At 37.2% G+C, this 252,341-nt stretch overlaps 30 protein-coding genes and 1 long non-coding RNA gene across 49 annotated transcripts; 21 read left to right on the top strand and 10 right to left on the bottom strand.

Moving 5' to 3' along the window:
* Positions 1 to 1,011: 1,011 nt before the first annotated feature.
* On the bottom strand, positions 1,012 to 2,716 carry LOC113731184 (uncharacterized). Its single transcript, XM_027256295.2, has 3 exons — positions 2,556 to 2,716; positions 2,329 to 2,416; positions 1,012 to 2,093 (listed from the first exon to the last, which is right to left on the bottom strand). The coding sequence occupies exons 1-3, from the start codon at positions 2,645 to 2,647 to the stop codon at positions 1,293 to 1,295; spliced, it is 981 nt and encodes a 326-aa protein (XP_027112096.2). The 5' UTR covers positions 2,648 to 2,716; the 3' UTR covers positions 1,012 to 1,292.
* A 15,337-nt stretch (positions 2,717 to 18,053) lies between these two features.
* LOC140036125 (uncharacterized) lies at positions 18,054 to 21,626 on the top strand. Its single transcript, XM_072077410.1, has 5 exons — positions 18,054 to 18,057; positions 18,281 to 18,393; positions 18,810 to 18,862; positions 19,993 to 20,116; positions 21,405 to 21,626. The coding sequence occupies exons 1-5, from the start codon at positions 18,054 to 18,056 to the stop codon at positions 21,624 to 21,626; spliced, it is 516 nt and encodes a 171-aa protein (XP_071933511.1).
* Positions 21,627 to 24,446: 2,820 nt separating this feature from the next.
* LOC140036730 (uncharacterized) lies at positions 24,447 to 25,970 on the bottom strand. The gene is made up of 3 exons (XM_072079241.1): positions 25,810 to 25,970; positions 25,588 to 25,675; positions 24,447 to 25,441 (listed from the first exon to the last, which is right to left on the bottom strand). The coding sequence occupies exons 1-3, from the start codon at positions 25,899 to 25,901 to the stop codon at positions 24,641 to 24,643; spliced, it is 981 nt and encodes a 326-aa protein (XP_071935342.1). The 5' UTR covers positions 25,902 to 25,970; the 3' UTR covers positions 24,447 to 24,640.
* A 5,795-nt stretch (positions 25,971 to 31,765) lies between these two features.
* LOC113728640 (COBRA-like protein 1) lies at positions 31,766 to 34,688 on the top strand. The gene is made up of 6 exons (XM_072081393.1): positions 31,766 to 31,909; positions 32,003 to 32,082; positions 32,584 to 33,037; positions 33,465 to 33,624; positions 33,758 to 34,014; positions 34,169 to 34,688. The coding sequence occupies exons 1-6, from the start codon at positions 31,831 to 31,833 to the stop codon at positions 34,468 to 34,470; spliced, it is 1,332 nt and encodes a 443-aa protein (XP_071937494.1). The 5' UTR covers positions 31,766 to 31,830; the 3' UTR covers positions 34,471 to 34,688.
* Positions 34,689 to 37,178: 2,490 nt separating this feature from the next.
* LOC140036729 (5'-methylthioadenosine/S-adenosylhomocysteine nucleosidase-like) lies at positions 37,179 to 42,626 on the top strand. Its single transcript, XM_072079240.1, has 8 exons — positions 37,179 to 37,421; positions 37,571 to 37,634; positions 38,217 to 38,308; positions 39,268 to 39,374; positions 39,810 to 39,884; positions 40,788 to 40,862; positions 41,520 to 41,612; positions 42,145 to 42,626. The coding sequence occupies exons 1-8, from the start codon at positions 37,319 to 37,321 to the stop codon at positions 42,340 to 42,342; spliced, it is 807 nt and encodes a 268-aa protein (XP_071935341.1). The 5' UTR covers positions 37,179 to 37,318; the 3' UTR covers positions 42,343 to 42,626.
* Positions 42,627 to 43,120: 494 nt separating this feature from the next.
* LOC140037204 (type III polyketide synthase B-like) lies at positions 43,121 to 44,457 on the top strand. Its single transcript, XM_072081391.1, has 2 exons — positions 43,121 to 43,301; positions 43,410 to 44,457. The coding sequence occupies exons 1-2, from the start codon at positions 43,121 to 43,123 to the stop codon at positions 44,405 to 44,407; spliced, it is 1,179 nt and encodes a 392-aa protein (XP_071937492.1). The 3' UTR covers positions 44,408 to 44,457.
* A 1,532-nt stretch (positions 44,458 to 45,989) lies between these two features.
* Positions 45,990 to 47,196, bottom strand: LOC140036728 (snakin-2-like). Its single transcript, XM_072079239.1, has 3 exons — positions 46,869 to 47,196; positions 46,623 to 46,665; positions 45,990 to 46,464 (listed from the first exon to the last, which is right to left on the bottom strand). Exons 1-3 carry the CDS (start codon positions 46,956 to 46,958, stop codon positions 46,283 to 46,285), a joined length of 315 nt encoding a protein of 104 aa, XP_071935340.1. The 5' UTR covers positions 46,959 to 47,196; the 3' UTR covers positions 45,990 to 46,282.
* Positions 47,197 to 49,858: 2,662 nt separating this feature from the next.
* LOC140036727 (uncharacterized) lies at positions 49,859 to 54,870 on the bottom strand. Of its 2 annotated transcripts, XM_072079238.1 has the most exons (7): positions 54,637 to 54,870; positions 54,231 to 54,530; positions 53,449 to 53,648; positions 51,267 to 51,407; positions 51,100 to 51,180; positions 50,205 to 50,329; positions 49,859 to 50,114 (listed from the first exon to the last, which is right to left on the bottom strand). In XM_072079238.1, exons 2-7 carry the CDS (start codon positions 54,454 to 54,456, stop codon positions 50,066 to 50,068), a joined length of 822 nt encoding a protein of 273 aa, XP_071935339.1. In that variant the 5' UTR covers positions 54,457 to 54,530; positions 54,637 to 54,870; the 3' UTR covers positions 49,859 to 50,065. The 2 variants fall into 2 exon arrangements, with proteins under 2 accessions (XP_071935339.1, XP_071935338.1); XM_072079237.1 differs by lacking the exon at positions 54,637 to 54,870 and having other exon boundaries at positions 54,231 to 54,598.
* A 2,254-nt stretch (positions 54,871 to 57,124) lies between these two features.
* LOC113731178 (probable alkaline/neutral invertase B) lies at positions 57,125 to 62,707 on the bottom strand. Of its 3 annotated transcripts, none has more exons than XM_072079236.1 (5): positions 62,546 to 62,707; positions 61,290 to 61,782; positions 60,234 to 60,665; positions 58,295 to 58,853; positions 57,125 to 57,776 (listed from the first exon to the last, which is right to left on the bottom strand). In XM_072079236.1, exons 2-5 carry the CDS (start codon positions 61,713 to 61,715, stop codon positions 57,481 to 57,483), a joined length of 1,713 nt encoding a protein of 570 aa, XP_071935337.1. In that variant the 5' UTR covers positions 61,716 to 61,782; positions 62,546 to 62,707; the 3' UTR covers positions 57,125 to 57,480. The 3 variants fall into 3 exon arrangements, with proteins under 3 accessions (XP_071935337.1, XP_027112081.2, XP_027112082.2); XM_027256280.2 differs by lacking the exon at positions 62,546 to 62,707 and adding an exon at positions 62,276 to 62,475; XM_027256281.2 differs by lacking the exon at positions 62,546 to 62,707 and adding an exon at positions 61,931 to 62,228.
* Positions 62,708 to 68,756: 6,049 nt separating this feature from the next.
* Positions 68,757 to 79,572, top strand: LOC140036726 (uncharacterized). Of its 2 annotated transcripts, XM_072079235.1 has the most exons (10): positions 68,757 to 69,153; positions 69,660 to 71,298; positions 71,894 to 73,318; positions 73,631 to 73,959; positions 75,243 to 76,996; positions 77,577 to 78,006; positions 78,114 to 78,276; positions 78,738 to 78,841; positions 78,997 to 79,088; positions 79,175 to 79,572. In XM_072079235.1, the coding sequence occupies exons 1-10, from the start codon at positions 68,930 to 68,932 to the stop codon at positions 79,249 to 79,251; spliced, it is 6,237 nt and encodes a 2,078-aa protein (XP_071935336.1). In that variant the 5' UTR covers positions 68,757 to 68,929; the 3' UTR covers positions 79,252 to 79,572. The 2 variants fall into 2 exon arrangements, 1 of the variants encoding a protein (XP_071935336.1); XR_011840260.1 differs by lacking the exons at positions 78,114 to 78,276; positions 78,738 to 78,841; positions 78,997 to 79,088; positions 79,175 to 79,572 and adding an exon at positions 77,276 to 77,448 and having other exon boundaries at positions 68,779 to 69,153; positions 77,577 to 77,708.
* A 650-nt stretch (positions 79,573 to 80,222) lies between these two features.
* On the top strand, positions 80,223 to 80,867 carry LOC113731176 (uncharacterized). Its single transcript, XM_027256278.2, has one exon. It carries the CDS (start codon positions 80,359 to 80,361, stop codon positions 80,758 to 80,760), a length of 402 nt encoding a protein of 133 aa, XP_027112079.2. The 5' UTR covers positions 80,223 to 80,358; the 3' UTR covers positions 80,761 to 80,867.
* Positions 80,868 to 83,168: 2,301 nt separating this feature from the next.
* LOC113731175 (triosephosphate isomerase, chloroplastic) lies at positions 83,169 to 89,392 on the bottom strand. Of its 2 annotated transcripts, none has more exons than XM_027256277.2 (9): positions 89,056 to 89,391; positions 88,093 to 88,119; positions 87,142 to 87,211; positions 86,304 to 86,427; positions 85,309 to 85,393; positions 85,010 to 85,142; positions 84,660 to 84,833; positions 84,296 to 84,378; positions 83,169 to 83,550 (listed from the first exon to the last, which is right to left on the bottom strand). In XM_027256277.2, exons 1-9 carry the CDS (start codon positions 89,257 to 89,259, stop codon positions 83,494 to 83,496), a joined length of 957 nt encoding a protein of 318 aa, XP_027112078.2. In that variant the 5' UTR covers positions 89,260 to 89,391; the 3' UTR covers positions 83,169 to 83,493. The 2 variants fall into 2 exon arrangements, with proteins under 2 accessions (XP_027112078.2, XP_071935335.1); XM_072079234.1 differs by lacking the exon at positions 83,169 to 83,550 and adding an exon at positions 83,738 to 83,805 and having other exon boundaries at positions 89,056 to 89,392.
* Positions 89,393 to 90,679: 1,287 nt separating this feature from the next.
* Positions 90,680 to 97,021, bottom strand: LOC113731174 (transcription factor bHLH121). 3 transcript variants are annotated; one of them, XM_027256276.2, is made up of 5 exons: positions 96,748 to 97,021; positions 94,511 to 94,626; positions 91,875 to 92,002; positions 91,290 to 91,775; positions 90,680 to 91,198 (listed from the first exon to the last, which is right to left on the bottom strand). In XM_027256276.2, the coding sequence occupies exons 1-5, from the start codon at positions 96,879 to 96,881 to the stop codon at positions 91,046 to 91,048; spliced, it is 1,017 nt and encodes a 338-aa protein (XP_027112077.2). In that variant the 5' UTR covers positions 96,882 to 97,021; the 3' UTR covers positions 90,680 to 91,045. The 3 variants fall into 3 exon arrangements, with proteins under 3 accessions (XP_027112077.2, XP_071935333.1, XP_071935334.1); XM_072079232.1 differs by having other exon boundaries at positions 90,815 to 91,198; positions 91,290 to 91,778; positions 96,748 to 97,015; XM_072079233.1 differs by lacking the exon at positions 96,748 to 97,021 and adding an exon at positions 92,465 to 92,588 and having other exon boundaries at positions 90,815 to 91,198; positions 91,290 to 91,778.
* A 1,949-nt stretch (positions 97,022 to 98,970) lies between these two features.
* Positions 98,971 to 103,675, top strand: LOC113731173 (translocon-associated protein subunit alpha). The gene is made up of 8 exons (XM_027256275.2): positions 98,971 to 99,280; positions 100,080 to 100,244; positions 100,370 to 100,420; positions 100,636 to 100,724; positions 101,917 to 101,994; positions 102,128 to 102,331; positions 103,117 to 103,188; positions 103,317 to 103,675. The coding sequence occupies exons 1-8, from the start codon at positions 99,220 to 99,222 to the stop codon at positions 103,365 to 103,367; spliced, it is 771 nt and encodes a 256-aa protein (XP_027112076.2). The 5' UTR covers positions 98,971 to 99,219; the 3' UTR covers positions 103,368 to 103,675.
* Positions 103,676 to 106,838: 3,163 nt separating this feature from the next.
* On the top strand, positions 106,839 to 108,689 carry LOC140036725 (uncharacterized). Its single transcript, XM_072079231.1, has 2 exons — positions 106,839 to 107,040; positions 107,486 to 108,689. The coding sequence occupies exons 1-2, from the start codon at positions 106,887 to 106,889 to the stop codon at positions 108,637 to 108,639; spliced, it is 1,308 nt and encodes a 435-aa protein (XP_071935332.1). The 5' UTR covers positions 106,839 to 106,886; the 3' UTR covers positions 108,640 to 108,689.
* A 6,889-nt stretch (positions 108,690 to 115,578) lies between these two features.
* On the top strand, positions 115,579 to 118,145 carry LOC140036724 (serine/threonine-protein phosphatase 7 long form homolog). The gene is made up of 5 exons (XM_072079230.1): positions 115,579 to 116,355; positions 116,444 to 116,526; positions 116,615 to 116,702; positions 116,833 to 117,279; positions 117,379 to 118,145. The coding sequence occupies exons 1-5, from the start codon at positions 115,585 to 115,587 to the stop codon at positions 117,958 to 117,960; spliced, it is 1,971 nt and encodes a 656-aa protein (XP_071935331.1). The 5' UTR covers positions 115,579 to 115,584; the 3' UTR covers positions 117,961 to 118,145.
* Positions 118,146 to 129,280: 11,135 nt separating this feature from the next.
* LOC140004100 (uncharacterized) lies at positions 129,281 to 150,573 on the top strand. 4 transcript variants are annotated; one of them, XM_072079227.1, is made up of 32 exons: positions 129,281 to 129,969; positions 130,058 to 130,237; positions 130,662 to 130,757; positions 130,947 to 131,016; positions 132,610 to 132,743; positions 132,894 to 133,034; positions 133,102 to 133,259; positions 133,575 to 133,743; positions 133,831 to 133,929; positions 134,066 to 134,143; positions 134,224 to 134,283; positions 134,388 to 134,545; positions 135,468 to 135,669; positions 136,679 to 136,798; positions 137,840 to 137,922; positions 138,033 to 138,143; positions 138,740 to 138,838; positions 140,019 to 140,101; positions 140,735 to 140,883; positions 141,518 to 141,661; positions 141,764 to 141,871; positions 143,368 to 143,475; positions 144,515 to 144,622; positions 144,719 to 144,829; positions 145,300 to 145,472; positions 145,580 to 146,054; positions 146,604 to 146,711; positions 146,866 to 146,924; positions 147,232 to 147,619; positions 148,082 to 149,632; positions 149,904 to 150,111; positions 150,211 to 150,573. In XM_072079227.1, the coding sequence occupies exons 1-32, from the start codon at positions 129,826 to 129,828 to the stop codon at positions 150,306 to 150,308; spliced, it is 5,973 nt and encodes a 1,990-aa protein (XP_071935328.1). In that variant the 5' UTR covers positions 129,281 to 129,825; the 3' UTR covers positions 150,309 to 150,573. The 4 variants fall into 4 exon arrangements, with proteins under 4 accessions (XP_071935328.1, XP_071935327.1, XP_071935329.1 ...); XM_072079226.1 differs by having other exon boundaries at positions 129,695 to 129,969; positions 140,019 to 140,094; positions 140,728 to 140,883; XM_072079228.1 differs by lacking the exon at positions 130,662 to 130,757 and having other exon boundaries at positions 129,695 to 129,969; positions 140,019 to 140,094; positions 140,728 to 140,883.
* Positions 150,574 to 153,284: 2,711 nt separating this feature from the next.
* Positions 153,285 to 157,561, top strand: LOC113731168 (probable magnesium transporter NIPA6). 2 transcript variants are annotated; one of them, XM_072079225.1, is made up of 10 exons: positions 153,285 to 153,766; positions 155,177 to 155,233; positions 155,322 to 155,412; positions 155,492 to 155,652; positions 155,760 to 155,887; positions 155,992 to 156,129; positions 156,266 to 156,358; positions 156,507 to 156,624; positions 156,990 to 157,127; positions 157,223 to 157,561. In XM_072079225.1, exons 1-9 carry the CDS (start codon positions 153,637 to 153,639, stop codon positions 157,076 to 157,078), a joined length of 1,005 nt encoding a protein of 334 aa, XP_071935326.1. In that variant the 5' UTR covers positions 153,285 to 153,636; the 3' UTR covers positions 157,079 to 157,127; positions 157,223 to 157,561. The 2 variants fall into 2 exon arrangements, with proteins under 2 accessions (XP_071935326.1, XP_027112065.2); XM_027256264.2 differs by having other exon boundaries at positions 156,990 to 157,561.
* Positions 157,562 to 158,561: 1,000 nt separating this feature from the next.
* Positions 158,562 to 161,440, top strand: LOC113731167 (eukaryotic translation initiation factor 4B3-like). 2 transcript variants are annotated; one of them, XM_027256260.2, is made up of 2 exons: positions 158,562 to 159,861; positions 161,034 to 161,440. In XM_027256260.2, the coding sequence occupies exons 1-2, from the start codon at positions 158,669 to 158,671 to the stop codon at positions 161,098 to 161,100; spliced, it is 1,260 nt and encodes a 419-aa protein (XP_027112061.2). In that variant the 5' UTR covers positions 158,562 to 158,668; the 3' UTR covers positions 161,101 to 161,440. The 2 variants fall into 2 exon arrangements, with proteins under 2 accessions (XP_027112061.2, XP_027112062.2); XM_027256261.2 differs by having other exon boundaries at positions 161,040 to 161,316.
* Positions 161,441 to 163,118: 1,678 nt separating this feature from the next.
* Positions 163,119 to 164,942, top strand: LOC140036723 (uncharacterized). Its single transcript, XM_072079224.1, has 3 exons — positions 163,119 to 163,383; positions 163,917 to 164,337; positions 164,545 to 164,942. The coding sequence occupies exons 1-3, from the start codon at positions 163,233 to 163,235 to the stop codon at positions 164,897 to 164,899; spliced, it is 927 nt and encodes a 308-aa protein (XP_071935325.1). The 5' UTR covers positions 163,119 to 163,232; the 3' UTR covers positions 164,900 to 164,942.
* A 1,485-nt stretch (positions 164,943 to 166,427) lies between these two features.
* Positions 166,428 to 169,699, top strand: LOC140036721 (probable amidase At4g34880). 2 transcript variants are annotated; one of them, XM_072079220.1, is made up of 5 exons: positions 166,428 to 167,414; positions 168,002 to 168,216; positions 168,539 to 168,781; positions 168,866 to 169,072; positions 169,167 to 169,306. In XM_072079220.1, exons 1-5 carry the CDS (start codon positions 166,815 to 166,817, stop codon positions 169,207 to 169,209), a joined length of 1,308 nt encoding a protein of 435 aa, XP_071935321.1. In that variant the 5' UTR covers positions 166,428 to 166,814; the 3' UTR covers positions 169,210 to 169,306. The 2 variants fall into 2 exon arrangements, with proteins under 2 accessions (XP_071935321.1, XP_071935320.1); XM_072079219.1 differs by having other exon boundaries at positions 166,605 to 167,414; positions 168,866 to 169,064; positions 169,167 to 169,699.
* A 133-nt stretch (positions 169,700 to 169,832) lies between these two features.
* Positions 169,833 to 175,272, top strand: LOC140036722 (probable amidase At4g34880). Of its 3 annotated transcripts, none has more exons than XM_072079222.1 (6): positions 169,833 to 170,679; positions 171,386 to 171,600; positions 171,779 to 172,021; positions 172,337 to 172,535; positions 172,663 to 173,723; positions 174,952 to 175,272. In XM_072079222.1, exons 1-5 carry the CDS (start codon positions 170,161 to 170,163, stop codon positions 173,038 to 173,040), a joined length of 1,554 nt encoding a protein of 517 aa, XP_071935323.1. In that variant the 5' UTR covers positions 169,833 to 170,160; the 3' UTR covers positions 173,041 to 173,723; positions 174,952 to 175,272. The 3 variants fall into 3 exon arrangements, with proteins under 3 accessions (XP_071935323.1, XP_071935324.1, XP_071935322.1); XM_072079223.1 differs by having other exon boundaries at positions 174,942 to 175,272; XM_072079221.1 differs by having other exon boundaries at positions 174,921 to 175,272.
* Positions 175,273 to 175,784: 512 nt separating this feature from the next.
* Positions 175,785 to 180,847, bottom strand: LOC140036720 (uncharacterized). 3 transcript variants are annotated; one of them, XM_072079216.1, is made up of 7 exons: positions 180,125 to 180,847; positions 179,146 to 179,245; positions 177,987 to 178,116; positions 176,847 to 177,772; positions 176,618 to 176,698; positions 176,148 to 176,234; positions 175,785 to 176,045 (listed from the first exon to the last, which is right to left on the bottom strand). In XM_072079216.1, exons 4-7 carry the CDS (start codon positions 177,768 to 177,770, stop codon positions 175,980 to 175,982), a joined length of 1,158 nt encoding a protein of 385 aa, XP_071935317.1. In that variant the 5' UTR covers positions 177,771 to 177,772; positions 177,987 to 178,116; positions 179,146 to 179,245; positions 180,125 to 180,847; the 3' UTR covers positions 175,785 to 175,979. The 3 variants fall into 3 exon arrangements, with proteins under 3 accessions (XP_071935317.1, XP_071935316.1, XP_071935318.1); XM_072079215.1 differs by lacking the exon at positions 180,125 to 180,847 and having other exon boundaries at positions 179,146 to 179,809; XM_072079217.1 differs by lacking the exons at positions 176,618 to 176,698; positions 180,125 to 180,847 and having other exon boundaries at positions 179,146 to 179,808.
* A 6,536-nt stretch (positions 180,848 to 187,383) lies between these two features.
* LOC113729736 (dirigent protein 22-like) lies at positions 187,384 to 188,234 on the top strand. Its single transcript, XM_027253982.2, has one exon. The coding sequence runs from the start codon at positions 187,431 to 187,433 to the stop codon at positions 188,043 to 188,045; it is 615 nt and encodes a 204-aa protein (XP_027109783.2). The 5' UTR covers positions 187,384 to 187,430; the 3' UTR covers positions 188,046 to 188,234.
* A 3,519-nt stretch (positions 188,235 to 191,753) lies between these two features.
* On the top strand, positions 191,754 to 192,722 carry LOC113729698 (dirigent protein 23-like). Its single transcript, XM_027253950.2, has one exon. It carries the CDS (start codon positions 191,872 to 191,874, stop codon positions 192,469 to 192,471), a length of 600 nt encoding a protein of 199 aa, XP_027109751.2. The 5' UTR covers positions 191,754 to 191,871; the 3' UTR covers positions 192,472 to 192,722.
* A 2,129-nt stretch (positions 192,723 to 194,851) lies between these two features.
* Positions 194,852 to 195,628, top strand: LOC113729725 (dirigent protein 22-like). The gene has a single exon (XM_027253974.2). The coding sequence runs from the start codon at positions 194,912 to 194,914 to the stop codon at positions 195,509 to 195,511; it is 600 nt and encodes a 199-aa protein (XP_027109775.2). The 5' UTR covers positions 194,852 to 194,911; the 3' UTR covers positions 195,512 to 195,628.
* Positions 195,629 to 200,527: 4,899 nt separating this feature from the next.
* Positions 200,528 to 202,013, top strand: LOC113695688 (uncharacterized). The gene is made up of 4 exons (XR_011840259.1): positions 200,528 to 200,743; positions 200,872 to 201,005; positions 201,118 to 201,223; positions 201,621 to 202,013. It is a non-coding gene; the product is annotated as an uncharacterized lncRNA (long non-coding RNA).
* A 1,350-nt stretch (positions 202,014 to 203,363) lies between these two features.
* On the bottom strand, positions 203,364 to 209,913 carry LOC113731162 (translocase of chloroplast 120, chloroplastic-like). 2 transcript variants are annotated; one of them, XR_003458496.2, is made up of 3 exons: positions 209,599 to 209,913; positions 205,505 to 209,309; positions 203,364 to 203,670 (listed from the first exon to the last, which is right to left on the bottom strand). XR_003458496.2 is itself a non-coding variant. In XM_027256252.2 (2 exons), the coding sequence occupies exon 2, from the start codon at positions 209,277 to 209,279 to the stop codon at positions 205,587 to 205,589; it is 3,693 nt and encodes a 1,230-aa protein (XP_027112053.2). In that variant the 5' UTR covers positions 209,280 to 209,309; positions 209,599 to 209,785; the 3' UTR covers positions 205,381 to 205,586. The 2 variants fall into 2 exon arrangements, 1 of the variants encoding a protein (XP_027112053.2); XM_027256252.2 differs by lacking the exon at positions 203,364 to 203,670 and having other exon boundaries at positions 205,381 to 209,309; positions 209,599 to 209,785.
* Positions 209,914 to 218,156: 8,243 nt separating this feature from the next.
* LOC140036719 (cold shock domain-containing protein 4-like) lies at positions 218,157 to 219,286 on the top strand. Its single transcript, XM_072079214.1, has one exon. The coding sequence runs from the start codon at positions 218,316 to 218,318 to the stop codon at positions 218,919 to 218,921; it is 606 nt and encodes a 201-aa protein (XP_071935315.1). The 5' UTR covers positions 218,157 to 218,315; the 3' UTR covers positions 218,922 to 219,286.
* A 3,751-nt stretch (positions 219,287 to 223,037) lies between these two features.
* LOC140036718 (auxin transporter-like protein 5) lies at positions 223,038 to 228,008 on the bottom strand. Its single transcript, XM_072079213.1, has 8 exons — positions 227,477 to 228,008; positions 227,032 to 227,217; positions 226,781 to 226,893; positions 226,480 to 226,663; positions 226,069 to 226,166; positions 224,411 to 224,618; positions 223,961 to 224,218; positions 223,038 to 223,665 (listed from the first exon to the last, which is right to left on the bottom strand). Exons 1-8 carry the CDS (start codon positions 227,630 to 227,632, stop codon positions 223,384 to 223,386), a joined length of 1,485 nt encoding a protein of 494 aa, XP_071935314.1. The 5' UTR covers positions 227,633 to 228,008; the 3' UTR covers positions 223,038 to 223,383.
* Positions 228,009 to 235,658: 7,650 nt separating this feature from the next.
* Positions 235,659 to 238,807, top strand: LOC113731159 (thaumatin-like protein 1b). Its single transcript, XM_027256248.2, has 4 exons — positions 235,659 to 236,044; positions 236,181 to 236,883; positions 238,305 to 238,409; positions 238,505 to 238,807. Exons 1-3 carry the CDS (start codon positions 235,963 to 235,965, stop codon positions 238,390 to 238,392), a joined length of 873 nt encoding a protein of 290 aa, XP_027112049.1. The 5' UTR covers positions 235,659 to 235,962; the 3' UTR covers positions 238,393 to 238,409; positions 238,505 to 238,807.
* The last annotated feature ends 13,534 nt before the right edge of the window (positions 238,808 to 252,341 follow it).

Raw genomic sequence — 252,341 nt, 5'->3', positions numbered from 1 at the left:
TTGGGTTTTAACACATAGAGTGAAAAATCCATACATGTTAAATTTCTGAATTTTCGAGAAGATAAACTCATACCATACGTGTTGAATTTCTCAATTTCCAATATAATAAACTTACACTTGTTGAATTCCTGATTTTCCAAATTAATAAACTCACGATGTGATTGTTGAATTTATAAATTTCCAAATTGACTTGCACACAAAAAGGCCACTTAAAGGGAAATTTGTGAAAACATCCATATCATTTCATTAAATGAATTTTTTTCATTCGTCACTTTTAAAATGTTAATTTTAAGACTCTTAAAAATTTTAATTAATAAAATTCGGTCACAATCTAAGTTTTCTACCACTTTTTAATCTAAAATTACAACGTGACCCACATGCATTTATTTTTAGAACACAAAAAGGTGCAGTTATTTTTAGTATACAAAAATATGTGATCCTGTGGCAAAAATGAACATAGATTAGTTTAGCTCCCAACTTTTTAGGAGAAAAAATAAATTTGACTCAGACCAAATCCTACTTTTTAGAGATAGAAGTGAATATAGATTAGATCATATATTTAACTACAAATGGAATCTAACATTTTTGTGGTTAAAAAAAAAACTATATATAGGTCATGTGATGAATTTAAGGTAAAAAATGATAGAAAATCCAAGTTGGGACTAAAATTTATCAACTTGATTTTACAACGGACGTAAATTTATTATTTTAAAAGTGAAAAAAAAAATTCATTTGACAAAATATGATAAAGGAAGTGTGGAATGATTTCTCCAGCTTAAAAGTGCTGATGAATGAGTGGGTCGGCGGCTTTTACCAATTGTAAGGTATATTCTCATTTCCATGTTGAAGATTCGTGATATTCTATTCTTGTGGGCCTTGGAACCTTCCTGATTTGTTCTCAACCCGAAAGACGAAAAGTTAAAGGAAAAAATGCAAGGGCGATCGTTAGCAACAAGAAGAAATTTAGACATTAGATATGCAACTACAAATTATGAACTTAATGATCAACAATTTCGGCAGGCAAAATATCTTTTTATTTGGGACATGGCATGGAACCCTTTACATCCAAACCTCAATAGTTGATATTTATAACCTGTTCTCATGGAAACAACATCAGTTTACACCCGACACGACAGGAAGCAGATACCATGCAAGGGTATACTCCATAGAAGAAATTCTCCGATCAGAAAAAGAAAGTCCACTTATATTATATATTACATATGACACTATCATACATCGTCATCCCCTTATTAGATAGGCAACAACTCTATCCTTGTAAATTGCTCCTATGTTTAACTTTCCAGTCCGCTAATGGTCCTTAGGATGCCAAAGAAATCATGTTTGTACCCTTCTGCATGAAAATGGTCATCAGGAATGATTAGCGTGTAAACGTAGAACGCAAGACAAGCTACGGCAGGCCCTGCCCAGAATATCCAGTGCCCTTCCCACAGGTGGCCTCCTCTAACAACTGCTGCACCAAAACACCTGGCAGGGTTCATCCCCGCGCCCGCATAACCCTTAGTGGCAGTGACCGTCGTCGATACAAACACCAGAAGACCCAGCACGATTCCGATGATTGAGAAAACACGAATCATGCCAATGGAGTTTCTCTGACGACGGTCGAATAAAATCCAGATTGAAGCGAACAAGAACACGAAGCTACAAAAGGCCTCCAGCCAAAACGCCTGGGCGGCCTCCAGGCCTTTTGTGACTGGCCCTTGGGGTCCTGGTGCAATTACGGTAAGGGTGCAACCTGCCAGTGAGAAGGTTCTTTCGATGTTACTGCTAACCACCGCTTTCAGTGCTAGTGCTCCCAGCACCCCGCCCGCACATTGAGCGATGATATAGATTATGGCGCGCGACATTGAGATAAGACCGATCAATGCCGCAGAGAATGAGACGATGGGGTTTATGTGGCCTCCAGAGACTGGATCCACGGCTAGTAGAAGAATTGCGATGATAATGGCCAGGAGAATTGACAAAATCAGGTTTGGCATTTTCACATCGGTCTCGAGGGTTGATATGACAATGGTGTCAAACATGAAGACCAAAACTGCTGTGCCAAGAAGTTCCCCTAGAGCTGCTCTCCAGACCTGCACCAAGTTATATATCAACCCAACGTGAAATTTGATCGATCACACCAGCAAAAGAAATAATAATGTCTTGTGTTTGGTTCTTTATGAGAGAACTGGAATTGTATGCCATAGCATTTGAGTTATGTTTCCTCCGTAGCATACAATTCCAATCCTTATTCTCGTGAAGAAACAGAACAGAGCTTGTAGTCTTGAACTGAAAAACGGGTCAGTCCGTTGAAAGAGTATCACTAACATTTAAGGATAGAAACTCGTCCAAGCCTAGCCTTTCACTCAGGCTGAAAGCTGTTTGCTTCTTTTCATCAGCAGTCCACTGTGCTGGTCTGCAAAAAATATGACGCAAATTCGTGCAAGAAGCCAGCCAGGAAGTTTTTGATTAAAACTGATAAAGACTAAACATGGAGACCAGACAAATTAATTAAGTGCAAGTGGTAGTAGAAGTGGAAGTTAAGAGATACTTACACGGGAGTAGTAGACATAGGTTGCATTCTATTTCCAGCAGCTTGGCTTTCTTCTTCCATGTTAACGTATACATTTCCAGCATCTGCAGCCATCTACTCAATCAGCTATCAGAAATTTGCTACTAGCATATATGTTTCATTTGCTAGTTGGTAACTTATAATTGAGCTTGTTGCGCTATTTATAGCAACCAAGTCCACTGTCTAGTGGCATAGAGGTTATCCATGAGGACTTGCTTAAATTTACAAAGCTGTCAATACTCAACATTGATGTTAGTTAAAAATAATTGTACTAGCACAGAATCGTGGAACATACATTATTCACAAGTGACAGGTAATCCAAACCCTACAATTTGATTTCTCGTGCTTGAGTGGCTCAGAATTTATTTGTCCACGATTCATTAGTGCAGTTTAATTACGTCTCTATGTTTTTCATTAATATTTATATTTGTTGTACGTCTTTATCTTTTCAGTAATACATCAGTAACCATTAAGTGGGGAGCATAGAAAATTCAGAAAAGGTATGCTGCATGCATGCTCCTTGACTAAGGAGTATTAGTTGTAATTTTCAGTGCTTGTTATAATTCCAAGAAAAGTCTTGCATAATCGGATCAAGATACCCATTGAGTGGTCCAGCAATAGGTATGGAATTTCTATAGTCAACAATAATATGTATTCCAACTTTCTGTTGTCTATGATTCCCTAATTGCAAATATTTGACACATGAAGTAATTTGGCCACAAGTGGGCAATGATTTCAACTTTCAACACACATAAGAATAAGGGGGCACGCCTTTACCGTTTGTTTGCTCTTGCACCAACTGACGATTGATCATCTTGACCGCCATTGGGTTCAATCTGCTTTGCTGATACTTTCATGAGCTAACTGTTGTTATAGTTGTAATTCGTCAGGGTGCATGTTCAAGTTCAGCATACCAAACCTTTCGGAAAAGTAATGTCTAGTGCTAGTTCACATACTTTTGGCTTAGCTAGAACGCTACTCTTGAAAGCTGAAAGGAATCGGAATGAGAAAACTCATATGTCTCCCATATAAATATATAGATCTGAACATAGTCATTAAACCCAATCCCAATCTCAATTTGAAGAGGTGATCAAATCATTGGTTCAATCGTAGGTTGCACAATAATTATATTATATAATATAATAATATATTTTAAATTATAAAAATAGTAAAATGTTTAAGTTAGTGGTTTAACCGGCGATTTTTTTTATTTATTAATTGAACTGTTGGATCATTGATTGGTCAACGAATTTGTTACTCAACTGATTTAATTAGCAGCCCAACCACATCTGTGGCTGAGTCGGGCCGGGTTTTACAACCATGGCACTGAAAGCACTTATTCAGTGCTACGTTTTCATACTCGGACCGAGCATCAACTCGGTCAAGCTCAAGGGTCAGGAGTCAGGGGTCAATGGGGTCGATTGGGTTCGATCGGGGTTGAACCGGATGACGTCATAAATAAAAATTATTTAAAAATTAAAATATTATATGTAAAATACTTAAGAGCATTTTAATATTAATAAATGTATATTCATAGATATTTAATGTTTCAAATATATATAATAAGAAAATACAAAGAAATTAGAATGATCAAGTAGCAATTTATATTATTAAATGGACATTAACAAGTTTAGAATTAAAATTATGGATTTGATTGAAAAATAACACCAAACTTTAGGACAACATTTATAAAGTATGAAATATTTGAGATATACTAATAATTTCTAACAACCTAGGAGGCAAAACATAATATTGAAATGCTTTGAGCTTTTCAAAAAAAAAAAGCTTGACATCAAACCGGTTCATCCGGTTTGCCAGTCAAACCCGATTTTTTGCCAGGTTTGACCGAGTTTTTATACACCCGATTTTTTAGAGTAACTCGGACTGGACACTTGGCAGGTTACCAGTTCGACTGGTCAGTCCGGTCTGAGTTTAAAACACAGATTCAGTGGCCCTTCTCCTCCAATAAATTCGGTCCTACTTTTTGGTGGCTGAGGCAAGGGATGAGTGTATATACCTAAAAGAAATAGCGTGAGACCAAATCTAGAATTAAAAAGACAGTATTAGGACATTTTTGAAGTTGAGTGTTAATCTTTTGCCAATCACTGCGAAATAGTACTCAAGCTTGGTTGCATTTACTAACTTGATTCATTCTTTTTTCAAAGAAAAATGTATTGGTATGCTAGTGTTTATCTCCAATATCACTCAGTTTTAGCGTTAATAAGAACTCAATTGAAAAAGAATAAGTAATGAGTTAAAAGCTACTCCTTAATAAAAGTGAAAAAAGTGTCAACTTGACAGACCACAACTGTAGCGATAAGTAGAGGATATGTAATTAATATGTTGTTGTAGATCCGTCTCCTTCCCAACTGTAAATAAGTATGAATGGGGATGATTAATCTCAAAAAGTGGAGCCAGATCGTCAGAATTAAATAGCTTGTGATGATATGCAATGGTAGAACTGCTAATAGTTTTTGCCTTTTCTTCTATCTTCTATTCTTCTTTGGTACTTTGTGCTTGCTAGTTTTTCCTAGGGGGGAGGTGCATGCGTGACGATTGAGGTCTCAAACATTAGTGACAGTTTTATTGTAAATATTGCTAATGCAGGATGTCACTACTTTTACTTCGCCAGCATAAATCAGTTCGATTTAACCACGCATATGAAGAGTACGTTTAATTACACGGTCAAGAAATGTTAACTATTGGACATTTCGCATGAGGATACAAGGACCTCACCTTTTTTACTAGAAGCAAGGGGGATGATGTTAGGGTAACTTGGCAAGATTTATCACTAACATGCATAGCGCCATTAGGTCAAGAATACTCTCCTTTTGTGACTTGAATCGAAGGTACAGAATGAAATTATGGCAATTGTCAACTGAGTGTATATTTGGTTCAAGTTATATAACACATGCTGCTGTTTTGGGAAGGGAGTAGAAAAAAAGAGAGATAGAGAGAAGGAGAAGAGAAAGAATAAGAAGAAGAGGAAGAGGCAGAGGAGGAGGAGGAGGAGGAGGAAAAAGAAGTGAATGTGAAATTTCAATAATACGAAAAAAGAGTGAGTCAAAATATGCGTTTCAAGCTTTAATTATCCCGAATGAGATGGGGAAAGTATAAGAAAATTAAAACTAAGTACCTAACCAACGTCTTGGGATTTTCCTCAATTTCAGTTTCGTTGTGTTTTCATGTCAATGGAGCTGCAGATTATTAATTACATCTAAGTGCTGTCTCTAACATGACAAAATTAAGCTTTCAGACAACTGCATCTTTCTAAATTATCTATCTAGGATCGCATTAGAGAAAAAGATTTCGAAGGTAACAATTTTTTTTAAACCTGAAAGATACCCTGTTGTATAAGAAATTAGCAGGGGAACAAATATTTTTCTTCTTTTTCTTTTCGTATTCTCCTGGAGGAGGGATATAACTGCGCAATTGATGAATTACGAATTTCCTGGCTATGAACTCAATGATATAGAAATCAAATTGTGGTTCTTCTACGATTTTTCTTACTCATCATGATTCACGAGAGACTATAAGTGAATCATAATTGATTAATGTCAAAAAACTGGCTTACATTTGCAACCTTACCTTCGATTATTAAAATGCTAATCTTTTTCGATGCATTTCACCCTTCACGTAAACTACATTATTTAACTCGTGTAATTTTTTTTTGACTTCTAAGTAAAAATCATGATTAATTTGCGACCTCAAAAACTGATTGATCCCAGTTCGGGAACAGGCGAAATGCCTAGAGGCAGCATATGGTTTTGGCTTATTCATGTAACTACGTAATTACCAATCTTGACAGAAAGAATGAACTTGTCTGATTTTAAATTCGTTTGCCAGCGTTCTACAATTTTTTTTTCTAATCTTTTGATTCCGAGAAATATTCTTAGGGGGATTCCTTTTCATTATAGGATATTTCAGAAGCCGTGAAACTGTTAGGGTATCAGGCCAATTATTTGAAAAGAAAAAGACCAACAATTTAATAGAAAATAATATCTAGTACGAACGATGAGCAACACACAAGAATTAACGTGGTTCGGCTTAATCACCAAGCCTACGTCCACGGAGAGAAAAAACTTGTTCTTACTATGAGAGGAAAAACACTACAAGATCACAACTTGATTCCCAAACCCCAACTCTTGTATAATCCTCTCACCCACTAAGAACTCTCTCACTCCTTTCTTGTGTATCTTTGTAGTATGTCAACCTACCTATTTATAAAGAACATTACTGTCAAAAAATCAAATAACAATTGTAAATCATAGGTGATAGGTGATAGGTGATATTTGGAATAATATTTCAAATAATATTGGCCTTTCTGTCAAATTAGGAGACATAGCTGAAATAATTGTTTGGACCATGAAATAATCCTATTCAGCGTGGGCCAGGTGAGAATTGCTGACGAGGACATTTTGCTCACGACTAGGGAGGAATTCCGGCTGCCACGTGAGATGACCCGAATGAACTTTCAGCTATTCTCTCGTGAAGCAACCCGCTGTGAACTTCGATTGTATCGTTTATAAAGGCTGGGATTCCTAAAATTTGCGTTCTTACCGAATAGTCCTGCAGGGAGAAATAAACACTAACGTGGGATTGTACCATAAAGTAATCTGAGATGTCTCCAAATTTGCAAGCTGAACATGGCTATCTGTTATTGCACATGACTTCTGGAATTTGCTTATAATTGCCTATTTAAGTTGTCCGAACAGGAGCTTTATTCCAGAAGCTTCATTTTAGTTTATATGTTTTGTAAACAGGAGCTTTATTGCAATTTAAGTTCTGTAAACAGGAGCTTTATTCCAAATGAATGTGTTTATAAATGCCAATTTAAGTCCTCAATTCTCAACTGAAAATTTCATTAATTGCAAAGAGGAGCTTCACAAGAGATAGGAAGACTTGCATAGTACTTGTACTAATTATCACCATGTGATTACAAAGAGTTAAAAGTAGCACGCATTCAATAGTTTATTTCCACAGAGGGCCTTGTTATTGAAGTTTTCCATACAGACGTACCCTCACATCGTCTAATACCACTGTGGGTATTAGATTTTTTTATTCTCACTCACCTAATGTCTCCGCCTTCGTGATGCGGCATGCATTTGATTAGCCATTTCATCTCTCATTCCCTTCCATTCTTCTATTTCTTGCGGGGACCTCAATGGTTGAATTTGTGGATACGGAAGAGCTCCACATTCGCCTTCGAATTGCATGTCCTCTTGCTCGTACATCATGAAGTGATCATCCGAAGGCTGAGTTTCCCTAAGAAAATTGTGAAGTGCACAACATGCAATAACGACATTGATTTGCGTTTGCATATATGAATATGGAACCGGACCCCTTAAATAGGCAAATCGTTGTTTCAGGACACCAAAGGATCGTTCAATTACATTACGAAGTTGGGAGTGACGAGTATTAAATAGCTCTTTCGGCCCTTGTCCTCGACCACGTCCTTGTCCAACTCTTACGTTACGTCCTCCCTTGAACGGTGCTAAAAAATCCGGCACCATCTTATAAGCTGCGTCAACGAGATAGAACTTGCCTATGTTCAAGAAAAGAAGTTTAGTACCCAACTATTGAGCAAATAATTCTCCGCTTAAAAAAAAAATGTTTGTCACTTAGGGAGTCAAACCCGATTATATATGTTGAATTTTGCCATCTTATTTTTAATAGCCAAATTATGAATAACCTTGGGAGGGAAATGGAAAATCGGTGTGCATTCTCATTGCATGTTCTAACACCCGTGCATCATGTGCGCTGCCTTCCCATCCGGCATAGACATAAATGAACCGCATATCATGGTCACATACAGCTAACACGTTCTGGCTTTGAGTCCCATGCCTATTTGTGTAGGCCATCTGCTCGTGTGCCGGAACTGTAGCTGGGATATGTGTGCCGTCCAAAGCACCTATACAATCCTGCAATGAAATGTCAAAGTTTCATCAAATGAATGTTAAATCCAGTAGGTTCCAAAAGAGGTAACCAATAAATTAGTTGGGACACCACTATTAAGAAGATGCCTTGAATCATCATAGCATCTGATGTGGGGTTGCACCAAGAGGAACTAATGGGAGTTTCTTCTTTTGAGTCCTCGCTTTACCTCAATCAATGGAAAATGCTGAAACATGGGTTTGAATGATGAATTTACTTGAAATTTGCAAGACTCTTTTTCCAGACTTAGCATTTGCCCTAAAAATGACGTTGGATATTTCCAAAAATATCCTTTGCTTTCGACAAGAAAAAAAGTTATACGACAAGAAAAAAATTTCCCTACCTTGAACCAAGGATAATACTTGGTGCTATATCTTATTTTTGGATGCACTTCGTCATTTTGTTTTGGTTTAATAATTCTTTGTGCAAAACGACATAACCCCAACAGCACTTCTGCTACATTTCTATGGATGGTTTCCGTTGAAATCTTTCGGCTACAACACGAGTTCGCGTGCTATCGCTTAGCATAACTAAAGTCATGGCTAGCGATTCCTCGATCGAGACATGCTTGTGTGGATTCTGAGGTACGTAGTTATTGCCTACTAGAACTTCACAAAGCCGCAAAAAATTATCTACAGTGATTCGGCAATTCTCCAAAATACGTAGTGGGTGACCTGTTATTAGTTCTTGAACCCACTTCCAACCAGGCATGTCAGAATTGCGGCAAGGTATTTTTATTAGAGACCCATCGTAACGTTCTGCTTCCGGTGAAAAAAGAAGCATCGCTACAGCATTGAGAATAATCTCTTCATCTTCTTCAGAGCGTGAGGCAGAAGAGGAGGAAGCGAAGTACGGATTGAAGTTTGCCATGAATGGGAAATAGCTAGAAGCCTGCAATGGTAAAATAAAGTAATTGTTAATTAAATGGAGAGTGAAGTCTTAAAAGTAGCAGGACTGTGGTGCTAGAGCATATGAATGAAAGATGAAACCAAGGGGCGGACGGTGGGAGGGGGAGCGTCTCTCCAGGACAAAGCTTTATGGTAGCTGTAGTAGCAGAAGTTGGAAGTTTGATGGGGAAGGCAAAAGCTGATGGAGCCAATCCTTATGTGGTTTCGGTGCCGATGGTCGTCAATGCTTCTGCATTTATGAAGAAAAGGTAGAAAATAACAAAGAAGACAAATTCCCAAGGTTTTGCCGTTGATGTTGAGAACTAAAGGTGGCGTGAATATATGGACTAGTAGGCTATATATATATATGGGGTTGAGTTAGCTGATGTTGGGGAATTTGGAATGAATTGGTTTAATCCACTAAAACGGTGCCGTAACGTTGTACTAGTTTCACATGTCGAACAGAGAAAAAGATACTTAATCTGTTCATGCATGTACAAAATATATGGGCTAGTGTTAGGTTATATATATAGGGTTGAGTTAGCTGACGTTGAGGAATTTTATAGGATGCCTGCATCCACTTTTCACGGTGCTGTGACGTTGTCCTAGAGAAAGAGATGCCTAAGCTGTTCATGCATGTGCCTTTCTTGGATTCCCCTGTATATTTGCTCTAACTATTTCCTTCTGCGAAAATCATTTCAGGCATGTTAGTGGGATTCGCTACATTTCTGTGATTTGAGACAACGGTTGTCTTTATTACTGCATATACATGCATGAGGTAAAATCATCCTAATATCGAATGGCCAACGGACGTGAGAACCTCTCATGCTATTTTATAATTCGACAAACGTAGGACTATGTGTGTAGTAGGACCCAAGGCATCTACTTTTTTTATTTTGGATTTTGTGTGTATAGATGTTGAGATAGCACGCGTGACTTTAGTACCCAAGCATGATCTGGTGTCCTTGCATGAAGCAACCTCTTTTTCTTTGCTTTGTTTAACTCTTTTTCAAATTGATTTTCCTTTGTTAAAAACGGCCAAATGGAACAAGCAAATCAAATTTCCTTGATCAAAGAAACAAACAAGGGCCTGTCGTATTCACCTTTCAAACTGCCTCGATTTTCAAATGCAGTAAAAGGAAATCACCCCATTTAATAAAAAATTCAGACCCTACAGAGAAGATGCCATGCCTTAGCCTGTTAACCCTCTTCCCCATAACCTCCATATGCATGATGATTGGATGTGTATGTATTATGATTGATTTTAAGCTGCTAACAACAGTTAAGAAAAAGGGGCATCTCATACATCCTGAATATAAGACAAGTACTTAAGGTACAACACCTGGGAGCAGTCAATCGAAATGACACAAATGGCCACTTAAATATTCTGGTGGTAAAAGATGAGCATAAAAATTTCACCACTTGTTACAGCAACATATAATCAAATTACACAGGGAAACAAGCTATCCGGAATTAGCAATTACAGAGAAACAACAGCACTAAATCAGAGTAACAGTTAGGCCCTTGAGGTCCCCTCCTTCACGACGATATTTGGTACGATGAACAACTCAATCCATGCCATCTGCTCACTCTTATCCAAGCTAAGAAATAAAGCCCGAAATTCCTTGTCCAACAATTCTTTCAAGAGATACATGCGTACAGTTTTCTCCAACTTCAGCGCGAGAACTGCTTGTTTGGCAACCTCAATTGAATACTGCTCCTGCGCTTCTCTCTCGCTACAAACAATTGAGGAATATCTATTGAAGTTGCTCAATGCCTCTTGGTAGTTCTCCGCACCCGACCTTCGGGACTTGGTTCCTCTTGAGCCCTCTTTTGAGTCCGAACTGTGTGGAGCACTGCCCAACGGTCGCTTGCCGGGATTTCTCATACTTGGGCTGCCATCATCATCCGAAGTTCCCTTAGAATCTGCTGGGTTAATGACAGAACTAGAAGCAACTCCTTTGCCTTTGAGGATCGAATCACCCCTACGTCTACGGGCACGAGGAGGCACAAATTGGGGTGGGTGTTGGGCCGAAGATTGAGCACGGGTGCCTGTGGCATGTTTGCCGTCCATCACCTCATCCCATAGAATCATCAAATCAGCACTATTTGGGTGCTGGAAGTCTGTATAGCTTTTGTCCAGCTATTAGGCACACAAGAAAGAAAAGACAGTTTATTAGAATGCCTTCACACACTGCACTCTTAACATAAGCAAACAGCAGTCCACAAACACCTAAAGAAAATTAAACTATGTAGTGGTTCCCAAGCACAGAGGATTGTAGAAAAGCCCATAGTATGACAGATCACTCGAAGGATAAGACCATAGTACGACAAACGGCGTAGTATTTCGAACCACATACACACTCTCCACAATTGCTCAGTGTTAATGACACAAGAACCATTAAGACAGGACCAGCAACCTTAATCTGATATGAACAAAATCACGAACTGTTTAACACTTCAACTGGATTTTGTGTGTATGCAAGTAAGGCATTTCAGCTCTTTCAAAGCATAAAGGAACAAATTTAAGCAGCAAATATAGTGGAATCTAGAGCTCGAACAACATACGTTGTACAAATATGCCCATTGCTCTTTTCCGGCTAAAAAGCATCTGCGTTCCTCATCCCATCCTATCCCGGTCTCTGGCTTGGCAGAATCACCTCGTAGGTGTGTGAAAAGTCTCCACTTATCGACCACACGATAGAACTTGGACTGGGATTGAGCTCCAGTGCAAATAACCCCCACTTCTTGAGTCAAATAGGCAGCCATTGCAGTGTGGTTTGCGAAAGTAGTCCGAGTTGCCTCCCACGTTCCATCCTTATGCCATTCAACATACGTTCGGATGTATAGCTCAGTTTCCCAGTCTTCCCAGTGCTTCTTTTCAGACATCTATGATTAAAAACAAGAAAAGGAAACTCAATAGCAGGTTTCGATGCAAAATAAAGAGGAAACAACAACGTAGCTGTTATTTTCAGTATTCAGGGCAGGCGAGAATTTATGGGCATACCTCAAAATAGTTGATTAGGCTTTCTTCAAAGTCGTTTGAGTCGCAACAAGACTGTGCACTGACCGAACTAGTCAAACTTGAGAGGGATTCTAGGGAAATAAGGAACGGAACAAGCATTTAAGAAGAGTTAACTACAGAGCTTCTAAACGGAAGATAAATACAGTTAAGGATGGTTAAGTCACAATGCATGGCTTACCTGGACTTGAACTTAATTTTATCCTTTTTGCAGTTGGCATTAACACGTCCGTTTGAGTTGAATTTCCACTACCTTTGTAGTTTCAGCTCTGAAAAAATTGTGACATATATCATAATTCGAAGGAAAATAAGCAAGCTGCCTGACAGAAACACGTGAAGATGGTCAAACAAGAATAGAACATGATCTCAAGGCAGAACAAACAGGAACAGTAGATCAAACAATTTTCTGGGATTCTAGTGCTGAACTAAGGTTTATAATTGAAAACAAGCAATTAATCAATTCTATACAGTAAGGTCTATGTTATAGTTGTTCAAATTTCCTGGGAACCTGTTGTAGTTATATAAAGTTAAGACGCCCAACCCACTAATCCGGAACCTCATCACCAAAGGAGTGCAAAGTCATCCAGTTTTTTTCGTATACTTTTACACCTTATATATAAGTAATGAATGCTCATCGATACAACATATAGTTATGTATTGTGTTATTGAATCTGAATATGTTGAAAAAAAACCACTTGAACACCAAAGAATGCATAGAATGCATGGCCTTCAGAATTGGCTTTTAAATCCTAAAGAATGGACTGGATTTTATACCACTTTACTTTCAAGCTGAACATCTGATACAACATGGATGTACATTTTGCTTCCTGGACATTGGATAGAAGACAACTCAATACCACTTGTTATGTATCTGGTAAAATTTCAATGCCATGAATCACTTGATAACTCTACCCTTTAGCTCTTACCCATATTGAAAGGCCACAAAGTTTGGTTACCATACAAATCTGTAGGCCACACAGAGGATCCTTTTAACCCAGAAGTGCTGACTTGTCCAATTCAATTCTAGGTTGAGTTCTTCCAACCATTTTCAGCTTTTTATTGAAAAGAATCACATGAATGGGGCATCTATGATAAAATCAAGAAAGAGTAAACGCAACTTTAGCAACCTCCAGTTTAGTACCCATAAAACCACTTGAAGACAAGACAGCTGCTTTGACAAAACTCAAAGAAATCAAAGTCTCAGAGCCTATCAATATATAAGAAAACAGCTTGGCGTGATGAAAGTACAAGCAACGAAACTCGATATATCAGGTGTACATTCTTAAACCTAATGACTGAAGAAATGCCTACACTGGAATAAAGCACTCTCCTACTTGGATAAGAGCCTTCAATGGATTCCTCCAACTACCAGATACAAACAAAGCCTCGATGGGGTGAAGGATTATTTTGGCAGCCTTTAATTTTTGGGCAACCACGATAACAGTAAAATCGTTCACAAGGATGCAAAAAACGTGTTTATTTTACCATCTTATTGTATGGCAAGGTATAAATTCAGAAAGCCAGTTTATGCTAAAATTATATCCTGCAGTATTTAAAGTTGTTATGTATTGTCTACAGTTGACTGGTCTATATCTAGAGCACAATCAGGTGAGGAAAGACTTCACAATGCAACATTCTCATAGATCAAACCATTCTGTATTGAACAAATGAAGAGGCAAAACAACAATTTATTGAACAGCATGCACATTATGTTTTTGAAAATGAGTATCAGGCCACGCAAGCCACCTCACAAAGCCTAACACCTTCAAGGCATTTGCAGGAATATTTGCTTAGGCCTTATAGGGAGGACTAATTGCAAGAATATTGAACAAGGCAAACGAGTAGGGGTGCTTATAATCAGTCACTGAACTTGAAAAATATGCGACCCAGAAGATAATTTGAAAGAAATGCACCAACGAACAAATCGACAAAACCCTAGAACAGTCTAATTAAAATTCATCAGAAACGAGCTCCATCAACAGAAAAATTTTAATTACAACATGCAATAACCTGTCCAGACTTCCAAATAGAAAGACACCTCAAACAGAAATTGCACTCGGTAAGGAGGATGCGTTCTTACCGAATTCAATTTCTCACAGCTCCTTTCCAAACAGGACTTCATGCACACTATGTGCTCAGGCTCGAATGCCGCTGATGATCCGAAAAAAATAGCTGAAGATTGAGGTGATTTGCAAGCCGCAACCCGGCACCAGCTTTATTGCACCAACACGGTAGCTGCAGCTCGGTTTTCGTGAGAAAAGTACGTTTACACAGAGGTACTGTATCGCGTTAGCGAGCTTTCAAACCCGTGATTCAGAAAGTTACTTGCCCACTATCAGCCAGATTGTCAGCTTGCGAATCGAATCCAAGTGATGAATTTGCGAGCTATCTGGCCGTGGGAAAAGATAAAGGCAGGCCTGTCTGATAACTATCGGAAGGGAGAAGACAGTGAGCTATGAAATGGAGGAGCAAAGCTAAGAGAATAAATTCTGTGCAGGTTTGAAAGCTTTAATCGCAGCTTTACCTTTACTCTTCTCCTTCAATAGCCTCAACGGTAAAAAATGCACAGTGTTCTCAGAATTCCCGTCTTTTGCATACTGAAGAGAACGTGCGTGGGCCAGCAAGGGGTCCCAAGGAATTTCCACGTAGATGCACGCTTCAGCACCAGCGTTGAAAAGAGGACTCTACGTCTGAGCAGAAGTCATGCGAGAGAACCTCAATTATTTGCATTATTTGAAGTAGTATCCAAACACTTTTATGTACCATTATTTGAAATAACCCAAATAATGGCCTATCCAAACACCTCCAATCAATATTATTTCATAAACTCATATAGAGTAGGAAATAGCATTTAATTCCTGCTAAATAGGGCTTTACTTGACTACTACTTCAAATAACTAAATCCAATTAGGAAACTAGTTACTTCCCACACCAAATAAGAATCATAACTAAAAGAAATTAAGCCAATTTCCTAACAAATCTCCACCTTGGCGAATATTTCTTTTAGCAAACACAGCAAATCATCCAAAAAACTCCATTTGCCTTTTCCCACCAAGTACTTTGGTGCCTAACTACACACTCGAATCAATACGGTTTTGTTTTCAATTGATTCAATCGGCAAATGAACGTGTGTAGCTAACTGAGTCCAACATCTAGTTGACTCGCGAGAGGGGCCTCAATTCACCCTCTCCCATAGCAGAATTTTTCTCTCACAACCATTTGTAATTTGAGAGCATTCCTGGATCTCCTTCCGCACCCAATCCATTGAGTTATTCAAATGGTGCAAATTACCATACTTCTTCCCCATCAACAAAACCGTCTCGTCATGTGTGATTTTCAAGACTCCACCTACAGCGGAAAAATAGTAACTCTCGGAGTCTAACTGGCTCAAAGAAATTAGATTCTTTCGTAACTTTGGGACATAAGCCACACCACCCAAAGAACGAATCTCTCCATTCAACATTTTGATTTTCACCACTCCAACACCTTTGATTTGACAAGTAGATCCATCATCTAAGGATATAAAACCTGCATTCATTCTTTGGAGAGTATCAAAATAGTCTAACCTGGAACAAACATGTGAAACACATCCAGAATCTAAAATCCAATCATCACGAGAAGAAGTATTATTACCTTTGGAGATTGTGAGAATATCTCCACCCGATGCATATCCAATAACATTATTATAGTCATTCTCATCATTTTTCTTTCGATGAGGGCAATATCTTTTGATATGGCCAAACTCATGACAACCAAAACACTGGATTCCACCCTTTCTCTTGGCCTTTGAACCACCTGTCTTAAATTTACCGTCAAATTATTTTTCTCTTTTATTCTCACCTCGAGCAATTAAAGCAGCTTCTTGTGTCATATCTTGGTTTGTCTTCCTTTGTTTTTTATGATCCAACAAAGAAGACTGCACATTCTCGAACTCCAAAGTGTCCTTCCCATATAACAGGGTCGTTACGACACTTTTGTAAGAATCAGAGACTGAGGTAAGAAGTAAAAGGGTCTTATCTTCTTCCTCAATATCCACGCCAACCTTTTGGAGTTGATCCAAAATTCCGTTGAACGTATTCATGTGATCCATGAGACTGCCACCTTCCACCATCTTTAGTGCATAAAGTTGCCGCTTTAGATGCAACTTATTGGATAAGCTTTTAACCAGATAAAGCTTTTCCAATTTTTTCCAGAAGTCTACTGCAGAATCTTCCTCATCTATCACATTATTTATGATGTTGTCTGCCACATAGAGCCGAATCGTGCTCGCACATCTTGCGTCCAACTCCTCAAACTCATCATCATTCATGCTCTCTGGCTTCTTGTTCTTTCCATTCAACACTTTTGCCAAACCTTGTTGAACTAGAACATCCTTCATTCTTCTTTCCCAAAGAGTGAAATTGTAGTTCCATTAAACGGTTGAATTGGAAACTGTATAATTCTAAACCCCATGGTATACAACCACCCACTCAATTTCAAATAATTAACCAAAACCCCAACCTGGCTATGATACCACTTGTTAGGGTATCAGGCCAATTATTTGAAAAGAAAAAGACCAACAATTTAATAGAAAATAATATCTAGCACGAACGATGAGCAACGCACAAGAATTAACGTGGTTCGGCTTAATCACCAAACCTACGTCCACGAAGAGAAAAAATTTGTTCTTACTATGAGAGGAAAAATACCACAAGATTACAACTTGATTCCCAAACCCCAACTTTTGTATAACCCTCTCACCCACTAAGAACTCTCTCACTCCTTTCTTGTGTGTCTTTGTAGTATGCCAACCTACCTATTTATAAAGAACATTACCGCCAAAAAATCCAATAACAATTGAAAATCAATATTATTTCCTAAACTCATATAAAGTAGGAAATAGCATCTAATTCCTGCTAAATAGGATTTTACTTGACTACTACTTCAAGTAACTAAATCCAATTAGGAAACTAGTTACTTCCCACACCAAATAAGAATCTTAACTAAAAGAAATTAAGCCAATTTCCTAACAGAAACAAAAAATCAAGATTCAAGATACGTTTGAGTAAAAAAAGTCTTGTCATACATACTTCCTGTGTACAGCTTAAAAATTCAAACGATGTTTAAAGAAGAAACAGTTTCAACTTTTGACTAATTTTTCTCACCTAGTACAAGTAATAGCACCTCTGCGCTCTCTTACTGTCAGCAATTGCCTGGATAGTGAAATTTAGTGGGTCTCCCTTTCAGAGAGTTGATTTTCAAGCATTGTTGAAAAAAATACAAGAATGACGGCGAGGGTTAATAGCTAGGCGTCAGTTTCTCAGTGTTTCCCTCTCCCCTTTCCCACATCGGTTCAAGAGTGTGAGAGATTCCCCCCTTAAAGTCCTCTGGGCTCCCTTCTAGTCAGCAATTGCCTGAATAGTGGAGTTTAGTGAGTCTCCCTTTCAGTGAGTTGATTTTCAAGCATTGTTGAAAAAAAAAATAGTACAAGTAACAGCACCAAGAGTATAGCGTACTCTAATACTAGAATTATGTAAAGTCTTCTGCTGGTGACATCCTCCATACTTTAGTCTTATGCCACTTCGTGGGAAGTCTCGTCACAGAGGGAATCTACGTTGATGGTATGGAATTTAACTTGACATTACTTTGCCTGTTTGTAATGGGTACTCGTCACAGAGGGGCTATTTTCCATTTTAAACGATGGATCCTTCTAACGAGTGCCGTTGAGTACCCAATAGAAAAATTAGAGTTACGTAAAGGATGAGATCAAGTGATGGACTTATCTAGACAGCATTTATAGAAAATTCGGTACCTCGGTGATATAGCTCATCTAGGTGTTTTCTGTCTCATTTGACTACATTCTTGGTGAGTTCAAGAATGTCGCAGGGACTGTTGCAAAACTTCTGAAAGAGCAGTCCGTAATTGTTGCACATACTGAGAATACATTTGATAGGATCGGAATAAGAAGATTGCTATCCAACAAATTTGAGCTGGATAAGGTTGGTAAAGTAACATTAATATTAATATTGAGATATTTTTACTGCAGCACTTTTTGTGATGTGATGTATGTGAGATAAAAATGTGTATTGAAAATTGTAATAATAATGTAAATAAATATATTTGGACAAATAATCTCTTGCCCAAACACACCAATAATTTCTGCTGGTGGTAAATTAAGAACAGTGGCATCCAACTTATGTTGTCTTCTGTGCACGTTATTAGTGATAACTCTTTTCTAGTGGATTCTAATTTAGCTATGGGCCCGTGCAAATATTGGTATCTTTATCATCTTCGTCTCAAGTTTGTCCAACTTATCTAAGAAGAAATAAATTATATGGCAAGTCTTTTGAAAGTGTTGAAATGATTTCATACATTGTGCTTGGACATTGAGGTGCACCAATTTGTTCCTCAACAGGCTCTGGATACTTCTTTACAAACTATTCCAAGCATGGTTCCCTGTCGCCCATCGTGATCACCTCGCGGTCGTGATTGTTTCACATTCGTCGCAGCGTATGAGTGATATGCCAATTATAGTATATAAAAGTTTTAAAAAACTCTGAAAAAAATTACTAAAAATAGAAACTAGGATAACAAACACAATTATCAAATTAAGTTTACTAAATATCTACATTATCATATATAGTTACTAATTATTTAAATAAAGTAATGCTGCCATTACCATAAACCTATAGCATTAGTAGTAAAAGATTTTAGCATCAAGTGTGTCTTCTAATCCTATTTTATATGACATCAAAAATTAAATATAAGAGTAAAACCATCATATCTTAAATAACACAATAGGAATCCCAATACATAAAGAAAGTAGCAGTGTTTACTTCAATCGAGCAAAAGAAACAAATACCTATCAAATAATGTTATAAAATATAAAGACATAAAGAAGCAAGCATTTTCACCATATTCTCAATAAGCATTTTCACCTACATTGATCAACAGAAGTGCCTAGGTGATTGATCTCAATTTTCTAAAATAAAAAAACAACAATAATAAATGTCACGAAAATATTAAAATTCATAAATTATGTATAACTTTTGAATTCTATCAAATATAGTAAGAACATATTTTTATTCTTTTTACATACCTATCAAATTTGCTTTGGATACTGTTTGTTTTCTTTTCTTAGTCTTGTGCATGCAGAGTTATCATGTTTTGGCTGGGAAAGTGCGTTCATCGGATGAGCACCAGAACTGGTTTAGATTTTCATATACATTTAGGGACTTCCTTGATTGATATGTACGTGAAATGTGATGCATTCATCGGCTGAAGTTGCAGGAATAAAAACTTTCCAGAAGCTCTATGAACGTCCTTTTGCGTGACATTTCATTTTGTTTTGTTTCATGTCACAGGGGTGGGAAAGCTTTAGTATTTAGCTATAGGTTTGTGTCTTGAAATTTTCCTTTCTCTTGTTTCCGATTCATAACAGTAGATATCGCCAAGTTCTCGCCACTATTCGACGATTCTGTATCATATTATTGCATATCGGAGAGTTCTCGGCGATATGTGTCCGACTTGGTTTCAGAGGCGATGCGGGTAACGGTATCATATTGTTAACCCGTTATGACTCGGCCAAGTTGTTGCAGCCGATATGGCAAGCCCTTGATTCCAAGAGATCGCAGTGCAAAATTGTCAAAACAATATCTGCGTGTTGCTCTGGATGTTCTGGTCCCATCATCTGGCTTAGGCCCACTGGGTGCTGTTGATCAGGTAATCGATCAGTCTTTCGAGGTTAGAGTAAATTCTTGAATTATGATGAAAAAAAAAGAGTTTCTACAAGTAAGGCTATTGGTGGAGGCGTTTCTAAAATGAGGTTGTTCGCATTTGTTGAATGCGAACTTACTTAGCTCGCATTCGGCAAATGCGAGCTAGGATACATTTAAAAAAAAAAAAAAAAAAAAGGTACCTCGCATTTCTCTGTCTCTTTCACCTAAACCCAAAAACAGAGCTCCGTTCTTTACGTCAAACATTCGGCATTCAAATCCATAAGCAGAGGGGCAGAAATTGGAACGAAACTTTGCACACCCAGCTCACTCTCTCGTCTTTTGCGTAGCTAGACAGCAGTCCAAGCTTCCAAGAGGAAATTGCCCAAACTCCCTCAATCTCTTTCTTTCTCGTCGGTTGTTGTCCGCCATTGTTGAGCTTCCACCAGACGCCATTTGCACCCCAACCAGCTGCCATTTCTGCCTCAGCAGTCATCCCCAACCAATTTTGTGACCCTTTGCGCTGCACATTTTCTTTTCCCTTCGCAAATGGCTTTCAAATTCGTGGCTGTGCATCTCAAATTGTCTCTGAAGTATGTGGCTTTGTGACTATCCTGTCTGGAACATTCCTTCTCCACAAGACCAAGGACATGGGAGGTGTAAGCAGCACTAGTAACACGCCCGTGCCATCTCCGGTATTCCTGGCATCATGCCAGAATTCTGCGGTCTGAGCTTTGAGATGAGATCGCATTCTGCGGTCTGCGGTCTGAGCACAGTGACCTCGCATTTAAGAGATGCGAGGTAACTGACCTCGCATTTCATAAATGCGAGGTCTGGTTTTCTTTTTTCTTTTTTTTTTTGGATTTCGTTGGAGGAAAATTCAAGAGACTTCGCATTCAGCAAATGCGAGTTGAGAGAGCTCGCATTTGCTGAATGCGAAGATCCCTTGGACAGAACCCCACACTCAAAATGCCCCCTTTGTAGAATTTTTTTAAAATTCATCATAATTTTAGAAATTTCTCTTCGAGGTTAGCTCATTTTTACTACTTATTATGAGATGAGATTTGCCGTTCCAATTGGGAAATCATAGTAAGGGATAATTGAAGAAATAGCTATGTACAAGTTAATCGATTAGCTTTTTGACCTATTTATAGAATCTGTGTTTGGCTTAATGTGTAAAAGGAACAGTCTTCAAGCTTGGTGCAGTTTCACCTCCAACTGGGTACTTTTCAGGCTGATTAGAGGTTCTCCGGTCTTAAGCTCATCTTACCAAACGCTTTAGCTAATCTCTGCAGATCGACAAAATCATAAATGAAGCTTTCAAGAAGTTAGATGCGGATGACAGGAAGTTGGTTAAAGAAGATGAGTTTAAGAAGCTTCTGACTGAAATACTTGGGAGTACCATGCTGCAACTGGAAGGCAATCCAATATCTGTTTCCACCAAAAGGACCACAAACTCTGCCGTGCATGTGCCGCTTGCGTCCTCCTCCACGCTTTTGGAAGCTCCTTCTTCATAATGCTGTTGACAAATATGACCCGTTGAATTATGAAGAAAGCAGGAATAATAGGCCTTGTAACTTTTAACGACTAAAATTGAACACAGATGACTTTTAAGCTACGTAGATGATTTCGTTCTGGATACAGAATATGGATGAGGTGCAAATTTACAATGCCAAAACAAGTTGTTCTTGTTTCCAGGCCTACTACAATATGACAATCTTTCTCTTCAGAGATTTGATGTTCTAGTCCGACCCTATGACCAGAATTGAAATATTCGATCGTCATGAGAAGAAATATTCTAGTAACGGCTCATTATCCAATAAGAAAGAATTTAGAAAATTTGAAGAGCATTTCATTTCATTCCTGTTTTCCTTTCCTTTTCTTTTTTTGGTTGGGTCATTGTCATGCTATTTATTCTTGTTTTGTGTGCGCAGGCCTTTTTGTGTGTGTGTGTGTGTGTGTTGAAAGGCTTTGAACTTTAGAACGGTTGAATGGGCTCTTATGGTGTTATTAAACCAATTTTACCGATTAGGTTAGGGTATGCCGTTATTACACTATATTTACTAGAAGTGGGCAAAAAATCTGTCAACCCATTGATAGTGGACTCCATGCCAATCCATTTCTAAAGATTAGGATAATCTTTTGATCGAATCAAAAGAGGATCGGAATGCTGTTATAAGCTTATATATAGAACCATTAGGCCAAAGGTTCAAGAATCCACAGGTTAAGCTTGGGCACTTGACGTGCCTTGCATATATATATATTTTTTTATTTTTCATTTTTATATGCATACAAAAAATATTATTTTATGAGTTAATTAAATAATTTATTGAGCAAATTACAACCCAAATATGAGAGACTATAACTTGTTTACAATATTCATTTGTAGAGGTCATCAATTCTTTTTTTTGAGAAAAGAGTTTAATCGATGTATAATAAATAAAAGGGATAATGCTTATTACTCCCTCCGTCCCGTTTTGTTAGTCTTGGTTTTTTTTTCACACAGATTAAGAAAGTGTAATTAATTTGGTTGGAAACATAAATTTAGATTAATAATTTCCTAAAATACCCTTATGCTAATCACGAAGAGTGCCAATTAATATCAGTTACAGCTACCGCCAATAGTGCACCCTGATTGTTTCAATTACTGCCAATAGTGCCAATAAATAACAAAGATAGACTTTTCATTTATCTATGTATTGGAAAAGCTCAATGTATTCAATGTAGTGGGTTAGTATTTAATAACAATGTATTAATAACAAGATATTTAATAAGGGTATTTTAGATAATTTGAAAGATTACTACATTCCTTAATGGGAAAGTGAACTACAATTTGGGACAGACGAAAAAGGAAAACAAGACTAATAAAACGGGACGGAGGGAGTATAATTTTGATTGATTTTGGAATCATTTATTTTTTCCCTTTTTCTTTTATTCCTTTGGATGTTTGTTTCAGGGCATCAGAATTCTTTTGAGAAAAATCAAGGGTTAATACCACTTTATCCCCCCAAACTTTGGACGATTATCCACTTCAGTCCCTAAACTTCAAAATGGGACATTTAAGTCCCTAAACTTATAAATACCTCCCACTTATTGTATACCCCCTTCTCTTTTTTATCACAATAGATATTCTATCCCACTCATTGTGCCATTTTCTATCTCATTTTTTATTATATCGTTATTTCTCCTTTATAAATATCATAATTTAATTTTTTATTTTTTTAAAAATTCAATAATTATTAACTGAGTAATATACAAGATCCGTTGCGCCTTTCGATTGTGATTGTGAGTCGACTGTGGTTGATACAAATACAAGGACGCATAGCACAGCTGAATAATTGATGATTAAGCAATCAATTGATGACTTGGCACTTTCGGATTCCCTCAGACGAGGGTAAGACGCAGCTTAAACACGAAGCAATATCGACAAGGAGTTAACGATATAAAGGACCTCAAAAGTGTTTCAACTTTCAACCCGAAAGGCCCTCCGGGCCCCCTGCAATTATGGTGATGGATGGTGAGCTAGAGCAGACGCCAACCGCAACGCTGGACCTTATTTGGAATGTAATTTTTATCCAAAATTTTTTTTTATATTTTTCGTAAATATATTTTTCAATCACCTTTTTATCATATATATATTAAATGTATTGGTTTGTTAAATCGGGGATCTTAAAGCTATTTGGTTAATGTCCCGGTTATTAAAGGGGTTGGGTTTCGTAACATTTAACGAAAATTAGTACGTGTTAAATTTCGAAATTTTTTGAAAGGATAAACTCATGCAAGTTGAAATTCTCAATTTCCAAATACGATAAACTTTGTATTTCTGATTTTCCTAATTGGTAAACTCATAAATGCGATTGTTGAATATATATAAATTCCCAAATTGACTTGCACGTCAAAAAGGCCACTTGGAAGTGTTGATGAATGAGTCGGTCCGATTATTCAGACGGCCTATTCTCATTTGCATGCAGAAGATCTGTGATATTGTATTCTATTCTTGTGGGCCTTGGAACCTTACTGATTTCTTTCTTCTCAACCCGAAAGACGAAAAAGGTGAAGGCAAAATGCAAGGGCGATCGTTAACAAGAAGATGAAATTTAGACATCAGACATGCAACTAATTATTGAGGCGCCAGCGGTCGCGTATTAAAAATTTTGAACTTAATGCTCAACAATTTCGGCAGGCAAAATATCTTTTTAGTTGGGACATGGCATGGCACCATTTACATCCACAGCTCAATCTCTTGGGAACAGCATCAGTTTACACCCGACACCATAGGAAGTTTGACATTCATAATCTGTTCCCTTGGGAACAGCATCCGTTTACACTTGACACGATTGGAAGTAAATACCATACAAGGGTTTACTATCATAGAAGAAATTCTCCATCGAAATACAGAAAGTTTAGCTTGTTAGTACGAATATGATCACCGATCACAGTCACATATATATAGGAAAGTATCATACATCGTCTTCCCCTTTTTAGCTATAGGCTAAGGCAACAACTCCATCCTGGTAAATTTCTACCATGTTTAACGTTCCAGCCTGCTAATAGTCCTTAGGATGCCAAAGAAATCATGCTTGAACCCTTCTGCATGAAAATGATTATTAGGAATGATCAGCGTGTAAACGTAGAATGCAAAACAAGCTACAGCAGGCCCTGCCCAGAATATCCAGTGCTCCTCCCACAGGTGGCCTCCTCTAACAACTGCTGCGCCGAAACACCTAGCAGGGTTCATCCCCGCGCCCGCATAACCCTTAGTAGCAGTGACTGTCGTCGATACAAACACCAGAAGACCCAGCACGATTCCGATGATTGAGAAAACAGGAATCAGGCCAATGGAGTTTCTCTGACGATGGTCGTATGCCATCCAGACTGAAGCGAACAAGAACACGAAGCTACAAAAGACCTCGAGCCAAAACGCCTGGGCAGTCTCCAGGCCTATTATCACTGGCCCTTGGGGACCCGGCGCTATTACGGTGAGGGTGCAACCTCCCAGTGAGAAGGTTCTTTCGATGTTACTGCTAACCACCGCTTTAAGTGCTAGTGCCCCTAGCACGCCGCCCGCACATTGAGCGATGATGTAGATTATGGCGCGCGACATTGAGATAAGCCCGACTAATGCCGCGGAGAATGAGATGATGGGGTTTATGTGGCCTCCAGAAACTGGATGCACGGCTAGTAGAAGAATCGCGATGATAATGGCCACGAGAATTGACAAAATCAGGTTTGGCATTTTCACATCTGTCTCGATGGTTGATATGACTATGGTGTCAATCATGAAGACCAAAACGGCTGAGCCAAGAAGTTCCCCTACAGATGCTCTCCAGACCTGCATCAAAGTTATATATCAACCCAACGTGAAATTTGATCAAGATACGAGCAAAAGAAATAAAGCCTTGTGTTACACAATTCCAATCCGAATGAACGCAGCTTGAACTGCAAAACGGGTCAGTCCGTTGAAAGATTATCACTAACATTTAAGGAGAGAAACTCGTCCAAGCCTAGCCTTTCGCTTATGCTGAAAGATGATTGTTTCTTTTCATCAGCAGTCCACTGTGCTGGTCTGCAAAAAAGTATGTTGCAAATTCGTGCAAGAAGTCAGGAGATTTTCAATAAAACTGACAAAGACTAAAAATGGAGAACAGACAAATTATTTAAGTGCAAGTAGCAGTGGTGGTGAAGTTATGAGATACTTACGCGGGAGCAATAGACATAGGTTGTATTCTATTTCCGGCAGCATGGCTTTCTTCTTCCATGTTAACGTATACATTTCCAGCATCTGCAGCCATCTACTCAATCAGCTATCAGAAATTTGCTTCTAACACATATGTTTCTTTTGCTAGTTTGTAACTTATAATTGAGCCTGTTGCGCTATTTATAGCGACCAAGTCAACTTCTAGCAAAGCCCACTGTCTAATGGCATAGAGGCTATCCATGAGGACTTGCTTTACAAAGCTGTCAATACTCAATATTAATGTCACTTAAAAATAATTGTAGCAAGAAGCGTGGAACATACATTATTCACAAGTGACAGGTGATACAAACCCTACAATTTGATTTCTCGTGCTTGAAGTGGCTCAGAATTTATTTGTCCACGATTCACTAGTGCATTTTAGTTACTTCTCCTCTATGTTTTTCATTAGCGATTATATTTGCTTTACGTCTTTATCTTTTCAGTAATACGGTAACTATAAAGTGGGGAGCATAGAAAATTCAGAAAAGGTGTGCTACAAGCACATGCTTCCTTGACTAAGGAGTATTAGTTGCAGTGATTTTCAGTGCCTGTTATAAACTATTCCAAGAAAAGTCTTGCAAAATAGGATCTGGATACCCATTGATGGGTTCAGCAATAGGTATGGAATTTTTATAATCAATAATAGTATGTATTCCAACTTTCTGTCATCAATGATCCCTTATTTGTCACAATTTGACACATTCAATTGAAGTAGTCTGGCCACAAGTGGGCAATGAGTTTCCAACTTTCAACACACATATGAATAAGGGGGCATGCATTTACTATTGTTGTTTGCTCTTGCACCACTTGACGATTGATCATCTTGGCCGTCATTGGGTTCAATTTGCTTTGGTGATACTTCTATGAACTGATTGTTGTTATAGTTTTAATTCGTCAGGAAAGCATCTTCAAGTTCAGCACACCAAACCTTTCGGAAAAGCGTTCTCCATGGCTAGTTCATATACTTTTGGCTTAGCTAGAACGCTACTCTTGAAAACTGAAAAGGATCAGAATGAGAAAACTCATATGTCTCCCATATACATATAGATCAGAAAGTACTTATTCAGCTGCCCTTCTCCTCCAATAAATTCGGTCCTACTTTTTGGTAGTTGAAAGTTCAAGAATAAAAAAGGACTATATTAACGTGGCTGCACTAATTGGTGATGGTAGCAACAACATAGCAACTGCTTTTTCATACTCATTAACAAACCAGCCATATTTCCCTTTTCGTTGCTGTGCATGGGAATTTGCTTATGCCTTTAACCTCGAACACAGAATGCTTTGACTGTGCGAATACTTTGAGGTCAGGGGTGAGCGTATATACCTGAAAAGACATAACGGGAGACCAAATTTAGAGTTAAAAAGGCAGTATTAAGACAGATGTGAAGTCCAGTGTCAATCTTTTGTCAATCACTGCAAAGTAGTAGTACTCAAGCTAAAACTTGAGAGATTGGTTATACATCGATCAAACATCGGTCATTCGGTTGCATTTGCTAACTTGATTCATTCTTTTTTTGAAGTAAAAAAAGCAGTATGCTAGTGTTTATCTCAAATTACACTCAGTTTCAGCGTTAATTAGAACTCAATTGAAAAAGAACAAGTAATGAGTTAAAAGCTGCTCCTCAATAAAAGTGAAAAAAGTGTCAACTCGACGGACCACAACTGTAGCGATAGGTAGAGCACATGTAATTAATATGTTGTTCCAGGTCAGTATCCTTCCCAACTGCAAATAAGTATGGATGGGGATGATGAACCGCAAAAAGTGGAGCCAGATCGTCAGAATTAAATAGCTTGTGATGATATGCAATGGTGGAACTGCTAATAGTTTTTGCCTTTTCTTCTATCTTCTATGCTTCTTAGGTACTTTGTGCTTGCTAGTTTTTCCTAGGGGAGAGGTGCGTGACGATTGAGGTCTCAAACATTAGTGACAGTTTTATTGTAAATATTGCTAATGCAGGATGTTACCACTTTTACTTCGCCAGTATTAATCAGTTCGATTTAACCAGGCATATGAAAAGTACATTTAATTACACGGTCAAGAAATGTTAACTATTGTGGGTTAGATTCAACCAAAAGGGAGACATAATTAATACTTCTTCTAACCTATTTTGACATTCTTGCTTTCCTTTTTTATTTATTTCAAATTAAATTAAAAAATATAATTAATTTGTAATTTTTCTGAAATATTAATGTACTTTGTTATAAGTTAATATAACCTACTTTATTCAATAATTGCTTGGATTCATGGTTTGAATGATACAAGTTTTTATAATACTAGTGTTGTAATTAATATAAAGCTGTAGTGATTAGTCACACTCTTAATATTAATGTAAAGGCATTTTAAAAAAATAGTTAACTATATTTACTCTTTCAATAAAATTAAATAATTTTTCTTAAACTGCTGTGTAGAAAAAAAAACCAAAACTATTAAAGTGAGAACGAAAGGAATTGGACCACTATACAGTGGTATTAGAAGTCGACGAGATTATACCCATCAATTCAGTAGAAACTGAACTGTTTCAAAAGAAGGAAAAAGAAAAAACACATCATACAGTCTCTTCCACTATGCCAATTAAACCTATCCAGAGTCTCTTCCATTAATTGTAGAATCCAGAAATGAGGAAAAAGGTTAATACGATTCTTAAAATCGTGGAGGGTGCACCCTGTAAAAAAAGCTCCTAGATTTATTGTGAAGGATTAATTTCTGGTTGGTGATGGGTTGTCATCCAATAGTAAAAAAAGTTAGTAGTAATTTAGCACATTAACTACTCGAATTTTTACCAGAAATCAGCAGCCCATTTATTTATTTATTTATTTCACGTCGGCGAGAAAACACTCGATAAATTTAAAAAAGGTTTTCAGAAACAAATCTTAGCAGCTGATGTGGTGGAGATAACGATTGAAATTTATGTTTACATGCGCGGAGCTTTGTCCTTGTTCTCACCCACAATAATACTGGGAGTATTTGGATACAAAACTTATCCCAAATAATATTTCGCTTGCATCATAAACACATTTTCCAACCCATTTTTTATATTCCCAACCACCTTTTTATCTCACATACATCACATCACAAAAAGTGCTACAGTAATTATTCCAAATAATATTTCAAATAATACAGACTAATATAAATTAGCTAGCCTTTCAGACAACTCCATTTCTATATTATCCATTAAGGACTGTATTAGAATATGATTTTAGACAGTAACCATTTTTCAAAGATAAAAAAGTAATTTTAGACTTGGAACGGAACCCCCTCAATTAAAATTATCGCGCAAAATGGAGATTCTTTTTTTTTTTTTTGAGGTAATAGGCTAATAGCTGCACAATACTGACTCTGCCGTACCGTTTCTTCAACATGACGAGCATGTATCAGGAATAAATTTCTCAAAAGTAGTCGAGCACCATTAACTCAAATTGACGTAAAGGTTTCTCCACTTCCAGATGAAACAGTCCGCGATTCCCTTTTTTCTTTTTAATTTAGGTGATCTCAATTTTTTTTTTTTTTTTTTTTGGACATGTAGTTGGCTTGGGCACTCTGCATTTTAATGGAGAAAACTTCCCTCTATTATGCATAGGGGTGTAAACAACCTAATCAATCTGAACACTCTAGTGTTTATATTTGTTTGATTATTTTAACGAGTTTAAAATTTTGTGTCAAATCTGACTTGTTTATTTGTTAAATCGAATTTGAACGAATTTTTTTTTTATCGAATTTGAATGTTATCGAACATAAAATGTTGTTTAAATTTACCTTGACTAGTTGGCGATCGAAATTCGAACGGGTTCTTATTAAACAGAACTCAATTCGAATATCGAGTAATTTGATTCATTTTTCAATCCTAATCATGCATTAATAGACATAATTTTAAAATTACATTTGAGATCAAATTCGTTCAAATTCATAAATGCACACCATCATCTCTTTTGGTTATACACAAATTCAAACTAAATTGACTGAATTTGGGTTATGATTATTGTCATTGACTAAATTGACTAAAATGTTTTGTGCAAACTGAATGATGAGACATTCTTAGACACAGTTGATTTTCATATATGCTTATCTATTCATCATAAACAAAATGACGCAGTTATGAACATTTTGATTATTTCACAATGACTGTGAACTGACAGATAACTGGGTAGAGAGAGAGAGAGAGAGTGACGAAGAGGTTCATATTTGTGTTCATCCTCTACCCACAAATACAGTGTTGGTACATTTTAGAAGGTGCTTAGACTTCTTTTTTTTTCTTTCCCGTTTGATTTGCCGTCTCTTTGCAGATGTAAACTACGATAACGTTTCTATTATAATTACACTATGAGAAAGGCAAACCTAAGAACCTAACCAAGGTCTTGGGATTCTTTTTTTTTTTTTTTTTTTTAAAAAGGGATTTGAATTTTCCTCAATTTCAATTTCGTTGTGTTTTCACTCTCGAAAATGGAGCTGCAGATTATTAGTTACATCCAAGTGCTGTCTATAACATGACAAAATTAAGCTTTCAGACGACTGTATCTTTCTAAAATTAACCCTTTTTTTTTTTCATTTTTGTGCATTGATAAAGAGCTTTAGCTTGAAAGAGACCCCGTTGTATAAAAATTAGCAGCCGAACAAATATTTTTCTTCTTTTTCTTTTGGTATTCTCTTGGGGGAGGATATAACAGCGCAATTGATGAATTACGAATTTCGTGGCTATAAATTCAATGATATGGCTATCAAATTGTGATTCTTCCACAATTTCCTTGATCATCATGATTCATGAGAGACTGTAAGGCTGCGTATGAATCGAAAGATTTGACGAAAGATTTGAAATTCTTATAAATCCTTCTAGTTGTTTAAATTATTTAAGAGATATTTGAATTTGTAAATCGCTAATTATTACAGTATTTAAAATGTATTTTGATAATTGATGAATTACAAATCTAAATGCATCTTAAGTAATCCAAACAAATAGAGTGATTTGGGTGAATTTCAAATTATTTATCAATTTCTCAATCCAAATAAAGCCTTTAGTGAATCATAATTTCAAAAAATCAGTTTCCATTTGCAGCCATACCTTCGATTATTAAAATGCTAATCTTTTTCGATGTTTTTCACCATTCAAGTTAACCTCATTTTTCTTAACTCGTGTAATTTTTTCTTCTGACTTCTAAGTAAAAATCAGGATTAATTAGCTACATCAAAAACTGATTGATGCCTGCTCGGGAACAGGCGAAATGCCTAGAGGCAGCATACGGTTTTGGCTTATGCATGCAATCAGATCAGATGTACGTAATTGCCAATCTTGACAGAAAAGAACGAACTTGTCTGATTTTGAATCCGTTCTAAAATTTTTTTATTCCGAGAAATATTCTTAGGGGGATTCCTTTTCATTATAGGATGTTTTCAGAAGCTGTGAAACAAAAAACCAAGAATAATGATACTCTTTAAACGATGTTTAAAGAAGAGACAATTTCAACCGTTGACTAATTCGTCTTACCTAGTACAAGCAACAGCACCAAAAGTACAGTGTGCTATTACTAGAATTATGCAAACAAGTTAATTTTCGCGGCATTGTTACAATAATATAATGGGTGCCGGATTAATAATGGTGGATAAGACGAAATGGGTTCTCCAAACTTTTACGTCTTCTGCTGCTTTGTGGCAAGTGTCGTCACGAAGGGAATCTGACATGGTTAATTTATGGGATTCATTTAACCTGGCATGGTTAATTTGCCCGTTTGCAACGGGTCAGGTGATGTTTTCATTTCAAACGATGGATCTTTGTGACGAGTGCTTATTAGGTACCCATTAGAAACATTCTTAAACAGCCACATGTTAGAAAGCCTTTAATGAAGTATTCTAGAGTTGCATAGAGCATGGGATCAAGTGATGGACTTATCTAGAAAGCATTTATAGAAAATCCGGTACCTCGGTATAGGTGTTTTCTGTCTCATTTGACCACAACCATGTCCATTTATTCCAAATCCTCCGTTCTCCAAGAGATATGGAGTTGCTACTTTATCGATTGTGTTGTTCAAACCTGTTTTATGTATTACTAGTGATCATAATCTGCAGATTATCAGGCACTTCTCTTTTTCTTGAATCAGTTCTTTATTTGAGAGTTAAATTTAGTTCTTTCTGTAATTGATGATCCATCTGTGCTAAGTTGATTGCAGATTGTTACGACCCTCTGGATCCAAATGGAAACATTACAGTCTCCTTTGACATATTGCAGTATACATCTGATGGCTATGTGGTTAGTATCATGATCATAAGCCTTCTGTTTCTGGCTCCTTTAAATTTTATTTCGTTCATTTTAACTGTGAGTTGCTACCTCCACCGCGTATGCTCCTTAGTCATTCAGGTGTCCCATTGCAAGCATTGACCTTAACATGATTTGCTCCTAGTAATTTCTGCTAGCAGTATGCCAGCATAGTTCTGTTAAAGAAGTGCCACTTTAAGGGAAAGAATGATAATCAAAATGCTACAAGGCAAGAAATAAAATGTAGCCTCTCTTATAATTGGATCACCTATAATCATTGTTTTCCGGGATCTGTCTGTTGAATCATTTATGAACTCGTGCGAACATGTGCTGCTTTGGAAGCCACATTAGTCTCCGATTCAGTACATCTATGCATCTTTCAAATGATCAATTTGAATCTACAGCAGAACTAATAACTTTGAGTTTGCCATTCTTGAATTTGGTTGCGTATAATCCGATTAATTAGTTTCTTCTTCCACATGACTATGTTTCTAGGCAAGAGTAACCATCCAAAATTTCTATTTGTACCGGCATGTGGACAAGCCTGGGTGGAGAATTGGGTGGACTTGGTCTCAAAATGAAGTTATTTGGTCAATGTCTGGTGCTTTTGCTACACATCAAGGGAACTGTTCGTCTTTCAAGTTTCAGACACCGCATTCCTGCAAGAAATTTCCTGATATACTCGATTGGATGCCAGATGCACTGCCACAGAACAGGTCAGATGCTTGTTGCAAAGGTGGCATACTTGATGCCTGGGCTATCGATCCTTCAAAGTCATTCTCATCCTTTGAGATGACAGTTGGCAATTTAGGAGGAAATTCCACTGGTTACAGGCCTCTTAACCTTACCCTACTTGCTCCAGGACCAGGTTACACATGCAGTCCAATCATCGATACTGATCCTGCAGTTTCTTCAGTCATCGGTGGTAGAAGAGAGGAGCAAGTTTACAGTGAGTACTTAATGTCACTTCCAAAATTTTAACAGTCAATAGCATCACAAGAAAAAATTCTCAAAAGTGGATGGTTCACCTGTTTTTATCACTTCTCTCAACATCTATGTAACTGCAGAGGACTGTTTAAATGCAACTGACAAATGAGAATTCGCATTTAAGCAATTACTTGTATCAGGTTGATAAATATAATACAATGTTGGATTAGCACTAAGCAAGTCGAACTGTGCTAAAACATGCATGTCACAGTTATGCTGACTTGCTATATTGAGTGATATAGAGCATAAAGGATTTCAGAGAACGATGTACCTGAGTTAAGACTTTCTTCATTCATCGGTTTCTTATCGGTTAAACACACAACAGTAGGCCCTCAATGTTTTGCCACTTCGTTTAGGTGCATTCTTAAACTAAAATTTGATATTGGCAGGGACATGGAAATCAACATGCACATTCTCGAGTTATTTGGCTAACAAGACGCCAGTCTGTTGTGTTTCACTCTCAACATTTTACAATGCTGCCATTACTGCATGTCCGAACTGCAGCTGCGGATGCAGGGAAGCTGATCAGAGTAGAACACTGTGCACAAGGTATGCTGCCAATAGAAGTACTGAAAAGGCTGCAACTAAATGAGTTCATTGCTTTCTCCTATCATTGGTTCATTGTCAGAATTAACTTGGAAGTTCTTTACTTTTGTTCTTGTATTTGCTTTATGCACAATAGTCAAGGCATGTCTCCCTCAGATTTGGTGAGCGATACCGATATACTCCAATGCACTGACCATATGTGTCCTCTTCGGGTTCACTGGCATATTAAGAACAACTTCCTGGATCACTGGAGGGTCAAACTGACAATCTCCAATTACAATCTGGGGAGAAATTACTCAAACTGGAATGTGTTGGTTCAGCATCCAGGTTTTAGCCAAAACAGCACCAGTTACAGCTTCAATAGCATAGTTCTTCCTACTATTGGTGTTCCAGGTACTTGCAAGTACTGCAAGAACATCTATCATATCTTGGAAAGGAACCGAGTTATTACTTCCTATAAAATCATTGAAGAAATTCCTCCTCCTTTTGGGTTTTATCCTAGCGGGCATGAGTCTGTTTCTAGTTCTCATTTATGGAAGTTTTGCAGATGAGGTTGCTCTCTTCTGGGGTATTGAATACTACAATGACGAACTGCTACAAGCAGATAAAGTGCAAGTGGGTTCAGTTACTACAGAGATTCTTTTGCGCAAGGATATGGATTCATTTACTCTTCGAAATGGATGGGCTTTTCCTAGAAGAATCTATTTCAATGGTGAGAACTGTGAGATGCCTCTTCCTGACACTTTCCCAATGCTGCCAAATGGGGGCTCCAGGATAGATCCTCCTCATTGGAGTCTGCTCCCAATTATGGTATATTTAACTTACAAAATATCTGGTTTTCGGTTTTGATCAGTTTTACTGAAACCTTCTTTGCTAATCATGTTCATTGTGAGTTACGCTTGAGTCAAGTTGGCCTGATCTTGTAATTTGTGCACTGACTACCTTTAATTTCTGATAGTCAGTGCTCAAATTCTTTGGTTTGCTACTGTTGAATATCCCATTTCTGGTACAGCGTATTGTACATTCTTGCATGTAAATGGTATGCATACGTGCAATTCCTTTGTAAAGGCCGCCTATTAGTCTATCCAAATTAGTCAAGCTCCCGCCCCCCCCCCCTCCCTCCTTCTATTACTCCTACCCTGTAAAGAAAAGGAGAGAAAACGCAGCAGAAGCAGAAGCAGAAGGGGAGAAATCAAAAGCAGAAGAAATTTGTTATGCTGCCATCACTCGAGCTTATGACGATTGACGAGCTCAAAATAACCCTTAGCACATGCCAAAACAACGAAGGATGTTGTCTTATACAGAAACCCGAGGAACCTTTAAGAGGTTGGATTACTTTAACGTGCCAAAGGAACAAAAATCTATATCGTTTTGAGAGCCACGGGAAACTCCAGAATGGTTCCCAGTTCATTTATTTCGTTGCCATTCGACTTCTTAAGCACAAAAGCGAAGATTATAAGTGGCCAGGATGAACGTCATGTTTGAGGAGCCAAATTCAAAAGATTTGCATTTAAATGACTCACTTTCACACAGTGTTGTGAAAATTAGTAATTAATATTGAAGTGGGGTAACTTAAAAATTTTATGTACTTTACAAGGATTTAATCTAAAGGACATATGGTAATATATTCCTTTGGTCTAAAGTAGGTATTTTTTTCTTTTAAGTTTTAACTACTCGTGGCCCAATCAGACCTTTTTCTAATATAGATTAGAGTAGGAAGAGTGTTTAGATGTTGCCAATTCATCCAAAAAATATATATATATCGTGATAGGTTAATAAAACTCACAAATTGCACTTCTTTTTTTTTGTTTGATCAAAACTAGTTTGTTTGGATAGGAGGTTATTTGAAATATTTATTTGAAATAATTATTATAGTACTTTTTGTGATGTAATGTATGTAAGATAAAAAGGTGGTTGGAAATTGTGTTTATGATGTAAGTAGAAAAAAATTTTGAAATTTTTTTCGCAAATCTTCCAATCCAAAAAATTACTATTATTTTTTTTTTTGAAATTTGAGGCTGCTTGTTTCACAGATTGGAATCGAAAATGGAAATGGAATCATAGACTCTGGTTTTGGAATTAAACTTTTCATTCCAATATATAGCTTGGTTCACACATTGGAATTAGCATCATTCCAATTCCTGATGCTTGGTTTGATGAGTGTTTCAGAATTAAATGCAATTAAATTTCAAAATTACCCCTGATATAACAATTCTTATAAAACAAAAGAATTACACATATAACAAATTAACATCTCCATAATTGTAACTACAATAATTATTAACTTTTTGATAAAACATAAGAAAATCATAAACCATAAAAAAAATTAATACTAGAAAATAAATATAGTGGCTGCATTAACAAGGAGTAAATTCGCAAAAGGAGGGAGTTTTTAAACTAGCTTCCCAAAGGGTGACGATTTTTGAATCTCTTCCCAAATGGTGAAAAACGCATCCAAGGAATGCGTTCAAGGAATACAAACGCTTTTAATTTTCATAAATTTGTTTAAATATGAAAAATTGGTTAAATAGCACATAATATACCAGTTTTTTATGGGAAACTGGCAGGTTTTGTAGTATGTTTTGTACCACCTCTTTATGGGAAACATACCAACTCTTTATAGGAAAAATTGATTAAATAGTGCCCAAAGGAAAACTAGTATGTTTTGTATTTAACATAAATTAAATATGTGAAAGTTAAAAGAAAAAAAAGAAATTGCCCATAACATACCAGCTCTTTATGGGAAATTGGCAGGTTTTGTATTTAATACGCTATTTAACCAAGTTTTCATATTTAAACAAATTTGATATTACAAGTACTCGTAAGCAGAACTTCTCCCTTCTCGGTGGAGACAAGGTTTTTGTTCCCTTCATGGGCATTTCAAGACATTATCTGTACGGATTATTTGATGAGTTTAAAGTCATCGAGCTTCCCTATGAAAGCGGCAACATCGGAGACAAGAAGAGATTTTCAATGCAGTTGATCCTTGTTTAGACTCTTCAACTCCAGAATTCGCTGTCTATGGAGAGTCAAAACCCACTGCTCTTTGTCGCTGTCCAATCGGTCCTTGCTTCTTACCGAATTTCTATCCCTAACTTGAAATCTACTCCTCTTTATCGCTGAAAATATTTGCCCATTCCTATCCTATTTAGATCTACTTTAGATTTTTTTTTTCAAGAAATTTTGGATAAGAGATGAATACTATATGATGAAGAAGAAGAGATAGGAAATCTGACGAAAAAGAAGAATAGAAGGTGCGGTGTGTGATGGAGAGAAAGAGAGGGTAGGTCTATCATAAATATTGTCTGAGGGAATAAGTTGAGGGTTTTGTTCAAAACCTTCCAATTTGCTCGGAAATGGGATAAGTCTTGATTTTTTAGAAATGATTCCAAAATTTACATTCCAATAGACTTAACCCAAGCAATAAATAAGGGTTCATTCCTTTATATGATTTCCAAACCCTTTAGCGAGGGTCTTTCCCCTTTATAATTATTTTAAATAATAAATGGTAAGAAAGATTTGCAATCATGAAAGCGTGGTCAAATGACTCCAATGCCCGTCCCCTTCGGGCTGCCTCTCCTATGCATCCTGAAAATCTCTTCAACCCCGTGGCTTTCTCCGAGTGCTTCTATGTATGATTGCAGACAATAAACTATTAACTAAATAAAGAATAGTCAAGAAAACAAGAAAATCAGCCATGGCTCCTACTCCTCAAGATGATAGATCACAAGGAGTCAAAGAGGAGTCCATGGCTTCCCAAACAGCGACCCGCCCTATCTCCAGTCTCCTGCTCATCATCGGTATGTGACTTTTTGCTTTTACAGTTTTCCTCAAAAAAAATCTAAAAATTTTTTTCAGAAAAAAAAGAGGAGAGAATTAAAGTGCAACTGAACTAATAGTTGATCTACCCTTTTTTTTTAATTGGTTGAATTTGCGGGGGAATGGGCAGCTATGCAGACAGAGGCGCTGCCGTTGGTGAATAAGTTCCAGCTCACCGAGGACGCTGATTCCGGGTACTTCATCTTTCCCATCTTACTTTTTGGAAGTATGTTATTGTGAATATTTACTTTACTTATTTTGTCCTTTTGTTGTCAAAAAAAAAATTTTTTGCCGAGTTTGATGCATGCTTTATAGAGGAGCAACAAGATGTTACTTTTGCTGTCTCATCATAAAAATCTTATCTTGGATGAATAGCTCATGTTCAAAAGTATGGATTATCTGATGCACCGGGTATAACAACTAACCGATTGGTAGTGTGAATTATCTCAGGGTTTTGCCCATTTCTTTAAGCCATTGTTAGGAAAAAGATTCAATATTTTAAGAATTCAAACTTTGAAATCTCCAGAGTCAGAGCTTAAGTGTTTCAGGAAACAGCCTTAATTTGAGCTTTATGGGTGTTGTGTGCGAATGCTTATCATTGGAATGCATTAGAAATCATTTTCTTGCTGTTATATCATCCATTCAAGCTCTGTTCATCTTTGATGCTATGATGCTTAATTTGTTGGAGCCGGGATGACCAAGTTTGTATTTTTCCTCAGTGGTAACCACAGTTCTTAATTTCCCTCAAAATTAACTTCTCTGTGTGGATTATGCAGGTTCCCAAAAGGGGTCCCTTGGTTGCGTTACCATGGCAACTATAAAGATCTGAAGATTAATATTGTCTGTCCTGGAAAAGATACAGCTTTGGGTGGGTTATAATTTCTCCGTGTAGTGCCAGTAGTTGTTTGTGTCTATGGAGTTGATTTTATACCCGGTCATTTGACGTAGCTTATTCTAATTTTTGGAAGCAACAATTTGTCTGTTTTCTGTTTCTCTTTGTCTATTTTTGGAATCAGAAAGCAATATATTTGTGGAATGAAGTTCTATATTACTAGAAGTAGGACAATAAAATGAGAAGGGTTGAGGGAGGTGGTCAATATAAGTTGTCCTTGCTGGAATGCTTCCAAGTCTTGTTGTTTGAGTTGTAAAACGACCATGTTCTAGAAGTATATCCTCCTTGATTAAATTTCACCTGAGATATGCTTTGCTTTGATTTCGTTCTTGAAGATATGTCAGATTCATACTTCTAGTTAGGTAAATGAGGTGCTGTTCTCTGCCATCTCGAGTTGTGCTAATTAGTGAGTAGTATCCGAGCCAGAACTTCTTTTGGAGAAAATACATTAACAATGTCATATAAAATCAATAAATTGTTTGTGTTTTACACATTTGCTAGAGTGGTCATTCATTTGTGTTGTCCTAGTCCCAGTTATGCTAAATATCATGGCCTTTCAAGAGTAGATACACGCTTCTCCTTTCCTAGACTATGCATACAAGAACACGTTAGATACACACAAAGCAATGAATCAACTCAATTATGACATATGTGATGTATTGGACAGTTCTACAATTTTAGGTTGAGCTAGTAGTGAGGAATATTAGAGTTTAGTTAACTTGAGATGCAGTTATCGAAACAGCAGACCAGCTCATTTGTGTTTATGATGCAGTGCATGGGTAGTGTCAATGTTCAAATGAATGAAACAATTGAAATCTAAATCACCCACCCTGTAGTATTTGTTGTAGGATGAATTTGCTGCTCTAAGTGAGCAGTGCATCTGGTCATTGATACATCAACTATTAATTACCGTCTATTAACTGTATCTTCGGTAGGGGTCGACAGTGTGGGCACAGTTTCTGCATCTCTGGTCACATATGCTTCTATTCTAGCTCTGCAACCTGACCTCATCATAAATGCGGGCACTGCAGGTGGGTTTAAGGTATGTTTCTTGTTCTAGTAACATGTTCTCGTTATCTTATCATGTTCGGTTCTGAGATCACATTGTAGGTGGTTTCATTCTTCTGGTAGAATGCGATACTCATGGGTGTTTTGCTTTACCGCATTATAGCTATATGCTTTGTTTGGTGGTCAATTAGGTTTATCCTCCTGTTCAGTCAAATACATTACATTTATATTTGTCTCTTCTTTTCTCCAGTACTTTGTGTTTCTTCTATTTTCTCTTTCATTTTGTGTTGTTTTAGTAATTTATATTTGCCTCTAAATTCAAGTAAGATTCTTTTCTGAGGAACTCGCATTTTCCTTACACCATGGCATTTATTCTGAGTTCATGTTCTATTAAAGGGCATCTTTTGGAGATTATTCTAGATCTTTTTTTTTAATACTTAATATCCTATTAATCTCTCTATCTTTTTAGGCAAAAGGTGCTTCCATAGGTGATGTGTTTGTTGCATCAGACGTTGCTTTCCATGATCGAAGAATACCTATTCCTGTAAGTTCCAGGGGGTTTACATTTTTTATACCAATCTTATGAAGGTGGGAGTACTATAAACTGGATTTAGAAAACATCATCTAATCCTCTTCGTATCTCCCTTTTTTTATACAATCTGCATGCCCAGTCATGGAGATATATCATGTATCAGCTTGTTAGCTTATGGACAATGTGACAGTGTAGTATATTGTGCATCTTGCAGTGAAATCAGTCAAGCTCTAAGATAGTTATTTATGGTTAAAGACTGCAGGCCAACTTTGTTTGACAATGTTAATGAAGGAATAGACATCCTTTGACCGGACAAAAGAAACCCTGAAATTGCCAGGTTTCTGGGCCTTTGACAATGTTAATGAAGGAATAGCCATCCTTTGATCGGATAGTTAAAAAAGGAGGGGTTTCTGGGCCTGAAATTGCTGAAGAAGTGAAAGATTGCCCAATCCAGTTTGTTTTGTGTACCACATGAACCAGATGACTTCATGTACCACATGCCTTAGATATTATTTTGTGTTTTATTTTATGAAACGTGGGAAAGTTGAGAATGGAAATGAGATGCCTATTCCTTTCAATGAGAAGCCCATGAAGCAAATACACCACAGAGGTTTTTCACGAGAACGGAGGTTCATAGACATGCATTGGCTCATTGACTAGATTTCATGATAATCCAGGCACAGTTGCATGTCATGCCTTTCAATATGCTTAACTTCGTGATGGTTTGTAGACATGCAGTCTGGAATGCATCACTTGTATGATCTGGACATGGCTGTCGGGAAGGCAAATTTTTGCTTGACATTCTCATTTCTATGGCATTGAGAGACATTCTTGACCCGCTGGATTCTTATTACATGTAAAATGCTAGAAGCTGGACTGACTTAAGTCTTCACCTGATTGCCTTCTGGTTTGCAGGTATTTGATCTTTATGGAGTTGGTTTGAGACAGGCATTTCAGACTCCTAATCTTTTGAAGGAGCTCAATTTGAAAGTAATTTCTTTTTTGCAATCTACCCATTGTATTATTTGATGCCTCTATTTTGTTTGCTTTTGCTCTCTTTTATATTAATGTGTTTATTTCTTTTCATAAAGAGTTATTGGGTAAAGAATATTGAACATCTATTGAAGATATACTCGCAAAAAAATTTTGGGCGACAAAATTGCTTCTTCTTTTTTTTTTTTTGGTGGACCCAAATTCGGTTCCCCTGCCCTTCCTCTTTGCCCATCTGAGTGATAAATAAGTACAGGAGTGGCTCAGGTAGCTCTGGTATGTCTTTGTCTTCAGCGAGTTCTTTTTCCAGTTATAAAAGCTCCGGCTGAAATTGATTATATCCCTAATTCTCATAAAATGAATGAAAACGTTATTTGGTACCTGAAATAAGATAATTACATAAATCATTCAAAATACCAACTTAAAATGTACTATGGATATATGCTGAAGGACAACTTTTCTCCTCTTAGTTGCAACTGACTTGATTGTGGCTTGTTAATTGGTCCATAACTATAGCATAACTTTCTACTTAGATTTCCTTAATAAGCATGTTATATGGAAGACAGAGATAGTAGATTCTCCAATTGTTGCAATACTTGTATTATGCAATCTTCTCCCCCCCGTACACAATATAGAAAGGTGCTGGTAATCTTTCAGGTTGGCAAATTGTCGACTGGTGATTCACTGGACATGTCCCCTCAGGATGAAGCATCTATCAGTGCAAATGATGCAACAATCAAAGACATGGAGGTAGTCATTGCAAAATCATACTTTGGTACATTCAACCAGATCTAACCAACTAGGTTTTTGTTTTTGGGCCCTCCCTTGTGCAGAGTTTAGTAAGCTAATATAGTTTCTCATGATTGTCAGCTCATTAAGATTTTGTTGAATATTTTTTCTTTTCAAAAGGTATCCATTCATACATATGTGTTCTATGTTTTTATTCATTTTTTCGTGTTTTGAGTATCTTGGTAGTTCTAATCGATCAACTACTGTGTTTATTAGTTTTAGGTGTAATTACTATTGCTTGCGACATTTCAAAATTTACTCTTTAATTTTAATCTGAACTTTGATGGAAATGTGCTTTGAAGATCCAATATCTACAAGACGTAATGTGATTGAACTAAAGGATCTGAGCTTGGATCTTTGTGAACCATCTTAAAGCTGCGATGTCTTCTGCAGAATTGATGACTCCTGAAAATTACTCGTAGACTTGGTTCTGCAAAATGATGCTCTTATTCAGGTTTATTTTTATCACAGTGTACACTTTTATGCCTTTCAGGGTGCAGCTATTGCCTATGTGGGAGATCTTCTGAAAGTACCTGCAATATTTATCAAAGCAGTGACAGATATTACTGATGGCGACAAACCAACAGCTGAAGAGTTCTTGCAAAATCTGGCGGCAGTTACTGCAGCACTTGATCTAGCAGTCACGCAAATTGTTGATTACATTAATGGGAAGCGCCTTTCAGAACTTTGAAGTTTGAACAATCCCGAATTTTCCTGTTCATGGCTCATTAAACGAAATCCAGGAGATCATTCTCAATGTCTTGTTATAAATCCGTGTGACTTGCAAGTGGAACAATGAAATGTTGTCTTTCTCTGTTCCCTTGAAAATGTCTTGGAACCGTTAGTACGTCAATCATGATATAGTTTATTTGCTTCTGTTACTATAGCCTGTCAATTGCGAATTAATCTTTGATACGTTGCTGGATTATTGAAATTGGAGCTTGCTTTGCCAACTCCCATGTTCTCCTGGTTAAAGCATGCGCAGTTTTTGCTTTTCCCGTTTTCTTGTATATAATAAGGGATGCAGAAGCCGCTACACGTTCATCAGATAAGCTAGTTTGGTTAATAATAAGCTTAACATCTCATTACTTGCTTGACATTTTTTACAATCAACGGATGTTACAAAACTACAACCATTATCACTAAAAGGTTATTTCAAATATTAGGTGCACATGCCATGGAGATAGAGCTCCTTTCTCTGAAATATGTTCAACCAGAACTATACCAGTGCCCTTTGGAATGAATCATGCAACGCATGCTCCTGAACTAATCCATTACAGTCTGCAATTGAAAAATATGGGACCTTACCTGTCAACCTTTTAGGTGATAAAACTGAAATTCCTAAAAAAAATTCAAGAGGAGCCAGTAAAGGCAAGTATAAATAGATGTAGCCCTTTGTATTGTCACAAGAAATTTCCAAGTATTGTCACAAGAAATTTGTTAAGACATATTTCCAGAAGAAAGACAGGATGGGGATCGAAGATGCCGTGCATGGGTCAAAGACAGTAGTAACTCCTGGAAAAGCTACTATTCTTGCTCTGGGCAAGGCCTTTCCCCCCCAGCTTGTCATGCAAGAGTTCCTAGTGGATGGATATTTCAGAAACACCAACTGCGATGACCCGGACCTCAAGCAGAAGCTGACTCGACTCTGTAATCTCGCTCTGATTAACCCTGTTTACTGTTCTTTATTTTACGTACATTTTGACGTACAAAAAATCTGAAGGGATCTAACAAGGTTGTTCTTATGGCACAATACAGGCAAAACGACCACGGTGAAAACAAGATATGTGGTAATGTCGGAAGAGATCCTAAATCAGTACCCTGAGCTCGTGGTTGAAGGCCTTCCTACCGTGAAGCAACGGCTGGACATCTGCAATCCAGCGGTAACAGAGATGGCCATCGAAGCTGCGCAATCATGCATCAAGAATTGGGGAAGGCCTATTTCGGATATCACGCACTTAGTATACGTTTCTTCAAGTGAAGTTAGACTGCCTGGCGGTGATCTATACCTAGCAAAAGGACTCGGGCTTCGACCTGAAACTCAGAGAGTTATGCTCAACTTTTCTGGCTGTTCTGGAGGGGTGGCTGGCATTCGGGTAGCCAAGGACATTGCTGAGAACAATCCAGGGAGCAGAGTATTGCTGGCTACTTCTGAGACTACCATTATTGGATTCAGACCACCTAGTGCTGAAAGACCCTACGATTTAGTCGGCGTTGCACTCTTTGGCGATGGTGCTGGAGCTATGATAGTCGGCTCAAGTCCTGAACCATCCATAGAGAGGCCTCTGTTCGAGTTGCATACCTCAATGCAGCATTTCTTGCCTGACACGGAGAAAATCATTGACGGAAGGCTTACAGAAGAGGGTATCAGCTTCAAGTTAGGCAGGGAACTTCCTCAAATAATTGAGGACAATATCGAAGGATTTTGCGCTAGATTGATGGAGGTTGCTGGATACTCTGAGAAGGACTATAACAAGATGTTTTGGGCTGTCCATCCTGGTGGCCCTGCTATTCTGAACAGAATGGAGAAGAAGCTGGATTTGCTGCCGGAGAAATTGAATGCCAGTAGAAGGGCTTTAGCAGATTTTGGAAATGCTAGCAGTAATACAATTGTTTATGTGCTGGAATACATGTTAGAAGAGAATAAAATTGCAAGAAAGGAGGATCAGAAAGGAAACGAGGAGTGGGGACTAATATTGGCATTTGGCCCTGGAATTACTTTCGAAGGCATTCTTACAAGAACTCTTGCAGTCTGAAACCTAGTCACTGGACTTCCATAGTAACCCTTTTAGGTGGAGCAGTTACATGCAAGTGAAATTCTTGTCTGAAGAAGACGATTTCAAGTTTTTTTTTTTTTTTTTTGTTTTGCCTCATAATAAAGCATTTAATATGCAACCTTTCCTTTCTATCATGATGAACGAATGTTTTTACCACTTAAATTGCAGCAAGATATGCTTGAGAAGCTGAATTATATTCAACTTCTGACGACATAATTTTTTTAGGTTTTCAAGTAAACCAAAATTTTGTTTCAATTGTATATTTTGGGTATTCTGTATTTGTAAAAGATCACAGCAAAGAGTTATTAAAATTGAATGCAGCTAACAGTAGTAGTCAAAACTACTCCAAAACAAATTAAAGAAAAATGAAGAAAAAAAGAGATTAAAGAGACAAACACTACAGTCCATCATGTGTCCTTAGTGCACGGAATATAAGAACCCATATTTTAGTACTCCCTCCATCCCACTTTCATCCCACTTTGATAGTCTTATTTTTTTTTTTCGTCTGTCCAAATTATAGTCCACTTTCCAATTGAAAAATGTAGTTGTATTTTAATTTTCCTAAAATACCCTTATTCAATGTAAGTTGTTGTTACTATAAACCTACCTCATTTAATGAGAGTTTATTCTTTTTTTACCATTAATTCAAACTCCCATAAAGTTGTATTCTAATTAATGTGAGGGTATTTTAGGAAAATAGTTACCTAAATTGATTGTTCCAACAAAGTTAACTACTTTTTCTTAAACTGTGTGAAAAAAGAACCAAAACTATCAAAGTAGGACGGAAGGAGTACAATTTAACAAAATACTTTTTGTCATGTGCAATTACATTTTTAATCCCAAAAATATTCTTAGAATGTTAAATTGATGGATGATTATTAGAACTTTGTGATGTGTATATGTTTACAATCTAGGCGAATAATTTGATAATTTGAACATTATATTTAATCAATTTAAACCATCCATGTTTCATTTTTATTTTTTTTAGTCAAAAAGAAATTTTAGTTTACAGAACCTAGAACTTGAACTTTTATAACATTAGCTCATAGTGTTGAAATATAGCACTAGAGTTGGAGAAACACATTTCATTTTGGCTAACATAAGAGTTTCATCATTTGTTGACACATTTAATAGAAATTATTTGGAGTTTCCTAACTACTGTCCATTGTGTTTTAATTAGCCAAAATTACAAATTTGGTATTATTCCAAAAAAACAAGTGCTGCTTTGAACCATCCCTAACTAGTGTCCATGTACATCTATGACTCAATAGTTACAACTATTATTACCACTCTTTCGTAGAACAATTATAAGTTACTAATATGGCAATTTTTTCACTGTATTACTATATCTTATACATTGATATACACTGTGTGTGTATGCATTGTCATTGTCAATTTTAAATAAATAAATTATTATTATTATATAAAGTTTGAATTTAAAATTTAATTTTTTATTCATGTCTCATAAATTTAACAGTGATAATATATATACTATTAGCTAGCGTATACAAAATATGTTAAAAACAAAAAACAATATACGTACAACCAGCACAAAACAACAAACAAGAAACAGCCAGCCACAACTTCTTTTTATTTCTCGTACACATTGAACTAAATTAACTCATAAGACACATCACTCATACAACATATACAGTAGTAGACAACATATCGCTCATGCAAAGGGTATTAATTGCACCAGGGAATTTCAACACCGACTCTCTCACATCTTATTTGCAGCAACCAAATTGATACTTCACGAACAAAGACATATGCTGCACACCGATAAGCTATCAATCTATCCATGCATGGAGATGGGAGTGATGGAGAAGAGATGAGTAATTGGTGGTGGTTCGTTTAAGGGCATTTGCGCCTGTTGCCATGGGTGGTAAGGCTGGCATAGCAAGGACAAGCTTCATAGTTGCCTGAAGTCCCCGGAGGAACGCAGTTGCACCTGACACAGCAGGTTCCACATGCCCTCTTGCAAAGCCTTGGTCTCGATGATAACTGGCATCTCCCTGCACAAGCTGCCCCACAATCTGCCAGAAATTAAGCTTCCATTAATTCTTCGACCACTAACCTAAACTCTTAAAGGTTATTTATACTACTATTTTCCTGCTGATAAAAGTAATAGCAACTAGTAGGATGTCAATGACAAAATAACTAATTACTACAACTCAAGTTATTGAACGCGTACCCATTTTTGGGCCATAACCGGTGTTTGAAACAGCATTGCTGGTCTGCACCACAAAGGCAGTACAAGGGTTAAGTCAAATTACTCCATGATTTATAAGAGAAGCGAACTAAAATCTTAAACGATGTAGGAAGAGGTGCATGGCAGGAAAATGAAAAACTATATATTCCTCTAACTAATTTGATGGTACGCTATTGCTCGTTAGATATTCAGCGATGAAAATTGCTGTGAATTTAAAGAAAACGTTACCAGTTGATGATTGGTTTGAACCGCTTGGACTTGGTGGAGAACCAGCAAAGAAACGAGTATGAACGGGATGATTAATTTTGCAAAAGCCATGGATAGATTAATACTCTGTGGAAGAAACGAGAATATGAGATGATAAGAGGAAATTGAAGAGCTAGGAGCTGAGGCAGCAGGAGTCTTGCTTCTAGGTGATGAAGGTGTGGGGAGGGAAGAAGTACGCAATTTATAGTGGAGAGAGGCCGGCCATGAGGAGGTGGTACTTGGCAGGCTTATATGAGGACAGAGAATCTCATGAACAAGGTATATACTATTTCTTTCTTCTTTTTTTCGGGGGGTTGATAAGAAGGTAAATACTACTGCCATATAGACTAGCATAATTACCATGCACGGAGGGAGTGATGATTTATCGGTGAATCACAAGACTTTGGGAACACAAATTCATCGTACTAAGTAATGGATGGATCGATATCAGGATATGCATGCAGAGGCAGCTGGCATCATCTCCTATAATGTCCCTAATCATTTAGCAAGGCTACCTGATGTAGTTTTAGGTATACGTCAAAAACGTTTCATTCATTGATACATACAGATTTAGGCACTGGCGAAACAAATATATAAAAGTGGTTGTTATGTCAATTATCCAATAATAACAAATAATGTATAAAAAATAATGCTATGGGTATGCAGTGCCGACTTTGCATGATGAGAGCTCGAGTCCAACCAAAAGTCAAGTCTTCCGGATAAGCCTAAAAACTCTTGGCACCAATTACATGCTAGTAGTACTATCATATTTGCATGCAAAATGGTTGGCGGAACTTGACTTACCTTGTGCTTGGCTTGCTATAGGAAGTTAGGCAGAGGCTAAAACTCAGGTTTGAGAATTAGAAGGCAAGACTTCATAATTAGGTTCTGAATTTGGAGATTGAGTTCAACGATTTCTAATATATTTTGGTGGAATTACGAACACGATTTCTTCTAAATATTAGAGCTCGTAATTTCCATTACCAGGCGTGACGTGACACACACACAGTTACAATAAGCTGTACATCTTTTCTTTCGTTACCGACTAGAGCTCAAGAAGCCAGGACAGATAGGAGTCGAACGAAAGCAACGGATTCAGTGAACGAAACATCTTTGGTCTAATCCAGAGTGGGGGGGGGACTCTTTAGGTCGATGATATGATTGATTACAATTTATAAAGAGAGCCCCACACCCCACAGCACGAACATATCTTTAGTTTGGCGAGTTCATACCAGGAAAGCTAGCTTATGTCTTTCTTTAATTTTGCTTCTTCATTTTTACTTTAACAACCTAGTAAGCTAAGCTGGTAGCATAGTCGTAGTATTGTCCACTACTGCCATGGATGGACATAGAATCAAATGCTCGTGGTGTGGAAGGTCCACTGAATTTTAAGGTATTGTGCTTCACAGCTGTTGTGGTTCTGGAGCAGTTCCTTGACCGCTTTAGCTGCCAAACCCCAAACTCTCCAGCAATCATCTTTATCTTTACGCGGGGTGGCAATCGGGTTAAAAACGGATTGGCTGGTCGGATTGAGATTCAAGTATAATAGGGAATCTGTTGATCCGAATACGACCCATCAATCCGCAACGGGTCAATTTCGGATTGTAGTTTCGCACTGTGGTTGGCGGATCAATTTTGGATTGATCTGAATCTGAAATTTTCGGATTGACCTGATATGATCTGAAACATAATTTCAATTTACTAATTTAACACTATAGTTTCTAATAAAACCAATTTTGCACAAGACTAATTACATAATCAAATAATAAAAATCTCGATAAAACAATCCTATACCAGATCTGAAATAAATTAAAACATTGAAAAAGTATTTTATTCCAAACCAGATTTAAAATAAACTAAGACACTATAAAAGTAAAAAATAATATAATACATTATTTGTCCAAACATAATAATTTCAACTTCACACAAGTTAAACAAATTTATTTAGGATTAAGTGATTAATGCCTTTGGGAAAAAAAAAAGAATAACTTAGTTTAGTTGGATAAAATATTTTTATATTTATTAAAAAAAATTTAATTCATAAATGGGTTATCGGATCAACCCATGAATGACCTGAATTCGATCTATTTTCTTTTCGAATTTATCAAGTCGATCCGATTCTGATTCCAACCTGTAAAATCTCAATCCAAACTCATTAATTTTGTGTTAAATTCATGTAGTATTTTCAATTCGTATCCAAAATTATCACCCCTATTTTTGTGGGCCTATACACTAACTCTTTAACTTTGAGAACTTTTCTTGTTCATTTTCTGAGGAACTTTCACATCTCATTGCAAACAGGAAAGAAACGAGGAAAGTTGTAGGCTTTTGGCATATCAAGTCGCAAACGAAAAGACGCTTACCAAAAACAATAAAATGAGACTTACCAAAAAGGGTCAACTGGTTCTTGAAAGTATGCAAGGATCGTACATGCCAAATGCTAGAGCTAGACCACTTCTTTTCCAAGATAATCGTCATATCTTCCCATCTTTGTAGCTTGATACCACCACATATCCCTTACTATCACTCGTTAATAACAATTTCCATTCTATAGGCACTGTCCAATTTCTGCTGGGCAAAAAATGGCTCCCAAACGTCAACATTCTTTTCTTTCCTTTTCTTTTCTTTTTTTTGGTGTCAATGAATATTCCGAAATTTAAGCACCGTCCTAACATTCAAGTTTCCTGTTGCGGGCAACACCAATATGATACACTCTCTTGAGAGCTACACATCTTTTGAACAAAAAAGGCTAAAACAAGATGAAAACAGCACCGCGTAGTTAGTGATTTCCTGCTCCACCCGCTGAATAATACAGCTAAGGGGTCGTTGAAAAACAGCAGCTATTATCCAAGGTGATTTCTCTATAACCAATCTATCTTTTAATGCATGAGCACTTGAAGCAACAAAAGTGTATCTGCTTGATTACGCATATCTTTTTGGTTTTATGCGTGTTTAGGATGGCCAATAAGCTATTATCTGTTACCAAGTAATGATTAATTAGATATCAAAGTTGCTCGAATAGCCAACTTTACAGACCATCACTCCCTTAAATTTCGACACTGAATTACCAGCAACCAACATGAACCGTGAGGAGAGAGCCCTGACAAAAAAGTTAAAAAGAAAACAATCGACTACTACATTCAACTTCTTTTTGGTGGCCTGCTCAGACAGATAATGAATCATACTACTCCAGAAGGAAGGCGTAAGACCAGCTGTCCTCCAAAAACACTGCAACATGGATAGAAATGTTCAAAAAAACAGCTATCATTCTAGATTCCATGAGCTCGAGAATAATAAAGTACAAGAAGTTGAGTTCACCTTTTCACGTAATAATAACAGAAGTCTGCTAGAATGAACGTTTGAACAATTTCAGATATAAGCACCATGGAAGGCCACAGTCCATATCCCAAAGCCGTAAGCAGATGGCCACGACTGTCCAGAACCTGTCAAAATGAAGAAAAATCACGCCAACAATTAGTCAAAGTCATGTTAACAAAGTTTCAGTTTGGGGGAAGAGCAAATTCACACAAACCGTTTAACATGTCCGAGCTCTTTTTGGAGGATTTCAACTAATCAGCTATGTGCTTAACAAAGGGCAATCTGTCTGCCTAGACAAGGTTGTCTAGTGACTTAAAAGGACAGTACTCTGGACATAGGAAAGCAACTAACACCCGAGTGCCACTTTGAGCCAGTGCAAGTATACCCTCTTTCTACTCTGACTATGCATAGTTTCAAAAGAACTCAATCCCACGCAAATCAGCAATATAAACATCATCCTATACCATATTTCATATCCAATTGCTCTGATGAAGTCCATGCTTATTAACCCACCACCACTTTTGCCTGAACTATTTGACACGCAGTCATAATATACCATAAACACTGATCAAACACAAGGACATGGACACATATCAAAGGCGATCTGTCAGTAAAACACTATTGATGTTTACCTAATTTTTTTTAAGTCCTTAAGAATGAATAAATTAGCTTATGGTACTGCATGTTCTCCAACTATGTTCTAAGCCAACTATTTTTCCAAACTTCACCTCAGAGTTCGTGTCAAAGTCAACTAATTATTACCATCTAAAAAGAACCAACATGATTTTGTCGACAATGAGACCAATGTTAATTCGCATACTGAGCAGATGTCAGATGATATCAGATAGTTTCTCATACTCCAAGAAATGTACATAATGAAGTGAGTAATTCAAACCTGGAGAACCCAATGAGCACAGCTTAAAAACCTTGCAATACCCAATGCAAATACATAATGAGCTGTGAATGGCTCAACAATCTGCAATGAACAATATAAAAGTATCACCACGACGACCAGTAATCAAACCAATATCAGACAAAGGTCTCTTGGCTTGGTGATTCTACCTTAGTGTTTTGCATAACTCGCAACTGAGGCAGCACAGAAACAGCTTCAAGATATACACAGAAACCCCAGGCAATCCTGTTGATGATGTGATGTGATGTGGATGGATGAATTAGTATAGCTAAAACAGCGCAAGGTACTACCTGCACACAATAAGAAACCAATGCTATCATTAAAAAAGGACAAGAAAAGAAAAGCCATAGGAGTAAAAAACAAACAAGGACATGTGAACAAATCTAACAAAGGAAAACAAATGACGAGAAAAAGTGGATGAAAACTAAAATAAAAAATAGCCCAATATTAAAGGGTCTTGTTCTCTGTCTCAGAGACTTGAGTCTAACAAGGAAAAAGAAACGACAAGAAAAAGTGGTTGAAAATTTAAAAAAAAAAAAAAAAGAAGCACAATCTTAAGGGGCCTTGTTCTGTCTCAGAACAGAGACTCGAGTTACACTCTCCTAACCCCAACCAGTTTCTTCCTCCTCCACACACACACACAAAACCCCCCCCCCCCCCAAAAAAAATGCAAAAAAAGAGGAGGAAAAAATCAAATTAACGTTGTGTGATAGGCCTAGCCATAATAAACCAAGTATTCACCAATACAAACCCATAACCTCAAAAACTTTCTCCCTCACTAAACCTGTTTATGGACAATATTTTCTAAATGTTGACGAACAGCCTATTACGCTAATCGAGAGTTATAAGTAAAAAGAAAATTCATCACGGACACAAGAAAGGACACAAAGTGTTATCCAGAAAGAATAGATAAACCACAAGCTTTAGTAGTAACATAGATACACTATCCACCTAATGGGGAAAGCAAGCAATTTATGTAAGCACAGACAGCATGAGAAAACTAATCCATTGAAACACTTTGGAACAGAAAACAACAAAGGAAAGGGATACAGTGCAAGAAGGAATCTGAAATGACCAACACTCAATTTCAAACTATCGATAGAAGAAGACATGCTATATGTCAAATTGAGCTTAATTATTTGTTTCACTCAGCTTCACCTATCTCCCAATACATACTTGCACGCTTAGTCGCATAACATATTGAAAGCATAATTCTACCTTACTAAATCCTACATGTTATGAATCACTGACTGCATCCGTAACTGAGTGATAATCCAGCACCTTACTTTACGTGGCAAATCTATATTCCAAGCATATGTACTGGGAGGATTCAAAACTATTGTGGGAAGTAAATGATTTATCATATCATGTGACATTGCAAGAGCTATCGCAGTTGACTAATCAAAAATTTGATATATAGAGTTCATTTAAATTTTTAGAGACCAAATCAAACCTTTCAAGATCCTGAAATAATAGTGGCAACTTCTCAAATCCTCCGGTACCCTATTCCTCTCTGCAACCATTTTTGACTAAATTTTTCAAGTGCAGAAATGTCAATGCATACGAAAGACAGAGTTTATTTCTTCTCTATTACTATGGTTTTATTTTACAAACCATCCCTTTACTCATTTCGGAGATACAGAAATTCCTTATATGCTTCCCATACCCATATTAGTGCCATGTTATGTAAGCACAAGTTCTTTAGGACCAAGAGCTGAGTCACTGTCATTTCAAATTCAGTGATATTATCATCCTGAGTCTAATTCTTAATGCCACATACTATTGTTAATGCCAAATTTTATATATTGAATGTGACAAAGTGAGTGAAACCACGATATAATTTTGGTACCATGAAATTGCATTTTGTAAATGAGTACTTAGTCAGTTCACCTTGTATAAATGTGTTAAAAACTTAGCATAGTTCACTTTGTATACATGTGTTAGAACTTAGCATACAAAACATACGTGAGTGGACATCAACTGAATTTAACATCTCCACCTCTGCATAACCTAAAATGTGCTCAATGCATCAGCACGTGTACCCTTTTACAAAACCACTGACTAAGTTCCAATACACGTGTTGCCAACCAAAGTCCACCTAACTCACTGCAAATTCAAATTCAACTAAAGCAAACACACTTATTTGAAGCACCAAAAGACACTCATCAAATTCATGGTCAGTGTAGCACAAGGTCATCTAGGATCTTGGATAACCAACGAAAAAGTACTAACTCGTAGAAAAATTACAATGAAGAGCGACAGCAAACATCAAATGTCAATGCATCCTATATAAGGAAATGATCAATTGCATGCAAACAATCTGGGACTCACCACATAATACAATGCAAAGTTGTCTTTGTCTTCCATGTAACTCGACTTCAACTTAAAACGGATCATATAGATAACCCACAAGGTTGTTGCCAAAGTAGCTAAATCAAGCAAAGTGTGTATATCATATTCCATCACAAAACTGCAGTAAAGCCTAACAGCCAAAAACATAGCTGTTAGCTCCTGGGACTTGAGTGAAAGCCCTACACAAAATCCAATTAGACAACTGAACAATTAGTAAATGATAAAAAAGGTAAAATCAATAGAAATTGAATAAACAAATGCAGGCATTAGATTCTACAAAACAAACAACGCCAACACCCTCTCTCCCCCCCCCCAAAAAAAAAAACCCTCCAAGAATTGAAGCAAAACGAAATGGTAAACACTCTAGAAAAAGGGGCAATTGTTATATTCTTCCCTCCAGAACTCATTAAAGGAAAGCCTAAAAAGATCAACAGCCAAGCGCAATTGAGCTCGTAGCGAATTAAGAAAAGAGAATTAAAAATCGCATCTTTTTCTGATATCAACTTAACTACTCTTTACAAAACAATTTAAAAAAAAATTTTAAAACAGAAAACCCACATCTTAATGCCTTTTTAATTGAAAGTCCCCAAAAAAACTCGAAAAAAGAAAACCCACTATCCAAAACAAGATCCTTCCGCAATATGTAAAATAAAGCTCAAATTTTGCCGTCAGAAACGATGAAATAATCAACAAAAATAAAAAAGAGAAAAAAGAATTGAGAAGCCTACAGAGGATTCGAAATTAAGGGAAGTTGGAGATACCAGCGCAGGTCTTCTCCTTCATAAGCTTATAGATAAGGACAGAAATTCCAATGGAGTGAACGGCCTCGGCAGCAACAAAGAGGTTATCGTGATCGTGAACGATAGCACGGAGGAGAACAAGGGCCGCCATACCGGAAATCACGGCGAGGAAACCTTTGACCTTGGGTGGTTGCCTCCGTACCCATGTTTTGACGGCTTGGATCGGCCTCTTCCCTGTGCCCCTCATTCTGATTCCGGTGGTGTTGGTGATTGTTGTTGGCTTGGCTACTGACGTTGCTGGGGTAGGCTACCTTACTCCTCCTAGCAATGAAACAAACGGACACTGATTTACAGGAAAAAAAAATGAAATACAATTAAACACGAAATTGAATATATTTATATTTGGATGCAGATATAACATAAATACCCTATCGGCCTTCTCTTTTTCTGTTTAAATTAAACCCATATCGTATTTGGATATAAATATAACGAAGAAAAAGATGTGGAAATTGAAAAAAGTCAACCACTCTACGAGGATGCAGCAGGCTGATTCGTCGATTATAGCTTAGAGTCTCACGCAGTCAGTCTGACCAACTTAATAAGGAATTAGCAAGCTGACCTCCTGTTTTGCTTGGATACCGCTTTTTCTTTTCTTTTTTTTGCAAAATTTTATTGTATCACAAATATGTTCTTAAATTATTTTTTAAATTTTTTTAGCCGTCTTTTAATGTCGCGTATATCCCTAGAAAAAAATCGTACAGTATTTAATCTAACACATTTTTACAAAATATGCTTAACCCAAACAAATTTGTCACATTTTTTAGTTGAAAAAAAAAAAGGTTATGCTTACACTTATTTGTTCTCTTTAGACTTTTGAACGGGCAAACTTGTAACCGGAAAAAGGGGTGCTGACACTTCGAGAAAAATGAATAATTGGCCGATTCAATTTGGATCGAAATTTACTTAAGTTCCATGGGTGCAACCAAAAGTCAGCAATTGCGTTTTAGTTGTATCTTGTGGGGTTAATTTAGGTGTTGTTTATGAACTTCTTGTCAAAAAGAAAAAAGACATGTTTGTGAGGTTAAAATCATAGTGAGTGAGTGTTAGTTAGTGCTTAGTAGAGGCTCCGCTGTTCCCTCTTCCTGTGTCCCACATCGTTTGTTGAGTGTGTGTGTGAGTAATACTTAAGTTCCATGGGTACTACCAAAAGTCAGCAATTGCCTTTTGGTTGTATTTTGTGGGGTTAATATAGGTATTGTTTATGAACTTCTTGTCAAAAAAAAAAAATTGGATAGAAAAATCGGATATCAATAAAAGGAAATTCGAGAAAATCGATTAAGATCCAATCTTAAATTTTGGTAAAACAATTTGAGAATAGATATTGAAATTCAATTCTCGAATTCCCGATTACTGACTGAATTACCGAATTTCATATTTTAATTAAATATTTTATATATTTCATGCCTACTAATATATAATATGTATTAGTTATTAGTGTTATAAGTTATAATTTATGCTTATAAACAAATATGTGATCTTAAAACATAGCATTAATTAACATATTAATAACTTTTATATTATTAATTACATACTAAATATACTTAACTAATCTATATTAGAAAACCAACCTAAAATTTCGGATATTTTATTGAAATATTGATTATTCGGTTGAAATCCAATTACCAAACAAAAGTTTGGACAGTAATTAAATGTTGATCTTGCTAAAAAAAAATAGAATTTTTTAATCGAATTATTGGCCGATGAACACTGCTCACTGAACCAGCCTAATGCAATTAAAGTTTTACTGGATAGATATAATACTCCTACACATATACATATATATATATATATATATATTATAAGGATTTTTTTTGAAAATACAATAGAAGAATAAGTGTAAAATTATGAGTATAAATGTCATAAGTTTATTAGTCGTTTTCTACATTTAGCCTAAAAGACTGTATTTTTGAAATTTATGAAATAAAAAAGCTGTTTAATTAAGGTTACACGCTATGCATTATGCACCTTTGGTACAGTGTACACACAGAATCTTTAAGACGGTTAGATTACCGCATAAAAATAATAATACTTCTAGTAACATTTTGTTGAATCTTTTGTATGAAATCGTTAAGAAGCCGTCTGAAAAGTGGAGTTTTCTGAAGAAGCTAGTAAAGGGCAAAGAAAACAGGCAAACTTCCTGCTCTCAGATTTGACTTCAAAAGCGCTAGTAAGTACTTTGAAACAAAATAAATGTGAGTTGCATGTTCAGTAGACTTCACATTGAAGACCACAGCCATTTGTTTTTTGATTGCTCTGTGACTAATAGTATTTGGAGTTTTTTCAAATCCAAATGTGCTGTCCAATGGCCTCAAACCAATTGGAGCAATTTGATTGATTGGGTTGGAATTCACTTGGAAGGCAAATTTCTTGCTAAAACCCAAGCAAGAGTTTTGTTAGCAGCTGCTGTTTTGCTGCATTTGGAAAGAAAGGAATTCAAGGGAATTCAGGAATGAATGCAGGGATACAAAAGTTGTTCAAGAAGAGATCTTTCAAATAGTTAGATGCAGATTGTCCTCATTCAAGAAAGTCAAGAAGACGGATACTAATAAATAGCTGCAAAGGATTTGGTTGTTATCAAAGAATATTTATTCAATTTGAAATTTTAGTGTTAGCAAGGATTTGGTTGTTACCAAAGAACATTTGTTCAATTTGAAATTTTAGTGTTAGCTGCTGCTGCTGCTTCTTTTGTAATTGGCACACAAAGTATCTCAAACTGTTGTGACATTAGCATCGAATGTAAGTTGTGTAAGCTAAAGTTGTTGATTTGAGACATATCATGTATGTTATTTTGATTCTTATGTACTAATAAATTCTTACTTATCCAAAAAAAAAAAAAAAAAAAAAACTCTGAAACAGAAGAAAATTTGAAGAGACTTTATACTAAGTGCAAAATGACAGCAAAAAATACTAGCTGGAGAAAAGAATCCAGATAACGCTAAGCATTTAGAAGTAAAAGAGCCGACAGAATCATATGTATCTGCTAACTGGTTAGTGCAAGTTCCTGACTGAAAACTATTAATAGGAAAGCTCATCTTTCACAGAATTCTTGATGAGCTAAAAATCTTTGGTCCCTCCTATAGCCCAAATATATGCCTTTTGCCCTTTCCCTTCTATTCAATTACTTGGTTCAACTGTGCAAGTATCTCCATTCATCCCGAGAAATGAGGGAGAAACTGAGGTCGCAGGCAAGGAGAAAGAACATGGAGAAGCTTCAATTGGTCCATGATGATGATCTCCTCAAGACAGGCTTCAGATGCTTGTCTTCTTCAAGTGCAACCATTCCCAGATGTGAAGGGTCTTCAAGCATCATTTTTGCGACCAGGTAGCCAGCAATGGACCATGTTTGGTTTCTTCTAGCCTGTTTCCCAATGAACCGACCAAGTTTGCCATCGTAGTATTCAGGCCAGCCATCTTTTGAAAGCCTGGTTTCAGCAAGTTCAATGGCACGCCGTGCTAGCTGAGGCCGTCCTATCTTGATACATGCAGCTGTCAGGAGCCATAATAGCACTGCAACGAAAAATTAAACAATTATAAGCAAAACCTTAAAAGGGTTCATTTCTCACATTCTCTATAGCATTGCCTCACCCAAAATGATATTAATCTAAGCATTTTACCCAGATAAAAGGTATACAGATACCGCAAGCTTTTCACTTTTCACTTTTTCAGGATAAAGCAATTACAGTACATAAAAAAATAATCACCCCGTCCATGACCGTTCAACAAGAAGGATGCCAGCATCAATATGCAGGTACACGGTAACGATACTTTAACAACTCCATAAAATCAGTACAACAATATCCACCTCAGAAAATGGATACTGTTTCTTCTTTTGACAATCTCAAGACCATAACCATTAAAAAACTCAAGCATTTTTTCAACCAACAAACCACTATGATGTAGTCAAGAAACAAGTTACTTGAGAACTTGAAACCAGACATACAAACAATCATCAGATTGTTCTGTTTTCTAGCGCAGGTGCACTTCCGATTAAATTGCAAAGTATGGTAATCTAAATGAAAGCTTACCAGGCCATGATCCTCCATTATGGTAGCTCCACCTAATATTCTTTGGATCACATCCAGTAATGATCTGCCATTCGTGGCCCTCTATAGCTGGATAACAAACCTTCAGAGGCATATCTCCAACAAGTTCCTGCCAACGAGACTCAATAAGATCCATAATGGCAGTTGCCTGTTCAGGTGTTGCTAAGGATGACAATATTGCAATGCAATTGCCCAAGCAAAACCAACGAAAGTCCATGTTTGAAGGGCCAACATTTCCAACAAAGTAGCCACCAAGTGTTGGCATGAAATCGAATATCCATTCTGGAAGAGAATCAGGCATGATATTGAATTTATTTACTGCTGTGTGGGAGTACTCCTCAGTTTTATACCGATATATGTCATTGAGCTGCTTCATATCTATCCAAAAGTAACTTCTCATGTGATAACTCAAAGCATGAAGACGCTTATCTATCCGTTCCATAAACTCCTTCCCTTCAGCATCTTGCTTGAGCAAAACCAAGGCGCATCTCAAGGCCATGAAAAAAAGTGCTTGTATTTCAATTGGGTATCCATAAACACCCTGAGGAGAAAAGGAAAAATAATACTCTAAAACATGAGAGCATAGAACTCAATGCTAAGGAAAAAGCTCTTCCAAGTAATCATTCACCCTTTGAAAGCAAAAATTAAGAGCTTTTGGCAGTGTTTGATTGCAAGCATAAACACTAGCTTCTGATTTAGTGATCATTGGTCAATTCAAGTAAGTACATGAAGTAATTGCTTTCCTACAAAAGTAAGGATTAAATTTTGAATCACAACCCCAAAAAAAGAAGACGAAGAAGAAGAAGAAGGGAACTTCTTAAAATCTGAATAGCGACTGAGCATCATTGACCAACATGGATAATGACATTGTAATCTATCTTCCAGAGGGATAAGTACAACAAAAACAAAAATCTCCAGAGCCTTGCAGCCATAATAGCCCTCAATCATGCGAGACAGGAGGACAACAATTTAAAAACCATTAACTGCATGGTTTTTCCAACTGTAATTTTTTTCTGAACTTCTGCAAAACAGAAGCTGAGCTGATTGCATACCAGTAGTCAGGTACTGTTTCCAACTTAAGTTCATCCACCTTCTAGATCTGAAGAGTCAAATGCTCAACACACTTAATTCTGGATTTCTGGTTTCTAAACTGAACACCTACTCCTCCATTGAATATTCAGAGACCAACTAGCTTCTCAATTCTACAGAACAATACTTAATATCACTATTCCAACAATGACATTTTTGTTCAAGAAGCACCTTACAAACAGTTCCATATGTTTAGGCTTCCAGCACGATTCACAACCACTAATTCTAGCCTTACAAAGTTTAGTTAAAGCAAACGGCCAAAAATATTGCATAGGGATCAAGTAGACATCTGACATATAGGAAGCAAATTCTGATGTGCCTTTGAGCTGTGTTCTTATTTGTTTTTATGGGTGTAATATCTTTGTATCTTTAGTTCACTACAGTCTAATACCTCCATTGGCATCTTGCTTATCCAAAACACAGTGTTACAAAACTTTGTATCTATTGGACAGCAAGCAACAAATATAATGCTGATTGGATCTATGTTAACATTCAGCAGGGGATGTGGAATAATAGATGTAGAAGCTATATCTTTGATACCATAAAATCAACTCTATGATGAAAATTTTAATGAAAAATCAGCAATATGTGAATGAAAGTTTTGAGCTGTAAGGTGTAAGAATTGGAGAAGCTCCAGTCAACCACCAAAGTCATTTCTCACTGACAGTAGTTTACTCATTCCTGTTACTTCCAATCATATCAAAACCATAAGATCATTGAGCGAGAGGAGTTCTAAAGAAAGGAGAAATAAAAAGCAAAGAAACAAATGTAGAGAAAAGCCTATCTCACAAGCAACAAAACTAAAAATTAGCATAGACTGTCGGGAACTCACCATTCTGCGATCAATCATACAGCATCCATCAGCACAAAGAAGAGTTGGGAATGTGTCATATCCTTCTGAAAGGCATAAACTGAGAATTAGCCGCATGCCTTTCTGACACTCAGGCATCTCAGCCAAAGAAGAATCTCCTGTTGACCTTGTGTATGCTCGAAGTAATATGATCCACCAAAACCCAGAATCAACGGGAGCCACTCTTCCTATTGCACTCTCGCCAAAATCTGCCATCAATGTCTCAGTATTCCTGACTGGGTCATGGAGTACTTTGAAACTAGCAGGCATCACACCCTCTCCCAATTGGAATCGATCAATCTTTTTCTCCCATGACTGAAGCCGAAGGGTCTTCAAGATGAAATTTTTCACTATTTCAGGTTCTCCATTCATCAGAAAGGCCAATGCACTAGGAACAAAATCTCTGACAAACACCTACATGAAAAAAAGATGTCAATCACCACATGTACAAATGGAATAGGATGGAATAGGCCTGTAAAAGTATCATATGCCATTTTATCTAAATGCAAGCTGGAGGCAGATAGAGTAATTGGAGGAAAAGAAAAACAGATAAAAAAATTAATAGTAATTTTTTCTTCAAAATAACATAAAGCATAACAACACCTTATCCAAATGACAGTTTGCAAATGATTTTCCATATTATCCATGGACTGGCTATTAGGAATCTCTATTTCATGCGATGCGCTCTGCCATTCTAACAACTCTAAAAGCCCATTTATGATGAACATACTTGTTGGTAGCCTAACGCTGGTCATGCATCAAGTAGAATATAAACTACCAATCAACCTTTAGTTAACGTAGGTAAACAACACATTCACTAGAGATTACAGCACCTTAATCCCTGCATTTAACTGAGAAGAGACGAGATAACGCCACAAATCAGAACCCAATCTTCATGTTCTAATACCTACGTGCTCTCAAGTGAAAATGAATTAAATTGCTACTACTCACGAGTCAAAAAAAAAAAAATTGTTCGCGAAAACTAAATACTGCTCTAGAAAGATAGAAGTAACGTTTTCAATGTATCACTTGCTTCACCTGGTCATAGTTGAGTTTTTCTTCAGAACTGTCTAATGCTGCAATGGTCCCAACCGGTTGACCACGAAAATAGACCAATGAACGGCGTAAAGTTTCCCATGCCTCAGCAATCATGGGATGTGGCTCGTATCCGAATAATGACCTCGGAGTATTAAGGAGAGACCTTTTACTGGGGGAAAAAAAACCGTCAAAATGATCTAAAGCTCCATAGTAGTTATCCGCCCTCGACGGGGGACAAGGAGAATGTCCCATTGGTAATTCAGTAAGTGACCTTTCATCAAATGATCGCTGTCTATCTATATTCAGATTCTTAGGCCTATCTGGCAACTTGGAGAAATCATACTCTTCTAGTTCAAAAACACTACTCGACGAATCAACATTCTTGATAGTACCATTTTGAGAAACATCAGCAGAAAGGGTAGACATTCTTGAAGCCTTTAATTGTCTTCAAGAAAAGTAGTTCCGGGGCAAACTATATCAGCAGCTTAGCATTCTGCATTTCATAAATCAAGATTCAGCCAAAAAAACCCTCACGTGCGACGTGCAGAATGACAGATAAAATCATTTCAGCAAAAAATTAAGATATGGGTTCAACAAGTAATGTTTGCTAATGTGCTTTAATTCCAGAGACAGATAGATACCGCCAATCAAATATTCCTTGGCGTACTGACGTCCAACAAAAATAATTAAAACAGGAGGAAAGAAGACAAGAAAGAAGAAAGGCAGCCAAAAAAATAATAATAAAGGCAGAGACGCCGCCCCCGCGGCGCCCCCGGTGGAGGGAGAGAACATCATTTTATCTTAGACCAGAACTCAGGACTTAAAGAACTCCCATTTGGCAGAAGAAGTGGAATAGGTATTGGGACATGCATGAAACGAAACGAGAGAAAACCCAGATTCAGAAAACAGATAATACATATATTAAAGCAGAGAAAACGAAGAAAACCAAACTATGAACAGCACCGATGATCAATAGCATCACTTACGCAAAGCTTTTTAAGGATTGAGGAGTGAGAACAATTAATAATGAAAGAAATAGAGATCCCACGAAAAGGCTGAATATAAAGAAAGGACCACCAGGCTAGAATATAGAGACATGGGAAATCTCTTATATCGTCAGTAATAGGGACAAAATATCAACAGGTAGGCCTGGAGAAGCCTGGGGTATATAATTGAAAGATGCTGACCCAAAGCAGCAGCTTGGTCACGTAAGGACAATCAACATCTACACATATTTCTTAGGTCACGGAAATTACATGAATTGCAATACAGGGTAAAAATGCTCTGCATTCACCAGCCAATTTGGGCGTGGGAAGAGGGGTAGCTGGCTTCATACGTCATGCGTGGCGGAGGGCTATGCCATTCGAAAACTGCAACTGTGTGAGCGATTTGGTAAATCTATGATATGTTAATCATGTATACGTAAGTTGTAAACTCTGTAACACCCTTCAATATTTTGTGTCGAAGGATTCGATGTCTAAATCAAGTTGGCTACTCATATTGTGCCGTCATTTGAAGTTTGAAATTGGACTGGGGGAAAAAAATGGGAGTGTGAGTTCTCCATGCCTGCTATCTAGCATTTTCAAGCGTCCCATCAGTACCAAGTAGTAAATGGTTGTAAAAAACTAGTATTATGTTCTTTGTCCATCACACGTTATATATAAAGTGCGACCCACTAACATCACTTCTATTTTTTTGAGGATTAATCTTGTATATCTTATACATATATACACTATCACCATCACATATATGATACATGTATAAAATTTAAATTTTAAATTCAAATTTTACTCATGTATCATTCATCCAATTCGTGATGATGTATACACTGATAGTGTATATAAAATTTACTTTTTTTCTATCCATCCTCGCAATATTTATTATACTTATATACGATGGAGAAGAGAGAACCCAACTAAACCATGTTAAGAGCCAAAAGTTAGACAGTTGAGTCCAATAAGTATCAATCATTTATTCTACTTATACACTATAAAAATTATGTAAAGAGGGTAAAGGTTGCACCAGTTATACTGGAAGATTGTGTAGACCAACACACTCAAAATTTTTTTGATGAAAAGGAAACTGAATTTACTGTGCAGATTTAGTAAGTAAGGTTTAAACTCTTGACTTGGAACCGAAAGAGATTTAAAAAGTCTTTCATGGCGAACTTGGCAAACCCGTATTAGTTGATTATTAGCGATGAGGAAATTAGACGCGAACGATTGTCAGTTCAATCGACTCAAATTTGTGCATTTCAACATAATATAATCTTTTGTTCAATTATGCAAATCAATATGAATGTAATTCATAATATAAATATAGAAAACTGTGAACTTCAGACGCGACATTAGAAATGTTGCACATCATGTGATCTAGGTCTTGGGATTTTGCTTCTTTTTTCGGATAATCATGTCCCTCGTACATTGGGTCCACAACTGTTGTGAAATTGACGGACGGAGTTGGTTCTGGTATTTTTGTTATGCCATGTGCAGTTAAAAAGTGCCGTGGGGACTTGTGCAGCTTAAGCTGATGATGGAAGGGGCCACGGGGCAGGGGTTGTTTAGTCCGTACCTGTGAAGGGAGCAATCCTAATAATAATGCATGTTTGTTTATAGGGATCTGTGTCTGGTAGTGCACGTGTACGATCAGTAGATCCAACCACCAAAAGGGTTGGGAAAAAGAGCACGGGGCTGGCGCCCTGAGGGGGGGCTTGGTTGGCGTCCCTAATTGGCAAAATTGCTTTCTGCGGCTTGGACTATTGGTCTTCAACTAGTGGGAATACCCGTGCATAGCACGGTGCTGACATTATTGAAAAAAAAAATAAAATGGTGAACAAATAAAGGTGAAAAAATTTTACCAATAAAATTAAAATATAATATATGTTTAACAATAGTTTAAAATATAATAGAATGTATATATCATTCAAAACCCGTCTTTTTTCGGTTGTATAAGAATTTTTTTTATCATTGTATGAGAATTGTTAACAAAAAAATACAATAGTTAATATAGAATAGCATCAATATAATTTAATACAATTGTGTTGTAATCAAATGAAAAATACGCACCAATTGAATTGTTATTAGCACCCATCGTTAATGAAGTAATCCCTATATAAAAATATTTTGGTACATGTAGTAATTGGTAATCTATAAAATAAAATAAATTGCTAATCTATAAAATTGCTAAGTTGTCTATAAATAGCATCAATAGAATGTAATACAATTGTATTGTAATCGAACAATTGTAATACAATTGTATTGTATTTTATCTATAGTTGATTTAGCAAGATAGTGCAGCCAAAAAGTGTGTATGTAAGATGAGTATGACGATATAAGAAACTGTATATTTACCATGATCACGCAAAATCATTGGTGATGTGGATGCCTGGTGATCTTGAGGACAATTAGATTTTTCATTTCTTTGATCTAGAAATAAAATATATATTAAATTAAAAATCAATAGTTTATGTATTTATTTTATGTGTAAATAGTGATACATTGTATGAGAACTGTTAACAAAAAAAATACAATAATTAATATAGAAATAGCATCAATAGAATTTAATAGAATTGCATTGTAATCAAATGAAAACAATTACAGAGAAGTGGTTACCTGAACTAAGGAATGCAGTTTTAAATGCTCAAAAGTGCCTTGACGATTGCACATATGTCAGGGGCTTGGTGAGTTTTTTGCTCCTCTTGAATCATTTTCTTTTTTCTAATTGTAATATATTACTTGCAAGTGTTAAGTAGGACTTGGCTCTAACCTTTCGTTTAAGTACTTTAAGCAATGAACTATTTATTCCATGAGTTGAATTGTGCTGTTGCTAGATAGATGAATCACGTAGTTATAATTGTCATTGTTGATAAAGAAAATAAATGCTAGAATGCAATTTTGCCAAAACGATTTTTGACGAAATTAAAAATTAATCCAATTTTAATAATGGGCGTATAGTGCCTTAGTTATGAGTAGTATCTGAATTGTTTTTCTCCAATTATAAACCATTTTTAATTTTTTTTTAATTATAAAAAAATCTTTTTTTTATTTCATGCACAATCATTTTTGTAATAAAATTATGAAAATAACTATCGTAACACCTATTTTATGTGATAAATGTGCAATAAAAAATAATTAAAAAAATTTCAGTAATACAAACAAATAAATTTTTATAATATACAATTTATGTTAGAAATAGTAGAACTCTCAATCATGAACCTATACCATCCGCAATTATATAAGCAAGCAATACCTTTTCATCTTTGCTTTACAGTGTAACAATAAGCAAACAACCATTTATAAGATTTTGTAAAAAGTTTTCAGAAATAATGGATGATCAGAAAATCAATGCAATATCATTCATGACAAAAAACAAAGCAAAAGCAAACATACTTAAAAGGCAGAGGGGACTGACCTGGAAAATTAAGCCGGCCGCAAGAAAGTTGATTTCTGCTGGAGTCTCTGCACATAATATCTTCCACTACTGCTCATAAAAGAAACAAAATCAATACATTTACAAAATCAATAGAGAACCCAAAACAAATAAGAAACTGAGAGAGAGGTGAGGGAATTAACTCGATAAGTTAATTAAGTCAATCAGTAAAAGAAAAATTTGTAGGAGTAATTGTAGGATGAGTTAAGATAGTGGGATAGTGGGAGTGAGATAGTGGGAATATTGATGGGTGATAAGGTGATAGTGGGATAGTGGGAATATTGATTGGTGATAAGGTGGATTATAATCCACTATATTTTTATGTATTAAAATAAATACAAAAATATGAGTTAAGATAGTGGGATAGTGGGAGTGAAATAGTGGGAATATTGATTGGTGATAAGGTGATAGTGGGATAATGGGAATATTGATTGGTGATAAGGTGGGTTATAACCCACTACTTTTTTATATATTAAAATAAATACAAAAATTTAGAAAAAAGTATGACAAGTTTAGAAGGCATTGAGAGGGTTTCTGCTAAAAATCCCTTCCTGAATACATATAGATATAGATATAGATGTGTGAAATGAAAACAAATCTTCACTTGGTTTATCATATTCCAAGATTGTTACTCATGCATGTATGTGAAGTTTTATTAGCCTACTAACAAAGGCCCGTTTCACAAATGATTTTTTTTATTATTTATCTAACATTTTACTGTAATTTATGATAAAATTTTAAATAAAATTTATCAAAAGAACTTTTTAAAATTTGTAAAAACTTTTCTTTAAGAAAATTTTTTTTCTTTTTTTCTTGTTTCTTGTTTCTTTTCCCCTTTCTTTCATCTCCTCTTCTTATTTCCAATCACATTACTCATCATCTCCATCACTTCCCGTTGGCTCCCATTGGCCGGCTACCATTGTCTACAATCTTTTTTTTTTCTTCTCTCTTTCTCTCTTTCTCTCCCTCCTTCCTCTCCTCCCCTTCTCCCTATCCTCTTCTCTCCTTTTTCTCTTCTCCTTCTTCGTCATTGAATCAAGGGAGAGGGAAGGAAAGAAGGAGAATAGGAGAGGAGAAGAGGGAAAGGGGGAAAGGGAGGAGAGAGAGAGAGAAATGAGAAGGAAAAATTAAGAAAGAAAACAATCGTCGACATTACCACTAACAAAGAAGCCAGTCGGTGTTGGCCGGTAGCAGAGATAGTGGTGAGTTGAGGTGGGAGATTAAGCAAAGGAATGGAAGAAAGGGTTTTTTTTTTTTTTTTACATATTTTTGAGTATTTTAAGGTGTGTAGTTTAAAATTTTTGAAAATTTTTATGAAGTTACTATAGTTAAAATTGGTAAAAAAAAAAACTCATAGGGAAAAATTTTGGCAAAAAATTATTTTACCAAAAAGGCCCAAAAGATATTTTGTACATCCGGCTTCATTCCCATGTTGGAATTATTTAAATAAATATCTAATTTCCTTTCCCTAGATACAGTACTAAATAGCACCGAGAAGTATATAGGACGGCATTCTTCACACAAAAAGGTGCTCTAGAAAATGACAGCCCCGCAGCCTCGTGCGATTTTTTCGAAGGATATGGGTGATGCAGACCAGCAGCGAGAAAAGGCAAAATCCATTTCAAATTACTACATTGACTAAACTATACTACAAGAAAGTATTCCACGGAGAATGTTTCACAAGAATTTCTTTTCCCTAAGACTGGAATACTAATCTTGCTTCTGTTTCAGTGGAAAATTACATCAATTCCTTACCATTTGGCATGCTGTAATTTGTCATTCTCAATGCTTAGAACATTGAAAGGGAAGTGAACCGGTGGTTACCTCATGGTACTGATTACGGAATAAGGATGGTTTGGGCTGATACTACTATTACCACAGTTAAATTAAATTTTATTACCACGGCAAAATTCCCATCCAAGGACAAATCTCACATTTCCATCTGAGGACAAAATCTCTAGTCAACAACCACACTACTACTGTTTTTTTCTTTGGACCGGTGAAGGATGTTACAGTCCTTTTGGATTTGGAATTGCCGTGGCAACAAAGCTATAACTATAATAATACCATGTGTCCAAAACTAGATGTAAATTTGCATACTAACATGTTGTTTCATGTACATTAATGAGAACACTCCTTAAAGCTAGACAATTTTACATCTTTTGTTTTATGACAAAGTGATACTCAGTTTAGATATATGGAAAAATTATTTAGAAATACACTTGAAGAACTAGTTGGTAAAGATGACATGTGTGTTTATACCACAATGTACTTTTGCATGTACATGATGGAGTATACATTTATTGTAAAATCTAGTGCTAGCACCCTTTTTTATACCCTGCTAGGTAGTTAAAATTATTTATACACCATCACAATTCCAACTCTATTTAAGAAGCAAAATTCAATGGGGTTGTGTAGAAGGGGTAGAAGGTCTTGTCAGGACCAGAGATATGGACACAGAATTTGAAATGTGAACTTACCGACATTTTTTTTAACAGCTTTTTCGAATCGATTATGTTTTATATAATGAGATAGGTGATTGCGAGTTATAATTGAAAAGAGTAGTTACAAGAGTTTTTTTTAAAAAAAAAAATAGAATAATTAAAATCATTCAAGAGCTTCTTTGTCTTTTTACTTTCACATTTTCTTGATTTTGTTTTATGTTTAGATAAAAAATTTATTATCATAAAATAGGATATTTGTAAAAACAATCTCTATAAAGATAAAAGCGGCATGCACATTTGTTTTACCTTTTCATTTACTAAGTTACTTCATCGACTTTGTCCAAATCCTAATTCTAAAGAGGATTTTAATCCCTTAGGAGATACTTTAATACTCCACGTAAATAAAAAATGGATTGGGTGGTAAGATAGGAGTGAATGTAAATAGGAGGTTCTGCCATTTACTTAAAAAAAAATATATATATATCTACAAACCATTTGGGTCAAAGTGACGATAAAGAAAAGTATAGGTACTAAAGTGTCATAAATAGTGCTTTATAGTTTATAAGATGTAGACCCTCTTTCCCAAGTTTCAACTTCCGCACCAGAGACACGACGTCGTCGCTCGTTGAATTACTGCGCTTTTTCCTAAAACCCTACAAGAACAAGAACCCCTGAGAATTAAATTCTGAAGCACCTCCATCACCACCACGTCCAAGAGCCCTGATACCGGCTGATTCCGAGCCGACAGCAGGGGAAAAATTTACGACGATGAAAAACAAGAAAAGAAAGCAAATGCATGCCCACCAAAAAGAAGAAGAAGAACATCAGGGTCCTTCTAAAAGCTCCAGAGTTGACTCCTCTCAAGGAACATATGAAAAGCAAAAAACAGAGGCAGAAGATGGGAAACTACTGTTTAATTTAGAAGAGGTGTCTCCATGGAGGAATTTACAGTTGATTTTGTTGCTTCAGAATAAACACATTGATCTTCCCACGTCAGTATTCTTCTCTCTTTCCGTTTCCTTTTTACTAATCAGTAGACGCACCGTTGTCATTTATGCTAACAGTATACGTTCAATACTTAAGTTGTTTGACAAAATTGTTCAAATGAGTGGAACAGTTTGGGGATTCCTGTTTATTATTTGTTTGAAGGGATGATTGAAAAGTTCATGCTATTAGAAAGCCCACTGAAGCTTTGAAGGTTGTTTCCTGTTTGTTATGTTTCTGTTTTCATCTTTGTTTTGGGTGGGAGGTGAGGGTGGGTTTGAGAGTTGGCTAGGTGTAAAGAGGGCTGCTTTTGGCTTAGTGTTGCAATAACATCGCATGAGCTGTCGCTCAAGGAAGCCAAAAAGGGTTGGGTTTGGAGGGAGAATAAACCAACGTAATCTACTGTCTTCCATTTCCTCAAACCCAGCTATTCTGTAGAATGATTAGATTAATTTGTCATTCAAAAATTTGCCATATTTCTGTTGGAGTTTGATTGGTTTCACTTTTAATGCAGGAAGCTGGAGGTGGCTTGTAAGTATGTGCTGTTAAGAACATCTATAAGAGAAGATGGTGACGACAGCCTTGAAATTTTGGATGCAGTTAGTATGTCAAGAGTAGTAGTTTTTGTTAGCAACTGGATTGAGTCAGTTTTGATTTCTTCAGTTAAAAAAACTCCAGAAAAAGGATCTGAGGGTCACCCAGAAACTGTTGGCTTCTGTTTAGATTACAGATGCTGGGTGATTCTGAAATTCTGTTTGGAGGAGTCTCTAAAAGTTAATGTATCATTGAACTATTCAAGAGACTTTCTACGGGTAATTGATTGCATCTCACGGGATGCATTGGCATGTTTCAGTCTTGAGTTAAAAGATTCCAAGGAGTCAGCTTTGAGCAGTGAAGGCAATGAATTGCAAGAAACTGTGCTCAGTTGCATTTCATTGATATTTTCATCCCATAATGGCGTTGCAAATGCAAATTTGGACTTGTGGATTATGGTAACTGATACAGTGCTTGAAATTGTCAGAAAAGTTTTCAGTAACAAAGTTGCTGACAGCAAGGCGGGTATCTTCATCCTTCAATTCTCATGCTATCTGCTTGAGCCATTTGCTAAGTTTTTGAGAGTCCATCCAGCTCGTAAGAATGGTTTTCATGATTTTATTGATCGGCTTCTCGAGCCACTGATGCATCTATTGGATGAGTTACGTCTTTCTACATGCAAGGATCTAGGATGGAGTAAAAACCTACTAAAATTAGTTGAAGAAATTTCATCTCAGGGGTTATTTCACGCAGCTCATATTGATGGATTTTTGAGCTTGCAGAGCACAGGCAAGTATAAAAAATCTGATGACGGGAAATCAAAGGAAAGAATATTTTTTATTAAAAGTTATCATAGAAAACTATTTGACAAGTTGGAGAAGATCATAGCCTGCAAAAATTCATTGCCATTAGGTGGCGTGGGAGCACTATTTCACTTGTTTGTTGTGTGTGCCACAAAGCAAAAAGGAGTTTCAAGTGTCAGTAAAGTTTCCAGGCAACTGGAAGATTCTGCTGGTCATATTTCTGAAAGGTCTTCTGGTAGCAGTAATGTGGCGTTACAAACACAGAATTGTTCAGGTTCTGTGAGTGCAGTAACACGGAAGTCTCTTTTTGATTTCTTTGGCCAAATTATGGAATCTTTTCTATCGCATATTACAATGCATCTTCAAGCTGAATGGAATGTAGGAACCCCCTTGTCAGATGTTCTGTGTGTGTTGATAGCAGCAAACAAGTTGCTTGCCAGTTTTAAGCAGGAAAATATATACACACGATTGGAGGATATTTCTGAAGGGGCATGCATGAATTTCCTGAGATTCATTTATGAGACCATTATGTTGTTGTCTGTCAAGATTAAACATCTGATGTCATCATTTGGTTCAAATGTTAGAAATCAGGAGGTCCTGATTCTAATGGCAAAGGAGATAGTTGTTGCTGTGCATCTCTTAGTGGAAATTGAATATGAGGTTGTTGGGGATGATCTAGAAAGCTTATGGGGGATGATGTTCACATTTGCATCCTCCAGCCAGTCTATGGTTGATGTGCCGGATAAGCACCTATTAATCTCAGAGATACATATTCTTGGATGTGCCCTAATCAATCTTTACAGTGAACTTCGGCAGGTTGGTTGAATATCTCATATCAATTTTGACATGACTGCTCTTGAGTTCAAAAAGTGGGAATATATAATGAATAGGCGATGTTGATGCTGATATCAGAGGCTTTCAGTTTTAAACGTTATTTTGTTTGATACTAATTGTGTCCAACCTATGGAACATTGGCCTTTTGTTGGTAGAGACCTATCCCCCCGCCCTACAAGAAAAGATTTTCTCAGAGGGGCACAAGTAAGAAGGAAATTATCAATTTCATTTGTACAACCAGGCTATAGGCAAACTCTATTTGCTGAATAGGATGCAAACAACATCATAGGATAAGTAGGAGGTCATGGGTTTGGTATACAAACACAGTTGCATGCAAATCTAGCAATCTTAGTCTTTCCCCATTGCTTGTTATTGTTATGCTGAAGGAGGTTGCATGTAACAATGACAGAGCTTTAGTTAAAGAAGAAATACAACGGACCAGAAGTAGATGGCAGTTTGTTGTTTTTTTGACACTATTGTTTTGCATTTTTACACTTGATTGTCCTGTTTCAGTCTCTGTTTTCTTATGGTGGATTGGAATCTGAAAGATACTGATCTTATAGTTAAATGAATGCAGGTTAATACCTCAAGGTTTGCTCTCTGTAAAGCAGCAAGGCATTTGGAATCAGCTCATAAAGACGGTGAAGCATGCACTTCAGAATCTTATTGTTCTTGCTCAATGTCATTGAGTACATTGCTATGCTCGCTGGAGTTTAGACTTTCCATCTACAACGGTTTCAAGTCCATTCCAGAAGGCCAAGTGAGTGGATGTATTCGACTATTAACTGCAGAAATTTCTGAATCCCTGAAGTGGTTGAATGCTCAACTTCAGCTTGCTCCTGCAGATGATTTATCAAAGCCAGGTTGTACTGATGGTGGTTTCTCATGGTTTGATTTGAAGGCAGAACTTTTGGGAAGATTTTTGTCTGAAATATATACTTTAATTCTAGATTCCATGACTGTCACTTCTGGTAATTGTAATGCTGTTGGTAGTTCCATCAAGGATTTGATGGAACTTATGTGCCACAGCTCAAATAGCCAAGATTTACTTAAGCCAGATATCATGGATAAGTTTTTCTCCCTTGTTTCTGGACAAAGTTCCAGCTGGGGGGTTGGATTAGAAAATGATTCCTTGTCATGCTGGCTCTTAGTGTTCTTTTTCCGTCTATATTTATCCTGCAGAAGCTTATATCGACGAGTGATCAGCCATGTACCACCACATACATCAAAAAAGATGTCAGAAACAATGGGTGACCCTAATGCAGCTTACTCCGGGAAGGATTGGTTGGATGGCATTGTTCATAATGCTGAAGGCTACTTTTCTTGGATCATCCAACCATCAGCTAATCTTCTTACCATAATAAACAATGTTTCAAGGATGTATTTTCAAGATACTCTGGCTGGTTGCCCGCCTTTAGTCTATGTTTTAAATGCCATGACTATTCAGAGACTTGTTGATTTAAACAGGATGACGAAATCCTTTGAATATTTGCTTGCAAGAAATGATAAGTTAATTGCGGCAGAGATGATTGATGATACTAGAGTATCATATAAGAGAGGTAAAAAGTGGAGGAAGCGTCTCTTGAGTATGAAGCAAGAGGCTGCTGGGCTGACTAAATTCATGATGTTATGTTTCTCGTCATTGTTTAAGGACCAGTTAACTATCTCATATGATAGTGGACTTTCTAAATGCTTATCCATCCAAAATCTTCAGAATGACAATGCATGGGACCTTAATGTTGGTGCTCTGGACCAAAAGACATTACCAGCTGCAATGTGGTTGATTGCTTGTCAGCATATTGATATCTGGTGCAGACATGCTTCTAAGAAAGACCTTAAGCAATTTCTCACACATTTGATCAACTGTTCCCTTCTTATTGGAAGTGGTGGTAACGACAAATGTAGATCACACTGCATTAACAAGGTTGGCCATCTGAGGAATGTTACCACACAGCAAATCTCGCTTGAACTTCTGAATGATACTGGTCTCTATGAACAAAAAGTAAGATAGTATGTTCATTCCAGATAATATATTCACCAGCTTTTAGACTTGCATGTGTCACACAAGGGACAGGCTGGCCTTGCCCAGTGGACCTCGTAATAAATTGTTAGTTATTGTTTATTTACCTCTAGGGTGAAGTCATAGAGTCTTTATGTAGGCACCACCTTCTCCCTCTTTCTTCTTACAATCCCATGGTCCCAACCACACTTTTTGCTTTCCATTCTCCCAATTCCCACAGGCATCTAGCTATTCACTTAAAATTTTTTGACTGGATTCTAGCTGCAGGCAATTTCTTACTTTCTGGTATGTTAGTTTTTTCGCAGGCATATAGCATCGACATTTTGCCAGATCTTGGAAGCATCCTTGTCATCTATTTCTGCTGATTTTGGAGAAGGTTATCTAAGTTCACAACATGATTGGTCAGAAATTATACGCGCTCTTAGAAATCTATCTAACATTATTCATGCCAAGAAGTCTGCGAAGAATGCTGAAATTTGCAGAATAGAAGATGTAGCTCCTTCCAGCAACGCTGAGTATGCTTTGTGTAACAGTTTGCTGAACTTTTTGTCTTGGATGCCAAAAGAGATTCTAGGTCCAAAATCTTTCCAATCGTTTGCGAATTGCATTCTCAAACTTGAGCAGTATGTTCAATTCCTGTGAACCTTAGTTCTGATAATATGTTTAAGTGGCTATGCATATGATATGTGAGATCTGCTAGCTGCTGATGTTGTTTTTGGCATTTAAGCCATTTTTTCAATGTGCGGTAGGTTTATAATATATGTTTCCAAGGTTTAGATCTGTGTTTTGGTCTTAAGATGTGAACCAAACTATGGATGTTAACTAACTAGAAAAGTATAACAACTTGGGAATGAATTTTTTTGGTTATTGTTTGCATTGTGCAAATTGGATCAACAACTAAATCCAGAAGGGTGGGGGTGGAATGGGTATTCATTGGATCATCTTTCTTAAATTTGCTTTATGGAGCCTTGGCACTTTATTAAATGAACTCTTTTACTTGTCATACTATTTTAAATTTAAAATTACAATGTGAAGATCCTCTTGCCACTAACATTGGCTCTTTCATGTGTTAATAATTTGGTAAAAGGATTAGTTTCTTTAATTTAAGTCCTGAGATTAGAAGTGGGAACAGTGCCAGAGTTTTCAGTAGAAAGAAGCAGAGTGAAAAAGAGAAGCATAGTTCAGAGTTAAGACAGTAAAAACTCCAACAGGGAACCATCTAGTCTTCTGTTTAGATATGACCTTTTGTATTAGCTATTGGTTCCTTCAATTTTTCGATATTTTCTTGTCTTTGCTTGACTATCCTTTGCTTTGATGATTTCAGTATAATGTGGGCTTCTTTTGACTGACAGTGTGGTATTCTAGGTTGAGTATTGCATCTGTGGTCACTGTGGCATTCTAGGTTGAGTATTGCATCTGTGGTCACTGTGGTGTGGAAGCACTGACCTTTGGTGGTTGCTTCAGCTAACAACTCTTTATTTTTCAGTTTAAAAATTTGATATTGGCTACTTGCCCTATATAGGGTTTGTCTCTTGATTAATACTCCAGCATCTTAGTTAATGAGTTTGGATTCAGTAGAAGTATAAATGCACATTATTTGTATTACATACGCAAATTTTTGTGAAAGTTTGCCTACCTGTCTATATGTGGTTTGAATTTATGCTCTTTCAGATCCTAATCAGCTTAATCTTGTAGAACAATTCACTGCAACTTGGAAAATTAAAGTGGGGCGAGGACTTTATTATTTTCTTTTCTTATTTGATTTGAATTCTATGGTACTGGTTAGTCATGCAACATGAGTTACTCCTTTTTTTTGGGGCAGGGGGGGGGGGTTGCAATTTCAGTTTATGAAGCATGCACAGCTTAGAATTCTTTCTCAGTGTTTCATTAAAGTCGTGCATTTCAGGGTTGCGGTTGGCAGCTTGTTAGGTTGGTACAACACCTTACTTGCAGGTGGTCATGATGAGTTTTTCCAACTGTTTCTCTCCTGTCGGAGGACCCTTAAAAGTTTATTGATGGCTTCATGTGAAGAGAATATGGATTACAATCACTCTTCACTTATTAGCTTACTATTAGAGGGTTCATCTCCTGTATTATGGCTTTTGGAGTCATTGCTTGCAGTAGTTGGATTTCAAAATGCTTCTTCAGAAGCTGTTCCTTCTCAACTGAAAGATTTGTTATTTTCATTGATGGATCACACATCATATATGTTTTTGACAGTGGGCAAAAACCGGTTGCAAATTTCATTGCTTTTTTCAGGGATGGATTATAATGGACAAGATAATTTTGCTGTCGGTAGTCAAGACACGGATTTGGCTGAAGATGAACCACATTTAGATTTTTGCAGAGACAATGATCCATGTAAAAGTTTAGCACTTGTAGCCAATATTTTAAGAGAACGCATGCAGAACTCACTTGCATGTTTTAGCCAAGCCTATGCAAGTGAAAACTTGGGAGTTCTGCCTGAGTTTCAGGAGTTGAAGAAATTGTCACCTGTGATATCTTGCATTCAAGGCTTCCTATGGGGTTTAGCTTCTGGGCTCGGCAACATAGATGCAGAGAATTGTAAAATGAGGATAAGATTGTCCAAATGCGAATTGGAACCTCTGTACAAACTAAACATCTTTATAAATACATGTGCAGAATATGTAAGCTACTTCTTACAGCTATTTCTTCTTGAGGATGATTCATTGGCTCAAAATCTAGCAATTGCTCAAAAACTTGACCAGCCAGAATTGGACCATCCGTGTTTGGAAAATGAAGAGGTGTTCGATAATAGAGGTGCTGATGGTAATGATGTTTTGCATGAGGAAATGCCACAAGTTAGTGAACCTTTTGGTAACAGAGGAAATAATGAAGTACATTATATTTCTGACAAATCTGTAGTGAAAGGGAAGTCCATTCCAAAAAATGAAGATGTTGAATCTCTTCTAGCCAAGGTTCAATTGTTTGATTCAAGATGTTTAAGGAAGACATTTTTGCATGAACTTATCAGAGGTGACAAATCAGAAGAGGCTTATTTTCTTAAACAGCTATTTCTTGCTGCTGCAGCTATATTGAGACTGAAGTTGGAGCTGGGTTGCACTGCTCTGTTGCAAAATATTATGCCAATTCTACTTGGAGTTTCTGAAGTCTTATTACTGGAATTTGCAAGAGATGTTGCTCCACCTCCATTTTCTTTTGTATGGTTAAATGGGGTTATCAAATTTATGGAAGAATTAGGTAATTGTTTTCCTTCATCCAGCCCTATATTATCCAGGAAATTGTACGGGAAGCTGATAGACTTGCATTTGAGGTCTATCGGAAAGTGCATTGTTTTACAGGGAAAAATAGCTACTCTTTCTTCAAAAGAGACTGGGTCAAGTATGGAAAAGCCAATTGAGTGGTTGAACTTTTCTGAGTCCTCCATTTCTCACGAATCGAGTTGCTTGGATGACTTTATAGCTAGACTGAGGACATCATTCAGAGTTCTGGTTCAGAAATCATCAGAGTTGCATTTGTTAACAGCAATTCAGGCTATAGAAAGAGCTGTTGTGGGAGTGCAGGACGGCTGCTTGACAAACTATGAAATTCATATTGGCAGTTTGGGTTGTGGGAAGGTATCTTCAGTTGTTGCTGCTGGCATTGATTGTTTGGATTCACTTATTGAATTTGTGACAGGTAAGGTTACTTTGCTTTTTGTACCTCACTCAGTTGCCCCCCTCTTGTTTTGAATAACATTTTCAAAAAGATAATCTCTATGTGGATTGCCAACTTTCGGCATGTTGATTTCATGTCTGTTAAATCATGGATTGTTCTTGGTTTCTCTGTGTTTGTACATCTTTATGTCTCTTGGTATCTTCCTATTTTTCTCAATTGATATGTTAGATCCCATCAGACAATCTGGTTTTTTGCCTTCGGCTGATTTGTTTCTGGAAGAATAAAGTAGTTTTTGCACAGAGAACCAAAGATTGGTGCTGAACAAGGCCTTGGTTCATATGGACCAGCAGGACCAAAAATTCTTTATTTGACATGCGGGAAAAAGTTGTGAATATAATGCTTTGGGATTTATTTCATTGATGATATTGGAAAGGAACTAGTATCACAGTAGAGCTATTTAGTCGACATGCTTTGTGAGTCCCTTTTTCTTCTCCAGTTGTTTTAAACAACAAATTGCCACAGTAATGCATCTTTTGTGAATTAGATCATTTCATGCAGTGTTATTTATGCATGTAATTATATTTTTTCCATTTGCTTCTAGGGCGCAAACGTCTGAACGTAGTAAAAAGACACATCCAGAGCTTAGTTGCATGTCTCTTCAACGTAGTCCTACACTTGCAGGGGCCCAGCATTTTCCAAGGAAATGTTAACTTTGATGAAGGTTACACTGGTCCAGATTCTGGGTCAGTCATCCTTATGTGCATTGAGGTGCTGAGAAGGGTTACTGGAAAGCATGCTCTCTTTCAAATGGATGCCTCCTATGTTGGGCAGTCCTTAAACATACCTGCAGCATTATTCCAAAATCTCCTTCAGCTTCAACACTCCGATTCTTATTCTTCAACTACTTCAAAGACCACAGATACTTGCTCCCTAAAAATCACAAGTGGCCGTATCTTAGACGGAAGGTATTCCTTGGACCTATATGCTGCATGCTGCCGATTATTGTGCTCCCTTGTTAAGCATCATGGAAGGTATGCAAAAACTTCCTATATTCTTGGTTCAAATGGTCCTAGAAATCTGCCTTAATCCCTTTTTATTGGCTAATCAATTTTGCTATCCCGGTTCTGTTGATCTTTAGTGAGACTCAGCGATGCGCTGCTCTTCTCGAACACTCAGTCAGTATTCTTCTTCATTGCTTGGAGATGGTGAATATCGATCCAATTGTGAGAGGAGGGAATTTTGCATGGGAAGTGCAAGAGGGTGTTAAATGTGCCTGCTGTCTGAGAAGAGTATATGAAGAGGTATGTGTATATGTGTGTGCGTGTACTACTCAGGGATAAATTGCTCTCAAGTAACTCTGTGGATAAATTGATTCTTATATTCCATGCACTAGAAAGATTGTACTTTTCCGAGCGTTTTAGGCATGCTGCAAGATATTTCAACCTGTTCAGGGTTTGCAATTTTAATTTTAGTTCATGTTCCAAATCCCTATGCTTTTGCCATTTTCCAAATCCCTAATTCTTTTACTAAAAAGAAAAGATCTTGTCCAAATGCCTTGTTGACCCCAAAAAAAAAAAAAAAATGCTGCTATACTCTGAATTTTAGCTAGACCTTGGAACTTGAATGGAGAGCAAGCTAAATTACTTGATGCATGTTCAATTGCATATACTGGTCTCACCCACATTAAATAACAATTGCCATTTCAAAAAAAAAGGAAAAAGAAAAAGAGAAGTTAACTGGTTATTTTTTCCTTGTTTTGCAGATAAGGCAGCAGAAGGATAGCCTTGGTCGCTACTGTTTTCAATATTTATCCTGTTACATATGGGTCTACTGTGGATTTGGTCCTTTTAAAACCGGCATCAGGAGGTGATTCCTGGTGTCTTACGTTCACTTCGCGGTCTACTATCCTGATCATTAGGAATCTGAATTTTAACATCAATTATGGATGATATTTGCATCTGTCCAACTTTTACATTGTACATGCCTTGCACTCACAGCAAAATGGTTGAACTTGTCAACAGGGAAATTGATGAAGCTTTGAGACCTGGTGTATACGCTCTGATTGATGCTTGTTCAGCAGATCAGCTTCAGCACCTTCACTCAGTATTTGGAGGTGAGACAACCTTTTTTTTTTTTGTTTGAGAACTATAAAGGGGCTAGTTGCTTCGAATCTAACTTTCTTATTCTACTGGCCTGTAGAGGGTCCTTGCAGAAGCGCTCTGGCAATCTTGCAGAATGATTACAAGTTATATTTCCAGTACGAAGGAAAAGTCTGAACTCAGGTTCTTCTGGTGGAAAAGGCTCGTATATTTGGACAGAGTGGTGTTCCTCGAGGGCTTGCTGGTTGGATAAGCAAACAAAATTTTGCTTTTACCTGTTCGTCATTTTTCGTGTGTGTGTACATATATATAGTTTCTAGTGTCCGCTGACATTTAGGGGCCAAGACAGCAGCATGCCTAAATTCCGCTTACTAGTGTCCTTGCATGGACATATGGGCCTGAGGAGGCCCAATTTTTTGTTAGACTTGGTAATTGGATTCATTCGTCATTGGTTTCGAATCATCCCGAGTGGATCTCTAATCAGCAGTGTTCTAATCAGCAGTGTTTGGTAAACCAAATTTCCATTAACTTGCTATTCAAACACGCGCGCGCACAATTATTACCACCATTTTTGCGTTAAAACATTTGTATGGTTCAATTCTGCTTTGTTAGCTCCTCAGCTTCTCTTAACCAATTAATTAGACACTGGTTAGACGACCCACTTACGCTGCAGCTGCTTCAAAAAACATAGTACTATTAGATTTTTTTTTTTTCCCAATTTGGAAAAAAATAAGAGCTTGTTTGAAGTGCCCTGAAATCAGGCACCAAAAGATGGGGATATAGTTTGCTTTCAAACTGGGCCACTCCAACAACTGCCAATCAAGAACTGCAAAGTGGACCGTGACACATTAAATTACGTTGACAGGCCATTGATGAGTGATGAGCATGACTGATCCCCACAAATTAGGAAACCATTTTCTAGCTAGGAAAAAAGTACTTTTCACTCAACTTACCAAAAAAAAAAAGTAATTTTTAAAAAAGGAAATTAACTTAAGTTCTCTATTCCAAATGGTGATGATCAAGAAGTCGCCAAAAACAAACTGTACGGTTCTAAACTTTTCGTACACATTACCCCACTTAATTTCAGTAGGTGCTCTCACACCGCATCAGACATCCCCTTTATAGTCAAGTGCTCTGCTAATTGGGCAACAACTAGGACCAGCAGACTAGCAGTACAATAAGATTAAGTCACGTACCCCTTCAATTCCCAACGACCTCCTGAATTTGTCCTAAAATTAAAGAGAGTCCAGACTCCAGAAGCCACCACTCAATCATCAATCGTATATGATCATGGTTCACAGAAGAAGCACTGCAGCCTCCTTCTTGGAGGTTTTCTCACTGAACCCTCTGCCTTATCCGGTTCTGCTGTTCTTGGGAGTCATCTGTATCTTCCTTGGTCTCCAGTCGTACGTCTCTTACGAGTCAGTGGTAGAGACCGCTGAAGTAAACCTGGGATGGATAATGTTTGCCGTGCCGGTGGTCTTGATATTCCTCGTGCGGGCTTTGTCCAGCATGGACAGCCCGGAGAGGTTCTTTTGGGGTACTTCGCCGTGGGATCGGCATCGGAGGATGCAGTACTTTCGGCACCCGGAAGGGAGCTCGCCCTGGGGAGTGGCTGCCGTGATCCTGCTGCTGATTGTTTTGTTGCAATTTCAGTCTACTTTTCTTGATAGTTGGTTTATATGACCAGTAGTAGTTGTTCTTGTGGAAGATCAGTTCATAGTCCACTTTCTCGTGTGTTTTTGCAAGTATGTACAGCTTGTTGGTTGATAGTAATAATTGGTTTTGCGTTACTCTTTCTTTTTTTTTTTCTTCTTCTTCGTGTACATGTATTAAAAGCAGGGAAATCTTTTGTTTGTTAAAGTGTTACACGGTTGGATCAGACATCAGAGTGAGAGTTTGTCATCTTAGATGATGTTGGCGATTCATGATTGTTGAGTTGTACTCCATAATCCATACAGGGCCTGAAATTCTGCTGAAAATCTGCAACAAATGGAAAAGATAAAAGGAGAGAAAAGGAAGTTGCTGATCAATGGAGTAGTAAATAAATAGCTTAATGAGTATACAGATTGTCCATGCTTTTTGATGGCTTTCAACTTTCCTGAATTAGTTATTATTTGATGGTCTCAGAGCAGCATATCATTTGTTTGGAGATCTACGTGGTCATCATCCTTGACAGCCATTCTTGATGGAGCCCCATCAGTTACTCCACTGATAGAGGTTTATTTGTGGACTGATAAATGTTTTTTGGTTTATCATGCATGGTCGGCAGGTCTCTTGGTCGATATTTCAATGATCGTTATATGTGAGTGTGACCCAGGTTTTATTATCTGAATCACAACTTGAATTGATTAGCAGTTTATATGGACTTTTGTTGTGGACATGGTGCATTGATTCCTGTTCCTGATTCTTGAAATTGATTAGTAGCGCAATAATAATACCATCATGATTCAAGGAAACAGATTCCAACGAGTTAAAAATCATGGTGGTAAAGGGTATCTTTTTTGAAGGAATGGTGGTTAAGCGTTCGTTGAAGGCAGATTATTTAATTTAAAGATGTTAATTAGATTCGCTCCCTCATGTTGCTGCATTTCTGCACTGGGCCATTTGTGCTCGGCCTAGTTCTATGCCTAAAGCAACTTTCAACTACATAGATCCAATTCCGTGATGCAACTCATAGGCCTGCATGGCGGCCCGACCACCACTGCCAGTGCTAGAAAAATATGTCGTCTTCCAAAACCGTCCTTGATATGAAAGCCAATGTCAGATCAAATTTTGGAAAATTTTCAACCGGAATCACAGATGAACAAACGTAACAATTTTTTGGCAATTTACTATTCTAAGTAATGTTTCAATTTATTTGTAAATAAACACACACACAGAGATGCACACAACTCCTAGCTTGCAAGTTACTGCTGCCCTTCGGCTTACTAATCTGAGCTCCGCAGAGGGGTAAACCACATAGATTGAAATGATGATTGATAAGAAACCAACACTACGAGGATCCCCACCAAGAAGGCAATACCCCATGGGAATCCACCACTTTGATGTGCTGATGAACCGGGCCTGGGCTTTGGAGTCCCGAAGTTGAACCAGCCACCAGAAAAGCTAGGACGAATTAACAAGATTAGAAGGATGGGCACTAAGAAGAGGAACAACTTCAAGTCGATGGTTGCAGGGCTTAGCTGCTCCCTGTAATTTGTGGATTGGGACAATGATAACAAGAAAATGACAATGGCAAATATGGCCAGTAGCGGAAGCGGTGGCAAGGAGAGCGAGGCCATCGTCTGGCCTCTCCATCCTTGTTTCCATTCCGGACCCCTCCTGGAATAAAACCAATCCATCTCTCTCCTCTGTTGTTTTCTTGCCATCTTTCGAGCATTTTGGAAGGATGATTTATAGTAGAAGATATTGAAGGCCTTTGGGATGCTTTACTTACTAGGAAGAGTTGCTTGGGAATATATATTCTCCTTTTCTTTAACTAATGCTCACTCAAAGCTGCTGATGCTCTTAGTCCACTTGCCGCCGTAGTGCCAACATAAACGTACGCATACCCTTTTCCGTAGACGTGCACAGGATAACCCCAGCACTTGGCAAAGGCCAAGAAGCGATAATTTGAATGTTTTAGCACTAAGCTTCACTTATAAAACAAAACTCTGGCTCATTTTGACCAAAATAAAAACTTGAATTCCTTTCAAAAGAACACTGCAGAAAATTAAAGTGCTTATTTTTAAGTAGCCATCTTTCAGTTCAGTGTATTTGCTCAGTAAACTTAGAAAACTCCACCCGGATTCTTGTGTGCAGCTTCTAGAGAGCCACATCATACTTTTGGTGGTGCTGCCAACCAAGAATAAATGGTAGAGCTCTCCCCCCATCTTCCACCTCCTCCTCCATGACAGATTGAAAAATATTAAAAAGAAAAGGGATAACCAAAAAGAGGAAATGAAGATTTATAAAAAAAAAAAAAAAGAAGGCTCGGGATTCAAACTTAATAAGCTTTCAAGTTCAAACCAGTCCACAACTTAAGTTCCGTAAGCATCACCAACAAGAAATTCCATTTTATTTTGTGCCCCCTCAAATATGAGAACAGAACAAACAAAATCCAACTCTTGATTCCTCTGCGTTTTATTTATATCTGAGCGAAAAATTTATGTTGCATAACATAAAATCACTCTGTTCCGGGAAGATCATACATTGTTGAACTCAAAACTTATTTTGTTACACCAAAAGCTAAAATTTTAGCATACAATCTCTATTATTTTATATAGTTGAAGCGAATTAAGTGCATCATTCAATGTATGGGACAAAGATGTTGAACAGGATCAAAATCTGACCAAAAGATCCTGTTGCGCAATACTTATACCTCAGAAGATACTCCAATCCGCCTATCCTTTTGATGCCAAAAGCTACCTCAGAGGATCATGCAGCAACCTTTTTGGAAGTTACAGAATTAACAATTGTAGCAAACTCAGGTCCCTGCAGCCAATGAATCAAACATCAATTTTATGTTCCAGGTATGTGACTCTCTCTCTCTCTCTCTGCTTTCCCAACAGACACCACTCACCCTGCTAAACTCCCAATGCCCACTTTTAGGAGCCAAAAACACCAGCAACACTCAGAAATTCAAAGCATCCTCTTTCTAATATAAAGCTCCTTAAAAAACCATCTCTTAAAATGGAGAAGAAAACCTCAATAATCAAAATGCGCCAATTTTTATGAGATCACTAATCCCTGTCATTAAGAACAACAAATTCACTACCACATGTCTCTATGGATATTCAATTATTAACACCAAAGACAACACATGTAAAGGTTACTAAACAATAAACATAGGATTGTATGCCTAAAAGCCTTCTGAATCTGATCGAATATAGTAAACAATTGCCAAATATAAGACTAACATGCCAGCATGTCAAGGTATTGTGAACTAGCAAAATGAGATGAACTGTTGTCTCAAATGAAGATAAGAAGCGACAGTATTCAAAGTTGTGAAGTTGCCGAACTAGCTGCATGAAATAAACAGCTTGCACTCATGGTAAGATAACATGTTGCTATCACTGGCACGAGAGAGCCTCTTCTCCTTGCTCACCCCAATCCCTTTTTGGCCAAACTTTGAAATATGTTAAATTTTCATTTGCTAGTCCACACCAAGTAAACAAACATAAAACCTAAACAGTAGACAGCAGAACTAGGTATAAATATCTAAAAGGCAGAATAGTACCTTTAAGGAAGCACCACCTACAAGAAATCCATCAATATCTTCTTGTTTTGCAAGATCAGCACAGTTGCTTCCATTAACAGAACCTGCAAAAAGATACTCAGTAGTCTAATAATATAAAAAAAAAAAAAGGATTCAACCATAAAAAATATTCTGAATCATCTGGAAAGCTCATGTCCGCTGGAGCAGAAACAAAGACAAGGACGAAAAGGTCAATTGAATTCCTGACCCACAGCATTCTTTGAGATCATATACAGCAATAGTTAATGAAGCTGCACAGGAACAATAGCTTCTACTTTTCTTTTCGGTTCTTTTTTTTCGTCGGGGAGGGGGGAGTGAGAGATAGAGAGAGAGAGAGAGATTAGACCTCCATAGATAATTCTTGTTTTAGAAGCAACTTCAGCTGAAACATTCTTAATAAGCCAATCACGAACAGCTACATGCACTTCCTGTGCTTGCTGAGGTGTGGCCACTTTACCAGTTCCAATAGCCCATACTGGCTCATAGGCAATAACAACATCATCCCAGCTTGGTACAGCATCTGCAATATCATGAATTATATGTGACATTAAAATTGATAACCATCATGTTTTCTTTTTTGATGGTCCATGTCCCACTTAAACATTTACTCATGAGAGAGACAGAGGGAAGGAGGGAGGTGGCAAGAAGAAGGGGGTGCAAAGGAAAAGGTTCATGGAAGATGAGTTAACAGCTTGCCTGCAAAAGCCTTCAGTTGCTTATAACAGACATCAAAAGTTTTTCCTTCTTCCCTTTCCTGCAAAAGCTCTCCAATGCAGGCAATCACTCCAAGACCTTGGCCCAAGGCATAAGCAGCCTTCTTTCCTATAAACTGCATGATAAGGGGTTCTGTCAGTTTTAAGAATTCCTTGTTTCATTTTTATTATAATTCTCTACTTATTTACTGGTAAATTAGAAAGATTTTCAAAGCACAAACTGCAAATCGACTAGCGAGAAGAAAACAGGTTAAAAAGTAGTAAAATCTGGAAGACTCTTACTTCATCATCTTCTCCAATTATATGCCTTCGCTCAGAATGCCCAAGAATGACCCATTTGCATCCAATATCTTTCAATTGTTCCCCGCTATGAAACAAAAATGAAAATTAAGATTATTTCAGTCATTTGTTAAGGCATTGGAATAGCCACAAACCAATCAACAATTAAAATGATCAACAAGCTGAACTCAGACTATTAAGCCATCAGCAATTGAAAACCCAAGGAAGTAGTCCTATTGAAAGAGCAAACTCTGTCTAAAGAATGTTGGCCTAAAAGCTTGTAAAGATCTATTAATATACAGTTAACTCACGATAAAACGTCTGCATAATCCATTCACTGCAAGAAAGAATTTTGAGCTAGAATGAAAAAATGCTGTAAGGTTCTCTCTCTCTCTCTCTCTCTCTCACCCTTTCCATCCCTCCCTCTCTCTCTAATGCATTTCAAACCAGTGGAGGTTAAATGGCAAATGGGGACAATCACAGACACCAGCCACATTTAGAATGGGATGGAGCTATCCCTGATTTTTCTTACTTCCATATACTTGCATAATCGTGTATCTCTCTTCTATATTCTGCAATCTAGCAAAAGTTACTAACCACTAAGCAAGTCCCAACTTCATCACAACATCTAAAACTCACAAATTTTGCCAAATTGAACACCCTTGTATGCATTTGAACTTATCAGATTCAAATCCCCATTGCCATGCAAACCTTGTAATGTCAAAGTCAAACCAACTAATCACCTCTAAGCATAAGACCTACGTAATCACCAGCGAAGTGGCAAGCTGGTATAATTGGGAGTCAAGGTAACAAAATCACAGACAAGTGAGCTACAACATGCCCACCTATCCAAATCGCCTCACTTCTCCCTAATACTCATTCTCCAACTTCTGAAACAGAAGAATGCAGGCAACTGATATTTTGGTCCCACTAAACTAATCTCACCAGATTTACCACAAGTTTAATGAAAAAATAGTACAATACGCATATAACCTCACCTGATTTCCCCAGTAAAAGCTCCACCTTTCCCTATCCAACAATTTTGAGCAGAAACTTCCATGCGATCGGTTAATGAGCTCTTTACTTGATCAATGTATATAAATGGAGGTGCCACAACAACATCTGGACATTTCAAAGAGCCAAAATAAATCTAGTAATTTGGCATTCAAAGCTGAAGAGCTGCTGAATACGATTTAGATTAGCAAATAACTAAGACAAAGTAGTTTAGCGCCTCAAATGTGGCAAGATAAGATGCACAATTGGCAATTAAACAGAAAAGTATAGCATCCAAATCGTAGCCACCCAGGTGTAAAAATAATGCAAGGCACTGCTCTAAATTCTACAAGCTTTCAAACAGACTTATAGATGGAAATAGTATTATATTCAAGGTTTGCTAGTCATAGCATCAACATATACGGCTAACCACTAAGCTAAGGTACATCTTACTCGGGGAAGAAAATGTAACTGAGACTGGATTATCCCTAGAAGATGCTTGCTAGAAATCTGTAGACATGACACAACTAAAAACTTTTACCAATTACAACAATTTCATTCCAACCTCAATGACATAACTAGTATAAAAGACTACTTTGGGGTTATTTGACAAAGAACAGTAATCTCCCACCAAGGGGTTCCCTATTCGCTAAAAAAAGACCAATCCAAGGGAGCCCGAAGGAAGAAGAATGACTATCGCTGTGTGATAAGGGAAAGGCACGAACTTGTGTGGTGTCCATTCATTCAATTCACATCGGTATGGGGCACATTGAGGCACTCTCCTGCACTCGGGACAAAGTGACTTGCTATTGCTATATTGAAAGCATATTGTGGACAACTCACCAACATCAGACTCCAGCTTTGCACTATTTAAATCAGAGATAAGCTTGCCGATGGACTCCTTTGTTCCATTCTGAGCAAAACATGCAATAAGAAGTCAATAAAGAACGAAGCTAAAGCATGAAAAAACTCAATCCTTTGCTAAATAGTGTACTCTATCTAGTCAAAGTTATCCAGAACTATCAGAAATGGAGAAAGAGGGGTAAAAGGAGGTCAACATATTCAGCAAATATGTTGTCTTATAATGTCATTATGCGCCAAAAATATGCTACTTACTTAATTAGACAAAAGAAATCACATTTTCACAGAGCACAACACCCATATTCTAGATCATGTATATCAAACTACACCAGCAGCGAGCATTTCACGCTGCGAAAAAGCATAAGAACAAGCTTGCCCCCATCCCCACCTTGTGAGTGAAAAAACTAACAATAAAAGCATGAATACCACAGGCTAGTTAGCAATGAGCATAAACTTACGAATATCAGTATCCTGGGACTATTTTTGGATGGTTAATCAAGCATTAAATACAGCTATTTTGCTGAGAAAGATAACAGGCAAGACATAAGCAAGTTCAGTGAAAGATAAGCTAAACTACCGAAATTAATAACCGTGACTTATTAGTTTTTTCTTCTTACATCAAATAGTCATTACTGTCCATTTAGTACCTTGGATTCTCAGTCCCTGTAATTTATAATTTACATGTGTTGCCTTCTAGTGGTATAATTATTATTTTATTGGCACCTTTAGAAGTCCAAGAACCCCCATCACCTTTTGGTCAGGGGCCGGACCTACTTTGCTAAAATTGTTAAAGTTCTTAATTATGAACACTGGACATTGAAAGAGTCAACTGACCAAAGAGGAAATAAATACACAGTTCAAGTATAAGTACCTGTATGATGAACGATCTTATGAAAATAAGAACTCAAAGAAGAAAAAGAAAAGGACACTTACACACTTCCAGTTTCCACCAACAAAGAACTGCAAGAAGAACCAAAAGACTCTGGTTAATACACTCTTTAAAGCTCATATATTCTCATGTCACACTGATCATCAGAAGATGAATAGTTTCTCGGAAAGCAAGTGATCAAGTAGAACCAGAAAGAGTGAAATACTGAAATAAGTTTTACAAACTGAAGTACATTAAGGAAAAGCATAATATTCGGAAAACGAACCATCAAAATTAACCAGGACGGGAAAAACAAAAAAGAAAATCTCCCAGATTCAGAGCACAATGACATTCAAGAACAGCCAAGAAGCATCATCCAAAACCAAACTGAATCATCATGAGTAACATACTCTAGCAAAAAGGTGGGAGAGAGAGAGATGGCGTAGAGGCGTGGATTGCTTCGGCTTGGCTAAAAGAAGAAAGTGGAGTCACCAATGACACCATTCTCATTTCTCAGTATGCCAATAAACTTATGAAAGAAATGTCATAATTTATCACTGTGCGGTAAGCATCATGATCTTGTCGAACAATATGAGCTTTTAGAGATTCGCATTTCATTGAAGACTTACGAATAAAGTAGTACAAGGTCTAATTCTTACTATCCGGAGCCTTTTCTTTTTCCTCTTTCTTTTTAGTTTGGTTTTGAGGGAGGGGACAAGAAATAAAGGTATCAAATTGAAGTCCAGTTTACTTCATCATTGTTCCAGTTCAACCACCCAATGACTAGAGTCATTAAATCCAATGCTTCATTACATTTTCATAATAAATTAGCATAAATCCTTAAACTATAATTAAGAGTCCAGAACTACCCCAATGAATTTCAAAGGAATAAATCTGTCATCTCATGGAACCCAATATTTATAGGCGGGCAACAGTAACAACAGTCAGTCAAAGAAGTCAAGTTCACAAAAAAAAATAATAACAATAATAATAAAAGACTAGAATAAAAAGGTTGAAAAAGAAATAACCTTTCCGGAGCCGGCCATTGCAACGACAGGCCGGCAAGCTTTATTGCGGGGGGAAGAAGAAGAAAGGCGGAGATGAGAGTCCAAATTTTGGAAGAAAGATTGAGCAGTGGAAATAGAAAGAGGTGGAGAATCGAGCTTGGGACAAGAAGAACGGCGGAGGCCGGAGAAATGGGGGCAAGCCAGAGATGTGGAAGCCACAGCCATTATTGTTGTTACTCTCTATTACTACGCCTTGGCCAACTAAAAGTTTTACTCCTCGTCAAGCAAATGTGAGCAGAGAGAACAGAGCAGATAATTTTTTAAGATTGGGAGAAAGCCTCCTCTCAGTCAGTCCCTCGACATGTGGCGATGTATTTTATTGGTACGGAGTTGTTGGCTGCTTCTCTCTCATCCCACGCTTGCTTTCGCCGCGTGCATTACACAATCAATGGTCCACCTAACCTCAAGAGTCAAGATAATGCCTTGGGCTTTTTCAAAAAATTCCTTTTTTTTTTCCAAGCCTTGAAATTTACAGTCAGTGGATTTAAGTCCAATTACCATTGCATATAATTCATTTGCAATTCATATGTATTTTTGAATATAAATTTTGCAATTTATGACTTAAATTCTATGAATTTCAAATGGTTTCTTTAATGGTAACCTATGGTTAATATCTATATGTTTGGATAAAAAATTATTTGAAATAATTATTATATCTTTTTTTTTGGAGTGGGATGTATGCAAATAAACTGATTAAAAAGATGAAACGTTAATTTTTTTTTTCAAACGATAACAGAAAGTTGAAAGGTTAATTAGAAATTGTGTTTTTTATACAAACAAAATATTTAATTGAGCAAGCTTGGATAGCAACATTTGTTCTAAATATTATTTTACTTACATTACAATTATGATTTTTAATCAATTTTTTATATTTCTAATAATATTTTATATTTCACATACATCATATTATAAAAATTACTATAATAATCATTTCAAATAATTCCTCATCCAAACACACCCGTCCGTTGAAATATGAAAATTTGTTTGTAGCAGCCATATTTTGTATCTATATCTCCTCCATTAAAAGATGGGGAAAAAAAAAAGAAAGGAAGGAATTGCACGCGCGGCTATGTTTGTATCTCCTATTTATGTCCTACCATACTTTCTCACCCACACCAACCAACAATGAAAACTACACCATATTTATTTATATTTTTCCCCCATCAGAATGGCTCACCGAGTAGCAAATACCACTCACTATGACGTCAGCACATCCTATGGTGTCAGTTGTACCGTAACAAATCCAAATGACCATTACGCTGCAGCACATTCTTTGCCAGCACTCCTTAAAAAAAAAAAAAAAAGGGGTCAAATAGCACTCCATTCTCCCTTCAAAAGCAGAAAAAGAACTGGAGCGCTAGAAATGTAGTGGGCATGGCCAATGGTAACGACTCAGTGAAGTGAAAATTTGGTCGTGCCACATTCACATAGGAGCAGTGAAGAGTCGCATAACTTTCATCACTGACTGACTTCCTACTCGGCTAACTTCACTACATTTGTATTCTCCTGACTTCTACTCGGCTAACTTCAGTGTGGTGCCCCCATTCATTCATCAACAAGTCCATTCACCGAAACTTGATCAGCCTTGAAGTCAGTAAAATCTTTATCTAATCCTTAAAACATAAAATTTACACAAAGCTGTACAACAAGAAAGAAGGAATGCGTGATAACAGGTCAAAAAATATAAAGCAAAGCTTACATAGATCATCTCTGAAATTACTTTTCCACATGCTGGCTCCATTATAATCCACGTCCTGTGGAAGCACTAACCTACTTATGGAGAGGAACTACACCATATTTACACTTGGACTCGTCCTCTGGTATCCAGCAGAAGTCCGCGCAGCTGCTGCACACCAGAGTAGAAGAATGCCACCAGCAGTTGACAAAGGTTAACTCAGAGCGATTAAGAGAGGAGAATGAATTTGAAATAACCAGGTTCAGGTTTCCTCCTTCACTCATCTGTTTTTGTGCCACCAACTACACTATTTGACGAAGCAGCCTGTACACTGTGAGATGATGAACACCTGCTTGAAGAACTTCCTTCCGTAATGTTACTCTCCTTCCTAGGTGATCTTTTGGCTTTTCTTTGTCCAGGTGAAACATCCTGCACAAGGTTGTTCAGCCATGTCAAATTCTCTTCATTATTTTACCTAAAAGACCTTCTTGACAGAGTAGAATAAACCCTGTATTTTAACCTGTTCTACTGTAGACCCAGGGGTCTTGAGCTCAAGGTCAGTTGCAACATCATCTGAAGTCTCACTTTTTTCACTTCTGCTATCCTTCTGATTGCATGCTTTGGGTCTAGAATCTTGCCTGCTTGAAGTATGGGATCTGCTACCAGGTTGTGTTACTTGAGAAACATGTTGTGTTGATTGCTGTTCAATAATGCTATTAGGAGCCATATATGGAACAAAAGTTGACACAGGACTTGGAACAACCGCAGCATTCTGATTCCCATAAAGTGGGAATGGCTGCAAAGATGGATGCATGGGAATTGGACCAGCAGGTATCGGCATGGGCAATGGAAAAGGATAAGAAGCTGGGTGCATGACAACAGAATGATCCATGCCTGCCCACGGATACATAGCTCTCACTCTCTGCTGATATTGTCCATTAAGGCTCTCAATATCTGACTTAAGAGATGCCTTCTCTTCTCGAAGATCATTTTTCTCCTGAGTCAACTGCTGGGAAATGGAAGTACTCAGTAAAACAGTCCTCACCGGGCCGCGAGGAGAAGAAAAGAAAGGGGAAAAAAGGGGATGAGTAGCTAGAACAATCACCTCACGAGATTCTTCATTAAGTGCAGCATGTTCAGCTTTTAATTTGTCAATCTGAGCAGTCAATTCCTTCACCATTTGGATAGCATCAGTGAGGATAGATGCTTTGTCATTTTTTGGCCTATCAGGATCTGCAAACTCGTTAAACACATCTAATGAGATTTCCCTAGCTAAATTTCTTCCCAGAAGAAAAAATCACATGAAACTTACTACAAGTAAATAAGTTACTTGAACCAAACAAAAAAGGGATATAGGTTCAACCATATGTACGTAAATAATAGGGTAAAATACATTAAACCCCCTTGTGGTTTGGGTTATTGTCATAAAGCCTCCTCATTGTTTGAAAACCCCCATATAAACTCCTTGTGCCTTGGACTTCTTTGGAAAATGGATGGAAATCATCCAAATTGACGGAAAGACGTAAAATTCCAATGCTAACCCCGTTTTCAAAATGTACCAATAGTTAATTTAGGATTTAGCTGTTATTTTACTAAATTTCTTAATTCATTTGAGAACAAAAAGTAATTTAAGGGGCTAAATTGAAATTTTAAAAAGATTTCATCTTTTCCAAACAGTCATATTCTCCAACCTACCTTCCTTCACGCTGCAAACACTAATGCCTTTTCCATTGTCATCATCTCTAGGTTCAACCATCAATCATTTATACCAGGCCTCTTTTTTTTTTGCATTTTTCTTCCTTTTCCTTTTCTTTTCTTCCTTCATACCAAAATTGATCAAATCAAATTAATATCAATGCCAAGAATCTCAATACTAAATTAAGCAGAAACCGCTCAAATTAAAGTCAACTTGTATTAGATTTGGGCAATGAGAAATCAAAATTCAATTAAAACCCACAAAATTTCTTCACGAAAATCACTAGATCAAATATGTCTACACATTAAAATTCACTACTTTAAGAATTACCCCCGATAACCCACTTCGCGTGTTCATATAAAATTTGCCGGCAGTGGCTTCGCTGAAAGCTCCGGGAACACCTTGGTGGGCAATATGGAGCTTCAAGCCATGCATCGGAGTTGGAGAGACGTCTGCAATGGTGAGTGGTTTGGGCAGATTGTCTATCGAAATGAGATCTAGACTGGCCTTGTGGTCGTTGACGGACTTGGCGATGCGACCCACACCAGGAAATCTAAGCAGTAGTGTCGATGGCAACAGCGGCGAAGCGAAATTGGTGGTGGCGGTGGATGAGGACGAAGGGTGAAGGGATCACCTGAAGGCTATGAGATGGTGGTGTCTCTGGCTTCAAGAATTGAGTGAATTGTATGTTTAAGGGAGATTTTGACTTGGTGAGAGAAATTCAAGTCCAATTTTGAGAGGGTTTATCAAAGGTCACGGAGCTTTGGGTTTCTACTTGTAGTTGCACCAGAAGGGAAAGGAGAAAAAATGAAAAAAAAAGAAGAAAAAGAAGGAGGAAGGAAAGAAGAAAAAAAGAAAAGTAAGATTAACAAACGTTGGTGTTGATTTTGCTTCAGTTTTGCTTCTGTTTTTTACTCCAGATGGTTCAGAAGAAAAGAAAAAAAGGAAGAACAAGGAAAAAAAGAAAAGAAAAGAAAATGTAAAATTACCACATTACCCTTGATGTATTGTTATCACACTCGCTTGTCAAGCGTGTGTAATTCACTTTCCGTCAAATTGGACGATTTCCATCCATTTTCCAAAGAAGTCCAAAGCACAAGGAGTTTATATGCGGGTTTTTAAACAATGAGGAGGCATTATGACAATAACCCAAACCATAAGGGGGTTTAATGTATTTTACCCTAAATAATAAGTTTCTTGACAAAGTTTTGCGGTTGAAATCAAACTTCATAATCAGCCCAAGTTACAGATGTTTGGGAAACACCAGTGACAACACTACATAACAACAAGCTACTTTCATGATCATACCGGCTGAAAATTGAATATATAAAATCTCTTGGTTGTTTCAAGTAATACCAGAAATTAGGATTTTGTCTATTCAAGGAGGGTTTATAGGGGTGCAGGATTAAACATCATCATACAGTTGTCTAGTTGCTCTACAACACTAAACAGAAAGCATATGAGACATCAACTATAGTAGAGTGCAAATCGTTTTCCAGTATTAAGGTAGTGAGGAGAGGGAAAAAGTGTTAAAAGATCCATGACATGAATGTCCTACAACTGGTCCCCACTTCTGCTTTGAAGTCAAACAGTCATTTAATGCTTAATGTTTAACAGTAACTAGCATACTAAATTTAAGACAAAAAAAAAAAAAGAAGTCCATTGGGGATTGCTATGAGAATATCCGACGGGAATGTGCCTCCAGATGTGATAACTTTAGACCATGTCACGAATGAGATTTGACCAGAGAAAAAATCCACTAAATTGGTGAATCTTCAGAAGGATTTGGTTAAACAATTCCTTACAAATGGGGCAAACTCTTTATAAGTCAAAGAAAAAGAAATTCAAGTAATGAGAAAATTGCATAAGATTCTGCGAGTAAAGCAAGGTACAGAAGAAGAGATATGAACCCACTCACAATATACATTTCTGGGATACTATTTTCATTATAATGAGTTCCAGGATAAGATGTTCAACAGATTTCATAGAAAGCAGAATGCATTAGTTGCCACGTTACCAAGCTAATTCAAAACTTTTGGGCTTACCAAGGGTATTTCCCAACTCAGCAAACTGCTCATTTAAGCGATCCCTCCGTAGCTTCTCACGGTCAGCTTTTTGGACTTTCCTTGCGGCAATGGAGTCCTTTGGCACTGCTTCTGGCCTTCAAGTGACCACCCAGGCAATAAGGAGAATAAGGACATAAAAAGACAGACAGATAGAGAGACAGAGAGAGGGAGAGAGAGAGGGGGGAGGTGAGAGAGAAGGGTCAGTAAAATATATATGAAAAATTTAATGTTTCAAAAACAATTTTATCCAGCAGAGATATATACTCTTGTGTATAAAGAGTTATCAAGTTTCATCTATCAAAGACCCAAGCTATATGATCTGTTATACCATTTTTGCGAATCGATACTATGCCAACTGGATGCTAGATATTCATCTTATGAATGGGTAAACACAGTATATTTAGCAGAGAACTAAAATACACAAAAGACCTATCTTTCACAAGACAGGAAATAAATCTCTCTCTCTATGTAAGTCTGGCAGAGATTTGATTTTGAAAGACTGATAAATTGACTTGTATTTAACAATCCCCTCCATCCTCAACAACACACTCGAGACTCAAAGAAAAACTGTTCTAGTCTCAAACTAAGCTACATTGATCCATGGCCTTTACAGAACAAATCAGCAAAATTTCAATGAAATCATGAATTCTACTCCACCTAATACAAGAGGATGATGGCGGAAAAATATATTGACCATTGTAAAGCAGCATATTTATTGCCATGTAAGAAAATACTATACCCAAGAAACAGATTATTACTTGTGCAAGCATGCCAAGAGAAGGAAAATGATTGTGCCTCTATAAGACAAGAAAATTGATGTGTGGCCCTATTTGTAATTTTTTTTTTTGCTCCGACATTTGGCTACGCCACACAAAAAAGTGCTATACAGGCACGCTGACACCATAAATTAGAGAAGCTTCATATTTCTAGTATTACAAGAACCTTCCTTGTTTATGAGTCCAGAAGTGGTGAAGTTGTCTGCAAAAGTAAGGCTCAGGATTTATCAAAGGGAAAATGGAAAGGAGTAGATCCTTTGACCTCAGCTACAATTTCCATATAGTTTGTGAGCTCCATAGGACAAGCAATCATCACCACACAAATACTCCTGCTGTTTTAAGCTTAATCCTTATTTCTAATGTGGACTACCAGTCGTGTGCAAATAAGAGGTTATTCACTTATTTGAAGTGTCTCAAGGGTGGTAATAAGGTTTTCCCACAACTCAAACCACAACTCGAACGTAAGCTGTTGAGGTATTGAGTGTCAAATACTATATCAGCCAAGGATGCACAAATTTATATGATAAACATGTAATTTTAGTGTTTCTCATTTTTTGTTGTCAATGGGGTACACGTGAGTGTTATTACTTGACAACAGCTAATCGAGTTTCAACAGTTTTCAGCATTCGCTTCCTTTAACCTCAGTAAATGCCTGACACGTTTCTGTGTATTCCTTTTCAGATAATTCTTCAACGAAAGTCAAAAGCAATTATCTTGTTGCATCTACCACTTCAACTTCCACACGCTAGTAAGCCACCTATCGTTTCCGGAAAAAGTAAGCAATGCAGTAAAACTTAACCAGAACTTCATTTAACTCATCAGATTTTCAATCATCTGCTTTCTTTACATTCAGATAACAAATATACACACTGGATCACTTTTCAATATTAAGCATTTCCATCCTACAAATTACACTGCATTTACCACTCAGAGAAGCTTTGTATACTCAATAACAGAAGTCCTCATTCACCGTAAAGGTTTCTACACAATTTTAAACTTAAAAACTTGTACCCTCTTTTCCTTGAAAAGCAACCACAATCATACACTCCCTGATAATTCCAGCTAATGATTTCTCTTTCTAGAAACTAGTTAAATTTATGGGTAGCTTGTAATATAACCTCTCAGAGTAAATTTACCCAAGATACACCTATTTGCCCACTTTAATAGGGCAGCATCATATAGCATCAAAAATTTGAACTTGTTCCACATGCTTTTCCTAACCAATTAACACCCCCCATTTTAACATAAACCCTAGCACACAGTTCACAAGTTAAGGCGTCAGGATCAAATAAATCACGACAAACAATACCAGCTAAACCTGGAAAGCAAAAAACCACCACGGAAGCAAAACCCAATCTCATAAATACAACTTGCATGCAAAAGTTGGTCTTTCGAAACTAGAGAATCTGGAATTGCAGGAGAAAGGGACGGGGGCAAAACCTGGAGTCAAGATTGGGGCGATTAGAAGACAAGTGCATATCAGGCGGAGGCTGTCCAAACTCGGGAAGCGGGGGATTTGGGGGCTGAACTTGTTGATGATGATAAACAGTTTCCTGATGATTAAATTGATCCATTTTTTTACCCTGTAACTAGTCCCTGACCTCGCAAATTGCAATGGGGACGAAGACTTCTTTCCTTCTCCTCCTCCGCTAGCTAAGAGCCCAACAGCTAGTTTGGGAGTTGAGGATAGAAAAGGAAATAAAAGACAGCCTCTGAGAGAAAGTGATGGATAAGAAAAGGGATTTTAACGTTTGAGAGTTTATGAAATAAATGAAATAATTTTGAATATATTAGTTAATAAATTTTATTCAATAGCTTTTTTAAGGATAGATTGGATAGTTTAAAAAAAAAAAAAATTTGGGGTAGACTTCCCACAAATTTCCTTCATTTTATGTTCAATTTTGGATGGAAAACTTTTTTACTATAAATTTCCTTCCTTTTCTGTTCAATTTTGGATGGAAATTTTTTTACCATCGCAGCCCCCGCCGCATCCTCCAAAATCAATTGGGAAGACTTATTACTTTCTCTTCCTTTATTTTTTTCTCTACTCAAATCTCATCTCCCAATCTAGTGGACTACTACTAGTATATAATAATGTTATTTTCTGTCCTTTTTTTTTTTTGTAAATAATGTATTTCATAGGTGGATAGCTAAAGAAATACAAGACCCAGCTTGAAATGATATCAAAAGGTTTGCTGGCAACGAAATATCACAAACACGTTAACAGGTCTGTTTGGATTGTGAATTATTAGAGATATTTTTACTGTAACATTTTTTGTGATGTGATGTATGTGAGATAAAAAGGTAATTGAAAAAGTAAAAAGGTGTATTGAAAATTGTAATGATGATGTAAGCAAATAAATTTGGGGAAATAAAGCCCAATCCAAACAAACGTTTTTGTTTTGAAGCTGGAGATAAAATTTGATTGTGGACAAAACGTTCGCCTAATAGATTTTCTAGCAGCGCTTTCACAATAAAGGCGTGGGTGGTGCCAAATTTAAATTCAGTGTTAGGATTTGATCAACCTTTTGCATGTTGTTATGCTATCAGTGTTGGGTCAAAGTGAAGTGTTCAAAGTTCCTAAGTGAATTATTCAGTCTATTGAAAGAATTGACGGTTAAGATGAAATAAATTATAAGTAATCTTTGACTTAAAAGTAAATTGTTTATACTTGACACGATTGCTTTCTCTTTTTTTTTCCTTGGGTCATAACAGATACAAATTAAAGGAATTGAACACAATCTAGGCCCAGAAATAAAACTCAGCAACGTTTCATGGGCTTCAGTTGAGCCCGAAAAATGAAAACCAAAGCACAAACCAGATGGTTTAGCTATTCCTTTCTGAACAAGTCTCTAGAGTGTTGAACTTCAATCCCATAAGTCAGGACTAAAAATGCGCTAATAATCCTCTCATGGAATTGATATTTTTTTTTTCTAAAATAAGATGGTAAAAAAAGAGAAAGAAGCAATCCAAATAAATTAGCAACTTAATAGTATTATAAAAATTATCAAGAATAATGGTGCTAATTTAAACACAAAATTAAATAGAATAGAATTTGAGAATAGCAACTCTAATTCCTGAATCTAAACAGTATATATATATATATATATATATATATATATATATATATATATATATATATATATATATATATATATATTAGACAAAGCCTGGTTCGCAAATTCCAAGCCTACTTCAACTCCACTCTCCCAAACTCTCTAGGGTTCCAAACACAATAACTAAAACTCCTGTAATAACAAGTATCAATCATTAAATGGAGAGTGATCAAAAAAATTAATAAGCGATTAGATAGAGAAAAAGGGCCACTGGGCCTTTTGGTCCAGTGATCATCCCAAACCTTCTTAGGTTTGGTGGTGCGGGAGGAAGAGGGCATAAAAAATGTGCAAGGGAAAGGGGGCAAATTTGCCTCAACATTGACGTCTTTTGGTTGTTGGTTTTCTTTGTCTCCGCCCTCGAATTAGAGAGAGCTCCCATGATCATCCCAAGCTTTCTTAGATTTGGTGGTGCGGGGGGTCAAGGGTTCGAACCTTATTTCCTATCAAAATTATCACAATATGTGCAAGAGGGCATAAAAAAGATTAGAGGAGGGGGGGGGGGGGGAGAAGAGGGCATAAAAAGGTGCAAGGGAAAGGGGGCAAATTTGCCTCAGCATTGACGTCTTTTGGTTGTTGGCTTTCTTTGTCTTCGCCCTCGAGTTAGAGAGAGCTCCCAGTTTCCCAAAACTCCCCAATTCCTCATCACCGCTCCAGTTTTCACCAAAAAACAGAGCCCAGAACCCAACCCGAACCCAAACCCAGGCATTTCCCCCCTTCGTGCATTTTTCTGGAAGTCTATCTGTACCCTTTGTGCTCTCTCTCTCTCTCTCTCCCCTCTTCATTTACCGAGGCGAGAATGTCGATTAGGTTTTTCTTCGTCCTCGCGCTGCTTGTATTTTCCTCCTCTTTCCTCCAAGGTTTGCTTACGATCGTAGATCTGGATTCATTTTCAATTATATGTCCGAATGATTTGTACTTGACAAGTGTAGCTCGGAAAGTTCAATTTTCTAATGCTTAATTTGACTTGTATTGATACCTCTGCATGCGGAATAATGAGTTCGATGTTTGGATTTTTTAATTGCTATACATTATCTGGGCTTTTCATCCGTCCAACTCACATTCGATCCGAATTCGGATTCAAATTCTACCACGCAATTCGTTCATGTATAGAATGATAGTTACTACTGCATAAGTTTCCCTTGTCATGCATGTGATTTAGGTCTCTTTCATATGTTGCTCGGTCAACGCCTGGGTTGATTTGAGGTTAAACGCTGCCTGAATGAATTGCTTCTCTCTTTTTAAACAATATGCTATATAGTCTTTTAGGCAAAGGCTATATTTCATTCAAGTGGCGATCGTTGTAGTTATTCCGTTTAATTGATACGAAATCTGTTGCTCCTTTACTGTGGTGTACAGTTGAAAGGGGCAATTGTCAATTTCAAATAGGCAGAAACTTTTCTATTACTGATGAGGATGCTGCTCGACTGTTTTGTTAATAACTCTGCCTGGTCCCTGGAGAGAATTTCCGGGGAAATTGATTTATTTGATTCTGCTTCTGCTTAGCTCTGCCAAGCTTATTGCTATGGATTCTCTGTACTTATTTTGTTAGCAATGATATAGGGAATTACCGTACATATAATTTAAGTGAGTTTTCATTGAATTTGTATCTGTAACAAGTTGCGACTGAGGTTCATTAGCTGTATTTTCACTTGATAGTTGTTAGGGGTGAACCGGACCCAGATGCTGAAATAGTTGAAGGTTCTGAGGAAGTGAGTGATCTTGGTATCGTCGGTGATGATGTCCAAGATATTGGTGGTGGGAGTTTTGGTCCAGCTCCTGGGGTGGAGACTATCTGTGTTTTCCCGAAGAATCCTTCTAAATGTAAGTAACAACTCCTTTTTGATTTGTAATTATGAGTGCATGTAATCTCACCTCTTTGTTGTATTACAATGTGCATTCTCTTTCCTCCAAAATGGAACTTTGATATGCTGTTTGCCCCTTTTCAGTGGTTACTGCTGGTGAAGAAGGTGAACTATTAGTTGGTGTTAAGAATGATGGTAAGCTTGCTATTTGGTAGTACACCGTTTCTTTTAAAAGTATCAAGCTTGGTGGATGATTTTGTTATTGTGTTTCAGTTTTGCAACCTCTTTTGATTGAAATGGTTTTTTTTGGATCATCTAAGTTCTTATATGTCTCTTGTAGTACAGTTCTTTAGTTATATGTATCTGTTGTTATTCTGTGGGTCTTTCTCTGATAATAATGATTGAAACAGGAGAATCAAGTCTGAATATCATTGCAATCCATGCTAGTGTTCATCTTCCATATGATCATAAGTATCTGATTCAGAATATCTCTAGTCAGGTAAGTGGTGTATGCTTGCTGCTTGATTCAGTTGATTCCCTGACTGGATAATTGCTATCTGTATTGATAAATAAAATTAACAGCCTTCTACCACACTGAGTTTGCTGTCACTTTGTAAAGCTCTGCGGTTTGAATTCTTACTGTGTGGTTTGTTCAAATTGACTAGACTACTTGATGAAAATCTAGTTGTGCTTTGTGATACAAAGAGGACTGGAAAACAATTATCGAGCTTCTCCAGCTTTTTGTGTTGGGACTATAACATTTGTAGGAGGCAAAATTTGTTTACACTGTGACCTGGGTTAGGTTGTTTTGCACATATAGAGACATGTGCTGGCTATGTTATGGATTAAAGCACGGAGCTCAGAGTTGTATGAGTTAACATAACAATGTTACCCGTTGTTTCTATGGAAATTGCTATCACGTTGTGATTCTGTGTTAGAGATGATTTTAGGAGTCACTGCAGGGGAGAACAAATGGTACTGTTGTTTCTTCACAGTTTGTGGAATCTTAAAGTAATCTTGTCACAAGCTTTGTGTGCAATCTAGTTCATTATCTCAAAATATTTGCAATTTGTGTTATATTCAAGTAAATTCTGTCACGAGTTTTGTGTGCAATCTAGAGGGCTCAATCATGAATCCTGCTTTCTTGTAGTGATATGAATATCATATATGGTGTTTTTTGACAATTTATGGTTTCTTGTGCCTTGTCATGCCTTAAACTCTTGTATCAATATAATTATTTTCTTGGAGTTTGCAATCATGGAAGGGTGGATCTCATTAGTAGGGGGCCAAGTTTTGTAATTTTTCAAGAGGCGTAGTAGTTGCTTTTTTAACTTTTTAACAATTCATTTGCAGGCTATTGATGTGAGATGAAGCACAGCTTGGTGTGCATTGAATTTGAAAATACCTGCCATAACAATACTTTTAATGTGTTTGTTTCCCTCATAACCTTGAAAATTGGGGTGATTGCTGTTGCAATGATTAAGGATTTTACTCTGAATTAGGTTTGACTGCAGAACTTTGTGTTTATAATATTTATGAGCTCTCAGTGCTCTAGATGAGTAATGCTACTTTATCTTTCAAAGTCCTTAAATCTTTTGGAATTAGAATTTCAACTGTTTCTTGGACTTCACATGTTAGTTACCAAGTTTTCTGACTGAGGATGTAACAACATAATTTTTTTGTCTCTCTAGGCTTTTACCAATGCCTCTGTCCCTCCTGCTGCTCAAGCCACATTCCCATACATATTCGCCGTCAGCAAATTTTTGCAGGTTAGGTTAATTACTTGCAGCTAATATAGTTTTCTTGATTTGTTTTCATAACATCTTCCATTTACTTTACTACTTAAATTGATAAAATTCATTGCAAAGGCTGCTTTACTTATTATACTTTTCTATTTTGCAGCCTGGAGCATTTGATCTTGTGGGCACAATTGTCTATGAAATAGATCAACATCCCTATCAAAGTACCTTCTACAATGGTACTATTGAAGTAACTGAGGCTAGTGGTCCTCTGAGCGTGGAATCTGTTTTCTTAGTTTCTCTTGCAATTGCTTTTGTTGGCTTTGCAGTATTTTGGATACGGAATCAGATACAACATTGGTCAAAGGTGAGTTGACCTTTTTCCTTTCAGATACAACAGTAGCCAAAGGTTGTGGTAATCTGGATGATTTAAAATGTAAGATAATTCTTAGAAGCTGAACAGAAAGTATCTTGGCATTTCTTATAAAATCTGTTAGTGGCTGTGTTTGCACTGGATATCTTGGGGAGATGATTAATGTTTTAAGTTACTGCCTTGGATTGGGGCTTATCGTCATTGAATGCATCTCGATAATCAGATGCCTAATATTAGTAACTCTTTAGATTGAGCAGGAATGGTTCTAGTCAACTTCATTTATTGATGCTTTCCTGTATTCTCTTCTTTCTTGGGATCTAAAAGTAATATTTGTTCCCATTACTAGGAAGTAGAGCATTGTTTTGTTTTCGAGAGAAAAAAAAGGATATCTAATGCATTGTCTGATTCATTGACATTTCTATAGACATTGACCTGCATCTTGTCTGGTATAGCACGTGAAACTGGCATCACATAGCTGCAATCTACAGAATGTGTCAGGAAAACCTATAGTCAAATTTCTTATTGTCTAACCAAGAGAGGGAAGAGCATATGACAATGTCATAAGAAGAGTTGTGATTACTTTGCATTTAATGTTTTATCCCCTTCCAATTGTTCCATATGACAGGAAAAATAGAAGTTAATAAGACAATAGCTCATCTGTTAGACTTTTCTGAAAGGGTTAATTTCAATTGATCATAGGTCGTTAAGTGTTATCTGCATTTGCCTGCCCTCCTTTCCCTTTACTTGTTTTCACTCCCCTATTTCTTTCTCTTTATCAGAAAAGCAAGAGGGCGCCAAAGGTGGAGGTTGGAACTGGTACAACTGATGCCTCTATGGATGAGTGGCTGGAGGTTTGTAGTTTGTGCACTATGACCATCCAAAGTTTTTAACTGAGGAATATTTTTTTACCTTCTAGATACCTTTTCGAGGAGTAATTTATGAAATATCTTCATTAAATTGCCCACTCTTTTTCTCACAGGGAACTGCTTATAGTCAGTCTCAATCCAGCAAATTAAAGAAGAAGAAGTAGATAAACCTTGCTGAGGTCACTTGCCCTTCAGGAGAGTTTTGACAAGGCCATAGTTCTTGTAACACAGCTTAGGCATCTTTGATAGTGAAGGAGCCCCAGAAGGTGGAATGTTCTTTTGGAATTAAACTTGAGAACGACTTATTGCCTCACTGTTGTAGGAGGAGGAAGAAAACTCATTTTGTTAAATTAAGAGATTTTGAAAGTTGAGCCTTTCTTAATGCCAAATTAGTTGAGAATTGATCAGGTAAAAAGACAAAAACAATTTTGTGAAACACGGATTTTTCCTTAAAAAGGTATGTTCATGTTCATCTTGCTGTTTCATGGATGGTAGTACAAGTTGGGAGTTGGGACCAGTCTGCCAGAGCGAATTTTCCCATTACAACTGTGCAATTCTAATCCTTATTGGTGGCGTCTTGTCTGCTGGGCCGTTCAAACGCCCCAGCAGGCTAGACGAGTCCACAAATTGAGCATATCTATGGTCGAATGGCTGCATGATTTTATTTCCTTTTTTTTTTTTTAAATTTTTTGAGAAGAGGAGGACCGCTCCCTTTGTGTGTTTTGTGGGTGGTGTTTTTTCTGTGACAGCGGTATGACTATGATATTGAAGATTGTGAACAGTGTTGCTCCTGGGCTAAAAAATCTGTATTGTCTGCCCACTTATTATAGTAATTAAAGAGTTGTTTGTTGACATTGACAAGAATCGGAGGGGGATGGTTTTGGACGGATGTGATTTTTGAAAGTACCCGACAGAAAATAAGCATGATGGCATATGTTAATAAACTGAGTATTAGCTCAAGTAATCTGAGAAGTGTCACTGTTGGGACTGATTTGCTCGATAGAATAGAAGAAACTACTGTCTTACGTTAAATTATCTCAAAATTTTAGGGTAAACACTGGAAACTGTAAATTCTGAAACCTACATCCCAGCACTGGATTCTGATGCGTTTGGAGAAAAGCATATGGAGAAAGCGATAATGTCCACTGTCAAGGGATTTATATTTCTGTCCCAGAGGGCTACTGCAGTAAAGCAGCTCGTAAAAATGACAGCGGCTGATGATTTTTCCAATTGTAACCGATAGTGTCTGTTGTCTTTTCTTCTTCTCTTGAAAAGAAAGAAGGATTCTTGGATGTCAACTAACCCGAAAATTGAATTCGAAGTCATTTACAAACTTCGATAGAGAATAAGACCACAACTTTCAGTGTTGGAAAAGGCACTCTATGTGGGTACCTCGTCTTTTCTTTAAACTTGTGCATAATACATATTATTATTAGTTTTTACCCACAATTTGTGAGTTATTAATTGCAACTTTGCTGAAGTATAATTGGTATGTATTAATCCCTTGGTAGTGTTGTTAATATTTGATTCTACTATTTGTGAGTTATAAATTGGAATTTTGTTGAGTTGTTAATAGCACAGACGTATTGATTCTACAATTACAGGTTACTTGTAAAAATAATGAATTACGTACGATTGGCTTGCCGCTTCCGCTTATATGCATATGAAGATGAATGAATAAATTAGCAGTATCCACTACATTAGTGGCTACAGAGCTTCCTGCATTATGTGACGTTAACAAATCCAAAGCACATATCGCAGATATTTGCCCCTGACATTAATGCCGCAGAGACTATTATCTGTCACTATTGACGGGGCTGGTTAAAGGAACACCAAAATCAAGATATGGGTTCATTTCATGCACTAAAGAAACAGAAAAAGCAATAATAAATTGACCATCTTAAGCTGCACTGCCAATTTTTTTTTAAGCACTAATTCGCTCGGTTTGAGCTTTCTTTTCTTCATTGGGCCCACTTCTGGTCAGCAAAACAGTCAGATTGTTGATTCATTTACATTAAAGGGACCGAATCTTCTGGTTAAGTGTCGCTTAACTTAGATGAGGTGATTTAAACTGGCGTACGAGAAAGCAACCAAAACCCATTCTACCCTGATTTCTTCTCTACTTCATGCAGTCCTTTTCGTTTACCAGTTTTTCTTTCTTTTGTTTAATGTTCTTTTTATATATACACATGTATGCATGAAATCTCATTTCACCAATCTTTTGAACCTAGTTTTCTACGACGGAATTGATCAGCAGTAATTGATTAATTAACTATGGAGAGCTATTCCATAGTACATGATATGCTACTTTACCACGTTACATTATTCAGTTTTTTGATAGCCTTGTGTGCGGCTTCTATGATCATTATCTTTCTACAGGGGACATTATCTTTCTTGTATCTGACGTGCATTATCAAACAAACACTGCATCCCAACCTTTCTTCCTTCTTCTTTTTTGGCAAGAACTTCCATTTCTTGTTTTCACTCCCACTTGGGAATGATCTTTGAGGCCTTTGACTTCCCTATGGAATACCATATAGAATGGTTAATTGCAGCTCTCAATACTAAGAATCGGAAGGGAACTTTAGGGCTCTCATTTGAATTCGTGGAATGTTACACAGGAGGAATCGAGTAAAGCGCCTGCTTAATTAGTTAGAACATCATTTTCATGTTTAAATCTGTCTTTTTGAGCTAGTCTTTACAATTCAGCCACCTACTTGTCTTCCTGGCCGAAAAGGGCTGTGCATGTGCCCTTGAAACATAGGTGGGAAGCATGCTTTGGTTGATTTGAGTGGCCGATCAATTAGGCCAAGTTTCTAGTTAAGAGCCATGCACAGTGTGAACATTATTGCCATCCAGCTGCTGCATTCAAGTTTTTTCCAGTAGCAAGTCGATTATTGGGTACGAACTAGAACTTAACTACTCCTTGCTCTAACCCATTACTGTATGTAATCACAATTCCGTATCCCACAGTCTGACATGGCGAAACAATAACAACATATAGTTTCTCATAATCTGACATGTTTAATAGTCTCTCGTGCATTATGCAATGGAAAGAAAGCAGTTCTTGTACGATTGAATACTGGCCAATCGAATTGCAGCAAGGCCGAGAGACTGTTGAGGAAATTCATTTATTAGGGTAAAAAGCTTGTTTATTCACATGGATTTTGAGATTTTGGAGTTAGTCACTTAATGTCTAGCACATGGCGCCCTTCTCTTTTTGTTGTTCTGTTTCTGTGTGTGTAATTCTCCAAGCAAGAAGTCCAAGTACTTCTTTACTGGCTAGAGCCCATGCTTTGCTGCCAAAAATAACTCTTGGAACTAAAGAAAGGAAAAAAAGAAAGACCAATATAAATCTTTCACGAATTCAACATGGGATTTTAGAATAGCGAGTGATATTTAATTATGGCGCTGGTAAGTAGGTTTACAGATGGACAAAGTCGGGTTGTGCAGTTGAAAGGACATTGAACGAAGATAATGGCCATTGATCACTTATGCTTGAGAAATGTTTTCCCGGGGCACAAGTCAAGCTCACTGGGACCTAACCTCATGTGATGCCCTTTAAGTTTTGGTGTCGGTGGACCCTTCCCCCTGGTGATCATCATCATTATATATATAGCAACGTTTTTCTGACTCAAATCACTCAAAACTAGTTCACAAGAGAGAAGGGAACCGCTAACTCAATGAGGGGTGTTTCCCATCTTCTGTTCTTATTGGTTAGTATCTTCTTTGTTGTCAGCTTTTGCCGTGCTGATGACAAAACGGTCCAGGTTGTTGGGGCTGGAGAATGCGCAGATTGCAAGGACTTTAAGATCAAGACTAGTCAGGCCTTCTCAGGTTTGTCCTATCCTGGGTACCTTTTTGTAAGGGGTATCTGACAACGTACTAGTTTTATCCTAGCTTGCTCATGTGAAGCAGCTCAAATTGCACAGCATGACCGCTTTCAATATATTCCCAAATATACTAAAAATGGCAGGCCATTCATTCGGCAGTACTTACTGGAACCTGTACATGTACTTAATTACTTGTGTGGTAGATCTTTGTCTACATCTCATGCTTGTCCCATGCATTAATCCTTGATCTGATGATGTTGGCTCATTTTAACTTTGCTTAAATGGGGCCGCAGCAGTAAAGATTTTGCAGTTGAGAGAGGCATGGCATGTATTCAAGCTAATTGACAAAAATAACCAAAAGTATCTGCTACTGATGGCCAAAATGCATGCAGTGCAGTCTATCTTCTTTATAAAGAGTCCTTGAATATTCTTGATTTTGCCTTTTGCAGGGCTACGTGTGACTGTTGATTGCAAGCTCAAAAATGGAGAGGTGACAAGAAGGGGTTCTGGAGAGCTTGATTCAGAAGGGAAGTTCAGGGTATCCGTTCCCAGAGAAATTCTGAAAGATGGGAAACTAGATGAGGAGTGCTTTGCACAACTCCATAGTGCATCAGCAACCCCATGCCCAGCGCACAATGGCCTTGAAGCCAACAAAATTGTAGCCAAGCCAGATACTGATGGAAAACTGACTTTTGGTCCAGCTGAAAGTGTCAAGTTCACCTCAGCACTGTGTGCTTCAGCTTTCTTGTGGCCATTCTTCAAGAATCCACCTTTGCCCACGGGCCATCCCTGGTTTACACACCCTCCTTTGCCTAAGTTGCCTTTCCCCCCAATCTACAAGAAACCACTCCCACCAATCCCTATTTACAAGAAGCCACTTCCACCACCAATCCCAATCTACAAAAAACCACTTCCTCCGCCTGTTCCCATAATCAAGCCTCCTCCAATCATAAAACCTCTTCCACCCCCCGTGCCAATCTACAAGCCTCCGGTGTACAAGAAGCCACTTCCACCGCCAGTGCCAATCTACAAGCCTCCTGTGTACCAGAAGCCACTCCCACCGCCAGTGCCAATCTACAAGCCTCCTGTGTACCAGAAGCCACTCCCACCGCCGGTGCCAATCTACAAGCCTCCTGTGTACCAGAAGCCACTCCCACCGCCGGTGCCAATCTACAAGCCTCCGGCGTACCAGAAGCCACTCCCACCGCCGGTGCCAATCTACAAGCCTCCGGTGTACCAGAAGCCACTCCCACCGCCGGTGCCAATCTACAAGCCTCCGGTGTACCAGAAGCCACTCCCACCGCCCGTGCCAATCTACAAGCCTCCGGTGTACCAGAAGCCACTCCCACCGCTCGTGCCAATCTACAAGCCTCCGGTGTACCAGAAGCCACTCCCACCGCCCGTGCCAATCTACAAGCCTCCGGTGTACCAGAAGCCACTTGTACCTTTCCCATTTTTCCCAAAACCACCATTCCCCTTCAAGAAACCCTTTCCACCAGTTCCTAAGCTTCCTCCTCTTCCAAAGTTCCCTCCGAAGGTCTTCCCCCCTCACCCTATAGTTGGACTTTTGCCTCCTCTGTCACCTCATTTGTCTACTCCTTAGGATTTCTATATATTTGCCCCTGAATATTCTATATAGGATGTTTTGGGAAATTTCCGGTTCTACAATAATAAAATCCTTAAACCAAAACAGATATGTGAAGAAAAAGAATGTACTTTGGAGAAAAAAGGGGGCAAAAAAAAAAAGAGAGACAAATAGAGAGAAAGTCGAATATTGTATTAATTTTAGTTGTTGCTGTGATTGCATGCATGAAGTTGACCTGTGTGTGAGATTGTCAAGTTATCAGTCGGACGTTAGTGATTTCTAAAGCTTGTAAATTTTCGAGTGCACTGCATAAATACCCAGAAATAATGTCCTCCAGTTCTTCTTGTGTTTACAGTTCACCATCAATGAAAGTTTCCCTATCGCTCCCTCGCAGTATCATTCATTGCTTTCTTCCATGCATTGATAGCGCGCGTCCCGACTGATTGAACAGATCAAATTGTGCTTGATTGATGTTCAATATCTATTCTATTTCTAGAGAGTATTGATAAAGAATCATACATGGTGGAAGGTGGAAGTGAGTAAACCGGCTTTTCCAGACAAATATACCGCGTTATTAATGAAGAGCACTGCACAGATTGGTAAATCAGTACGTGAACGTCATGGGAGAACGATATAATTTACATGGTTTTAGTTATTAGTATCTTGTTCTACAAACATGTGAGAATTACAATTACGTACTCCCTTGTTTGAATTCACCAATGAACTATACGAAGTAAACTACTTGATTAACATCAGAACACAAGGAGAAATCTTCACCAGAGGTTTTCAGGCAGAATTTGTTAGCTATCTCGTTGATCTAATCCTTCTTTGCTTGATTCCACTATGCAACATGTGTAATTATCTCTCAAACTCTGTAACATTAATATCTCAAATATATATATATATATATATATGTGTGTGGGTGTGTGTGTATTAGACATCTGATTGTGATTCCCACTCTGAATGTTCACCTTTTTGCCGATTGCATCTTGAACTTTCTAGTTTTTCTGCCATTTTGGTCCAATTAGGAGTGAAATGATAATTACCGAAGTAAATTTCTGTAGTTAAACTTCAAATTTCTTGGCTGGATATTTACTGAGACTATTATATGAAGCAAGCAGAACAATGGTTAAATAGCACTATTTAGGGGAAAAAAAACTTAGCATCTAAATATCAATCGGGTCAAAGTGGCAAAAAAAAAAGGGTGAAATTTTGGTACTAAAATTCAGAAATTGGAAGTCCACGGTAAGACTCATATATACTTTGAAGTTACGAAATACTAACATATTAAACCTCTGATATTTCCGAACTTCGACAGAAACATATTTCTAAAAGGGTACGAGCTGGTTGGTAGTATTTGACTGTTAGGTCAATTAGGCAAACGCTGTGACAACAATTAATTCTGTAAATTTTTATTTTTTTTTAACAATGGCGTTTTCATTAACGTTAAGGTTTACACTTTCTTCTAAAAAGTTTCTTTTATATATCTTCAAAACAAAGTTTCTTTTAGATTCATTATGAGAAGAAAAGAATTGTGGTACTAAAGTCGCATTCATGGACATCAACTTCAAATCTTCGCAATTTCACAGTGATCACTTGACAAGCAGGTGTTTTGCGTGATCAATCCTAAATCATAATCAGCGACCAGAAAATGACGGAAATTATTTCTTAAACATTCAGAAAGGGAAAAACAACATGTGTACGTAATACTACAAGCGAATGCGGCATGCATTGATTAAAAAGTGCATTTGTCACTGAAGTTTAACAAGTTAATGCACAATTTGTTCTAAACCCGAGGCAATCAATCATGACTAAAATGCTATTTACAATAGAACCCTTTAAAGATTACTTATAATCTTTTTTACCCCGCCCCTCATTGTCTATTTAGGGTGCATTTGATAAAACTGAAGTCTGAAATCTGAAATCTCAATCCGTTAAATTATTGAATTGTTAAATATTAAATTTAATACATTTGAGTGCATATCACATTCAGTGATAAGTGAATAACTTATCACTTAATTTAGGGAACAAGTTTTATCTAGAAAATTCAATGTTACTTAATTAATTCAAATGTTCAATTTTTTGTTATCAAACGATCTAAATATGTTAAAATCTGAATCCATTAAGTTTAAGTGATGAATTGAGTTATCAAACAGGGTTTAGACTACTCACAATCTAAACTTTCAATTTTCCCAAATAATACAGCCAACTCAGTAATCATAAATTGAATTTGACTCTGTCATGTGACAGGTAGAAATGTTGTAAGGAAGTTAAAAGTATGCCTTTCAGTAAATAAATCAATAAGTTTTCAATTTGGGAAGACTGAAGAAAAACATTAAGGGTGTATAGCTGGCCAAAATTCATCAGTTGTTTTCCTTGAGGCTAGATTTGACTTTTTCGATCTTTATCTACACAAGGGGTCACACGTTACCCCTCAACTTATTACTTTCATTGATGACAAGTACAAGTATGTTATTTTCGTGCAATATGTGTATCTAAAATACTGAGAGGTCATATTCAATTGAGTTTTTCTGAGAAATTTCTAAAATTATTATGATTTTTAAAAAAATTCTACAAAGGGGGTATTTTGTGTACTGGTTTCTGTTTTTGGGGTGTTCGCATTTATCAAATGCGAGCTCCTTGAGCTCGCATTTGATAAATGCGAACTGTCCTTAAATTTTGTAACAGCGAAAGTAAAAAAAAAAATAAAAAAAAATAGGTAACCTCGCATTTCAGAAATGCGAGGTACATGACCTCGCATTTCACAAATGCGAGGTACATGACCTCGCATTTCAGAAATGCGAGTTGTATGTACCTCGCATTTCAGAAATGCGAGGTCATATCCGAGGTCGGATCGAAGTCAATCCAGACAAATCCGACCCCGGATCCATAAGATACGAGCTCGGATCCAAGTAAACCCGGCCGGATCCGAGGGATCGTCTGTGTTCCTGGTGAGACGGATCCGAGGCTTGTGGGATCCGAGGGCTTCAAGAACCGATCCGTGCTCGGATCCTTTGGCAATATGTCTGAAACCGAGGGCTCGGTTCCTCCGTTTCCAGATTTACTCTTCCCCCTTCTCACCGAAACCTTAATTTTCCATTTCATCCATAAAACTTCCAATTTTTCACAATAAAAGCCTTCGCTAAGCTCTTGTGAGCATTAAATAAAGTAATTAGACTTTTAAGGGGAGATTCTATCAAATTTTTGTTTTAAAAAAAGTAATGACAATGTGTAATATATATATATTGCAAAATATATATAATAAAAAGTAATTTTTTCAAAATATATATATCTATTAGGAATAATAAATTACAATTTTTTCGTTTGATAAAGGGTTAAATGCAAAAAATCCCTATAAACTATTTACCCAGTTACAATTTATCCCCTAAACTATAATAATAGGCATTTTGCCCTCTTGAATGATATGTTTGGAAAAATATACCCCTTTTAATGTATCATATTTGTTAATTTTCTTTTTAAATTCTTCCTTTTTTTCTTTAAACAATTGTTTAAATAAGTAGACTAGATTAGTCAAAATTTGTTTATTTCTTAATTTCGTATTGCTTTATTTTATACAAAAAAATGTATGTGAGTAAAAGATTTTTTCCCAAATGTTGAATTCAATGTCATTTAAGAAATTTAACTTTTCAAATATATAATAACAAAATAGAGAAATTGATTAATCAATTATTAGTAGTATCAATAGGAAAAAAAAATAAACTACTATTGTTGTTCATTCTTATTTTGTATTTCACTACAAATAATAATTGTTAACCTTTCTTTCTTATGTGGTATATAATATGTTGCTTTTATTATAAGTAGTTGAGTAACTACGAATTCTTAATTAGTTTATAGGTACTTAAATGATTGAATTACTAGATTAATAAACTTTACAAAAATTGGTGACCTTCTACATTAATACACTTTACATAGTTTTGTACTACTAATTATAATTTATTTTTTCCAACATAGGGATTGTTTTCTTTGATATGTCTATAGAAAGACCTCTGCGAGTATCTCTTTATTGGGGAGGTAAAATACACTATGAAGATGGGTCAATTTGTTATTTGCCTCGTACTTCCAACCGTACATTCTCATTACGGCATAGAATTGGATATGATGAGCTGGTGGATAGAATTTATGAATACATGGGGGTCGATAGGGGGCTGTTCAAGTTGAATTTATTTCTCCGCCAACCTTGTGGCCGTACTTCTTATAATGTCTCTCCAGTGGTGGATGATGAAACTCTGGAGATAATGTATGATGTCTGGAACGAACTTGTCCCATACATCGCTGAACTTTATATCGAGAAGGAGGAAATAGTCCAAAATCCTCTCGTCAGTAGCACATTCATTCCACCAACTACCAATATTGGGCCGATGATGTCGCTTGTCCATGCATGCATGGATCCAACTAGGTATCGATCCTACTCTAGTACAGTGGTACCAGAGACAGCATCGGTATCACAACGACCACATGGGGATTGTGTTAGGGACGTGGTAGAGCCACGGTTCACGTCAGGCTTAAGGACGGATGTTGAATATGTTGAAGGCCTTGACTCGATTCAAAGTTTTAGAGACCACGTATCGCCGAATCATGTGCCTTCTTATGGCTTCGATTCGACTGCTGGTCCAAGTCATTGTAACACATTGATAGATGATGATTTGGAAAATGATGTAGAAGATGTGGAAGAATCTGAGTCGGTAGATGTGTCAGACAGTGACTCAGATGGCGAAAATGAAAGACGTGTAGTCCACCAGGATCTTGGGAACCAACAGCCCTTTGCTGCATTTGCCAACCTTTCGTATGTTCCACGAGGATTCGAATTCTTCTCTAACCTTGGAAATATAAATGATGACGACCAATTCACTGATGAAAGTGGGTTGGAACGTATTGTGACATTTAGTGAGGATAATAATCACATATGTCTACATATGAGATTTGAGAGCAAACAACAGCTGAGCAGGGCTATTAGAATGTGGTCTATCAATCATAATAGGGAGTTTAGGGTTGTTGAGAGCAAGAGTAATACTTGGGTTGCCAAATGTAAATCTGCATTTGAAAGGAGCACCACCACTGTGGCCAACGTATCGTATCCTCCATGCGACTGGTGTGTCCGAGCAGTGAAAAAAAAGACTCATGGACTGTGGCAAATAACCAAATGGGTCAACGACCATAATTGTGTTGGTGATTTGATGAGTAATAGCAATGCTAGTCTTACATCTTCGGTTATTGCTAGACACATAGTTCGTAGCATTGAAGATGATCCTGGGTTTAAAGTAAAGAATATAGTAAGCCATGTCAAGAAAGTTTTGAAGGTGGATGTGTCCTATAAAAAGGCTTGGTACGGCAGACGCAAAGCTATTGAACTTATATTTGGTTCTTGGGATGCCAATTTTGCTGAACTGCCGAAATATGTTGATGCACTTATGCAGTCAAATCAGGGATCTGTGATCAGGTGGTTGCACCATTCTGATAGTACGGATCGTCTGAAGACATTTAAGTATGTCTTCTGGGCTTTTGGACCGGCTATTGATGCATTTCACATGTGTCGACCGGTTATATGTGTTGATGGCACTCATCTGCGGGGCGAATATAAAGGCAAACTACTTGTTGCAGTTACGCAAGATGCCAACAACCACATTATTCCGCTAGCCTATGCCATTGTCGACGAAGAAACTATTTGTAGTTGGTCTTGGTTCATGGAACAACTAAGATACAATGTGGCCCGTGATCGGTATCCTATTTGTGTCATTTCGGATCGGCATAATGGTATCATCCATGCCATGACACATTATGACTATTGGCAAGAACCTTTGGCCTTTCATAGATTTTGTCTACGACACGTTAGGAGTAACCTAATGAGTCACTTCAAAGGCTTGCACCTTAGAAGGTTATGTTGGGCAATGGGAAAAGCCAGACAATTGCGCAAGTGGCGGGCATTCAAACGAGAATTGAGGAACATGTTTCCAGATGCATGGAGTTATCTGTCTAACATTGGAGCTGAGAAGTGGTGTCTAACACATGACGGTGAGAACCGTTGGGGTATTCTTACAACCAACATTTCCGAAAGTTATAATAATGTACTTAGAGGAGCTCGTCATTTGCCTATCCGGGCTTGTATTGATATGACATTTCATCGGACTGTTGAGTTGTTTAAAACAAGAAGAGAGGATGCTAGACATTGCCGTTATCCATTTCCTCCAAAGATATGGCGGCGGTTTAAGAATTCGGACCTGAAAGCGGGAACCCACAGGGTTGTTGAGTTCGATGGCTCATCGGGGGTGTACAAAATTGTGACTGGTAGACGTGTGGATGGTAAAGGGGGTAATACACAAACGGTAAAGTATTTTGATAAAACATGCTCTTGTGGTAAGTGGCAGTGCTACAGACTTCCCTGTTCGCACGTGATGGCCGTGTGCAGGCACCGAGGTGATAATCCTGGTGCACTTGTAGATCCCCAATTTACAAATAGGCGGTGGGCGGTGCAGTATTCAGGAAAGTTTAGCCCTTTGCCACATCCGGATACTTGGTTCCAACCAGATTGGGAGCTGCGGGCAGATAGTAGTAAATATGTTGCACGTCGGGCTGGAAGGGTACGAGCTAGAAGAATTCGGAATGAGATGGATGAGAGAGACCCAGAGGAGCCAAGAAGATGTACAAATTGTCATCAATCGGGCCATAATAGAAGAAATTGTCCAAATTTTAGAGCTTGATGTCATCCGTTTTAGGGATATGAACCAGTGTACTATGATATCTGTAATTTTTGGGATTATGAAATTAATATGATTTATGAGATACATGTTGTTGATCAATGTTTCAATCGGGTCATAATTTTGACCTTATTTTTAGCAGCTCTGTATTTAAAGTGTTGCATTAGTTGAAGAAACTCCTATTCTTCTATTCAAATGTGTGTAGGCTTATATGTTACATAATGTATTTGCAGCTATTGTTGTCAGAGGTATGGCCGACATTTCTACGGGGGCAGTCCTGCATCCGGGCCCATTTGTGTATGATATCATCTCAGCTGGCACTGCACACCGGGCACGTTCTATATTTGACGGGCACATTCTAGGTGATCAGCTTGATGTCAGACGATGTGATAGGCATTTTTGGGATCATACACCTATCCCAGAGACTGTTCGGCATTATATTCGATTGGCTGGCTTTGAAGGGGTGCTTGACTGTGGATATATGATGCTCGATCATGCTTTGATCACTAGTTTAGTGGAGCGATGGCGGCCCGAGACTCATACCTTTCATCTCCCCGTTGGAGAGACTACAGTTACCTTACAGGATGTTGAGGTTCTGTGGGGTCTACCCATAGATGGTCCTCCAGTTATAGGGATAGATACAACTCATAGTGTTCAGGAGTGGGTGAATTTATGTGAGGAGTTGCTTGGTTTTTCTCCCTTGATGTCAGATTTTGATGGGCGACGGCTGAAATTGGGGTGTTTATCTAGAGTATTAGATGCAGGGTTGCCACCCGATGCTTCGGATGTCCACTGTAGACAGCGGGCCCGCGTATACCTGCTTCTGCTATTAGGCGGTCATTTATTATCAGATAAATCTGGTAATAAAGTCCCGTTGTTGTATATGCCATTACTACGAGATTTGGAAACTGTTGGGCAATATAGCTGGGGTAGTGCGATATTAGCAACTTTGTATCGATCATTGTGTAGCGCCACATCTCCCTATAGATCGTCCATTGCGGGACCATTGATGTTGCTTCAGGTACATTTGTCTCGTTCAAAGTGTCTAGATTTAACTATAGAGGAGTTTACATGGTCAATTAATATATTCAAATACAATTTAAATACAGCTATGGGCGTGGGAACGTATACCAACAGTTCGCCCTGATCGAGTGCATCCGTTAGAGCACTATCCTGGTCCATATGGAGCTCGGTATGTATATCAAATATATGTATATAATACTAATAAAAATCAAAATTTTCGCCTTTAAGACACAACGGCTCTAATTTGTTCCCTGCAGGTGGAATGTTCAATTTGATGTGCATAGAGTTGCAAGACATGTTGTATCTATATTCCGAGATCAGTTGACGGGCTTACGGGCCCGAGAGGTACAGTAACATCATTTGATGCTTTTACGATTGGGTCCTTTGCCGTTATATGGCACAGCACTTTTTCCATTAAAATTAGGGTCATATGTTGGTTGAAGGTTATGTCATTGAATAATTATTGGCCTTGCAGTTCATATGGCAGCCATACTCGGACGATATTCTCGCTTCTCTGCCTCCCTATTGTACTGCAGGACGCCGCATTTGGACATCTGTCACGTATCTCATATGTTGGGAAGTTGTCGAGCCACATCTTTCCAATCGAGTTATGAGACAGTTCGGATATCATCAGCCCGTGCCTGATCTAAGATTGACCGAAAATCAACAGGAACTGCATTCTCTTGATCGTCGTGGCAAGGGGAACCAAGACTGGTTAACTGCACATCGAGCATATGTTGAGGTGTGGACTGATCGTCATTCACATGTGGAAGATGGTGTTGTAGCTGAAGATCCCACATATCCATCCGATGAGTATCGTCAGTGGTATCGCGAGCGAACAGTGGTATATGTTTCAAATCCTACTAGGCAGCTCATTTTACCGGAGGGCTTTCAGGGTGATAGCGCCAGAACACAATATCTGGTCAGTTTTCCTTACAACTAGTTAAATACAGTCCCGGACAAGTTGTCGATATAGATTTAACTCTATTATTCCTTATTCATCCACATATTTGCACTCCAGATGGATGCTATGACTCAGGTGTATTACATGGCAGAGACCTCTCTAACGCAGAGTGACGAACAGCACGCGAATTATTTTAATGCAATGAAGGACTTTGCATCCATGACATTGGAAACTGTAGGGGAGTCATCCCGACTTGCATTTCGCCCTTCACGAGTGCCACAGCAAATTCCACAGCCAACCGACCCCAATCGCGTTGAAAGAGCTCCTAGGAATGTTCACGGAGGTCAGCATGGCGGTGGACGCCGTCGTAGATTTCGATCACCAGAACCCACCGTCCAAACCGGACTTGATGGAAGGTCACAGGCTACTGAGCACCAGGGCACCTCTACCGGACCTTTTGGTCATTCTAGGTCCCCAGTACTTATGGAGGCGTTTACGCCCAATACAGACGAGCTCCATGGCAGTGGTGAACAACATGTGGGAGGTACAGATGCAGGCCAAAGTACCCAAGCACTTGATCAAAGACTTGAGTCACAAATTACGCAAGTCGATATAGTGATGCCAGCCCAGCCACGTCGCACACAAAGAGCACACAAACCCAGAGGATGTGGCACGCATGGAAAACTTGGACATCATTGATGTTCAAAACTGTAATTGGTTGCTCCTGTTATGAATATTATTCTAAGTGTAGGGGAGAAAAATGTGTGGGACTTGGAGTAGTTTTATGTTTTGTATTTGGACAAGTTGTCGGAAATATTGCTTAGATTAAATGTTCATGACTTTGGATTTGCTGGCAGGGAGTTTAGTCCACTTTTAAGGGGAGATTCTGTCCAATTTTTTTCAAAAGATAGTAGATGTATATATATAAACATATATATACATATATATATATATATATGAATATATATATATTCATGGAGCATATAAAATGGCCACCACATGAATGTTCCAGTGAGTTTCGGTGAAAACATGTTTATAATTGCACATGGACTCATTCAATGTGCATACGAGACCTAAAGGTGTCATTTTGGTGTAAATGTGTAAAAAAGATCAAAGAACCTCACGCCTTGATTTGAAATGTGGACATGTTTGATGTGTTTTGATTGGTTGGATATTGTGTTTTTGGTATATTACACTTGCGTGGGGGGTTAGATTTGATGAACAGGTTGTCAAATGTGTATTTCCGAATTTGGTGAAAATTGGAGAAAAAGTTTGGTGGAAATTGCAGTTTCTGTAAATGATGCAGGGTCGAAACGATCCGAGCTCGGATCCAAAAAACCCAGAAAGGATCCGCGCTCGGATCATTCGAACCCATGGCTTTCACTTTACAAATCCGACCTCGGATCCAACAAAACTCAGATAGATCCGAGGGCTCGTCTGAACTACCGTGAGCGTGAGCGATGATCCGAGCCCTTTCGTGAATCCGAGGGGTGATAAAACACATCCGACCTCGGATCTTCGAACTCAAAATCCGAAAATTGTGAATCCGCCCTCGGATCCAAAAAACTGTGATGGATACGAGGGCTCGTCTGAACTACCGGGAGCGGTGATCCGAGACATCTCGGATCCGAGGGATGATCAACACGGATCCGTGCTCGGATCCTCGAAATCATGATACTGAAAATTGTGAATCCGCCCTCGGATCTAACAAACACAGTTAGATCCGAGCTCGGATCCTTAGCATTATACAGTCACCCGCGGCCTCGGTTCGTCATTTTTTCCAGTTTTCTCGCATTCCTCCTAACGAAACCCTTCCCCACCCTCACCAATCTTCCATTTCGACCAATTATCATCTGTTTTTTCATCATAAAACCATCTCTCAACCTCTTTTGCGCTTAAACCCTGAGTTTTCTACAATCAAAAACAGAAATTTGTGGTGTTTTGATCTTCAACGAAAAATTAGGGCCCAAATCCATTTCTTCAATTTGGGGACTAATTTGGGTCGCTGATTTTTCAATTTTTCCATCTTTATCATCTTCCTCCATCATTCCAACCAGTTGAGGTAACAATTTGCAACTTTATTTGCAATTTAAGGCACGTACCAGTTTTCATTATTTTTCAATTTTTGTCAATATTTTGGTAATTGTATAATTGTTGTAATTTTTATTTAGAATTGTGCTACATTATGCAATTTTTATTTACTCGCGTCTTTATAAAAAAGGATCCGAGTTATGCTTTTCTACTAATTGTATAAATGTCTTGTTTAACTACTCATCTAGACAAATTTTTTGATACACCGGAGGAAATCACGTTTAACTACTCATTAAGCTTGGTGCTGCAATAATTCAAAGAGTCGTAAACAGTATATATAATGTGGCGTGTCACAAACTTTTGTTGAAGCAAAGAGCATTCCTCATTTGGCTCCTGAATTTTACTTGTATAGGATGCACTAGTTACTCAGGTTTTCTCCCAATATCAGAAGATACGTGGTTTTCTGCAACCATAATTATTGGATATTGACAATATTAAATTTGCAATGTTGAACCGACTGGTCTCTAAAAGTTTTATCAGTTGCTTAGAATAATAAACTAGGTGAAGATGAGTTATTTGAGCCTCAAAGGCACCTGAAATTATCATTAAGCTTCGTGGATTTGGTATTATTGTGCAGCTGACATTTCTTAATTTTTAGCTTTATGCACATGAACTCTTAATTTGGGTCATTTTACTTCTATATGTCAACTACTTGAAAGCTTAACATTGACAACATGAGATTGGACTTTTAAATGACCTTCTAATTGAAAGATGGGATTCACAAAATCGAAAAGTGGATTGTTCAAACCATGTGTTGACAATGGGGATAGAAATTCATATTATACATGCCCACCACTGTATCTAAAATTATTTAACCAGGTTCTGTGCTTGTTTTTGGGTGCAGCTGGCAGGAAGTTTAGCCCTTTTTCAAGGGGAAACTCTGCCGAAATTTTCTTAACTCATTAAGACAATTGTGTTTGTTATGTTTTGTATTGCTTCTAATTTGTGTTGAATCTTGTTTGTAATCCAGGCATCATGGCTCGCACACGAAGGGCAGTGATTCGCACTCCTACACCTTCATCGAGTGAGGAACATACACCCTCTTTACAAGAGGAGTCGCCTGAAGACGAATCTCCTTCTCCTCAGTCCCCACCTCGTTCTAGGCGTAAGACGGCATCTACCAGTCGTGACGAACCACCTCCGAACTACGATACCACACGTTTCACATCAATTGAGAATCAGCAGTGGTACGAAGCCGGTTTAGACAAAGAAATAATAGTTGAGAAGCACTTGGCGCCGGAGGTGGATGACCATTACAAGATCTCCACGGCCTTCAAGCGACTTGGTTGGGAGGACATACTGAAGTTGCCCAAGCATTACTATCCTAACCTGATCCGAGAGTTTTATGCCAATGTGGAAGACAAACATAGCCATAGTGGCAATCTGATCCAATCCTGGGTCCGAGGCAAACGAGTGGCTCTCACTCGAGACAAAGTTGCCACGTGGGCCAAACTCAAAGACTCAGGAGAAGATATCAAATTGACTAAGGAGTTCAAGGCTCGTGACCCATGGCAAGTGGGAGAAGCTGTGGCACGTCTTAAGGGTCAATACCGTGAGCGAGGAAGTTCGAAAAAGCTCACCGTATATGCCGATTCCTTCGAGCATAGGTACCACCTGATTTTCTATCTTTTTGCCTTCAATGTGGTACCAAAACGGAGTGGAAAACGGGAGCTCCGCAACAGTGACCTATACTTCCTCGATAAAATGATGCATGGTATAGGTAATCATATGACTGGAATTCCTCTGCCCAGCATCATTATCAGTTACATGAGGACCACAGCTCGCATGGGGGCCGGTCATACATGTTTCGGGTTCCCCCGGCTCCTCTCCCTCATTTTTGAGAAGCTCAAGGTTCCTCTTGGAACCGAACGAGCAGTGGTGACTCGGTCTGCTGAAGAGGTCAATGCCTCTATACTCAAGGCTTTAGGCATTCCTACGGATTTTGGAGCTGCTCTAGTTCGGGACACAAGAGAAGCTTCGACCTCCACTCAGCCTCCACCTCACACTGAACAACAAGAGCAAGCTCAAGAGACGGAGGCACAGCAGACCCTTCCTCCTCCCACTCCACGACCACCGCCTCCGCCGCGATCCAAGTTGCAAGAGATCCTCAATGCCATCTGCTGCATGGAGACACGTGTGATGGAGCGCATTGACCAGACCGAGCGGATGATGACTGAGCGACTAGACAGGCAGGATCGTCGCCTTCGAGCAATGGAGGATCATTTCCACATTCACCGCTCACCTACTCCTACCCCTCATCAAGAGGAGGGGCCTAGTGGTACATCTCAGGGAGCTGAGGAGGCAGTAGACCCTCGTTCTGCGCAGTCATGAAGACCTTCCGAGGATTCCATCTTTTATTGCTTTATTTTTCTTTTATTGTGTTCGGTTCAACCTTTGTAGTTTTCTTATTGGAGTTTCTTGTTCTACCTATAAGATAATTAGTACCCTTGATGTTTGGATGGTCGTGAGGATTAAGGGGTTGAAACTGCATCACCACTTACCAAGTGGGAAGTTTTGTTTTCTTGTACCTTCCTCTACAATGAGGACATTGTAGATTTTAAGTGTGGGGGGGGGATTACATACATTTTGTGGTTATTGTGTCTTGAAATGCATGAATTTGATTGTCTATGGCTTAAACTTTTATTTGGAAATATTGTCTTGAGGTTGTTGGCAGGGAGTTTTGTCCATTTTTATGGGGAACTCTGTCAAAATTTTCCTAAATATATTTTCCAATATTAATGGCCAAAATGTTCACATTTTAAGTGCTCAAACTGTTCCATTGGATAGAATGCTATATGTATTTTGGAAGGTTTAGTCCTTATTTTGTTTGGCAAGAATTATTATGCTTAGAAAGTATATTCGGTTAAATAAGAAAAATTATGCTTACAAATTTGCAAGGTTAATGATATTTCTCATTTTCACTTCATTTTATAAGTAAGTGATTGATATAGTCAAAACAAGGCCAAATTCTTCCTTTAATGATGTTAGAGGGAAAAGAAATCATTTCAAAAAAAAAAGAGAGACAGAGAAAAAATATATATATTAATCTTCTACTCCAATGATTCACATACCGAGTAACCGGGGGTTGGCATCTACAGACCCATACATTCGCGTAAAAAGGTATCGAAATTAAGAGTATGCTTAGCAATTTTAATAAGTGAAATGTTGAATAACCCAGAATCTTCACATAAAAGTGTCGATTTTCGCGTAAAAAGGCGTTTTCACTATTAAAATAAAATGGAATATGAATAAATCCCTCTCATTAGTTAAGTTTTGCTGCTATAAATGCATAAATGTATATAAATATTTAAACAATAAAGATTATAAATTACAAATAATATTAATTATACATTTATACATAATATTAATATATATTTATAAATTATAATTTATAAATTTTTATAATATTCATTTATAATTTATACATTTATAAATAAATTTATATTACGTATTATATATAATATAATACATTTATACATTTACAGTTTTTTTATCAATACATAAATACATTTATTTATGTACAAGTTTATAAATGTATTATAAATGTCATTTAAGAAATTTAACTTTTCCACTACATGATAGCAAATTAGAGAAATTGATTAATCAATTATTACTAGTATCAATAACAAAATAATAAAATACTATTCTTGTTCATTCTTATTTTTTATTTCACTATAAATAATAATTGCTAACTTTTCTTTTTTATGCGGTATATAATATGTTACTTTTAATATAAGTTGTTGAGTAACTACGAATTCTCAATTAGTTTATAGATACTTAAATTATTGAATTACTAGATTAATACACTTTGCAAAAATTGTTGACGTACTAGATTATTACACTTTACAACATCAGCTACATATATTTTTTAAGAACAAAGAGTTTATGGTAAATTATTAAGAATGAATTTAACAAATAAACAAATTTAAAAAGTAATTTAAAAATTATTACAATTTTTATGCAATTTTCTAGGAATTCGTATTTATCGGATGCAACATAAAGTCCAACCAAAAAGCTTGCTAGATTGGTGTTGATTTATTCCCCCAAATTATTATCAACTATTGATGTCAATATTATGGGATTTTTTTTTTCCTGTTGTGATGAATTTAGAGCCTTAAGCAGTAAAATTTGTAGAAATTTGCATTGCAAATTGTAAATCAAGAATTCATTTACAATTTTCAATGAATTCATAAAGCAAGACAGAATGGCATTACAACTGAAGCAAAAAGAATAATTTTTAGGCAAAATCTAGAATCCTGTTATTGGAAAGCAAACAACATAGGTACATAGTGCATACTTGATCACTAGCAATAATCATAACTGTAAAATTGCAGCTTGCAGCGCCCACTGGACAAGGAGGTTTTGTCGTTTAATGCGAGGTACATGACCTCGCATTTCACAAATGCGAGTTATATGTACCTCGCATTTCTGAAATGCGAGGTTACCTATTTTTTTTTTTTTTTTTTTTTTTACTTTTGCTGTTACACAATTTAAGGCAGTTCGCATTTACCAAATGCGAGCTCAAGGAGCTCGCATTTGGTAAATGCGATCACCCCAAAAACAGAAACTAGTACACAAAATACTCCCTTTGTAGAATTTTTTTAAAAATCATAATAATTTTAGAAATTTTTCAGTTTTTCTTGGGTTGATTGTACCACAGTAGTAAATAGTCATGGGGCGAACTGATGATATGGAAAGGACAACAAGAGGAGCAAATTGGGATCATGCAGGAGTTTTTTTCTTGGGTATTTGAATGCGAAGTATAGGTGCTTCTCATCGTTTCATGTGGGGCCAATTTTCTGTACTTTCACGTACGCATGCATGGATGTAGTAATAAACTGGCAAAGTTCTGGTAAAGATAAAACAGAAAAGGGCTTTGAAGCCATCTTGCGATTTCCGAGTTCTGCTTCCTGAATGGCCACGTTATTCTGTAGTACCAAAAACAACTGTCTGTTCTTGAAGTCATCTGACGTGAGGCACTGCACAAATCATTGGTTCCCCTACACACTTAATCAGTTCATCACTGTCGAAGAAACGAATTACTAGCAGTTGGGAACTGAAATACAATAATCAAAGCTATTAATAAACGAGAGCTGATTATGAATGTAATGAAGTTTGGACAGGTGTCAATAAGCATAATTCCTGATCAGTGCAAACTTATTTTGAAACTCTCCATGGTCTTGCTATACTCGCATGTTACTTAGTCTAGTTGAGAATGCGAAATTCAACTATCATGTGCTCCACCTAAACGAATGTGCACTTAATTCGTGTTGGAAAATTGATAGATATTCAAGATAGCTGGTAGGTAGGTACGGTTTTGAGTACAGAGATGCGCTGTTCATTTGAATGCTTGTTCCGTGTTTCTATCAGCTTTGCCGGTGGCATTACTACCATTAGTGCAGCATTGAAGAATAGCCCTCGGGGATCACGAATTCGTCATATAAGTGGTCCTGCAGATTCCGAAAATTAATCTCTAGCCAAAGAAGAGAGCTCAACTTTGAGCCAGACCGGATGCCTATTGCGTTGCTCCGTTTCATCTCTGCTCAGTGCTTCTAACATCCTGCAACATACCGCCCCAATGGGGATTCCCCATTTCCGTCGAGAAGGCTGGTTAGCCTTCTATCTGACCCTACTTTTGGCTTTGAGCCTGTGCCATGGCAAGCATGTCCAAGTCAAAATAGTTGGATCCACCGAGTGTGCACGATGCACCTCTGATGTAGTAAAAACCTGGCATCCAACTTCTTCTGGTGCAGTTCACTATTATCATTTTTTTTACGTTGCTTGGCACGACATAATGAAATCTATATTGTCTTGAATTAAACTTGTTGGAATCCCATTTCCTACACCAGCTCCAACGTATCAGAAGCCCCTTCCGCCATCTGCAAACTCACCAGAGCCTATCATTCAGAAACCATATCCTCCACTGGCTCCAACATATCAGAAGCCCCTGCCTCCATCTGCAAATTCACCAATGCCCATCATTCACAAACCGTATCCTCCACCAGCTCCAAAATTTAAGAAATCATCTCCACCGCCTCTACCAGTTGAAAAACCAAATGATCCAGCTAACCCTCCCATTTTTATTTCTCCAGCATCACTTCCTCAACCAAATCCATCGCATGAGCAGGCACCATCACCCTTATCTAACATACGGCCTTCCCCATCATCAGCTACGCCCAGCAATTCATTTTCTCCATTTCCAAGAGCTCCCCCAATACCCGCACTTCCCCCTATTCCCACTGTTCCGAGGAGGTATTTCAACTTACCCAAGTCCGGGCACAAATCTCCAACTCCTCCTACCAAATCTCATTCCTAATGTTCCAGAATTTATAGTCCAAAAATATAAGGCTTTCTTTTCCATGCATGTTGAGTACTTTTTTTTTTTTTGGGGTGTATCCTATAGTAATAAGGAGAACTGGTGAGAAAGTATCAAAATCTGTACCGTCTGTGTCACTAAGAAACAGTCGTGTCATTGTCGGTGTTGTTGAGCATTCAAAATTCAGAGCAATGTGCAAGTAGTGTAAATTTTCATCGTTGGAAAATAATACACTCGACTCATTTTTGAGTAACGCTTAATTAACAAAGCGAGATCATAAACAGGAGACCAGCACTTCAACATTTGGTGCAAATATAGTAGGCTTTCAAAACTTGAAAAAAAAAAAGAAAAAAAGTGGCACTTAGTTTACCGATTTGAATCCATCATGTTCTATTATTCCATCATCTAGCCAATGACGGAGCCAAGGGGGCTCAGGGCCATGGCTCCCCTATGTAAATGTATGTGTAAAACAAAGTTAATTCCCCTAATTTTTATAATTTTAATTTATATTATGAGAGTTTATATGTTTTGTGTGTGTGTGTGTATGAATTATCCACCTTTAAATTAATTTTTTTTCAGAAAAGTTATTTATTTTTTATTATGCTAATTATTTAACTTTCAAAAAATTAAATATATAATTTGATAATTTATAGTAAATTGACCCAATATGATATATTCTAACAAAAAGACCCAATTCATAATTATCAATGGGTTAAAACAAAAATAATTATTTTATTGACCCATATACAAATATACAGTTTAACCCTGTTGATTATACTTGTTCTTACTCTTTCTGTGTCAACTGCAACTACAGATTGGACATTTTCAATTATGAAGATAATTAAAACAAAGCTCCAAATAAGTTGAAAAATAATTTCTTAAATGATTATCTAACTGTGTACATAAAAAAGGAAGTTGTTAGAAAATATAGCACTTATTCAATCATAAATAAATTTAGTTCTATGAAAAAACATAATCCTTAATTTACTTTTAAAAAAAGATGTTGAAATTTTAAGATATGTTAACATCACTTTTATCTTTTTTAAATTAAAAATAGTTATATTTTTTCTTCATAGGTGACATATTGGACCATTTTCTCATGATGTGCAACTTGAGTGGTTTGTGATGTTATAAGATATTTAATCAAAGATTATTTTTTGTCTTAATTTTCATTATACTATGCTGCATATTTATAAAATAGATATACTTTTGTAATTAAAGTTAGTATTTGATATTTTTAGAAATCATATATTTAAATAGATGGAAATTATCTTGAACATAACATATTGAGCTAATTTTGTTAGAAAAAATTTTGACCCCTCAAAAAAAAAATCCTGACTCCGTCACTGCACCTAGCTACTTCCAATTCAGCGATCAAGTTTAAAAACTGGAAGGAAATTCTAGTCGTAAAAAGAACAAGAACACTAAACCTATTGAATGATTCGATTTGAGCAGTATAGGAACACAATGGTCTGTACTAGGAGTACAAACGAGCCGAGTTGAGTCGAGTTTTGGCCTAATCAAACCGAGCCTCCAATTAATTTTATGAAGTTCAAACTCGAACTCGAGGTCGAGTTAGAGCTTAAAAAGAAATTATTATTATTTTATTTTTTAAAAAATAATAAACAATTATTTTATTTTTAAAATAAATAAAATAATAAATTTTCTTAATAAATAATAAAATATTATGAATATATATAATTTTACTATTAAAATAAAAAATAAAACGAGCTTAATATTTTTAAACTCAAGCTCGAGCTCGTATTCGAGCCACTGATTCGTTTGCAGCCCTTGTCTGTACACCGTAGAAGCGGGCCGATAGCTAGTTTTGGGAGGCCATAAATGCTAGGGATAATTTTAGAAATCTCCTCTAAAATTATTGACAATTTTACTAGTCTCCCATAAAGTTTGCAAAATTACCCAAACCTCTTCTGAAGTTAAGATTTTGATAACAAAATTAATCCAATTTAAAAAATGAACATTAAAAAATTACTTTAAAAAGAGGTATAAAACTTGTTTTTCATAAATACCTATTATGCATGTATATAAATTGTATTAGTAAAAGAATAAAAATAATTGAAAGTTAAAAACAAATAAATTAGAATAAATAATACATACATTTTACTATTCAAAAAGTTCACATTTAATAAATTAGATAACACAAATAAACAACAAAATTACACTAATAATTACAAGAATCAGCAAAACAAATTAATCATCTCTTTTAATGTGATGTTTGTTATGATTCTTGTGATTTTGAACAGAAAAAATTTTAAATTTTGTCTTTCTTTTCTCTTCTTTCTCCTTTACTTCCACGAAATTACTTTAAAACTGTCACAATTTTAACAGTTTCAAAGAAAATGTCCTCATGAATAACCTTCTTTTGCCTTGTATTTTTCTCTTCTACCAAAACCCTTCTTCTCATATTGTGTACAACTGATTTATTGTCATTGTCAAATTCTACTAATTACAAAATAGCGTCATTAGGTATATTACTTGATGTTATCTTGTAATTACAAGTCATCGTTCATAATTAAAGAAATTTTCAACAGTTATTTCAGTTAATTAGTTACTAATAGCTAATTATTATTCTAATTACTTAATCGCTAGATATTAGTAAATGAGAAACTGGGGAAAAGAAAGGCAAAATTTGAACATTTTTTCTATTTAATATCACAAGAATCGTAGCAAATATAATGTCAAAAAAGATGAATAGTTTGTTTTTGCTGAATCTTGTGATCATTAGAGTAGCCTTGTTACTTATTTACATTATCTAATTCATTAAACGTGAGCTTTTTGAGTAATAAAATGTGTGTATTAATTGTTTTCGACTTTTAATTATTTTCGTTCTTTTACTAATACAACTTATATACATGCATAAGGTGTATTTATGAAATAAAAGTTTCAACTCTCTTCTTAAAGTACTTTTTAATGTTATTTTTCGAATTGGACTAATTTTGTTATCAAAATCTTAATTTTAGGGGAAGTTTGTGTAATTTTACAAACTTTAGGAGAGGCCTGTGAGAGTCCTCAGCTGAGTTTTCTGAAATTATCCCTAAATGCTATGCTTGTCTATTCCCTTCACCTGACTTGAGACTCCAACCAAAGACTGACGTCTCAGACAAAACAGGGATGAGGAATCCGTCGAAAAGACGTCTACAAAGAGCATGAGCGAAAAAAACACACAAGCTGGGGTGTGGTGGATTTGGGGCAGGGACGGTCATACTGATGACCGTCCCTGCACGGTTAAGGGCCAAGATTGGCCCTCACAATTTTGTGCGGTTGAGATTACACCATGTAACTCGATTTCCGCGCCAAGTGTGGGGCCCACCACTATCGGTTGTGAAAATACATCTTGTGAAAAAAAAGTTACACGATGTACAAAGAAAGTTACGGCCAGTTGATAATGACTACAATTGACAGGGACGTGCAACCGTCCGTGCCCCGAGTCCGGGGTGTTACTAATGATACAATCAGAGTCTTGGGTGGCTGTTTGGCAATGTATGAGGATGGACCCTGTTTGGCAGTAGTCCCAATTTATGCTCCTGGTGTACAGTGCTAGTCAGTGCAACACAAGAATTTATTAGTATTGCACATCAAAACAGATTACCCATCCATCGTTTTCTTGTTCTTCATTGGTTATTCATTAAATCCCCAGTCCGTCATTGCTGGATTTTAGAATCCACATTTGTTTTGCTATTCCAGTCTCTCACTATTGTCTTGACTTGAGGACTCTTTGGCACTCGAACTAGCAAATACTACGTAAAGCAGAAGAGTTTGGTCTTGCAACTGATCAGTTTCACGCAAAGGAGCGGTGAGAGCAGGGCATGGGTGTGGTTGTTAATGCTGTCTCAAGCTCGCGTTTTTTTAAGAAGGCATGTAAAGGCGCAGTTACTCCTCTCAGACCCGGGGTTGAAACTCTTGCGCTTTCATAAGATGTGCTTAAGGGAGCGTAATCTTCAAACGATGTCGTATAGATGGTCCTCACACTCACAGCAACTGAATTTTCTGTTTTGCTAGTCCACTTTACTTCGCTAGTTCACTTTACTTCTTTCTGCACTCCTTCATCAGTCATCGAGCAAAAGTGCGCGGGCTCCCTTCCTTTTTCTTTTTCTTTTCCATAAACCTCCGTAGGGTTTCAAAATCCGAATTCAACAATGGCAGCAACTGCAAATGCGAGTGAGCGTGAAGCTCCCAACGCCGTTAGAGCCCTAGATGCCTCGCTCTGGTGGGATTCCTTCAGTCACCTACTCACGGAGCTCGAAGACGTTTCCCTTTCCTCCGACCTCCCTCCTTCTCTGGTAAACTTCACCTACACTGCACCTGTGTTTTTCTTCCATATCGTTTTTCTCTAATGTTGACCGATTTTAATTACTTTCCAATTCTCAGGAGAAGAAATTGAAGGACAATCATGCGTGGTTTTTGGAAACTGTAAGAATGTTTAAGCCACCGGACCAGAAATCAAGGGAAGCGTTAGCACTGGATTCCAAACAATTAAAGCTAGGTTCGCATCAATTGACCGTTCAACCTGCTCTCAGAGATGCCGCCCTCAAAATTAGCTCTCTACTGGTAAATTTTCCGTTTTCTTTTTTCTTTTGCCGCGGCTTTTCGGGCAATTTTTGTTGGTTCTGGACGACATTTTCCGTATTATGCTTATGATTATTATTATCAGAGAAAAGTGATAAAGGGAACACTTTAGGCCTAGAATGATTTCCTGACGGGCGCATTACGTGCATTTGTTATAGGAGAGTCACAACCTCCAATGGGGTGAAATTTTGTCAGAATTACATTCTTGTAAACACGTTCTTTCTTATCAGTACGTCTGTTTGTGGCTAGAAAAGTTCAGCCTAGCTATTGTGCAAGGTTGGAAAAAAGAGAATGGAGAGTAAAATGTGCTAGAGTCAACAATGCTTACCTGATTCAACTGGAGAAAACCTTCGTAATACATGTTAACTTTATCAGACCCGGAATTTTGTTTCTGTTTTTGTTTCAGTGCTTAAACGAGGTGCAGTCGTACATTCTTGTTGAAAGATCAGTTGAGCATAATTCCCTATCAATTGATTCCATGCTTGGCGACCTCCTTCACTTGGTTGGTAGCTGTATCCTGTGGTGCTATCCGGGCTGTCTTTCCATTTCTTGTTTAAATAATCTTGCTTGAGACTGCAGTTCTCTAGCTCACTGCGCTTGTGCTGAGTGCTGCATTCGAAGCTTGATAAATTTGAATACCAAAAATTACATAAGATTAGTACTCATTACAGTGTTAATTGTTTTCATGAAGGTAATGGTTCAGTATTACATTGAGCGACAATGTTTATTGAAGTGTACAAGGCAGATACTTATGCATGCTTGTAAGTCTATCATGTGCTATATGGATTCATAATGCTTTTGGCAATCCCTTCTCTTCTCTACTGACGAATAGTTGATATATGGTGTGTATTGTGGTTATCTTTTGGGTAATCAGGAATTTACTTTGTGCTTCCAGCCTTCCATAGTCTGGTTGACTAGTTTGGAAATGAAACCAATTGTTATTGCATGCAGTACCATTTTATACGAAAAGGATCAATTCACTTGGTATCCAAACAAGTTAATTTTTTTGCCTGCAATTTTACCTTCTTAGAGTTTATCATTCTGATACTTTGAGAAATCCTTTGAGAATCATAGCGATGGGAATTGTATTTCTCTGGCTGAGAGTCTGTTTCTTATTTTATGAAAGCTTTGGTGCAATTAACACCCAAGCAACTTGCTTTCTCTAGAGTAAAGTGACTCATCATATGTGAAATATATATTTGTATAGTTTACTTTCTTTCTTTTTAAGTTCCATGAACCCCTATCATATTACTACACTGAATTGTGAACCACAATAACTATGTTATTGAATGTTTCAATATTAGTCTAGATGAATTATAAATAAAGAAAGCAACCAAGTTTCTTTGTGCACTCTAAAATGGTCTTTTCAACTTGGCAACCTCCCTTTAATTAATTAAAGAACTAGATGCATTGTTCTGGAGGAGAAACCATTGAGGTTATGTCTCATGGAGCTAGTAGTTTCCTGGAATCTGTAGTAATAAATTTAATAGGAGCTTCCATTTATATTCTTGATGTTGTAAAGTGTTAGGAAAAAGTTATGCCAAAAGAGCAACTTGGTGCTAGAGATGATATATCCGTGTTTGAATGGTTAGAACCCCTCTTTCTGTTGCTTACAAGATATTGATTCGTTGTGGATATAGGTTGTTAGAATGTGTTCTTGGATAAATTGCATAGGATGGTTGATATTTGGAGTGCTGGTCAGGATATTTGTACGTAAGCGTTTTTAATAACAAAGTCAGTATTGAATTAGTATGATAAAATTGAGTTGGAACCCTGTGGAACCTCTGATACTGGGAATTTGCACCGAATGAGATTGCTAGATGGCTTTTATAATGATTTGTAAATTGAACTGGAATACAGAAATAGCCTGAATGACATTTTCTCAATCTGTTGACTTCTATGGCCTGACATGTTCCGGTTTGTCTTTTTGGCTCTGGCTTTCCTTAAGTATTAACCCAAAAAAGGCCTTAAAATGAGCCTAACATCCATGCTGCTGCTTACCTTTAAGCTTGAAGGAGAAATCTGTAGGGTGTAATGAAATTCTTGTCCGTTGGCCAACTGATTATTGGTCCATTTCATCTGTTTCTGTTGATGATGTACTGTGATGTACTTTGCAGCATGCGATGCTATTGTGCAGTAATTGATTATACCTGGTGCCCCCCCCCCCCACCACACAAAAAAAAAAAAAAATCTTCAGAGTACCTGTAGAAGAATGATTTTTCTTTTGGTTTTGATTGGAAACTTAGTTCTTGACTAGGTAATTCTGGCTGTCTATCATTTTTGCTCTTTGTGGTGGGTGTGGTTTGGGACTAAGTGGAGTTTGTTCACACCTGCTAATGCTGCCTGTTATGCAGTGTTTGTTGGATCCAGATCGAAAGAAGCTCATGCTGTATGGACAGAGGCTCAAAAGTTGGTATCTGATGGATTGGAAGACAGATCACTTTCTACTCTAGAGGACCATTTGTGTTCCAATTATCCTGAACATGTGGTGAGATTAATTTCAAGTTTGATTATCTAACTTCTGTTTTTATTTCATTATGCACACATTTCACTGTTATTGATTCATCTTGTTTATTTTTTCCTTTATATTTCACGTTGGTGTTTTGACTTGATCATGCATGTGGGGACTGTTTTGCAGGATGTTGATCTTTACACATTATGGGCTGAGGAGACACTGATTGAAGACAATCTGGTTTTGGACATATTATTCCTTGCTTACTATGAGTGCTTTTCTGCTTGCAATGGCAGGCAGTGGAAAAAGTTACTCTTGCTGTATGAGGTATGCCAGTATGTTTCTAACTATACTTTTCTTGAGTTCAGCTTTCATGTTGGTTGCCATACTGCAGGGTGCCATTTCTGGTTCTTTCAATTTTGCAAAACTGGCTATATCAGCAGAGGCAGCTCGCTTGATTTATTATGCCAAAGTGCAGCTTCTGCTTATTCTGATAGAAACTCTGGACTTGGAAAATCTTCTCCAAATGATCCATGATGAAATTCCATTTAGGTTTGTAGTATCTGCTTATTTCCCTTATTGTACACGTATAAGAATAAACAGCAAGGTTTCCTTTTTAGTTGTGGAATTTATCTTCCAAACATGCTAAACTTCTGACACTAGGCAAGATCGTGAGAGAAAAATGTATATAGCCTCGTGAAACATAGAATTTGGTTGCCCTCTTCATGTTATGTACTTCATTTCTTCTTGCTTGATCTGTTTTTCTTTGCTGAGATATATTTGTCTTGGGGACCTCTCATTATGCACTTAGAATTGATAATTTTGAATACAATAATAATAATTTTGAATTTTACTATTGTTTCTCAGGCAGGATTCAGTAGATTTTTCCTTGGATGATATTCAAGAAATTGATGCAATAGTTTCTGGTATAGATGTTTCTCAAACAAGAGAAGCTGGCCCTTTAATTCTAGCATGGGCAGTGTTTCTTTGTCTCATTTCATCTCTTCCACCAAAGGAAGACAACAATGAGTCGATGGTACATTTGATAGCTTGAATTTGTAAGGTTTTCATATTTGAATATCAATATAAGTACTGCAAGTTGATATTAGGAATGATATTTCAGGAGATGGACCATGTTAATTATGTCCGTCAAGCAATTGAGGCTGCTTCTTTGAGTTATTTTGTTCAAATTTTGGAGAGCGATATATGGAAGGAGTTAGATGTGAGTTTCTTCTTTATGCTGTAATTAAATTCTTTGCGGTGCACAGATGTTTGTGGTGCACTTGTTTGTTGATTTAATGGTAACTTTTTGCTTATTCGTGTGCTGTACTTTGATTTTGCAAATGTTCCTTTGTCAGGGTCCTGTTGCTGGTTATCGAAGTGTTTTGAGGACATTTATATCTGCTTTTGTTGCATCATATGAGATAAATCTTCAGGTGTTGGTTGTGCAGATCTTGGTCTAGCCTATTGTAGTAGCATATGTCTTCTTTATAATCCTACTTTTTCTTTGATACAGTTGGAGGATAATAACCTGAGATTAATACTGGACATCCTTTGCAAAATCTATCGAGGAGAGGTTTGTATGTGCCATCATTGTGAGCAATGAATCATTTATTTGTTACTTGATTATTGGTTCTGCTTGTGGATGATTTATTGGAAGCTATTCATCTGATGATGCAGGAATCACTGTGTAATCAGTTTTGGGACAGGGATAGTTTTGTTGATGGACCCATACGGTGTCTCCTGTGCAACTTGGAGGGTGAATTTCCAGTCAGGACTGTGGAATTCTTGCGACTGTTATCGGCCCTCAGTGAAGGAGCTTGGCCAGCTGAGTGTGTGTGAGTGGAATTTCCAGTGTTTAACTTAAAAGCATATATGTTTGAAATTGCTCGCATGACTCATGTTTTTATGTTTTGACTAGTAGCTTATTGATGTTGGTTAGAATATTTTGTCAAGTATTTGCTTTTTTGTGAGAGCAACATCTGGACTTTGGAATTTTTGTATTGTATTTAGACTTAGTGGACATTCAGTTTGATTTGATAATTGCAATGATATTCTCTTTACTTTTGGATGGGAAACGCTATAGGTAGAGGAAGTGTGCCTAAAGGTAAAAGCCATAGGAATATATGTGTCACAACAATTATCAGTATTCGCTGCTTTTAGGTTATACAATGCCAGTTGAGAGTGAAGACACATTTTGTGTTTATTCCCTGAAAGCATTAAATCCAAAAAAATTTGTTGATATTTTTACTTGATTCTGGTTGAAGCATGAGATTTGAGACAACTTAACTTCAAAAAGCAAACAAGTGGCAATGGGGATTTTATTATATCTACTCTTAATTTTGGTAACTGCCACTGAACAACTATCACTAGGAGTTTGTCAAGAAAGATGTTTATCTTTTTATGTGGAGAAAGTTAACAGGGTTGTTCTTCTTCCAGCTTCTGGCAAAGCATTTCTTCATCAGTATACATGTCCAATTATCCTGATATAATGGGCTCATAGTTAGAATACCCCTTTTCAGTCTTTTTATGTGGAGAAAGTTAACAGGGTTGTTCTTCTTTCAGCTTCTGGCAAAGCATTTCTTCATCAGTACACATGTCCAATTATCCTGATATAATGGGCTCATAGTTAGAATACCCTTTTCAGTCCATGTTCATGAGCAAGTTAATGGCATGCGATAACCTCATAGCACGTGCATGTGGGTTAATGTTTCTATTATTTTGCTTGCTAATTGTGTATCTTTTGCCACCTCATGACAGATATAATTTTCTTGAAAAGTCTGTTGGGTTATCATCTCTATTTGAGATAAGTAGTGATTCTCTGGTGGATGGCGCCTCTAAGACTGTAGAAACTCATCTACCTTTGCGTGTTCCTGGTGTTGAAGGTTTGATCATTCCTAATGGTACCCGAGGTCAGGTTATAAGAATGATTGACAGGAATGTTGCTCTGGTGCGATGGGAGGTAAATTTTGAATTGTTGTTTTCTCCCCTCCACTTCCTCTTTTTACGGCATTCTTCTGTTCTATTGCAACCCTTTGTGTTTTTTTCCTCTAATCTTGAAATTTGTCTAAATTAGTCTGCAATTTGATTTTGATTGATTTTCGGTGATTGTATGCACATTCTCCATGTTAATCTCAATTTTCTCACATATCTTCTTGCTATTTTGAATTTACTGCACTGTAGGTTTTGGTGGAAAGTTTTTATTACTCTCTTTGTTTGGAAATGGATGTCCTACTTTTATCTTTTTAGATGAGACAAAAGTATGTTCATGTCCTCAAGTTTAAAGTTCTGAATGTAAAGTAATACTTTCTCAGCACTTTATACACTATAAATGTCCCCACCTGTTCCACATTTTCTTAAATTTATTTTAGGTACCATAGATGTCCAGTATGTTTCAAGCTTTTTGCCAAATAACCATTCATCATGACCAACTAGCATTGTTTCACTGTGTAGTAAGTTTGTAATATAGTAGTCTAGAGATTACTTTTTATTATCTTCTGCAACATGGTAGCCTATAGACTAATGCTTTTATCCCTAGGAATTTGAAGTTAGCAAAAACAGGAAACAGAACAAAAGCATCCTGCTCCTTTTTCCTTCAGGAACTGAAAATTGTGTATTGCCTTATTTTCATATAAAAATTTACTGCAAAATCACCCAACAAGCTTTAAGGTCACCATTTTCCTGTTTCTAATTATTTTTCTAGGATGGTGGCCCATCGTCACATAATTAAGTAGTTACTTTTTCTGTGTACTACAGTTGGCAGACATTATTAGGAACAAAAGTCAGATGATGTTAGAACTTAAATAGGATGTAGAAAAGAACCACAGAACCTGAATATTGTATCCTGTTAATGGTAGTTGGGTTGCTCTCTTCCTCCCCCCCTCCTTTCCCCCCCCGGGTGTCTAGTGCTAGTGCCTTCATATCCCTATATATTCTCTGTGTATCCCTCACAGATGGCTTGTTTTCTGCAGTATGCGCAATCGGGGGTGGTAGTTCTACTTTATCATATGGCCCAAGAACTGTTTATTCAAAACAGCGAGGAAGTTCTGGTTATTCTTGACTTGCTTAGTCGACTGGTGACATTTAGCTTGGTAATGATTCTGTAGGATATTTATTCATGAATTCATCGCCAGACTCTTTTCTTTTTAGGCTTATATACATTATTTGGATTGGTAGCATCTTTTCATGCTGCTTGCATGAACTACTGAACTTATTCTAGCTCATACGCTCTTCAATACGAATATGTAGTTCTGATGGTCAATATTCATTGTGCAAAATCATCCATTTTAGGTTTACTGCATTAGAGTTTAGCCATGTAAATACCTTATTGTTATCTAACATCAAACAACTGAATTATTAATCTGTAGATGTACCTGTTTTAAAATAGTAACTATTTGAGCATTAAATGAAGAAAAGTTATGTGGATTACTCTGTTGCCTCTGAAAAAATTCTTGTCTTGCATACACCTTTTAGATGAATACAAAGCTTTTTGGTACCTTGTGGCGTTTTGGTCATGAACTTGAAAGATTGTCAATGTTGGGAGTCCCGATACAGTGTTAATTCCTTTGTAAGGTCACAATGTAAGAAACTGTATAAATTGGTTCTGGGGCAATCCTTATTGTTTGCAGTCTCTCTGTCTTCAGTCTTGGGCATGCAAGAATGCTTTCTTAGACGAGGTGACTTATAAATTTTGATGGCCTGGTGTTTTTCAGTTCATTCCTTCCCATCCTTTAATCTAATGCTTTCATGTGCTTGGCCAGTGAAACTTTAGCTTGCAAATAGGAGGTAGCAAGATTTCAAAAATAATTTATTTCCTCTCTAACAATTTAAGCTTTTAAATCAGAGGTTAGTTCAACTATGATTTTCTTGCAGTTATTTCCAGATCTTGGTATCTTCTTGTTGCCTTCTCCTGTTTTCTTAGTCCTTTTTTTCATCAGCAAAAAATGCTGTAAGCACTTTATCGACCTGCCTTCCTTTTAGGTGCCTTTGTTATTCGCTTTTCCATCTGTGATTTGGGACACTGTGATACATCAACTTGCGCTGTAAATGGTTGAGTGCACGTATCTGATTAGTATAAGTTGTTTAATCTACTTTTCCTATTTGACTCTTACTATAAATGTCTGGATATGTAGTCTGTATGCAATGCTCTTGTGCTTAGTGGCAAGTCCTCGTGTGAACCAACGCCATTGGAAGAGCAGCAAGAGCATTATGAGTGGTATTCAACTGCACTTCAATGTTTCTCTATGCTAGTTTGTTAACTGTGATCTGTTTCTTAGTAGCACTCCTTGTTTGTCTTTGATAAGGATTCCTTTGCTCTTAATGCAGTCTTAATGTGGTTGAGATGCTATGTACTTTGGTAAAGAATCTACCTCCAACTTGCTATGGAGCAGCACTTATGTCAATGAGTATTAATATCTTGGCAAAGATGTTAAAATGGTGATGATACTTACTCCCTTTGGCTTCTTTTTCATTAATAAATGTCATGCCAATGGAATTGCTCATAAGAAATTTTTTTTCCTGTGGTCTTTTTCTTATTGATGTTCTTTTACCAGTTAATTGCTGTGAAATTGTACTTGTGTTTTTTATTTTCTTGTCAATGGGCTTGGATTTAATTCTTTTGGAAACAAAAGTACATTTATATTTTCAGAAAGTCTCCCTTGAATTTTGTTAATTCCGAGAGGATAGTTCTTTGAAATGGGGGAGGATCCTGGTCTTCTCGTCATTGCAAAATTCTTGAATTCGATTATGAGATCAGCAGTTACAAGATGTCATTCTCTCTAGTATTTTTGGCACATGCCTTTCTGGCTTACTCAAATTCATAGGCTTTCCCTTTAGTTTTCAATACCACAGTAGCTTTGTTGAATGTTCAGTCAACCACCATTCTTTGGATTTGCAATGCACCTTGAATATATGTAAAATAGTAATGGAAGGTAAAGGGTAACAAGTGTAGTTGAGTCTTTCAAAGATGCTGTTGATTTCTCTATTTTGTCAACTTCTTGTTTTAATGCTTCTCCTCCAATGTTTTCTTGCAGCTCTCCATATTGTGTTGCCACAATGACAGCCAAGGCAAATATTTTTGATGTTGCCTCGAGGACGAATCCTTTTCATACTATATCCAGTGGGTTATATAGGTGAATTTTGCATAATAATTCATTAGTCCCAAAAGTAAATATGAAAAAAAAAAGCCTCTTTCTCATTTGTATCTGAAACGTGAATTAATCTGCATAAAAGACAATAACATTTAAAGCAGGTCACCTTTTGAATTTGACTCTAGAAATCATTTAATTTGGTGCTACATTTGAAATAATTTTGTGTTCAAATATTATAACATTGAGAGAAAATGTGATGAATTCATTTTGGTTGAGATGTACCTCTTTCTAAATAAAATTCCAGGTTCCATATGCATCCTTAAAGAGTCATGTGGCATTAAATGTTTTCTTTACATCACTCTACTTCTGTCCTCTTTCCTTTTTCTTTTTCATCTTATTTCTTCCGCGACACCTTATGTTCAATGCTACTTTCCCCCAGGGAGAGTGCCAGTTTCCATTTCGGCTTGTTTTAAAGTAAAAGTACTGGTTCTGGATGCCTTATTGACTCCTTAACTATGATGAAACAATGGCTGCACTTCTTAGGTGGCTAGACACCATTTGTATTCCTTTTTTAGGGGGAACACCACCATCAAGCTTTCTTTGCCCCAAAATGCTATGCTCTTGCTGTGAAGTTTAAGTTTTCTATTAGAGAAGAAGTTTGACCTTAAAATTAGAAAGTACTCTTTGAGAGGCTGAAAAATGAAAACTCGAATTGTTGATTTTGCTTATTTCTGCACAATCAAATAGACTGAAGGCCTAACTGAAATTGATTTACCACAAAAAGTCTAATAAATTGTTTTGGTGTGTGACTATAGTGAATCAAGTGTGAACAGCTATATTCTCTGCTAGCAACATTCTATTAAGCTATTTTTGACTACCATGTCATTTTTGTTTGTAAATGTTTTTTTTGCTTAGTTGAAGGTCTTGATTTAAATATATTTTGTTGGATGTGAACCAGTTATTTTGATTCAAGCTTGCTTGGATTTTTCTCTGTTGATCATTCGGAGGAGTTTTGTCCTCCTCTGCACTTTTTTGTGTCATATGCTGGCATGTGAATTTTTCCTTCCTTTTACCTTGATGTGGATGGGTGGCTGGGGAAAAAGAAGGTGGTTCTGTTGAGCAAATCTCGAAGCTCCAATTTTCATGAATGATCAGTGTGATCGTGATTCGTGATTGACTGTAAACATATTACTTTGATTTACCTTTCTTTTTGATGTTCCAGTGAACCATGGTTGCTTTCTGGAAAGCTTGCCAAAATGCTTTTGATTGACTCTGAGCAGAATGATTGTTCATTGACTCTTTCAGGCTAGTCATATTCTAAACTTCTTCCAAGTTTTCATGCTATGTTGTATAATTTGGTCCATGTGCTTTTAGTATGTCTTGAGCTGATACCTTGTCTTTATTGATTTTGCGCTTTAATGCATTATTTACGCTCCTGACTTGTATATTTTCAATTATTGCTCTTTTTCTTCTAAAGATGTTCTATCTGGGAGGATTTATAATATAATGACACGTTATGACTTTTCTTATGTCACCATTTGCGAACCATTTGTACTGAAATTTCATCTTGGATTTTTTATGGGGAAGGCTATTTGAAACTGCAAATGTGAAGTTATCTTAAAATGGGGCCACAGAATCCTATCGGTTTTGCTCCATGCGTGTGTCATTGTTGCTATTGCAGCTTACTATACTTCCTTCTTGTCCTAGAGGCTCTTCAACTGCATTTAAGTGTCAAAATATAGCAATAACAAAATTTTTTCAAAAAAAGCCTTCATTTATCTTCTGCATTGCCTTGGGGCATCCAAAATTATAGTTGTAGTTTGTTCTGTATTTCGGACTCAATGTACTTGTTAACATGTATTTTTGCTGATTATCTCATAATGTTTGATTTGTAGTACTTATCTCTTGCATTCTTTGACATGGTTGGTTACTTTCCAGTGCTGGATTTCACCATTCAGCTGGTCGAAACAGGATTTGAAAATGATGTTGTGCTTGCACTTGTTGTTTTCTCCCTTCAGTATGTTCTTATCAATCATGATATTTGGACCTATAAGATGAAGCATACTCGCTGGAAGGTGACACTGAAGGTATTGCTTTTACTTTTATAAGAAATAATTACTTATGGAACTAAATTGAGACTGACAAGATCTTATAGGACTGCTAATGGAGATTCTTTTTGGAGTCAAATTTAATTGTAACTCCTAGGTTTGGCAACTTTGGTTTGGTTTCATTTTTTTTTTGGGAATGCCAATTCATATCTTGATTGCGTCCTGTTCTTAGGATGAGATCAAGAATTTATGTCTTATTCAGGAGAATGCACAAATCAGTCATACAAGTATACTTTAGTTTACATTGACTTGTTAGTTTCGATGGTGTCATTGCGTCTTTGGCACTTCATATGCAAATAACAGTTTAAGCTGCAGTCTCATTTTATTTGTTAATCTTGATAAGGAAAGTATTGCATCAGGAAAACTGAATCTCACACCTGATCAACTGCCATCTATGTTTTGGCAAAATATACACATTACAATTTTCATTGCTTGTTGAATTCATGTTGAGCTTAATTTCTACCTTGTCTTCCCTGGAGTATCCTTTTTTGTTATCTTTGCCTCTCCTTGTACAGATACTTATGTACATATGTTTTTGTTTCTTTGTCATTTTCAAATTGCTATAATGGTTAAGAATTCTAAGATGAGTTATTATACAATGTTGTTTGTTTAGGTGCTTGAAGTTGTTAAAAAATGCCTTTTATCCATTTCATCCAGCAAGCAACTTGGTGTGGTTATCCACAATATTTTACTTTTTGATTCTTCCATTCACAATGCACTCTTCCAAATAGTTTGTACAACTACGCAGGGTTTAGAGGTAAGCCTTGCTGCCTTTCTTCCTTGCTTCAGAGAGAGGTGTTATGTCTTTGATCTTTTACTTACTGTTTCCATTATAAACTTTTGATTATTTCACCTGCAGAAACTTTATATCAGCCGCCTTTATGATCTTATTGATGTTGAAGGATTAAAGCTGGCCATATCCGCTGGATTGGATATTCTTTTTAACATGCTCTCTCTTCTGTCTGAGGTGTGCTTGGGAATGACAACATTCAACCACCATTTGCATATCGTTAAGGAATTGTAGTAGTTGCATACCCTGGTTCTTTTGTTGCTTGGACTTGGTGATTTTTCAATAATGTCTTTGTTTCCTTGGTAATCAAACTTTGTGTCTGTAGACTTTTTAATAAACAATCTGATTGGGTTTGCAGCTTAAATGGGCCCTTGAATTCTAAAAAAGGTGAACCGAATGGTAGCTTTGCTTCTCTGGGGGGAAGAAGGGAGGGAGGTAGAGAGATGATAGAGAGGATTATGACTTAGATGTTGAGAGTTTGAAACGATTTATGTGAATAGGAACTTATGATATTAGACTGATTAGACTGGAACATAGTTTACACACAATTTGCTTGCATTAATTTGACTGGCATGTCTAGGGATGCTTTCCATTATATATTACCCTGTTAATATGGAAAAAAATTGTTTAGCAAACAAGGAGTGAAGTGAGGATTCATTGATTTTTCTTCAATCTGCCCTTGTTTTGAAGGTTTTCCCATGGGTATTGAAACAGGAAAGACTTGCTAAGTGGAAAAGTGTTTACTAAATATGATGTTAGCTTTTGGATTTCAGTACAAGGCAAAATGAGGCAGCAATTTCCTTGTGATATGTTGTTTTCTTTTAGAATGTATAGTGGCTATAAAATACTCCAAGTAATTGTAATTTAAATAACTATGGTGACTATCTATTTATGTCATGAAATGCTTTATTGCAAAAGTTATCTAGTGATTAGTAGTCACATGGAATGCAGTAGTTTAGCTAGGAAAATAAGGTACCCTGTTCTTCGTTGTGATGTATTGTCCATTGTTGTGAGAGTGTTGTGATGTATTCTTAGACCTGATTTTTTGGTTGTATCAGTGAGAGAGTGTGAAACACAGATGCATGTGCACATGGAGAGAGATTTTGATACGAGTCAAGTTGTTTTTGAATGATGTGATGTGATCTGATGTGTTTTTATCCTTGATTTCTTGATGGGGGAAGTGAAAGTTATAGATCAAAACTGAGACAATTATTAATAGGGACAGCTGGGTCTTTAGGGTGACCCAAGGTATAGAAGTGGTTAAAGTACAGAGGGAAGGAAAACAAAATGGATTGGGCTTGCTTGTCACCCTCACATACTATCTTGTTTTGGTTCATTGCTTCCTGTTCTGATGTTAGGGATGAGAGATTTTGGCTTACGATTTATGATATGATAGCATCTCTCTTTGACTCCCCCCCCCCCCACTCCTTTTCTTTGTAAGACACACAGGCAACCTGGGCTTGCATCCTGTTGTGAATCCATTCATTTTTTTCTTTTCCGTTTTCCAATCATCTTTCTTCAGGCCTGTTCAGCAATCCATACTCTTATTGACTGTATAATATTTTTGATATAGTGCAAATTTAAATATTGGATTTTTTTTTTTATTTCTTTGTACATGTATGTGTAAGACTTTTCTAGTTACAAAGTTTTGACTTGCTTTGCTGTTTTTACAGGATGTCACCAATCTTTCACTATTTCATCAAGCAATTTTATCGCCATTGACAAAACCAGTTCCTGTCGTAACTGCAGCAGTATCTTTGATGTCATCGTTCCAAACTTCTGTATGATTTTATGTTTATGTTGAATATATCTAATTTATGATTTCTCTTCTAATCTCCCGGGATTCACACTTTTTGCATTATGGACAGAATTTTCTTTCCATGTAATTTTTTGTTTTGGACATGCAGATTATTGCACTTTTATAACTTGACCCTAGAGATCTATTCTACATTGGCATGGGCTGAAATTAGATCTAAAAATGGCATAAACTTCAAGAAGCATCTCTATGGATAAATTTTGATACAAAGAAGATATATAAGTTTCGATTTATAATTTATGTGCAGTGGCTCAACTTAGGCTATTCTCTATAGAGGGTACTTCCAGAACCTTGTTGAACATCAGAGTTAGCCTATTTGCAGATTAAACTCAACCTAATGCCTTAGGCATCACATCGTCTTGGCCTCGTTGCATTTTTTTACTTTTGTGGGGCATTTTGAAGTCGTCACCGGTGCCTTTTCTAAATGCTATAATGCAATTTCGTGTGGTGCGTTTGGAAAAAACAGGTTTATGCTGGCATGCATCAGTGCATTGCTGGTGGTGTCACATTTTATGCTTCCAATATCAGGTGCTAAAGACAAGTTGGATGTTGTCATTTGCAATAATCATGCTGAATACAACTTTACTACTCGTTAACCTGATTTTAAGCTTGGGCATGGCGTATGTTTTAATTAATTTGTTTTGACATGGGTAAAACAACAGTTTTGGTAATAATATCGTTATGGGCTATTAACCCATTGTATTTAGTAAGGATTAAAAAATCAGAAATAGAAAATAAAAGGTCGAAATCTATGTTACGCGAAGTATTTGCATATAGCCTTCTCTTGAACTAATAGGCACATAAATTCATATGACTTTTGTTCTTGTGAAGCATTAGGTTGCCTTCTGTAAAATTACTTGTTCTTGGAGTTATTTAAATTCATTTTTTGGTGTAGAGTAATTGAATTGGTACTCAAATTAAGTAGTGTGATTCACCTGCTTTGCTGTTATTGGATTAGCAAGTTTGTGTATAGATGTTATTGATGAAATTCACTGTTCATGCAGAACATACAGGTTAGTGCTGCAAGGCTGCTTTCCTTGTTATTTATCACAGGGGATTCTTCAAGGTCATCTGCATTTGGCAATGCATGTCTTGGTCTGGATGATAAACAGGTTTCCAGTTATGCTTAATAGTGGATTCTTATGTTATCTCATTGATAGCTAGTTGGGTTATCTATTGCATTCTAATCCGCTAATATAATCGGGCAGATATGCGAGTTCAGGAGTTCTATTTGTCACATCTTGAGTGGGCAGTCACCATGGAATGAGGAACTCGTCATTGCTACTTTTAGATTGCTTACTTCGGCTGCATGTTATCAGGTCATTACACTGGGCTTATTCTTTTGATAACAAAACATGGTTGCAACTGCACTCTTTCAGCCACTGGTTTTGGAGTAACATTTCCATCATGCAATTGATCGTCATTAGTTGAAGAGTGCATTTTTAATTTTAGCTCTTGTTCTTGGGATATATTAGTATCTTGAGATAACTGATAATTTTTATTAAAGGTTTCTGTTGTGATTTATGCCTCAGACCTCATTGGTTAGAAAAACTTTTAAACTGTTCTGAGAGTTTGTGATATTGCCAAATTTCCTCAAGTTTAGCTGATTTTTGTTGTTTCAACCTGAATTATTAATGAAATGAGAAGTCTGATGTTATTCATTAATTCCAACCTGAAGTTATAATTAAAGGACCAGTCTGGTGCTATTTATTGACTTCAACAAGTCATCTTACTCTGCTTTCTATTGGTTTTCCTTCTTGGTTCTGAGTCAGTGGCTTTCAATGTCCAGCCTGCATTTCTTGCTGCTGTTATTACTTCGAAGGAAAATTCAAATGCCCAGTTAAGTGATGTCCTTAGTGAGAAGCATCCGAATGAAGCTAATCATAGGCTGGAGTCAAATGGCAAAAACTTTTTAGATGCAATTCTTCAGTATGTCAGGAAATCTGATGACCTTATGAAGGGGTATGTCTATCTTGGTAGTCTACTGTAAGAAATATTCATCTTGAATGACCATTTTAGGTTATCTAAGAAATGCAACAAAAAAATGACCTGATAATTTCTACTTTCAGTAAACCCAATATGCTGTCGAATGTTCTGAACTTCCTGAAGGCATTGTGGCAAGGCGCTCCGCAGTTCACAAATTTCTTAGAGCAGCTGAAGAACTCAGAGAACTTCTGGAAACAACTTTCTGATTCTGTCATGCTCATCCCTCATAAGCCAGACAATCCATCGGAAAACCTCACAGACAAGGAGCTTCAAAACTTAGTGTACAGTTATTACTGTCAATCTGATTTATTAGAAATAATTGCTTATGAAATTTTCCTGCATAAGAAGCTTTTACACAGCGAGTTAGCTTTGAAAACAACTTCTGAACTATCAAAAGATCAAGTGGACAAGGTAGATGGTTCCAGATTAGCCAAAGATGGAAGTATATGTGGTTTGAAGAATTTGCTTTCAACCTGGTTCAAAAGCTCGCTGTTGGGTGACCTGATAAAGTCATATGCCTCGTGTACCTATGACTTTCAAATGCACTTGCATGCAAAGGTGAGACCCTGCTTTTGAGTGGCAAGTTGTTCTTTTTCTTGACATAGCCAACTAGGATCAGTATATTTTTTCCCAAGTTATTCATGGGAGGTGGTTAACCGTTAAACAGACAAGATAAATTGGCAGTATCTACAGAATGTTTTAGCGTTCCAAGGGCCTTTTTTGTTGGTAACTTTATCGCTTGCTCAACTGTAGGCCCTACGACCTTTTTCTTGTTTCTTTATTTAATGTGGCCAAAGACTGCTAGCAGGCTTCTTTCTTGGTGCCAATTAGGCAACTTGTTGGGGTCTAGGTGGATGGATATTGAAAAGGGGAAAGTACGAATCGTCTTGGATATGGCAGGAACTTTTTCTGCTGTGCATCTGGATATACACGTTATTATAAACTTGCTTTGGTGTTTAAATTGACTAAGTCAATATGTTTCTGAATCCTGGAATTCGTTTGTTTCGTGATGTTTTCAGCATATGATAGATGCATGTTCTGATGAGTTGCTTCATTTGTTGTACTCCTTATAAGAAGTTGCATGTTAACTGATAAATGGCTTTACAGGTTTCTGCTAGCCTGTTTTCTGTACATTCCATGCTGAAACTCAAAGATGGTGAGATGGGAAGTTTGTCAGTGTCTCTCATTGAAAAACTTCTTGTTTTGTCCAGAAAGGTATGATCCCTTAATAGACCATATACAATAGAATTTTGAGGTGTTTGCTTCTTGAGGTTACATCAATTATGCTGTCTCTTTTTCCTTTTGTCATTTAGTGCTGTGGCTGAACTTGTGACATCATTTATGATTTACTTGTCGGTATTATCTGCAGTTGGTAAATTTGCCAGCCTTCTCCGAATTATTGACTCGATATACACAACATGGTTACAGGTAAAATTATTAGTATCTGTCATTATTTAATCTTGTAGAGACTTTTGATTGATGCAATTGCCAGGTTTGAATCTGTTGCTGGTAACCACTATCATTTTGGTTATACCAGTGACATATATAGATATTTATGCATGCACTTCTTGTCAATCAAGTCAGCAGTCTAATCTGATTTTTTTCTCTTCATGGTGGTTTTATTCTATGCTTGCATGAGAATGTAGAATTGTTTGTCCTTGTTTCAGAAAGGCCTTTTTTTTTTTGGGGGTTTACTGATGCAACTGATATTTGCTTTTTTTGTTTTGGTTGCCAGTCTAGGAAAAGACTTGCAGCGTTTGATACTTAGTGATCTCTTCTACCATCTGCAAGGAGAGCTTGAAGGTCGACCAATTAATGACAGGTCCTTCAAAGAAATGTTGCAGTATCTGTTACAGTCAACATTTTTGCAAACATATCTATGCAAGTGCAATGAGGACCTTCAATTGCATGTAAAGGATGTTAACCTATATGACTTGTCTCGTCTGCAATCTGACATGGGATTGGAGCTGTGGGACCTTCTTCCAGAGTGGAAAGCATCTAAATCAGTTGCAGAAAAAATGTTGAACTGCTTGGATAATGTTAATAAGATGGTGTTGCTCAAAAATTCCAATCTTTCTGCTCTCAAAGCATTAGTAACCATGTTGTCCTTGTATGGTGATGACGTGAGTTTCCAATTATATTTCTATTCCTGGACTTCTCAATCCTGCCAATTGTCACATAAGCCTGAAGAATAGATATTTCATTGAATTCTGTGTTTTGCTCTTGTATTAAGATATAGCATCTACTTGCAGAAGAATCAATTGCTGTTTAATGCTTCTGTGTTCTCACATTTTCATGATCCAGAAATTCTGTTATGAGCAAAAAGTGGATAATAATTGTCTGTACTTTTGACATATTTTATTCCTTGATTATGCAAGTAAAACACCAGAAGTTTCTGGCTTTTTATTTAGATTAAGATACCAAGCATAAACCTTTTTCTGCCTTTACATTTTAGTTGTTTAGTGGTCATAATTTTCGAGCCAGAGTTTTCAGAATAGATTTCTGAATGTTTTATATGAATATCCATTTTTTCATGTTTTATACAATGTTTATGTGTATTTGACGTGTTTTACCTGCTCATGCAGTCAGGTGAGAATGGAGGCGCACTAGCTGGAACAATCCCTGAGCAACTAACCTTGTCATGCATCAACCATGCATGTCAGTGTCTGCATGCCACTATAGAATCATTAGCTCCAGATCTAGATGTCATTCAAGATGTGCTTGATATCCTTCTGGCTCAAGCGGAATTATTGCTGCATCTGATCAAATCCATAGGCGAAAACCTATCTCTTCACTCATGCATTCTTGTCTTAAAAGCCTCAGGGCTGGGCCTTAAAGTGTTGAGTAGCTTTAAGCCATTAGATACTAGTCTGGGAGAAGCAATGAAGCTTTTACTTATGTTGGTTCTCTTTTCAGTTAACTTGAGCTGGCTGAAAACACATTTGGCTGCTGGGAGTGCAACAGACTCTGTGGTTGATGCTGCTGAGGCATCTACTCTAATTTTAGGGTTATTACCCGTTATTTGCCACTGTACTCAATCCGCTGATCATTATAAGCTCTCCCTCACTACGATAGATGTCGTACTGAGAGGTTTTTCAACATCAGCTACTTGGATTCCTATTGTAGAAAAACATTTACAGTTGCATTCTGTTGTTCAGAAACTTGAAGATGAAACTTCAGTTGGAACAATTCCAGTGATTTTGCAGTTCCTCTTGACCCTTAGCCGTGTGAGAGAAGGTGCTATGATGCTTGTTAATGCTGGTTTCTTTGTATCCCTAAGAGGGCTATTAGCCAAGTTATCTGATGATCAGCATTCCTCTGTCATTTGTGGTGAGAGGAGCCTCTCAAATGCATTTGACAGAAGTGAAAAGGCAAAGCATATATGGGGACTTAGCTTGGCTGTTGTTACAGCTATTGTTCACTTTCTGGGGGATGCTTCTTCTTCGACTGGGATTGTGGATTATGTTATGGCTCACTTGTTAGTAGAGAAAGCTTTCTTAATTTCTTATTACCTTAGTGTACCAGATTTCCCATCAGAAGATCATGATAAGAAACGAGCTCGATCTCTTAATAGGCATACTACTTTAAGTACTCTTAAAGAAACAGAACAAACGCTTATGCTGATTTGTGTCCTAGCAAGATATAGGAATTCATGGAATAAAGCTATGAAAGAGATGGATTCACAGTTAAGAGAAAAGTGTATCCATTTATTGGCATTCATCAGTAGGGGAAATCAACAGCTTGGAGAATTACCTAGAAGAGTTGCACCACTTATATGTCATCCTGTTCTGAAGGAGGAGTTTGAGTGGTATAAGAAACCATCATTTGTTAATAGCAGAAATGGTTGGTTTGTCCTTACACCTCTTGGTTGCGGTTTAGATCCTAAATTTTCTTCAATGTCCTTGAGAACTACTTCCGTTGTTAGCAAAGATCAATTAGATGACATTGAATTTCCAGCTTCTCAAACTTACTTCTCTGACATTACAGCAATTCAGATATATAAAGTCACCTTTCTTCTTTTAAAATTTTTGTGCATACAAGCTGAAGGAGCAGCTAAAAGGGCTGAGGAGGTTGGTTTTGTGGACCTTTCACATTTTCCAGAGCTCCCAATGCCTGATATATTGCATGGTTTACAGGTACGGTTTTAGTGTTCATTTCCTTCTTCCTCTCATTGTCTTTTGACGGTTGGACTGAGCAACGTTTGAAAAAAGTTGTACTTCGCATATTATACCTTTCGATTGAGTGCTTTTATTTATTGAGATCGATGTAGAATACTTCATTAAAGGTAAAACGGTTGACAGACATCAAAGTGGAGTATAAATATTCCCTATGGCTTATTTTCTGGGATGTCTATGTTTTGTGATAGTTTTTGTTGCACATGTTTGACTAGTGAATGTTGGATGGCAGGATCAAGGAATTATTATCCTCACTGAATTGTGTGAAGCCAACAAGTCAAAGCTGGTTACTCCTGTGATGCAGGACATCTGTCTACTGCTCTTACAAATAACAGTAATGGCATTACATCTTGAACTCTGCGTAATACAAATTTGTGGGATTCGTCCTGTGCTTGGACGTGCTGAGGATTTCTTGAAAAATTTTAGATTGTTCATAAGAGGTACTGGTCCTTTTACAGCCTCCTGTTGTACGTTCAATTTCACTCTTCCTGACCATGGTTTTATTAGACATTATACTTCTTTCTTCGTTAAATTTTCAGTGTCGGAGGGACAGGCATTTTTGAAACAGACAGTGAAGTCCTTGAAACAAATTGTATCATTTGTATATCCTGAATTGCAAGCTCAAGCCTTCAGTTGACATGCTTGCTTATGGTGGTGGAAGTTCAGAAAAGCGATATCCTTGAGAACAAGTTGTAAAATGGGTATCAGTTATTATTTTTTACTTTTATTGGAGGATGTGTCATCCATGTATAAGAAATGTTAAGAAATGTGAAGCTTCGGGTGAATGTGTAGATTTTTTTTTTTTTTTTTTTTTTTGGGGTAAGGTGAAGGAATGTTGATACACAATGTAAAATGTGAAATCCAAATGTGCATATAGGTTATGATGATAATCTATTTTGTAACATGCGTTCTACTTTCCGCCTTCCAGAGCGAAAAATGGCATTTCCTGCGTCTGAAATATGTCTGGATAATTTCAGAAATGTCTCGTAAGGTTTTGAAATTTACACTGAAGTTTGATTGGTTGGTAATATAATGTTGGTTTTTGGCAAGTATTTGAGGCTGGGATGATGGAATTACTCGGGTTTGAGATTTGGAATTTTGAGTCTTTGCTTGATAGTATTCTTTGTTTGGCGGAAGCGTGTAAGGTTTTTTTTCTTTTTGTTTTTGTGCAAAAAGGGTAGTTAGGATATTTTAGGGAAAATATAGCTGATTGGGTGCGGCCATACTCTTGCGTGAACAGTAAAAGCATGGGATGTAGGTGTAATATTTAAAAATTGTGGGGAGCTCTCTGTAACTGTCAGAAGCTTCGGTAGGTTTCTGAAATTATTCGAAAATAATAATAATAATAATAATAAAAGGATGTCTCTCTATATTTCATAGTTCAGTTTATGAATTGATTGGGTTGGCAATGGTCGTTGGATTAACATCTTTCTCCAGGAATGCATATTTTCAGCCGAGGAGGTGCTCCATTCCTCTACATGCCAAAGCCAGAATGATTGCTAAAAGTTCTGTTTACTGTAATTTTGCAACCGGAAATTTCGACTTAAATTGTTGTCATAGTGCGTCTCTTTTAGTTCTACGACATGTAGTAAGCGGTTGTCTTTTTTTTTTTTTTTTGACGACACAAGGTGTTCGGGTCAATTCTTACGGGGCCCGACTAATCTCCTGCGGTCCGGGCCCGGCGCCTCAATCCGATCCAAGCACGATAAGTGCGCGGAGGAATCCAGCAGAGCAGAGACTCGATCTTGGGATCAAGTGGTCACCAGTGGGAGGTGCTACTGCTGGATCATTCACGCGGGGTTAGTAAGCGGTTGTATTTAGATTGTAGGCAATCTCTGGCCAGCTCTCTTGTCGCTTCTTGTATCATTGTACGCGAACGCTTCTTGTATCATTGTATGCGAGGTTCGGAGCTTATATCACCAATAGCTTTTTATGACCGACCAACCAAACCACGAGGGTATGTTAAATTTTTATTTCTATGCCGTGGTTGCGTAAAGCAACTTGGCGCTTTGTTCTCAATTATTTAACTTAGCTTGCTTACTGAATGGGAAAAGATGGAAGTTTGGTCCTTTCTTATGTGTAATTGAGGAATTATAGCATGTAGGGATGTTATAGGAATGTGATTGCATGTAAACAAAGTGTCTCAGCCCTATGCTTGACAACATAAGTGGGCAGGTTGTTTAATGTTGCATGAATGTTTCTTTGTCCTTGAAAGCTATTCACAACAGTGAAAAGAATTTGCATCTTTTATGTCCGTCCAAAATTCCTTTTTATCTTTATCCAAAGCTTCCTTCCTTCCTTCCTTCCGGTCAGTGATATTTGTTGTCTTTCTATTTCGGATTCGCCTATGAATTTTACTGCCAATTCAACACCCCCCCTTTTTTTTTCTCTCTCACCGTTTCCTACACTCTTCTTACTTCCAACCGTGAGGTTGAGAATTCGAAATCTATCTGATTTCAAGGATTCGAATCATAAATCTAACAGTAGGGAGTACTCTAAGAGTTCTTCTTGATCACTAGACCAACCCTAATGATTAAATTCAATACTTTTACTGACAGCACTCAGCATTCCATATAAAATTTTTCACATTACTTGATCATCTCCTTGGAAGGAAATGCCCCTTTATTTTAGATTTTATTGCTTGTCCTCTTCCTTCTTTCCTGCATGACATAATTTCATGTTTCAGTTTGATTTACAAGCCTTCCTTTCTATTGGGAATGGTATTGCGTGCAAATAATCTTATGAAAAGGCAAGCGGTGAAATTTTGCATTTGTTTAGAGGGTTATGCAATTCCTTTTTGTGACTAATTTTTTATGAAGAGTTTACTTTCCCTTTTTTTTTTTGTGAAAATCTACATATTGTGAGTGTTTGATATTCTTTTTTTTTTGGGGGGGGGAGGTGGTGGTGGTGGTGGTAGTGGAAGGGAGATGGAGGAAGCAAAGCTATCGAATTTCTAGATAAGTATATTATCAAGTCAAAATACCAATCTACAAAATAATTTTTCTCATATACTATAGAAGTTATAAAACTAGCTGGTAAATCTTTAACTTCAGGAGAGTTCAATTGAAGAAAAACAACTTTAGGTATAAAAAGATGTCTATGAAAAATAGGAATATGTTTGAAAGTTATGAACCATAAAGTACAAGTTTACATACACTATTACTTTTAGATGTTATGCTACATTAACATTAGTTTTGAATTATATTTTTGTGTATGAGATATTAGATTAGTTATGATGCATTATACACCAAAAGAGTAGGACATGTATTTTTTTTAGTGTAACTCATAAAATATATATTTATCTTAGGTAATTTGAAATTATATAAAAAATTGAAGTATTATTCTTGAAATATAATACTGAAGAAAATGTTAGGATTAATATTTCATGCACTTACAATTAATACACTATCGGATTTAGATGCATGACACTTAAAAAAAAGAAAGAGTATTTTTAGAGCATTTAAAAATTGTAGGAGTTTTTACTAATTATGTCCATTTATCCAGAAAGAAAAATAAAGGAAAAAATGAAGTACAGACGAAGCTTCCAACAAAAAGACGGCTCGACTTTAATCTGGTGTTTGAGAGGGAACTTTGACTTCATTGACTCTGAGGAGCAGAGCCTATTGAAACAAAATACACTGCAATAACGCTACCCACTACGCCACTTCCTAATTGTTGTCATTTACTTCAGTTTTAGTAGTATTTTTTTCAGATCTTTCCCTTCGTCACCTTCTCCCTTACCATTCCCCACGTTTATTGCTCGGAGAGCTCATTTTCCCTTTTTCCAGCTTTATTTTTCAATTTTATTTTTCTTTTCAAGTGGGCAGAAGAAGGTTGTAAGATAAGGCTTGTGTGTTGGAGCATTCTCTTGGCGGGAAATCAAACTTGATTGTCTTGATTTTAGTTCCTTTTTTCTCTTTTGTTGATTTGTTAATATAAAGAAGTAGTAGTAAAAGGGACGCAAGATGGGGGTGTCGGATAATTCAAGGGGGTTGATTTTGGCTATGCTGTCGAGCTTGTTTATTGGGACCAGCTTCATTTTGAAGAAGAAGGGTCTCAAGCGTGCTGCTGCTGCTTCTTCTGCTACTCGTGCAGGTCTTTTTTTCTATTATTCATCCGATTTTTTCGTAACTCTGTTAGATCTTTCCTCATTTCTTTTGTCTAATTTGATCTTTTAGTGGATAATACCCTTCTGATTCAGTAAAATTTGAACTTGCCTTTGTTTTTTGATTGATCACAGCCACCCTTCAATTTTCAGCACTCAAAGAAAATAAGAAGAAAAAAAAATGAAAAAAGAAAGAGAGAGAGATCAGTAATTCGAATAATTCTCAGAAAATTTAGTAGAAATGTTTGTGTATTGCTTAACTTCTGATTCTGTAGTGTAGTACATAAATCTTGCAATCCATGGGTTATCAGGTTTTTTTCATGGGGTTAGCAAGTTTTACGGTGGTGAGATACAGTTTTAGCTGACACATTGATCTAAACGTACTTCTCTTGGAATTTTATATGCTTGTGCTTGTGTAGTTTGGTATAAGCTGTGTTTCCTGCCAAAAAAAAGCCAACTTTATGCTTGTATTACACGTCCTATTTCTAAATTCATATCAAAGCCCTTAACTCTGCATGGATATCTGGGCATGTTCTCATCTGCTGCAGCCTTTAAATCTTCTAAAGTTTCCGCAATGATGTAATAAATGAACATTTGTTTTAAGGAAGTAAAAAAGTTACCTTTATCATTAAATTTTAGTGGTACATTTTATTCCATTGGATCAACAATTCTGAGGTATGGCTGACAGGCTGAGTGGCTTAAAGATTGGTTTTCTTGAGGGGCGTCTGATATTAAGTGGATGCCAGGGTTCTGATCTCTTTCCATTTTGAGTAGCCCTATTCAGTTGTCAAATTGAAAATAGATGGTGTCTTAGGGCTGTTGGTTTTATCATGATTTTGCCGAGACAGGTCATTGGTTGTTGGCATTGATTCAGCTATTGTGTCAGAACTAAAAGCTGTACACCTTTATAATCTCTTTATTTGACGCATTAAGGACACTATCTAATTCAGGAGATCATGTCTTGGTGAACTATGAAAAATGCCCCTTGACAGAAGTCCTCATAGCTATAATATAATATTTGAATGAATGTCTAATAAAACGTTGGAAATAGTTAAGATTGCTTTCTTGTAGTCAGTTGTTGGTACTGGATAGAAAATAAAAGTAACACATTATCTTTTTGAGAAAAATGTAAAAAATTTTGACATCCCATGATTGAAACTATGCCATAGAGAAATGAGAAAGGGAGTGCCTCGCTCAAGATTAAACATATCTAGATTCACCTTTTTCTTTTCTGGAAAAGTATTAATAACCAGAAAAATTAAGTGGCTAGCTTTTTGGATCATATGGAAATGAGTGCATAGTTGTGTAATGATGCAAGATTTATTGGAACAGACTATTTCTATTCATTATTCTTTACCCAATTCAAGAGTTTTCAGTGGTGCGATTTGTCTTTACTACAGGTGTTGGAGGGTATACTTACTTGCTTGAGCCGCTTTGGTGGACTGGCATGATTATAAGTGAGTAATAAATCATTCATGTTCCCTCTTCTCCAAGCATGGAAGCCATGCTACATAACTAATTGTAGAACATATCTGATATATGCAGTGATTGTTGGAGAAGTGGCAAATTTTGTGGCTTATATTTATGCTCCAGCTGTTATGGTGACCCCTCTTGGTGCGCTTAGTATAATTGTCAGGTATATAGTTCTTGTACTCTTGTAGATCTGATACACTCTGAAGGATGATAGCCACACTAACCTTAATGAATATGAATAGTGCTGTTTTGGCACACTTTATCTTGAAGGAACGATTGAGAAGAATGGGTGTAGTGGGATGTGTGTCATGCGTTGTTGGATCTGTGGTCATCGTAATCCATGCACCTCAGGAGCAGACTCCAAGTTCTGTACAACAGATCTGGAATTTGGCTATTCAACCAGGTCTTGATTGTTGCACAAGTCCTTAAAAACCTATACTATGTTTACTCAGATTTTCGTGGTTTCTTGATAGCATACATCATTTACACCTTACTGCATCTTTGCTGCAGCATTTCTAATTTATGTTGCAGCTACGATGTCAATAGTGCTGGCACTCGTTTTGTACTTTGAGCCTCGCTATGGGCAGTCAAACATACTAATTTACTTGGGAATTTGTTCCTTAATGGGTGCCCTTACGGTATATTAATCACTCTATTCTTGTGATTCTGTTTGTACCTTGCACATCTCAATCATCGTTTTTCTCATATTTACTGAAATGAACACCTTTCTTGGCATTTTTAGGTTGTCAGCATAAAGGCTATTGGAATTGCAATAAAGCTTACTCTAGAGGGCATTAGTCAAGTTGCATATCCGGAGACATGGGTTTTTCTTACAGTTGCTATAGTATGTGTCATCACACAGTTAAATTACCTTAACAAGGTGGGTGGTGATGATTTTATGATATGGTGCTGGTTCTTTAGAAATTAGAAGCTAATATTCATTTTCCGTTCACATACATGTTCTCCCCTTCACTTAATTAAGAGAGCATTTGTTATTTCTGCAAATTCTTGTTTAGGCACTGGATACGTTCAATGCAGCCCTTGTTTCTCCAATATATTATGTGATGTTCACAACTCTGACAATCATTGCTAGCGCTATAATGTTCAAGGTATACACCAAATCTTTTTTTCCCCCCCTCTTTTTCTGGACTTGCACCTATCCATATGGCAGTTTTTTTGGATTTGCAACTTCTTCAGAGCATTCCCACTGTTGCATGGGAATATGCACTCAATCTCTATATGTTAAATTCTTTGCAGGATTGGTCAGGACAGGACGCAAGTAGCATTGCTTCCGAGATTTGTGGATTCATCACTGTGCTTTCTGGGACAATCATACTTCATGCAACACGAGAGCAGGAAACAGCAAGTATGGCAGGTATAAGACTAAACTGGACTTTCATGGAAAAATTCATAAATGAGCTATGAGCATATTGTGGTTGTTGCTTGTCATATGTGGGTGTCATCATGAGATCACTCCTTTGACTGAACCTGCAAGCAAGCTTCTAGTGCATTTTAAAAAAAACACTTCTTTGAAGTATCCATTTATTCACATGAAATATAGAGGCATCAACTGAACCTGTATTTTAGGCTTTGAAGTTGAGATAGATCAATCCCCCAGAAAGGTGGGATTCAGCCGAAACTGGATGTTGTGAAATGCTTTTTCTTGTGCAATGACAAGTTATGCACTTGCTTTCATATTGGTATGTTTTACTGAGCAGTTGCACTTTACGTAAAATGCAGGAAGCATAACATGGTTCAATGGAGATCCAATCAAGAGCGTGGAGGATGCGCATTTTATTTTGTTGCACGATGCAGATTACCATGAATGAGTAAATTTTCATACCTTAGCTGCAACAACATTATTCTTTTGCAATGAAGGTACATCAGCAGCTGGATTTTTGTTTTACTTACCGGGCGAATATCATTCCTGCATAGTCTCATCAAACAGCTGCTTGAATCGTTGCAAATGCCAGATATTCCTGGTGCTCCTCATCCCAAGGGTGATAAAATGGTATTACAGAGTCCCAAAGCTCCTAGACATTCCCTAACTGGAGCAGAGCTTTTGCTCACGGCACATCTTGTAATTGAGATTGCGGTTTGTACATACGTGAGGTATAATTTTTTTCATTTTTTTTTTCACTTCGTGAGTTGCGATTGTGAATTGGTTTCCAAATTTTGTTTGCTGATTCACTATTGGTTCATGCTTGTAACGCCCTCCTTTCCTGTTGGTGCTTATTGAGCAAAACAATTTTGCAGAGTCGTATTGATTGTATAACTTCTATTTACTGGGCATTTATGGATCATTTGACAAAGTGCGATCGACTTTTTTATTTTTCTGTTTGGGTCCAATTTTTGATGCGCGAAAGATATTATCACGAAAAAGATATAGGATTAACTTTTTATACATCAACAATGCAATAGTTTTCTTTATACAAGTAGTTATGGGTGATTGTGGTTCGGGCATCTTGATTAGGGTTTCAAACGAGATTAGTCGAGTCAAATTTTAAAATTTACCAAGTTCGAACTTGACGAGTTCTTAATGTAAAGTTCGAACTTGAACTCGATCTCAAATTCGAGTTGAATTGAGCTTGAGTTTAAAAAAAATAAAAGATAATTACTTCAATTTTAAAAAATGGAAAAAGCAGTAATTTTTTAATAAATAATAAAATATTAGATATATATATAATTTTATTATTAAAATAAAAAATTTTAAAATATATAAATATAATTAGTTTGGCTCGCTAACTAATGAGTTGAGTATTTTTTATCTCAGCCTACTATTAGCTTGCTTTAATTGAGCAGCTTACTATTTGCTTGCGAGCAGCTTAATCCGGATACATTTGTTTTTAATGTTTTAGAATTGGGAGAATCTTGCTGGGCATCAATTCGGAGATTATTTGTGCCAGGATCATCCAGTTGGCATATCAGTTTGTTTACGTGTCTGATTTTTTTTTTTTTTTTTTTAATGATAGCAATCAAAGGCCAAAGATAAGTTCTCCTTAGTTTCCGAGCCATTGGAAAATATTCCTTAACCGGAAAAAAAAAAGAAAAGGAAATACCTCTTCTTTCACCCAAAAAAAAAAAAACAAAAAAGGACTCCGATCGATCCTTTCGGCCTGCGTAATCCGAATCAACAGAAGAAGAAGAAAAGAAAAGCCGAACCACTCCATCTGCACCGTCCAATCGAAACCAATTCCCAAAAGAAATCCCAATTAAATTCAGGACATTGAATAGTGAGCGTCGGATCAAATTCCGACGCCCACTCTTTTGTTTATTATTTATTTATTCAATAGTATTATAAAAAGCAGCACAGCCATTCGCTTCCAACCAACGCAACGCAGAAACAAAAAAAACTCACAGAAGAAACCTCTCAGCCTTCGACGTACGCAGTAAGAATAGAAAGAAACCCGCAAACAATCATGGCGGCAACTGTCAGCGCGTGGGCTAAACCAGGCGCGTGGGCACTCGACTCCGAAGAAAACGAAGCGGACCTTCTCCAGCAACACAATCAAGACTCCCTCACCGGCGTCCATCTCTCCAACGGCGCCGCCGCCAACTCTGCTCCCACTGCCGACTTCCCATCCCTTGCCACCGCCGCCGCCACCAAGCCCAAGAAGAAAAAGGGCCAAACCCTTTCCCTTCAGGAGTTCTCCACTTTCGGCACCACCCCTAAGCCGTCTTCTTCGTCCTCGTCTCAACCCTCCAGGGGTCTTACCCACGATGAACTCTTGGCTCTCCCAACTGGCCCCCGCCAGCGCTCCGCTGAAGAGCTCGACCGCAACAAAGGCTTCAGATCCTATGGCAATAACTACGATAGGCCGGGAAGGGGCTCCTCCGACGAGCAGCCTCGCCGTCCGAGGGATTCCAGCAGGGATTTAGCGCCTTCCCGTGCCGATGAAATTGACGACTGGGGTGCCCTGAAGAAATCTACCGCTGGCAACGGTAACTTGTTTGAGCGGAGGGAAAGAGGGGAGAGAGGAGGGTTCTTCTCGGATTCGCAGTCTCGTGCGGATGAAGTTGATAACTGGGCTTCGAATAAGACGTTTGTGCCCTCTGAGAGTCGGAGGAATGATAGAAGAGGAGGTTTTGAATCGAATGGCGGCGCTGACTCGGCAAACTGGGTGAAGAGGAAGGAAGAAGAGGGGAGGAAATTTGGGTCTTCCGGTGGTGGGGCTTTTGATAGTTTGAGAGAGAGAAGAGGTGGGGGTTTTGATTCGGCTAATGGCGGTGGGCCAGATTCAGACAGCTGGGGACGGAAGAAAGAGGAGGTTGCCACTGCAGGTGGGAGGCCGAGGTTGAATTTGCAGCCTAGGACACTACCCGTAGGTGAGCAGAATGAGAGTGGAGTGAAGCCTAAGGGGTCAAGCCCATTTGGCAGCGCAAGGCCAAGGGAAGAGGTTTTGAAGCAGAAGGGGCAGGACTGGAAAGAGATCGATGAAAAGCTTGAGTCTGTCAAGATTAAAGAGGCAGTAGCCGCAGTGGAAGAAAAGCCAACTTTTGGGAAGAGAGGTTTTGGTAGTGGTAATTGGAGGGGTGGCTTCCAGCAGGAGGAAAAAAATGAGAGAGCTTGGAGGAAACCAGAGCCACAGCCCGAGGATGCTCGCCCTCTGAGGTCAGTGAAGTTGGCTTTGGATTGAATTTAGTTGCTCTAACTGCTTGGTTTTCCTGATTACTGTTTGAGTTTAGTTTCGTTTTGTTGGTCTGACTAAATTGATAGGTGTCCTGCTTGAATTGTTTAGGCTATGTTAAAAGACTTGATGTCATGAGTTTGTATAAGAAGTTAAATAAGTGATTGGAGACAATCTTGAATGGGGCAAGTTTTACTATGGACATTCCAACCAATTTAGTACCTTTTTGGGGGGGGGGGGGGTTTAAGGTAATGGAAGCTTTTGATAGAAACTTTTGTATAATGGGGGGCTATCGTCAAATTGGCTAGTTCACATTTTGCAATTTTGCAATTTGTATCTGCAGCTTAACGTGTGGTGTATCATTTTTCATCTCGACGTGGTTTTACATTCATAAAAATGGTTGTTTACTTGTATTTGCGTGATAGCCATCATTACTTAGGACACATTCATGCAGAATCCTGTCTACTTTTTACGAATTTCTTAGGAGTCTGTGTCTTCATTTAATTTGCCTTTTCTTCTCTATATGGTTCCTTAGGTAGTCTTTGTCTTGGTTTGATTTGCCTTTTCTTCTCTGTACTGTTCCTTTTTTTCTTTTTTTTTTTAATTTGACAGCAGTCGCTTATCAGTTCCCCTAGGATTGTTATGGTCCTGGTTTCATTAGTTGTAAATTGTACATCATGTGACAGACAACTGTAGTATGGTACATACTTGAGTGAGTGAATCTTTTTCTGTACCTAGATGTCTTTTTCATTTTTTATTTTTGTGCTTGATGGATTTGGAGTAATCATAGGTTCCATCATCTTTAAAGAGCTCGATACAGCTGCCAAGCTTGATTTTGTTTTGCCCAACTTGTGATACATGTTTTTTATTTTGGTTTTTCTTTTCCTGTTCTTTTTTTTTTTTTTGGGGTGGTTCAGTTGTATTTCTATTGTTTGGTTTTGATATCTTTCTGATTATATTGACCAGAGGATTCAAGGGTTTTTAAGCTCTACTGACTATCAGTGTGTATAGGTGCGCTCTGGCTTGCCTTTAAAAGTGAGAGCGACATAAGAAGTCGGTTTGTTAGTTGGTCTGCATAATTTAAATGTTGCATTTTATTTCATTTTTCTAGTTGGATTTTCTGATAAACGTTTTATTCCCTGGCTTTTTTGTCAAGTTCCAGTGCTGAAAAGACTGAAGATGTGCCAGTGGAAGAAGCTGAGGATAAAAGCTCACAAATATGAAGCTGAATTTGAGATTTGGGAAAGTTTTGGAGTGATGAAATATGCAGGTTTCTGTGTCTTTGTTTTGTGCTTTGTGCTGACTGGAGCTCATTTTGAGGGACATAATTGAGGCAGTTTTGGTAGGAAACTGAGTAGACTATTCATTGTTTTGAGGCCTAATGGCTGGTTTGTAGTGGGCGTGGTATTTATTACTAGTAAAAACAAGTTTTGTTGTTACTGGATGTCATTATTATTATTCTTTGAATCTGGTCCGCTCAATTTTGTTGTTACAAAACTGGAGTGTTTTATGTTGTCAACTACTACTACTACATAGTAACAGATTCAAACCTTTTTCGCATTATTTGATGTGTGAATATCTATTCTATTCTGCTGAGAAGATTTTTATGTTCTCCTTTCTCAGCAATGTTATGGACGCATGTTTTGGATTTTTTTTTTTTTTAAAAATGGTTACATTGCTTTGTGTGGAATCTTCAGTTATTTAGTAAAACTTGGAATTGCTGAACATTAATGTGTAACAGCAAACCGGAAAAACTGTTACAACGACCCGCAATGAGTGGAGGTCCTGAATTCATGAGTTGGTTCTCTGTTGATGATAATATATTCATTCCTTCCAAGATTTTATTGGGCTGAGTTGCAAATTGTTTTGCGTCTATAGGGTTATTGCAATAGACGACGCACAAAACTAACACGTAAAAATCAAGACACAAAACCTCACTTCAAAAACCCAGCAAGCATCATACAACTATTACTACTACTAAGTAGTAACTAATCACTAAAACACGGTTGTGACTTGTGAGAGAGCAGGATCTCTACTTCCGAGTGTTACCATTACAATACCAATAATATCTCATCAGCTGAATTTTGTCCAATTTACAATGCTGAATAATCAATCAATCAATCAATTCTGAAGTCTAGTAGTGCTCGTGTGAAATCAATCAATTTTCTCTCCATCCAAAAAGGGGAAAAATATATATATATATATATATATATATATATATATCCAAAAAGAAAAGCATGTATGAATCAGATTAAATGGACGGAGAAATATTCCCCAGGGGACCCAATTGTCCTCCATCGCAGTAATGCATGTTCCTTACAAACTTAATAACCGCCAGCCAACTACAAGAAGCTTCGGACACATGTAGTGGTAAAAATGCATTCCACGCAATTCTTTTCTTTTCATTGGAAAGAGAAAGAGACCGGCCTACACGTGCCGCTACCAGTAAATACAGCTCTCGGGGAAACAAACCGTAACAAGTCCCTTAATCCTATTCCTTGCATCGCATCGTCGTTCACTTCCTGACACGAACTGATTGATAAAAGACAGAAATTTGATGGCAATCATTTTTATTAGCTAAGGCTGGATTATAGGCCTTGAGTGCAATGCAAATCAAGCAACTTTGTCGGAGCATAACTCATATACGAGGAGTTTCAATGCTGAAAATGGATTTTAAGGGCACACATGATCATGAAGTATTCCTAACCTACTCAGTATCGCAAGGTAAATATTGGGTATTCTTTCACTTGTCGGTGCAATTCAAGTCACCAGGGACTTGACAATGAATTGAAAAGGATTCCATACCATATTTCGTCTCCTCTCTCTTTTAGCAGCAATGCAGATGGAAGAAGGCATACATGACTATCAGCAGAATGCATAACACCGCAGATTATGCGAATCCAGCTCCTAACAAGGAAAAGAACACTACTTAGAAAGGAGTGTTGCCCCGAGCTGCAAAGCATGCAAAGACGATGCCGCAACTGAAGGCAACGGGTTAGAAAATTTATTGCTATAACTGCATTTTTTCGCTGGATCCTAATAATTTCACCAGCCTTAAATGAAGGTCTGCGTACCATACCATCTATATTACAGCGAATGTGGCTCAACACCCCCCCATAAATGGAGACAGTTGAGTGTTGGGGTAAAGCCACCCCACCTTCTATTAAATTCTGGTCCTTTTTCTTTTTAACTTTTAAGAGTCAGCTAGCACTCGTTCACATTCACATTTCCACAAACCCTCAAATGTTTACATTCCCAGCGTTACCAGCACACACACACAGTAGTATATATACTCAAGTTTTACGCTTTGTAGCTACCACAGCTCTCCAAAGACAATAATAGGTTCTCAAGTTCCATGGATTGGTCAGACAAGCTCTGCTTTGCAGCTTTACTGATTGCTGCTGCTGTCATACATGGCACCAGTGGAGATACCACGGTTACCGGCACCGTCTTCTGTGACCAATGCAAAGACGGTCAAATATCCCTCTTCGATTATCCCCTTTACGGTAAGATGAGTAAATTATCGGTACATTTTCTTGTTACAATCCTCCATCAAAATTGACTGGTGTTCAGTAAAAATGCGAACTTTAAATCCTCGCTTTAACATTTTGATCACATTAAATCTGTGCTGACGGAAGAAACAGTTACTCTTTTGATGATGTCTGGTGCTTTAAATTTCTCTATCTGGTTGATAGTCCAGCCGCAAGTCTTTACTTTGTTGCTGTATATGCACTTTAACAGGGGCGTATTAATTTTGTGCTCCAATAATCTCCCAATGGTCCACAGACTACTAATTGTCACGCTCACTGTATATTTCTGAAAACATAAACAAATCAAACACTTCTGAAGCATGATTGAAATCTCAGTTTGGTGCTGAAAATTTTTGCTCATGCAACTTGGAGATCTCAGTAGAGGTTCACCGTGAAATTCTGTACATGTCTTTGCTCAAAATTGATCAAGACAATTCAAAGCCTGAGAAGTGATAATATGCTCTCTACGAGTATTAATTTTACCACCCATTTTTTTCCTTTTAATGCAGGAATAAAGGTAACGATGGCCTGCCCTGACAGTAACGGACAACTGGTAGCATGGAGAGAAGAAACAACGAACTGGGTAGGAGGTTACGCGATGAGGTTCGATGGCACACCAGATTTGAGAGGTTGCTATGCTCAAGTTTCAGGTGGGCAAGGTTCATCAGGCTGCGGGGCAGCGGCTGGTCCGCCCAAGTCTCTCAGATTAATGTTCAACATGTTCGATATGGAAATGTACGTTGTTGATCCCCTGATTTCTCAGCCTGCACAACCCATGTCCTTCTGCCCCAGGTCCACCTCCCCTGTACCAGCACCCGTAAACCCTGCATTACCTCCTCCGGCAACCTCATTTCCCCAACCACCGCCTGTGGCGCGATCAACTCCATTGCCGCCAATTCCATTTGTGGAAGCTTCAGCTTGCCCGTATCAGTAAGTTCATACCCGATGGCTAAAAATGTAGCCATGGGAGTTTTGGATGTAGGACCATACCAACTTTTTTTTTTCTTTTAAAGAAACGGGGATTGATTTTTTTTTTTTGGGGGGGGGGGGGTGGTTATTTTTGTTAATTGTCTTCAATAAAGATTAGTAGAATAATAATGCTTATTGTGGCACATATTTACAAGAGCTCCTGTGCAGAAAGTGGATAATGCCAGAATACAGATGCCACTGGAAGGTGGTGACACCAGACACAAAGGTGGCGGTTGCGTTCGGATTGATAGCTGCGCAGAGATATGGGACGGACTTGACGCTGTCGAGAGGGTTGCAGGGGAAAGGGGAAGCTTATAGGACCCTGCTGAGAGAAGGGACGGCTGCGCTTCTGAATTCCTACAACAGCATTCAGTTTGCTTACCATCCTCTGGCCGTAATTGAACATATGAATTGGGCGTTGACGGGTTCTTCGGAGCAAGTTTTAGGCACTGCTCTCAAATTCATGAGGGCCAATTCGGGCAACGCTCATCTTTCCTGTACGCTTTCTCCTTGCAAGTCATGATTTATCACTACCACTCCAATCAATAGTCATTCCTTTTGCTGTATCCATTTTTCAATGTTGGACTTTGGATCCTCTTCTTATATTTCTACACCTCCTCGTAATTTGTAGCACTTTTTTACACCGTAGTAGCAAGCTCCAGCTTGTATTTATCCTTAATTCCAGGTTTTATTTTAAAAGTTACAAATATGAGTTGAGCTTTTAAGGGCTGGTGATTTATGCCAGCTTTGTATTGGATATATGCCAGCTTCGTATTGCAGACTTAAAGCTGCATTCTTCTTAAATGCCTCCCTACATGAGACAGAGATGAGATGAGATGGGTTCATTCTTTTATATCTTAACTCTTACAGTTGCATGTGTTAGGGGGAAAACATTTTGAAAAAGCTCACTATCTAAGTTAGAAATCCAATTCTGATTCAAAAACTTGAGTTGTGAAGTCTTGAATCCTTATATATATATAGTTCTCTTTTTTCATCTCTTGAATTAACGTGGGACATAATCCTTACCTATGAATCTAACAGCATGATACATACACTAACTAATTGCATTGATGTAGGGCCTCCGAAGCACAAAATAATATTACGATTGAAGATTTCTTCTCTATTCTTTTAATAATAATAATAAGGGGACCATTTAACCACAACTATCTGGTAAGTTTGCGAATGTCTTTCGGGCGCACGATTGTTTGTCGCTTCAACGACGTAATTATCTTGGCCACGACCTTCTTGTTTGGTTGACAAGTTTATATGCTACAAGTTTATTAAAAACTTTAGTTACAGTAACCTCAAAAAACTTCTCAATATTTTTAAACTATACACTTCAAAATATTTTTTAAAAAAAAATATACTTCAAAAATTGTTTTAAAAATTTCTACAATAAGTTACAGTAAAATTTTAGACAAACATCTAAAAAACTCACTTGCCAAACGGGCATGTACAGTTTCTTTGTACAAACAAAAAGTTGTGTACAGGAAGATTTGTTTCTTTAATTTCCCGGAAAATTTTTTTCCCTATGAGGGTCAAAGTAAACAACTTCTGCGCTCAGTTACCGTCAACTCCAGTCGTCCTTGATTGGAGTCAATTTTCCAATGACATCAAGTAGTTTAATTAAAAAAATAAAATAAGACCCACATCTCCTCAAGATTCAGACACGAGTCCATTTGCTAGAATTAATAAAAGGAAAAATGACCAATTCAATCCCTAAACCTTTTCACTAATATCGATACAGTCCCTAACTTTTATTTCTAACCAATTTAATACGTGAACTAAGGCATTCTTTGAATTGCATTTTTTGTAGAAAAATTATTGTATCGATTTAATATATGTGAGGTAAAAAGATAATTGAAAAATATGTTCATGAAAATTGTAGCAATTTTTCTTTGGTGTCCAAACAAAGCCTCGGATCCAATTAAAACCTTTTATGGTGGCACCACCATCTAGAAGCAATTTGCTCCTAATTTAACAATTCAACAAGAGCATTTTAAGAACATTAAATTGTCTCCTCTCTCCACCATCAATCTCTATTACACAGCCGTTCATCCCCTTCTTCTTCTTCCTTGGTTTTGAAAGGAGGAGGAGATAGGAGGCGGCGATGGAGATTAATGGTGGGCAAAGGAGATCGACTAAAGTTTCCAAAATGTTTCTATTTAATTGTTAAATTAGGAGTCAAATTACTTTTATATGGTGGCGTTGCTGCATAAGATCTTATATGGATTCAGAAATTAAGTTTACATATCAAATTGATCAGAAGTAAAAGTTAGAGACTAAATTAACATTAGTGAAAAAGTTTAGGGATGAATTTGGCTATTTCCTCATTAGTGAAATAGTATCGAAGCATTGGCCATTGGCAAAGAGTGGACTTTTATAGCTTAGAAAGCATCAACAATTTAATTTAGCCCGTTGAAAACTTCACAGAACAAATGGACGCCAAACGCCAATTTTCTCTGCCATTAAAGCTAATCTTATTCTGTATTTTAGGAACAACAGGAATTTGCGTTAGTCTGAGCAGCACCAATATCATCAATCGGCAAGCCCAGTTTGTGGAGGATGAGGATTTCAAGATTGAAGAAGCCAGCATCCCAGATATCCAGCGGGCCTTCGCCTCAAAAAAGCTCACTTCAAGACAACTGGTTGACTTCTACTTAAACCAGATCCACACCCTTAATCCGGTGCTTCGCGGGGTAATTGAAGTGAACCCGGAAGCTCGAGATCAAGCAGACGAGGCTGATCGTATTCGAGACAGCATCAATTGCAATGCATCATACTCGACGTCCTTGTTGAGTGATATGCATGGAATTCCTGTGCTTCTCAAGGATAGCATCAACACTTATGATAAACTCAATACTAGTGCTGGGTCGTATGCCCTGTTGGGGTCAAAGGTGGCTCGAGATGCCGGGGTGGTGGAGCGCCTCAGGAAAGCCGGGGCCGTCATTTTGGGCAAGTCCAGCATGAGCGAGTGGTACCAACTTAGGGACCCGAGGCTCCCCAGTGGCTGGTGTGCTAGAAGTGGCCAGAGTCTGGTTAGTTTTTTCACCTAGTATATAGTATTTTGTTTTGTGTTTTGTGGTTTTTTTTTTTGGCTCCTGTTTGTTTTCTGACTTCATTGTTTGACTTGCTTCTTAAGTTCTAACACTAGTAATAGTTGTGAGACCAAACAGTTTCGTGATTTAATTCCAATGTTCAGTATGTTTAAATTTTAATGTCTGATTCAGCTCTATACATTTAAATGCAACTAAAGAAATTTGAGGCCATACAGTCTTACAGTCTTTTAGTTTCTCTAAAGAAAAGAATGGTCTGGAGTACTTATGAGCATTAAAGAAAGGTTTGAAAATTTATTGGATATCATTTTTGACCAATATATTTCCAGTTGCATTTTACAGACTTCTCTATTTAAACGCTCTCATACTTTGCTTGCACTGCCCTCAATGCCAATTGAAGCCTCCGTCTTGTGATCACAGGTGTAATATCTTGCATACATGACTGTTATTGTAAGTCAGAAACAAATCAGCACATTTCTAAAAGAAAAGAGACAAAACTAAAAATTCTTACTAGCTGTGCCTGAACATTCTATGTGCGAAATCAATTGGTGGTGTTGTGGGATGTGCAGAATCCTTATGTGCAAGGGGGAGATCCTTGTGGATCCAGCAGTGGATCTGCAATATCAGTAGCGGCAAATATGGTGGCCGTTTCACTGGGCACTGAAACAGATGGGTCTATCCTCTGCCCTGCTGATTCCAACTCTGTTGTAGGCTTTAAACCCACTGTTGGACTAACTAGCCGCGCTGGAGTCATACCTGTTTCACCCCGGCAGGACACAATTGGGTATTTACTTTCTCGTTTTCATGTGTTATTGCATGATATAACACTTTACCATTTGTAACTGTTCGAAAGGAACAAGTTAATAGTTGGCAGTCGTCAAATGTAATATTGATATCAAGTTTTCTGAACAAAAACAAGATCATGAGAGGTTATGTTAAATAGCTTCTGAATAACCATAAGATTTGCAATATTTTTTATGTTTAGACTGAAAGATAGCATTTGGAGAAAATACAGAATAAATGCTCCGGCAAACTTCTGCCTGCATGTTTTTGTACCGACTCTTTTGGCTTTGAGGCTGATGCTTACTTCTTGTACTCAATTGCAGCCCAATATGCAGAACAGTTTCTGATGCTGTTTACGTACTTGATGCAATTGTGGGGTTTGATCCAAGAGACCATGAAGCGACAAAAGCAGCTACCAAGTTCATTCCTGTTGCCGGCTATAAGCAATTCCTCAACAAAGATGGGCTCAAAGGGAAGAAATTGGGTGTGCTAAGAAATCCCTTTGTCAACCTTTCGAATAGGTCCAATGCTGTTCCAATTCTTGAGAGTCATTTGCGCACATTAAGGTACAAAAGTGATATTCTACTAGTTATAGGCCAGTGCTTTTACTTAGTTAACATGTTCTTTTCTTCTACCTGAAAAAATTGAAGCCAGCAAGGTGCAACTATTATTGATGATTTGGAGATATCCAATATTGATGTCATTTTAGACCCATTTCAAAGTGGTGAGACTGTAGCAATGCTGGCTGAATTTAAGCTCTCCCTCAACGATTATCTGCAAGGCCTGACTGAATCCCCTGTGCGGTCGTTGGGTGACATTATAGCATTCAACAAAAACAATCCGGATTTGGTATTTTGGTTGTCTAAAATTGACATCATATTACACGATTAAATGGTCAGCAACATCTCAAATGAAGACTAACACATTTCTCATTAACTCATGGTTTTGCAGGAGAGTTTTGGTGACTTTGATGGTCAAGATTTTTTCATTGTAGCGGACTTCACAAATGGGATTGGTGAGCAAGAAAGGAAGGCAATAGAGTTGATGGAAAAGTTGTCAGGAGACGGCTTCGAGAAATTGATTTTGGAGAATGATTTAGATGCGGTGGTGACATTAGGTTCATCAGCAGCAAGAGTTTTGGCAATTGGAGGGTATCCTGGAATCACTGTGCCTGCCGGCTATGATAGAGATGGGATGCCGTTTGGGATGCTTTTTGCTGGTTTGAAGGGGATGGAGGCGAAGCTAATTGAGATAGCTTTTGCTTTTGAAGAAGCTACCATGATCCGCAGGCCTCCCATCTACGGATCGGTTGAATTTATTTGAAATGCTTTCCACTGCGTCTTTGATCTTAGGCATGCGATTATGAGGTTCAATAGTGTAATAGTAAATGGAATTTCAATTTTTCTTAAACTTAATGTTCACATAGACGGGAATATTACTAATTGCAAAAGCAAGAGAAAGTGGTGTACTCGGAGTTCGTTAAATACTATTGCTGCCCTTCTCTGCTAGAAGATTGAATCCTGTGAGCGGAGTATTGTTCTGGATAACAGGTAAAAACACAGTGCCACGAGCCCATTTATCTTGCTTTTCCATTCGAAAGCAAGTGGAGCATTTCTTTGTGGAAGATATCCACTAGCATCCACCATTTCTGCAATTTTGTCTCGTCGTAAATGAAGCCCTTCACTTATTGGCGGCCTTTGCTTTTTCTTCTCTTTTTACTCCAACAGTAATGTACGAAATTTAGAAATCGTCGAACGAAATGTCTTTATCATGGGAGGCATGGTCAAGCAAACAATAATGGAGGTTGGATATACGAGTGAACTGCAACATGGAGAAACAGTACGTGGTTTGGTTATTATATAATTGGTAGCTAAGCTCGAAATATCCAGAAATAAAAAGCGAGACAAATAGTTTCTTTCTTTGATATCAAAGTATAGCAATTGACATGGATATCGCGCTACTACTTCTTGTGAGTGCTACTATTTTTGGCCTCAGTCATAACGCTGAAGGGAGTCCATTCTCTTTCAGAGAAGCTGCTGTGCGTGATATTAGGATTGCCTTGGACCATAACAGACTCACTTCTCGGGAATTGGTTGAATTCTACCTCAAACAGATTCGAGGACTAAATCCAGTTCTTAATGCAGTCATAGAAGTGAATCCGGATGCTCTTTGTTTGGCCGACAAGGCAGACCGGGATCGAAGAGCTAAGAAACCAGGCTCCGTAACAGGACTGGCTGGTATCCCAATTCTGCTCAAGGACAACATTGCAACCAAGGACAAGCTTAACACAACAGCTGGATCTTGTGCACTTCTAAGATCAGTTGTACCTCAGGATGCAGGGGTGGTCAAGAAGCTAAGGAGGGCTGGTGCAATCATATTAGGAAAGGCTAGCATGACAGAGTGGGCTGCTTACAGGTCACCCGGTGTGCCTAATGGCTGGAATGCTAGACGTGGCCAAGGTGTGGTGAGTTGCTGATATGTTCATTTGTTTTACAATTGTCCCAAAAAAGTACAGTTTTTTTCTTTTTACCACACGATATCACAGATTCTATTTCATCAGAAGAATGGTCACAAAGTTGGAGCAACTGCTCCATCATCATTTCTGACTAAACGAGTTAACCATAGAAGAAAGGAATCTCGCTTCACTAATCAAAGTTTAAAGCAAATTTTGCTAAATGGAGACTAACATAGCTACCTTCCCTCTCTTAATAAAGGAAAGATGACATTTACTAAAACTCTGCTTAAGCTTCCAAATATCCTCCACTATTGTTCCTATTACTGGACCCAATGCACCACGCTCCTTGATCTTATCCACAACCTTTTTACAATCTGATTGAACCATAATCCTCATCAAACCTTCCTGTTTGGCCTTCATGAGTGCATGGTCAGAAGTTTTCTTTTTCTTTGTTTTGCGTTTTCAACAATTATATGGCTCAGGAGACAAAAGTTGAGTCCTTACGCATGCTTTCCAGGTCAATTAAAAAATGCCAGTACTCATTAGTGATTGGGGAAAGGATGTTGCAAAATTTAGACTACCTCTTTTCTCATATGTGATTATAGGATGAACCAAAACAAATTGAGTATTTTTTTTTTTTTGCTAGGTGTAATCTATTGGACATATATCCAATTTTTCAATATATAACCCCTATTACGGTTCTGATTCCATGTAGAATCCGTATCATAAATATGCTACTTCATGTGGATCAAGCACCGGTTCTGCAACATCAGTAGCAGCAAACATGGTTGCAGTTACACTGGGTACAGAAACATCTGGATCCATTTTATGCCCTTCCAGTGTTAATTCGGTGGTGGGAATCAAACCAACTGTAGGGCTCACAAGTCGAGCTGGTGTTGTCCCTATTTCACCTCGACAGGACAGTGTTGGGTAATGACTAATGAGAGATGCTTAATTTGCTTTTATTTCAACGATCTCTTATTACCATGTAGTATAAACTTCAAATTACTATCTGTACGTAGCTATGAACTTTAATTTTGTTTCGTGAAAATGACAATGAAAGTACGTAGTCGCAAAATCATAACAATACCTTTATGGGGGTGAGCAGGCCGATATGCAGGACTGTGTCGGATGCAGTGTATGTTCTTGATGCCATTGTTGGTTTTGATCCTGATGATGCAGTAGCAACCAAAAAAGCTTCAAAGTATATTCCTCGTGGAGGTTATTTGCAATTTCTCAAGTCTGATGGACTTAAGGGAAAGAGATTGGGGATTCTACGGTGCTCCTTTGTGGGATTCAGCAACTCCTCTGAAGCATTGAATGCTTTTGAACCTCACTTCCACATTCTGAGGTATGTTCACTCCCATAAACTTTGAAACTCTAATATGCCTAATTGATAGCTTACCGTGGGTGGCCAGGGAAAGATGATTGAAATTTCTCTGGCATGTGAACATATCTGTACACTAATGAAGTAGCTAAATTACTGGCTATCACAAATTTCTTAGTTTGTTGTTTGAGCAGAGTCTTGATAATTACTAACCGTCCAGCATGAGGTTTGGATGATTCAGGGAATATATAGAAAATCTTGTTTTGGTTAGATATGGGGAGCCCATTTCAATACAATTAAAGTTCTGACATATTATTCTCAAATTTTGACTAAAACAAGGCAACGAGGTGCAGTATTAGTAGACATCACGGAAACAGCCAGATTTGACTCTATTGTAAGTTCAATGTTCAATGACCAATTCACCGCCATGAGGGTGGAATTCAAGCTGGCACTGAATGCTTATCTACAGCAGTTGATCACCTCTCCTGTGCGATCCCTAGCTGATGTAATAGTCTTCAACAAGAAGCACACAAAATTGGTAAGCAACATAACCTTTTCAATTATATATACTCGGCCAGAATGCAATGGCCGGCTCAAGTGTATCCACACTCCACAGCCTTTAACAAAGAGACGCATTGCTCTCGGACTACTGGATTCTGCTTTAGGAAAAGATTGAAGAGTACGGGCAAGATAACTTTGAGGAAGCAGAGAAAACCAACGGTATTGGCAGAGTGGAAAGGGAACTACTGCATAATTTAACTGGAGCTTCCAAAATTGGGTTCGAAAAGTTGATGAAGGACTATAAATTGGATGCCTTGGTGACACCTGCTCCCAATATCGTTTATGCTATTTCCGCTGGAGGATACCCTGGAATAAATGTTCCGGCAGGTTATGACACTGATGGCACCCCATACGGCATTTCATTCGGAGGGCTAAAAGGATCGGAAGCAAAGCTGATAGAGATTGCATACGACTTCGAACAAGCCACAAAGATCAGGAAGCCACCTCCACTTTTAAGAAATCACATCAAGACGTACAACTGAGCTGCATTGGAGATTAACGTCTTCAACTGCAGTACAACTTGTAAAATTGTGGAATCTTTGCTTGTGTCACTCTAAATAAAATTTGATATTTCCTCCGTATTATTCATACAGGAGGAGTGATATTCAAATGTTGTCTGTGGACTATAGACACTAGCATAACAACCCAATAGAGACGATAGAGAACCCAAAGAAAACGCAATGGATCTTCTGTACCACATCCTGTCCCACTCCTTAAAATCTCGCCAAGTGTTCCTTAATAAACCAACCTCTCAAACAACCCAATTCGGATCATATTAAGTTAATTAATCGATTAACCGGACAAAGAAACTTAATCTCTTTAATCAATATAACCAAAATCAAGAAAAATAAAAACTCTTTAACCAAAATTACAATTTATCAACGGGAAAAACCCTATAACTCAAACAAACAACCTCTGTCCTCTTCATCATCTCTTCTCATGAGAAACAACTTTTTTACGAGGAAAAATAAAAACATAATTACGGTTGTTTCAGCCTTGCTTCACTGACTCTTCTTCTTCTTCCTCCTTCGGATTCCTCAAAACCCTTTTCCCTTTTCCCCCCTCCAACCCATCGATGGAATTCCAGCGGCTTTTTCAAAATTGTCACCTGCGCTGCTCCGAAGCATGGCATTCACTCCATTGAAGCAATTGAAACTAGTATCGGGTATCAAGCTGCTATCTTTATCTTTTGCCTTTCTAGAAAATCCAGATTGCTTTTTAGTGCACCTTGGACGAGTTTATTGCGGTTTCATTTTTTGTTCTCTCGGTTGAGGTTTTTTTTTTTTTTTTATTTGTTTTGCCATTTGTAGTGATTTTTTTATTGTTTGAGGTTTTTGATGGATGGCGTTAGGTGGGTTTTGTTTCTGGTTAAAGTGGAGGGATATTTGGGCGGTTGATTGTTGAATGTACTAAGTGAAGCTGCTGATTGGTTGCATCGTGGATACTTTACTGCATGTTATGAAATTTCATCCTTTGATCTGTGATAGGGACTGTGAATTCAATTGGCAACCTAGGCTGGCTTACGGATTGGATTTCCGTTCATGCCTTTCTGTATAACCTTTACTTGTTTGAGTGTAGTTCCTTGTTTTGCAGTGTGGAAAGCATATTCCAATAAATAGGTTTAGGCGAGCCTATTCCTATCTTCTGTAGTGCTCTTCTTCTGTTAGTTTTTGGGGTCCTTTTTTTTATTATTTCTCTAATAACAATTATAGCTTTAAATTTTTGCCCTTTCATTATTCTGAATTTATACTTGTAAAGCTCACTCAGAGCAGAAGGATGATAAATTAGTCTTTAGTTTGTTTATCCAATCACCTCATTTACTTTTTTGTCTTTTTTTTTTGGGACAAACTAGTTATCGGTTGTACAGTGTTCTCCAAAGCTTTATTAAATGGTGAGCTCAAAAAAAAAGCTAGAATCTACATAACAATTTTTATCCTGTGTCTGAAAAATGATGAATTTCCTTGTTTTAATCACCATGCTCTTCGAATTCTTTCTGGGGTGCTATGCAACTAACAGAGAAATGCTTTCTCTCTCTCTCTTTCCCCCAAAGTTCTTTTGTTACATTTAGTTTTTCTAAATTTTAAATGATAACTTTACCGATAATTTTAAAGTTACATTTGCTGCAGCAAATTGCAATGGTTTTCTGGTTTTAGTCTATATGGATAGAGGTGCCATCTTGACTTGCATTGGTGTGACTAGTTGCAGGGTTTATGTATTCATTCACTTCATTGTTGCTGTTTACAAAGTTCAATGTTTATGAAAATTATGAAACTTAGATAATTGAAATCTCTTATTTGCAGAATGTTATGCATAATGAAGCTTCAATCATGTAGAGCTTGTAACTTTTTCCCTAATACTGCAGGGGTATCTGATATGATGATAGGTTTTTTCAGTCAACTGGAACTGATTCGTGTTAATGCATCTGAGACTATGGAAGCCTATATCATTCTGCGCAACCTTGATGATGGACAAGAAGAGCAGGAGAGGAAAGGTTCTTGTGTGGAGGAGGAGGAGGAGTGGGGTAAGGCAAAGCCATCAACTCTCAAGAACAAACTAAGGGAGGCTCTTGAGGAGGCTTCTGAAGATGGGTCATTGTCTGATAGGACATTTTGCACTGAAGAATCCATTCTTGGCTTTAATGAAGCCTTCAATAAGTTCTTGACTTTGTACCCAAAGTTCCAATGTTCATAAACAGTTGACCAATTGAGACTTGACTTTGTACGGGTTGTTTTCTTATTTTCAAATGCTACAGTATTGGGATTCATCTACATTTAGCTTAAAGGAAATTATTGCAAATTTGAGCAATCATGTACTTCATGGGTGTGCAGAGGAAGGTACTGTGGAGCATGATATTAAAACCTTTTCATATCTTCTTTTGAATTTCAAGTTTCTTTCAAATGTTATGGGAAAAAGTCCAAAGGCTCGCTTACTTTGTTGGCACAAATCAAATACAGCAACTGTAGTCACGGAATCAAAGAATATATGAACTCCTTGCCCTCAAGTATTATCTCCATATAATACAGAGCATCGCTGGCATAGTCCCCACAAAACTCTTAATTCTGCACGACTAAAAAGGCCAGAGAGTAAATAATATTGAGTTCGTATGGACCTTGAACTTTCTACTCTAAGAGTCTTCAAACAAGGAACGTTTAGTACTTTTAGTTACCGACACAAGTTTCAGTCAACATCCACTAGTATTGGAAATTAAGACAATTTCTTGTATGCATCAAGAATCCAGAGCAGCTCAACTAATATATCTCATCTTCAACAGTTTAGTCAAAAGAACGTTTATTAACAGAAATTGGAACAAAAATATCAAAATCAATTGAAGTATAAGCACAAAGTATTATTCCACTTAAAGGTCTAATTAATCTATGAGCGCAATCCCACAGTCTTGTTCTCCATTTCTTCATAAGCATCTTCATTCAATTTTCCCATTTTCAACAACTTGTTGATCAGAATCATCATTATTTTCAAGTTCTTGTGCCTACAAAAACAGACCCAAAGTTAGCAAATATATTGAATTATAATTGTAAGTTATCAAACTAATATATATAAGATTAAATAATTAATCAAGGTTTTTCCTTACTTGGACAAAACTTATTGATGCATGTTGTTGTGTTATTGAACTTGAAGACATCAAATCATAGCCTTGGTAGAAGTTAGGGTCCAATGTCTGCCAGAAAAATAAGAAATAAAAGACTACACATACAAACAAACAGCTGTAAACTTGCAAAACTATAATACTTGGAAAAAATTAAGATAAATAAGAAACAACATGCAACTAATGGTTGACATAATATCTACAAAAAGCATAATATTCACTTACTTGTAATAATTGTGTCATATTCTTAGTATTTTGCCTATTGCAGATGTCTTCTATTGGAATTCCAAATTCATGATATAATTAAATAGAGACAACCACAAATTAAAAATATCATGGACAAAATATACCTTCAATGTAGTTTAGTCATTTAAGAATAAAATATTCAAATAAAAATTTAGAATGAATTACATATCTACTACACTATACAAGAGAAAAATGACGAATGACTAAACCTGTTGTGGTGGTAATTCTCGAACAAAACCTTGAATTGTAATAGAATCCATACTTGAATGAACAACATTATTTCCAGATTCCTACAATCATTTTTATCCAAATTATAAATAAGGATCCCAATACTATTTCCATGCTCATCATTCATCGTAGAACTAAGGAACCAAAAAAAAAATTAATAGTCAAACAATAAAATAGCATTGTTCACATAAACTAAATAAATTGTCAAACCTGTAATCGTTTTGATGAAGACTTCTCTTTCACCTTGTACTTGCGTTTCTTAGTAGCCATTTCTAGTGCACTTCTTGGTCTCTTGCTCGACTTGTAAGTGACTTTTTCTTTCACTTTGATGCCTTTTATTTTACTACAGTCGATTTTGGCTGCATGGGTATCAACATCTTGATACACGCTTTTCCTTTCTTCAATACACACTTCTTTCATTTTCTTTTTCCCTTGACAACATGCATCCATTTGCTCTAACATTTTCCAAAATCCATCTTTAGCAATTTTATAAGTTTCATCACATTCACAAGCTTTTGTCATGAGCTGCATATATAGATAGGATAACTCTTTGTAACGAAAACTCAATTTTGCCTTTGACTCCATTTCCATGTCTATTTCAGCTTCATGTGCCATTGTCATGTGTCTATGAGATCTAAATAAATGAGTTTTGCTCGGAGTTGATAGCTCATGATTATGTTGTGCAACAAATTGCACAACACGGTATTTTCCAGCTTGTCTACAACTGATTTTCATCATTGCACCACAATCACATCTTGTTTCTGGACGCGGACACTTAACAATCATATTGCGTTTGTCTTTTGGCCTTTTTCCTTCACGAGAGCAGCAAAAAACTCTGTCCAACATCATATCACTATTTTTGTCTTTATGTCCCTTACTCAATCGAGTTCCAAACCCAGATGCTTTGGCATATTTTTGGTAAAAATTTCTAGCTTCTACTTCCGTATCGAATTCCATGCCAAGTTTCGGGACCAAGTTATTTGGTATAGCCAAAGGAAGAAAAATTTGATTTCCTTGATTGCCATCAGTAATACAAAGAGGTAAGGCATTCTCATTTATCTCCTGCGAGTCAACACCTTCAAAGTCCAATTTACGACATGATTGAACTTCATGAGTTGGCAAATCATTCTCCATATCTTTCCAATCACAAAGGCGTAAAGCAACATAAGAAATCTATTACCCAAATTAAATATGCAAAATTATATTTAACACTTGAAAAATATGGATCATACAAATATAAGGATGTTGAAATTCCTTATTATGAACCAACAAAAGGAATGTTTTTTTTGATTAATTTAGTAATTCACAAACAATTTTTAAGAAAAGAAATGGTTGATCAAGAGAGCAAACCTCAACAACAGATGCCCTTTCTCTACAAGCCTATGCAAAGCAAAACAGAAGCCTGGGCATATGGCCGTAGCGTAACAGGAAGCTTCTCCAGGAAATAAAGACGTGCAAGTTTTGGCACAATGTCTAGAATCTGCGTTCAGTGTAAAAACAAAAACTTATTAGAATCAGAGCTCTGTCATATTATTCATGTACAAATCCTAAAAATTTCTCAAACTTGAATAAGACCAATACTATTCCTCCATCAATCAACATGCAACTGAAGAACATTACAGCCCTATTTGCATGAATACAAATTCCAAGAAAAAAGTTGCCATGTTTGTTCCTAAACAACGGCTAGGAATAAAAAGAAAAAATGTCACCTTGCAAAGATCCAGGAAAAAGTGGAGAAGATCTTGAACAAAACCAACATATTCACAAATGCTATGTATGAATTTGTATTTAGACATCTACTCCTGAGGTTACATAACCTTTGTATTTTTTGAGAATAATGCAGCCACAGGAAAACGGGAAATAAAAAACACAAAAGTAAAAAAAAATGTTCAGAATTGAGAAAAAATTACTCAACATGTTGAGATATATTGCTGCTTATTACTTCCACAAAATTTATAACAATGTTTGAATCTCAAGTGCAGTATAACGAGAAGAAAGGCATTTAAGATCTGCAAAATATCAATTATAGCCTGTTTTGGTCCATTGTTAAATCATGCTCATTGTTCCATCACTTCACTTATTCTTGCTTTTTCCCAATGTACGAATTTGGTTACATTCTTCGCCTAGAAGACTCTTTTCAAAAGAGGTGGAAATTTCTGGCTATTGATCAATGGCCTTTCCTTGGTGTTTTATGCTCGTTTTGCAAGGCAGAGTGACTAAATAATCCAACGTTGTCGCATGCTCAAACAAATTTAGCAAATTACATCAAATTGGCCTGCGTAGCTTAGCAAATTAAGCAAATTAGAAGCTTACAGTTTGATTGGCCTGCGTAGGGAAGGGAGACAAGGATCGCATGTACCAGCACAAAAAAGTAACCATCATGCAAACTTTAACATATTTTCTAACTACTAATTACAAGCCCACAGGCAGTTCTAATAAACAAAATCAAACGTATAAAACGCAAAACACCCTCCTAATAAATATGGGAGCAACCAAGTCAGACTTTTACCTTACAGTTTGATTCATCTTCTTCTTAGGAATTTGCTCGAACAGGTGGTGAGCTTAGCAAATTACATCAAATTGGCCTGCGTAGCTAGAAAGAAAATGCCCTGAAAGCAAATTATTTTTTAAAGAACAAAGATGCAAAGATTACCAGAACTGTTCAAATTCCGGAGGTAGCAGAATTAAGTTGCATGCTCAAACAAAACTTCGGACCATAAGAAACCCACCAAGGTTTTTAAGAAATAAGTTGTTTCTCATGAGAAGAGATGATGAAGAGGACAGAGGTTGTTTGAGTTATAGGGTTTTTCCCGTTGATAAATTGTAATTTTGGTTAAAGAATTTTTATTTTTCTTGGTTTTGGTTATATTGGTTAAAGGGATTAAGTTTTTTTGTCCGGTTAATCGATTAATTAACTTAATATAGTCCGAGTTGAATTGTTTGAGAGGTTGGTTTATTAAGGGACACTTGGCGAGATTCTAAGGAGTGGGATAGGATGTGAGACAGGATGTGGTACAGAAGATTCGTTGCAGTACAACTTGTAAAATTGTGGAATCTTTGCTTGTGTCACTCTAAATAAAATTTGATATTTCCTCCGTATTATTCATACAGGAGGAGTGATATTCAAATGTTGTCTGGACTATAGACACTAGCATAACAACCCAATAGAGACGATGGAGAACCCAAAGAAAAGGACTACATTTCAAGATTAAAACCATGCGTAGCTGGCTAAATCTGAAGCCATGCAAATAACATAACTGTGGTAAAAATTTGTGGACTATTCAGCTGCATTAGGGGCTAGGAGTCCCAAATCCCGACAGATCAAATTGATTAGCAGTTTATACACCGTTTACTTTTACCATAATATACCAAAATTACATGCTTAGATGTAATACGCATCAACTACCAAACGAACTGTTGCTTGTAAATCAATGAATAAATGGGCTTGTAAATCAAAGCCCTGCTGTTACTTGTAATGCACAATTTACCTCTTGGCTCATTTTGGTGAACATTATCTGTTGTTAGGCTCTCCAGCCAGGTCCATAATCTTGCGCCTCTGTCTCCAGCCAGGCTCTAAACCTTGCTGCTGAATTTGTTGCAATTGGTCCAAGTCTCTCTCCCCTTCCCCTACCCAAAAGCCAGGTCCTCATTGGATGGACTCCACCACCCAGAGGATGGCTTAAATTGAATTCTGATGGATCCTGCTCACCCAACCCTGGTCTCGGGGGATGCGGGACCCTGATACGAGACCATCTTGGCACTTGGATTAAAGGGTCGATTCGAAAGCTCGGCCACACCAACAACCTGATTGCAGAATGTTGGGCCATCAGAGATGGACTCGAAATCGCAAGATCATTGAATTCTCAATGTCTGATTGTTGAATGCGACTGTGAAGTTGTCCTTAAAATGCTAAACAATTCAATTCCAGAAGGTCATGACCTTGCTCCTATCTTAAATGATTGCAGGCACCTTCTCTCTAATTTCCAGCAAGTGCAAGTAAAGCACATCTACAGAGAGGCGAATAGAGGAGCAGATGCGCTAGCAAAGTTGGGTGAAAAGCTTTTGTGCCCCTTTTCACTACTAGATTCCTGTCCGCTCAGTTTAGGATCTATTTTGTCTGATGATTTGAGGGGAGTCTGTTTCCCCAGATACATTGCTAAGTTGTAACCTTTCCTTATTATTTTATGCAAGTCTTTCCTACCAAAAAAAAAAAAAAGATATATCTTGTGCCGAAAGATTCTATATATCTACAGGAAAATTGGTGGGGTCATTCTTCCGTCCGGTTCAATGATTAACCTAAATATTTAATTAAGTTGAATTGGTCAAACTCAATCAAAAACTGGTTGAACCGGTAAAAATCCAGAGGTTGAACTGAATTTCACTATTTTTTATTTTTTGAAACAATATTTCTGTTTTATTCAAAAACTTTAATGAGTAAAACAAAATTATTAAACCTTTGAACCGAGATTGAACTGTGAATCGCTCTCTGGTCCGAATTCAAAAACATTGCCAAAAAGAAGGAAGAGAAGGTGAGTATAGATTTTTTATTTATTTTTTGTAGGTTTCTTTTGAAAGGAGAATTTGGTTGCTCTTTTTAAATACCTTAATAGCTTAAAACATCACTACTTTCGCCAGTTGTGCTTAAATTCATCTTAAACCAAATTATTTAAGCGGCTAATTATCAACCATATGATGTATTGGCAGTTGTTAGGAATCAAGGTCAACTTAATAGCTTAAAACGTGCAATTCTTTTATGTATCACCAAGATACATCCACCAAGATACTTTGTAACCGCTATCCAGGGTGGAGCTGTGTAGAGTTGAGGGTCGGCAATTACCCTTTCCCACTTTTGAAAGATGCCTTGATATCTATATCTATATAAATTTGAGAAGGGATTTTTAGCAACAAACCTTCACAAACCTTCCCACTCTCAACTCTATTTTTCTAGCATTTTACATTTAATTTATTTCGTAAAAAATATCATGGGCACGTTACACCCCCACGTTTCCCTCAAACAAGAAATTAACTCCAACTAACACTCCCACGTTTCCCTCAAATAAGAAGTTAACTCTCACTAACACTTCTTACACACCTTACTCCAACTAACACTCCTTACCCACCTTCCCACTACAATAAACAATGGTGGAAATACCCGTGCTATGCACGGTGCTGATATTATTGGAAAAAAAAATAAAATGGTGAAAAAATAAAGGTGAAAAAATTTTACCAATAAAATTAAAATATAATATCTGTTTAACAATAGTTTGAAATATAATAGAATGTATATATCATTCAAGAACCGTCTTTTTTTGGTTGTATGAGAATTTTTTTTATCATTGTATGAGAATTGTTAACAAAAAAATACAATAGTTAATATAGAATAGCATCAATAGAATTTAATACAATTGTGTTGTAATCAAATGAAAAATACGCACCAATTGAATTGTTATTAGCACCCATAGTTAATGAAGTAATCCATATATAAATATATTTTGGTACATGTAGTAATTGGTAATCTATAAAATAAAATAAATTGCTAATCTATAAAATTGCTAAGTTGTCTATAAATAGCATCAATAGAATGTAATACAATTGTATTGTATTGTATCTATAGTTGATTTAGCAAGATAGTGCAGCCAAAAAATGTGTATGTAAGATGAGTATGACGATATAAGAAGTTGTATATTTACCATGATCACGCAAAATCATTGGTGATGTGGATGCTTGGCGATCTTGAGGACGGTTAGATTTTTCATTTCTTTGATCTAGAAATAAAATATATATTAAATTAAAAATCAATAGTTTATGTATTTATTTTATGTGTAAATAGTGATACATTGTATGAGAACTGTTAATAAAAAAAATACAATAATTAATATAGAAATAGCATCAATAGAATTTAATAGAATTGCATTGTAATCAAATGAAAACAATTACAGAGAAGTGGTTATCTGGACTAAGAAATGCAATTTTAAATGCTCAAAAGTGCCTTGACGATTGCACATATGTCAGGGGCTTGGTGAATTTTTTGCTCCTCTTGAATCATTTTCTTTTTTCTAATTGTAATATATTACTTGCAGGTGTTAAGTAAGACTTGACTCTAACCTTTCGTTTAAGTACTTTAAGCAATGAACTATTTATTTCATGAGTTGAATTGTACTGTTGCTAGATAGATGAATCACGTAGTTGTAATTGTCATTGTTGATAAAGAAAAGAAAGTCTAGAATGCAATTTTGCCAAAAAGATTTCTGACGAAATTAAAAATTAATCCAATTTTAATAATGGGCGTATAGTGCCTTAGTTATTAGTACTATCTGAATTGTTTTTCTCCAATTATAAACCATTTTTAATTATTTTTTTAATTATCAAAAAATCTTTTTTTTATTTCATGCACGATTATTTTTGGAATAAAATTATGAAAATAATTATCGTAACACCTATTTTATGTGATAAATGTGCAATAAAAAAGAATTAAAAAAACTTCAGTAATACAAACAAATAAATTTTTATAATATACAATTTATGTTAGAAATAGTAGAACCCTCAATCATGAATCTATACCATCCGCAATTATATAAGCAAGCAATACCTTTTTATCTTTGCTTTACAATGTAACAATAAGCAAACAACCGTTCATAGGATTTTGTAAAAAATTTTCAGAAATAATGGATGATCAGAAAATCAATGCAATATCATTCATGACAAAAAGCAAAACAAAAGCAAAACATACTTAAAAGGCAGAGGGGACTGACCTGAAAAATTAAGCCGGCCGCAAGAAGGTTGATTTCTGCTGGAGTCTCTGTACCGTTACTGCTCACAAACGAAACAAAATCAATACATTTACAAAATCAATAGAGAACCCAAAGCAAATAAGAAACTGAGAGAGAGGGTGAGGGAATTAACTCGATAAGTTAATTAAGTCGATCAGTAAAAAGGTTGGAAAAAAATTATAGACATATTATATTATTGGAAATAATCGAAAATAAAAAAAATTACAATATGGGGAATAATATTTAAAGAAAACACGGTACCGGAATTTTTAATTTGATGCAAACGACGTGTTAATCAGTGTAGCATGGATTTTGTCCTTCGGATTTGATTTGAGATTTTTCTTTCGTCAGCGCAAACTTGTTGAAACTTTTCCAACTGGTGTGTGGAATCGTTGCGGTGTATGTTTCGTTTTCTAAGCAAATATTTCCTCCTTTGCAATCTTGCGAATTTGAAATCTAGTTGTTGTTGAAATGCTTGTAGGCGGGCATATTCCATGGTGATGAAACTTTAGATGGGTTCCCTACCAATTTTGAGTGAAAAATTTTAATATATTAAATAATAAGACAACTTGAATTTGGGACAGCAGATAAGTGGGGCAAAGGTGAAAAAACACAATAATACTAATCAATAGCTAAATGAGCAAGGTCACTTACTGAAAGGTAATCACCGCCGGCTTCGTGACGTCTGCCGAAGGTTCAAGAAAAGAAGTATGATGTGTACTAAGAAGAGCACCGGAGTTCTGGTACCAGGATGGGATAACTTTCAGGTATTTTCCTGTGTTATGTGAAGACGCAATTTTGAATTAAAAAAAAATGGGTCATTAAGAGATAGTTGGAGTGGACTCTTAATTGGAGTGGGATAATGGGAGTGAGATAGTGGGAATATTGATCGGTGATAAGGTGATAGTGGGATAGTGGGAGTGAGATAGTGGGATTGATTGGTGATAAGGTGGGTTATAACCCACCCACTACTTTTTTATGTATTAAAATAAATACAAAAATCTAGAAAAAAGTATGACAAGTTTAGAAGGCATTGAGAGGGTTTCTGCTAAAAATCTCTTCCTGAATACATATAGATATAGATTTTCGCAGATCATCTCCATGAAGTCAAGGTATACTGGTTTCAAAATATATATGTAATTCTGGCAGATTTTAAATATCGGCTTGCACCACATCGGTACCAATTATCATTTGGAAACGATACGAATATAGTGAATATTTTAGATGATTGTGGAACCATACCCCGTTTCAAGTTTAATCTGGTCAAACTAAGAGATACAGAACAACACATGGACAATGATTTGCAATTGATAGGTATTTCATTCTTAATTAACCATACTTATATTTAAGTTGTATATTTGAACTGGTATTACTTATACTTTTTGATCTTTTGCAGATGTAATTGGTTTAGTTGTATCTGTTGGTTCAACACTATCAAACATCTATCAATGATAAAACTAGGTGTGACATACTTTTACTTGACAAAAGTTTAGTTAATAGATTCAATATCTTTAAAATATTTTATATTCTGCAAATTTTGATTTATACTTACCAAAATTCTCTAAATGAAGTTTGACAGTAGTTCGGTTGACTTTATGTGATAAATTTGCAACTGATGATGGTGAACACTTGCCTCAAACTGTTACAAAAAACAATGTTTTGCTAGCTTATGGTATTTGTATGAGAAATTATAAAGGTAATTCAATTTATTTTTACTTTATTTTATTTAATTTTTATAGTTTATCAATAATATGCACATTGTACAGGACCGTCACTTTATACTATTCAAGCAAGCAAATTGTATGTCAATTACTACTTGGATTTAGCTCAATACCTACATAGTTGGTAAGTTTTACAAATACCAAAATATTAAATTATTAATAATATTTCATACCCTTACGAATATGTATTTGAAAAATGTGCAGGTTTGAGAATGATAAATGTGCTCAGAAATTAGTGACGTGGTTGCGGTCATGCAATTTTACAATGTCCCAAGCATTGTTGATATCAAATGCTAAGAGAATATCGATATCTGAATATTCAGTTCTACCTACGGTACAATTCCTCTCAATTAATTAAGTAATGAACATACATGTAGTTTCGAATTAATAATTGTACTTTATACATTCTTTGGATGGTTATAGGTTAAATATTTTCGGATACTTGCTTACATTCAAAGTATCAACATAGATAATATGTTCCATGAGTTATGCAAAAATTGTGGACAACCATGTCAATCTCATTTTGCAAAAATGGTGTGTATCCATTGTAATGATGTAGTCGACATTATTGTTAGGTAATTATTTTCATATATTTTGAATTTTAATATAATTTTTTGCATGATACATCACAATTTCTTTTTAACAGATACAATGTTAACATAGAAGTTAGAGATTCCAGTGGTAACCTATACCTCACTCTTCAAGACAAGCATGCACGATTCATGTTTCGTTGTAATGCTTCTTATCTTAGAAATTTAAAAACAAAGGTATACATTATTTATATGTATATATTTTTATATAATATTATTTACAAACTGTCTAAAACAAAATATAATTTTAAATTATGTATGCTTTTAATTGTTAGAAAAATATAGGTGCATTGTTCGACTAACACATTAATTCATGCAAAAATCGTGCATTCTCATTTATAGTACAAACTTCACAAAAATCAACAGAATTAATTAAACCGCCAATATTGGCGTTCGTACTTAGAGGTGATTGGTATGAAGAATGTTCACACATTTGTAGAAGATTATCAAATCAAAGGCAAAATGTTTGTAAGTATTTCATTTACTTATCAAATTAAATATTCAATTATATTTAATTGGACCCTTATGTCGCTCAATTTATGATATAGACTTCTATTTTTTTTTCAGGATCCAATATTCATCAAAGTGATAGTTTATAAATAATGGAGATGTTTTATCATATATTGAACTATTGTTACAAAGTTTCATTTTTTTAAATATACTTTCATGTGCCCGTGATTATAATATTTTACTATTTTTAAATTCCTCCATAGATTGTAATTTTTTTTCAAAAATATAATCTACTGTGCGTAGCACGGGTATTTATACTAGTAGTGTAAAATTTCATTAAGTTTCACTACTTGCTCCTTAAAATAAAAGGAATGGGGGACAAATACGCAAAGCAAAACTATAATAGCCCACTAGCGCTTATTAGGGGAAAGCCGGAAAGACAATGTAGGAACCATGTATCTTTTCAGATGAATTTGTTCCTAATTTTTAGAGAAAAAATTATAAAACAATTAAACAATAAGTACCTATGATGCATGAATTCCTTTTTGGTTTTTAGGAAAAAATTAAGAAATAACTAAATAATGGAAATAGGAAACAAAAGAATCATGAATTCCTTTCTAATTTATAGGAAAAAAATTAAAAAGCAACGAAATTGATTTTAAACCTATCGAAACGTATCTCAAAATTTTAAAACAATTGACTTTAGTTAAAGTGTTAAGAAATACATAAATCACAATTTATTAAAACATCTTCGATCACGTCTCTAGAAGAAGAATTGCCCACAAGTATGTATTTTATCCTGAAAAGTTTTTTCCAGGACGTCATACGGGTTAGTAAACATGAGTACTCATCTCGAAAACAATTATGAATGTTATGTATTTATGTGGAAATAATTTTATTATTTTATATTAGAATTAAATAAATATTGCACTTAATGATAGAACATTTTTAAAACAAAAAATTACTCCGCAAACTTTGGGCCTCGGTTCAGGGTCCCAACTCCGCCACCTGCTTGTATTTGCACCAATAACAACAAATTGAAGTTACGTTTATGCTAACTCTTCATTTCCTTGTACATCCTAAGGTATATCATATCATCTGTAATTAATTCCCTATCCCTTATTTTTCGGTTAACCAAATCTGTTGCGTATGGAGCATTTATTATATATATTCTATACATCGTCGATCCCGCTAATCCAATCCAAAATCTTTCCAGTTTTCAGACAGGTCAAGAAAGAAAGAGGTAAGAGGAGAGAGGGAGGCATGGTGAGGCCAAGAATGAGGAAGACGACGTTAAGCTTCCTACTGGTGGTTTTCGCAATCGTCATGACGGCCATGGCCCCACCGGTTCATGGGCAGATAAACCCTGATGATCAAAGTCCCAAAGCCGTGGAACGTTGGTTCAAGAAGCTTGCGCATGCAAAACAAGAAAAGTTAACTAAGCTCCATTTCTATTTCCACGACATTCTTTCTGGGAATAAGCCCACAGCTGTGCAGGTGGCTCAGGCCAACATTACTTCTAAATCACCCACGTTGTTCGGAATTGTCAATGTAATGGATGATCCATTGACGGTGGGACCAGAACCCGATTCGAGAATCATCGGTTCTGCTCAAGGGTTGTATGCTTCAGCCTCGCAGGAGGACGTGGGGTTGCTCATGACCCTTAATTTTGTTTTCACCGATGGCAAGTATAATGGTAGCACTCTCAGTATTCTGGGACACAATCCTGTGTTTCACAAGTACCGAGAACTGCCGATACTCGGTGGTTCTGGCGTTTTCCGGCTGGCACGAGGGATCGCCACTGCAAAGACGCATACATTTAACGCTACAACAGGAGATGCCATTGTTGAGTACCATGTCATTGTTATGCATTATTGATCCCGATACGTACGTACGTGGTTTTATGTATTTGGTTTCTGACATTTTGTTTCCTCTAAACTATGGACGTAAAATTTGTGGAGATACTTGCTGATGTTTGCCGAGTTTTCTTCCATCTTTTCAGGTGTAACTTTTTTTAATTCATTATACTCTTCGCTAGTAATGAAAAAAAGCAAGAAATTTCAATTTGTTTTTTGGTTACGACTGCACTTACATTTACAGTTCTATTCATAAATTAAATTAGTATGCACGACTAAAATTTACTCGAACAACAACAGAGCTAGATGAACGTACATCAAATTGCGCAAAAATTGCTGTGTACCGGTCCAAGCCCAAACCCAGAATAGAAGCCTCTGCCGAACGGGGCTTTACAACTACTTTAACCCGGACCCTCTGTTAAAATTTTTGGCTATATATGAGGAATACTAGAATTAAAAATGACCCTTTCACGATAGGGTCTTGAAGATGCAATTATTAGATGAAAGGGCCAAATTTAACGAAATATTCGGACAGTATAACTCCTCTATGTCTTTGCTTTTCTTTTCTTCTCAATAAAATTTTTTCACGCAAAAGATAGATGTACAACTTAATTTAGTTCAAAGAAGGAAAATCGGGGCATTCTAGTTGGCATATCATTTCTCAGACTCAAAGCTAGCTGGCTCTTATGTTTAATGCTATGACGTTCACTTACGCCCTCTGAAGAGGTGATTCCTGGCTTGGAGAGCTGCACCGGGCAACTAGGATACCTTCCTAGGTAAGATGCAGTCACTTGGATGTCACCTGCTCAGTTTATCAGAGGCGAGGCTAAATTCCCCGGTTTTTTTCCAACAATCTAGTTAATTTAGGTAATAGGAAGTGGAGTAATATTACTGGACAATAATATGTTTCCTCTTACCAAACCCCCTTTTCTTAGTGGGACATGTTGATATTTATATGGGACAATGTGGAGGGAAGTACAGTGGGGTCCGAGTCCCTAGAAATATGATTGAGACAGCGTATTAGTCTGACTAGACAACTCTGGACAATCTGCAGAGCGATCCAGAGGTCTTGTCCACTCTACAGACGTCAGAACACTGGACAGGACCTAAGTTGTAATGTCAGACACAGCATCACTTCGAGATAGTGGGTATGGTGATCACCTCAGCCATCCGTGGGCGGGGTATATCTGAGGTGATCAGGACAGGTAGACATCCTCAAGTGGTGAGCACCTCGACTCGGTTAGACGGATCCGAGGTGACCGTCGCCAGGTGGTCAGACGGGAAATGGGGCTCAGCCTGACTAAGCCGAGTTGGAATGACCATCCTCACCCTCCATTCCACTTGAATAGTTTGTTGGAAGTGTACATTTAGTCTACTGTTTTTCTAAAATACTTTTACATTATCTCTTTACATTAATTACAATAACAATATTGATGCAATGTGCACTATTTAAGGTAATGAATGAACAATATTGTAGGTTATATCACTGATAACAAAGTACATTTTAAAGAAATTAAAAATTAATTATATTTTTCAATTGAAAAATGAATTATAATTTAAGACGGATGAAAAAGGAAAACAAAACTGTCAAGTGGGGTTTTTTAAGCCATGCAACTTTATATAATAGGCGGCTGCTGGGGTGAATGAAATAGTCCAACGGATGCCTATGATGTCTTCTAAACGGTTGTTGGAAACGATGTCAACAACCCATGACGTGCAAAAAAAAAAAATTTAACACACTTGAAAAGTTCAAAATAGTTGGCTTGCTCTAAGGAGTAACGGAAAACATTTGAATAGCACTTCATTTGCAGTTGGGTACCAGAGGGATGATTGATGAGGTTTGATCGGTTTAATGGGAACTTGGAATTGTATATGTTTTAAAAAAGATTATACTTGAATGGACTTATTTAAATTAGGGTTAATCGCACTTTATCCCCTTTAAGTATAGGTCATTTCTCACTTTACCCCACAATGTTTGTTTTTTCTCAGTTTACTCCCTCCGTCAGCAATTGCACGTTAAAAACTTCAAGATGCCGAAATTGCCATTGGGTAGTTAATAGGGCTCCGTAGTTATTGCAAATTGATTTTGAGTTGGATGTGTGCATTTTTCATGAGCAGTTCAAGGTGGTGCATGGTTTTCTAATTGATAATATTTCTGTTGAATTGTCACTTTCATAGTCTCTTAAGTATTTCCTTCCTCCAGCACCTAGTTACCCTCACTTTTTCAATTTCATCAGTTGAACACTTAAAAAGTTGCTTAGCACTTTTTCCTCTTTAAAAGAGATTTTTTTCTTCCAAAGATTCAGACTATCACTTTTTGAATAAACATAAAAAGTTTGATTTCAAAGAACAGCAGAGTGAATTAGCTATCTGACATACTGTGAATTTTAACTAATCCTCAGGCTAACATAATCCTCAGGCTAACATGACAGTTCAAAGCCTTCAGAAACAGTTTGGATTATTCTAACAGACCCACGAGTACTAATCCAACAGAGCAAAGCAGAATATGAGCAAAAAAGTTACAGAGGAGGAAATTATCCATTAGGAAATCACAGATGTTTCAAACTAACCTAAGCATCAGCCAGTAAACGTGCAAGAAGCTTTCTCACCAACATAAAATTCAAAAAATTATATGCTTCTTCTTTTTCCTCCTCTGCTTCTTCTGCTAAGAAGCGCAAATTCAAATTCCACTCCAATAGTAAGGCCTACGTCCAGTACCACACCCTCGTCGCCGAGGAGGGCTCCAATGTCCCTCTCCGCGAGTACATCAATGCCGAATTCCTCAACCCTGTGCCTCCTCCTGACCCTCTTTCTTCTGAACCCTATTTCGGCCTAGGCGACGTCGTCGCCTGCCTACTATAGGGACGGCTGGTGGACTGGTATCGTCACCGCTCTTCTTCTTCAGCACCACGACGCCGACCGCCACTACCACTACAAGCAGCCCCAGTCCTCCTCTCTTCTGAGGTTCGTCGTCACCTTTCACAATCCACCCAACGAACTTCACTTTCCTCCTTCCCAATTGAGATTTCACCACCGATGGGTCAATTGCACCTGGGTCCGACCCGCAAAGCAGGTGCCGTTTCTATTTCTGGTGTCGTTTCATGTTCTTTAATGGAGGTTTTGCTAGGAATACAGAAGAAGAAAGAGGCTGATAGAGGGGAGAGAGACTTGACCGACAATGACAAAAAGGAAGGAAACCTTTTGTCTTCTGGTTTCCCTTTTCTTGTCCCATGTGCCCGATGGAGGGAAATTTCCTCCTCCATTGTCCCAGGGCAATTTTGGAAATTTGTTTTTATCCGTTTCATAAACCTTTGACATATGGGTATTTTGGGTTGTTCATTATTTTCTTAAGGGTATTACTGTCTTTTTATTATTCTGTTAATCTCCGTTAGAGTTGACTGTTAGTATTTGGGATAAACTGAAGAAAAACAAACGTTGGGGGGTAAAGTGAAAAATGACCCATACTTAAAGGGGATAAATTGCGATTAACCCTTTAAATTATTGAGACATCAATTATGAGCTTTAGAAATTCAAACCATAGGAGGGAGACAACCTTGCGTACAAATCTTTCTTTTTCATATTTTAAAGTTAGTAGTACATGTTTCCATTCCATACAATAATACATCACAAGAGATTAGTTGTACCCGCCATTTTCGTTTTGGTCAACTATCGCTTGCTTACATCTCTAATTTCTGGGCACATACTGTATTAATATTTAATAGTACCAGATGGCCGCCCTTCTTCTTATCTTAGTAGTAGTAAAATTGATAAAGGTAGCAGGACTGAGCTGAGCAGGAGGAGAGAAATCATCAGTTGGCCATTGTAGAGGGACGGACAAGTTTATAAGCATGAAGACGAAGAAGATGACAGCAGTGGTTGCAATGCTCTGGTGGGCGGTAATGTTGGGCGGCGTGGCAATGCCATTGGCTCGTGGCAGCAGCATTGATCAAAGTCCCCAGGCGGTGGAGAAATGGTTCGAAGAGCTTCCTCATGCAAAGGAGAAGCTGACAAAGCTTCACTTCTACCTTCACGACAACATAACTGCCCAGAACCCCACCGCTATTCAAGTGGCTCAAGCCAACATCACTAGCAAATCACCAACAATGTTTGGCGCAACTTTCGCCCTCGAGGACCCGTTGACCTTGGGACCGGACCCCAGTTCCAAGATCATAGGTTATGCCCAGGGTATATATAGTTCGGTATCGAAAGAGGAAACTTCACTCATTCTGATCCTGAACTTGGTATTCACCCATGGCAAGTTCGAAGGTAGCACCCTCAGCCTTCTAGGCATCGATCCCATATTGCACCAGTACAGGGAGCTGCCAATACTGGGTGGTACTGGGGTTTTCCGACTGGCCCGCGGAATAGCCACTGCACAAACCTATACTTTCAATGCTACGACCCTTAATGCTATCGTCGAGTACCACGTTCTCGTTATACATTATTGACCCTGATGGAAAATGGCATTCATTCGTTCCTCCTATCTTCCTTGTACTACTACTACTACTACTTTTTTTTTCTTTCTTTTATTCTGGACTGTTCTCTGCTTTGTTTCTCAGATAATATTACATATTTTCATGGCCTTCTTTTCATGTTAAGGATTTAATTCTTGAACAATGTAATGCTGACATAATAGCACAAGAATGTAATGGCTGAAATAAGGGCGCAAGTATGAAAAGGTTTTCTTTCTTTCTTTTTTTTTCCCCGCTCCTATCTGTTTGGTCTCTTTCTTAATAATACTGATGTTCAGATAATAGTGAGAGCTTTTCCACCCATTTTCATTCCTTTTTCTGCCTTCATTGTTTGTTATTATTTATTTTCCTTAACCTTTCCTTTTCTTTTTTCTATTTGTATTACTTTTATACTATTGGCATAAAAATATTTGTTATTGTGTTTTCATCTTTTTTTTTTTTTTTTTTTTTTTGCCCCACACATTGCAAGGAGGACATTTTGTCATTTAGACAACATCATCGTTAGGTTCGTTAGTTGGGTTCAGACATCCCGTCATAGAGCCCGACAAGTCATCTATCTGTCTTGCAGTCTGAGTCCTGTGCCCGCCTAATGCAACTTCTCATGGCGCATGTTAAAAAAACAACCGCAAATCAGAAACGGGCCTCTTCAGCTAAATTCTGTCTACTTCCATCTGATCGAAGTAATCTTTATGCTACTCCAATATCTAGTGTAAACTCATACTGTTTTATATAATCGCGAATATGCTCTAATGTATAAATGGATAAATTTCACGATTATATCAAAATTATATATACGAAGTCACATCGACTGGTAGAAGAATAACATCAACTGGATAGGCCCGAATCTCCAACGCATCTGCGGCTCATTTACTAAGGTGCAGGAGCAAAAACAGCCGTTGACAGCATCTGAAACGTGACTACAGCAGATCCATACCGAAATTATGAGCCATCAAATACGAGTAACATATTCTCAATGGATCCTATGCAGTCGTTTTTGCTTATAGATGAATTGGATTCTGTCTTCTTCTAAGAAACTTAATGTAACAAAACTACAAAACACAGTCCATAAGCCACATTCTTGGAAAAACTCAATGACCATGATACTGCGAATCGCTCTACGGTCCGGGTTAAAAAACATTGCCAAAAAGAAGGAAGAAAAGGCAAGTGTAGATTTTTTTTTTTTTGTAGGTTTCTTTCTAAAGGAGAATTTGGTTCCTTTTTTTAAATACCTTAATAGCTTAAAACATCACTACTTTCGCCAGTTGTGCTTAAATCCATCTTATACCAAATTATTTAAGCTGCTAATTATCAACTATATGATGTATTGGCTGTTGTTAGGAATCAAGGTCAACTTAATAGCTTAAAACGTGCAATTCTTTTATGTATAACCAAGATACATCCATCAAGATACTTTGTATCCGCTCTCCAGGGTGAAGCTGTGTAGAGTTGAGGATCGGCAATTACCCTTTGCCAACTTTCGAATGATGCCCTCGATACAGTGTAAAATTTCATTAAGTAAAATTTCATTAAGTTTCACCACTTGCTCCTTAAAATAAAAGGAATGGGGTACAGATATGTAAAGCTAAACTATGATAGCCCACTAGCGCTTATTAAGGGAAAGCCGGAAAGACAATGTAGGAACCATATATGTATCTCTTCAGATGAATTTGTTCCTAATTTTTAGAGAAAAAATTATAAAACAATTAAACAATAAGTACCTATGGAAATAATGGAAATAGGAAACAAAAGAATCAAGAATTCCATTCTAATTTATAGGAAAAAAATTAAAAACCAACTAAATTGATTTTAAACCTATAGAAACGTATCTCAAAATTTTAAAACAATTGACTTTAGTTAAAGTGTTAAGAAATACATAAATCACAATTTGTTAAAACATCTTCGATCACGTCTCTAGAAGAAGAATGGGCCACAAGTATGTATTTTATCCTGAAAAGTTTTTTCCACGACGTCATACGGGTTAGTAAACATGAGTACTCATCTCGAGAACAATTATGAATGTTATGTATTTATGTGGAAATAATTTTATTATTTTATATTAGAATTAAATAAATATTGCACTTAATGATAGAACATTTTTAAAACAAAAAATTACTCCGCAAACTTTGGGCCTCGGTTCAGGGTCCCAACTCCGCCACCTGCTTGTATTTGCACCAATAACAACAAATTGAAGTTACGTTTATGCTAACTCTTCATTTCCTTGTACATCCTAAGATGTATCATATCATCTGTAATTAATTCCCTATCCCTTATTTTTCGGTTAACCAAATCTGTTGCGTATGGAGCATTTATTATATATATTCTATACATCGTCGATCTCGCTAATCCAATCCAAAATCTTTCCAGTTTTCAGACAGGACAAGAAAGAAAGAGGTAAGAGGAGAGAGGGAGGCCAAGAATGAGGAAGACGACGTTAAGCTTCCTACTGGTGGTTTTCGCAATCGTCATGACGGCCATGGCCCCACCGGTTCATGGGCAGATAAACCCTGATGATCAAAGTCCCAAAGCCGTGGAACGTTGGTTCAAGAAGCTTGCGCATGCAAAACAAGAAAAGTTAACTAAGCTCCATTTCTATTTCCACGACATTCTTTCTGGGAATAAGCCCACAGCTGTGCAGGTGGCTCAGGCCAACATTACTTCTAAATCACCCACGTTGTTCGGAATTGTCAATGTAATGGATGATCCATTGACGGTGGGACCAGAACCCGATTCGAGAATCATCGGTTCTGCTCAAGGGTTGTATGCTTCAGCCTCGCAGGAGGACGTGGGGTTGCTCATGACCCTTAATTTTGTTTTCACCGATGGCAAGTATAATGGTAGCACTCTCAGTATTCTGGGACACAATCCTGTGTTTCACAAGTACCGAGAACTGCCGATACTCGGTGGTTCTGGCGTTTTCCGGCTGGCACGAGGGATCGCCACTGCAAAGACGCATACATTTAACGCTACAACAGGAGATGCCATTGTTGAGTACCATGTCATTGTTATGCATTATTGATCCCGATATGTACGTACGTGGTTTTATGTATTTGGTTTCTGACATTTTGTTTCCTCTAAACTATGGAGGTCAAATTTGTGGAGATACTTGCTAATGTTTGCCGAGTTTTCTTCCATCTTTTCATGTGTAACTTTTTTAATTCACTATACTCTTCCCTAGTAATGAAAAAAAGCAAGAAATTTCAATTTGTTTTTTGGTTACGCCGCACTTACATCTACAGTTCTATTCATAAATTAAAGCGTTAAAATCAAAAAAGCCCCTTATAGTATGTCTAATATACAGAAAAACCTCTCGTGATTTCAAAACATACAAAACGACATGTCATGTTTTGAACTAAATTGTAAACTAACAGAATTCATTAAACTTCACGGAATCCGATAAATTTAACGGAAAACTTAACAGAATCCGATAAATTTAATGCTATCCGGTAAGTTTAACGGCCGAGACCTTCATTTTCGTTAAACCGAGACCGTCATTTTCGTTAAATTTAACGAATTCTGTTAGTTTACAATTTAGTTCAAAACATGAGGTGTCCTTTCGTATGTTTTGAAATAACAGGGGACTTTTCTGTCTATTAGATATATCACAAGGGACTTTTTTATTTTTATCCCTAAATTAAATTAGTATGTACGACTAAAATTTACTCGAACAACAACACAGCTAGATGAACGTTTATCAAATTACGCAAAAATTACAACTGTACCCGTCCAAGCCCAAACCCAGAATATAGAAGCCTCTGCCGAACGGGGCTCTTGGCTTTACAACTACTTTAACGCGGACCCTCTGTTAAAATTTTTGGCTATATATGAGGAATACTATAATTAAAAATGACCCTTTCACGATAGGGTCTTGAAGATGCAATTATTAGATCAAAAGACCAAAATTAACGAAATAGTCGGACAGTAGAACTCCTCTATGTCTTTGCTTTTTTTTTTCTTCTCAATAAAATTTTTTCACGCAAAATATAGATATACAATAGTTGTCCTCAAAACTGGTTTGTCCACAAATTCGGCCGGGTTCCTGGTTTACTCCGGTTGAATCGTCGGGCTGTTGAAATGTCAACGAGTCATTTGCAGAAACGATCTAATTAGCGAATCGGCCCAGTTCAATGGCCGGTTCGTCGGGTTAACAGGTCGAACCGTCCGGGCCGAGCCGGTTTAATAACTATGATACAACTTAATTTAGGGGATAATTTTAGAAACCTCCCCTGATGTTTTTAACAATTTCATTGAAATCCTTTGAGGTTTTCAATATTACACGTACCTCCCTTGATGATAGACAATGACTATAATAACCTTCATAATTTTTTCCAAAAACAAGCCGTTGATAAAAAAGATAACAAAAAAAAGGAAAATAATTCTTCTTGATCAAGCCACATATTGTGACCAAACTATTTCACCCATGGCCATTAAATTGAAAACTTCTATCGCTCAAAAAAAGAAGAATTTTGGTAATTGGGGGCCTTGGCTCTTTGAGTAGGGAAAAGGTAAGCATTGTGAGTTTTATGACTGATGGTCTAGTAGGCAATATATGGAAGAAACCTATAGAGAGGTAAAAATTATAAAGGTAAGAATTATGATGTTGGATTTTGGCATCTAAAATAAAGAGTTTATTAGGAAAAAGAAAAAGTGATAAGAGTTTGAAAATTTGGGTGGATGTAGAAAACCATGGGATGGAAAATATCAGGACATTGGTTAAGTAATAAAATTCATAATTTTGTAGTATACAAGTGTATTCTTGATTTTTAAAAAATTTTAATGATTATTCATATTTTGAAATTTAGATGAGGGCAATTTTGGGCATTCATATACTTTTTTGGTCTTAAATCATCAAGGTGAAACCCAAACCTATGTTCTAAGAGAGTCTGCATAATTTTTAAAATATGAGAGGAGCTGTCTAAAATTGTCAAAAATCTCAAGGGAGGTTTCTGAAATTAACCCTTAATTTAGTTCAAAGAAGGAGAATCGGGGCATTCTAGTTGGCATATCATTTCTCAGACTCAAAGCTAGCTGGCTCCTTAAGTTTAATGCTACGACGTACACTTACCCCCTCCGTTCCACTTGAATAGTTTGTTGGAAGAGTAAATCTAGTCTACTGTTTATCTAAAATATTCTTAAGTTGTCCCTTTACATTAATTAAAATAACAATTTATTTGGGATAAGTTCACTATCCAAACAAATAAAATATTGAGGGAAAGTTGCACTATTTAAGGCAATGAATGAATAATGTAGGTTATATCACTGATAACAAAGTACATTAAATAAGGATATTTTAAAAAAATTAAAAAATAATTATATTTTTAAATTGAAAAATGGATTATAATTTGAAACGGATGAGAAAGGAAGCAAGAACGTCAAGTGGGGGCCGAGAGAGTATTTTTTTTAAGCCATGCAACTTTATATAATAGGCGGCTGCTGGGGTGAATGAAATAGTCCAACGGATGCCTATGATATCTTCTAAACAGTTGTTGGAAACGATGTCAACAACCCATGACGTGCAATTTTTTTTTTTTTTTTACACACTTAAAAAGTTCAAAATAGTTGGCTTGCTCTCTAAGGAGTAATGGAAAACATTTGAATAGTACTTCATTTGCAGCCGGGTACCTTTTTTTTTTCTTTTTTTTTTTCGACACAGGAGGTGTTTGGGTCAATTCTTTCGTTTGCAACCGGGTACCAGGGGCGATGCTTGATGAGGTTTTTTCGGTTTACTGGGAACCTGGAAGTGTGTATGTTTTAAAAAAGATTATGCTTGCGTGGACTTCTTTAAATTATTGAGACATTAATTATGAGCTTTAGAAATTCAAACCATAGGAGGGAGACAACCTTGCGTACAAATCTTTTCTTTTTCATATTTTACAGTTAGTAGTACATGTTTCCATTGCATACAATACATCACAAGAGACTAGTTGTACCCGCCATTTTCGTTTTGGTCAACTATCGCTTGCTTACATCTCTAATTTCTGGGCACATACTGTATTAATATTTAATAGTACCAGATGGCCGCCCTTCTTCTTATCTTAGTAGTAGTAAAATTGATAAAGGTAGACTGAGCTGAGCAGGAGGAGAGAAATCATCAGTTGGCCATTGTAGAGGGACGGACAAGTTTATAAGCATGAAGACGAAGAAGATGACAGCAGTGGTTGCAATGCTCTGGTGGGCGGTAATGTTGGGCGGCGTGGCAATGCCATTGGCTCGTGGCAGCAGCATTGATCAAAGTCCCCAGGCGGTGGAGAAATGGTTCGAAGAGCTTCCTCATGCAAAGGAGAAGCTGACAAAGCTTCACTTCTACTTGCACGACAACATAACTGCCCAGAACCCCACCGCTATTCAAGTGGCTCAAGGCTCAAGCCAACATCACTAGCAAATCACCAACACTGTTTGGCGCAACTTTCGTCCTCGAGGACCCGTTGACCCTGGGACCGGACCCCAGTTCCAAGATCATAGGTCATGCCCAGGGTATGTATAGTTCGGTATCGAAAGAGGAAACTTCACTCATTCAGATCCTGAACCTGGTATTCACCCATGGCAAGTTCAAAGGTAGCACACTCAGCCTTCTAGGCAGCGATCCCATATTGCACCAGTACAGGGAGCTGCCAATACTGGGTGGTTCCGGGGTTTTCCGAATGGCCCGCGGAATAGCCACTGCACAAACCTATACTTCCAATGCTACGACTAGAGGTGGCAATTTGGATTGAAATCCATTTATCCATCCATATAAACCATAATTAAATGGATTTGAATTATCCATTTATAATATTGGTTTTAAATGGATGATCAAAGTAAAACCATTAAATTAAATGAATTTATATGGATTATCCACAAAAACCACATATATCCATTTACTTAAAAATCAAATAAAAGAAATGGACAGCAAATGACTAAAAAAGGAGCTATCCTAAAATTGAACGTTGAGGTGTGAAAATGCTGTCCCCGTGCTCCCTCGTTTTCACCGGTTTCGTTCCCTCCTTCACGGCCACCGCCACCGCCATCGCCTCCCATTCCCCTCTGTTCTAATCACTACTTAACTAAATCCATCCTCTCTGTCTGCATCCTCCTAAAATTTTACCCAACCCAGGATCCCAGATCGAGTGAGGATGAATTTTGCGGGCAAGTGATCGGGGGTAAATCTTCATCCTTTTCTTGCTAATATCTTCGTCTTTGTTTTCCGTTTGCGCTTAAATTGTTTGATAATTAGGAGGGAACGGGTTTGTCTCTGTTTCTGGTTCTAGGTTGTTGAGTTTCCAATCAATATTTGTTAAATCAAAGCTTTTGGGCTGGCTAATTAACTTGAATTATTGGGGTTATCGCATTTCATTTGCATGTAGCTAGCTGCTGTGACGACTAGGAGTTGTAGGTCTTTTGGTTGTAATGCTAAAACGAGTGAGATTCGGTTGGCTTTGAAGCAAACCCATTACTTTTTCCCAACGATTCCTTGTGGAGGATTAGAGTGCAAACCTGGCACCACAGAATTTGTGGTTCAGAAATCCCAACTAAGTTGGGAAGGGACTTGTCAATTGGCACTACAAGATAAAATGGATACTTCAACGAGAGAATCCCTGGAGTCACTGATACCTGGAATGAGATTCTGTACAATATTTTTCTCTAGAATGATTCATGTTATAGCAGACAACTAATTCCCAGGTCCTTATTCCTAGTTGAATTCATTACTGTGATGAGGACATTAGGAAATTTAGGTAGAGTTGCTATGTCTAACATTAATTAGAAGACATGACATATGATTGCATGCATCGAAATCTGGCAAACTGATCAAAATTTAGTTTTTAGAGTAAGTAATGCATGATAAATTGCAAGCTTGGGATTTCTGGACTTCTAAATGCTTAATGTTATCTTAATCCTTTCCTCTAACTAGTATTTTTTTGCTGTCATTTTGCACTTAATGAGATCTGAATTTTTTTTCTATTCTTTGGTGCAATGAATATTAGGTACTTGTTCAAATGGAAGGAGAAGAAGAGCACAATGTTGAGCGAGTTTCATCAACAGATTCCAGCAAAAGAAGATTTGGATGTTCTTCAATTTTGGAAAGAAAATAGAAATCGATATCCAGTGATTTCATTGATGGCACAAGACATTTTGAGTATTCCTATTACTACAGTGGCTTCAGAGTCCGCTTTCAGCGTTGGCGGTCGGATTATCAACAAATATCGTAGTACCATCTTGCCAGAGAATGTAGAAGCTTTAATATGCACTAAAGATTGGTTATATGGTGAAAAATGTAAGTATTTTATATATTCTTTATTTTGTTAAAAATTTCTTTTACTGCACATAATATTTACGGTAGTTAAATTATTATTTTTCTTTATTTAGAAATGACGTATTTGCTGTTTTATGATATTAATATAGTTTCACAAGAAAATGCCGAGGAAGAAGCTGCATTAATTACAGATTTTGCTCCATTAGTTACAAAACTTCTTGGCTCCAATAGGGAGGTTTACGAAGAGGAAATCTAGTCATGTGACTTATTGGATTGCTCAAAGGTAATATGGTTATTTATTTATGAAGCAATTAAGTATTTTATTAGAGTGCCTTCATGGATGATTGGATGGGATTGTAGACTCCTAGCTGTTGCTTATTTGGTATGGTTTCTAGTTTTGCAGCTTCTTGATGGGGCCCTTTGTTCGTGTCTTCTTTCACTCCTTAGGGACTAGTATTCACTGCCCTTGCTGGACTAAAAGAGGAGCTGTGTTTTGGGAAGGTTATGATCTATAGCACTACAAACTTCTCAGTGGCAGCATCATATGCTTCCTAGGCCATGTTGTGTGTAATTTTTTAGCATGCATACTTTCTCTGCACTTTTGTTTAGACCATATCTCTACCAAGAAATTTTAATCATATTAGCATTTCTTTATAGCATCCTCTAATCACTTTTTCTGTTTGTTCTTATTTCTTGCAAACTTTTGTGTTTAAATCTAATTTTTGTGAACTTTTTTTAATGCCGAAGTTAAAGGAGTATTTAGCTCATATGCACTACAGCTGAAATCAAGTACTTGAGCTGTAATGCATTTCTGAATTATGACAAGTAGTTGGAATTGCATACATAAATTGTAAAGCATTTAACTTCTGCATTCATATGCTTCCTTTGCCCGCTGCAGGTACCATGCCATTACCAGTGCTTACTACAGAGGAGCTGTTGGTGCTTTACTCGTGTATGATGTCACTAGACGTTCTACCTTTGAGAATGTTGAGAGGTAGTTTGAGGGAATTGAGAGATCATACTGACCCTAATGTTGTAGTTATGCTCATTGGAAACAAATATGATCTTCGACATCTTGTAGCAGTTTCAACTGAGGATGGTAAAGCTTTAGCAGAGAGGAAGAGCCTCTTTTTTCATGGAGACATCTGCACTGGAAGCAACCAAAGTGGAAAATGCATTTGCTGAAGTCCTGACACAAATATACCGCATTGTGAGTAGGAAGGCAGTCGAGGCCATTGATGAAGGTACTCCTTCATCTGTTCCTCCTAAAGGAGAGACAATCAATATCAAAGATGAGGGATCTTCTTGGAAGAGATTGGATGCTGTTCAAGCTAGAGCTTGCACGGAAATCTTCAAGGACAATGGCTCTTGCTGCATAAGTCTTGTACATTACATCGTTCAACCAGCAATATTGTTCATTTGATTGTCCTCTTTGTCTTGGATCATATAAGATGACAGTTACATGGAAATACTTTAGTATTTTCATGAAATTCTTACTTGGTAGGATCAGGAATGAGTATAGTTACTTGGTAATACAAAAAAAAAAAAAAAAGTAACCAAAATATATAAATGGATTATAAATGGATAATTGGATTTTATATAATCCATTTAGATCCATCCATTTAGATCCATTTATTAAATGGATTTAAATGGATTGGATAAATTTCATCCACCATCCATTAAGTCAAAACCAATTATGAACCATTTATCCATATTGCCACCTCTAGCTACGACCCTTAATGCTATCGTTGAGTACCACGTTCTCGTTATACATTATCGATCCTGATGGCGATGGCATTCATTCGTTCCTCCTGAGTACTACTACTACTACTACTTTTTTTTTCTTCTTTTATTCCGGACTGAAATGGCTGAAATAACGGCGCAAGTGTGAAAAGGTTTTCTTTCTTTCTTTCTTTTCCCCACTTCTATCTGTTTGGTCTCTTTCTTAATAATACTGATGTTCAGCCAATAGAGAGAGCTTTTCCACCCATTTTCATTCCTTTTTCTGCCTTCATTGTTTGTTATTCTTTATTTTCCTTAACCTTTCTTTCTTCTTTTTTCTCTTTGTATTACTTTTATACTATTGGCATAAAAATATATTTGTAATTGTGTTTTCATCCTTTTTTTTTTTTTTGCCCCACATATTGCAAGGAGGACATTGGTCATTTAGGCAACATCGTTAGGTTCGTTAGTTGGGTTCAGACATCCCGTCATAGAGCCCGACAAATCATCCGTCTCTCTTGCAGTCTGAGTCGTGTGCCCGCCTAATGCAACTTCATATGGCGCATGTTAAAAAAACAACCGCAAATCAGAAACGGGCCTCTTCAGCTAAATTCTGTCTACTTCCATCTGATCAATGTAATCTTTATATTACTCCAATACCTAGTGTAAACTCGCACTATTTTAGATAATCGTGAATATGCTCTAACGTACAAATGGAACGTGACTACAGCAGATCCATACCGAAATTATGAGCCGTCAAATACGAGTAACATGTTCTCAATGGATCCCATGCAATCGTTTTTGCTTATAGATGAATTGGATTCTGTCTTCTCCCAAGAAACTTAAATGCAACAAAACTACAAAACACAGTCCAGAAGCCACATTCTTGGAAAAACTCAATGACCATGATACAGCAATCTAACCCCGAAGGAGAACTTGACCCTATTATATATGGTAAAACCACAATCTGGTATAAAGTTGTCTTATTACACCCCCAAAATGATTTGAAAAACAAAACTAAGAATAGTAAACTACCGAAAGACATTCTGGGGACTAATTTACATGCTCGAAGGAGTTTAGGATAATGAAAAGACTGTCTAACAGGCCATCACAGTGGTCATGCTCACGTCTTCATCATGCAATGGCCAAATCTTACGGAATTAATGTTGGTGTTGCTCGTCATACGAGTCCTAAGTTCTTGGTTATCTTGTGGACAAAATATGAATCTGCAGCATCTAGGTATTGTCAGAGAATAATTTCAGCTAAAAGCTAACTAACCTTACTGTGGAGAAGTGCTCAAAAAAGTACTGGAAAAGCAAAAAAGTGAAAAGAGCAAAATATAAGAATAATTTCCCCACAAAAGGCACAAGAAAAAACCTCCACTTGAATTTCATAGACATACACAAATATGGAGTAAAAACCCAAGCAAACAGCAAAGTCTTCTACTATTCATAGAAAGCAAATGAACGACAGATTCTTTAGATCCCATGCCACTTTTGACTGCAAAATAGAGGTAGGCTAATCTTATACAAATTGCAGGACTAGCTAATTACACATTAGATGTCCCACCACAAAGAGTAAAATATTGGCACAAACTGTAGAAATAGGAAGCTATGTCATCAATCTGCTAGAAGTCTAGATGAAGGAAGCAAGCAGAAAAATATCAATGGAAATCAGCAACATTCAGACACTGCAAACTGCAACATGTCCAAGTCAGCGGGAACAGCTCCAACAGTGTTCACTGCTCTTAAAACCAGGCCAACAGCTTCCTGGGTGTATAGAGCCGGTCTAGCCTGAGTCTTTTAGAAATATAACCAGTTACAATTTTGTCTCATTTCATACCCTACGCCCCAGGACCCAACTTCAATAAGAGACAATCTTCTGTTCTGGAACTAGGTTAAAACAACAGTTTCAGTATGAAATTCTTCTTTAAGTTCTCCTTAGCCTTTAAGTTTCAACTTCCACAATCTTTCAACTAATCCAGATATGTGGTTGACATAAACAAGAAGCCTGGAAGCTTTTCAATTTTGTAGCTTGTTTATACTTGAGCACTCTTGACACTAACGCTATGTACAAATTTGGGTCTGTATTCTATTAAGAGTAAAACTTCTGTAAAGCTTAACTTTTGGGGTAAAAATTTTTCCTAACATTCACAGTTTTTAACAGGTTTTGCTAATGGAACTTCACATTGACATTGGTTGTACATTGTTCAAAATGTTTCGGTAGGTCAGTTTAATTTAGTAGCAAGATGAGATATATTATCAATGACTGCAATGTTGACTGGGTGTTTAACATACTATACACAAAACTGAAATGAACAAAGATACTTAAAATAAGAGTAGCACAATCTAGCAACCTACATACATCAAAGATATCTTAAACAGAGAGGCCTTCTACATCACAAAGACAAATATACACATCACTTCAAGCAATTAGCTAACTTTTGTTAGGACTGACTGAGTATTGTATTGGGGGTTGTGCAGGTTGAAGCAGAATGAGAGATGTCCTGCCTTGTACGTCCTCCTATCCCCAAAGAGAACCCAAAGACATCCACCAATAAATAGAAGCAAGAACTAACAAGTTCATGAACCAATATTAATTAATAGAACAGTCTGCCCAAACCATCTCAGAACTACCAAAGAAAGTTTCAGAGAAGTGCAATAACGGGCGAACCATCCTACATGAAGTACATTGCACACCAGACTAGACCAAATAGGGACAGTTCCAATGCCGAGGAATACAAGACATGATAATGCGTGACAGCATTAGTTCATCCCAAAAATATCAGATTGCTTTCACTGTATATCTATAAGAATTGAAGCAAGAGAGAAAGACCTCCATGACCACAAATCACAAGCTTTAATAAAAGCCAGGAAACCAGCATTTACAAAATACAATGACATTAATTCAATCAAAACAGCAAATGCAAGTGTCAATTTCCAGAGTAAAGTACTTCTGCAATTAATTATGAGAGCAATTGGTCCATACTGCAGTTCAATATATGAGAAAACAAGATGCTCACCACGTATAAAAACCTTACAAGAAACAAAAATAACTCACATTCTATGCTCATCACAATGCCATTTAGAGTTATCCACCACAACCGATGGCTGATTTGGAAATAAAGCATTGACTTTCATAGTTATCCATACTGCACAGGCTGATAATAAGAAAGCAGCTTTCTGACGAGAGGAACAAAACTAATCAAGACTATCTGAAGATGTTCTGAGCTGTTCACACGGATACTAACTTGTCCAGATCCCCTGTTATTAACATTAACCCGACCGATAAAGTTTGAAGTTCGCCCAACAGGGATCTGGCTCTGCAAATTGCATCCAATAGCAAGATCCCCATGCCAATCCATGACAGAGAGGCCAAGTGTTGTTAGGAAACGCCCAAGCGGATGATCCTTGTCCCTCAGTGTTGCTTCCAAACTTCCACCGTAAGCAACATCACCACGACCCATTATGGCACCAGCAGAGACAACCAACTGACCTTGCTTATTAACGATCAATTTGTCCTCAACTTTAAGTCCACCAGTCAAAATATCACCTAGGAGCGTTACCGACAAACCAGCTACTGCCTTATTCTTCCTCCAATTGCTAAACCTTGTCTCACTTCGTAGTGTATAAGCAATATCCTTCCCCACCGACTGCAAGTCAAACCCTACAGAAGTTGCTTTCCCTTCCCAATGCTTGATTGTACTGGCTACCTCCATTTGGAGACTGGTGTCCTTTTTATCCTTTGAAATTTGCCCAGAGAAAGATATTGGTATCTTCTCCTTAACCACAAAAAGTCTCTCCGCATTTATCCCCTCATAACCAACATCATGGTCCCAACCATTAGGTTCTAGGACAGGCCTCACAAGCCACTGGTTGGTCGAATCAAGATAACGGTACCGATGAGTTGGATTATCTGAATCAAAAGAAGCAGGTAATGCCAAGTCGGGCATAGGCACTGGAACAGATGCTGCACCACCACTCTCTTCTTCTACATTTTCTCTGTATTCAGTTGGAATATCATTTGCTGCAGCTTGCATTTTCTTCATCATCTTTCGACGCTTCTTCTCTTCCTTCAACTGCTTTTTCATGAAAAGCCTTTCCCGGTATTCAAGTTCATCATAATATGCCTTCCTCTGAGTTCTCGTAAGCTTTGCCAACTGGGCCTTGGTCAGCGCTTTGAATGGTGGCAACTCATCATATTCTGATTCATCTTCAGAGTCTGATGACTCATCCAAGTCATCCTCTAAACTGTCATTATCATCACCAAACTGCTCCACTGGCAGCTTTACAGGTGGTCTTGATTGAAGAAGGGAAGAAAGCAAGAAAGGTAGAGGTGGTGATCTTGTTCTAGGAGCAAAAGGCTGTCCAGGTGGACTATCTTGTAACTTCAATAGTGTATTTGCTTCAGCCAAAATTTTTGATGCGAAGGACAACAGTAACAAGTGAGGTTTCCAAACCTGGCCGTTTGGTAACACTCTTTGCCCAGCTCGGTTAGTCCTGCATGCTGAGTGGTTCTCCACCAAAGAAACAGGATTCATAAGGCGCATATCTCCAGCAGCCTGGCGAATTGCTTGCTGGACAACATGAGAACGCTGAGTTACAAACATATCATAACTTGTGGTAGTACCATTGGGCCCTTCAGGAGGAGCAGATGCAGCGTGAGTCAAAACAACTATAGCATTAAACCATATTGATGGTCCAAAAATTTCCGTAATTGTCCGCAGCAGCGGCATGTCACCAAATTCCCTGCTTGGCATATCCAATCTATCAAGATACAAAATGATATCTGGGGGTGTTCTCTTAATATACTGTTTGACTGACTGGAGGACTTTCTCGTTCTTGCGTTGGTCTGACCATGAAGGCAGCAGACCTGGAGTGTCAACAACCCGCACCTTGATCCCCTGTACAGTGCCTACAACATCTTGAACCTTCTTCGTTCCCAACTGAAAAGCATCAGTGCCAAACTTAATTTCATCAAATATGGAATTGATGGTTGCACTCTTGCCAACCCCTGTTTTTCCAAGAACCATTATTGTGCAGGAGAAATCCAAAGGTTCCTGACCAGCAGCCTCAAGCTGCTCAGCCATAGCACTTGCACGATCAAAGCTAAAGGCAGCAACCCGACCACCATTTCTACCCCGTAGCTGTTCAGCCAATCCTAGTCTGTACAAGACCTGGGCCACAACAACATTATGTGGAGTCTGCCCAAGTCTATGAGCAAGACGCAGAAATTTTACTCGTATCATCTGAAGTTTTTCACGAGTCTCATCAGTTTCGTCAGCTTCCCCATTCGTTGGCTCTTCAACTAGCTGGTTCTGTACTGGGGAAACTGTTCCATTGACGCGAGGCTGCTGCGCAACACGGGGAGCAGGTTCCAAAAGTGAAGCAGCACGCCCAAGCCCAGCAGGACGAGGTGGCACAGGAGCAGAAGTTGCAGACCCCAAAGAGGATGATGGAATATCAGGTGTTGGTTTGACTTGCTGTTCTCTGGTCCCCAAGGGAGAATGCCCGAGTCCAGCAGGATGAGAAGCCTTCGAGGATCTAGCTGTAGCTGAAGCATTCGCTGGTCTTACATCCTCACCTTCATTTCGCAGAATAGATTGTTTCATTTCCTTGTATTCCTCATCTTTATGTTTCTTCTCAGGTTCTTTAAGCACAGATTCGGAGACACTAGCATTTGGATCCACAAGTTCATGCTGAGAACCACCAGAACTTTCTGCCACAAAATCAGCACTCTTCTGCAGAATGACTCGATTAGTTGCCTTATGCTCATCTTTATTTTCAGGTTCATCAAGCATAGCTTCATAATCATCAACAGTTTTCTCTGGAAGCTGTGACTTAGGTCCCTCCAAACTTTCTGCTAACAAACCAGCTGACCTAACACCAAGCTTTTCAGATTTTTCTACCATGGAATCTTCTGTAGGTAATGACCTTTCAAGCTCAGTATTTTCTGCCTTTTCCTCCAAAGATGGCTGTAAATCATTTTGCTGTCTCAGACTTATTTCTTGATGTTCAATAGCTGAAACACTATGAGTTAGAACGACCTCATGCAGTTTGTCATCAGAATCCTGATTCCCTTTTGCCATACTGGTTGGAATGCCATCCTGCTCTTCAGCCGAATGATTCATAGGCTCAGAGGACACGCCTGCTGAAGCATTTTCGAGCTGTTTAAACTTGTCATGTTCATGTTCGGCTATCATAACACCATTCTCTTCTGAACCCTCATTATTTTGATGCAAAATGTCCCCATTGGTTTCAACCTCTGACAACGAACCAGTATTACCTCCTTTGACTTCATTAGCATTTTGAGTTCCCAATGGTTCATGGCCCTGGTCCCCTTGCTGTTCAGTTGCAACATCAGCCACAGTATCATGAGCCAATGTTTCATCAAAGTGCAAATGATCACCGTTCTGAAGCTCTACAGGAACAGGACCCGACTTTTCATTGTCCCTCCTCCCATTTGATTTTTCCTCCAAATTTCCGTCAGGACTAGTTCTCTGCTCGCTCAGCAAACCTTCTTCACCCGGTTCATTCTTCCGATCCTCACTTGGAAGCCCAATTGCCTCCTCAAACTTCTCAGCCTCACTTCCTGCATCCAAATCCTCAAGCTTCTTATCATTCCCACCATCGCTGACCACTCTCTTCTCAAAACCAACTCTCGGTGTATCTCCAGCAATAGCCTCCTCATACACTTCATCATCCCCCTCGGATTCCTTCAATTCATTGGACTCCATCATAGGCATTTCCTCTACTGTAGAACCCCTAACCTCCTCTTCCACACCCTTCCTCTCTCCCAACGGAGCCCCATCAACAACACCAACCCCATTCTCCATGCCTACCCTATCTCAGAAACCCTAGTTTCACTGAAACAAATATTCAAATCCATAATCAGGGGGAGGAAAAGGCAAAACCTAAGTCTTGCGAAAATCAAAGAACAGAACAAAAAAGCTAATCTAAACATACACAAACATTTTCAATTGTGCAACAAATATATCATTCTGGAACAAGCAATTACTCGATTAGATCTAAATTTGCTTAGAAATTTTTCTACTAGGGTTTTGCGCAGGATAATAAGGGACTTGACGAAATGACTAAAACAATTAGAAAAGACACAGATAATAGAGTAAAGAGGTGAGAGAGAGAAACACTTACCAGACTACTTGGACCAAGTGGGGAGAGAGAGGGGACGGGCGGAGGGGTTTTGATGCAGTAGAAAATTCGGGAAAGAAAGAAAAATATGAATAATTCGAAGAAGGGATCTTCTTCTCAGTTCTGGGTTCAGTAGTAGTAGTAATAGTAGCAGGCAGCAGAGAAAGGTGATTGAAGGGAAGGAGACGATGGAAAAGGGTTGCCGGGGGTGAAATTGAGGATAAGAGAAGATCGACGGATGAGGGAACTTGGGTGAGAAATTGGACGGTGATTAGGTGTGCCTCGGCCTTATCGGGAAATTTTGCCCTCAATCATGGTGACGTCGACGTAAAGGTGGAAAACGTGCAGTGGGTTTACGAGGAGAAATTGATGAATCCATCTAACTGATCACGTGCGTTACCCGTGCTTGCTTACCGGCCGTTGATTATCCTGATTCTAATACCAAAGATGATTAAGAAAAATTAGAAAAATAAAACAAAAAAATGTATTAAGAGATGAGTAAATTTTATATACACTAATAGTGTATGCACTATCACAATTGAATGCATGATACATGAACAAAAATTTAAATTTTAAATTTAAATTCAGATGAATTATCATGCATCCAATAATAATGATGTATATATTATCAGTATATAAAAGATTAATTCTTAAGAGAATCTAATGAATTTTATCGTGGTTAAGGAAAATGTAAATTATGATTGTCATGAGACTCGTAACTACGCACGGGATCCATATATCAATCGAGATTCCGCTCAATTTCGTTAGGGGTCATATTTTGAAATATTAACGACTAAGGATCCTTAAGGAGGAAAATAGTGTATTACTCAAAGACTATATGGTTCCATATGGAGAGAGAGAAAAATTAGTCATCGAACGCGAATGATGAGAACGAACAATAAATTTGACTTAATGAAACATTACAAGGAAAATCAATGTAATATTATTAACATCTTCTTAATTACAGTACCAAACCTCGAGAGATGCGGGTCTTACTTAGTTAGCCCTCTCATGCTGCATGTATCTACCAAACTCGTTTGAAAAGAATGGTACGGTTTTGTACAGTTAGTCATGCAACAATAAGGCCTTGTTTGGGAATTAAGCAGAGAGAGGAAATAAGAGAAAGGATATGTTATGAGGGTTTAAAAACAAAGTGAATTAAAAACAAATTTTTTTCTTTCTCAAGTTGATTGGAAGTTCATGGCCAATTTGAGACTTACAGAAAAGAAGAGAACAGAAAAGTTTAGTAAGAAATGAAAAGAAGAGAAAAGAAGATAGGAGAAACTCTACTCATGTTGTTTGGGAGTCTTTGATGGAAAATGTTGATCTTTTATTGAAGTGTCCATTTTTTTGTTTTTTTTAATTATGTTTAAAAGACAAATATGGTACTTCATAACTGGTTGTAAAAGTGGTTAATTTTTTCTTCCATTTCATCCCTTCTTTTTTTTTTGGTATGAAAATATTCTAGGTGTTGGAGAGGAATATAATCCTTCTATTACCTTTCTCTGCTTTCAAAAAGAAAAAAACTCACAAACAAATAATTTCCTAATCTTTCTCCCCATTTCCTTCTAATATTTTCTTTCTAACCAAACACACTCTGTTACGAAGAAAAGAGAATGGTTCTATGCTCATTGGTTATCATGATTCTTTTGTTTAATAGTTTCCGCATAAAGTTGCTACTTTTAGAAAGTTACGAAGTTTGAGTCGAAGCTTTCTTCCATTTCACTCAACTTTTTTGGAGAGAAATTTTTTAACCTAATCTCTTATTCCATTTCTTTCCATTTTTTCTTTTGTTTTCTTCACACTTAAAACTCAAACGCAAAAAAAAAGATAAGTTTTTATTATTTTCTCTTCTTTTCTCTCCATTTATAAACTTAAGTCTCGTCTTAATTGGAGGAAGAAGGGAATACTGATAGTATTAGTCGTGTAACATCTCAAATTACAATTTTTTTTTCATCTACGACTTTTGTTTTATAATTTTTCTTTCATAAAATGAACATGGTAGCAGAATTTAAGTGCATATTTGCATAATCAATTAGCAACTTGGCCAACATGCTTATAATTGTTTCCATCATGATTCATGAGCCGAAAGTTTTCTTTAAAAAATATATATATGAGCAGCATATAACACATCTAACCGCATCATTTTTTTTTGGCAATTTCATGAACAAATTAATATGGTAAATTTAGGATGACATTAGATTTGTTTTTTTCTGTTTAAGGTAAGCAAGCCTAAATACGAATATATCCTGTAATTCTTTTAAAGTGAATTTAGGATTACATTAGTTTGACCCTTGGGTTAACCCATGCAATCCCTATTACTATAAAAGAAATTAAAAAAAAGGGAAAAAAAAAAAAGCGTTGTGCCTTTTCTCCCTCCCTCGTCATCTCTTTTCTCTCCCAAATCAATGATCATCAGAAAGGCCCATTGTCTCCGGATGATTTGTTGTGGCATTTTAATATGGGGTTTTTCCCGTGAGTTGAATTCGAATTAGAGTATATGACAAAAAAATTAAAAGTTAGGAGACAAATCTTCCGGTTTTGATTTTCTTTTTCTTGTGCAAAATTATGTTGGTTGATAAGAAAGACATGCAATTAAAAAAAAAAACACATACATCACAAATTTATTTTTAAATTATTTATTTATTTCAAATACATCACATAATAAAAAAAAATGCTATATTTTTTTCCCAAGTAATGGGTATCCAAACACCTCGGTCTATTTCAAATCTATCAAAATGTTGCAAACCTACCATTTGGTGCATGAAGATGGCTTACCTAAGGGGTTGATTTGGTACCACGAAAGTAGGCCTGTCAACGGTCCGGGTTTAGACCCGGATCCGGACCAGATCCGTGAAATTATTGCAGGTATGGATAAGGATTTAATTTCGTTATCCGGACCCGGATCCGGATCCATTTTATCAAACAAAAAAAGGGGTCGGATACAGAATATAGTATTCCGGCCCGTATTAGACCCGGATCCGGATATAAATGAATTAATAATTTTAAAAATATATATTTATCAATATAATTTGATTAGGGTGATGTATCTGAGTAAAATCAATTTGATTTCTTTTCTTATTTGATTTTTTTTTTGTATTAGTTAGAAATTAGTTTACAAATATATTTTTTTCTCATTTTTATTAGATATTGTAAGTTTTGGTAAATTTTTTCGAGTAGACCCGACCCAAATCCAAAACCCGTCGGATCCGGATCCGAAAATATAGAGTAAATGACCCATCGGGTAAACGGGTCCGGGTCCGATATGGTATGCCGGATCCGGATCCGGAATAATGAGTTTCGACCCGGACCTGGCCCGTTGACAGCCCTACACGAAAGGGGCAAAGAGGAGGGGATTTATCATTTGCGTCGTTGTTTTTTTTTAAAAAATTTTTATTTTGTGCCAATAACGATTGTGTCTTAAATCCTTTACTACCATATTAAGGAGGACAGATGTTAAATAGAGTGTGTAATATGATTATTACAATTTTAAGAAAAACACAAGACTAGTAACTTTTGAATTTTAATATCCCATTTTGATACACTAGTACCTTATTTAAAGGATACCTTTAATGACAACTATCCATGCGTATAGATTAACGGCATGAATTAAGTGAAATGGAAGTATGCAGACCACGACGGAGCACGTTGTGCCCATCACACTACTCCTCCTGACTAATTTGTGAGAAAAAGTTTGCTGGTCATCAACAATTTTTCATATTGGACCGACTGATTTGTCATTTGGCTAGTCTAAGGCACCGTTTGGATCGAAGGAAAAGGGAAGGAAAGGAGAGGACTCTAATGATAAAGAAAAGAAAGGAGAGTAGAGGAGACCCGGATGTATCCATTATGTTTAGATTATAGAAAGAAGAAAGGAAAGGAAATTATCGCACGTAAGTTACATTTTTATCCATAATTTGCAAGTCTAATTTGTTTTACATAATAGGTTTTTCAAGAAATTTTAAAATTTCTTGGTGTCCTTTCCCTCTATTTCCATCCACTTTTGGACGGAAAAACATATTAACAAAAGATAGAAATTTTATCCCTCCCTTTACCTCCCAATCCTTTTCTTTCCTTCCTCGAAAACCAATCTAAACATCAAAAATCTTGTTTCTCCATTTCCTTTCCCACTCATTCCCTCAAAACTAACAGTGCCTAAGTGTTGTAGTACAACAACTCTAAGCAAAAGAAAAACTAATATAATAATATGGGCTATATTTCACTGGTAATGTTACCATTTGCTGTTATAAAAACTCTGATAATTCAATCGAGAATTGAGAAATTGAGAATCCAATTTTAAAACCATTAGTAAATTGTTTTATCAAAATTATGGATTTTTTAATGAAATTTGAACAACCCTAATTAGACTAGAATTGGAGGGTTTATGTTTACAAACTAAATTGTAACACTTTTTTGTATTATGATGCATGTGAGATAATAAAAAATATTGGGTAAACTGCATGGAAGTCATCAAACTTTATAAAAGTCTTGTTTCGCCCATTCAAACATTTTTTTTTTCATCAAATAGTCCATCGAATTCTTAATCTGATTCATATCATCCATTCTGTTAGGGCAAGCTGCGAAAACTAACGGAACTTATGCACCTGAATGGACATTTCTGTCATTTGCCTGTTGCGGTATTTTGTACTCCATATATTGTTAGTGTTGGGTTTGATAGTCGATCTATACAAGACAGGATTGCTTCATTTGTTAAAAGATGATGCAAAGAAGAAATAGCTCATTTGCTAACAGACATTCTCCGAAGCGGCAATAAAGATTTGATCAAAAACCACAAATATATGCTCTAAACCAGACGGACTTTTATTTCATCGAACAATTTGTCTGCCACAAAATATAATAAAACTAGTGGATTCATTTCGTCCAATGCCTTCAAGGCAACATTTCCCATTTCATCTAGCTGTCGTATATACCATCGAAAAGGCCACGGTCTTATCTAACCAAAACTATTAAATTTCATCAAGCTGTGAAAGAGAAAGATAGCCCGTAACCAATTTTTTTTTTTTTTTAATCGTCATTCCTACTCCTACTTTATCTTAATCTAATTAAGAGAGGCTTAACTGAACCTAAATCGATGAGGACAGAACCACCACGTTAACCCCTAACCAATTGACTCCTCAAAAAGCAAACTGGACACAAGGAGCACTTGTGTTCCCAGTTCCTACAATTATAATCCACAACATTATTATTCTTTCCTATGTTTTAATAGGTCAGAACTTTTTCAGCGAGCTTTTGGGCTTTCCTCTGAAATCTGTCAACATTTCGGCCATGTTTCTCAATTTTGTCTTTTAACATTTCCCAGTTTATTTAACCAGTGAGCTTTGGCCACCAAAAAGGGACTAATTAGTTCGGGAGTTTGCACCCTATTTGTAGCAAAAAAAATTTAAATGAAATATCAAAACACCTCTTTGATCTAATCAGGTCTGTATATCTTTTTTGAATTATAAATTGAGGATTCGTGTATCCTCTTTAGGCTGTAAGTCGGGGGATTTGAACTCCACTTATAAGTCGGGGGTTCATATACCCTTGTTGAACAATATGTTGGGGATTCGTATACCCTCTTTGAACTTTGTAAATTGGGGGTTTAAATCCCACTTGCAGTGAAGAAAATTCAAAGGAGATAACAGAGTATCCATTTGGACTAGTCAATTTTGTATACCTGCTAACTCCATGCATAGTTTCTTTAGATTCCTCCTCCCTAAAGAATAGGTTAGATTATGTTATAAAAATATTATAGCAAAAAATAATAATAATAATAATTTCCCGATTTATAACTCTTTACACAGTTTCTTTAGATTTCTCCTCCCCTTAAAATAGGTTATATTAGGTTAGAGAAATGTTATTGTTACTGTAAAAAAAAAATCCCTGATTTATTTATTTTTCTTACTAGCCCGGTAATATTTTCTTCCAACTCTTTCACACATTTCCTCATCAATCAATCTTCCATATTTGCATCCTACATTTTGCAATTTTACGAGAAAACAAAATGAATTTCAAACTAATATTAATGTATTTGGATAGTTGATTTTTTGAAATAAATATTGTAATGTTTTTTTTTAATATGATACATGTAAGGTATAAATACTTGAGAGTACTACTCACATCACATCAGCAATTGGAATGATTTCAAAGGTGTCTTGACATTTTGTAATTTGTACAAAACTCTAATTATAATAGTAGAATTGTAGGATTGAGTGATGGATTCTTTAACTGGCTGGAATGGATAATCGACTAGAGCAAAAGGATTTGGGTAATGTCCATTCAAGAAGTGGCGTGACTTTCATGTGCACAATTTCTGTCCGTTTTCACGGCATTAACAAAATGGCTATATGATTCATTTTAAGACTTGGGTGGGCCAGTTAATGCAAAAAAAAAAAATAATTTAGTGGGTGAAATGAAAACTTTTTAAAAATTTGATGACTTTTAGCTTACTTTATCCAAAAATATTTACAAATATAATAGGATAAATTATCTTTCATCCCCCTATAGTTTGGTGTATTTCCACATAAGCCCCTTACGATTTAAAATATATATATAATTCCCTCATAATTTGGGTTAATGCATCACCCTTAGTTTTTCCGTTAAGACTAATGATCAATAGTAAAAAATCAAAATCAAACTAATAAATTAACAAATTTACCCTTTCATTATTTTTGTTTTTCCACCAAACATAAAAAAGAAGAAATTGAAATAAAAAATATATAATTAAGAACTAGAAAATACCATTAAAATTTTGGTTTAAAAAACCTATAATGATATTTGTAATTAAAAGGATTTGGTATTTTTTGTTTCTTATTTATTTGTTTTATACGTCCATTCCATCTTTTTTGTTTCTTATTTATTTATTTTTTATTTCCTTTCTATCTCTTTTGTGTTTGGAGAAAATTAAGATTTTGCAGGCAAAAGTTCTCAAAACCACCTATTCTCTTCCTAAAAAAAAGAGAAAGAGAGGAAGAAAAGAAAAAAAGAAAAAAAAGTAGTGAAACGGAAAATATATCAATTTATTAGTTTCATTTTGATTTTTTACTATTGAACTTAATTTTAATTGAAAAAACTAACAATGACAATCTAACCCAAACCATAAGGGGGTTGAGCTATGAATACATAAGCAGATAAAAAATACATATGTTGAGTTACCAAAGAAGTAATAACACCTAAAGAAATTAGAGTAAGGTTTAATTGAAAATGAAGCAAATTATTGATTGTATCATAAATACCCTTATGCCCATGTTCTAATCGTCCCCCAGGAGGAATATGTGCATCTAAAAGGTATTTTATACTATGCCCAATCCCGAAATTAGTTTTATACATATGATCAGAAACAAAAAATAAATAAATGCAATAGCTAAATGATGATGGACAATATTAGTCAGCCATAAACGTTGTGTTTGCAGATGAAATCCCTCGAGAAGCATTAGAATAGCAATTCCTGCTCCTTTGGAGTTCCCAAATAATCCTTGAAGATGTGGTAATACATCTAAGAAATTATTCCATCAAACATATTCATCTCTGAGTCTGGATCTAGGAACAGCGACATGTACTAAATGCCCTATCCAAACCAAGGAACTTGCGCTGAAGAGTCCTGACAAATAGTTATTCAGATGAGATTTGGCATATTTGAACCCTGAAACACTTTCCATTTCGATTATAAGTGTAGCCAACCTGCTATTATAGTTATATATAAATTTTTAAATTATAAGAGACTTATGTAGTAAAGTACCTAAATTATAGAAGAGTAATTAAAAATTTATTCAAGATAATAAGATAGTCAAAAAATATATTTATGATTTTTCAAACAAAAAAAATAATTCGCAATCCAAACAATGGCACGTCAATTTCACACTGAAGATATGAACAATAATTAACACAGGTGTACAAGGCAAAAGAAATGTCTGTATAAATTGGTAGTAAAACTTTGGATCAGAAAAAGAGGTCCAAAATTAGAAACAGGAAAAGGACGCGCAAAATTCATGAATCGTGACTTTGCTTTTACGCTTTGACAGCTAGAGTCACAGTGCCCACGCAGGCCCGCGCGCCCTGTACTGTACTGGTGAATGGTGAAGAGACAGTAGTAGTAATGACTAATGCCCGTAGCCGTATGAAAAAGACAAACTAACTGATCTGATGACCAAATCTACCCTCCAACGAAATATCCAACTCCCACCCTCCTTTACCATTCTCATTCTCATTCTCATCCTCATCTAATACTACTAACTAAAAGCCACACAGGACAAACACAGTAATGTCAATTCACATTTTTACGTGACCAAATTACCCCCAAAGAAATCCATCAAACTTCATCGACACCCCCGTCCGGTCCCCTCAGTCTCGGTCTTTCTGTCCTTGACTTACTGAGAGCCCCAGATCATCCGGTCAAAGAAAAGTCACACGTTACACCCCAACCGTCGGATTTCCTCGAAACTTGCAAGCCGTCGCTTTGAGCGTCCCCACAAAATAATACTCGTCGATTTCCGATACTAATTTTAGGATGACGTGGCAATACCTTTCATGCTTATCGAATTCTTTAAAGCATAAATAACGAGCCCACGAGAAAAATCCCATCCGACGACTGAGAGAGAGAGTGAATGAGAAGGAGCTGAAAAGATCCAGAGAGAGAGAGAGAGAGAGAGAGAGGAAGTTTTTGTGTGTGTGTGAGTGTAGGGTTTCCTTTGATCGGTTGGTGGTGGGTTTGAAGGAAGAAAATGGCTGCTGAAGAGGGTGGTGAGCAGAGGCAAACCGAGAGGGCAAAGGGCCATGTCAAGTGGTTCAATGACCAGAAAGGTTTTGGATTCATCACTCCTACTGACGGCGGCGAAGATTTGTTCGTCCATCACTCTGGGATTAAGGCCGGCGGTGGCGGGTTTCGCAGTCTGGGCGAGGGTGAAGCCGTCGAGTTTGAGGTGGAGCAAGGTGGTGATGGCCGTACCAAGGCCGTCGATGTCACTGGCCCAGATGGGGGACCTGTTCAGGGAGGAAGCCGCGGTGGCGGAGGAGGAGGTGGCTACAACGGAGGCGGTGGTGGCAGGAGCCGCGGTGGAGGGGGATACGGCGGCGGCGGAGGCGGGTACGGCGGCAGTGGTGGTGGGTACGGCGGCGGTGGAGGGGGGTACGGCGGCGGTGGAGGTTACGGAGGAGGCGGAGGAAGCGGAGGAGGTGGGTGTTTCAAGTGCGGTGAGTCTGGGCATCTTGCTAGGGACTGCTACCAGGGTGGCGGCGGTGGGGGTAGGTATGGCGGTGGGGGCAGCGGCTGCTTCAAATGCGGGGAAGATGGACATTTTGCCCGAGAATGCCCAAACAGTAATCGTTGAGCTGGGTTCAACCTCAACCTGGAGGGTTTTATTTTCAAAAAGTGTTTAGTCGCATTTGAAATCCCTCTTCTGCTTTTGGGTTCTTTGATTTCACTGTCTCTGTTTTCTATTGTACTTTTTGTTTTATTTGGGGGTTGGCTTAAGGTTTTTAAAGGCTTTGATCTGGTGAACCACACGGTACTAAATGCGAATGTTATTTTGTGGTGGGTTATTTTTGTGATTAAGTGGTCACCTGCATCAAGTAGTAGCAGTAGAAGACGCAGTACTAGTTTCTCTCTACCAGTTTGTTAGGTTTTCAAGGAAAAAAATGTTAAATCAAATCTATGCTCTTAGCACTGCAGCAGCTGCTGCTTTCGGGCGGAATATTTTCATTACCTTTACAAGTGATTGAATCCCTGGTGATTTAAACTTTGTTGCAAAATGCATTAGATGCAGCGGCTCCGGATAGTTAGTCTTTCAACTCTTGATGAATGAATATGATATATACTACTAGCTCTGTTTTGCAATTTGGTTGTTTTGCCACTTACGCCTGATGTTTGTTTCGTTTCGGCTCTAACTCAGTGCTGTTTGTTTTCTTACCTCTGAAAACGATTCGTAGATTTGACTGTTTGCCCCGCAAGATTCGAAATTACTGTACTATAGATCCTCTGTGATTTGTATGGATAACACACGGATCTCTACTCTTGGAGGTCGAAATGACGAAATCTCTTCAACAGGGCCCGGTCTTTGCTTGCTCTTTAATCAAATTAATACTACTGCTGGGTTTCAGTGGAGAAGAAGCTCAGGAAAATTGTGGAGTATAAACAACGGTAGAACTGCGTGTTTTCGATGAATAATTTCCAAAATGACCCACACCACAAGGCATTTTGGGAGTTCTTGACATTATAAGACCGCGATTTGTTAGTTCTCTGCATGTTCTTCTTGATTTCCAATTCTGGGTATGTTCAACTTAAACCTTCCCAGTTAAATAATGGAGTATTACTTGGGGCTGCTTGGTTAAAGGGTCTGGGAATCATAGAAAGGTATGAACCCCTTATTTGTTGCTTGGGTTAAGGCTATTGGAATGCAAATTTTGGATTCATTTCTAAAAAATCAGACTTTTCTCATTCCCGAGCAATTTGGGAGGTTTTGGACAAAATTCTCAACTTATTCCCTCAGACAATATTTATGACAAATCTATCCTCTCTTTCTTTCTATCACACGCTGCACCTTCTGTTTTTCTTCTTCTTCTTCCCTTCCGCTGTAATAGATGCCATGGGAGAATCACTGGAATCATCCAACTCATCATGGGAGAGATGTGGTGGAGAGTTAGGAGGACTCGAAACAGATACAGAAGATTGTGAATCACACCTAGGAGTTATATCCTTGTTCGATTTCTGGTCTTGAAGAGTGAGATCATCTTTTGGGATATCTAGTTCAGATTGCTGGAGGCCATCTTGATGACTACCATAATAAGCTGTCTGCCTCCCCTGAAAAGTTCCATCTCTGGTCTTTGTGATAGCCAAATTCATCTGCACAAGATTCTTTCCCTCCTCTTACATGAGCACTAGAAGACATATATCCTGCCCCTCCATGAAATTCTTTCCTAGAGATCACTCTCGAGTTAGCAAATGAATCTCTCCTAGGACTGAAGTGACTAATCTCATTGCAGAAATAATGGGTACTCTGTTCTTTTGTTTTAGGGATAATTGCAGAAATGAACGGGTTTATTTTTATATGGGAAAATTGGTACTCTGTTCTTAAAACGGAGAAAAATCTGTTCTTAAAACGGAGAAAAATCATAAAGAGCTGGTGTTTTATTGAAAAATGGATTTATTTTTATTTTATCCAATAAATAAATTAATTTACGAGAAAATGGGAACTCTATTCTTATAACAGAGAAAAATCATAAAGAGTTGGTGTTTTATTGAAAAATGGGTTTATTTTTATTTTATCCAATAAATAAATTTATTTACGGAAAAATGAGAACTCTGTTTTTATAACGGAGGAAAGTCATAAAGAGCTGGTGTTTTATTGAAAAACGGGTTTATTTTAATTTTATCCGATAAATAAATTTGTTTATGGGAAAATGGGTACTCTGTTCTAATAATGGAGAAAAATCATAAAGAGCAAGTCTTTTATGGGAAAGTGATACTTTACAGAAAGTGACCGCGATTTGATTTATGAAATTATCCCAAACCAAAATTTAGAATGAATTTGCTTGTTTTGAAAGTTGTATAACGATCGTTAAATTTCAAATATCCCTTCCTTAAACTTTGGAATTTAGGGGTAAATTTAAAATTTAATTGCATTTAATTCCGAAACACTCATCAAATCAAGCATCAAGAATTGGAATGATGCTAATTCCAATGTATGAACCAAGCTAGATATTGGAATGAAAAGTTTAATTTCAAAACCAGAGTCTATGATTCCATTTTCATTTCCGATTTCAATCTGTGAAACAAGCACCCCCTTACTGTTATGCTGATAAGAACGGACTTACACGAAGAGGTTTGCGGACATTAATGAGAGCAAATCTGAAGAAGACACCATAGATCAGCCCAGTTCAGATACTGGGGTAACTTTCTTTGTTTTTTTTTTCAAGGTGGGGTACGAGTAGTGTATTACCATCTTACTATCAAAGCATATCGAATTGAAAAATTAAAAGAGTACATGGCAAATTTCGTCCCCATATATATTTTGACTCGTGTTGACTTAGTTATTAACTTTTATTTCCAGTCGGCTCTAATTAAGGACTTTCGTGACTGCGCCACTATTTAAAACTAATTTGGTTTCTAATCGACCAATGAAATAAAGGTATTTTAGGAACGTTACCTACAGAGTTGTAATAAAATCAATTAAATTGTGTAAAAAAATTACAAGATTAAACTTTACAAAAGTTTTATCTGACTATTTTTTACATAATTTAAAAGTTCTATCTAATGGTTTTTTACATGATTTATTTGTTTTATTACAATTCCGTAAGTAATGTTTGTATAATATTCCCGTCTAGTTAGTCAATTAGAAGTCAGATCGATTTCAGCTAGTGATGTCGTCGCAGAGTTCCTTAATTGGAACTGTAAAATAAATTCAAGTATTAAATTAGTTAAAAATAAAAGTTAGAGACTAAATCAATATTAGAAAAACATTTAGGGACCAAATTTGCCATTTTTCCAAAAATTAACTTGGAAGGACCTGAGTTATCAACAAAAAGGGGCCGAAAACAAAAGTGAAAGATCCAGACCGTCTAATGTGGACCGGTTAAGAGAAGTCCAAATAGGCAAATAGTAGAATGGGATGAGATGGATAAGAGGAATATTGATGTAATGTGGCGTGATATATATGAAATAAAAAAAATAATTAAAAATATAAAAAAATGTTTATAATATAAGTACATAATTTTGTTACAAATAATTGCTATCTAAACACATTCAAAAAAGTGAGTAGGAGAATATGTTTGTCAATAATGTTTAATATTTTTTTCTTCTCACAATTCAATTGCGTCCGGCATTTTTTTCTCACCCGGGTTCCGCGTGCATTACTTAGTGAATTTTGTTGTTTAGCAAAAGAGGAATTCAGTCTTTACCTTGGTTTGCAGAGCCAACAAAGTAGAAATTCATCTGACTTGCCTAAAGCGGATAAAAAACAGTTGCTCTTGAAAAATTGTGTCAAAAATTTTATAATCATTTTCAGATTTTGTAAAAATATATACGGAGAAGTAACAACCAAATTTTGTCACCGCATAACAATTTTTAGCTAAAAGAAAAGGCTAACCAATTTCTTGCCTTTTTTTGTTGTTGTTTCTGACGCTCTCTCTTTCATGCCAAGACTATTAAGTTGAAGGAAGCCTTTGATCCAATGGGATGTAATGTAATGTCTACCACAAGTCTGATTGTTGATTCAAGCACCGAGAAATCTTTACTTCCTCGTTGTGAAAGATAAACTTATTGGACGTCTTAACCGTACGTTTAATTAGTCTACCTACCATTAACTGCATCCGGGCTAACATCATAGAACAACCAAATATGGCTTCAATTTTCTTTGTTATAATCTGCCTTGTTTTCCTGTTGAAGGACCTAATCAATTCAGCTGTGACGCGAAACTATTCGATCAAAGCATCAAAATGACTACAACGAAGGTGGAAATTGCTAAGAATGATTTAAAATCTGCAAAACTTTGAGCATTAACTAGCATACCATTTTTCTTACACTACTACATATTTCAGGTACAAACAAATCAAGCATCAACTAATCTAACGACCATTTTGGAAAAGGAAAATTGACTGGATCCCAGAGGTTGAGGGTGTAGGATGCTAAATTCTCTTGCCAGCCCCATATCTGTATATGGTCTGCTGCAAGGTTGCCAGATTAATGGAGTGCAACTAAAGCTAGCTAACATCTTAGCACGACAATTGAGTGACACCGTCTCAACTCCTTTGACACGACAATTTTGCTAGTCCCAGGCTCTTGAATTTCACAGCTGCTCAAGGCTTGCGAATGATGTGGTGTGGGAGAGTTAGATTTCCGGGGGGAGGAGGTAGAGGAGCGGTGGCGTTCATGACAGGCGGTGGTGGAAACTGTTGAGGGGGACACTGGTAGCACTTGGTGAAGAGTCCAAAGGTGTCAATTTGGTGGATGAAGTTAACCATGCTTGCCCACCCACCGAATCCGAACCCGACGATGAGGACCCACACAACCACGAAGATGTTAATCACATATGCCCCGATCCATCTTCCCACAAATTTCGGAGGTTGCTCCACTGCATTCTGTGTCACAAACATTATTATATTTCAAATTCAATTCATGAGCCGCATTGTTTAAGTTGGTCAACCGCTTTACACAATTATCAATTAGGACATCCAAAGACATCGTCAACTTGATCCAATGGATCGACCCCATGAATTTTGCTCAACAAATTTTATATGTCTTGCTACCAGGACAGAGGAACTCTACAACTATCTTTTAGTCGTGCATGGTAAAATATAATGTTCACGAGGATTAAGGGGAGGCGGAAAGGAAAGTAGGAGCAAACAATAACGATGATGATGATGAGGAGGGTACCTCGCGGGCAGCTGCAGATTTGAAGGTGAAAATGTGAGCGAGGGCAGGGATGATGTAGACGGTGAAGCTAACGAGAAGAGATCCAACAGTGGAGTTGATAGGACCAAAGAAAGGGAAGACGATGGCCAAGAACCAAATGGGGATGACCACCGGCAATCTTGCTGCGGCACGCTTGCACAGGCTCTTGCATTCGTGCATGCCGATTGCCTTTTCCCACACGAAATACAAGGGCGTGCATGCAAATCCAAATGTTATGAACTGCACGAAAATGCATCACAGAAATCATCAGAAACATAAACTCATGGATCTCTCTCTCTCTCTCTCTCTTTTTTATGGCGAACTCATGAAAAGCCAATTTGCGATCAAAGTTTTTTTTTTTTTTTTTTTAAATGTTGAATAAAATATTAGTAGTAGTCATTAATCTGGAACAGTAAAGTAGTGGTGGCCTGCCTGATGAATGAGCATGAGGATTACAGCCATGTCCCTAAAGGGCGATCTGGGGAGGAGGGCGAATGCATTAGAGTGATTCAGAAGCATATCACCAAATGCCCAATACACTGCTGCCGCGGATGGAAGCGTCAGTGTCAATACGTACAGGGTTGCCAGCAAGTATATGGCTTTGAATTTCTGTGGCTTCCACATGGCGTGCATGATTTCTCTGTTCACAATTATCAAATCCAAAGTAAATCTATTAAACTCTGAAATTTATTCCATAAGTTAAATTGTTAAGTCGCTCAAGCTTTTGGATTATGTTGTAGTATTAGTTAAACGACGGCTAAATACGTTATATCCGGGACGTTATCAATTAAACTTGGCAACACATGAAGGCCACTCGTCGAAATTGCAGCAGCAGCAGCAATTTGCATGAGTCTGGAAACGAAAATGCTTCTTGTTTTTTGGAAAGGGAACATATCCTAGATACTGAAATGAGTACTAAACAAAGTAAAAGGATCGGAGAAACTGAAAAAGGGTTTGGCTTTTCTTTTTAAACTTGAAAAGGTGTCAAAAGAGTTCCCAAGGCTGAGGAGGCATACGATTCTTTTCTGAGCTCGCATGCTTGACAAGGCAATTTCACAATTCTGAAAAAAGACCCTCCTCTGCTGTCATATAGAATCTTATGAATCATATGATTCATCCACGATGTCGATGTTATTGGCTGTAAAAAGAAAAACAAAAAATTCCCACCATAAACCCAAAAAAAAAAAAAGATAAAATGAAAAGAAAAGGGTTTTCGAAAACGATGGATCATTGTCCCTTGTATGTAATTTATGCAGCAGGTGGCTTTGGTCTTCTTTTGGGAAGCGAATTCGAAGTCTTTGTCATAAGCTTCCCCAAAAAAAAAGAGTCTTTGTCATAAGATAACAAGGTCAGATGACGTCGAAGTCCGCAAGGATGGGTCATTTTCGAGATGACGTTTTACCAGTACCACTACTGCTGCTGCTGCCAGTCTTTATTTTCTAGCAACTAGCTAGTGGAGTAGTAATTTATTCCTCTCTCTTAGGAGGAGCAGATCTTAATAGTAAATTAATATGAATTGTGATTTTTTAAAAAAATTTTGTATTACTCAGTTAATAGGTATTGGATCTTAACGAAACAAAAAAGAACTAAAACATGATATTTATGTAGGAGAAATAGCAATATAATAAAAGGTGAAACAGAAAATGGCATAGAGTGTGGGACAGAAGATCCGTTGACAATTTATTCCTCTCTCTTAGGAGGAGCGGATCTTAATAATATTAATAGGGGAAAAAAAGTTCGGCGCCATCTTTTCAATAACACTTTTAAAATTACGTCAAGTATTTAATTAATTTAAATTATTATATGATGTTTAGTTTTAATTTTTTCAGAATCAAATCTTCGGTACCACTTAATAACTCCTTCGTCTTCTAATTTCAAGTGTCCAATTAATTTTAATTCGGCACCAATTAACAACTACTTCATTTTTTGATTTCAAGTGTGCAATTAATTTTAATTAATTAAAATTAATTGCACACTTGAAATCAAAAGATGAAGGAGTCGTTAAGTGGTACCGAAGATTTGATTCCGAAAGAAAGGCGGGTAATAACGTAAAAGACGGAATATACAATTGTAATAGAACTTTGTCTTACACAGTAACTGCATGTCCTCCGAATGTATAGAGAATGTTTGTGGCCCCTGTGAAGTACAGCACCAGCTTGCTTGGGCCCGAATGTTTCACTCCCTCTACCTGTAATTAATTACGCAAGCCCACATTCAACTCGTTACTCTTTCACTTAACAATACCACACAGATTCTGTTTTTAAATAAACTATTAAGATTTAAAAAAAAAAAAAAAAAATTTTCCACCAAAGTTTTAGATATGAAGCCTAGGCTTCGGTATTGTGTGACACCAAATATCAATTCCCTATTCATACCATACTGAAACGTAAGAGTAAGAGGCTAAAATGTGAGTGCGAATATTAATAATTCTTTATTTCATTTTTCTACTTCCTCTATCGTGCCATGAAAATGAAGAGAGACACAATTAACAATGCACGTACCTGGCCGTGGAGTAGTGAAGCAACGGCGAGGTACCAAGCTGTATAAGTGGTCATTAACAGTCCCAGGAAAGACCAGATTCGGTAGTTGTGGAAAGAAGGTATGAAGACGGTAGTGGCGCAGCAAGCTCCAAAGATGTAAGTCCAAGTTCTCTTGTCCAGATTGTCATTAATGTAGTATATATTGCTGCAGGGAGGGTCAGATCAGATAGTGAGAGTGATTAGCTGGCTGAGTATTTAAATCCTCGACACTTAAATTTTGCATTATTAGATAGATAGGTACAAACAAACAAACAATTAAAACCTTGCACAAGCGATGAGCTGAATCACGGATCCAAACAGAAGAAACGTGCAGTTAAACGCCAAACCCACGTTCCTCCAATGTTTCCCCAGCAACCCATCAAGAACTTCGAACCACTGCAATCAATGTACGTACCCAACCAAAAAACAATTAGGCACCTCTCCCTTTCCTGTTTATACATGTACATGTACAATCCGGGAAGCCCAGCAAAGTCATGTGAAATCGCGCAATTAGTAGTAAGTACTATATACTACCTGAATGACGTGATTTCTGAAATCAACTTTCTCTCTTTCCTTTCTGGTTCGGTACTCAATATACAGAATGCTGATGAGATAAGCCGTCCAACTTCCCATCAGACCGTAGAAGAGCTGGAAGAGGATCCCAGACATCATTCCCAGCTGGGAAAATGAGTATGGCAACGTCAGTAGTACCTGGGCCACCTATTGAATTCACAAACAAAATAAACAAGATTCGTAATTAGCAATCAAGGCACTAGCAGGCATTGGAAGAAAATCCTGCAGGTGCATTATAGTAGTATATGGTATCAAAAGGACGTCTCCGGAAAATCATTCAAATGTTATTTGAGTAGTCTGATCGATCGTAAATTAATGAGGCTCGACTTTTTTACTTTCAGCTCCAAAAAATGGAATCATAACATCACATATTCTAGATCAAAACAAATAATGAAAGACATAATACCTGATTGGAAGCACAGCTGAACCAAGCATCATAAACTGAGCCACCCTGCCAGAACAGCTTGGAAATCTTGGTCTTGACGTCCGTGGGCTTGCCTTCCGTCTCCATCTCTACATAATTTCCTACAATTACGGTCTCCACCGCCTTGTCCGTCGCCATTCTACGATATCAAGCTGATCTTGTGCTCGCTCTTGCAGAAGTACTAACAGTACTGTACTTTGGCTAGTTATATCTCGTGATGCAGAAGTAATGCTAGCATGAGTCAATAAATGAAGCAGCTGGCTAGAATCCAGAGAATGGGTAGCGATAATTAAAAGGGCACGCTATTGTTTTCCAGACATGGATAGAGTCGTAACAATCTATGCGGTATATTTATAAGTAGAAAAGAGTATTTAGTAAGGGGCCAAAGACGGGCAGGCCGGACAAAGAAGGGCTTGGTGCCTGGGACTGGGACTGGGAGGGAGGGGAGAGAGAGGGTTGGGGCCTTGGAGGGTGGGAAAGACTCTGGCTGAAAGGTATAATAGAGAGAGCGATTTCGGGAAGTGCATAGCTTAAATCCGCTTTTTTAGAGCTTCCCGTTTGTTTGTGGGGTTTTGACGAACAACCACCGGTTTTCGAGCTCAAATCCCTTGTTTCTTTGATTTTTTTTTTTGGCAACACAAAGGTATCTGGGTCTTCGGACTGGTAATACTTAATGACCCAACTAATGCTCTGCGGGTCGGGAGAGGCTGCCCAACTTTTTCACCATTCGCTTTACTCGGAATTCGAATTTTCACGGAAGTACTCCTCCAACTGGGATACTACCACCAGCTCTAGCTCCAAAGGCTCTTTGATTAAACCTTTTATTTCTTGCTAGTACTATGTAAACTAATAATTTTTTTATTTTGTCGTCTAAATAACCTCATCCCTCTTCTTCACGGTTTTTTTCGCTTCCAACTATCAAATTCAAGATTTGAACTCTAAACTCCGAGGTGAAACTCCTAGAATTTTAAGAGCCAGCCATTCTTTAACGAGTATAACCTAATAATTTAATTAAACATCATTGATTTTTTTAAAAACAAATAATTATAGGAGCGTGAGTGGCTTGTCCGCACGAGTGCGATCTCTCGACTTCCGGGACAAATTATAATAAAATACAGTACCGTCACTCTACTAGTATTGCTAAAATTTTCAATGACAAATATTTATTATTCGCATTCCACACTTTTATAATGATGCTTTTATTATATAATTTTTATTTATTAGATAGTATAATAAAAAAGGGTAGTGAGAGTTGTGATATAGAAAGTTGGACTGCAAAAAACATTTTCCCGTCGCAATACCTCTGGACTTTGACGGTTTGACCACCGATTCAGATTGACACAGCATCGAAAATAATAGAAATTTAAATCCCACCAGCTACCTAATCTCTGTATACAGATGACTATTTATCTCAAACCCGGACGTGACTGATAGCCCCACTAGAAGAGGTTTGTGAATAATTCCCTTAAGAGACGAGATATGCTGTGTATGCGTATCCCCTCCAACTTTGCTGTTTGACTTCTGCATACATGTTAGGTGGTTTGCTGGAGACGAGTAGTAACAAAGTTCAGAACAAGCTAATTAAGTAGTAATACTGAAACAAAAGTGTATTCCTTTGGAACAATTACATCGGAACAGAGCACAGTCCATCTTACATACAAGAAAAAAAAAATTTTTTTTTTTTTTTAAAAAGGAATACACTTTTGTTTCAGTTTTACAAATTTATGAAGAGCAAGAATAGTTTTTCTAAATTTTAAATGAATGTATCAAATTTGACACATGAATAATGTGGTAGGTGCTGTTTTCCACCCTCAAGTTCATGCGTGGAATTCATATTTGTTGGGATGACATGAAAAAGGAGAACGAAAAAGTATATTTATCTAAACCTTTTGTGGATAACTGCTCGAGACATTATTGTAAGAATGTAGTCTCATGAATTTGGTTCGTTTTTCAGTGGATTCTCTTTTTATTTTTTATAATATATATTTGGATGCGTGGTATGTGTTTTCATTTATTAAATAGAGACATAATCATTTAAATTTTGATTAATTTTAACCCTTATTAATATATGAATGGGCGTGTCATACATCCAAATATACATTATAGAAAATGGAGAGACAATTCAGTGGGATGGAGCCAAGATAAAGCATTGCAAACTTCATATGCGTCTGTTTATCCATCCAAAATATAAACTGCACGGTACCTTATCGGCTAAATTATTATTATTATTTTTTGGTTAGTAGGGCAAGATAATTACTAATTACAATTGCATAAACCATCGTTTACATTTTTTATTTATCATGTACAGTGTCCAGTTAGCTGGTCCCTCGATCATTTAATATATTTTTTCCCAATTTTGATTTTGTTGACAAAAAACCCAACTTTGATTTGTTGTTGACAAAAGTGTGATGAGTCTTGGTTTTATGACCGAGAAAAAAGGTTAAAGAAAAAGAACGAGAAAGCAACGGTGCTGAAATAGACTTGGGAGTTGACAGGGGGGGCAAACCCATAAAAAGGGAAAAATATATATGGTAAGGAGTGAGAGGCAGGAATTATAACGAAGTAGACCGCATCATTGCAGCCAAACGGGCGTGGTCGCTTTTACAAGTGAAAGAAAGCTGCTTTTATCACATGGCAAAGGAGAATTTCCCTGTGGCTGTGGACTCGAGAATCCATCCGGAGCCCAAAGGAGAACCAAAAAAAAAAATCTCTTCGGCTCACATGGACTTGCATTTCGTGGATATATGGACGTTTTGATTTGAGAGCTCCCCTTCTCTAAGACAATTAATTGTTTAGCGTAGTGGTATGCTAACTAAGTATGTACTATTTTAAATAATAGTACAAGTCTGAGAGTCATACGATAAAGCATGTGCCTTTATGCTTGGCAGCCATCACATTTTTTCCTTGATAATCATTTCTGATATGTTCTTCCAGCTACTTTACCTGCTTGCATTTATATACATATATTTTTTTTCAGTTAGTACATTTCCCTCTTTGGCAGTTGTACTTCATCGTCGAGACTCCCTTTCCTTAAACTGCACCTCCTCCAGACACCCTGTCATCTTCTTCTTCTTCTTTTTGTTTAAATTTTTTTAATCGAGGAAGGACGAAATTTAAGAAGTAGGGAGGCCGTAGGCAGTTCAGAATCCAAAATCTCTACGTTGTTGTTATTTATTTCAATTTGTAGTCTTGCAAAAAAGAAAAAAAAAGTCTCTTTATCATTCTTGGCCAACAGTTTCACCTATGTGTATACTTAGCATTATTGAAATCAGGAAGCATTTACCAAACAAAAAAGGAAAAAAGAAGGAAGCAAATATGAGAGACAATTCAATTAATTTGTTCCGTAGATATATAAGGAGATTGATTACTAATAAAATATGTTAATCCTTGCATTAGCTATATTGCTCGAAATTGTTCATCAAGAAGTCGTAAAAATTTTGGCACTTAATTATTTTTTCATTTACATGGGATCATCAGTGTCACTTTTCAGTGGCAACTCAGTGTCACGTCTATATTTTTACCAAGTGTTTTATATATTTATTGAACTTGTCATGTGTTATTTATTTAATTTTCTTTTACTCTCGCGTGATAAGTGAGATTCGCATTGAATTTGACACGAGTCAGCAGCTGAGAGCATCCCAAATGTTTTTCATTAGCTAGGTTGGACAATTGTGATGAAGGTCACTCATTGAATGGCTAAAACAAAAAGCTAAAGCCACTTCACTAACTATTTCGCGCAAGAAAGACAAAAGTCGTAAATCCAATGGCTGTATTATATAGTACATGTTTTCGATCTCATCAAAGTCTCTTTCCCACCCCTCGTTCCATAAAGCTATTTTATTTTGAATTGGCAGTTTTCCATCCACTTGAATTTCAATAAGCAGCAGCCTAGACCGAGAGTGATCATTGATCATGCTTAACGTAATGATGAGAAAACATGATGAGTTTTGTTTTCAATAAATATCAGGATGGAGGATAGACTACAGAGAAGCAGCATGGAAATCATTTTCGCGAATAAGGTGAAGCCCGCCGGGCAAACCCCCTTAAAAAGCTTAAGCATTGCTCTGGTGCGGTGCAACACATTCATGGCAAATGTCGTTGGAGAAGACGTCCGCTCCCTTGTCCTGTCATGCTTTCCTGTGACTGGGACCGCAACATTCCCTGAGAACCTTGTCCCCTTTGACTACCTCCCCTTATGCTCTGTTTTCAAACTCGGACCGGACCGGCCGGTCGAACCGGTTGAACCGGGAACCGGCCAGGTAGCCGGTCCGAGTCACATTAGAAAACCGGAAATTTAAAACCCGGTCAAAGCCGGTCAAAAACCGGGTTTGACCGGGAAAAAACCGGTTTTTCCGGTTCAACAGTATTTTTTTAAAAAAAAAATTCAAACTTTTTAATATTATGTTTTGACCCCCTAAATTGTTAAAACTTATTGATATACCTCAAATATTTGATACTTTATAAATATGTAGAATTCAGTATAAACTAGTACAACTGATCTCTAGTATAATTACTTGAGTCTCTTGAATTTATTTTCAACAGATTAAATACTTTAGCACGTCCTAATACCTGCGTGAATATGTGACCAATTGGTCTAAGAGATCGATTGGTCTGCCTCTATGAATAACTGAGAACCACACACACACACTCTCTCTCTCTCTCGACAAATAGCTGTGATGACACCCTCGTCTCAAGTTGAAACGGAGTTTCATGCATGCAAGCTAATTAGTAGTAGTTTTCAGGGTAGAGATCGAATTGAAAGATTTTTACGTATCGGAAACCAAAAAAAGGAACTAACGCCTTTGTATAAAAATTAGCTTTAGGATTTTGTGTTTACAGCTAACTGCTACGGCCAGCACAGTGAGATCAATTAATGGGGGATCGGTGAGATTTATAAGTAGTGTCTCCAAGAAGAGCTAATTCGGGGATTACGAGACAGAAAAGCTAAACTCGGTCCGGAATGTTGATTCCTGATGCTAGATTTGGTGCAGTTAAAGGCACAATTGTCTTCCTTAAACATTCCGATAAAAAGGGGTAGCGCTATGAGAATGTTGAGTGGCAATCGCCAAAATTAAACAGCCAAACGACCGACCAAATAATCCAGCTAGCGTGTGCCTTTAAAAGGATTGGGAACTACGGATGCTGGCTGGTGGTGATCATCCTAAGTCAACCCATGATGATCAATAATGATTCACCCAAATTAGTGCTAATTAAGTAACTAAAGGTGGGGGTTGGGGCGAAAATGTTACCACCATTGACGGCTGGCTTTGTAGCTTTGTAATAAAATCCGGGCTCTTAACGACAGAAATTAGATGTAGGAAGAGGCTAAATCCACATCCCTGCATACTTACCCAATCCACATCTCATGCACTCGTTGAATGACAATGCCCGAGTTTAAAAAAAAATAATAATAATAACAATGCCTTCATTTGTTAATTTTAACGTTAACACTATATAATGTGATAGGATAGCATGATAAGTATGTTATAGTAGTAGATAACTCCTCTCCCGCTGCTAAATTTAGCTTTTCATAGGATGCTCTAAGACAAATAAAACTTTAGTGGTAGATTTGGTGAGAGGAGTACCGGAGGACAGCAGTAGTTTACTAATGTTGGAAATGATTAAAGCTTTTCGGGGGTCCATCTCCATCCTGACTATCTCCTTTTTCGTTGATTCGCTGCCCTTATCTTCTTCTAAATTAAAGACAACTTTGACGTTCAATTCATAATATCCATGTCCCTCAGGGGGAGGGGGAGGGGAGTGGTCTCATCAAATTTTCCTTCTCAACTGAGTGTCCACCACGTAGGCAAGCAAACATGCATTAGATTTCTGATTGTATGGTACAAAGTAACACGAAGCAGCAAGGTCAAATCCTCCACCAAGATCCTTTTGCTCTGCCTTTGCTTTGCTGCTGCTACCTCCTCCTAAAGAATCTGTGCCATTATTATATACTGCAGTATAGTGGAGTGGAAGTGGTGGAAGTCATATGTAGGTTTGTTGTAACGCGAGACATCAGCGTGAATTCTCTTTCCGGTCGCAGGCCATACTGAAAATTAGGCACCCTAAAAGACTGGGGGCGGCCATAATTCATTGTTTTCATTGCTGGGGAACAGCATCACTCCAAGCTACTTATTTCTGTCCTCTGGGACATTGAAATCACGTACCACATCTGCTTTAAGTGTGTGTTATTCATGTTCTTGCAAGGGAAAACAATAATAACGTTCTGATTAGAATTGCTTTGCCCTTTCCCTTTCATTGCTACTCCACTCGGAACACATGGCAAATACTCCTAATAATGGTTTTTTTTTTGTTTACTTTCAGGCTTCGGAGTTCAGGCATCACAAGAAGTTCCTGTATTTGCAGACTGCAAAACTGCAGATCATTCCTTCAGTAGCAAGGACTAGTTCTACAGAATTGGGCCTACATATTTGTGGCCCAACTCCCGAACAAACTGCTCCACAGGCCTATAAAACTCAGAGTATGGTTATCTTCTTGATTACCCTTTAGAGTAAATTTTATATACATTAACAGTATATATATTATCATCGTTGGATCCACAACATATGTGCAAAACTTGAATTTTAAATTTAAATTTTGTATAGTTGTAATTCATTCAACGCTAATAGTGTGGGAAATATTAATCTTTACTTTTATGGTGGTGTTGTTTTATCCACAAAAATTCCTCTTTTTTTCTCAGGGCAGATACTTTTATTAAAAAAATAATAATTTTTTGCCGCAAAATTGCAGAATATGTCTTCTTGTTGTGACATAATGAATGTGTCTTTCATAGGGCTGGTTACTTTTGATATTTTTGCTCTGAATTTAACGCTTTCAGCACCAGCCAGTCTTGTACTATAATCCAATGATTCAATTACTTGGGACAAAATAATGAAATGAGTTAGTGTTAAGATTTTTTTTTTTATAAATGAATGAAGTAATCCAAAATTGTCGTTGAAGTAAATGTTTTCAATTAATTATGCAGCTTACAACATTTTCCGATTCAGATAGCAATCTTTCAGTTGCATAACATGTCTATAGTTTATTTAAGGTCCGGCGCGCTCATCCCTGGAAGTAATACCAGTAGTACACTCGCCTTTCCTTCAAGACTGCACTAAAGGTCACTGACTAACTCCTCCGTTGTTAGGTTTGCAAATTAGCACTTTGGAGGGAGCGCAGGTCAAATTCAGGAAGTAGCAGCCAAAATCCAACTAAATGATCTACTATACTATAATCATGAATTGGATGATCAACGAATGAGTAGTCCAAATCCAATAAAATGCCTTGTAGTCATGAATTGACTAATTGACCACTAGGAGAAATAAGTGTTTGTGTGAGTATGGGGTTTTTTTTGGCAAAAATATATTTACTTTATTTTTATTTTGTTAACGTATTTTTCAATCATTATCTTTTTTATTTTTTTTATCTCATATACATAACATCAAAAAAATATTATATTATTTTTATTACAAAAAATTATTTCAAATAATTTACAATTCAAACACACTCTCACCACTTAGTGATAAAAATGGTATTGATGCATTGACTGATTGACCATGTATTCCTATTATTGATGAAGACAAGACTGAGTGATACGTTGTACCAACCGTGCAGCTCAGCTGTTTAAAACAAAACTTCTATCCGTTTAGATTAGCTATTTTTTGAAGTGTTTTTAAAAAATTTTACTGTAGCAGAGTTTTTATATTTTGGAATATTTTTAGAAAATATTTTAGGATATTTAAGAGTAGAAGAGTTTCTAAAATATATTTTGAGATATTTTTTAAAATTTTAAAAAAATTTAAACTAATTTTTAGATTATTTTTTAGAGTATTTTTTAAAAAATTTAGTGATATTTGAAAAACTAATTTTTTAAAAACACTCCAAAAATAGGGGATTCGAACAGAGATATGTCAAACAAATACATATATATATTTGCTGTCGTAGTATTTTCATACACAACCTTTATTTCACCATGCCAAGTCTTCTTCTAATTCATACACTAGTACTCTACTTAATTCACAATTTTCTTCCCCTAAATTTCCCGTCCTTTTGGATAGTAGTGTATTAATTCCTGTGGGCCTTCATCCTGCAATAAGTTTATAAAGTGTATCTTCTTTTTTTGTTTTGTTTTTGTTGTTGTTTTTGTTGGGGGGGGGGGGGGGGGTAGGTTGTTGTTGTTTATGTGTAAGTGATGCTGATGGCAGCTCAGTATCTAGCTGTGAGAATGAAAAAGAGTACTCCACTATCGATACTCCTTTGGAAAAAAAAAAAAAAGGATGCCAACAAAACCCTCAACCAAGATTCGACGTTCAAGAAAGTGAAACCGGCGTATTGGCTCCATCGAGCTTTTACTCCTCTCGCAACGATGAAGATGGAGACGTGCAGAGCCCAGAATCAACCGCCCAACATATTTCCAAAATAAATACTACTACACCTTACTCCCTACTCCCCACCCACCCAATAAAAAGGAAATGAAGATGAATCCTCATCTGCTCTTTTCAATCTCCGCCACCTTTCTCTCTTTTCTTCTCTTCACCTCCTCTCTCTTCTCCGGTAATCCTTACAATTCACCAGCCCTCACTTACGACTTCTCTCTGTTTATTCTTTCTTTTTTTTTTTTATTTATTTTTTGAAGCCAGCTTTGATTGTTTTGTTTCCTGATTTTCTTAGTCGTTCCTGATTTTCTTAGTCGTGCAGTCAACGAAATTCAAGATAGTAAACAAGTGCCGGCACACCATATGGCCAGGTATACTGACCGGCGCCAACAGGACACCGCTCAATCCCACCGGCTTCATTCTCAAGAGCGGCAAATCCATCACTCTCTCCGTACCAAGCTCATGGTCGGGTCGGATTTGGGGCCGCACCGACTGCTCCACCGACCCATCCACCGGGAAATTCTCTTGCCTCACGGCCGACTGCGGCTCCGGCAGGGTAGAATGCGCTGGCAGCGGCGCGGTTCCCCCGGCCACCCTCGCCGAATTCACTTTAAACGGGGACCAGGGTTTGGATTTTTATGACGTGAGCTTGGTGGACGGGTACAACCTGCCCATGCTGGTGGTGGCCAAGGGAGGGACAAGAGGGGGATGCAGCTCGACGGGGTGTCTAGTGGACTTGAATGGGGCGTGTCCTCCGGCGCTGAGGGTTGCGGCTGGGAACGGGAGTGAGATCCGGAGCGTGGCGTGTAAGAGCGCGTGTGAGGCGTTCGGTGATCCGGCGTATTGCTGTAGCGAGGGGCATAATACGCCGGACACGTGTCAGCCGTCGGAGTACTCTTTGTTCTTCAAGCACGCCTGCCCCCGTGCTTATAGCTATGCCTACGACGACAAGACCAGCACCTTCACTTGTGCGTCCGCGGACTACCTCATCATCTTCTGCCCGTGGCCTTACACCAGGTAAAATTTATTTAGTGCCATTGCCTTAGAGATAGAGGCCTTAGCTTAAAATGCTGATTACGAGATATGACTTTGATTTGGGGGTGGGGTGGTGTTGAATGTTTATGATGCATGTTGTGACACGTGGAGCTAATTTCTTCTCTAGTTTAATGCTACTTATTGACTTGAGCGCTTTGCCATTCAATTCTTGCTGCCAATGGTCTATGTTATCAAACTGTAATATTTGATCAATAAGTTGAACCCAAAAAAAAATAGAAGGGGGGGGGGGGGGGGGGAACAAACAAAAAGAGGTTAGTCAAAGTTTGGATAATACCAACTAAAGATTCCCGTGTTTGAAATAATTCAGTCCTTTTCAGGTCATTCTTACTCAATATTGTACTATTGTTTTAACTATTCACTTCTTCTTTGATTTGATCAAACTTTGCATTGCTTCATCCTTAAGGACTGTAGCTCTTGTTCCCATTTCATCATTGATTTTGTTGGGATTTGATTTCATGTGATCTGGCATTGCTTTGTGCTGAAAGGGAATGTTACACCCTATGATCATAAATATGACAAATGCATAATTCATGCACTCGTGGAGACAGTGGGCCACGAGGTCCGCACCATACTTCTCTCATGGTTCATCCAAGTTTCTGAACCATATTCATGGCCAGGATGAGTATTTCCTTTCCTGATCTTGAAATGCACAAAGCTAAATAATAATGACTTGTTTGTGTTCTACAGTGCAAAACAGCTTCATGCGTTTTATACCATAGATGTTTTTATTAATAAATGACAAGAGATATTTGTTAAGCATGATGTGCTTATGATGGAGGTATAAATTTTGGAAATGGGAACATGAGACTGTTAATTTAGTACTGTGATAGACAAAAATTAACTATCACAAACCTGTTCTTATATGAGGCAGCTCTAGAAAGTAAAAATTAAATAGTAAAGCTCAAATGGTATGAGGTAATACAAGACTTGAAAATGGTAGGATATAGATCTCCTAGCAAGTTTCAACTGAGAGTAGAATTCTACTCATTTATCTATCTTTAAACCCTGGTGTAGAGCTATTTCGACAGACCTTCTTAGTGACTTTGGATATTCCAGCTTGTGGGTTTGTAAATCTAGTATTGAGAACATCTCCGGATTGGCCCAGTAATCATGTTGTATTTTTCTTTTTTACTAGTAATCTTTACTCTATGCTCTGTGCCAAAGCTTTTGAACAGTACGTTCACCCCTAATTAGGTCCAAGAGCACATTATTGGTGAGGGAAGATTCTGGCTATGGCCTTTTATATATGCCTTTAGAATTTGGCTATTCTGTCACTAGTGATAAGAGCTATTAGAATGTGAATAATGTGCATATCAGCTTGGTATGAAGCAAAATGAATATTACATAGGCATCCAACATTGAACTTGGTAGAAATTCTGCAGCATGAAATTGCTGGGAGCTCGAAGAGAGGCTGCACAATTGCCCCTGGTTAACAAAACAACAATGTACATCGGAAGACACCATGCTTAGTGGTGTATCATCTCCAGGTTTGACTTCAATGCAAACTGTGGCTTCTGCAAGCAGTTTTGCTTTTCCTGCAACTGGTATGAATCTTGTTGCTAACACTAGTGGACCCTTTCAGGCTGATTCAAAGATAGCTGCAGGCAGTTGGAGAATACAATTTTCTTCATGAGCCCCTATTGCTGCACTACCTCCCTGATTTATCCAACCTGGGTTCAATTGGAGGATCTGCATTTTGCAGATGACAATGAATGCAAAGTATTGTATATAGTTCCTTGCATCCTTTGCGGTGAATTTTTTTCCTGCTCTTATGATTGAGTTGTGTTATGATTAGATTGCTCAGTTGGTGGGATGCTGTTATCATGTAACAATGAGTCATGTGCAGTTTACAAGTCAACGTATAATGCAATATCAACTTGGTAAAGCAGTTTGTCAAACCTGTTAGTTTTTGAAGAACTGATATTGTAAAGGGTGATGGACACCAGGATAATTGCTGGCTTCTTCTGGGCTCTAAACGAAGTGGATTTTTGTTTTGCCTTCACGCAGCAACACACGAAGGCCATCATCTGACTTTTTAGCAAATGCTCAACTAGGCTTAACTATTTAATGCATTTCATCTGCAAAAGAAATACAATTAGACCATTTGGCAATGTGGGACGGTACCAATATTTTTGTTTCTGGCATTTGCCTGTTCTGTTATCCTTCTTTTTGCTGTTCTCCAGGGATAAAATGTTTTGAATTCTCTGCCAAATGTAAGGCTAGAAATTGCAATCACTTATGGGAATCTTGTACATGCTGACCTTGTCTCATGAGAAGGTATCAACTGACTTTCTCTTTTCCTGTTCTTGTAAACTCCTCTTCTGCTATTCTCCCTATATAACGTGTTTTTTCAATACAGGGCTTTGGTCCTATACTAAAAATTTCAAGTGTGGCTCGCGCTTGCACACCCCTGAGTCGCGTTCAATCCTGTATTTTGGCACCTTTCGTGGACTTGAATTGCTGTCATTTTTCTAGGTTGCTAATGTTTGGATTCTGCAGTTTTAGCTGAGTCGATATATCAAATTTAAGGTTTGATGAGTTAGACGATCGAAGCACGACTTGAGTATGTAGAATAACCTCTGTCTAAAAACATTTTACGTTTTCTCCTTTAGCTGTAGTTTGCTTAAAATCCGACCAAGATTTCATGATAAATCGATAACAAGCACTGAAACATGATGCCAGCACTATATATTGTCCTGATTCAACCAATGTCTTATAATAGGGCTCACTGATGTTTAGATCTAAATGTTATGAAAACAACATACGTTCGCTGAAAACGTTCGAAGAAATAATGTACGCTGTCTATAAGGAATGCATCGTTTAGGGGTGCGCTACCAAATTGCAAAGCCTACGAGCAACGCATTTTGTAGATTTTATAGGAGCTGATGGCAGTAGTTTAGCAACGAGTTTAAATGGGGCGCAGAATTGGGCGTGTTTGGGTAGAAAACCGTCAAAAAGGGTATCTATATCTATATAAATTTGAGAAGGGGTTTTTAGCAGAAACCCTTTCAATGACTTCTAAATTTCCCATTCTTTTTTCTAGATTTTTGTATTTATTTTAATACATAAAATGTAGTGAATAATAACCACCTTATCACCAATCAAATTTAAAGTTCAAAAATTCCCACTATCTCTTAATTCACCCTATAACCACTCCTATATTTCCTCCCACGTTTCCCACTATTATCATACCACGTTTTAGTATATGTACATTTCCGCCATTAACTACCTAGGAGCGATCATACACTTCTCACAAAAGAAAGCAATCTGGTTCTTCTTCTTCATTCACTTCTGATCTTTTTGGGTCCAAGGAGTCCTCTGCTTCATCCTCTTCATCGATATTTGAGTCCATCTTGGTGCCGTCTCCAAATGTATCTGCCTATTCCTTTTTTTGGATTTCTTTATTTGTTAATGTTTTAGTATGACTTTTTTTGGGCTTATTGGAATTAGAAGTTTCTGTTTTACATCATAAATATTGTTTGTGTATGTTAGAATTTTGCAATCTTTTAGCCATTGGAAAATACTATTAACTTACGCCCTTTTTGACCAATGAAAACTGATGCAGCTTTGGTACCACAACTCCGGTGCTCTTCTTAGTACGCATCATACTTTTTTTCTTGAACCTTCGGCAGACGTCAAGAAGCCGGCGGTGACTACCTTTCAGTAAGTGACCCTGCTCATTTAGGTATTGATTAGTATTATTGTGTTTTTTTAACTTTGCCCCACTTATCTGCTATCCCAAATTCAAGTTGTCCTATTATTTAACATATTAAAATTTTCCACTCAAAATTTGTAGGGAACCCATCTAAAGTTTCCTCACCATGGAATATGCCCGCCTACAAGCATTTCAACAACAACTAGATTTCAAACTCGCAAGATTGCAACGGAGGAAACATTTGCTTAGGAAACGAAACATACACCGCAACGATTCCACACACCAGTTGGAAAAGCTTCATCAAGTTTGCGCTGACGAAAAATAAATTTCAAATCAAATCCGAAGGACAAAATCCAGGCTACACCGATTAAAACGTCGCTCGCACCAAATTAAAAAATCTGGTATCATGTTTTCTTTAAATATTGGCATTTCCATTGTAATTCCAAATATTAGTCCCAATATTGTAATATTTTTTTATTTTTGATTATTTCCAATAATATAATATGTCTATAATTTTTTCCCAACCCTTATACTGATTGACTTAATTAACTTATCGAGTTAATTCCCTCACCCTCTCTCTTAGTTTCTTATTTGTTTTTGGTTTTCTATTAATTTTGTAAATGTATTGATTTTGTTTCTTTTGTGAGCAGTAATGGAAGATATTATGTGCACAACCTTCATTAGAAATCAACCTTCTTTTCCAGGTCGGATATTGCTTTGGAATTTTTCAGAACTTTTAACAAGGTCAAATATGTTAAAATTAAAATGCAAAGAGCGAAATGAGAATTAGTCCAAATCATGATTGCCTAAAATCTTTTTTTTTACAAAAAAAAAGTGATGAAAAGTACGTGAAATTATTAAAAGAATATATTTGGAACTCCATCTCTTAATTCTCTTTTCTTTACCTATGCAAGGGATAGAGTTTCTTCTAACTTGAAAAATAAAAAATGCAGAAGCACAGCCCACGCCCCCCATATCCCCGCAACCCCAACCCCCACCACAGCCCAGTAGCCCACGCCCCCATATCCCCCCCTTCCCATAACATAAAATATACGGCTAAATTCTTCTGCAGAAGCACCAAAACATAGAAGATGAAGGTAATTCTGAACATTATCAAGTAAATTTCATAACTAGAGTCTTAAATTTCAATATCGGCAAGCATTAGAACAGTCTTAAAAGACAGATGGTGTTTTTTTTTTTTTTTTTTGGGAAATGAAGTGCTCGATAGCACATAGATTTTGTTTCAAAGTAAAGTTGGACAAAAAAAAGTTAATCATTTGATTTAATTGAATAGACTTAATGTCCCATTAATTGTAACATAATTAATGGGATAGACATTAATGGTCAACATCAGGAAACGTTGGAAATTCATCTTGCATAGCAATAACTCTTACGTGAAGAGGATGAGAAGAGACTAAAGAATTCAGATACCAGTGTAGCAGTTATTGCATTAAGATTGGTACAAAAGGAGTAGTTACAATTATGAGCATACCTGATCTAGAAATGCACCCTTTTGGTTTGCTTGAATCCAGCTTGAAACTGTCGGCTGTTCTAATGCAGATGCTATTGACAAAATGACTAGCCATTTCTTCCAGGTTCTGAATTCTTCAATATCGGGAAGCATTAGCACAGTCTTAAAAGGCAGATGGTGTTTTTTTTTTTTTTTTGGAAATGAAGTCCTCGATAGCACATAGATTTCGTTTCAAAGTAAAGTTGGACAAAAAAAGTTAATCATTTAATTTAATTGAATAGACTTAATGTCCCATTATTTGCCATATATCCCATTAATTGTAAGGTAATTAATGGGATAGACATTAATGGTATTTGACAATTAATGGGATAGACATTAAGCACATAGATTTGACTTCTGTAGTACATTAAGCAGCATGCCAATTGTAACGTAATAATAAGAAAATAAAGAACAGATGCTGAAAATGAATTTATGAAATTACTTTGTAATTTTTCAGAACTTTTAACAAGGTCAAATATGTTAACTGTAACGTAATTAATGGGATAGACATTAATGGTATTTGACAATTAATGGGATAGACATTAAGCACATAGATTTGACTTCTTTAGTATATCAGGAGAGGAAACAACAACGGTGTTTCACCAGCAGCCATCCAACTCCAAACTGCAGAGCTCTTGCAAGACTAATAATACTACCTGGATTTATATCATCTGGGTACCGTCTTAACTCTAACGCAGTTCTGTGTTTCCACATTTTCTACTACCATATATGAGTCGAATTCATGTTTATTTCCAAGTTTTTGTTTACCTTTAACAGTACTTTCTTTGTGATTCTATTCTGCTACCTGCTGCAAGAGTACAAAAATAGTGTCCTTTTGGCTATACTCTTTATTAAGTTACGAACATTTCCAAACGTCGGTTCTTTAATACATATGGTCTATCCAGTCGCCTTTAAGCAAATAATCACCCCTGGCCTACTCTCAAATACAGCCTAATACATTAGTATTGGCAACAATAAACATGAGACAGAGAGACCCAAAAATGTATTAATTTTTCGTGCGGTATAGACAGCAGATACGCTTTTCGTTGTGAATAATAAGTGACTGTACGCGTTTATTTAATATCCACACTGACAAAAAGCGGACATATACAGAGAGAGAGAGCCATCACTTTTAAAAAATGCCTGATCATCTGACTATCAGGCATCCACAGGAGACCAAGTTCATCTATAAAGTTACCTTTCCCTCCGCAGTCCAGACTTAAAAAACTTGATCCACGGGGCCACATTAGTCAGAACCATATGATCAACTGCTATTTTTTTCACCGAATTTAAAAGATCACTCCAATAACATAAAATATATGGCTAAATTCTTCTGCAGAAGCACCAAAACAAAGAAGATGAAGCTAATTCTGAACATTATCAAGTAAATTTCATAACTACATTTTCACAACAAACCACACAGATTATTATTCACTACGAATAGGATGTTTTGGGAAGAAAATAGGATGCTATTGTTGCCTTAATTCGCCAGAACAAACGGTTTTAAGGAACGAAAATGGTATTCAGCTATGTGAAGGTCATTTTTCAAAGACAGTGTGTATGCATTGTAATGACGGGGTTGCCACTGTTATTAGGTAATTAATTTCATGTATACTTAACTTCAATATATTTTTCTGTATTGCATATAATATTTTATTTGTCAAACAGGTACAACGTTAATATACAAATCAGAGATTCCAGTGGTAATATGCATATTAATCTACAAGACAGACATGCACGATTTGTATTTGGTTGTGATACTTCTTATCTCAGGGCATTACAAAGGAAGGTAGAATTTCTTAATATATGTTTATTTTTTATAGTACTATTTATAAATTATGTAAAAAAATACACTAATTTCGTACGTTGTTAATTATCAGGAAAATAATGATAGGTTATTCGGCCAACGAATTAATTCATGCATAGATCGTGCATTTTCATTTGTAGTACGCACTCCACAAAATTCAACAGAGTTAATTAAATCACCAATTTTGGCTTTCGTACTAAAAGTGGATTGGTGTGAAGAGTGTTCGCACCTTCAAGGAAGATTATCAAATCGAATGCTTAGTATTTGTAAGTATTTCATTTTAACCACATTCAATTACATTCATTTGTAGAAATATATCATTCCCTTTTTTAATATAGATTTTATTTTTTTTTCAGGATCCATCTTTCGAGAAAAGACAGTTCTTGAATGATATACACATTCTATTATATTTTAAACTATTGTTAAATAGATATTACATTTAAATTTTGTTGGTTCAATTTTTTCACCTTTATTTGTTTATCATTTTATTTTTTTCAATAATATTAGCACCGTGCGTAGCACGGGTATTCACACTAGTTAAATTAAATCGTGGCTGTCCCGAACCGGCATGAACGCTTTTGATGTCAAATTTCTACATTTCCATTTCCGGCTACCATCCTAGGCGGGGAATGTGCAGACACCGTTATCATTTTTCGGCTCCCGTACAGGGATTTATGTCTATTGCAATTTGGGAAGATCACTGCACTGAACTACTAAACTGTTAGTATTGCAAAACGAAATTAGTAGTGGAAACATGTGGCTTTGCTTTATTGAATTTTTTTTCTCATATTTTTTTTAATCCTCCCAATCCTTTCTACACACTTTTCATTCTCACCTGTCAAATTTAAGATTTGAATCCTGGAATTGACAATAGAGATCCTCAATCCTGGTGATTTTGCTTTATTGAACGCGTTGGCGAAGAGACAAAGAGGAAGGCAACAACACATTCTCATAAAGAAAAGAAATCAAAAGAAGTTTCGGCGATTGAACGGAGCAGGCGCACACGATTGGACTGTAAAGGGATAATTCTTCGAACGGGGGGCGTAATCATTCGTTCGTTACCCGATATCAATAAAGTAGGATTAAAAAGAAGTCCACTACACTGATGAACAAATTCGTAAAGTAGGCACGTCAAGTGTGATTGACCGGGGGAGCGGGACGTAAAACATCCGACCGCTTCCATTAATTGAGTTGAATTTTGAGGAGATTAAATGAATGGTTAGGCCTTGCCCAACAGTGCGTGGGCTTTTGATTAAATGAGTTGCTAAAAGGACGTCCGATGTAAAATGGCTGTCTGCCTGTCTCTCACCTTTGCAATCCACCACCCAAAAAAAAAAAAGAAAAAAGTGTGAGGGAACGGGCAAATAAACAAAACTCTCTTACGCACGTGTTTGGATTGGAGATTATTTTTTAAAATTTTAAAACGTAATTAAAAACATATTTATGATGCAGCTAAAACATTTATTACAAATAAGGGGAAAATTATAGTTTTATTCCTTAATGTTTAGTATTTGTGCAGTTTTAGTCCCTAACATTTTGATAAATGTAGTAAATGTGGTCCCTAATACTTAGCACATTTACAGTTCTAGTCCCTAAAATTGGACAAGAACAAATCTTGTCCTCAACGTATCCAATTTAAAGTAGATTTAGGACAATTGAAAAAAATTTTCCCCAATCATTAACATAATTCTGCAATCGTGCTCTGTTGAATTAAATTAGAAATAAAGAAGGAAAATAACGGCTAACCTTAAACAACAAAAAGTTACAGACAAATAACTCATGTACCAGCATGTGAGTAACTAATTAATTAGTAAAAAAATAAATAAAATTGTTAAATAACAAAATTGAAACTAGTTGTAGCACTTTTAGTTTATTGATCCAGAACTTATTTTCTCTTTTTATCCCAACTGAACCTAAGCAAAGAAACCCTAATACTTGGTTTTTGAGTATATTTTAATAAATTTTTTTCTATGATCTTGATTTTTTTTTTTTTCAAATGTAAGCGGGAGGGTTTAAACGTGAAATCTCTCACTTACCCTCTTTTCTTTGGAACCACCCAACTCATTCTTTTCACCCATTGATCTTTGATTATTTAGTTAGTCACGTGACATCAGGTGAATTATTTTTGTTGTTTAAAGTTAGTTCCTATTTTACTTCTTTTTTCATAAAATTAATTTAACAAACACGTAACTAAACATGACTAGATTCCATCAATAATTGAGAAAATTAATTAATTGTTCTAAATTTGATTCAAATTGGAAACTTGGTGGACCAGATTTGTTTTCGCCAATATATTAGAGACAAACAATACAGGTAAAAGATTGAGAATTAAAGTTGTTTTTATCAAAACTTTAGGAACTAAAATTACACAAGTACCAAATACTGGGCACCATGGTTGCATTTCTCCCTACGAATAATACCATATCCGACGAAGAAGAGTTTTTTTTTGTTTGGGGGGGAGGAAAAGATGCATTACACTCTCGGATGTCACGAAGCACGAGAGCGGAATCCTCTATCATTCTTCCAAGGCAATTTGCTCATCTGTTTCGTCTCTCTTCTCCCAAATTGGCATTTTTGGGCCCGCTAACCGGTAAAGAACTCTGCCGTTTCGGCATTTTTGGCACTCTGTCCCTAATTGGAAATTTTGGCAATTGTGATTTACTAGAAAAGTTCCTTTCAACAGGGAAAAGAACTCAGCCGTCTCGGGGACACCAGTGAGGGAGCCTCATTTCTGATTTCACTGCTTAACTATTGTGGATGAATTATGGAAAATGCAGCTGAGTAATATTTGGAACGTCCGGAAGGGAATTGCGCAGGAGCATATATCCAAATTACTAGAATTTACCATATATATATATATATATGTATATATAGACACACACATATATATATAGATATACACATACATACATTCATATGCATATACATAGTTGTCCAAATTAGTTCTCTGCTTTCCCCTTCCTACTCTGATTCTGATTCTGAACCATGCCCAAGCTTAGGAAAGACAGGTAAACATTGGGTGGTCTCTCCAGTTGTGAGTCTTGTGACATGGGGCCTTCTGATAATTACATTCTCAGAATAGAAATCAACCCTTATATTTACGTTGACAGGAAGACCAAGATCATCTTTTGATGCAACCGAAATGTGCCGAGTATGATGGAAGTGGTATCCCATCGTGAAATTTGAAGTACCACTTGTGATAATTCATAATTGTTGCTGCTCTTACAAGTCTTTTACTGAGTCCTTTGGGTGATAAGAGAGGGTGAAAGTGTGGTTTCTCATCTTCAACCCGACCTAATAAGGATGCCTTCATAAATCGTCAAAATAGCTGTTTTATGCCTTTGCATTTTGGATTTTGTTGTGTCGGGTGTTTCATACAATGCCTGCGGAATACCCCTTTTTTTTTTTTTCTTTTCGGCGGAATGTCTGTGAGTTTTTTTTTTTTTTTTTGGGATAGAATGTCTGTGAGATAATTTGAAAAAGAAAAGAACTAAACGTATGTGGTCCTTAATGCCCACTATCAATATTTTCTTTTCATTTCTTCTCACATTTGGAAAGAAAGTTTTCATTAATTTATCATCATTCCATTTGTCTTCCTTTCCTTCGGCTTAAAACTCTAGACTAAAAAATTATCTTCCTTTCCATTCTGGATTGCTATTATTTGCACAAAACCTACTTATCTAGCTGTGAAAGTCTTCCCTTTTGCTTCAAAATGAACATTTTTATAAAAAAAAAGGGTACTATTTTACCTTTACTGACCAGGAGTAAAATATTTAGTAGTCTGTAAGCTACATTACTATATTGTTTTAGCAGAATCTTACTAGTAGTAAATACAGTAATAATTTATGGTCCTTTGATCCGGAAGGCATTGGCCAGCGGGCAGGCCAGGAGGTCAAATTTTACAGCACGGTGTCGCAGAAACATAAAAAGACGGGACATGGAATCCGAGGCAATCTCCATGTGAGACTTCTTATTAAATAATAGGACAAAAAGTCCCAATGGCTCTCAAACTATTACCCAGACGAAGTTTTGGCCCCCAAATAATTAAAAGTAAAGTTTTGGCCCTCGATCTATCCAAAGTACAAATTGTTAGACCTTCTGTCAAATTCATCAGTTATTACCGACGGAATCTACGACCACGTGAGAAGCACGCCGAAATACGAAAGGCATTTTTGTCCATAAAGAGCTGTCATCCACTTGGTGAAATGAGACTTCTTCCTAAACTTGAACAAAGAAAAACTCAATTGCAGCCAAAGAAGTTGCTGAACTGGAAGCATGCGAGAAACCAACAATCCAGATTTCCCATTGTGCAGGTGTGAGAAAATGTCGAGAGTCATAACTTCGTGGACCTCAAGAAATCCTGGACGGAGATTTGCGGTGTGCACGGATGGTGGTTGCAGATTTTGGCAGTGGATTGACAAGGAGATGTGCAGCCGATCAACGGAGATCATACCTGGGCTTCTGAAAAGAATTAATGTAGCTGAACAGCAAAAAGATGCGTATGAAGAAGAAGTAAGAAGACAAGAAAGGAAAGTCGCAAAGTTGAAGGTCAAAGTGAAAGAACTAGAAAAAGAAATCCGTAGCAAAAAGTGGGTGAACAAGTGTCTGGTGAGATTGTTTTTGTTAACATGGATGCTTACAACTATAATCTTAGTTAGTTGGAGCAAAAAAAATGGAAATCTCACAGTTTTTAGGCAAATAGAAGGAGCAGTATGAAGATGAATGAAGTGGGTGCACGTTATTGTTTCTGTACTCTGTAATCACTGTATCGGTAGATGTGCAATGAAATCTAAGTTTTGATTTGTTGAATGAAAAATCAGGCATGCTTTGCTGGGAAAAAATCAGACTATATTTGCAAGACTTTGTTGTTTCACTTGTTTATTGAAATACTCTGTAATGTAGTTTCACTTGTAAAAGAACTGCCCTGCTTGAAAGGAATGACAAAGTGAAGATCAATTGAGTCCCAGTGGCCCTCAATGTGAAGACGCAGCACAATTCCATTAACTAGATATACTAACCAGACAAAGACATGAACATTTGCAAAAGTGGAGTAAGCAAATATAAAGACCATCATATTATACTGACCCTACATAACCCATGCTGATGTCAATGGTCTACAAAAATATAGTCAGAATACAAAACGTAATCAGCACTAACAAAAGTTGATTGGAATTCATCCACTAACATCCAACGAGATTCAAGATTGTAAGACAAAAAACAGTTGGCAAAAAATGTGATTAGAGGTCCCTCTTCAATCAGTTCTTGACTGTTGCTCCTCTTTAATTAGCTCTTCCCCGTCCCTTATCTTTTATGGTTTGTCCTCCTCTCCCTCTACCTCTTCCACCCCACTTTCCTCTCCAAGAACGGTGTACGGTGGCTCCTTACCCAAATATGCATAGTTAGCATTTATGGCTCCTTTTTCTGCATCAGTGAGTGGTTTCCGAGTTGAAGTTTTCCTACTACGAGTTGGTGGACAAGTTTTTTCACTCAGGCCTGGGGTAGATGTTTGTTGCTGTTGTTGTGGTTGGTGGTGCCCAGGTTCATGATCATGGACTTCATGTGGTTGTTGCTGGCCTGGTTGCTGTTGTGGTTGCTCATGCGCAGCTTCATCAACCTACTGTTGCTGTGGTATCTCTGACTGCATAACCTCCAAAGTTTCATGAACCATGTTAGCTGCTAAACAGGGAAAATTAAAAGTGAACGTTGTTGGTTGTACTTACTGTTTGTCTCCTCCTTCTTGCATTTGATTGCTGCGTCACAGGTTCAGTTGAAGTGTCTTGCTGCCATTGTTCATTGGTTGGCTGCTTGCATGTTGCTGCATTATGACCAGCCTCCCCACATTTTCGACAATGAATAATGATCCTTCTTCTTAGTCTTCTACCGTGATTCTTGCCTTCAGTTGTGTACCTTCTCCTAGCCTTTCTAGGCCTTCCAGGTTGAGTTATTGATACCGGGGGCTCCAATTCAGGCATTGCTGATGGGGGCCAATGATCCTCACCATTAATTGGTTGTAACACATTTTCATAAAGCTTCAAGAATAACCCCCTACTATAACAAACATTCAAATACTGCCGTGGGTCTTCATTTCTCAAAAGAATGGCAGCAATGGCGTGACAACATGGAATGCCACTAACCTCCCATAACCTGCAACTGCAGTTCTTTTTCTCCATATCTACAGCAAATTGGGCCCCTCTTGGTCCTTTCACTTGGTAGCCATGCACTGCATTCCAAATAGGCATCCACTGACTTGCAATTTTTACCCTATTTTCAATAATTTCGTTGATTAGAGGTCCAGTTGGGTTATCATATCTTTCCATTGCTAATTTTCTCTTCCGGATCCTATCCATAAAGTACTCCCTGATCATTTCCAGCATTGTTATAATTGGCTGGTCTCTAGCCTCAAGAATATGTGCATTAAAAGACTCACACAAGTTGTTGACCAGCATGTCACTCTTTGTGTGAGTCGGAAAGAAAGTCTTGCACCAATGCCGAGGAGCTGGAGCATTTTTTACCCACTGATATGCCTCGTGATCAAAATCTTTATGTTCTGCCATTGCTTTATTATAGAGTTCCTCTGTTGTGCTGTTGGCAATGTTCCACAGCCTATCCTTAAGAGGCAAACCTCGATGTTCCTTCTTGACAAGTTTCGATACATTGTTGGACACAATACCTATGCTCACAATTTGGAAGAACTTCAGCTAATGCTCTATCCAACCCCTGTAAAGGAAGAAACAAAATATCAAGGAAGGTTACTATGTATATACATACACATACATACACATGTTCACATTATTGTAAAGTGTATATGTGTATACCTTTTGTTGGTCAGAAATAAAGGTATAATGAAATTGAATTTCAATTTCCAAATCATCACTGAGGAATTTCAAGAACCACGCCCACTGCTCCGTAGCTTCTCTCTCTACAACTGCCCAGGCAATGGGCCACCACCCATTATTAGGGTCAGCTGCAATGGCAGTCAATAATTGCCCTTTATAAGTCCCCTTCAAATGGCACCCATCCAATGCTATCAATGGCCTCAAATCATCCTTAAATCCTTTTTTCAATGGCCCTAAACAGCAGTAGAGTCTCATAAATTTTAGGTTGCCCCCAGACCCTCTAAATGGAGTAAATATCACCTCCATTGTGCTGCCCTCATGTGTCTTTTTTATCTCAGGACAATATTCCCAAATTCTCTTATACTGTTGTTTAGCTGATCCCTTTATCATTTCAAGTGCCAGTTTCCTTGCTTTGGCTGCTATCCATCTGGAAATTTGAGCTTGGTACTCCTCATTCACAGTTTACCGGATCTCCCTAACTGAGATTCGAGAGTTCGACTTAATCCTCTCCATGTACCTATCAGACAACCACTTAGACTTCAGGTTTTTATTTTTCCAGACGTGATTGCAATTTTCATACTTGTCATTCATGCTTTTAACTACCAAATCAGTACTCCCAAGTACTTTTTCAATTGAGGCAAACACAAACCATTGGCATGGGGCCTTGCACTTGGCTCTCACCCTTTTACTCTCATTCCTCTTGGTGTATACTGGCCTTCCCATTTTGATACCATATTCTTGAACAGCTGCCTTAAACTGGGCTCTTGAACCAAATTTCATACCCAACTCAAATCTGGTATCAATCTTGAATTTCTCCATACAAAAATTGTACCTTCTTTGGAATTGGTCACCATCTTCTTCTTCTTCTTCTGATGAGCCACCATCACTGCTAAGGTGGTCTGGGATTACATCTTTATCCAATGTATCAGAAGCTTCTGGTTCATTTCGAGCTTGTTGTTGCTGTGCTTGTACATTTTTCCTTCTCCTAACCTGTTTTTTTTCTGTTGTGGCTGCTGTGCATCATGTTGTTGTGAAGAGAATGTGCATGTTGCTTCATTATTTTGCTGTGAATCAGGCTACACCTCATGTGTTAGTGGCTCATCAAACTGCTGCTCTGAAGTTCCACCCCTTGTTGTCTCTGGTATCAAACCATCCAGTAGTGCCTCATCGCCACAGTAGTCACCAGTGCTAAATCTGTCAGAGTCATGCTCTGATTCTGATTCTTCAACATTTTCTATGACTCCTTCCTCTGCAATAGGTTGTTCACTACTATGATGGTCAACAGGATGCTGGATAGTAGAAGCTTCGAATCTGCCTTATTGCTGGTCTGTTGAAGCAGAGGCAATACCTCGTTCTAGATCTAGTTCACTAGCTTGCTCATGCTGGATAGTAGAAGCAGAGGCAGCACCTCGTTCGAATGTGCCTTGATGCTGGTCTGTTGAAGCAGAGGTAGTAGCTCTCCCTTCTAGATCTAGTGCACTAGCAAGCTGCTGGATGCTCTGTCCATGTCTAGCACTATGAGGCTATTCTGATGACCCAATTTGTTTCTGCTGTAAACCTGAGTTCTGTAACACATCTCGATTGTCTTTTGTACTAGTATTTTCCTCAAAT

This window comes from Coffea arabica, chromosome 2e (assembly GCF_036785885.1).
Source record: "Coffea arabica cultivar ET-39 chromosome 2e, Coffea Arabica ET-39 HiFi, whole genome shotgun sequence".
Lineage (NCBI taxonomy): Eukaryota > Viridiplantae > Streptophyta > Magnoliopsida > Gentianales > Rubiaceae > Coffea > Coffea arabica.
This window is presented reverse-complemented; position numbering and strand designations above follow the sequence as displayed.

Bases quoted from the DNA above. Each gene is read 5' to 3' on its own strand.
- LOC140036725 (XM_072079231.1), top strand. From the start codon at position 106,887: ATGAGGGGTGTTTCCCATCTTCTGTTCTTATTGGTTAGTATCTTCTTT. The intron at 107,041-107,485 runs GTTTGTCCTATC...TGCCTTTTGCAG, and splicing joins GACTAGTCAGGCCTTCTCAG to GGCTACGTGTGACTGTTGAT.
- LOC140036722 (XM_072079222.1), top strand. From the start codon at position 170,161: ATGGATATCGCGCTACTACTTCTTGTGAGTGCTACTATTTTTGGCCTC. The intron at 170,680-171,385 runs GTGAGTTGCTGA...GATTCCATGTAG, and splicing joins CTAGACGTGGCCAAGGTGTG to AATCCGTATCATAAATATGC. The intron at 172,536-172,662 runs GTAAGCAACATA...ATTCTGCTTTAG, and splicing joins ACAAGAAGCACACAAAATTG to GAAAAGATTGAAGAGTACGG.
- LOC113728640 (XM_072081393.1), top strand. From the start codon at position 31,831: ATGGAGTTGCTACTTTATCGATTGTGTTGTTCAAACCTGTTTTATGTA. The intron at 31,910-32,002 runs GCACTTCTCTTT...AGTTGATTGCAG, and splicing joins CATAATCTGCAGATTATCAG to ATTGTTACGACCCTCTGGAT. The intron at 34,015-34,168 runs GTACTTGCAAGT...GAAGTTTTGCAG, and splicing joins TCCTACTATTGGTGTTCCAG to ATGAGGTTGCTCTCTTCTGG.
- LOC113731174 (XM_072079232.1), bottom strand. From the start codon at position 96,881: ATGGATCAATTTAATCATCAGGAAACTGTTTATCATCATCAACAAGTT. The intron at 94,627-96,747 runs GTTTTGCCCCCG...GGTCACTTGAAG, and splicing joins CGCCCCAATCTTGACTCCAG to GCCAGAAGCAGTGCCAAAGG. The intron at 91,779-91,874 runs GTGATTGTTCTA...TCCATTTCCCAG, and splicing joins TTAATGAAGAATCTCGTGAG to CAGTTGACTCAGGAGAAAAA.
- LOC140036723 (XM_072079224.1), top strand. From the start codon at position 163,233: ATGGATTGGTCAGACAAGCTCTGCTTTGCAGCTTTACTGATTGCTGCT. The intron at 163,384-163,916 runs GTAAGATGAGTA...CTTTTAATGCAG, and splicing joins CTTCGATTATCCCCTTTACG to GAATAAAGGTAACGATGGCC. The intron at 164,338-164,544 runs GTAAGTTCATAC...GCTCCTGTGCAG, and splicing joins GCTTCAGCTTGCCCGTATCA to AAAGTGGATAATGCCAGAAT.
- LOC113731178 (XM_072079236.1), bottom strand. From the start codon at position 61,715: ATGTCTACCCTTTCTGCTGATGTTTCTCAAAATGGTACTATCAAGAAT. The intron at 60,666-61,289 runs GTGAAGCAAGTG...TTTTTCATGTAG, and splicing joins AAAAACTCAACTATGACCAG to GTGTTTGTCAGAGATTTTGT. The intron at 57,777-58,294 runs GTAAGCTTTCAT...TTTTCGTTGCAG, and splicing joins TAATGGAGGATCATGGCCTG to TGCTATTATGGCTCCTGACA.
- LOC113731175 (XM_027256277.2), bottom strand. From the start codon at position 89,259: ATGGCTGTGGCTTCCACATCTCTGGCTTGCCCCCATTTCTCCGGCCTC. The intron at 87,212-88,092 runs GTAAGTGTCCTT...TGTTTTGCTCAG, and splicing joins TTGGTGGAAACTGGAAGTGT to AATGGAACAAAGGAGTCCAT. The intron at 86,428-87,141 runs GTGAGTTGTCCA...TGAAATGTCCAG, and splicing joins AAAGCTGGAGTCTGATGTTG to ATGTTGTTGTGGCACCTCCA.
- LOC140036728 (XM_072079239.1), bottom strand. From the start codon at position 46,958: ATGGCTTTTGCAAAATTAATCATCCCGTTCATACTCGTTTCTTTGCTG. The intron at 46,666-46,868 runs GTAACGTTTTCT...TTTGTGGTGCAG, and splicing joins TTCAAACCAATCATCAACTG to ACCAGCAATGCTGTTTCAAA. The intron at 46,465-46,622 runs GTACGCGTTCAA...AATTTCTGGCAG, and splicing joins CGGTTATGGCCCAAAAATGG to ATTGTGGGGCAGCTTGTGCA.
- LOC113731159 (XM_027256248.2), top strand. From the start codon at position 235,963: ATGAAGATGAATCCTCATCTGCTCTTTTCAATCTCCGCCACCTTTCTC. The intron at 236,045-236,180 runs GTAATCCTTACA...TGATTTTCTTAG, and splicing joins CACCTCCTCTCTCTTCTCCG to TCGTGCAGTCAACGAAATTC. The intron at 236,884-238,304 runs GTAAAATTTATT...GAAATTCTGCAG, and splicing joins TGCCCGTGGCCTTACACCAG to CATGAAATTGCTGGGAGCTC.
- LOC140004100 (XM_072079227.1), top strand. From the start codon at position 129,826: ATGGCAGCAACTGCAAATGCGAGTGAGCGTGAAGCTCCCAACGCCGTT. The intron at 132,744-132,893 runs GTGAGATTAATT...ACTGTTTTGCAG, and splicing joins CCAATTATCCTGAACATGTG to GATGTTGATCTTTACACATT. The intron at 137,923-138,032 runs GTATTCAACTGC...CTCTTAATGCAG, and splicing joins CAGCAAGAGCATTATGAGTG to TCTTAATGTGGTTGAGATGC.
- LOC140036718 (XM_072079213.1), bottom strand. From the start codon at position 227,632: ATGGCGACGGACAAGGCGGTGGAGACCGTAATTGTAGGAAATTATGTA. The intron at 226,894-227,031 runs GTAGTATATAGT...CATTGATTGCAG, and splicing joins TCAGAAATCACGTCATTCAG to TGGTTCGAAGTTCTTGATGG. The intron at 223,666-223,960 runs GTACCCTCCTCA...TTTGTGACACAG, and splicing joins AATCTGCAGCTGCCCGCGAG to AATGCAGTGGAGCAACCTCC.
- LOC113731173 (XM_027256275.2), top strand. From the start codon at position 99,220: ATGTCGATTAGGTTTTTCTTCGTCCTCGCGCTGCTTGTATTTTCCTCC. The intron at 100,725-101,916 runs GTAAGTGGTGTA...TTGTCTCTCTAG, and splicing joins TTCAGAATATCTCTAGTCAG to GCTTTTACCAATGCCTCTGT. The intron at 103,189-103,316 runs GTTTGTAGTTTG...TTTTTCTCACAG, and splicing joins CTATGGATGAGTGGCTGGAG to GGAACTGCTTATAGTCAGTC.
- LOC113729725 (XM_027253974.2), top strand. From the start codon at position 194,912: ATGAGGAAGACGACGTTAAGCTTCCTACTGGTGGTTTTCGCAATCGTC.
- LOC113731162 (XM_027256252.2), bottom strand. From the start codon at position 209,279: ATGGAGAATGGGGTTGGTGTTGTTGATGGGGCTCCGTTGGGAGAGAGG.
- LOC113731176 (XM_027256278.2), top strand. From the start codon at position 80,359: ATGATCATGGTTCACAGAAGAAGCACTGCAGCCTCCTTCTTGGAGGTT.
- LOC140037204 (XM_072081391.1), top strand. From the start codon at position 43,121: ATGGGGATCGAAGATGCCGTGCATGGGTCAAAGACAGTAGTAACTCCT. The intron at 43,302-43,409 runs GTAATCTCGCTC...GGCACAATACAG, and splicing joins GCAGAAGCTGACTCGACTCT to GCAAAACGACCACGGTGAAA.
- LOC140036726 (XM_072079235.1), top strand. From the start codon at position 68,930: ATGAAAAACAAGAAAAGAAAGCAAATGCATGCCCACCAAAAAGAAGAA. The intron at 71,299-71,893 runs GTTGGTTGAATA...AAATGAATGCAG, and splicing joins TTTACAGTGAACTTCGGCAG to GTTAATACCTCAAGGTTTGC. The intron at 73,319-73,630 runs GTAAGATAGTAT...CTGGTATGTTAG, and splicing joins CTGGTCTCTATGAACAAAAA to TTTTTTCGCAGGCATATAGC.
- LOC113731167 (XM_027256260.2), top strand. From the start codon at position 158,669: ATGGCGGCAACTGTCAGCGCGTGGGCTAAACCAGGCGCGTGGGCACTC. The intron at 159,862-161,033 runs GTCAGTGAAGTT...TTTTTTGTCAAG, and splicing joins GAGGATGCTCGCCCTCTGAG to TTCCAGTGCTGAAAAGACTG.
- LOC140036720 (XM_072079216.1), bottom strand. From the start codon at position 177,770: ATGGAGAATGATTTGCCAACTCATGAAGTTCAATCATGTCGTAAATTG. The intron at 176,699-176,846 runs GTTTGACAATTT...AAATGATTGTAG, and splicing joins CTTCATCAAAACGATTACAG to GAATCTGGAAATAATGTTGT. The intron at 176,235-176,617 runs GTTTAGTCATTC...TTTTTCTGGCAG, and splicing joins GAGAATTACCACCACAACAG to ACATTGGACCCTAACTTCTA.
- LOC140036719 (XM_072079214.1), top strand. From the start codon at position 218,316: ATGGCTGCTGAAGAGGGTGGTGAGCAGAGGCAAACCGAGAGGGCAAAG.
- LOC113729698 (XM_027253950.2), top strand. From the start codon at position 191,872: ATGAAGACGAAGAAGATGACAGCAGTGGTTGCAATGCTCTGGTGGGCG.
- LOC113731168 (XM_072079225.1), top strand. From the start codon at position 153,637: ATGGGGGTGTCGGATAATTCAAGGGGGTTGATTTTGGCTATGCTGTCG. The intron at 155,653-155,759 runs GTCTTGATTGTT...TCTTTGCTGCAG, and splicing joins GAATTTGGCTATTCAACCAG to CATTTCTAATTTATGTTGCA. The intron at 156,625-156,989 runs GTATAAGACTAA...CGTAAAATGCAG, and splicing joins GGAAACAGCAAGTATGGCAG to GAAGCATAACATGGTTCAAT.
- LOC113731184 (XM_027256295.2), bottom strand. From the start codon at position 2,647: ATGGCTGCAGATGCTGGAAATGTATACGTTAACATGGAAGAAGAAAGC. The intron at 2,417-2,555 runs GTAAGTATCTCT...TATTTTTTGCAG, and splicing joins CCTATGTCTACTACTCCCGT to ACCAGCACAGTGGACTGCTG. The intron at 2,094-2,328 runs GTTAGTGATACT...AACTTGGTGCAG, and splicing joins ACGAGTTTCTATCCTTAAAT to GTCTGGAGAGCAGCTCTAGG.
- LOC140036730 (XM_072079241.1), bottom strand. From the start codon at position 25,901: ATGGCTGCAGATGCTGGAAATGTATACGTTAACATGGAAGAAGAAAGC. The intron at 25,676-25,809 runs GTAAGTATCTCA...ACTTTTTTGCAG, and splicing joins CCTATGTCTATTGCTCCCGC to ACCAGCACAGTGGACTGCTG. The intron at 25,442-25,587 runs GTTAGTGATAAT...ACTTTGATGCAG, and splicing joins ACGAGTTTCTCTCCTTAAAT to GTCTGGAGAGCATCTGTAGG.
- LOC140036727 (XM_072079238.1), bottom strand. From the start codon at position 54,456: ATGAGGGGCACAGGGAAGAGGCCGATCCAAGCCGTCAAAACATGGGTA. The intron at 51,408-53,448 runs GTGAGTCCCAGA...TATTGTGTGCAG, and splicing joins ACTTTGCATTGTATTATGTG to GTAGTACCTTGCGCTGTTTT. The intron at 50,115-50,204 runs GTGAACTCAACT...TCCATGTTGCAG, and splicing joins TGTTATTATTACGTGAAAAG to TGTTTTTGGAGGACAGCTGG.
- LOC140036729 (XM_072079240.1), top strand. From the start codon at position 37,319: ATGGCTCCTACTCCTCAAGATGATAGATCACAAGGAGTCAAAGAGGAG. The intron at 37,635-38,216 runs GTACTTCATCTT...TGGATTATGCAG, and splicing joins ACCGAGGACGCTGATTCCGG to GTTCCCAAAAGGGGTCCCTT. The intron at 39,885-40,787 runs GTAAGTTCCAGG...TCTGGTTTGCAG, and splicing joins ATCGAAGAATACCTATTCCT to GTATTTGATCTTTATGGAGT.
- LOC140036724 (XM_072079230.1), top strand. From the start codon at position 115,585: ATGGCCGACATTTCTACGGGGGCAGTCCTGCATCCGGGCCCATTTGTG. The intron at 116,356-116,443 runs GTACATTTGTCT...ATTTAAATACAG, and splicing joins GACCATTGATGTTGCTTCAG to CTATGGGCGTGGGAACGTAT. The intron at 116,703-116,832 runs GTACAGTAACAT...TTGGCCTTGCAG, and splicing joins CGGGCTTACGGGCCCGAGAG to TTCATATGGCAGCCATACTC.
- LOC140036125 (XM_072077410.1), top strand. The intron at 18,394-18,809 runs GTTGGTAAAGTA...GTTCCTCAACAG, and splicing joins ACAAATTTGAGCTGGATAAG to GCTCTGGATACTTCTTTACA. The intron at 18,863-19,992 runs GTGATCACCTCG...AAGTTGTTGCAG, and splicing joins ATGGTTCCCTGTCGCCCATC to CCGATATGGCAAGCCCTTGA.
- LOC113729736 (XM_027253982.2), top strand. From the start codon at position 187,431: ATGGTGAGGCCAAGAATGAGGAAGACGACGTTAAGCTTCCTACTGGTG.
- LOC140036721 (XM_072079219.1), top strand. From the start codon at position 166,815: ATGGACGCCAAACGCCAATTTTCTCTGCCATTAAAGCTAATCTTATTC. The intron at 167,415-168,001 runs GTTAGTTTTTTC...TGGGATGTGCAG, and splicing joins CTAGAAGTGGCCAGAGTCTG to AATCCTTATGTGCAAGGGGG. The intron at 168,217-168,538 runs GTATTTACTTTC...ACTCAATTGCAG, and splicing joins CCCCGGCAGGACACAATTGG to CCCAATATGCAGAACAGTTT.